This window comes from Myodes glareolus, chromosome 17, assembly GCF_982192425.1.
Source record: "Myodes glareolus chromosome 17, mMyoGla1.1, whole genome shotgun sequence".
NCBI classification, from domain to species: Eukaryota; Metazoa; Chordata; class Mammalia; order Rodentia; family Cricetidae; genus Myodes; species Myodes glareolus.
This window is the reverse complement of record NC_142042.1, coordinates 34800387-35084731: the sequence shown is the minus strand read 5'-3', so window position 1 is coordinate 35084731 and position 284345 is coordinate 34800387. Positions and strand designations below refer to the sequence as shown.

The following is a 284345-nucleotide window of genomic DNA, read 5'->3' as shown; positions in this document are numbered from 1 at the left end:
ACAAGGTTAGCAGTTGTCTGTCACACACAAGGGTGATTTTCTAACGCTTGTTAAAATTAAACCACAAAGAAGAGGGAGCGTTCAAGAAATGCGAGTACTCAGTTCTTTGTCTATTTCCCTGAACTCCGTGGGCATTCCAAGTGAAATACCTATGTTTAAAGATCCAAAGTTAACATCCAGTTGACCCATTATATTGCGAAAGCTTTCCACTGATATCAAAGCCTTAAAGAGACCAAATAAACAAACAAACAAACAAAACAAAACAAAAGTCACTTTAGACCCACATCCTCGATGAGCATAGGTCATCAGAAAGTCTCAGAAAACTCCTCCAAACCAAAGTTCAGAACACATTTAGAAGATCATACACTGAAAAGGTCAATTTTACTTCAGGTATTATCCAATGTACACAAATCTACAAATGTGATTAACAATATTTAAGGACAAAAAATATTGTGATAATATTAATGGATGAGAAAATATTGTGATCATATCAATGGGTGAGAAAAAGTCAGTGACAACGGTTCACTGTCCCTTCATGGTCAAAGTCCCGAAGAAATTAGGAGTAGAAGAAACATAATCTCAACGTAATAAAATCTATATATATGGCAGACCTATAGCCAATATTACACCAAGTAGTATAAAACTGAAAATATTTCAGTGGAAGGCTATAAAGTCAGTCACTTAAAACAGTCAGGCAATGACAGATAAGATAATAGGAAAGTACAAATGGGCTGGAGAGATGGCCCAGGGGTTAAGAGCACTGCCTGCTCTTCCAAAGATCCCAAAGATCCCAAAGGTTCGATTCCCAGCAGCCACATGATAGCTCACAACCATCTGTAATGTGTTTGGTGCCTTTTTGAGGAAGAAACCTGGTCAGTTGTCCTTATCAGTTTAGACCGTGAAACCCAATATGAACAAGTTCAACAAAACCACCTTATGCAGGCTGCCCATGCGTGCTTCAGCATTGCCAGGGCATAAATTTCAATTTTTTTCAATTCACAAATAGAACTGGTGATATCTATAGGATACCATTAAAAGACCAAATCTATTAGTCCTTGGGTACAACAGGGGGAGAAGTTCAAAATAAAGACATAAAAAATATATTCAATAAAATCATAGTGGAAAATTTCCAAAATCTAATCAAAGAGGTGGCTTTCCAGCTATGGAAAACATTTAGACCAGCAGACAGACAAGAACAGGAAATAACGTTGTCATGTGAGAACACAGGAAAACACCTTAAAATATGAACACAGGTAAGGGTTTTCTGATTGGATGACGAGACCAAGAATTAACAGACGGGACTGCATAAATTAAAACATCTTCTATATGGCAAGTGAAACAATTAATTGTGTTAAGGGACAGTCTATAGAATGGGAGAAATTATTAGTTGGCTGCGCATCACTATAAGGTTAATATTTAGAATATAGAAGGAGATCAGAAGCACAAAGACAAAGAAATCAAGCAATACGATCAATCAAATCAGTCAATAAAATGAGCAGAAAGTTTACAAAAGTGGATGAACAGTGGCTAACATGGAAAGGTGTTTCTTTCAGCAGCCTTAACCATACATATGGAGACTACTCTGTGGTTCTGCCATCTCACCTCAGCCAGAAGAGCGATCCTAAAACAACAATAACAACAAAAACACAAATAACAAATTCTGGCATAGATGTACGGAAGAGGAATCCTTACGCTGCTACTAGGAATGTGAACTAGTGAATTTCGGTGTGACAATTGCTCAAAAATCTAAAATTAGAATGCTCATGTGACCAAATATACTGCTTGTAGGCATATATCCGAGGAACACTAAGTGAGATACCCCAGAGATACTGTCGTAGTTAGGATAAGAAATATCCCGAAAGCCTCAAGTCTTTGAACACTTGGTCCCTAGTTGCTGGTGCTGGTTATTTTACCAGTGACTCCTGGTCATGGTAATCTGTCACAACAGCAGAAAGTAACTAGCTCAGAAGTTGGCACCGGGCATATGGTGTCTCTGTGAAGAACTTCTTTGTGTTGTTTTTTTAGAATGATGTGAAGACTTTGGAATTTTGAACCAAAAAGGAAATTGAATGCTATAAACTGAGATTAACAGGCCGTTTTAGGAGGACCCTGCCATAAAAGCAGCAAAATGTATTAAGTTGCTGCTTGCTGCCGGGCTGGAACACGCTAACAAAACCAGCTTGGGGAGGAAAGGGTTGATTTGGCTTATGCTCACATATCACAGCCCATCATTAAGGGAGATTAGGGTAGGAACCCAAGCAAGAGCCCGGAGGCAGGCACTGAATCAGAAGCCCCAAGGAGTGCTTCTTACTGGCTTGCTTCTCATAGCTCACTCAATTTGCTTTCTGCATTCCAGGACCACATGCCTGGGGATGGCGTTACACACAGTGGGACAGGCCCTCCTGTATCAACCATCAGTGAAGAAAATATCCCACTGACTTGGCCATCCATCATTCTGATAGAGGCAATTCCTTCACTGGCGTTACCTCTCTTCAGATGACTGAGGCTTGTGCCAAGCTAACAAACGGAGCAGTTTTTTTTTTTTTTTTTCGGACTACCAGCCCGAAAATCACAACAAAGAGAGTTAGTATTAATTATGAAAATTCAGCCTTAGCTTAGGCTTGTTTCTAACTAACTTTTATAACTTAAATTAACCCATGTCTATTAATCTACGTGTTGCCATGTGACTTGTGGTTTTTATCGCTTTCCCCTGCTTGTTCTGCTTCCTCTGCATCAGGCTGGTAACCCCATGTTTCTTCTTCCCCAAGACCTCTCTGTCTCCAGAAGTCCTGCCTAAATTCATCTCGCCTAGCTATTAGCCATTCACCTCTTTATTAAACCAATCACAGTGACACATCTTCACACAGTGTAATGGAATATTTTCAACAAACAAACAAACAAAAACAACCAGCACAACTTGACAACTTGACACACAATAACCCTACTCTTTCTTGCTTGCTAATTCCCAAGATCTTGCATTAATGTTTCAACATAAAACAGTGTAACTTTAAAAGTCCTCAATTCTTTTAAAAAATTCAAACACTTTGGAGGTTTAAAAATGCGAACACTTTTAAATATGCAACGTTTCTTTGCAAGTTCAAAGCCTTTCAACCGTGAGTCTCTATAAAATAAAACATACATTAAACAATTTCTTCAAAAGGGAAGAGCCAGCGAGTAGTTGCAATCAGATCAAAGCAAAAACAAAGTTTAGCACTACAAATAGCTCTGTGTGGAGCATCTGGTGCTCACACTCTTCTGGGACCCACAGGGTTTAGGTAGCCCCCCCCTTTCTGGCTCTGCCATTCATTGCACATGCAACTTCCTGTATGCCAAGCCTGGTTCCACTGTATGCCTGCCGCTGTCCTCAGTAGGAGAACATGGTCCTAGTGTTGCCAGGATGCTGGGGTCTCCACTGCAACTGAGATGAGTCACAACAATACCCCATGCATGATGCCAATCTCTGTCTTAGTTTATTTTCTATTGCTGTTTTAGAACACGATAACCAACATCAACTTAAGTAGGAAAGGGTTTGTTTGGTTTATACTCTAATATCACAGTCAATCATTGATAGCTACAACTGAAAAGAGCATGTAGGACAGAAAGGAATACGAAGTGTAAAGTTTAGAGAAAAAACGAGCACTAGGAAATCTAAGGCTCTAGCCAAGGCATATGCTAGAAGAAAAGTTGTAAAAGAGATTGGTACTGTTAAGGGGGGGGGGGGGGCTTCTGCTCGGTGCTGGAGATGTTGCCCCAGGGCAGGACCCTGCCCAGATCAGTTTCCAGCTAGTGAAAGGAGAAAGCACAAGTTGCTTCAACACACCAAAGCTGTAGATAATCTGGTCAGTGGGAGAAGGTCCATCCCTAGCTAGAAGCCAATAACCACAGTGTCACCCATGTGGTACTGGCTTAGGAGTCGTGAAAGATGTAAGAGTCAGGGGGTCATGGATTCTTCCTCTGTGGGTTCAGGGACCTATTTAGGTTTCTTGTTTTAAAAAAACAAGCAAACAAAAATGAACAAAAGCAGAAAAATAGTGAGCTATATTTTTAAACTAAGTTGATTGCTTCTAGATTTTCCTCAGTGTCTATTTTTTACAGTTTCTATTCCATCCATTTTGTAACACCGTGACTTGAACACTAAGCAAGCTTTTAATCTAACCTAACAAGAAGATGAAATGAGTTCAAGCTACTTTGATGTTAGTACATAAAAAACCAAAGCTGTCAAATCATCTCTGATGAACCTTAGCATTAAATATATTAAGCATGCTTTAATCTAAGGGTCTCATTAGTATATCTGGTATCACAAATTGTTATTAAAGCAGGTAGCAAAAGGCAAAGGTCAGGAGGTGATTAGTAATAAAGAACTAATTGGTCAGAATTGATTGGAAGATCTGTATTTTATTTGGTGATTTTAGTAGTTGACATCCACAAGTGCCTTCGCAAGGTCTGCGTGACATTCATAATTCATAGTCAGTGCTGAGAAATCTTAATAAGCAAATGCCTGCCAGGTGTGATTGATTCCCAGTTTCATCTCCTCTGTGGATGAAAGTTCTTAAGAAGTAGCTGCACCTTCCCCTGAACCTCTGACAGGCCAGTTAACTCCTTAGAATGTCAGTGACCGTGGAGAGTTACAAGTCTAGAACCCAACTTGGGCTGTCTCTTGGTTTTTTGAGACAGGGTTTCTCTGTAGCATTGGAGCCAGTCCTGGAACTAGCTCTTGTAGATCAGGCTGGCCTCAAACTCACAGAGATCCACCTGCCTCTGCTTCCCGAGTGCAGGGATTAAAAGCGTGCGCCATCACTGCCTGGCTCGTCTCTTGCCCCCTTAAGGGCCTCTTTTACTGAACTTCAATGAGCTAACATCTTTTTTGTGACCATCAGGGTAGATCTCCTGAGATGCAAAAACACTTGCCCCACCAGTCACTAAGCGCCCACACCATCCGAGGCCTATAGCAGAGATTTTCCCACTTTGCTTTAACCTGACTCCCTAAAGTTTCTATAAATATATTTGAAAAGTGTTTTGATTTATAATTTTCTTGTTCTATTACTATAAGAGCGTTAGGAAACTTCTTCTGCATTGGAATATGAATCTGGACGAAAACGAAATCTGTGTTCTTGGGCCATGCTCACTAATATTTGGCTGTAGAATAAATTACTTCTTATTCTCTGGAGGGAAGGATTGGGTCTTTTGGGCCAACGGCAATGAGCCCGGTGTGCAGCCCTGAGAACGATTCACTTTTCACCAGTGTAATAACCTCGATAGCAGGAGGGAGCCAACATGGCCAGCCCCTCCCTCACCCCCGCCCCACCCTCACCCCCGCCCCACCTTCCCCCAGTCTATACCACCTGGTGTTATCTCCTTCAGAGGATTTTGGTGAGCTAAAGATCCACTCATTTGTTCTGAACTGAGAGTTTAAGGATTTTATTTGATAGATGCTTTTTAAGTGTTTGGTTTAAGGAATCTATTTTGTTTGCCGGCTTTGGAAGTGTTTTATTTTCTAGCATTCAGTTTGGTTTTTGCTTGCTTACAGACCTCTGAGGGTGTCCTGGTTTGTAAAGCTTGCTGGAGCTCTCCCCTCTCCACTGCCAAGAACTTTTCTTCCATCTATTATCTAAGCAGAATGTTTGGGGGAAAAGATATTTGGGTATTTAGTATTCCAACTGGTTTTATGTCCGTTTATTTAGTGTGTTAATTCAACCTGCAAGCTGAAAGGAAAAGGTGAAAATCCAGCTAAAGTTAACTTAGATTTCCCTCTATAGGAAACACTAGTATTTCCAAATTTGTTTTTTTATTTTGATGCATTTAACTAAAAGTAAATTTTTTTTAAGTCAAAACTGTGTAGCCTGCTTTAATTGGAATATAAAATCATCTAAAAAAAGCAGTGGTAAAATTAGTAATTTACAAAACCAAATGGCTGCAAAAATTATTTATGAGTTGAAAGGAGATATCAAAGGAAAATAAGATTTTTTTTTTTAATTTTAGAGGTTATAGCAGAACTAAAGATAAATTCTGAGAACAAACTCTTACTCTGGTCTCTTCCTCTGACCTGTTAGGACAAATTTGCATCAAAGAACAAGATTATAATTGTCACTAATAAAGTTGAGAGAAAAAGGATCTCATGTTGTATTAAAATTCCTATTTATAAAAGCCACTTTTCCTTGGGAAATCTCTACCTGCAGTTGGATAACATGTTGGTGTTAAATTTAACATGGTCCCTTGTTCTCTGCATATTGATCAGTTGTGGGTTTCTTTCTGCTGCAAAGAAAAGATGCTTTGACAAAGGGTGAGGGCTATACTTACCTGTGGTCACATGTTGCTAGATATTTGGTTATACTATGTAAAGATATGTCACTGTGATTGGTTTAATAAAAAGCTAAGCAGCCAATGGCTAGGCAGGAGATATAGGTGGGACTTTCAGGCAGAGAGAGCTCTGGAAAGAAGAAAAGAGGACTTAGAGGAAGCAGAACATGTAGGAAGAGAGGTAAAAGCCACAAAACATGTGGCAGTGCTGTGGAAGGTCCTTCTGTCTATGTGTTGCTTTTATTGGTTAATGAATAAAGAGACTTTCTTGGCCTGTGATAGGGTAAAAGAACAGAGCTAGGTGGGGAAAACTAAAGTGAATGCTGGAAGAAAGGAGGTGGAGTCAGAGAGATACATGGAACCGCCGCTAGTCAGACATACTGAAACTTTGCTGGTAAGCCACAGCTACATGGTGATATATAGATTTAAAAAAAATGGGTTAAATTAAGATGTAAGAGTTAGCCAATAAGAAACTAGAGCTAATGGGCCAAGCAGTGATTTAATTAATACAGCTTCTGTGTTATTATTTCAAGGCTGGGCAGCCGGGAACAAACAAGTGGCCTCCCTGCAATATGGCACCATGCAGGTTAATAGAAATGGGTTAACTTAAGTTATAAGAGCTAGCTAGAAACAAACCTAAGCTAAGTCCGAGCTTTTATAATTAATAAATAAATCTGTGTGTTGCTATTTGGAAGCTGGTAGCTGATGAAAAGGCTTACTATAGTCGTAAGGGTAAATATTTAGAACGCTGTCAGGAATTATGCTGTAGTAAAGTGGTGATAGTTCTGCTCTAAGACTCAAGAACTCACTAGCCCTAAGTTGTTTGCTAGGTTTCTCTTCTGTTCAGTGGGCCTTACATCCAATTAGAGAGCTGTTGGTTACCACTAAGATATGAATGCCACTATTGCGCCTTTAGGGATATTGTGCTACTCTGGTCATTGTTGTAGTTTGTAGGCATTAAGCTGGTTAGGATTATTGCTTGTTTCCATCCTCGAGTTGAGGATGAGCAAATGAAATATGATTATGTCAAAAGATAGCATGCAGATTGAAGGAACTCTTTACTAGCTATGTGTCAGAAAGACTAATATTTATTATATAAAAACCCACAAAACTAAATTCCAAGAAGCTTAGCGATTGAATCAATAAATGGATTAATGAAATGAACAAACATTTCTCAGGATAAGAAATATGAATAGCCAATAAACATATGAAAATATTAACATCCTTAGCCATTAGGGAAGTGCAGACTAAACCTACATTCAGATTCCAACTCATCCCAGTCAGAATGGCCATTATAGGAAACCAAATAACAAATTCTGGCAAGTACATGTGGAAAATAGAATTTGAGTAAACTCCTGGTGGACCTGTAAATTTGTCTAATCACTATGGAAATCTTTCTGGAGGTTTCTCCAAAAGCTAAAATTAGAAGTACAATGTAATACAGCTATGCCACCTCTGGATATATATCCAGAGAATTCTAAGACAATATGTTTATTGAAGTATTATTCATAATAGTCAAATTATAGAAAAAACCTAGATGTCTACCAAAATATGAATGAAGAAAATATAATATATATATGCATATATATACACATATATACATATACACACACAATGGAGCTTTATTCAGCCATAAAGAAGAATTAAATTATGCCATTTGTTGGAAAATGGATGCAATTTGGGATTATCATATTAGGTGAAATAAGTCAGACTTTAAAAGGCAAATGTTGCACGTTCTCCTTCACTTGTGATATTGGATTGTTGTATAGCTTCATCAGCTGTATATATGCATGTGCATGTGAGTCTCTCTCTCTCTCTCTCTCTCTCTCTCTCTCTCTCTCTCTCTCTCTCTTACTTAGTATTTAGTTCAGTTCCTTAACAGCATCACGGGGGACTGACAGACATTCTACTTTTCCATAATACATTCTTCAGGGTGCGAATCTGTCCTCAGGAAAATTTTCCTGCATCATAACTGAAATATATAGTATAATGTTGTCTCTTTTTCTGTGTCTCTAATTATGAAGAATTTCCCCCCAAGCATCCCAGTAGATTCCCCTCCATGGCTCCTTCATCAGAAATACATTATACATACTGCTGGTAGGGAGAATGAGATTACCATAATTTTATTAGGAAAACACATGGCCTTCTGAAACAGGCTAAATCATCCAAACAAAAATTGATGTTCTGTTGGAAAGTTGGAAGAAGGGAGATGTGGTTGTTTTTATGTAGCAGTAATGCAAACTCCGTACTACTGCAGGGATTAACGCCTATCAAGTGACTTCCACTAAAAGGTAACCCATCATTTCCCAGGGTTGAGGTTTAAAGTTGATTTCTTGTAGGAAGCCACCTGGAGGCACAGGTGGTCCTGCAGTTTGGAGGTATACAAGTCCATACCTGGCTTAGCCACGTGGGGCTGAGCACCCTTGCCTGCACCCTTGCTTGCACATGCTCAGTCCAGCAGAATGGCATTAACCAATCAGGACAGCGTTCAAGCCTCTCCACCGTTTAAAAGCAGCTGCCTCTGGGCTCTACTTGCTCTCTCTAAGCTTTCTCTCGTCCCTGCTCTATCTTCCCTTCCCCCAATTTTCCTCAATCAAATGCTCCGAATAAAGACGTGACCAGGGAAGGAATTCTCGTTTTTAGTGGCGTTCATTCCTGCTGGTCAGGATGCGCGTCGCAATTTCTGAAAGTAGACTTCAATGAGAAAGTCTATAACACAGTCTGAATATTTGCAGCCTGTGGATATGAAACAGCAGGAATACGATCATAGAGGTTGAGGCACAGGTCATAATTGGAGAGAAGCTTGAAGAGGTGGGGAAATCAAACCCTATACCTGTTAGAAGAGCAGTAATCGTCTTGTGATGAAACCATCTCTCTCGTGAAAAGATCAGTTCTAAGTAAAATAATTGCCAGTCAGAGAGAATCTGCGTTCCTGTTTTGTCCCTCTGTGAGCTTAGTCTAAAATAGACTTTAACATATCTCATTGGTTTCACATTCCTCATATGTTTTTTACATTGCTGGCTTGCTTTCTTCACAGGTCCAAAATCTTTGTAATTTTCACATTTCACTCTCGCTGCTGCCAACCAACAGCTGTCATTACAGTCGGAGGAACTAAAGAATGGAAGCTTTTGTAGGCAAATGGACAGTCTGTGTTCTACCAATAGGACCGGCTGATTCTCCTTGAAACTGGTTAATGGTTGTGGCAAAAGGGGCTGAGCAAGATTTGCCAATTTCTCAAGAGAAATCTGGAGACTTAGATGATCACCATAGTGCACAGAATTTCTGGGGATTGATTGGACAAGTGTGTGCACTTTATGAAAACTCTGAGACACACACCTTGATTTGTGCACTGTAAAAGTTAATACAGTTTACTTCAAGGGAAAGAATCAAAAGTAGAGCAAAGCAAATCTAAAGTAGAGTAAAGTAAAAAAAAAACCTTAAGGACTGAGCAACAGTTTGTTGCTATCATTGGTACTGTGTCTCATAGCTTGGTATCAACTTGCAGACAGAGGGATGCCTTTGGAATGGAGAAGATATTGGGTTACGACGGTAACATGAGAAGTTTGTCTATTTTGCCCCTTGTACTCTTTATAGTCCATCTTCAGTATCTTCAGCAAAAAGCACAGAAAGTCTGACAAAGAAAGCATAGTGTTCTTGGGAGCCTGCGGATGGCAGAAAAGTCAGAGAATTTCTATTTCCTTTTTGCAACTATTCCCCAAGTAATAAAACAGAACCTATTCCAATTACAAGTCTGAAAAGCTATTCTAAATTTTCTAAATGTAACAGAAAGCATCCCAGGCACATTTCCTTGCTGTGGTTTAAGGTTGTAGGGGTAGGAACGGATCCTTGTTAATACATATCAGGAGCTGATGTTCCAGAGACGTTATTTATCTTGCCTTTCTGTTAACTTTTGTTTCTTTTCGAGTGAGTGATTTAGGATGAGATTGAACCTTTGTGGGATTCACAAGAAATAGTTTGAAGTATTTTGCTGCTAAAATTATAGTGGAGCAATTTTTTTTCTTATTCATGTTTTAAGGACAGATTTAAACATTCAAACCTTTAAAAAGTTGTTATTGGAACAGGAAAGAACAGGCCCTTAAGTATGTCTATATATACATTGTGTGAGACTCTGTGAGAAATCACAACCTGGATAGGTTGCATTTAAACATAAATAAACCAAAGCACAAAAGAACCTAACTAATGTAGATATATACAGGATAATGTAAAATATGCAACGATAGCATACATACTTTTGGTTTCTAAGCAGAAAGAACAGAATCAGCAGTACTAAAGGTCATCATTACTTCAGCCTAATGGGATTATAACAAAATTACATCAATTAAAGAGATAAGCAGTGGTGAGAAGCAGAAAAAACTGATGTTTTCCAGTGTGGTCACATTGGAAAGAAGAACAAATAAAGTGGTCCAGTGGCCCCCATCTGTCCTCAGGGTGCTGACGTGAGGTTTATATGTACAGAGAGGGCAAGTGGCATGCATAATTTAGCAGTCATTGCCAAAGATTCTCCCACCCAACACTGAATCATCATCGTCTCTACCTCCATCTTTCAAAGTGATCACTAAAAGCGCCCCGTTAAGTCGTAAGTGTGCTCACCATTGTCAACACCCAGGAGAGCAGTCCTCTCGATAGACGACCACTTCTATTCTAAGGCTGTCCTTACACTTAGGAAAAGTTGTCTTCATCTGGGAGCAGAGCTATTCCTGAGAGAGTTTGCTTTTCTTGGAATTTAAAGGGTCCTAGGAGGAAAGGCCAATGATCACCTATAGCTGTGATACCCGTCAAGCTGCAGACACAGAATGAAGGCTGAGATGCCAGTTTCATCTTAAGCCACCTTCGGTACAAAGGAAGTCAACGCTTTTTAGCAAACGCGGTTTATAACTGCCTCCTCCAATAGTGTGTTATTACCATACCTTACTGTGCATATTCTGATGTCTTACTCCTGTCTAGCGATAACTCATTATTCAGTGGTCACCCTTCCCTGTCCCCCTTACTCCCGCAGCATGCTCTCCACAGACCTAACTACTGTTCTCTCAACTTCGATGAGACCCAGCTTTTTTCATTCTATATAGGAACCAAGTCTTTTAAGCTTTGTCTTTCTGTGCCTGCCTTATTCACTTAATGTGATATCATCTAGATTCACTTGTCACAAATGATAGGATTTCATTATTTTTATGACAATATTTGATTGTGTGTGTTTGTATGTGTATACACTTTTTTCTTTACTCTTTAAAGAAAAGATAATTACCACTTGTTAGCCTCTTGGGTTGTTTTACTTTTTATGACTCTTTTTGGATAGTGCAGTGATGAACAGGGGCTCTTTTGCAGTATTCTTCCTGGGGAGACATAACAAATATCTGCTCATAGGGCACTATGAACAGACAAAGGAACAACTGTACTCAAGTCAACCTCAGTAAACTCATGGGAAGCCTAATGAATAACTGTTCTCCTTTTGAAAAGAGTGGAAGTCTTGGGGTTAGGGGAGAAACGGTGTCTAGAATATCTCCAGGAAACACATGGTGCAGAGACCCAGGTAGCTCTTGGCTCTCCCTATTTCATCTCCCTCCAACTTGGTCCCCGAAACTCTGCAGCTGCTTGCCAGGGACTGGCACTTCTTGGCCTGTCTATTTTCCTATTAGATTTGCCTAGTCCAAGCCCCGTGATACCAGAAACTTTCTAGCTAACATATATACTACATAGACCCAGTGACTGTCCAATCATTGCACGTGGCTCAGTGACCCCTAGCCCTGCCTGCCACCTGACAGGAATGTTCCAGTTGCTCATATCCAGGCTTCAGATCTAGGACCGGTCCACCGGGAAGATTTGTTCAAATCTCTTTGATCAAACCACTGATGGTACCAGGCTGTAGCAGAGAGAAACCGTAGAGCTGGGGTGGAGGATCTAGCTGCAAATACCAGACAAACAGGAAATAAAGATTCCAACATGGCTATGAGTTAGTCTCATCCCAAACATTATAAATTCCTCCACTGAAAGAAGAAAGCTGGCTTGGACAACAAAGAAGGAAAAACTCAGCCAACAAACCTACTCCAGGTCCATAAATCACAACGAAGAAAAACAACATTAAATATCAAAATACCAGGCCACCTCTGAAAACTACAAACACTACAGTAAACATCTCATGAAAATTACCTGGGAGAACTCTCAGAGAAAGAGCTCAAACGAGTCCTTATTAGTATAGTCAAAGCACTCGAAGGAGGTAAGGAGCTGGTGAAACAAGGAAGTAAATCCAAGACAAGAAAATAGAGTTTGAATACTTCAAGAAAACCCAAACTTAAGTGATTCTGGAAATGAAAGACTCAACAAGACAATTTAAAACCTCAGTGAAAACCTCACTAACAGATGGACTATGTCAAAAAAAAAAAAAAAAGGAGAATCAGGGATGGGAGACACAGTAGAGGAACTGAATCATTTAGTAAAGGTCTGTGAGAAAATATATACACATTTCACCCCCACCCCTGGACCCCCATGCCCAATATATATAGTCTTCTCTGATTATATAATATTATATATATTAGTATATATTAATGTATGTATGTATGAATAGAATTCGGGAAAATTATGGATATAGGACCCAACCTTGGAATTAAGAATATAGAAAAAGAAAACCATACTGAAGGCATAGGAATCCTCAATCAAACATTACCCAGACCAGAGAAAGAGATGGCCATCCAGCTCTAAGATCCATATGCGGAGGAATGAAACCAGACACTATCTCTCACTCTGCACAAGATCATATCCAAATGGATTTAAGGTCTCGTTCAAAACCTGAAATTCTAGAACTGCTACAAGAAAAAGCCGACAACCCACAGAAACATACAAAAAAACCCAGGAAAAGACTTTCTGACTAGGACTCCATTCATTCAGGAACTAAGCTCAATGGTTGACAAATGGGACCTCACAAAAGTAAGAAGTCTCTGTATAGAAAAATAAACAACCAATGGAATGAAGGGACGATCCACAGTGTGAAAGAATATCTCATTTTAAATGAGCTGCACAAGTAGGTTAAAAAGTTAATAGTTGTCTTTTAAACCTATATTTCTATATCCCTTTAAATGATGGCAAACATCCATAAACACAGAATGGTCAAAAACCACCCACCCCCACCTCTTGGGAATTTGTGTGTTGTGTTCTCTAGATTGCTTCCTGTTGTCTATGGGCAAAGGCATCTTTACGAAACTTGAGAAAATTGAGATAATGGTTAAGTCCTGGGAAAATCAGTTGTAACGTATGTTGTCCAGTCTCTGTGCAATGGGAAAGAGCAGGTTTATCTATAGTCCTGATTAGAATAGTCTGAGAGGCTGAACCATCTCAGTCACAGCTTTTAGAACAGAAGTCAGGGGAAACTGTAACAGAGGCAACCTTGAGAGACTGGATCATCTGGCCCACCCATTGTGTCTGGTCCCCTTGCTCTGAAAAGACATAAACTTTCAAAGGTAACATACATATCTTTATTAATATATGTTTGGAGTGTGTAGTCTACATAGTACTACCAAAGACAATTTTCTTATTTTATGTTTGAGCAGGTAAACTATATAGCATCTGTCTTATATCTATTTCAAGTTTATTTCTTTATTTCTGTTACCAGGATTTTCAGGAGGTCTTCTCTGATCAAACCTGATTTTTATTAACCTGGAAGAAATCTATAGCCTTTTGTTTCCACAGGATACCTCTTTCCCAACGCAATACATTATTTGACTTCCACTTTAAAGTTAAGGCATCCCTAAAATATCTAGACTGGTTTAATCCAGCAGTCCCTGTTAGAATCCCAGGTATCTCAGCAGCTATTGTTTGCTTATTAGCAATCAAAAAATTCAAAGACAACACAACACCCCAGGATCTGGGCTCCCTGTGTATTCCCCATCTCTACATGGCTTATTCTGTTTATATCACTTTTCTTCTCTTTTTAAAGACTTTATTATTTTTGAACTCTATTTTTCTGACTGTCTATACCCATTTCCCTTTCTTTGTTAAGACTATGCACATATTTTAAACACACTATAACCTATTTAGAGGTTTTTCCCATCTGGATCTGTCTGTATTGCATATCTCTAGCCTTTTGTTTGTTTGTTTGTTTGAATGAACAAAATCTTAAACTGCCCAGTGACTGCTGGGTCTGCTGGCTCTGTGCCCTCCTCATTCCCTGAAAACTGAGCTTTTTTGAAAACTGCCCCAAACCTGGGGAGAGCTGCCTTCAGCTGGAAACCACTCTAAGAAGCTGGTGCCCTGCACTATGGCAGACATTTTACTCATCTTTTTGTTCTACTTAGTGCACTGACTGCTCAAGGGCTTGCTGTATGGTAGAAACTCTTAAGGAGCCGTGTCCTTTTTTTTTTTTCTCAGCCTTTTCAGGTTCTGTGAGGGAAATATGGGTTCCACTTTGAAATACCCAAATGCACCAGGGTTTTTATTTTTCTTTTGGGCCACCAACCAGCCTCCAAATCATGACACAGAGACTTGCTATTAGTTTTGAATGCTTGGCCTAGCTTATACATGTTTCTGGCTAGCTCTTTTAACTTAAATAAATTTGTTTCTCTTTATCCACCTTTGCCTCAGGGCTTATTACCTTTCTTACTTCTGTATCTCTTACTTTTACTGCTTCTCTATGTCTGGCTGTCTGGCGTCTGCCTGGCTTCTTGCCCTCACATTCCCTTGTTCTTCCTCTCTAGACTAGATTTCTCCTCCTATTTTTTCTCTCTGCTTGCTATCCCTGCCTAGCCTTCTCAGCCTAGCCATTGGACCTTCGGCTCTTGATTAGATCAATCAGGAACCTTAGGCAGCCAAGGTGAAACAAACCCAGCGTAAACAAAAGTAACACAATTTACACAGTTAAAGTAACATTCTGCAGCCTAAACGAAAGTAACACACTTTACACAGTTAAAGTAGCATTTTGCAGCAGAAACAAATGTAACATCTTTGCCTGGTTAAAATAATTCACAACAAACAAGAAAGGAGAAGGGAGATGAACAAAAAGAAGAATTAAATTTCTTTCTTATATATTGTGTCCTGAACATCAAAATTAAAAAAAAAATAAGGTTTAATTTGAATCATGTGTATGAGTGTGTGTCTCTGTGGGGGGGTCTGTGGGTGCAATACATTGTAAATACATTATGTGTAAAAATAATTTAAAAGTAAATAACTTCTATCGCTGTTAAATAACCACATTATTTTATACCTCTGGTTAATAAAATCAATCTCTAAATTAAAACTTTCTCCCAGGATTAGTAAAATGAGAAGATTGATTCCTCCCTCTCTCTCTCTCTCTCTCTCTCTCTTTTTTTTGTGATGGGTGACACATTCTTCAGTCCTTGGATGAAAGGAACAGTACTTCCTTTCTCATGAAATCAAAGCTCCCCGCGTGTTTGCACTAAACTGGTCAGGATGTTCGTCTGTCTCCAACACAGCAGTTATATCAGTCTTCCCAGCTGCTGCCCTGGCCAGCCCTCCTCGGGACACTCAGCTGATCAGTACCTCTCAACACCAAAAGCTGCCTTGCCTCTCGGTACCAAGAATTCTGCCTCTCCAGAAACTCATGCCTCCTCCTCCAACAGCGGTGGTGTGGAAAGACTGCCAACCCTTGCAGATTAGAGCCTATTCTAGTCTATGGCTTGATCTTCTTAATTCCGGATATAAGTTTGATCTCTGTATTCTTGACAGAACAAACGGCTGGAATTCTCACAGTGTTAAAAAAAAGCCGTGCCTATTAAATTTTAGCTTTATTCCCAGAAGACAAAAATTCCATAGAATTAAAAATGGGCAAATTATATTGAGAAATAAGAGTCATTGAACCAGTTGGTTACGTAGGACAGGATTTTTTTTTAATATTGTAGTATGTGTGTGGTAAAGTATTATATTGTAGCTTACTGTTCTTCATGGTCTAAAAAAATATAACTGAATTACTTTGATATATGCCTAAATTCCATGGATAACTTTTAAGAAAAACCAAAATAACCCCACAAACAAACAAGCAAAGCAAAACAAAAAACCCACAATGGAACAAGCTGTAAAAACAGTAGCGTCAATATATTGACAGAATTCTCTAACAAGAGCCTGATCAAACAAGGTTGTGAAACACTCTTCTCTAAGGAAGTGCAAAAGGATGTTTACATTCTTAAATTTTCTTCTCATCTCAATCCAAGTCTGAAGACTGTAGAAGTTAAAGGCTAACCGCATCTCATCCAGGGAAACCTCCAGTGTAGAACTAAAAATAAAATAAAATAAAATAAAATAAAATAAAATAAAATAAAACACTGAGAGCGAAAGGAAGTCATCTAGTGAGAATGTGGGAAGCTGGGGGGAAGACAGGATGTAAAGCAACAGCATCCAAAAGGAGAACGAGCCCAAATGACTCCCGACCTCCTCATCTGCTGTTTATTCCCAGCTCCAACTCAAGGCTGGTGTGTGCAGGCAATGGCTCATAACCAGGAATGTCATCAGGAGCATTCACGGAGCCATTTCATCACCCAGAGCCAGTGTGTCACACCAGACAAGACTCTCTGCAAGCGGGACATGGGCATGGGTCTTAACACACAAGAACGTCCTCCAGTCATTCTGAAGCACACTTTGGCATGGGAGCTACGTTTGTGTTGCCATCCCGACTTCCAGTAAGGCTCGTTACCCAAACAGAACTGGCACATTTGTGGCCATCCTTGTGTGGTTTTATACACAAATCAATAACTGTAGGCTCTAGATATGTCAAACAAAGTTGGCAAGCTGGCTTCCTAAATCTTTCTCCCAGGCCTATGCAGTTGAGCCCCTGGCTTGCAAAGATTCCTGAGAATAATAACTAACTCTGGTCTCTGGCCCAGAGTGATAAATCTTGTCCTGGTGTTTTTCGTGTATAAAAGCTTAGGTTTGTGGTTCCTTTAAGATTCTTTATAAGACTACCTTTCAAGATAAGCAATGAAGTGATTCTTCCTTGTAACTGCAATATGCTACCTGATGGTAAAAACTGGCTGAGGAAAATACCCTGCTTGCTTACACGCTGTTAATTTATAACAAGTTACGTGGAGGTAAATGTATGTGGGCTCTTGGGATGACTTTGTTTTAATCAGGTAAGGGAGATGACAAGCATGTTTTTACCTTATGATCATTCATTTGAAAAATTAATGTAACCACATTATAATTTCTATATTGCCTGAAGGATTTTGTTGGGGTATATAAACTGTAGAAGAAAAATATAGAGAATAGGATACAGAATCAGAACACAAAAGAAGAATAAAGAAAAGGTCTGAAGGAAATCATTAAGAAAGTGTGTGAGCGTCTTTTTCTTTACTCCATTAGGTAAAAAGTCATAGTACACTGATTCTGTGGATTCCCTTTGAGCCCTGTGTTGCTGGAGGCTGGTCCCTGAGGCAGCAAAACAACTGGACCCTGGGACAAGTGACATGGGGAACCAGGCCTCAAATTCCACTTAAGAGACCTCCAAAGACAATCCTCTTCCCAGACCTGCTCTCATACCACCTACCCCTTCCACTGCACCTACCTGGGACTGCTTGGGGACTGAACCTAGAGACCAACAATACTTTTAGGTACTTTAGCTATCAAGCTAAGCTTTGGCTAGTTTGACTCTGGATCCTGACAACCAGAGCAGTGCCAAACTGAAAACCAAGCATCATTCAGATCGTCTACAACCTGACAAATCGGGGTACTATCAAACAAAGGTTCAAACATTCACCCAATAGAAGCAATCCTAGATAGCTACACTGAGAAACATGCAAAACATTTTAACTCCAGATGACTAGATCCCATCACAAAACACAAAACATCAACAACCTAAACAGTGTGCCTCCTCAAGAAACCAGCACCCTTATTATAATATTCTCCACAAAAATCAATTAGCTAAAGTACAAGACAAAGATTTCAAAATAGCCATTATGAATATGTTCAAGGACCTTAAAGAAGATGGAAATAAATGCCTTAGTGAAGACCGTGAAAGTACAAATGGTTGAATGAAATATTGAAAACAACTCAAGGTATTATAATAGAATTTGGCAAACAGATAGAATTGCTAAAGAACAGTCAAACTGAAATAAAACTCAGAATGAAAGTTTAGGAAGCCAGACAAAAAGCCTAGAGGTAAGTGTAATGGTCTGTCCTGTCCCTTTAAGAGACAAGCCCCGCCCACTCCCTCCCACTGCCCATTGCCACCACGCGGGACCTGTGGGGTTTTACCTTAACAGTAAGTCTCACCAATAGATCAAAAAGAGAGAATTTCAAGTATTAGAGACAAGGTAGAAGAAATAGATCAATCACTCAAAAAAAATATTAGCTCTAAAAATATCCAGGAACAAAACATCCAGGAAATATGGGACACTATATGAAAGTCCAAACCTACAAATAGTAGCCACAGAAGAAGAAACCAAGTCAAAGGCTTCAATTTAATCCCCACGAGCTTGTAAAAGATATCAACAGAAATAGAGGCATCAGCGAACACACAAAGCCATGGAAGCAAAACCACTTACTACTAAATGAAAATAGAGTCAAGGCAGAAATCAAGAAGGGAAATTTAAAACTTAAAAAAATTGAATGAAGATGAAAAGACAACATACCAAAATGTCTAAGACACAGTGAAGGTTTACAGTTCAAAGAGTTTGTGCCTATACAAAACCAAAACTAAACAAAACCTGGTGAGTGCTCATATTATTAGTAGCAATACAATTGGAAGGTTTGGAGAAACAACATTGAAAAAGAGTAGATAATAAAAGTTAATCAAATTCAGAACTGGAATTAACGAAACAGAAACAACAATAAAGAAAAACAATAGAAAAGATCAATGAAACGAATTTAGTTCTTTGAAAAAGTTACCAAAATTGACAAACCTTTAACTAAGTCAATGCAAAGAAAGACAGGAAGGATTCAAATTAGCAAAAAGGAGAGATCACAACAGACACTGAGGCAATTTAGAAAATCATAAGGATATAACTTAAAAATCTGTATCCAACCAAACTGAAAAACCTAAAATAAATGGATGAATTTTTTGGTATATGTGCTTTAACAAAGTTAAATCAAGATTAAATAATAATCTAAACAAGCTCTTAACCCTCAGTAAAATAGAAGCATTAATTTAAAATCTCACAACTGAAAAAAGTCCAGAGTCTGATGGAAGCAACAAAGAATTCTGCCAAAACTTTAGAGAGGAACTTATTCAATCCACCTAAAATTATTCTGTAAAACAAAAACTGAAGGAACATTTCCTATATTTTTTATGAAGACACTATTATCCTGATGCTAAAATCACATAACTCACCTGAAAAAAAAAGAATGTTATAGATCAATATCTCTCATGAACATAGATACAAAAATTCTCAGTAAAATACTTGCAAATTGAGTTCAAAAGCACATGAAAAAGATTATCTGCCATGGGGGCTGGAGAGATGGCTCAGTGGTTAAGAGCATTGCCTGCTCTTCCAAAGGTCTTGAGTTCAATTCCCAGCAACCATATGGTGGCTCACAACCATCTGTAATGAGGTCTGGTGCCCTCTCTGGCCTGCAGGCACACATGTAGGCAGATATTGTATGCATAATAAATGAATAAATATTTTTTTTTAAAAAAGGTTATCTTCCATGACAAAGTTCATTTTATTTTCGAGATGCAAGGATGGTTCAACATACAAAAATCAATAAACATAACCAACCACATAAACAGACTAAAAGACAGAAGCCACATGATCATCTCACTCGATGCAGAAAAGGCGTTTGGCAAAATTCAGCACCTCTTCATGATAAAAAAAAAACAAAACCCTGGAAGAGACCAGGGATATGAGGGATATATTGCAATATAATAAAGGCAATTTACAGGAAGTCCATGCCCAACGTTATTATAAATCAATGGTTCTCAACATGTGGGTTGTGACCCCTTTGACAAACCTCTGTCTCCAAAAATATTTATATGGTAGTAGCAAAATTACAGTTATGAAGTAGCAACAAAAATAATTTTATGGTTGGGGGTCACCACAACATGAGCAAATCTATTTAAGAGTCATAGCATTAGGAAGGTTGAGAACCAATGTTCTGAATGGAGAAAAACTCAAAGCGCTTCCACTAAAATCAGGAGCAAGACAAGCATGTCTACTCTCTGCGTACTTGTTCAATATAGTACTTGAAATCTTAGCTAAAGCCATGAAACATTTGAAGGAGGTCACTGAAAATAGACCTATTATAGAACCCGGCCGTACCATTTCTGGACTTATTCCCGGACGACTCTACATCTTAATGCAGAGACACTTGCACATCCATGTTCATTGCTGCTCTACTTATAATAGCCAAAAACTGGAAAGTTTAAAATGAAGATTGCCACATACATTCACATGTAGATAAACAACATCGTCTTCCAAACACAAATGCCTGTGTTCTATTCTTTCATTGTTCCTTTTTCTCTGAATTTTAAATTACTGCTGCGTCATCCCATTGAAAAGAACTATTGATTAAATAACCCACCCAACATTTACCCCTGGAGTTTCCACAGACATGGGAACAACACCACTTCCTCTTTGATCTGTAATAGATAAACATCTCTCTTAATAAATGAAGCATAAATTTACTGTTATTTTAAAGTTTCAAAATTAACGAATGAGAAAATCAGTGATATTTGATAATTCTCCATGACATTAGCACCTACAGTTTGAATCTCAAAGATTTTATCTGTAAATTGAGGATACAATGCTGAATTCATTGGATATCATGAAGAAAGAGAAACGCATAAATTACAACCATTATACTCTGCTGGACACATAGTCGTTATCTTCCTCGCTTAACAAGCTTCAGTTATATCACAGACTTGGAAATCAAAATGAAAGCATATCTTCAGGAAAAAGGATCATGAAGATATTTCACATAGCAATGCAAGGTCCTAATAAGCTTGTTTAACATGTCATATAATTGGTGATCATTGTTTATCTACCCCTTAGACGTCCAAGGATATATTTGGTTTTATTATGAATTCCAATTCTTGAAAACCTTGGAGGAAAGTCTTCAGTAATGTAGTATGTCAAATACAAGCCCTGTTTTGCTTATTTATACTAAATAGTTTCTAATCCTAGCCCACAATGCTGCACAAGATTTATTTGTAGAGCCTCCAGCCAGAGCAAGAGTTCCTCAAGTCCTGAGTGTACATAAACTCCCTCCAGCGCATTGCTCTGGGTCAGTTCTTCTGATGTGACTTTGATTTCAGCATGGTTGTCTACTTAGGTTTAGAAAAATACATACTTCTGAATCATGTTTTCCAGCGACGGCTCTTTCATTTAAAAAGCATATCATCGAAAATTAAAATTTCAGATGGGTGAGGAGGCATACACCTTTAATACCAGCACTCAGGAGGCAGAGGCAGGCAGATCTTTGTGAGTTCAAGAACAGCCTGGTCTACAGAGTGAATGCCAGGACAGTCAGGGTTACACAGAGAACCCTGTCTCAAAAACAAACAAATTACCCAAACCAAAACGAAACAAAACAAAAAGCAAAAAAAGGAAAAGAATAATTAAAACTTCACTTAAAGACTGTGTAAACTAAATTGCAACACAGATTATAAATTAGATCTTAAAGATATGCTCCCTACATCTTAACTATTTCAGAAACGTGTTATTTCCTGAGTTCTTCACATGAACTCAACAGGTTTGAACATTCAAGCTTGTCCTACAGATTAACATGAATCACACCCAAAGTTACATGTTTTCATTGCCCAACTTATTATCTTCGCACAGTAGGAAATGAAGGTGTCTATTATGTACGTCTGGTTCTTCGAGATTACTGCCCTGTGACGATTTTAGGCATTTGTCTAACTGTGTTCTCACTGAAAGATGATACTAGCTGAAAGAAAACTGGTTTTAATAAACCACAAAGAGAATCCCAAATGTTTAAAATTTCTGCTCTAAGTCTTCAGGATTTTGTCAGGTATTTTCGGAACATTAGCAAAACATTAAAAACAAAATAAGCATATTTGAAGGGAACAATCGTATGATTTGTTTTGATAGTATTTTAGTAGTGAAGTCATAAAATTGGCTTCCAGTTGAGACATTATTATATAAAATTGCAGGAAGTGAAAAAAACACTTCCTTCAGAAATTTTAGCTACAGGCTTAGTGATACAGACCTATCATCTTATCTTGGGATGCTCAGCTTTTCATAAATCATATAACTAAAACACATGGAAAATAATTATACTATTTAAAATTCTTTTTTTAAAATTTTTTTCAATGATTTATTTAACTTTATTTTATGTGCACTGGTGTGAAGGTGTCAGATCTTGTGCAACTGCATTTTCAGCCAGTTGTGAGCTGCCATGTGGGTGATGGGAATTGACCCCAGGTCCTCTGAAAGAGCAGTCAGTGCTCTTAATTACTGAGCCATCTCTCTAGCCCCTTAAAATTCTTTCATAGATATCATTTTAAGAACGAAGGTTGGGAATGAGGGTCAGAAATATTAAAACCAGCTTAAGAATTGAACAAGAAACAAGAGTCAAAACATAAGATGCGATGGAGGATTTGACTTCACTGTGTGCTGGCAACGAGAGGCCCAAAAGATGAACAAGTTCAAGGGGATGGAGTGGGAGCTCGTGGAAATTCCAAGAAAGGCGAGGCATGAAATCACCTCCAATACCGACCTCGTCAGAGGGAGAAGTGATTTTGGGGGTCGCCGATGGTTTCTCAGTTCATACCGTGTTCTCCATTCAGCGTTTGTTTTCTAAGTTCTTTTCCAAACCAGTCAACAGAGAAGGCTGTTCTCCTTATTTCAGTGAAGCCCAGCAATGTGGCTGCTCTAAAAATCTGGGGACATTCCAACTAATGTCTGATAATCAAGAGTGAATGTGAGGAGCTACGTGTTACTTCCAGACCAAACCCAGCATTTTCTGTACTTCCTCTCACCGCTTTATGAAGTTGGCAGAGATGCTATGTGATCGTGTGTGTACGGCGAGGTCGCTTTTGTTTGTTTCTGTAGAAATGGCTGGAAATATGTAAACACATACTCATTTACACTTAATGAAAAGGCGCAAAGACCAACTGAGTTGGGGTAAAGATTAGCTGACTTCTCAAACTGCCTAAAACTAGTGCAGGACAGAGGTACTCGAAGGTTCGTTCCACCATCAAAATCTCATGTCAGGATTAGTAGCACAAACTTTGTAGAGACTTTGTTCAGCTTTGTTCAGAATAGGGACATGAACAGTGATATAGTCTGCCTCTTTGCTTCGTGCCCATCTTCTAACACACACACACACACACACACACACACACACACACACACACACACACACATGAATAGAAATTGTGCCTTTACCATCCTCAGCACCTTCTAACCTGGGGTCAGTGGTCTTGCTTTAGTTTTGTTTCAGCACAGATTCTGAGTTCCTGCCTGCAGAGACACATATGCCGTCCCCTAAATAGTCTTTTGGCTAACGGCGAGCAGATTCCAGTTCTCTGAGGATTAACGACTCACTTTATTTCTCTTGGAAGGCTTGGCTGTAACTAAAGTCCAACATTTTGTTTATCTTCCACTGTTTATCCTCCAAGAAACACACTCAAATTCATTCACCATGACAAAGTGCCTGCTATGGAAATATGCTTTAATATTCTGAGGGCTTTTTTTTTTTTGATAGGAGAGGGATTATATCTAATTTTGAGAGTGTTTTAATCCTTCCTAGAGGTGGACAAAATATAAGGTTCTTAGAGATTTTAAATATGCTTATCTTTATTGAAGTGGTGTTTCTAAGCACGCTGTAAAATATAAAGTTTAGCAGATCTATCCTTATGGCTATTGGATTATAGAAGCCTATACATTTTAACAAATTCTTTTGATCTGATACAACACCATTTCTTTTTTTTTGTACAACTGCTAAAAATTAGGAAGAGAAAAACTTGCATTCTTGGTCAAGTCACATTGTGGGTTCTAATTCATTGCCAGATTCCATGAGGAGAACAAACAAAAACCATTGATGAGGTGGTTACAGTCCACAAATTCTACCATTAATCCCCAAATGCCTGAAAAATTATCATTAGTGGGCACATTGTTTTCAATTCTTACTATTAACTAAAAAAAAACAACAAAAAAGATGGTAAGATGTAACTGAATGGAGGTCCACTCAACAACACCCCCCACCACACCTATCAATCCCTTTGGTCCTACGTGCATACACTGTATTGGAACTAGTTAGAGCAATGCACTGGAGTGGGGGAGGGGAAGATAGTAAGTCGTTTTCAGTTTCCTCTCTAAATATGTCTTTATGAGAGTAGGAAATAAAGGAACTCAGCAATTTTATTATTTGTCTCGATGACTGGGTTTTAGCATTTAAACATAAAAAACCCTCAAAACATGATGTACTATAATTCAAAATACCTGCTAGAATACTAAGTACGCCAATGAGAATTAATACATATATAGTCTTAGCCTTCCTTTGACCAACATTTTATTTAATTAATGTTCAACACTTATTGATCATATATTATATGTCAATTAATATAATTGACATATAATTTTTATAAATAAAAATTTATATTTTAAGTATGAGAACTATTATCTCACACTCCCTTTCCAAAAAATACTACTGGATAAATGAGGATTGTTGGTGAGAGCCAATTATTCGCCTTGGGGATATGAGAGGAAGAAAATCTGAAAAAGAACTTGGCAAAGACCAGAGTTCTGATGGTAAACGTTAAACAACTGGATCTCCGTGATTCTTTTCTAACAGAAATTTAAACGGCCGGTTATCATGGTGTCAGATCTCAATCTATCAGTTCTACCAGTTTGACGTTTCTCCCGTGGGGCTGGAAAGTGGCATGTTCCGACCCCCTGTGAGGCCATGCTAGCAAGTGACTGTTAGTGACCACGCTCTGGCAGCTTCCCAGATACCCTAGGGGCCCACTTATAACCACGTAGCCAGACAAACTGGGAGACAGTGTGGGTCAGGAGACTGACTTGCTGTGTCCTGTAAATGCACCAATGTGTCCCCTTTACTTTGTCTCCTTTCACCTTTGGAACTTAGAGCACCTTAATTATATTCATTTTCATATTCTCTCACATTAATATTCATTCTCTCCTCTTTTCCTCCCTTCCCTCCTTCCTCCCCCTCTCTCCCTTACTCCCCTGATACATTAAGTATCTGACCTTTGATTACACTTTGGGGGCCTAGCAATGACTTCATCTTACTTCAACTAAGCGTTTCAAACCTTAAAATGGTATATGCTCATTCCATACCTAACAAATAAGCTTTCTCCAAGTGACAACCACTTGCAAAGGAAAAACTAGTTTTCTCCAGGGGAGTCTCGCTGGGTATACAAGTCATACTGAAGCAGCAGGCCCCATGTTTAGCAGTAGGTGGTGAACACAAAACAAATTAATATGGAAGTTTTTTTAATCCTACTGGTCTTTTGCTTGTATATTATGGTTTCTCATTTTGTGTTTTTATGAATCTTGTGTGTTTGTGTGTGTGTGTGTTTGTGTGTGTGTGTGTTTGTGTGTGTGTGTGTGCTTGCGTGCATATGTGTTTCTTGTGCTTTTTTCTTTCTGTTTTTATTTTTGTTTGTCTGTTTTTTATTTTTGTCTCTGTTTTCTAAGGACTGCTAACTGCTTTTTTCATTCAGTTTTTATTTTTGTTTGTCTGTTTTTTATTTTTGTCTCTCTTTTCTAAGGACTGCTAACTACTGCAGACTCACAACCCCAGGTTTTCCTCCTGGATATTTTTGCAATGGTTCCTTTCTGTTCCTAGAACATTGTGTATATGTTATTATACCAGGGTCTGGATACATGTCTTTTGTTCCTGTAGAGCTCTCTCCATATGCCACATACCTGATTCACTTCGTATCTTTCACCTATCAATTTAAATCTCTCTCTAAGGGGCATTTCTTAATAACTGCTTTAGATTCCTCAGTGATATATGATCTCACAAACATCCTTGGGATTTCGTAACTACTGTGGTCCTACATATATTTGAGGTTAGCTTCCCCCACGAAACTAGAGATGATCAAAGAAGACATGGGCAGTCATATCCCTAAGCCTGGGCTCAGACTGAGAGCTTCTAATGCTGTCTGAGTTTGCTGAAAGATGCCACCTAAAATCAAAACGAAGGAGCTGGAAAATTGCTTATTCATAAGTACCAACCTGTCTGCCCCTTTGAGTGTACAGAATTGACACTGTGGCCTCAATATATAAAACAGGAAAGTATTTGATGCAAACTCCCTACCAAAGATGTTGTTAATTAAACAGAGAGACTGCAAAGTGAAGACACGGAACATCACGCTGATCCACACAGTAATCAAATTTGAAACTTAACCCTCATAATGAATATCTTGTTATTTTATTACACTTTAGTCTCTCTTTATTTTAATATAATACATCTCCAGGGAGATTCATAAGTTCTTCATTTAAATATAGCATATAAAATCTGTGACGTATACAGCAGATATCTGAACTCAAAGAAGTAAACTTAACGAAGCTTTATGTATAGAGATTCATTATACTTCATCCGTTTCTCGCCTGTCCATAGACTTCAGGAGAAAATACTGAGCTCTTCTCATACGTGGTGAATTTCTTGACTTTCTAAGCAGTGTTATCATGTCCCCAAGCTTGACATTACAATGTTCTTCATTTCTACATAATATTAAATAATATTAAAATATTTGTGCTTCTCTCTCTCTCTCTCTCTCTCTCTCTCTCTCTCTCTCTCTCTTTAACCATGAAATTAAAGAATTTCAGGAAAACTCAAAGTTTTCCAGGTTGTATGTCTGGCTTTGGTGGCTTGCATGAGTCTCATGTCTAGCAAAGACCAGTAGGCAGGAAGGCATGGTAGTCTAAGATTGTCCTCTGACTTCCACAGGAGTACAGTTTCGTGCACATGCACACACATGCACTCACACACAGAGAAGCACACACACATAGGTAAAGCTCAGGCTTTGCTGGTGCTGAAAAATTAAAGTTTTGATTATACATCTTTTTCTCGCTAAAAATAAATATCTATGAGACAATGTTCCCCGGAGTTCTTCCCCAAGAAGATGCACACATGCAGAATGACGAAGTTAGGCCCATCCACCACCCTGTACAAGAATCAACTCCAAATGCGTTGAAGACTCCAGCATCAAGCCAGGTGTGGTGGCGCGACCCTTTAATTCCAGCACTCAAGAGGCGGAGGCAGGTGGATCTCTGTGAGTTCAAGGCCAACCTGGTCTACAGAGTGAGTTCCAGGAGAGCCAGATTGACACAATGAGAAATGCTGTCTTGGAAAATAAAAAAAAAAAGACCTCAAAGACCTCATCATCAAACCTGAAACGACAAAATTTAAACACAGCGGAGAATTCTTTCTGCATTAGTGTCTGATTCTTTTGTTTCCCCTTGCCAATTTTTGAAACTAATATTTTATTACAGCATCTTTGAAAAACAGAATGTAGCTTGAGAAAGAGAAAGATTGACTAGAATTGGGTCAGCAAAAATGAGTACACTTATAATGGAGACTGGGAACTGCAGAGCTGATACTGTTCAGTTATTGCCTAGCCAGTTTCTTTGTATATTGTGTTTGAGGGGAACAATTCCAGTTGGAAAGGTTCACAGGTAGGCAGTCGATATAGTTAGTGATCGTCTTTGGAAACTTAAGACATCTAGAGAAAAAGGGGAAAAAAGTACCAGAAATTCTAGTCTTTTCCTTGGAAGCATCAAGGGAAAAGAAAAATCAATCCCTTGGAGCAATTAAATGGCACTGTTATCTAATGGTGTGGAAATCGCCCTTGCTCCTTTATTTATGTCTTTAAATAGCTTTTTAATCATATAGGTTTTGGTCTTGGACTAATGGCCCAACCGAGTCACATAGTACTCCAGAATACCATCACTGCGCACTTAGGGAAGCTGTAAAGATTCAATTCCCTGTGAGCAGTGAAGAGCAGGTCCCTTAAGGGCTCACAAGCTGGCAGTGTGATCTGACCATCATTTCTGCTTTTCTCCTTGCTTCCTTTAGGCTTCCAGCTTGCTTGACTCATGGCTAATGTCTTCTCCAGACGCAGGCCAAGGAGCAACAGGACTTACTGCTCAGGGGTCGTGTTGTTTATCAACGGAGTCCTTTGAAAAGTGTGCAGAAAGGAAACATTTCACCAGTAAATGAGGCCTGTGAACTGGTCTTAAACATAATGGATTCTGGTCATTTTAGACCAGCACTTATCATGGGACTTTCAGTGACACACTCTACGGTGGCAGAGCATTCTGCATCGGGTCTAATCAGTGTGGTGACCGACACATAACCTACTCAATTTTCAATGCTATTTCATTGCAATCAATTCTAATTCCAATTCCAATGGCTCCCTATAGTTGGTAGACAGCACAGCATTGTAGCATGAGGGGCCGGCTTGTTGGAGTTTCTATCCCGCCCAGTACCCCACAACCGGCAAGCCCAAAGAAAATCACACACAAGACTCCATAAGATTATAAACTGATTGGCCCATTAGGTCAGGCTACTTATTAGTCCTTGTAACTTATATTAATCCATTATCGTTATCTATGTTAGCCACACTGCTCAGTTCCTTTCTCAGCTGGGCAGCTTACATCTTTCCTCTCTGGTGGTCTGGGCAGAACTGCCAGAGGGAGCTTCCTAGAATACTCCCAGTCTCTTTGCACCACCTCTACTTCCTGTCTGGCTTTCCTGCCTATACTGCCTGCCTGGCCAATCAGCGTTTTATTAAAATATGATTGACAGAATACAGATAATTCTCCCGCACCACAGCATGGTGACACACACCTGTAAACCCACTACTGGAAAAGTGAGGGAGAAGGGTCAGAAGTTCAAGGTCATTCTCTGCTGCACAATAGTTTGAAGCAAATCTGGGCTGGGTGAGATCCTGTCCTCTTACAAAAAAAAATCTTTCTATTTCCTGTTGTCATGTTTGTACAATATAATATTATTAGCAGAAAGTCTGTTTATTTAGAAATATGATCATCTGGCATAGATGGGATTATTCTATTGATTCTTGTACTATAAAGAAAATATCTGATGATTATATTAATAATATATATACTTATAAGTCAAAAGTTCAACTCTCATAATAGCATGAACCAGGTATATTAATTAATTAGATTTATTAGAATCATTTATATATAGATGATTAATAAAGCATTTACTAGATAATGACACAATTTTCACTGCTTATTGATGTGAAGAATACACAGAGAATCTGTATTTCTTTATTTGTTTATTCAAACTATGTGACATACACTGCTCTGGTACTTGAGACATTTAAAAATCTTGTCCCCAAGACCCTTGTTTTTGTTTTTAAAGTTATCATAGATAATTACTTGATGTATTTCATATTTTGTACTTTTAACATAAATAATACTAAGATTTTCCTAAATTAATATGAGCTAATTAAGGTTTTGTTATTTTATTTGTTAATTTTATACCAATGACTATTTGTGTGGCTGATTTTCATCTAATACATATGCACACAGTAGTCTATATGAATATTCATGGTGTTTGCTAAATAGTTTTTTCTCTAATCAGTTTTAAAATTTCCTAGTTTTTGAATGCTGATTTAGCCTTGCATATAGTTTACAGCACATTTTAATGCAATCACACAAGACTAGTTACAAGTGCTACAGATTCAAAAAACTTAAGAATAAATGTAAGGGTGAGGACTAGTAGTTTCTTCCTGTGATTTCCTGAGTTAGCGTTATTTTTATAAGATATACTAATATACACTATCATTAGTTAAAATGATGAATAGGTTTACATTTAATGAGAGTGGCTTCATATTTCAGTAATATAGAGAATGGTCTATAGAGTCAAACTGCCAGGATGCTCATTCCCAGCTTTCCCACATATGAGATACAACTTTGAGCAGCTCATTCAGTTCATTTGTGCTTCAATTTCTTCATTAACAGCCCCACATTGGGCAAAGGACTGATATCCAAAATATACAAAGAACTCAAGAAATTGATCATCAAAAGAACAAATAATTCAATAGAAAAATGGGGTACAGAGAACTAAACTGAGAACTCTCAACAGAGAAATCTAAAATGGCTGAAGGATACTAAAGGAAATGCTCAACATCCTCAGCCATCAGAGAAATGCAAATCAAAACAACTCTGAAATTCCATCTCACACCTGTAAGAATGGCCAACAATAAAAACTCTGATGACAACCTATGCTAGAGAGGTTGTGGGGTAAAGGGAACATTCCTGCATTGCTGGTGGGAGTGCAAGCTGGTACAGCCCCTTTGGAATAGCCTCAGTATGGCTATTTCTCAGAAAATTAAGAAACAACCTATCTCAAGACCCAGAAATATCACTTTTGGGTATACATCCAAAGGATGCTCAATTGTACCACAAGGACATGAGCTCAACTATGTTTATAGCAGCATTATTTGTCATAACCAGAATCTGGAAACAACCTAAATGCCCCTCGACTGAAGAATGGATAAGCAAAATGTAGTACACAATGGAGTACTACACAGCAGAAAATAAAGACATCTTAAAATTTGAGGGTAAATTGATGGATCTAGAGAACATATTGAGTGAGGTAACCTAGACCCAGAAAGACAAATATCATATGCACTCACTCATAAGTGGTTTTTAGACATAAAACAAAGAAAACCAGTCTGCAATTCACAATCCCAGAGAACCTAGACAACAAAGAGGACCCTAAGGGAGACACACATGGATCTAATCTACATGGGAAGTAGAAAAAGACAAGATCTTTTAAGTAAATTGGGAACATGGGGATCATGGGAGAGTGTATAAAGGGGAGGGTGAGGGAGGGAAATGGAAAAAAAATATATAGGTTAATAAAAAACAATTGAAAAATGATGCATTAAATAATAAGGCCAAAAGAAGGGAAAAGGATAAGTTATGCAAATCTAAAACAATTAGAACACTTAATCATCAATAAAAAAATAAAGTAGAAAATGGCTGTTTCTTGGTATTTTATAAGTATTAAAATAATAATAATAATAATAAAATGACTGTTTCCTCATAGGGTTATTATGAGAAATAAATTCAGATATTTTTCAAAGAGCTTTACATAGTCCTTGACACATGGTTTATTATTGCTACTACTATTATTATGTATAGTGTAAGGTAAAGTAAACACATTCAAGACTTCGTTTCACTTTAAAGGAGAGACTTGGAAGGGAGGGGCCATTAACTGGACATGTCACCTTCATTGTCACCTTCCTTTTCATTTCTCCAGCCGAATATCAGCCGCAAAATCACAGCTCTCCACAGGAGAAGCATGAAGTCGGACTAGCGAGGAAAGCAAAGTGACACACCCTTCTTGATGTTCTACAGAGGGATGCAACTGTCTCTCCTCACTCAGTGACTGGATGATCACTCAGATGTCTCTCTCCCTTCTCGGGTTAGCAGAAAACCATCTTCTCTACTGAGTCACCGTTATATGCTAGCCTTGAATACACAGTTTAAAAGCCAAGGCCTGCAGAATGAGTCCACTCTTTGGAAGACAAACAGAGCACAGTTGTAAGCTTGTGCATGATGCGGACTGAATGATCTACTTTATAAAGCCAATAAGTTCCCGAATTGAGTGATAAAACACCTACTGAATGAACACACAAAATGCCCCCAAACGAAAATTTCACTTCCCCTCTACAGTCTCCACATCTTTTTCCTTTTCCCCTGACAAATAGCACTGAGACGTAATCATTTTAGTACCCCCCTTCTCTTAAATCTTTTATCCAAGCTTCTAGGAATTCCTATGACCTCCTCTAAATAAGCAAATAAACAAAGAGTATGAACATTTCTCTCCCTCTTCACTGTGGCTACAAATTCACACACTCTCTTACTTAGATTAATGAAATAGCAGCCTGCCTAACTTTAATACACACACACACACACACACACACACACAAACACATAGGCAAAATGTGTATGTGAGAGAGAGAAAGAGAAAGAGAGACAAAGACAGAGAGAGACAGAGAGAGCAGAGAGAGACAGAGAGAGAGAGAGGGAGAGAGGGAAGGAGGGAGGGAGAAGTGAACTATTCAGAAACTTACTGTGTTGGCCAAGATGAGAGATAGCTAGTACTCCTTAAGCTTAATTCTCACATGCTCACTTCCAGCACATTGACTTATTTGCTGGTTTTAAATAAACTAGGCATTTTCTTAATGTTTCTTCTCTGGGCAATTTCTTGACAAGCTTTATTCTGAGTGGGTGTGATGGCTAATCTTAGATGTCCACTTGACTATATCTGGAATCAAGTAAATCTCAAGTAACTGGGCACATGCATGAAGGGTTTTCTTGATTGCAGCGTTCGAGTTGGGAAGGGCCACCCTACATCTGGGCCCCACCTTCTTGTGCGGTCTTTGTAAAAGGACATAGAAGATGGAAGCTTTTGCTTTTTGCCTGCTTGTCCTTGCTCTCACTGGCAAATTTATCCACGCTGCTGCTGAGGCATTTCCTTGCTGGTGTTAGAACCTGCAGTTTTGGGATTTCAATGTAAACTGAAGATGAACTGAGTTGTGGTGTGAACAACTGCTGGATTCCGGCCTTTCTGCCAGGAGACAGACACTGCTGGATTACCTGGATCACAACCTGTAAGCCATCCTAATAAATCCCCCTTTTACAGTCTGACAGTATTTCTATATTCTGTCAATACTCTTCCTCTAATAACCCTGAAAAATACAGTGTCCTATTAAATATTCAAAGGACTCCCCACCCATCTACCTATAATGTCTAAGAATCTCTTTAACGTATTTTCCTTTTGTATAATTTATAGTGTTTTCAAATCTACTTTATAATTTGCACAATCTTATGCTTATTGCTTCTCTTCTACAAAATAAACTCTGCAAGAGCAGTTTTCTTTGGTTATTTTCTTTTCATATCTGTTTCTCCATTACCTAGATGTGTACCTGGCATGTAAGAGGTACTCCACAAACATTGACTAAATATAATTATTATGATAAAGACATGCAAATCAAAACAACTCTAAGAGTCCATCTCACACCTGTAAGAATGGCCAATATCAAAAACACTGATGACAATTTATGCTGGAGAGGTTGTGGGGAAAAGGGAACACTTCTGCATTGCTGGTGGGAATGCAAGCTGGTACAGCCACTTTAAATGTTAGTGTGGTGATTTCTCAGAAAATTAGAGAACAAATTATCTTAAGATTCAGCAATACTACTTCTGAGTATATGCAAAAAAAATGCTCAATCATACCACAAGAACATGTGCTCAACTATGTTCATAGCAGAATTATTTATCATAGCGAGAACCTGGAAACAACTTAAATGCCCCTCTACCAAACAATGGATAAGGAAAATGTGGTACATTTACACAATCGAGTACTACACAGCAGAAAAAAATAACAAATCTTGAATTTGGATGGAGCTAGAAAGCATCATTTTGAGTGAGGAAACCCAGACCCAGAAAGACAATTATCACATGTTCTCACTCATAAGTGTTTTTTAAACATAAAGCAAAGAAAACCAGCCTACAAATCACAATCCAGAGAACCTAGACAACAATGAGGACCCTAAGAGAGACATGCATAGATCTAATCTACATGGGAAGTAAAAAAAGACAAGATATCCCGAGTAAATTGGGAGCATGGGGACCTAAGGACAGGGTTGAAGAGAGGGGAGAGGCAGGAAGGGGAGCAGAGAAAAATGTAGAGCACAATAAAAAATCAATAAAATAAAATTTAAAAAATTACTATGATAAAAATATATCAGTGTTTAGATAGCAATATACAATTTAAATATTGATGATGTCTTCAATTCTAGCCTTTTCTAAATCACTGTTGGCTAGAGAAATTTAATTAAAATTCTTAGGAACAAAATATCTTGAATTGTGGTAGAAAATTATTACTACAAAATGTCGTTGAGATAAATACAATGCATGCCTCTTAGGAAGTCACAACTCATGTTTCTTCTCATAGATTCTGCTGTATAGAAATCTCCCTACCTGTAAGCCAGCACTTCCCAGAGCAACTATGTTTTAGTTAGGTTTCTATTGTTGTGATCAAACATACAACCAGAAGCAACTTGGACTGGAAAGGATTATTTCAGCTTACACTTCCACATCACAATCATTCACCAAAGGAAGTTAGGGCAGGAATTCAAACATGGCAGGAACCTCGAGTCAGGAGCTGATGAAGAGGCCTGGGAGGAGTGCTGTTTCCTGGCTTCCTCTCCCATGGCTCATTCAGCCTGCTTTCTTATATCCTTGAGGACCACCAGTCCAGGAATAGAACCACCCACAGTGATATGGGCCTTCCCATACCAATTAACAGTCAAGAAAATGTATCACAAACTTTCCCACAGGCCAACGGTGTGTGTGTGTGTGTGTGTGTGTGTGTGTGTGTGTGTGTGTGTGTAGGGATGCATTTTCTCAATTGAGTTTCCCTCTTCCCAAATGACTCTGGTTTTTATCAAGTTGACATAAAAGTAGTCACCACAAACTGCTAGCATCCCATGAAATTATTGTTCTGAACATTACACTTTGCAATTACTGCTCTAGGCCAGTGAAAATAATTTTACATTAAATTGGGCTTGGCCTTGGAATACCTAGTTGGTTCAAGTGTGAAAACAGTAATTGTAATGAGTCATGTTCATTGAGCAAAGACTGAGACCCACAAGATCACCTCGACAGATGTTGAAAAAGCATCTCACAAAATCCAGATGCCTTGTGTTGTCAAAGCATTGAACGAATGAACACACACACACACACACACACACACACACACACACACACACTTGGTGCTAAGAGTCTGAATAACTTTTTTCTACCTCAATATTAAAAAGGAATATTTACTGTCTTTTATGTAACAATACAGTGGAGGCCCTAGCCGGGTGATTAGGTGAAAACTTTTGAATGGAAAAATAAACTATCTTTGTTGTAGTGTTTATTGTTTTTGTATCATACTAAGGAAAAACTTAGGAAACACTAGGACATTCATACACACACATGCATGCACTCATACATCTTTATCTTTATGAATTTAGCATGTGTTCTATGCCTTTTCCTGGTGTAGTGGTTTCAATAAGAATGGCCCCATAGGCTCATATATTTGAATGCTTAATCACCAGCAAGTGGCACTGTCTAAAGGAATTAGAAGGATTGTGAAGTATGGCCTTGTTGGAGAAAGTATGTCACTGGAAGTGGGCTTTGATGTTTCAAAAACTGATGCTTAACCAAGCTTCTCTCTCTCTCTCTCTCTCTCTCTCTCTCTCTCTCTCTCTCTCTCACACACACACACACACACACACACACACACACACACACACACACACACCCTCTCTTGGCCTATGGATCTGGGTGTAGCTATTGCTCTGGTATTGTGTGTGCTGCCATGCTCCTGGCCATGACGATAATGGATTGACCCTCTGAAGCTGTAAGCAAGCCCCTAATTAAATGCTTTCTTTTATAAGAGTTGCCTTGTTCATGGTGTTTCTTCACAGGAATAGAACAGTGAGCAAGACTCCTAGGGAACGATAAGCAAGCAATCATTCACCCCGGATAGGACATTGACAGACTAAAGAAATTATTCCATCCAAGTCCAGCGTGGTCAAGCAGTGAGTACATTGAAGTTATTTGCAGGAACATGGGTGAGGGTTTATTCACCAGAGTGCGAGGTGACTCAGAAGCAGCTGCATCCCTGAAAAGTTCCATTACAACAAAAGTGACCCCAAAACTGCATCCCTAGTGTCTCACCCCCAACTTCATGCCTCCTAGTTTTTCTTCTAGCACCTCTCCAAAATGTATGTAACTGGGAAGTAGAGTGTCGAGGAGTAGTGGCTGGGATCTCTGGAGAGGGACTGGTGACCCTCTCTGTCTCCTTCCACTGTGGAATGTCTACAGCTCCATGGCCCTCACTTTAGAGCTAAACAAAACAACTGTATTGTTTTGCTTATTTTGTTGCCATAACTACAGCTTGACTTCATGATGGCAATGGTCATATTATGCCTAGAGGAAATGACTATAACGTTACATAATGATCACAGAATTCAAGACCCATATACAAACATCAGTTGCATTACTATCTATTAGTGCTGACTAAAAGACAGACAAACTTGAGAAAATAGCTTATTTATTAACAGTATCAAAAGGGATAAAGTATTTAGGCTTAATCTAGCTAGAGGCATAATAGGAATACATTGAAAACATATATGATCATCAGGTAAATGGATGTCCAAGTCATGGAAAGACAGCGTTTGTCCATGCTTTGAAGACTTAGAGTTATAAAGATGACAGTTCTTCTCCTAAAGAGTTCTGCAGATTCAATACAATGACTATCAAAATACACTCTGATTTATCCTTTTATAGAAATTGACAGTCTTGTCTTAAAATTTGTATGGAGAATCAAGAGTTATAAAATAGCAATCATTCTTCAAAGAAGATAAAGACATAAGTTAATAATGTCAATACTTGCTACACCATTACAGCAGGGAAGGCACTAGAGAAGTAGCCACATCTAAATCTCTACAGCAGTGGTTCTCAACCTTCCTAATGCTGCAACCCTTTAATACAGTTCCTCATGTTGCGGTGACCTCCAACCATAGTATTATTTTCATTGCTCCTTCATAACTTCATAACTGTAATTTTGCTACTGTTATTAATTGTAATGTAAATGTTTTTGAAACTAGAGGCTTGCTAAAGGGGTCATGACCCACAGGTTGGGAGCTGCTGCTCTAGACAGACAGATACTGATGTGGGATTTCCCTTTGTGTGCTGTGATTACCATTAATAAATAAAGGAACTGCTTTGGGTCTATAGCAGAGCTACAGGGGAACAGAGTGAGGCGGGAAAAACTAAGCTGAATGCTTAGAGAAAGAAGGACAGGGTCAGAGAGAAGCCATGGAGCCCTGCCAGAGCCAGACAGAATTTTAGCCAGTAAGCCACAGCCATGTGGCGATATACAGATTAGTAGAAATGGGTTAAATTAACATGTAAGAGTTAGCCAATAAGGAGCTAGAGCTACTGGGTCAAACAGTGATTTAATAGTACATTTTCAGGACTAAGTGGCCAGAAACCAACAAGTAACCTGCTGCTGCAAGATACAGATAAAGGTATATATAGATATAAATTTGGATAATATATCCAAAGAGAATTTGGTGTGGGTTTGATGAAAGAATTCACCCTGGAAACCAAAGTAGAAAGCAGGGTTATGACTTAGCATGCTGCAAAGAGGTCCAGACATAGCAATAACAGAAGAGTCTCTTGCCCAGCAATGGCTTGTGGGGGGGTCTCCGTTATGGAGGGGTACTCATTCTGTCAGGGTGAGGCACGTGTAGCAACAGAAAGGCAAACGACAGAGGCCTGTGGCGTAGGGCTGTGGCTAATTTTGTCGGGATACATCATTCTGCTATTCCAGTTTCACCGTTTGAGATGCTGAAGTCACACATTTTCTTTCTGGGGATCCAATTTGAACCTGGCTCACCCTACAGACTTGTTCTTTTTCTGGTCCTTCAGTCATGACCTTTCCACCACATTCTACTCTGATGAGCAATAAACTCAATCCTGGGACATTAGAGATCTCCAGTTGCTTCTACAAACTTTTTCAGACTGAATAAGGGTCACATATCGGCTCTACCTATATCATTTCTCTTGTAGAAGTTCCACAGGGTACCACAAAAGTGAACTATATTCAAGGGTAGTCTTGATCAAAGGTCTGGGTTGTATGGGTAAGGGGGTTTAAGAGGTGCATCTTGGGGCTAGAGAGATGGTTCAGCGGTTAAGAGCATTACCTGCTCTTCCAAAGCTCCTGAGTTCAATTCCCAGCAACCACATGGTGGCTCACAACCATCTGTAATGAGGTCTCGTGCCCTCTTCTGGCCTGCAGATACAATATTGTATACTAAATAAATAAATAAATAAATATTAAAAAAAGAGGTGCATCATACGGCAAGGGTCCAAAGCCTGACTTAAGCATCATTTGAAGACAGAACTGCTGAACCTTAGAAGAAACAAACCTAGTTAGAACGTTTAAAATGTAGGAATCGAGCAAGGGTGACATATGCTTTTAATTGTAGTACTTGAGAGGCAGAGGTAGGTAGATCTCTATGAGTTCGAGGCCAGCCTGGTCTACAGAGCAAGTTCCAGGACAGCCAGGGCTATACAGAGAAACCCTGTGTCAAAAAACAAAACAAAACAAAATGTAGGGATGGAGTGTAAGAAGTAGAAAAATGGCTACGAGTGATCCCAGAAAGGGAAGCAACCAGGACAACTATGACCAGATGTTTGTTTCAGAACCCCACAGTCAAATCTTCCTTTCTTCCCCAAGGATTAATTTTGGGGTTTTAGGAAGGCTCCGCGTGTTCTGGGCTTTTCCTTTGCCAGTCGTGCCCCCTGTTGGTATAGATCAGACTCTCACTGACTGGCTTAGGGTTCCATTGCTGTTCTAAACACCAAAAGCATCATGGGAAGAAGAGTTCATTTCGGCCTACAGCTCTCAGGTAGAAAATCCGTCATGGAGGGAATTCAGGGCAGGATACAAAGCAGGAATCTGGAGGAAGGAACTAAAGAGGCCATGAAGACTGCTCACTGTCTTATTCCTCATGGCGTGCTCAGCCTGCTCTCTTATTCCATCCTGGACTCTGCCCCGCGATGGCCCTGCCCACAGTGTGTGGGGTCCTACCATATCAATCGTTAAGAAAATGCTCCACAGTCTTGCCCATGGACAAGTCTGATAGAGAAATTTTCTTATTTGAGGTTCTTTCTTCCCACAAGTCTCTAGCTTGTGTCAAGTTGCCATAAAACTAGTCATCTCACTGAAAATGTAGCTGTACTAGGAAGGATGATGGACATTACCCTCTGTAATGGCTTTCCTCTTTGCAGAGTGTCCACTAGTTAGAATCCCTGGGGTCTCAGTGATTGCTCTGATCAAGAGGACAAGTTACTTACCATAACTGTAGGACCCTTTCAAAGGTGTCCAAACTGGTCCCCTGGCTCTCTGGCTCCCACTTGACCTAGGAATAAAGGCCAAAATATTACCTATCCTCATAGGCCCTTTGTCCTAATTGAGTTTAGCCTCCAAGTAAGGCTGAAAGACAAGATCTCCTGAGTAAATTGGGAGCATGGGGACCATAGGGGAGGGGAGAGGCAGGGAGGGGAGCAGAGAAAAATGAAGAGCTCAATAAAAATCAATAAAAAAGATATCCATAATGTCAACTATGACGATCTTTAAGGAGGAATAGTAGTTTAAATTTAACTGTTCAACATTTAGACAGAGGAAAACAAACAAAAAAAAATCAGATTTTAGACCATGTCTGATTTAGTTACACTACCTTGAAAACTTAGTAGATCATATGCAATTATCTTTTAAAACATTTTTATTTATTTTTTGCCATGTGCATGTGCGTGTATATGTGTACGTGTGTAATTAATATGTGCATGCAGGTCAGAGGAATTTTGTGGGAACAATCTTCTCCTTCCTTGAGTGCAGATTACCAGGTTTGTACAGCAAGGATCTTACAAATGATCCATCTTGCTGGCTCATGAGTAAATACGATCTGTCTTAGGGTTTCTTAGTTTTTGTAAATGTTACCAAAGTACCCAGGAAGTTGTATTCAAAACATAAGCAATATTAAATAATGTTTTAAGAAAAATGTATTAACAGTCCTATTGACATTTTATTATTATTTTATCAAAAATATAAAATAACTAATTTGATATATTTCTTTATTTATATGCATTTAAATGAATTTGGACTATATATTTTCTTAGAAGCCAATTTGAGACAAACCTTCTTAGTGTAGATTTTATCCTTAACACATAGCTAAAAGTGGTATGCAGAAAAATATCAGACAGGATACATGAAACACTACATGAAACAATCAATTATATAAAATCAATAATTATGAGTTCTCTAACAAAGAAACTCAAAGGATATCAACATAACTATATTTAATCAGAGTGTACCATTAATAAAAAGAATGTAGGGAATTTCACAGATACAGAGCTTAGCCTCAATATTGAGAGGGGCAGTGGAGGCAGAAACATCAAAGGTTAAGTTTGTTGTGCAGACTTACGTTAAAGAAATAAGATGATTAGTGGTAGTTAGAAAATGATGAGGCAGGAACTGGAATTAGGGTCCATTTAATTTGGGGGGAGAGATCTGATAACATTTTAATCAACATAAGGTAGTTTCTTCTCAGGGTCTAAGAATCAAATTTGTTTCACTTTCTTAGACTATAACCCAGTGATGAGTCTGAACAGCCAGAAGGGACTTCTCCCATGTTGTCCCAGGAATCAGTGTCTCCAGTTCCTAAAAGGGCATCGCTCAAGGGCAAAAAGGTCCATGATATTTTTTTTTTCCCAAGAGACTCAAGAGACAACTTGCAAAAACCTATTCTGTTTCCTGAAAGAAACTTCCGATGGCATCCGTCCGATGGTAAGAACCGTCTGGTGCTGGAGCCAACAGTTAAAGAGAGGATGCTAGAATAATTTCAGACCGAGGAAGATCCACCAATGTGGTATCATAGAGAGATCCTCAGATGAGTGGGAAGAATGTAGTTAGACCTCAGAAGGGACAGCCAAAAGAGAATGGAAGGAAAAGCAAGAATGTCTGCTGTAAAGTGAACCAATCCACCCAGCAGTGGAAGAAATCCACACTGTTGCCTGGTAGCCAGCCAGGGCTGAGAAGAAAGAAAGAAACAGTCCCGGATTCCACCAAAGAGCTGCTTTGGCCAAAGAGCCTCAGTTTTCAGGGAAAGAGGGCTTTTCAACTTAAATGTCTGTTAATAATGTCGGGTCCTTTGCCCCAGAGGCCTGTGGGATTTTTTTCAAGAGAACTACAGTTCAGTGAAGGTCAGGAGGAGTTAAGAGAATGTTTCCAGACTCTCTCAGACTTAAGACTCAGATGAAAATTACACCTGCCAGGAGGTTGGATAATTCCTCCAGAATACATGCTGAAATTCAGTTATCATTGGACTACTGCTAAGGACTAAGACTTTACATTATTGCTTTGTTTTTCACGGCTCTAGTTTCATGAATTAATTAATACTGTTATCACAGGATTGGGTTAAAGACAAAACCAAGGAATTTGGCCTAATTTCTTTTTATGTTCTCTTTTATTCTCTCTCTGTCTCTGTCTCTGTCTCTGTCTCTCTCTCTCTCTCTGTGTGTGTGTGTGTGTGTGCGCGCGTGTGTGTGTGTGTGCAGATGCATGTGCTTTTGTGTGCAGAAGCCAGAAGAAAGCTTTGGATCCCTCGAAGCTGGAGTTGCAGCATTCATAGGATGCCCGAATTAGTCCATGGGAATTCGAATCCAAACTCAAGACTTTATGAATGCACTGTGATCCCTCTGAGCCCTGGAGCCACCTCTCTAGCCCTGGTCAAGTTCTCTGTATCTTGTACCTGCTCCCTTACCTTTCTACCCTGTTATGTCACAAAACAAAGACCTCATGAGACGATGGTACCATGCTATCAACCTTCCCAGCTTCCAGAATTGTGAAGCTGTCAGTGTCTACGTTTGTAAATTACCCGGTCTATGGTATTCTGCTGCATCAGGAGGAAGTGGGTTAAGATATCTTAAAGTCTCACCTTTCTCGTCAACATATCACTTTCCACAAGAGCACAGGAAGCATTAGCCATGTGGGAAGAAGAGTTTTACGTATATACCTATGCACGGAAATCTACTCAAAATCCTTTGGAAGGTCCTTGGAAGCTTTTAGTCTCAGAATAAATCTGCTAACAAGACAGTCCTCAAGAGTTAGCTTCACTCATCACTTAGGTGCAGCATTACAAACTTGTCTCATCTGAAACAGAGTGCAGGGTTTCTACAGTTCCGCCTGACGCTAACAGTGAGGGAGCACAAAATGACTGTCTAAAAACCTCACTACTTGACAGCTATTCTGTCTTCCTTTTGTCTTACATAGTGGCTTCGTCCACAAGAACACTGCACAGTCCCTGGCTGCTCAGAGAACACAAAGTCATGCTGTCTGCTTGCCAGGAAGCTGGCCAGGGTGGGAACCTTGTATATCCAGCTGTAGGATTAGCCCGATGGCAGTTGTTTGACAAGACAAGGGAAGGATGTCCAGAGAAGATTGTGGGGTCATCCTGGGCCAAGCTTCTCAAGTTCTCATCTGTCTCCTTTTAAAGCCTGTAGAGCTAACCACATGCGGGTTCGAGCTTTGATAAAAGTGAATCATAGGCTGGAAATAAGCGCTGTATCTGGCACACGTTTTCCGCTCGTTTCTTTGGACACTGACTCCAAACAGTTGCCTTCCGTGGGAGTAGCAATGACCAGCAAGTATTTGTAAAGAATTTATATTTTATCCAATGATGTGTCATAAATTATGTCATCTTAGGTAAAACATAACATTTGAAAATTGGTATTTCATAGGTCAACAGCCTATTAAATGAATTGCAGAGATGTACTTAGGTTTCTCAAACCCAAATTTCTCTGCTTATAAAACAGCAATGCTTGAAACAAAAACCTCCAGCAATGCTAAACTTCCCCGTTCTTTCTCTTGTGTTGATAACAATGTTATTGCACATACTGTGTATGTCTTTAGGACTAAATGATGCTTTTCTGGGCCAAGATTCCAATGCCTACTGGGGAGTTTGGGAGCCAAATGTGGAAGACTCATTTGTCTTCTTACCTTTGTTCCTATTTTAATCTGATTTTATTAGCTTTAACTTTTTGTATCATATATTTTGTAAGTTATCTGCCCCCCTAATCCTTTTGTAATAAAATGAAGCTATAAGCAATCACACTTCAGTGAAGTAGTAGAATTAGTTGTTGGTTGTACTGGTCCGTGTAGTAACGTAATTACAGGAATGGAGCATAGGAAACAGGAGATGATCTTAGCCCATTGTTTAGGAGCACCAATATATTTACCAATTTTAGATAAATGAATTATCGAAAGGAGGTTCTACTTAAATTCCGGGAGAATTTTCTACTTTAGTATGTAGTAGAAGTGACTAGCGAGGAGTGTTTGTCAGTATCTCTGTATATGCTGTGCTGTGTGGGAGATTGTTTCAGGTCCATCAGTCTGGGTCTTCCTACCAGGGGTCCTCTACCTGATGCTCCATTACTATCCACGTGCTCCATTTACAGAAGAGGAAACCCATGAGAAAGTGGTATCTTGCCCAGATTCACACTGGTGGGAAGTGGAAGGCTAGGACTCAAAGGCAACTGACTGGTGATGAGCATCTTACGTCACCACACATCACCCTGAGCAAGGCAGCTGTACATAGAACTCTCTGTGTTCCGACCCCTATGACTCAGTAGCATGTCTAGAAAGGGGAATTGAAAAGTATCCTGCGGAACAGCACTCAGAATCATGAACTAGATTTTCTAAAAGGCCCATACGCGATTTTTTTCTTCTTCTTGTACTCTGGGCAAGAACCACTAAAATAGACGAGTGTTTGATTTCTATTTACAACCTAGACTACACTTCAAGGACTACATTCTTCTCAACCTCTTTTTTAAGTCTTTGAAATATAAAAATGACTGAAATGAAGTCAGTGTCATGGTGATAAAACAAACCATGATCCAAAGAAACAAAACCACACATAGGGACCTCCCTTCCTCTTCCTGCTAATAAATGATACTACAGGTGCCGCAGCAGGGACTGACCCACATTCTAGGGGGCCACAAAAGTTCAACAAGAGTGGCAACAGTCTGCAGAATCTCCCAAGGTCTTTCGTTTGTGAAGTATTGCACTGAACCATTAGAAATCCACTGAATGGTAAGAAAATGGTACCAAGAAATCCTGAATACTGATAACTTAGGCAGTGGAGTGGTTTGGATGAGAATGGCCCCCATAGGCTCATATGTTCGTACCTTGGTCCTCAGGTTCTGGAACTATTTGGAAAGGTTTAGGAAGTGTGGCCTTGTTGAAGTAGATGTGCTCTTATTTGAGGAGGTGTGTTACTGGGGTTGGGCTTTGAGGTTTGAAAAGTCCACAAGTCTCTCTCTCTCTCTCTCTCTCTCTCTCTCTCTCTCTCTCTCTCTCTCTCTACTTGCACATTATGGATTGGATATGAACTCTTGGCTACAGCTCTGCCACCATTCCCACCAGCCTGCTGTGTGCTTCCTGCCATGATGTTTATGGACTAACCGTCTGAAACTGTAAGCAAGCACCCAATTAAAAGCACGCCTTTAATCCCAGCACTCGGGAGGCAGAGGCAGGTGAATCACTGGTGAGTTCGAGACCAGCCTGGTCTACAAGAGTTAGTTCCAGGACAGGCTCCAAAGCCACAGAGAAACCCTGTCTCGAAGAAAAAAAACAAAACAAAACAAAACAAAAAAACAAAACAGCAAAAAAAAAAAAAAACAACAAAAAAAAAGCCTTCCAATATAGGTTGCATTGGTCATGGTGTCTGTTCAGAGCAATAGAAGAGTAACTAAGACAGAGACTTAGTTAACAATTTCCCCGATAGGAAACAAATAGAAACAGGCTAACGCAATGCTCTATTACAATTGCTGAGCAAATAGTTTTGAGTAAATAGTATGTTAACTGAACCTTTTCAAGCCTTTAAAAGCATCTGCCAGTACTGGCTTGCTCTTCATGTGGCCTGCAAGGGGCAGTATGAGAAAGGTGTCCACATCTTTATTAATTGCACTCTTCCAGGCCTTAGCTTGCCAGGCAGGGCTGATCTGTTCCTTGGGGCTGGCAGGATCAATGGCTATGGAGACAGCATGAGAGCCCTTCTCACTACAGAAACCTCCATGGTCTGCCTTTGAGGCCCAGTCAGCAAACATGGACGTTGTGACTATGAGGTCAAACCTCTGATATGCTGACTCCTGTTTGCTTTGTGTTTGTGTATTTGTGTCTACTTTCAGAAAAGCAAATGCCTCATTGATTGTTAACTTTCAGGGGTTACCTTGGGCAGGTGTTCCATTTCTTTTTTTTTTTTCTTATAAGATGAAGATGCTGATCACTACTAAAATTTTGTTGCTTTCAAGGCAATGCATTTTTTTTTGAAGCTAGCCTCTACAGATTATGATGAAAAGTAGCCAAATATTAAGTTTTTAAAAATCACTTTATTTTATTCATTTATTTTAAGATTTATTTTTATTTTATGTACACTGGTATCTCACCTGCATGTGTGTTGGTAGATGTGATAGTTGTGTGTCAGATGCCCTAGAACTGGAGATACAGACTGTGAGCTGCCATGTGGGTGCTGGGAATTGAACCTGGGGCCTCTGGAAGAGCAGCCAGTGCTCTTAACCAATGAGCCATGAAACGCAGCCAAATGTTATTTTTTTTTTAAAAAACCAGTCATTATGTCACAGTGCCTTCAAGAGAAGTTTGTCCAAAGCTATGCTACTTCACAATTGATAATAGATGGAGAGACTGGAGAGATGGCTCTCAGTTAAGAGCCTTGCCTGCTCTTCCAGGGGACCAGGGCTGGATTCCCAGACCCCACATGGCAGCTCAGAGTCATCTGTGATTCCAGTGCTCAGGGATCTAACTCCCTATTCTAGCCTCTGCAGGAACAGTACATGCATGGTGCTCAGACAGACATCCGGGCAACACACACACATATAATATAAAAAAAGAGAACAAAATACATTCTCACACATACTAATGTGGGTTAATAAATGCCGTATTTTCTTTCCCACCAAGGAAATTTACAAACACTTTCACGTTTTTATCCCTCCTGGAATGCAAGTCTCATGTGGACCATGAAGAGGTGGGGAAAGTCATGAACAGCTACTTGGTTCTGACATGGACTCCCCCTCAGCATCCCGAGGTCTACTGTCCCCAAAGCCAGAGTGTGAGGACCCGTGTCAGGACTGTCACAGCGGCACGGTTTTTGCCTAAAAAGGAAGAGGATGAAAAGAGAAGGGAGTTCACGTTTTGAACAGCCAGATGTGTTAAATATTATGGTATGGATGTTTACATAGCATATTGTTTAAATCCCGACAGTGATTGTGTGGCATGGCTATTTTTATTGGAAAGTCACTTGAAGTTCAAAGAAAGTGAATCCCTTGTCAAGAATACACTGTTAGTGAATTAGAGTTTGACTATCTGAAGACCCTAACAGCCAGCTAAGTCTTTGCAGGTTCTCGCCTCCACGTTATGTATGGTGGGGAGAATAGTCTCAGCACACAGAGGAAGCAGGATGGCTTTGACTTCTGACACAATAACCTTTTATGTTCTCATCATAAAGGCCCTTTTAAAATAGCACATACATGTACTTATGATATATACTATCATTTGTCGTAACCCTGTTTCCTTAGATAATAGATGGGCTGAGGTCTGATTTTTGTTTAATGTTTGATAATGCATTTGTCCTAAGGTCAAATGGAAAAGTGACAGTAGTATCAGGTTGCAAGTCTCAAAAGAATACAGAAAGGGCGTAGCCTGAGGACAAATACACACACACACACACACACAACATGCACACACACACACACAACATGCACACACACACACACACGCACACATGCACACACACCACAAACCTGCCCCAAACATACTCACACATCGCATAACCTCACATATGTAACACACACACCACAATACATCACACACATGACGCATACACACACAACACACACTCTCCCATGACTTTCCCTCAAAGAGATCACACATAGGTAATCACTATCCGATTCAAGAATTAGCAATTCATGATAGTCAGAGTCTTCCTCTTGCTACCAACCATGACTCTTTGACTTCTAATATTTGATCAGCTTTGCTTGCTTTTGACCTTGGTGCAAAGCAGAATCATGCGGTTTGTGCTCTTGGCGTCTAACTTCTGCTGAACATAATTGTATGAGATTCATCTGTGTTGTTACATGAGATTCATCCCTGCTGCTACATGTGGAGTTGCTTGTGTTCACTGAACAGTGTGTCACTGTTTGAGTAAAACATAGCGAACTCATTCTTTCTGTGTTCATGGACATAAGAGTGATACATACATATGTACAAACTTTTGCTGGTCCCATATATCCATTAGTCAAACCTAGGAAGGAAATTACTGTGGAATTGTCTGTACATTCGTACAGCTTTAATATTTATGTTGGAAATATTTTCCAAAATTGCTTTAATTATTTACACTTGTACTAGAACAATGTTCCAGGTGCTTCACACCCTTCTCGGGCTGGGGAGTGTCAGTCTGTTTAATATTAGCTATCTTGAGAGCATATTGTGGTGTCTTGTGACTTCAATTTGTACTTCCCTAGTGGAAGATAACCTGGGCATGGGGGTCCACACCTGTAACCCCAGCCCTTAGGATGAAGAGTCAAGAGGATCATCAGTTAAAAGCCAGCCTCAGCTACATAGTGAGTTCAAGACCAGACTGAACTGTGTGTGACCTTGCCTAAAATAAGAGAAGTTTTTATGCAATCTTTCAGAAGTGTCCATCAAGACTTCCAGCATCTTTTTGTTCTGTGTTCTCTATCTTTTCTTTTTGGAAATTAGAATTGTTAGTAAGTTTTCCCTTTTCCTTCTTTCTCTTTGATACTCTGATTACGAGTCTTGTGTTGGTGCATCATAGCAGTCCGAGTGGAAAATGTTCCTGCAGTTACTGGCCTTTGGTCTCCTGAATCCCAGTAAGAGGCAGTGCTTGGGGAGGGTTAGATGATCCAGGCTTGCTGGAGCAAGTGTGTTCCTGATGGTGGACTTGGATTTTAAAATCTTCAAGCTTTTGCCAATTACTTTTCTGCTTTGTGCCTCCGGCTCAGGATGTGAGGTCTCAGCTTCCTGTTCCTGCTGCCAAGCCTGCCTCTCGCACCCATGCCTACACAGTGGACTTATATCCTCTGGGATCATAAGCCAAGATAAACCCTGTCTTCCATTAAGTCACTATATGTAACTAATATATGCATGTGTTGCATTGCTTGTCTTATGCTTTTTCTTTTTGCATCCTTAATTTTATTTTATTTTTATCAGCAGAGGTTTTAATATAGTACAATTCTTCAAAAATTTCCCTCCTGAGTGGTGTCTCCTTTATCTTGTCCCTTTCCAGGTTTATAACGACATTCTTACTTCTGTAAACTGTCCTAATTTTTCTACCACATTTTGATCTCAGTACTAGTCTTAACTAATTTCTGTTTATGGTATGAATTGCCCTTATGTTTCCATCTTCTGGAAAACAATTAATCATAGTCAATTAACCAGGGTAAAAGTCAGAGAGATCATAATGAACCTAAAATGGAGGAAAAATATCATTCAGTGGGAAACAGTCAAAAAATACTATGTTTGGGCTTGAAGATGGAATCCTTCAGAAAATATATTGGAAGGTGTTCCTGCTACCAGTAGCTTTATTCTGGAGGAATAAGAAATAAATAAAGTGGCATTTGAGGAACAATGACCTCTACCAGTCAGTTTCTCACTGTGGCAGAGGTAAAGGAACTTCATACTTGGAAAAGGTTCAGAAACCTCAACAGTGATATTCATAACAACAACAACAACAACAACAACAACAACAACAACAAAATGGTTCATATTTCAGCTCTTCCCTTGGCTAGTGGTACCAAAGCAACTACTTATCTCAATGTAGCACAGATCTCCTGGTTTGAAGGGAGGAAACCACGAGTCCCCACTTCCAGTACCCTGTGTCCCCCCCGCAGTTGCAATACTCTATAGCTTGCCATGGAAATGTGATGTTAAACAGCCTCTGCCTCACGTTTGTTAGTCCTCAACTGGACTTGTTTAAAGGCTAAGGTGGAGAGAAAGCAAACGATGGCAAACTCACTTGGAAACCAAGGAAATCAAAGGCCGGCTGCTTTTATAACTTTGTCAAAGCAAAACTAAATGAGGCAGCTTAATAGTAGTAGCCGAGACACCCCATCGTTTAAAAACTCCATCAAGGGTTTTTAGAAGGCCAGAAACAACCATAAAATGACTTTCTGAGTCCAAGTAGAGTTAGAAAGACTGATTGAATTTAGTTTACATATATATGGAAAATAATATTAATAAGCAGAAAGTTGCACATGTAATCTCTTTGATGAATTTATTCATCAAAAGGGCCCTTATTTTCATTGTACCTCGTATTCCTGAGAATGTTAGATTTTCAGACTTTACAAAGTATAACACACCAAATGGTAGCGTTAACTTCAGTGTCAAGCTTATTAGAAGCACTGCCCCAGGGACTGAGACAGCTCAGCAGTTATCAGTGCTTACTTACTGTTTTTGCAGAGGATATGCGCTCAGTTCCTTGTGTCCACATCCTGAAGCTCACAACCACCTGCAATTCTGGTTCAAGGTGATCCTTTCCTGGCCTCTGTGGATACTGCACACATGTGGTTCGCATAATTTCACATAAACACACACACAATTAAAATGAAAAGAAAATCGATTCCTCAGCCCCTTCTTTGACCTAAGGACTCAGGAGCAGCATCTTAACAAAGCTCACACATGCTCCATACAGACTTTGAGAAATACTGAGCTGTGCAACTAATTGCCTGATATATGAAAACCAATATGATAACACACATCTTTAGGATAATGTTGAGAGTGGGTGTAAGGGCTGGTGAGATGGCTCCCTTGCAATCAAGTCTAGGACCAGATTCTCTCAAGTTTTCTTCTGACCTTCATGTATTCAGGCTTATACCCACAGACAGACAGACAGACACACACACACACACATTCACTGTAATGTTTTAAGAGTGTGAGTAAATATATCAAGGGTGGTGAAACTGAAGAAATAAACACAATGTCGTGAAATGTTAAATTTACCTCTTACAGGAGATGCTCAGCCCTGCATGCACTGCCCACGTTAGCCTAGCTCCCTAAAAATTTTTGGTGATTCCATCTTACTTTTGATTTCTATCTTGTGCGCAAAGAAGACAGCAGATCGGTAAAAACAAAAAGAAATCACAGGAGAGGAAGGAAAGGCAAATTCTCTCCGAGAGAAGTACAACTAACATCTTCATCTAGTCCTGAAGACGCCTTCAGTCCTTCTCCTCAACATCTGACTCAGGATTCTTTGTTTCTAATAATATTTTAAATGAATTCTCTCCTGGAGAATTTCATACTTGTATACGTTATCCTCTGATCACTTTGATCATATTCATCTCCTTCTCCTCCCAGCTCCATCCCTCTCTCTCAGTTCATGTGAATTTAATTTGCGCTTCTCTTATACTCATGAATGTGGATCCATTCATGTGCCCATAACGGAGTTATCAGGGACCATTACACTTTTAAACAAAACTTACTCTTCTTCTCCCTTAAGCCACCAACTGTAACTGCTCAGTTAGGGGTGTGAACCTCATGAGCCCTCTACTATATCCACGCAGAAATGGTGATCAGGTTGGTCTTTTGTCAGTGGCAACCATAGGAGCTCAAGGTGCATGCGTGCAATGGTCCTATCACGTCCGGAAGATACTGTTCCTCTCCGGCTCTCCTGAACTTCGGCTCTTACACTCTTCAAAGAAAAATTTCTAACTCTTCTTCAAAGACAGTCCTCAGGCCTTGGTGGCGAGGAGGGTGGCATGAGTGTCTCATTTGTGGTTGAACCCTCCACTGAAAACTGATTCTTTGTGTACTCTGACCAGTTTTGAGGTTTTTGCTAACCTTCATCCACTGTACAGATGCTTTTCTGATGAGTCCTGCCTGACAGCTGTCTTAATCTACAGCTGTAGAGATATGTATTTAGAAGACAGTTTAGTACTATGTCAGGTTAGCAAAATAATAGTCCTGTGTGCACCATACCATGAGGTTTTGGTCAAATTGATAGTAACAAGCATGTGCTTCCTCCTGTGGAGCAGTCCTTAAATCCGATGCATAAGTGGCTAGATATCCTCTTACAACATTTGAGCCACTGTTGTACCTGTTGGCATATCTTATCGAGCCAGTCATTATTATAGTTGGTAGGGTTCACAGTGGAGTAAGACACTTGAGGATTTTTGTCCCCCAGCAGTCTATACAGCACCTTATGGTGCCATTAAATACGGCCAGCAGGGAGGAAGCTCCCTGATAAGAACCAGCTTATTTTCTCTGCGCTCCGTGATCGAAGTGTGTGGTGTCTTTAATGGGATCTTCCTGTCAAGTTCTGGTGGATCATCAGGAGAAATGGCAATAGCTTGCATTATTTTGGGGCCTCTAAGACACTTCTGATCAACAACTTGAGGGGTTGTGTCCCACACCTGGCATTGCCTTTTCAGTTGGCAAGCTATGCTTCTGGGATGAGCATAGTCTTTCAAGTAGAGTGGCCCCAATTAAACTTTGTGTATGTGTCTATGAAGATGAACCTAATAACACAGTATGCTTTCATATGGTTTCTTCAAATACCCTGGGCATCAGTTACCCCCTCCTCCTCATCTTCCCTGTCCTCCCATTGCCTTCTCCACTTAAACCTTCCTCTCTATTATTCCCCTTTGCCCTTCCCTTAAGATCTTTCTCCCTGCCACAGTGGTCCTGTTCTATTTTCTTGGCTTCCATGGGTACCCCGAGTTAAACATACAACTTAAAGAGTCAATGATAAGGACCCTATGTCTCCCTTTGATGAGATAATGTACATTAATAATAATAATGCCTGCAGGATACTTGTCTATTCCTTATATCATGTTAGTGAAGTCTGTTGTCTCCCCCTCTCCTTTTGGAATGAAGTATATAAGTCTGTGGTAAATAAATGCAGATGGTTCAGTATTCACTGAATTTCCCTCCTGGTGCTGTTCTGTGTTTCTGTCTTTTATTTCTCTCATCTCTCTGTTCCTTTGGCTTAACAGTTCTAAACCTCGTGCGCCTACCCTGGAACTTGTGAATTTCATTGAGGCTGGACCCCCGACAGATATCGCTCTCATGTGTGGCTTATGATATCCTCTCCTGCCTAGTTATTGATCATTCAGCTCCTTATTAAACCAATCAGAAGGTGACTTGAGAGGGACACATCTTCACAGTGTGCAGAAAGGGTTATCGCACAACATTTGTAAGTAAGAGCGAATAGAACTGTATTAGTTACTGTTCTATTGCTGTGACAAAACACCATGACCAAGGCAGCTTATGAAAGAAAGCCTAAGCATGAGCTGGACAAGGACAATGCCAATAGACAAGTTAACGTGGACAGGAAAGTCCACATGGCCTCAGTCCTGCACAAAGAACTACAGGCAACTAAGGAATGCTGACAGTGGGAAATAGTCTTCCCCACTGAAGAAATAACCAATTGGTTATCCATTACCAAATGATCAGCCCTTAAATCATAGTTACGAGCAATATTATACAGACTGAGCAGGTTGTATTATTTATTTAGTATACATATACACACACACACATATATACACATATATGTACATACACACACATATATATACTTGTTACATATATGTACATAACAACAATTAACTAAAAAATAGGCCATGAATTTGAAAAAGAGCAAGGGAAGATGTATGAGAGGATTAGGAGGGAGGAAAGAGAAGGGAGAAATGATATAAATATACTATAATCTTAAAATGTATAATAAATATTTTTAAAGTGTTTAATTGAGTTTATGGATTCAGAGTTTTAGCATCCATGATGGTGTTGCGAAGACATATTGGCAAGAACAACTGAGAGTTCACAAGCTGATCTATAAGTGGGAAGCAGACAGCACACTGAGATTGGCAGGAATCTTTCAAAACCTCAACACGGGGTCCTAGTGACACACCTCCTTCAATATTTTTTCCAATCCTTCCCAAACAGTTCCACCAACTGGGACCAAGCATTCAATCATATAAGCCTATGGGGACATTCTCTTTCAATTCATCATAGAAGCTATCATTAACATGTCTGGCCCAAAGTATATAACAAGAACTTTGTTAAATGTCCCAGAAATGATTTTATATAATTAGGAGTCCATTTATCAGTTGTCATTTACTGGACTTCAGAGGTTAAGCTGAAGGTGAAGGTCACTCTAACATGAAATCATCACTAATAAGTTGACCAATCATAGTGTGGATTCCTATTCAAACAAACATCAATCTTACATGATGCTAGTCTGGCTTCATCCCAGGGCAAGAGGCAAAGGCAGGGAGAGTGGTGATTTATTACCTCAGTTAGTACTTACTTGTTTATTTAGAGATAAGGCCTCCTATGTAGCTTCACTGTTGTACAATCAGCAACTCACTGTATTTCCAAAGCTGGCCTTAAACTTGTGCTCTTTCTGCCTCTGCATCCTACAGTGCAGCACAACCGTAGAACTTGGTAAAGATGCGGCTTCATGAAGTTGATTAGAAGAATATATTGGAACACCGTTGAGATCATAGGCAAAGGCACTACGTAAGACCTGATAGACATAAGACTAGTTAATGATGTAGAAGGGAAAATTGGGAAACTGTTAACAAGATATGTTCTTTTTAAAGTGACCTAAATATCTAAGGATTATAATCCTGCTTTTAAAATGGCTCAAGAGAAAATTGTCATTCTGCCCTATTATCTGTTTCAAGAAAATCATGGCCAATTAATACCAGATTCATTATTTATGATAAAAGATTAGTGTATTTTAGAAATAACATAACTATGCCTTAGGATGAACTCATTTTCACAGAGCTGAGCTTGAATATTTAAGAATGAATATTCAAATTACTTATGACATGCTATGAAATTTTATGCTATTTTACAGTGCATTTATTCTAAGATGATTTTTTTTTCTGATCTCAAACTTGCACAGGTATAAAGCCTTGGAACATGGGGACCATGGGAGAGGGTTGAAGCGGGGGGGGGGGGAGAGGAAAAGAGGGGAGCAGAGAATAATATACAGCTCAATAAAATCAATTTAAAAAAAGTCTTTTCTGTTTCATTATTATTCACTTTATACATGAGAAAGCAGGCTGTGCACGGCTTCACAGTTCATCAGATCACAGTTGAGCACAGTCTGAGAGATCCTAGGAAGCACCGCTGTCAAAGGAGAATTCTAAAGTAATCTTCACAATAAAAATTATTGTTATAATACCAAAAGGACAGAAAGTCAATTTAACAACAACGAAGTCAACAAGAATAGTGGAAATGTTGCTTTAAGTCCCTAATTTTTAAAGCAACTAAGAGTAATATGATGAAATGTAGTAGTTAAAGGACAGGTGAATTCAATGGACTTTTTAATTTGGGGCCAGAATACATTTTTCTCAGCAGAAAAATTAAACTCAACTGTTCTAGAAAGAAAAGGTTCCTGAAAATAAGATATTCAATACAACATTTAGCACAAAGCAACTTGGCAAGATTAGAGAGTCCCTGGAACCAGAAACCCATCCAATCTAAGCTACACTGCTCAAGTTATTGAACAATGAGTATGTGATTTATTACGCATGCAAATTGAAACAAATGATGCATCCCCAGAGGAACTCTGGGGGCCACTTTCCACTCGTAGGCTTACCCATGAAGCCTATACTTTATAGATGTATATGCTAATTAAGACAGTAACAAACTCCTTGGTGAATAAACTGCATGATCTATTTGCAGGACTTTACTTCTCCGAATTCTGGTCTCTCAAATGTCTCTCTTCATATCAAGTTAGTCTTCTTGATATGACTAGCTGGATTGCATGACATTCTTGGGGGACAAGGGGGTAGAAGGAAAGTCTACATATGATCTGATATTTGATCTACTATCAGGAATCCTGTCAGGCAAATTCTCTGTAATTCTGTAAGAAATGCAAATGCCAGAAGCAAGTGTCACAGGCTTACAAAAGAAATTCGAGCTTGGGAAGTCATTGCTTTTTAATACCAACCCGAAGAGCAGCCAAGAAAGCCATTCTTGCTCTTCGGAAAAGTCTATGTAAAAAAGAGATTGAGAAACACAGAGTTAAGGGTCTGACAACCAAAATGAATTAACAAAAGTCAGCAGGTAAGAATGAAACCTAGCAACTCATCACAGAAAAGACACGTGTAAGCTAAGAGTGCCCCAGCATTCGCCATGTTTGATGAATTTCTCTTCCGCATATGTAGCTTTACTCAGTTTTTTAATTGCTGCATATTAGAAACAGAAGTACAAATGCTTTTGATTTCTTTAATTCTATAGCACAAATAGTGTGCACAGTGAAAGTGACGAGAGAGTAATTACTCTTCAGTTTTGCATACATATGAGAGTAAATTACACAGCTTAAGCTCAATCCATAGGCACACCGAGAAGAGAGAAATTATATTTGAGAATGTTTACAAAACCTACAAAAGTAGAATGAAAACTACTGTTTTATCAGAATTATAGATGAATAGGTCAACAGAATTATCTCATGTGTTTTACACTGTAGGAAACGATGGCTTGTGTTATCTGGCCATATCTTGCAGCTTGGGGATGCATCTGGACAAATCATGTAATTGATTAAATATGAACTGGGAAAATAATCCCCTCACATAGAGATTGGATTGCTATAATCACATCCAACTCATTTATAAGATACAAATCTGGGGATTGTGAAGGCAAGGGAGCGAACAGCTGCTTCAACAAATGTAATACTAGCGAGTTGTTTAGAGAAATTTGTGCAGGTTCCGGAACTTATTGCAAGTGCTGAATACCAAGTCGGGCAGGAGAAAGGCTTTCTATCAGTATGTGGGCTTTTCAGACTTTGCCGCCAGAGGAACTGAGTATAGACATACAAAGTAAGAACAAGTTACCTGGAAAGTTTAAATTAAAACCTAAGAAAATTGCATGCTACAGGGTCATAAAGGACCACAAATTAAATGTCTTCCCCATCCTTAGCTCCACACCACATAACTCTCACAAAGAGAACAGACAGAAATCTGAGAGCTGGAAAGTATTTTTCCCCAACAACCGTGCATTTGGAGCCCTATGTCTGAAAAAGAGTGAAATATAGGAGAAGGAGAAAGTTGTTTCTTCTGAAATGCATAACTTCCTTTGATTTCAACTCAGTATAAGTTGAGAAGTTTGCTTGCTGATTTTAGGCAAAATGGAACTTCTTGTGTGGAGCATTTTTATAGGAGGGTGATGTCAACTATGTCATAAACGTGGTATCGCTTCAGGCTCACTGAGATGGCAGTAAGAGGACTGGACATCTGAAGTTCTGAAGGAATGTCAAGAAATTGGAGCCCTCACGCGTCACCCAAGGGAATGTGGAGCCATGCAACTGCTATAGAGTAACTTGGTGGTTCCTCAAAAGTTAAACAGACAGTTGTTATATGACCAAGTAGTTACACTTCTAAATATTTATCTAGGAAATTGAAGACATATGTCCTCACAAGATTTGCACAAGCTCACGGGAGCATTATTAATAATTGATATAGATATGAATAATTTCATTGGTATGGATTTTAAGGTCAATTTTGTTATATGTATATATATTTCTGATCTTGACTGATGTATTGTGATTGTGTAGTTCATTTTAAAAATGTAATGTATAATTAGAAAATACAGGTTGTTAATGGATAATCATCGATAATAGTAAAGCTTGTAGTAATGTTAGTCTGATTTTCTAGAAGTGCATAGATATATTTCAGATAGACATTCATATCTTTCAAAGACTACAGAGCATGGCATATAATGCTTTAATAACTTAGGACTTTTCATGACAATGAGACACGTCTGCTCCTGGCAGCACCAATCTACTTCAAGAGGAAGATGGGCATCGAAGAGGCTCCTTATGGAGTTGGTTAGCCATTTGGGCAAGAACCTGCTCTTGCCTGGACTGTTATATAAACTGGACACAGAGAACCTGCAGAGAGAGGACTGCTGAACTTGCCTAAAGGTGAGATGATATTTCGGAGTTCCTGATTCATAAAAGAGTCTGCGAGACATTCTGCAGGACACAGCAGATAGTGACTGAATTGCCTTTGAAATTTCCTGCTTCATGAAAATGTCTCTGGATATTATGGGCCTAAAGGCCAAAAATGGATGCCCCAATGATACAGAGAAACTTTGGGTGACTGTCCAGGCAGCGAGATGTCTCTGTCATTTCTAGAGTTTTGGAAGTTGCTTACTTGTTTACTTAGGTAATATTATATCCTTCTGGAGTCTTTGATGGAGTTGAAGAATGGATAGTCGTAGTTATAGTTTTCCATTATTATGATAAAGATTTAGTTATAAATATTGTGACTGTAATTTTTGCTTGATAACTGTTTTGTTATGTGTAATTTTACTATGTTAAAATGAAAGCCTTTCTTTTTTGTTTAAACAGAAAAAGGGGAAATGATGGAGGAGGGTTATCTGTCTATTGTGTTATTTTCATTGGTCAATAAAGAGACTGCCTTAGCCCCTTGATAGGACAGAAAATTAGGTAGGCGGAGTAAACAGAACAGAATGCTGGGAAGAGGGCAATGAGGCAGACGCCATGGAGCCAGCCACCAGGTCAGACATGTTGAATTTTTTCCGGTAAGCCACTACCTCGTGGTGCTACCACGAGATTATTAGAAATGGGTTAATATCAAGATATGAGAGTTAGTCAGTAACTAACTCTCAAGAGATAATGGGCCAGGCAGTGCTTAAATGAATACAATTTGTGTGTTGTTATTTCTGGGACTAAGCTAGCCGTGCGGGAGCCGGGTGAGGCGAAAAGCAGGCCTGCCCGCAGCTCTTCACTACAAATAATGACCAAAATATGGAAAAATCCTAACGTGTGCGCATCAGTGACGAGTAAGTAAACAAAATGCAGTATGTCTTTATGACTGAATACTAGTTAGTCAGAAAAAGATATTATACTACTACATGGCTGAAACTTGAAAAAATTATATTGTGTGAAAGAAAACAGAGGGCACCTGCTTCACAAGCATGATTACCTGAGTTCAACTTCCATAATGCATATAAAAACACTAGTTATCATGTTATTAGCTTGTAATCATAGTACTTGGGAGGCAAAGGCGGGGATCCCTAGTGATCACCAAATTCTAGGCTCAGTGAGAGACCCCGTTTCAGAGGAGGTAGTCAATGTTCCTGGAGATGACACCCGAGGTTGTTCTCAGGCCTTCACATGACAAGTACATGTAGCTGTATGCACACACACATACACACAGGCAGACACAAACACTTTAAAAAGAAAGCAGGCACAAAAGGGTACATATTGTATAATTCCATTTTCCTTAAATAGTTACAAATAGGCAAACTTATAAAGACAGAAATTTGCTTCGTTGGCCTGAATAAGGGGAGAGACAGTGTTTACTAATGGAGTCAGAGTTTATTTTGAGGACCATGGAAATGTTCTAGAATTATTGATGTTAATTCCTCAACTTTTCTATTGAAAACACTGAACTAAATACTTTGAAAGATACTTTTGTAGAGAAACCATATAAAGCACACATCTGTGTATCTTAAAACAACCATTTACAGGGTTCTTTAGAAAGACACTGTGAGCTGAGGGAAGAGCTCAGAACGGTTCATCACTAATTAGGACAGACCAGTACCAAGGTCTGCTTGGCTCTTCAGCATTTCTAACTAAACGATATTTAAAGTGCAACGTTGTTTTGAAATACCTGTTCCAAATATAGAAATCCGTAAGGTAGAGTTTTTCATTCTGCAGCATGGTGAAGAACTTGAAGAACATATCTGAAGTACTAGGAATGAATATGTTTGCCCAACAAAGCAGGAATCAAAAGGTCAAAGGGTAAAAGCCATCAGGGTTCAGGGAGGTGGGGGTGGGGGGAGAAGTATCAGACTTTTCTAATGGTTTTTGTGCCACAGTAACAGGCCGAATTTAGTCTTGCTCAACATAATCTAGACATACAATTTGGAGCATTTTTTTTCTGCTCAAAGACAAGATTGCAAAAGAGATGTGTGAGAATAAATGGAGGCTAAGATTAAATCCTGGCCAGGAAGAGGTGCGGGCAGTATGAAGGCAGCTGCTGCACCAAGTTCGATGAGGCCTGAGTCTGTCATGCTGGACGTGCAGAGCAGAGGCTCTTTGTGGGCTTGCTGAGTGCTTTTCTGTGAAGTGGGAAGAGTAGGAAGCATAATAGCAGTGAGTTTAGAAGCGAGTTCTATGAAGAAGTAAAAACCTGCCAGGGCATCGAAGAAGAGCAAGAGCCAGGCACAGAAAGGAATAAGCCAAGAAAGAGACAGTGAAGAAAGCAAAACGGGCATGGGGCTTTGTCGAGGAGCTAGGCAGAGAAAGAGGCAGAGCTGGGATGCAAGGTGGAATCAGACAACGGCCCTTTTTCTGCTTGTTGTCATTGTTTTGTTTGCTTATTTAATAATTAAGAAAGGAGGTGCCTCCTAGGAACTGTTCTATTGCTGTGAAGAGACACCACAACTAAGTAAGCTCTTATAAAAGAAAGCATTTAATTTATTTGGGGCCTGCTTACAGTTTCAGAGGATTAGTCCATTATCATGGTAGAGACTGGCAGGAGACAGGCAGGTCCGGTGCTAGAGGAGTAGCCCGAGAGCTACCTGCTGATCTGCACGCATCAGGAAGAAATGGAGACAGAGACAAAGAGACAGAGATTTGGTGGACCTGGTGTAAAAAGGCATGAGAGAGACCTTGGCGGGCCAAGGGGCCGGGTGGCAGGTGAGAGCCCAAGGCGGGGGAGGGACAGACATGCCAAGCAGGCAGAGTTACGTGGGAGTTTTAGTGAGATAAAGGGAGTCAGGGAGGGAAGAGAGAAAGAGGAAGAGGAAGAAGAGGCAAGGACCAGCCTGCCTTTTCAGAAGAGAATTGGGAAAAGTGAGAGCGGGAGTGGGCGGAGCTTGTCTCTCAAAGGGACCTTTAGCACCTGCCTGCTTCAGAGGTGACATAGCAGCTTTAGGACCCTGGGCTGGTCAGGTACTGCCTGGGTGCATCCTGCCAGCATAGTGCCTGAATCCTAACATTCCCACTTTTTTCTTATTACAAAAAGGTGGGGAAATTAAGGAGGATAGCTGACCAGACAGGGATGGGGGGTGCCGGGTTTTCAAGGCTGTTTTCTGCTGATCCGGGCCATTGACCATCTTTGGGGAAGCTGAGAAAACTGGGACGCTGGCCACGTCCTGGGGTAGCTGGTTGTTTTACTGCTGTGCAAACTCTGTGGAACTGCCTGGTGTCTCTTGGACCTGGCAAGGTGCTGGCAGAGCAGAGGACAAGATTAAGTTTAGGAAAAAAAATTTTTTTCTTAGGTTTGCTAATTGAGGTGGAGGAGTGTCAAGACCAGAGAAAGCTGGGAAGGCTTTTACTATTTAGGTCCTGGTAACTGGGGTAGGGGTATATCCGACCTGTTTGAGGTGGATCCTCCAAATAAACTCCCTGAAATGACAAGAAAATTTTGAGTTTGTGAAAACATAAGTTTTTGACACATTAGCATTTCCAACTGTTTATAATCTATGCTGAAATTTGCATTGCATAAATAGCAGTATACTTGTGCCAGAAATGACTGTGACAGATGTTTTTGTGCAATGTAAAGTTTCTTTGAGGTCTATAGTTAGTAAACTACCAAAGGGAATTTAAAATCTTCAACTTGCGGTTATGATGATAGTAGTATGTTTAGTATTCTGTCAGATTTGGATTAATAGCTTATTAGAACCTTATTGATATTAAGAATTTGAAAAGTAGCACAATGAGAGAAATCTGATGACTTGTACACCTCAAAACACTTTCTTATACCCTGGAACATTCTTAGATCCTCACATCTCAAACTTTTCTTTCTTCACATAAGTGACCCTTAAACCACCCGTTCCTTCCCCATCATTATGATATCACCTAAGCATTTAGAAGAAATCTGTCTTGTGAGTTTGTCTTCTCTTGAGTCCTATAGCAAGGTGAACTGTGTCTAGATTTTTTAAGCCTTAGTTTCTAGTGTTAAGCTGGCAAAGCTACCAGTCATCAAAACTACATCAGCGATCTTGAGAAGGATACATTTTACCTGAGTTAATGCTTAAAAAAATGACAGAGACTTACTTGATTGGCTACCTAGACAGCCACCCTGGGGTCCTCCATGGTCGCTGAGGGCAACATCTGTCTTTCTGCTGGCAGAGGTAGGCCTGCAAGGCCCCAGAAGATCCCACAGACTTCTGTGGAGTAAGGACTCATGGGAGGACTTTGCCTTTGTCTTAGGCAACTGAGGCAGTTGATGCCCCAGTGTCCTGTTGCCCACAGTCTGTTCAGTTTTTAGAAATTAGAATATAATCTCAAGTAAAGTAGAGTGTGAGATGGGTGAGATGTATAGGGCCAGAAGGACAGGGAGAAATATTAAAACCATATGTAGCTAACATAGCAATGAATTTTGTGTGGATGTAATTTGTTACAACAATGGGATACTCAGATTAATGTTGTCCCAATCTTAGAAACAAATCATAAATCAATGTATGTTTCTGAAAAAAATATTAAAAAATTTTATAAAGAACAGTCACCAACCATTCAGGTTATACAAGAACAGGGCACAACAGTTGCTGATCATCCAAAGGCACAGCCACCTTTAAAATGGTCGATAGACAAATATGTATGGGTTGTGCAATGGCCTTTTACAACAGAGAAACTGCAGGCTTTAGAACAGTTTAGTACAGGAACAACTATATGCTCAGCATATTGAAGAATCTACCAGCCCATGGAATTCTCCTGCATTTGTTAAAAACAAATCTGAAAAATGGAGAGTGGTAACAGATCTAAGAGCTGTTAATAAGGTGATTCAGCCAGTGGGCTCTCTACAGTCTGGCATTCCTTTGCCTTCTCTATTGCCTAAAGGATGACCTCTTAGAGTTATTGATTTAAAAGACTGTTTCTTCACTATACCATTACAAGAAAAAGGCAGAGAAAAATTTGCCTTCACAGTACCTACTTATATTAATTGTCAGCCTGCTAAGAGATATCAATGGAAGATTCTCACACAGGGACTATTAAATAGCCACACCCTGTGCCAATATTTTATAAGTCAGCCATTGGAATGATACATAAGCAATTTTCTGAATCTATAGTTTACCATTACATAGGTGACATCTTACTAGCTGATTCAAATGTAGATACTTTAGAAGTAAAGAAAATTTCACCTTATTGGCATTACAAATTGCTCCTGAAAAAATACAAAGAGGGGATTACATTAATTATTCAGGCTATAAAATAGGTTTACAAAAAAGTAGACCCAAAAGGTGCAAATTAGAAGAGATCAATTCCAGACTCTTAATGACCTCCAAAGATTTCAAGGAGACATTTCCCATTTATAGCACACTATTGGGAGAGGTCCTGATGACCTGATCAATTTAAACAAAACCTTAGATAGTGACAAGGACTTAAACAGTCCCAGGGAATTATTAGTTGAAGCTAAGAGAGAATTGACTTTGATTGAAGAGAAATTACAGAAGGCACATGTGGATTGTGTGAATCTAGATCTTAACTGCATTCAGGCCATATTACCCTCCAAATATTCTTCTACAGGAACTTTAATATGGAGGAAAGATATTATCTTAGAATAAATCTTCTTACAATATAAACTGAGTAAAAAATTAACTTATGTAGAAAAGGTCTCTGAGTTAATTCTAAAAGGAAAATTGAGACTTTGTCAATTAGCAGGAATAGAACCAACAGAAATTAAAGTACCTTTTAATAATGATGAAATTGACAAATTATGGGAAGAAAGTGAACCCTGGCAAAGAGCTTGCAGTATTTTTTTTTGAGAGAGATTAACAACAACTATCCCAAAAGCAGGAGAACTCAACTTATAAAGAGAACTGACTGTATCCTTCCTCACATTGTATGGGACACACCAATAACTGAAGCCCCTACATTCTGTAATAATGAAAATAAATCAGAAAATGCAGGCTACAAATCAGAAAATTTAAGTAAAGTGGATTAAAGCCCTTACGATTCTGTCCAAAAGTCACAATTATATGCTGTTCTCTTGGTATTAAGGGTTTTTAAAGAACCTCTTAACATAGTTACCAATTTACAACATACAGAGAATTGTTTTGCATGCTGAAACTGCTAAATTTATACCAGATGATACAGAATTGACTTTATTATTTATTCAGTTACAAGATACAATCAAGAATAGGAGTCATCCTATAAATATATAAAACATACATCATATCCCATATGGTCTTGCCAGGTCCTCTAGCATAGGAAATGCAGAAATTGATCAATCATTGATTGGAAATGTGTTGACGTCCTCAAAATTTCACAAAAAACATCTTGTCTGTAGCAAAGGTTTATAAAAAGACTTCCATCATGTGGTAACAAACTAAGAACATTACAAAGAAAAGTCCTACTTGTTCTTTCTATAACCAAACACCACTATATGCAGGAAGTAACCCAAAGGATACTCAGTGGGATGAAATCTGACAGATGGACATGTTATATTTTGAAGAATCTGGAAAATTAAAATATGTACACCACGCCATTGATACCTATTCAGGTCTTTAATGGACAACAGTTTTGAGTTTGGAAAGGCTGATTTGGTAATCACACATCTGTTAGAAGTTATGGCCATCATGGGTATACATTCACAAATATGAACAAACAATGCTCTAGCATATGTCTCTAAGAGAATGAAACAGGTTTTTTTGCTTATTATAATATAAAGCATATTATTGGTATATCACATAATCCTACATAGTAGGGGCAGTTATAGAAAGATCAAATCAAACTCTAAAGGATATGTTTAAAAAAAAAACAGAAAGAGACGACACATACTCCGAGAAATAGATTGCATTATGCTTTACTAACTTTGAATTTCTAAATGCTAATGAGAAAGGAACAACAGAAAGGTGAGACATTGGCTAGTAGAAAAAACTACAGAGTTAAAAAATAGCTGGTATACTTTAAAGTTGTACTGACCTCAGAATGGAATCCAGGACATATATTATGTTGGGGAAAGTATTTTGCTTTTGTTTCCAAAGAAGAAGAAAAGCTATCAATACCATTAAAATTGGTAAAAAAAAAAAAAGTCAATTTGAACAAGAGACACCTCTTATATAGAAGAGATGATTATTCATCAAACAGTATGGCTTATTCAGTCTAAACTAACCTATAATACTAACAAATGCTTTTCATTTGATCAGATATAACTTGCCAAAAGAGAATATCCCAAAAATTAGAGTTGGGGAAGGGTTTTATTTCTGTCTTTGGAGGAGAATAAAGGTATCCAGCTAAGGAATCTGAAGATCACAGAACAAATGAGACCTCTGAAGTAAAAGGACAAATCATCCAAAAAAAAAATTCAAGAGAAAGAGGAAATTGGTCTATTGGTATGTCACACTTCCAACAGGATAAAATTTCACAAATCTTCCCAAATGTTTGTTTCCACTCTTCTATACAGATATATAATGCAAATAGTCTTTTAGTAGTCCCAATCTAATTAAAAATCAAAGATGGCTTTGGAGTTGGAATGTGACTCTCTCCTTCTCTAAACCTAAGCATACTTATTAAAGTGAAATTCAAAATCTCTGTCTATGTCAGAAGAGTTGCCTGATACAGGATAGAAGAAAAACAAATATTTAAGAACTATTATATTGCCACTAATCTCATAATCCTTAGGGGTTTATTCATTTATTTATTATATAAAAATAGTGTTTCTATGTAGCTTTGGAGCCTCTTCTGGAACTAGCTCTTGTAGACCAGGTTGGCCTTGAACTCACAGAGATCTGCCTATATCTGCCTCCCAAGTGCTGGTATTATATGCCAGCATATTATATGCCAGCTGGTATTATATGGTGGCATATGCCACCACTACCCAGCTAAACCTTAGGTTTTATATTGACTGTTTAACAACTTTTATTAAGGCATAAGATTAATATCTACCTATATCTATTTTAAATTTTTGTCATATTTATGGTCATATAGAGTGCTAATTCTAGGAAAAGATTTCATCTATCTTCCTATGTATGATTTTGTGTTTGAGTCTCTATCAGTTTTCTACAGTGAACCATAACAACTTGCTATTTCTGTAACCAATAACAACTAGTAACTAACCTCCCTAAACAGTGACAAATATCTATAACACATTGAATGACCAAGAAACACCCATCCCACCTCTTGAGAATGTGGGTGTTGGTTTCTTAAATTCACTTGCTGCTGTCTGGGAGCGATGGCATCTTTAGGTGATCCTGAAAAGAAATTTTTTTTTGGTTAATTTTTAAGTCCTGAGAGAGGTGGCTTTATCATTTGCTGTCCAGTCTCTGCATATCGGGGAAGTGCAGGGCTTGTCTCACGTCCTGGCAAGAGTAGTCTGTGAGGTTGGATCATCTCAGTTAGCCACCTCAAAATTGGAGAAAAGTTGAACAAAGGAGATTTGATTCAGAGTTTCTGTTTTTAAAAGAAAAAGAGGGGTTACAGATATGATAAAAGGATAGAGTATTGAATCTGCTCTGGGAAGAAAGAAGGGAGGATATATAGATATAGATATATGATAAAATAAAAAGGTAGATTACTGAATCTACTTTAAAAAAGCAACTTCTTGTTTTAAATGTTTACATTGGGTTGAACTTTTGTATATTGTATTGAAATTTTGTATATTGATACAAATTTGAGATTAATTTTGTTAGAACATACTGTACATACATTTCTAATCTTGTTCAAGATATTGTACCTATACAACTCATTTAACAATGTAATGCAAATTTCTAGTCCTTGAAAATTATTATTACCAACTGTTTCGGATAATAAGGAAATGTAGGTTAGTAGTTAATCACCTATTACAGTCAAACTTGTAGTCACATTTGGTATAGTTTCAAGGTCAAACAAAGATATATTTTAGATAGACAAGTCATCTTCAAACACTTCAGAGATCTACAGAATATGGCATTTAAGATGTTTTAATAACATATTTTTTTATGACAATGAGACATATTCGCTTTTGGTAGCACCAATCTACTTCAGAGAAAATAATGGACATTGAAGAAGCTCTACATGGAATTTACTTTCTTTGTGGCAAAAGTAAGCCACAGGGCAAGAAAATGCTCTTGCCTCAACACCTGACAGTATCCTGTTCTTATTGGACAAGTAGGACACTAAAGAAAGTGACTGACAAACATTGTCAAGACAAGGAGAGAGAGCCCTTCAGAATATATTGCTTCGCAGAAAAGTCTGTTGGATATGCTAGGCTGTAGTATGAAAGGGCCGGCTTGTTGGGGTTTCTGTCCCACCCGGTACCCCACAGCCGACAAATCCCAAAGAGAAAATCACACACAAGACTCCATAAGATTATAAACTGATTGGCTCATTATGTCAGGATACTTATTGGTTCTTATAACTTATGTTACCCCATTATCCTTATCTATCTTAGCCACACGGCTCAGTACCTTTTTCAGCTGGGCAGGTTACATGCTGTCTCTTCGGTGGTCTGCACAGGAATGGCAGAGGAACCCCTGCTTCCCAGAATTCTCCTGTTCTCATTGCATCACCTCTACTTCCTGTCTGGTTTTCCCGCCTATACTGCCTGCCTGGCCAATCAGCGTTTTATTAAAATATGACTGACAGAATACAGACAATTCTCCCGTATCACTAGGCATGTAGGCCAAAGATGGATACCCCAATGTTACAAAGGAACCTTGGGTGACTGTCCAGGCAGCCAGCTGTTTCTGTCATTTCTCACATTTTTTGGAAATTGCTTCCTTGCGCTTCCTGCTTACTCAGTTAAAATTATTTCCTTCTTGGGTCTTTGAGGGAATTGAAGACTAGATAGCTATAGTTATAGTTTTCCTTGCTTATCAGACACAGAAAACAAGTTATGATAGAAAGTAAATTATGTATAAGACTTTGGACTCACCAAGATAGGATAGGTATGGAGCATTTTCTCTGAATTTGTCCAATGCAAATGGACTAGAAATTGTTGGTGCATTTATTGCCTGTATATATTTCATAGAGTTATTTTACTTATTGTATATAGTTTTTCTTATATTAGTTATAGCCTTCTTTTTATGTTGGACAAAAAGGGAAAATATATTATCTATGTTTTAATAAATAAAATTTGCCTGAAGATCAGAGAGCAATGCAGCCATACTTGTCGGTCATACAGGCCAGGGAGTGGTGGCACACACTTTTAGTCCCGGAATTTGGAAGACAGGCAGGTGGATCTCTGGGAGTTCAAGGTCACCCTGGGCTACACAAGATTGAACATGTCTAAGTGAGAAACAGAGCTCACACAAAGGTGATCTAAGCACTTGGAATCACGTGTTTTTAATCCTAGCACTAGGGAGGTGAAGACAGGAGTGATAGGGCTATGCTGACAGAGGAACCTGAAGCAGAAAAATAGGAACTCAGTGGAGTGTGGAATGTGGAATCTTCAGGATTCATCATGGATAAAGTGTCTCACCCCTTTTTGGTCTGATGCAGAGGTAAGAGCCAGGGGCTGGCTGCTTTGTTTTTCTGATCTTTAGGTTGAACCCCAATATCTGTCTCTGGTTCTTTTTTTTTTTTTTTGTGCTGCAGTGGAGGCCTCATGGTCTTTTCTCTGTTTGTTTGGCATGCTCACTGGTGTCAACCTTGTTCAGCTCATATTTGGCAATCATGTTAATGATACTTTATGAATGTAGCTTCTTTGTTTATTTGTTCTGTGGCTTTTTTTTGAGACAGGGTTTCTCTGTGTGGTTTCCTGGAACTCACTCTGTTGGCCAGGCTGTCCTAGAACTCACAGAGATCTTTCTACTTCTGCCTGAGCACTGGGATTAAAGGAGTGCACCACCACTGTCCAGTATGGGTGTAGATCCGTAGTGTACATACTCATAGGTATAAATTTCCCTTGTTGGACTGCTTTCAATGTGTTTCAGAGGTTTTGCTGTGCTGTGTTTTTGTTTTTGTTTAGTTTTGGGAAATTTCTTTCTTTCTTAATTTCTTCCTTGACCCAATCATCATCCAGTAAACATCTGTTTAATATCCATGAGTTTGTGGTTTTGCTAGAGATTTGTTTGCAGTCAATTTCAAGTTTCTTTGCACTGTGGTCAGATAGAACCCATGGAGTTATTGCAACCTTTTTGAATAAGTAAAGATTTGTTTTGTGTCCTAGTATGTTGGGTTCTGTATTTGAGAGGCTGGCAGAGTGTGTATTCTTTTGTGTTTGGGTGGAATATCCTGTAGGTGTCAGCTTAGTTCATTTCGTGTATGATATCATTTATTTCTGATGTTTCTCTGTTCATTTTTTGCACATATATTACCTCTTAATTGGAGAAAGTGGGGTTTCACTGCTGTCATAACAGATGTGGTGAGAGACATCTGGGGATTCTTAAATGGGGTGAGTAGTTTTTGGTCATTATGGAAGTTTGTCAACATTTAACAAGGTTGGTTGCAAGACCCTGCTGGTCTTGAACTCACAGAGATCTGCCTGCCTTTGCCTCCTGAGCACTGGAATTATTGTGTGCCACCACCACTTGGATTAGAGTTAAATGACCTACTTTTAAACTGGTTTTAGTCAATGTGGCACACCTTGATAGAGCTGACATTGAATTGATTCATTCTTTGCTGTCTCGTTCTAATGATTTTATGGTTAATTATTCTGGTTAGTGTAGGACATTTTCTTTAGTGATTAGATTATCTTTATTGGAAAAACGGATGGGAGGAAATGATTTTTTGCCTATGACTGCTTCATGTTAATTAACTTTTTTTGAGTAGCTAGTATTATTTATTAACAAAGACATTATTTCCTCTGCTTAACATAATCTCTATGTACAGATGAAAGGGAAGCTCATCCCTTCTTCGGTTTCTTAGGTTGATCTATGCCTTAGACAAGACTTGGTGCATTATCATCAGATGTTTGCCGACACTGCCTGTTAAGATCCCTAGGGGAAAATTCCACAGTTGTTTTTCATCATAAGCCCATCCGTGTTACATCTGTTTGTTAGGAAAATGTGCCTAAAATCTGTCCTAAATCATCTTGCCTTAATGTAATTTTATTTCCTCTACATATGACTGCTGTTGATATGAAGACCAGTTGCTTACCGTCATCTGTGTAAGATCTTTCACGTGGATCTGCTTTGTACCTCAAGTTAAGTTCCTGACCGCAGCAAGAGGCTTTTGCAGAAGCATTTCCTAGTTGATTTGGAGAGAGGTTTTCTGTCCACTCACGGGATCGCTAAGAGCCAGCGTTATTAGAGCTAAGCTGCTTTTGTCCTTTGAACCGAGAATTAGGACCTGATCTAAATTCGCACATTTATAACGTGAGGTTGTAGTTAAAATTTTGGCTGATGTTCGGATGTTTGTATAACAACTTAAAGGATGTCCTCCAGCATGATCAACAGAAAAAATGCACCTTTTTTGGCACCTGGTGTTGCTACATGAGAAGGTTTTCTTAGCCAGTGTGGTAAAAATCTCAAAGACCACAAAACAGACAAGCAAACAAAAAAGCTTAATTGTTTAATTAACTCATTAGATTTAATTGTAAGTTAATTGCCAACATTTTAACATTCAACACACCGAAGAATGGTTTTGGGACTCTAAGAAAAGCCCCACATTTCATTTTAAATTGATCAGCAAGTATCTCTCTAGCCATTTCTTTGTGTGGGTTTTCATATCTTACCGTGAAATTTTCTGTTGATAGTGCTGGAACACACATTGTAACTTGTTACACAGGCATCCCAATATAAGCCTAAAAATGTAACTACAGCCTCATATTTTAAATGTGTGAATTTAGGTCAGATCCTAAATTAAATGAAAAAAATAAAACAGCTTAGTAAATAGTAATATTGTGTCATAGTGGGTGTACAGAATTTCTTTTTCCAAATTCGTGTAGCTGACCAAGATGCCTCCCGTTCTGTGGGTTTCTTCTTCACTTCATCGCTTTTTTAATCGTACCCAAGTTTTATGTGCTCTTGCTTATCAGCTGTTGACCTTAAAACCTGTAAAAATTCAGTCCTGATATTCAGGACGTTCTTTCCTCCACCTGTATCTTGTAGGGCTCTGCCTATATTTTCTTCTAGCCATTTTAGCATATTAGGTTTCAAGTTGAGGCTTTTGATCTGCTTGGAGTTGGTTTTCATGAGAGTTACAGATATGAGGCTAATTTCCTTTTCTGATGCAGAGATTGAGTTTCTTTTTTTTTTAAATTATGATGTATTTATTTTTATTTTATGTGCATTGGTGTGAAGGTGTCAGATCCCCAGGAACTGGATTTTCAGACAGTTGTGAGCTGCCATGTGGGTGCTGGGAATTGAACCCAGGTCCTCTGGAAGAACAGTCAGTGCTCTTAACCACTGAGCCATTTCTCCAGCCCCGAGATTGAGTTTCTTAAGCACGTTTGTTGAATGCTCTGTCTTTTCCCCAGCGTATAATTTTTGCATTTTTGTTAAATATCATATGTCTGTAGCTACAAGAACTCATGTGTAAGAGGAGACTTTTCTCCGTCTCTTCTGGTCTCATTGGACTGGTTTTTCTTTGCCCACCTGCTCCCTAGTAACTACCCAGAGGCTTAATATCAGTTACAATGGTTTGGCCAATGGCTCAGGCTTCTTATTGGCTAGCTCTAAGTATAAATTAACCAATTTCTATTAGTTTATATTTTATCCTGAGGCTTATGGCTTGTTACCTCACATTTCTTGATTCCCCGGCAGTTACATAGTGTCTCAACTCTGTCTATTCTCTCTCTCTCTCTCTCTCTCTCTCTCTCTCTCTCTCTCTCTCTGTGTGTGTGTGTGTGTGTGTGTGTGTGTGTCTGTCTGTCTCTCTCTGGATTTCCCACCTGGCTTTACTCTGCTAAGCCATTGGCCAAAACAGCTTTATTCATCAACCAATAAAAGCAACACATATGCAGAAGGGCATCCTACATCACTCATGTTTGGGTTTTCTATTTTGTTCCATTTGATCCCATGACTGTTTTGGTGCTATTGTACTGTTTTTATTATTATAACTCTACAATATATCTTGAAATCTTGAATGGCAATCTCTCTTGTACTGCTCTTTGTTGCTCAGGATTACTTTGGCTATCTGTGTCTTTTCTGGTTCTATATGAATCCTAGGATGGTTTTTCTATTTCTGTGAATAATGCTCTTGTTGTTTAGATTGAAATTGTGTTGTATTTGTACATTGCTTTTGGTAAGGTGGTCATTTTCACAATATCAGTTTTACCAATCCATGAATATGGGAGATCTTTCCATTTTCTAATGTCTTCCTCTCTTTCTTATGATATTTAGAGGTCTTTCACTTCATTGGTTATGTTTATTCCGAGATATCTTATTGTCTTTGATGCCATTGAAAATGAGACTGTATCATGAGTTCTATCTCAGCATGTCTGTTTATTATATATAGAAAGGTTATTGATTTCTGCAAGTATATTTTTGTGCCCTGCCACTTTGCTTAAAATGATGATAATTTCCAGGAATTTTATGGTGGAATTTTTGGTATCTCTTACGTAAATAAAGATGATTTGAATTCTTCTTTTTCTTCTTCGTATCTCTTTAATTACTGTCTCTTGTCTTATTGCTCCAGCTTGTGTGTTTTGAGTACTGCATTGAAAAGGAGTAGAGATAGTGAAGAGCCTTCTGTGGTTCCTGATTTTAGTGGAATTGCTGTGAATTTGTCTCCGTTTAGTGTAATGTTGGCTGTAGACTTGTCATACAACCTTTTTATGTTGAGGTATGTTCCCTTCAGTCTTACTTTCCCTATTAAATTTTATGATGAAAACACTGGATTTTTGTCAAAGGCATTTTCTGCATCTAACGCGATGATCATGAGAATTTTGTCTGTAAGTCTGTGTACGTTGAACCATCCCTGCGTCTCTTCTGGGATCAGGCCATCTTCATAGTGGTGAAGGATTTTGGTAGCTGCCTGTATTCTGTTTGCTAGTGTTTATGGAGGAGTTTCACATCTGTATTCACCAGGAATATTGGCCCGTAGGGTTTTGCTGTTGCTCTTGTGTCTTTGCCTGGTTTTGGTGTTAGAATAATGTTCTCTTTAGAAAAGTTGAGGCATGTTCCTTCTGGTTCTTTCTGTCTGTCGGTCTGTCCTTTTAAATAATTATAGAAGTATTTGTTTTAAATCTTCTTTAAGGGTCAGGTAGAATTGTGCTCTGACTCTGTCTGGGCCTGGGGTTATTTTTCATTGAAGTGCTTTGTACTGCTGTTTCTACCTCTTCATTTGTTATGATTTGTTTACGTTTTTCTTCCCTTGGCTTAATTTTAGTAACATGGATGAATCAAGAAATCCATTTCTTTTTTTTAGATCTTTCAACTTATTATAGTACAGGTTTTAAAATTATTTCCTTACAATATTCTGATTATTTTTTATCTGCTATAATGTTTCCTAATTAATTTGGGTCATGTCATTCTTTCTTTTAGTTAGTTGGCGTAAGGATCTGTTGATTTCGTTTATTGTCTCAAAGAGCCAATACTTAGAGTCATTGTTTCTTTGGATTGTTTGTTTCTATTTCATTGATTTCTGCTTTAATTGTTATTTCTTGCCATCTCCTGTTTTTAGGTTTGGTTTGTTCTTATTTTTTCCAAATTTTTGAGTTGCATCATTAAGTCATTTATTTATGCTTTTCCTGATGTTTTTAAACATAAGCACTTAGAGCTAGACATTTCCATTTTAGAATCACTTTTAATGTGTCCCAGAAATTTTGTTGTATTGTTGTTTCATTTTAATTTAGTTCCAGGTATCTCTTTATATTTTTTTTCTTTATTTCTTTTTGACTCATTGGCCTTCCAGGAACAAGTTGTTTAAACATCATGTACTTTTGCACTTTTATCAGGGATTGTTTGCTGTTGACTTAAAGTTTTATTGCATAATGGTTGTATAGGATCCATGGAATTACTTCACTTTTTCTGAACTTGTTTTGTCTCCCAGGAGCTGTTTTTTCAGAGACGTTTCCATAGGCTACTGAGTAGAACATGTATTCTTTGGTATATTAAGTCCATTTGATATAAGATGTCATTTAATTCTAAAGCTTCTAAAGCTTCTCTGCTTACTTTTTGTTCAGATGCTGAACCCCTCTGCTGTTACAGTATTGGTGTTGATCCGTGTCAATGTAGTAGACATTTTATGAAATTGGACCCACTGTATTTTGCTGGTTATGTGTTTAATATTATAATGTTTCTCTATTAATTGTTCTCTTCATTGGAATAAAGTACCCTTATTTGTCTCTTCGGATTGTTTTTAGTTTGAAATTTATTTTTTGAGGTAACAGGATGCCATATACTTGCTTCCTGGTCCCATTTGTTTGGAATACTTTTTTTCCCATCCTTTCTCTTCCAGGTGAATTCTATCTTTGAAGCTGAGTTTCTTGTAAAAAACAGATAGAATTTGTTTCTTAATCCATCCATCCAGGTACCTATGTCTTTTGATTGAAGAGCTGAGGCCATTAATAATACTGAATGATTACTGAAGCACATGTGGCTGCGTGTGGAGGCACGTGCCTTTAATTCCAGCACTCTTGAGGCAGGGGCAAATTATCTCTATGAGTTAGAGGTCAGCTGGGGCTACATAGTTTTTCCAGGCCAGCCAAGGTTATATAGTGAGACCCTGTCTCAGAAGAAACAAAATAAAACAACTCCCTCTCCCCAACAAAAACAAAACAAAACAAAAAACCAGGAAAAGTATGTGTAGATTGTACTGATTTTGTTGCTGTTTGTAGGAGGCAGCTCACAGCTGGCTCCGGGCCAGTCGAGCTTATGTGTTAGTGACTTCCCGATGAGCCAATCAGAGGTCTGCCAAGAGGCCTGGAGCCAGCTGACCTCACGATGACCTGGGCCAACGAGAGAGAGAGAGAGAGAGAGAGAGAGAGAGAGAGAGAGAGAGAGAGAGAGAGAGAGAGAGAGAGAGAGAGAGAGAGAGAGAGAGAGAGAGAGAGACAACACAGCAAGCCAAACTGGCCCCGCCCCTGGGTTCTGGGAGGGAGTGTAAGAGGCCTACCCATACCCTCAATAAAAGAGTCAGCTTTTGGTTTTCACCTGGCTCCCTGAGTCTGCATTGTTGATTCTATGCCTTCTCACCTCCTCCTCCAAAAGGTTACCAATGCAGGGCGGTGGTGGTTCATGCTTTTAATCCTAGCACTGGTAAGCAGAGACAGGTGGATCTCTGTGAGTTTGAGGCCAGCATGGTCTACAGAGCTAGTACCAAGGCATCGAAAAAACTAAAAACAAAACAAAACAAAAAAACCAGAAAACAAACCCTAAAACGAAACTCTGTCTCAAAACAACAACAACAACAAAAAAAAACCGTTGCATCAGTTGTCATTGCTGTTGTGTGTGTTTTTGTGTTTAGTTCTGTATTGCATTTCATTAATTATAGCTTTGTTTGTTCTCTTTGTAGAGTATCTTGGCCATGCTGATTCCTCTCTTTAGTCTGAAGGATTGATTCTAACATTCTCTGTAGGATTGTTTTGGTGGATATGAATTTTTTGAAGCTGTTTACTATGGCAGATAGTTTTGCTGGGTATAGTAGTTTATGTTGACAGTCAAGGTCTTTTAGAATGTGGAGTGCATTGATCCAGTATCTTCTGGATTTCCAAGTTTGTATTGAGAAATAATAAGCTATTTTTCTGATGGGTATCTCCTTTTTAAAATTTTTATGATTTATTTAGCTTTTATTTAATGTGCATTGGTGTGAAGGTGTCAGGTCCCCTGGAACTGGATTTTCAGACAGTTGTGAGCTGCCCTGTGGGTGCTGGGAATTGAACCCGGGTCCTCTGGAAGAGCAGTCAGTGCTCTTAACCGCAGAGCCATCTCTCCAGCCCCCTGATGGGTATCTCTTTACAAGTGACTTGTGCTTTTTCTTTCCTCTCTAGTAGTTTCAATGTTTTTTTGTTCCATGTATTTAATATTTTGATTGTGATGTGATGTGGGGAGTTTCTTTCATCGCTTTGTCTACTTGAGGTTTTGTGTACTTCTTCTACCTGTATGTTTCTTTCTATATGGAAAAGTTTTCTTCTATGTTCTTGCAAAATACTAGCTCTATGCTACGGATCTGGACTTTTTCTTCCTAGTCCATGTCCAAAGCTTCAAGAACTTGATTTTTACATAGTGTCACAGTTTCTGCATATTCCTCTCCTGTGGTTTAATTTTTTTCATATTCTTTGCTTTTTTGGTCTAGTTCCTATATTTTATCTTCAAACCTTGATATTATTTCTTCTATTGGATCCATTCTGGCTGTCTCTCTTGAGTTCTTTAGTTGAGTTATTGAGTTTTTCAGTTCTAATTTCATAATAGCTTGAGTTCTCTTCAATGTTGCTACCTCTTTATTCATTTCTTATTTTATGTCCAAAATTGTCTTTGTAAATTTCCTTCAGACCATATTTTTGTATTTTCTTATTACCCAGGTATTTATTGTTATCTCCTTAAAGTTCAATGAGTATATCTTTAACTTTCTTGAACTCTTGAATAAAGTTTATGGCTATCCTTTTAAATTTTGTACCTGAAGTTTATTTTGGTACTTCTCATTAGGAAACATTTCTATAGGACTAGTGGGTTTTCCGGGACACATAGTGTCTTGACCGTTCATACTGTGTTTGCAATGTGACTTGCAATGTGCAATTAAGTGACTTCTTGTAGGAGGAATGTGTAGATATGAGGGGAAGTATACAGAGAACACTCACCAATGAGGGGAAAGTCCCTATTCTCTGAGCATTAGTATTAGTAATTAGTATTACATTAACATATCAGGAGAGCACAATCATTTTCAAATCTAGTATAAGATATCATATTTTGCTTTGATCATCGTATTTTTTCACAGCCCTAGAAACTAAGGCAATACTATTTTGAGGTATTGATGTCAGTTAAATATAAGTGAATAAATTTTTACATTAACTTAATTGGATGTTCTCAGTTGTACATGGGTAAGTTATTGTTAGTGTTCTTAAGTCAGCATTATCGTTCAGAGGTATTCTTATTTTCAGAATTCACAGGCAAGGACAGGTGTATATATATATATATATATATATATATATATATATATATATATATATATATATATATTTTGTCCTGTACCCATTCCCATCCTTGCACTTTCAAAAGGAGGGTCTTTGCTATAATGAACCAACGCACTTCACAACTGATGTTAGCATTAAGGAAATTAAGGAAGGGTGCGGTTTTGTTGGAGGTTACACCATCCTACATCTGCAGGATTCTCCTGGTGGTTTATACCTCAGTTCTTTCCCTAGCCTGCGGGGTCCCTGGTAGGAGTGCTTGGAGTGCTTGGGAGTGCTCCTGGGAGGGACATGGGTTCTGGGTCCTCTCCACCTGGAGCTGCTTTATGGAGAAAAAAAAAAAGGTGGGGCTGTCATATGCACTATTAAGAGGAAAACGCCCAGGCTAACATTCATCCTCACTTTCTAGTGACGCTCCCCTGCCTCCTTCCTTCTGGGTACTCAATGTGTTTTCTTCCCCTTCTTTCAGTTGGGCTTTGCATACACGCCCACCGGCACCTTTGCGAGCATATGGAAGCTGTCTCGGCCCACAGCGCACCCCAGCGGGCGGTCTGGATTTCTCCTAGCTCGGGCCACTTGGCTTCCGGAGAGCTCGTCAGTCAGAGCCGCGGCTGCTGCAGAAAGCCGGTCTCCGTGGGACCCCAACGAGGGCACCCGCCACCTGGGAACCTCGGGACCTGGAGGGGCGGGGCAGGGAGTGCTGGGAGACTTGCCCGCGGCCCCGCGGCTTCGCAGGAGGAATGCCGGCCTGAAGCCAGGCAAAAGGGGCGGGTCTCGAGCACTGTCCCGCTCCTCCGAGAGAGGGACCCGGCCGGGTGGAAATCTTGCACCCGGGAGCCACTGAGACACGCGGCACACACCATGGAACGAGCCGGCCCCAGTTCCGTGCAGCCAAAGCAGCAGCGAGACCAGGACTGGGTGGAAGCGTGGCTGGATGATCACCGGGACTTTACCTTCTCTTACTTTGTTAGAAAAGCCACCAGGTAAGAAGAGGATCCACAAAGGACACGACCAGGGGCATGAAGCGTGACCTAGGGCTGATCTTTCTTCCCCATTGAATTTTCCCCTTTGGTTCAACATTAAACAATCCCGGTTCCCAGGCCCTTTGCTTCTGAAGTAGCTTCTCGGTCCCAGTGCGGACTGGAGTCCTCGACTTAGAGCGAGCACGGTTGAAAACGGAGGCGTCGGATTAGATAGGACTTGCCCACGAAGTTAAAAACAAAAATGTATAGCTGGCCTGGGAGTAAGATTACTTTCACGCACGCTCACGGGCCTTCCCACCCGGCCCCCAGGCCCCTCTACCCTCCCGGTTTCCCCCTAAAACCGATTTAGCAAAACCAAAACAAGCCAGAGCCCCCTTCCCAGCGGCTCCGGAAGCACCGCTGCGGGCGCGTCCCTGTGGCCGCGCTCCTCCCCTGCCCCGCTCGCTCTGACCCTGGCGGGGCGGGGAAGCCGGGGGATCGGGACCAGGCCACCGGGAAGCCCGGGAGCAGCAGCGTGCCCGGGTCGCCCCAGGGAGGACTATCTCTTTGGGTCCCCAGGCAGTCCCTGGATCATCCCGCCGCAAGCTGCGGCGCGGCAAGGAGGTTCTTCTAGGAGCTTTGCTGCGCGCACACAAAGGGCGCGCGGGGGGGCTGGGTGGCGACTGGGGCGGACTCAGGGGCCCGGGGCCCCGGGCACCCCAGAGGCCAGCTCTTCCTGGTCGCGAGCCAAGCGCCGGGAGGCCGCCGCGGAGGGAGGGGAGGAGGGAGCTTGTCCTTCAGGAGCCGACTGCAGCAGGGGCAGTCGGGGCGCGCGAGGACTTGAGAGTGGAACCGAGGGACGAGAGGGTGGAGCAGAGTGCGTGGCGGGCGGGTCTCCCCGAAGCTCGAGGAGTCGCCTCGAAGCCCGCGCGCGCGCTGGTCTCCCGCGCGCCGACCTGGGCTGAACTAACAAGCTCTGCTTTGGAGAAGGGGCTGGAGCCCCGCCACCGGCGCCTTGGGGCAACGGCCGTCGAGCAGCTGGTGCTGGCCGCCCGAGCCGGGAGGGCGACTCTCGCCGGGCGGGGATGGTGGACAAGCCGGCGGGGACTCGCCTGTGCGCGGCCGCCACTCGGCCCGGCGCTGCCCGCCAGGGGGCGACGCCACGCGGGGTCCGCAGCCGGCGACCCGCAGGGAAGAGGAGGCACGGACCGTAGGGGAGCCAGCCGGGCACCCACGGAACTCCTCCGGCCCCGAGAATCTCCCGAGTCCACCTTCCGAGGAGTTCGGAAACGAGAGTCCCGCGTTTGCTATGTTGCCCTTTGGAGACAAAACGAGGTACTTCCTTCAACATCCCGCTGGCCACTTTGACTGGGGAGGGGTGTGGGAGTCGCCAGGGTTGGAGGTGGCACTCAGCACACCTGCGGGAGATTTAGCCGCGTAGTAAATGGGCGGTGTGATTTTGTGTCTCTTCTTGCTTTCTCTCCGAGATATTGTTTGGGGTCAGTTTTCTCTTTTCCCACCCAGTAGTCACTCCTGGACAGTTTGGACGTTTTGCTTGTGAGCCTAACTTTTAATCCCTGAGCCATCCTCTCCCGGAGAACCCAGATAAGCTCTGAGTACCCACCCCTCCTTTTACCCCTTTCATCCCCCACCCCTCCGATAGTGCCTTCTTCCTTCAATCTCTGAGTTTAGAGCGATCAGATGATACCTCCGAAGGGAGAGCGGTTTCTTTTTAAAACGTTACTGGGTATTTGAGCAGAGGCACCAAGATAGACAGACCATCTCGAGCTAGAATTATCGATTGCTGTGAACCAACAGTTTCCAAGGGTCACTAGCGTCTCTGAGACCATCTGTCCCCGGTGTCCTGTCTCTGCACATTCTCACCCTCTGCTCCCTTTGAATTAGAGCACAGGAAATGGGGAGGGGCTAGAGAGCAGGGCTGAGTTTTAAAGAATGCCTTGGAGGTGTCCTTTAGATAGTTTGTTAATAGATGAAAGAATAAGGCAGCTTGTCTAAAAACACCGCAGAAACGTCCCATTCTTTGTTTCCCCTCTCCACTTTGAGGACAAACTTTGGACGATTTACTTGCAGGTTTTTGACTAGTCCTAGGAGAGAACATTCTCAAAGCTGCCAAAAACCTCGAAAATGCAGCAACATTGTATTTGAAAGTCTGAACAGTCGTTCGATACATTTGCTATTCCTTTTTTTCCTCTCAAGTAGAATACAATTAAAATCTCAATTACAATGCTAACTGTAAAATTTAGATAGTCGGAGACTCCAAGGTTTCCAGTTAGGGCATTGTTTGATTCTCTCTCTCTGAGTAAAACTTGGAAAATGAAATGACAGTGTAAAATATTTAAAGGCCTTCATTTGGAGAAGTTGAGAAAGTTATTAGCATAAAGAATAATACTCTAGGGATTTTTGTGCAGCCCTTGGTCGCTCTTCGTGGAATTCAAGTTTGACTTTTTGCTGGCCATATTAGCTGAAGGCTTTAACATAAGAATAGGAAGCTGAACACCGCTTGATTATCCTTTTTTTTTTTTTAAGACTACAAGGGTTAGTGTGGTTCACGTTGTTGAGATAAAAATTTATTGTGTCCATTTTAACTTTGCAGCAGAGTTCTTTTTAAACTAGAGCCTGTGTCATTTTGTTGTGCTTTGTAAATATAAAAAAAGTATGTGCATATGTAAAAAGTGTATGTGATTCTACAGAGAGACATGTGGCGTGTTGAAAAGGTTAAAATGAATTTAGATTCATTTAGAATGCCCATCTGCAGCAGAAATCGGGCTTATTGATAGAAATGTTTGTGCATTTATTAATCGTTGTCACGTGACACACATGCATGATATACCCTCCTTTTGCCAGGCCCAGTTGTCTGCATCGAGCATAGTCCCAGAACATAATGAAACTCCTGGTGCTCTGAGTTTTCATACACCTCTTAATCTGGCTTGGCCTTGATGGCAGTGTGGCTGTCGAGTTGTTTTTTTCCTCAAAACTATCTTCAAATACATAGCCACATTCTGTATTAATGGCTATATTCTCCAGCAAAGGAATGGATGAACGCTTCTTAATGGTCACAAACTATTTACATGAATTGGAGTGTGAAAACTGAACAAGTTGAACAAGGTGTAACTTAGTCTATTAGCATGAAAATTCACTTTGTTTTTCTAGTAAACTCCGAGTGCACCCACCTCCCACCCTCACTATCCTAAACAACTGGGAATCCTTCAGGACTGAGTTAATTGGAGACTTTAATGTGTAGCCATTTACAAAGACAGCCTTCTGGGTGCTAAAGCCTCTCGGCAGCTGCTATTATTCTTGACAGCATATTGGAATAGTGTTACCTTTCATTAGTTACTAATCGGGTCTGTGGCTGCGGGTGATGCTTTAAGTCCTTTAGTACTGAAGGGATGAGATGGTTACGTTTTATTGTTTGTTTGCCAGGCCAGAGCCTGAGAATATTTGGCATACAGTGGAAACAGGAGATTTAAGTGAGGACAAGTTTTATGGCAGGTTGGATCAAAGTCCAGAAACAGAAGTTTTACAGGTCCTCGCGGCCTCCTGGGACACACTTGACACCACAGAGCGGGCTGAGGTAGTTGAGTCCCCAGGTCCTGCTGTTGGGTTTCTTCGTCCTTCTCTCCTTGACATTTTTGTATTTATTTTTCTTGGTGCAGTTGTGGGAATTAACTATGGTCTTCCGCATGCAAGGCAAGGGCTCTGCCAATTGAGCCATCTCATACCCAGCACTCAAAAATTTTGAGGTAAGGGTCTCGTTAAGTCGTCCCATGGTTTTGAACTCACTGTGTAGCTCAGGCTGAATCTATCTCAGCTTTCCAAATACTTCAATAGTTGGTATGATCACGGACCACGATGCCTGGTTCCTGTTTCATTTCTAAAAGATGTCACATTTTTATTTGTAAGGTACATACGTTAAACTTATATGGAGGCTATAAAATAAGTATTGCTATCCATTCTTAAAACTCACTCTTTCCGCAGTTAGATAGGAATGGAAACAGTTTCGGCGTTCAGAGAAATCTTTACTCTGCGTATTTTTTAGACAATGGTGTTGGAAATGATAAGTTCTTCAGAGCATTTGCCCAGTCTGAGTGTGACTATGGGTGTGTGTTGATGTGTTTATAGCAGTGAGTCTCATGCACTAACGGACAGTTTTCTTTTGTTGTCCTGTGCTCTCTACGCCCATGCTGCCTGCCTTCTAGCTTCCTGGATGTTCTCTGATAAGCTTCTCTTCTTCTCGCCTAGAAGAATCCATAGAAGCCCCTGGAACAGCAGATATTTCTCGTTGCCCTCTTCTCTGTAACGTTTTCATTTCAGACTTCTAGATCTGTCTTAGATCCTAAAGTACATGATCAAGATTTGTAAATATGTGTATATTTTATGCAGTATTAGTCATAGATGCCTTTCTTGAAGTAAAGTGATGTCCATGTTACAATGTAAACTTAAATAAGCTTGTAAAATCTATAGTTTTTTCCAGTTTGTGATCCGAAAAATCTATAGAAACTGTCAATATTTTTACGATATCGAGTTCACAGTATTTTAAGATTAGGAAACAATGGTGTTTTGCTTATTCGACGCAACAAGATTTATTTTTTCATGGTGTTAGGGATTGTATCTGCAACCTCCAGCACCATAGACAAGTTAGTGTCCCATCTGTGAACTATGTGTTGGGCCAGCCCCAAATGGCCCTTTAACTAATTCCACCTACATAGATGATCTCTGTTCTCTTACATTGTTTCTTTTAAGGTAAACTTTAAAAAAAAAAACTACATAAAGTTACACATTCAGCCCTTATCAATGGCAGAGGATGTGATTTACTAAGATGCTCCCCTTCCATTGTATTTGGAAACAAATCACAGGCTGGCTCACCCTGCCTTGGATGTTTCCATAATGCTCTAGAATGATCTCCTTTGTAACGGAAAAGACTACACAGAACTGGGCAGTATCTGTTTCTAGCCTAAGCAGAGTTTATTCAACTTTCAATTGTGGTTTTCGAGTTACATTTGTTTTTGTTGTTGTTTTTTGGAGCTGAGTGTAGGATAAAAACCTTCTTTCCTAGGATGAAAAATTTGTTAGTAAGCCGTGGAACAATCAAATAAATCAGTGGGTTGATTGGTCATTCAGAGTTGAAGATGCTTCATTTCTGAGTTTTGTGTGCAGATGAGCTGCACACTTTTCAGGACTTCCTGGAACTTTAGTTTGGAGTCCCAGCTGTAGGTGTGGGTTGACCGGTGTTAGTGTCAAAGCCATTCATGTGCCTGGGGAGCAGCTTTGGTGTGAGGCTCCCAGGAGTGCCTGAGAGCTGTATGCATAGGAATAAATCTGGAGAGTCTCGCCACATGACTCATTCCTTTGATATTTAGTTCTATAATCGTTTTTGCTGACTTGTTATTCTCATTTTGTTTTAAATGGTATCATTATTCATTTTTTTTTTTTACAATGTTAGGACTTTCTTCATTTTCAGTGCATGGTAGGACTTTGTAAGTGTTTCCAATCAAATACGTAGGGTAGGCAAAACAAATTGAGTGTTAAGTTTCTAAGAATCATGTTGACAAATAGAAATAAAATCTATCTTAAAGCCCTTAAAAAATATGTCCATTTCTCTGGGTTTGAGTTTGTAATGGACATACTGTTTGAATTCTTTTTTTTCCTTTCCTTTTCCTTTCCTTTTCCTTTCCTTTCCTTTTCCTTTCCTTTCCTTTCCTTTCCTTTCCTTTCCTTTCCTTTCCTTTCCTTCCCTTCCCTTCCCTTCCCTTCCCTTCCCTTCCCCTTCCCCTTCCCCTTCCCCTTCCCCTTCCCCTTCCCTTCCCTTCCTTTCCTTTTCTTTCCTTTTCTTTTTCTGAGATGGTTTCTCTGTGTAGCCCTGGCTGCCCTGGAACTTGCTTTGTAGACCAGGCTGGTCTTGAACTCAGAGCTCAGAAATCTACCTGCCTCTGTCTCCCTGCTGGAACTAAAAGTGTGTGTCACCACTGCCTAGCTTTTCTTTTCTTTCTTCTCCTCCTCCTCCTCCCTCTCTTCCTCCTTCTCCTCTTTTCCTGTTTATAATGTGCCATCCTTACTATCTTCTTTGTCTGGGAGAGGGAAGGATTCTCATTCATAAAATGACCTCTGAATAAAGAAATGTGTGTTTGTTTCGGGGTATGTGGGTGGGGGTCATTCTTAAACTTTGGAGGAAATTGACTGTCATTTGATGTTTTCGTGATAAATATATATCACCATCTGTGTTCTCTGTTGGATTCCTATGTTAGAATGTAAGAAAATATCCTAATCCTTTGAACTAAGAAAATAATTAATCCCTCAGTTACACACAGAGAGGGGTGGGGAAGAGAGGGAGAATGAACTTTATAGTTATAGAATCCATTGTTTTAAATTTAAGTCATATACCCCTCATATGGGAGGCCTTGGGTTCAATTTGCAGCATAAATCAAACAAACAAAAATAAATAAAACAAACCCTACCCTGATAGATAAAGGTTTTCTTTTTGATGTCTGGATTAGTAGTTAGAGAATTTTTGTTCACATATGACAAAACCCTACCTCGACCCAGGTAGAACTGACTGTTAATTGGAATGCCCAGGGATTGTTTCAGCTGTGCGTTCACCTGACCAGATAATCTTATTAAGAGTCTGTTTGCCTGTCTTTCTCTTGCCCATTTATCTGTTGTCCTTGAACTTCATCTTCGGGTGCTGGCAAAATTCCTCTTGGGTGAGTCTTAAACTTCTGCTGTTAACGGGACACCTTCTTAGCCTTGGCATTGCTCCCCACGCTACTTCCCCCTTACTGGGATCATCTGCCTTCTCTGCAATAATCCAAGAGAGTAGGGAAGTTCAATTGCTTTAGTAGGGCAGTAACTACACAGTTCTCAGTGTTCCTTTATGGAAAGGGCTGTGGGGGAGGGGAGAAGAAAAGGGAGGGAAGGGAAGGGATTGTCAAAGTAATGTGGACAGACCCAGTATGCCAGATGCTGTATCTGGTGCTGATCCTCCCCGCCCCCCCCCCCTTTATTTTTTTAGAACCTTACTCTGTGTTGCCGGCTTTTCTAGAACTCTCTATGTAGCTTCAGATTCCTGGTACACTTCCTGCTTCAGCCTTCTGAGCCCTGGGGTTATAGGTGTGAGTCACCCCCCCCCATCTTTGAGTTCTTTTCATTTTAATGTGTAGCCAAATGTGGAACTTTTAAAAGTCAAATCGACGTAGATATGGTATAATTTAATCATAGCTACAACATTTGTGCAACTGCAATCCTACATTGCATTTTAAGTTAATTATGAACAGAATGATAAAACTACAATCAAATGCAAATTGGCAGCCGTCATTAAACGCCCCTTGCAGCGTCATTAGCCCAGCTGTGGTAAGAGCAGTACACCCTGGCCATCAGGCCTCTTCCATGATGCCCCGCAACAACAGCTCACTCCTCCCGCTGGCCCTGGGAACACTCGTGTACCTTTAGTCCTATAGCATGACATCCTCACTTTGGGATTTCATTTTTCATGTGGGATGAAAGTCTGCCTGCATATTAAATTGACTTTCCCACTAACTTGTTGAAGGTAACAAGTGGGTGATTTCAATCATTTATGGCATACTTTTACCTTTTTATGTCTTTGTCGTGATCTTTTGAAAATACCAAACTAAAGCACTTTTATAGACATGTACATTTCTTCGAAATATACATGTATTGAGCCCTTAAGTCTTCAGACTGATCAATGGCCACTTAGCGCCATTCCCCCTGTTTCTAAATGCAAACCAATCAGTATACTTAGCTAGTGCTAGGTTTCCGTTCCGAAGCTTTCTTCCAGATCGCAGCAGGTTGGCCATTAAGTGGTATCATTCCTCCGTGCACATAAGAATGCAAGGAAAAATACAAAGAAGGGTGACCCTCCCAACCTGGAAGTGTTTCTGCGTTCTTTTTGCCTCTGGTCTCAGTTTCTCCCAGAGGAGAACTCTTGGGAATTGAAGAACTTTAGGCAGAGGGTTCCTTCCATCATTGCCATATCAAACCCAAGTGAAGAATGTATCGTCAGGGTAGAGCTCATGGAGGGTGTGAGGGACCTCAGAGCTCCTGTTTCCTTTACTGTCCTTATAGCCAGCTAATCTTTTATTCACCTAAAGTGTTTCCCAAAAGTATCGGTTGGGGTTTGACTGTGATGTGCTTTGCTCTGAGACACTATCCATCAAATTTCAGGGTAAATTACGTCTTCAAGCCCCAGGGACTTAATGCCAGAAGCATTTCTAATGCCAACAACACCCCAAGATTGTGAAACCAAATCTGTTCCCTCACATTTCCAGATTTCTCTCAAGGACTGGCACCACTACTCAGTTTGGAGCCACCATTTAAAAACCTTTAAAATACATTTATGTTTATGGAAACTTGGAGCCTTATAGGTACCAAGCTCAGGTGTCAATTCCTAATCCATCTTTCTAAGAGAATGGCTATGATATTTACTAACTCTGTAAATTAGAATGGATGGACTTAGAGTTCTCAGGACAGTGAAAGGAGATAATGTATGTTGTCTGGTTTTTCCTGTTAATGTCTTGTTTTTTAGTAGTTTATAGTTTTCACATTGAGAATTAATAGCACCTAAAACTTGATCATAAACATTGATAGCTATTTCCCTTTTCTGACAAATAGGAGTCAGAACAATACTTTAAAAGGCCTCAAGTGTCCTTCATTTTAGATGGCTTTTTATCAGTGGTCTGACGGAGCCTTATTTGGGATTGTGTAAGGCTCTAGCAAGGTAGTTGGAACAGGAATTAGGCCCTGAGGTTTTGCTCCCAGCTGAGATGGGAGCTGAGAGGGGCCAGGGCCAGACCACGGCTTCACCCCTGACTTTAACAGGCTCCTCCAGCTCGAACATTCCTTGCTTCTCAGGAGAGCACAGCATCAGCTTCTCAAGTTAAACAGTTTCATTCTTGTATTTTTCCAAGCTTGAGTAGCGGATCCAGGTCAAATTATGCAAACCCTGTAACTAAAACTGTATAAAATAGGATCTAAGAGCAGGAAAAATAGCCAACATTATTTTTATGAGAGTTATTTTTGCATTTTTTTCCTACAAATAATTTTAGGAGATTGTTTTATACAATCATTCTTTCCAGCCAGAGGACTTAGTAGGCGCTTTCTAATTCAGGTACTAGTGATTAATTGATACAACCGGTGGATTAAAAAACATTGAAGAGAACAAAAAATATGACATTTTAATAGTATAGTTATAAACATGAACATGAACTTGAGTGCTGTGGATTAGTCACACCTGCAGATTTTCCCTTTGCTTTGTTTGAGGCACCCAGAGAAAGCACTCTCGAAAGTTATTGCTCAAGGGACTGTTCCGAGGGTATCCTTGAGGTCCAGGGCTGGCAGCGACCTACTCCTAGTGTTTCCCTTCAGTTGGATAAGAAGTAAAATGAAAGAAGAACAAGAGCAAGAATAAGAAGAAGTAAAATGGCCAACCTTTATACTCAAATGACCTATAGCATTTTTAATCAAGTTTTAAAAATATGTCCAGGTATAGAATTATAGAATTATCATATTATAGAATATTGCTGAGTTAAATATATATATGTATATATATATGTATATATATACATATATATATATATATAATTTTTCAAGACAGGGTTTCTCTGTGTAGCTTGGGAGCTTGTCCTGGAACTCACTGTGTAGACCAGGCTGACCTCGAACTCACAGAGATCCGCCTGCCTCTGCCTCCCGAGTGCTGGGATTAAAGGAGTGCGCCACCACCGCCCAACAGTGTCTTTTCTAATATATGTGGCTAGATAATTTTATCCTTTTAGTAGTCATAGGAAGACAAGTTCATTCTTGTAATTGTTTTATTAAATTAAATATCTAGCTCATAATCTTTATGTATGGTTTAGAAAATTATGTCGCATATGAGTCTCCACATTGTTAGTGTGGAAAATCCATTTTTAAATTTAATTTGAAAAATATCTTGAAACATTTTTTCTTCATATTAAGAGTTTCTGTAAAAATGGAGCTTTTACATTTATTTTATTGTGCTTGCATGTGTGTGTGTGTGTGTGTGTGTATGCACAAGTATACCTCAGTAAGTTTTTGGAGGTCAGAGGTCAAATTGTGGGAGTTGTTTTTTGCCATCATGTGGGCTTCAGGGATAAAAGCTGGGTGCTCATGCTTGGAGACAGTTACCTTTACCTGGTGAGCCATTTGGCCTGCCCCAAATGATGGTTTTAAATTAAGTGCTTAAAAGGAAGTAATGAATGGCTGGGCATGTAATCCCATGGGAAGCTAAGACTAAGAGCTTCTTATGTTCAAGTTCGGCCTTGGTGATTTCTAAAATAGAACAGAGGAAGAAACGGTAGTTCTTATTCTGTTGAAGTCAACTGAATAAATTCTCGTCCTTTAAACAGTCAGGTGATTTAAAATGAATCCCATAGTCTGTGTTCGGGTAGGTATGCCATCACCGTCTGCACATTGAATTAGGTTTCTGGACTGGGCGAGGCAAATAATATTTTACAGGGAGAATGGATTATGTGCCTAATGTCATATTCTTTGAAAGAGTTGGTATGGGTTTCAGTCCTGAGACTGTGTGACCAGAGTCCCTTGGATCGCATTATCTACACTGAAGATATCAGTCTCAATGAAAGAAAAAGCAAAGCTTATAGATTAAATGTCATGTGGAATCTAACTCAAGAAAAGGTAAGCTTCTTTTAGTGTACAAGGCCATTAAATAATGGGGTGTCTTTGCTAATGTGACTATATATTGTGAATTTATTTTGTCTATAATTTTAATGTAAAAGCCTCTAATGTCACCGTTTTTTGTTTTGTTTTGTTTTTTTTTTTTTTTAAAGTGGCTGAGAATGTAGTCATTAGGCCACTGCAATTAGATCTTAACACTAAAACAAAATTACCCTAAGTATGGGGCTGGAGCAATGACAGCATCTGGTGTTCTTGCAGAGGACTGGGGTTCAGTTCCCAGCATCCACACCAGGAGGCTTGCAACCATCGGTAACCCCAGTTCCAAGGGATCCGGTGCACTCTTCTGGCCTCTATGTGCACCTGAATGTCTGTGCTGCGGATGCACTGACTTAGGTACACATGTCCAGAAAATAAGGAAGGAAGGAGGGAGGGAGGAAGGGAGGGAGGGAGAGAGGGAAGGAAGGAAGGAAGGAAAGTAGGAAGGAAGGAGGGAAGGAAGGAAATAAATAAATTTTTAAAAAACACCCAAAGTGCAGAATATTTTCAGTTAAAAAAATTCTTTAAGAATATTTGTTTGGGGGGTTGGAGCGATGGCTCAGGGGTTAAGAGCACTGGTTGCTCTTCCAGGGGTCCTGAGTTCGATTCCCAGCACATGGTGGCTCACAACCATCTATAATGAGATCCGATGCCCTCTTCTGGCCTGCAGGACTGAGACCATGCAGGCAGAGCACTCGTGTACATAAATAGTTAAATCTTTAAAGAAGTGACAATTATTTGGGTGAAAGGGTAAGATGCATTCCATTAGTTGCTTTGCAAACAGATTTTATCCGTATTTTAATTCAAGAGAATTATTAGGTTTATATCACAATTGTGCTTTGTCTTGTAAATTTTTGTTTCCTTATTTTCTAGATTCTAAGATATATTCTATAAAACATAGACAAAATATTTTCTTTTTTTCCTATCAAAACATCTAGAACACTCATTATATATTTGAAGCCATTTAAGCAATTTGACTTTGATAGAAAGTGATATGACTGTCCCATAGAGCTCCTTAGAGACACAGCTCTGTGTGTGTGTGCTCTTTGGTAGATAATCATATTTGAGATGAGTGCTATTTTGCTTCCTTGTGTCCTATCAATATACTAGGCCTGTAATAACTGGTAGAAACAAACTCAGTGGTATTTTTGGAAGGATTTTTTGTCTCACAGTTCTGTATCAATCTTACATGTCTTTTCTTCATATGTTAGGGTTTGTGGTTTTGTTTTTATTGGGATCTCTGTGTGTGCAAATGTGTGTCTCAGCGCCTGTATGTGTCTTGTGCTTTGTCTTGGGCTCTTTTCTGTTTGTCTTGTCTTATTCTGATTTGTCTTCTTCTTCTTCTTCTTCTTCTTCTTCTTCTTCTTCTTCTTCTTCTTCTTCTTCTTCTTCTTCTTCTTCTTCTTCGTGCCTGTTTGCTTTCTAATGAGAGAGAGAAAGGAAAGGTGTGAACATGGATGGAGAAGTGTGGAAGATGGGGAGGAGAAACTGTGATCAGAATATATCGTATGTAGAAAAATATTTTTAATAAATAAACCTTGAAAAATACTCATGATTAGTGAGGAGCTGTAACTTGTCTAGTTAAATGAAAAACACAAACTACAGATTCTAAGTTTAAAATAATCCTGAGTGAAAATGAAGTTTTAGTCTAAACACAATGCATGCTATTTAATTTTTCATTTTTAATAGTTTTGCTGATCTGTAAAAACTTAAGAGGATATATGTAAAATTGAAGTCTGTTTTATTTATTTGGGTCTCATTATTCTCATAGTGGCCTTGACCTCCTGGTGTAGCCAAAGATGACCTTGAACTTCGGATCCCTCCTGCCTCTCCGGCTGGAGAGCAGACATTACAGACATGGGCCCCAGGCTTGGCTTTGTGCCGTTCTGGGGGTTCATGAATGCCAGGTGTGCTGATTAGTTTTATGTTAATTTGACACAAGCTAGAGTTATTTTAGAAATTTTAGAAAAAATTTCCCCACCCGATTGACCTGTGAGCATGCGTGTAGAACGTTTTCTTGATTGGTGGTTGATGTGGGAGGGCCCAGCTTATTGTGAGCACCGCCACCCCTGGGCTGGTGGTCCTGGGTGCTCTTGGAAAGGAGGCTGAACAAAGATGGGCAGCGAGCCTGTAAGCAGCGCCCCTTTGTAGCTTCTACGCAGCTCCTGCCTCCAGGTTCCTGCCCTGCTTGAGTTCCTGCCCTGACTTCTCTCACTGATAGACTCTTATTTGGAAGTATAAGTGAAAATAATCCTTCCCTTCCCAAGTTACTTTTGGTCATGGTGTTTGATTGCAGCCATAGAAACCCTGACTATGACAGTAGGCAAACACTCTACCAATGGAGTCACGTTTTCAACCTCAAATTTATTAAAGTATTCATTAAAAAGTGTTACTAGTTTGGCACCGTTTGTTCAGGTATTAATTAAGTCTGTCAAATATCCTTTTAAAAGAAGCACAGGGGACCTGTGAAATTAAATGTATAGCATTTTATTTCTGCTTGTGTGTAACTTTAGTTGTTGAGGTTACGATAAGAGTTCACGACATCGCACCTCCTAATTATCTCCCTGTGTAGCTTTGAACCTTCTGTAATCACTAGTCAGTTGATTCATGTCCTTCTGTGTACTGTAAGACACAGATCCTGGAGTACATTGCAGCTGCCAGAGCTTGACCAGCTGTGAACCTGGGGATGTGTTCCTTAGCTCTCTATCCACACAGGAACAACATCGTGAAATGAACCACAAAGGAGTCTCACGGATCACAATGTCTCAAAGACATTGATTGTTATATCAAATCATCGCATGAACACCTAGAGGGGCCGAGTGCTGTCCCTAGAGTGGAGCCTTAGAATAATACATTTCTGATTAGAGTTGTCTTCTAAAAATAGTTGAGATTTAAGATTTAAGTCACCTTTAAGACAGGAACTCAGGGCTTGCTGGTGACAACCTCCATTTGATTCCATTTCTGCCCACCTAACCAGTATGGATCTTTTGGTGTTTTCCGTGTTTGGCATGTGCCGACTGAGCCTACACACCATCCTTGGTAGACAAGTTGACAAACACAAGCCGTATTTACCGTTAGTGTTACCTGAGAGCAGTCGCTACCAGCAATGATTTTGAGGCCTTCCAGGTTTTCTTCAGTTATTTTAAGACAATACTGTAAAAGCTGAAAAACAAAACTAACTTCTCCCACTTGTAATTGATACACAGTGCAGCTCACTTATGAAGTAAGAATGTTCTGTGTTTTAAGATAAGTGAGTGACTGGGCTGTAATTTAGTGAGGAGAGGGAGCCGTTTGGAGGGGACATTATCGTGAGGATCTTGGGCATCAGTTTTCACTACATTTTTCTTGGCTAACTTTCTTTGAAGCATTTGTCTCTTTATTCGCAGCCTTGGAAAAGCTAAAATCAACTAAAAGACTTCAAGCCTCGTGCTTTCTGATTGCCCTCAGGTTCGAAGGGCCGTTAGTAAAGATAGACTTGTATATTATTAATTATTAGTGCTTACAGCAAAGAGTAAACACACCTATGGGGATTATCATCCCCTTTACCCCAGAAGTTTTTTATGCAATTAAAACCCTACTTCAAAAAGAAAACAGAAACAAAACCAAAAAACCCAAGTAGAAGTGTTCTGGAAAGGATAGCAATTGAAGCGCCTGCTTTGGCCATGGCCCAGAGTAACCATGAGGGATGCAGCTAGCATATACCAAACCATACTTGTTCCTCTGCCAATGGGTTTGTTCTATCCTTTTCTAATTGGCTGGATTTTATGAAGCTCCTTTCTTGGTTCGTCATCCCCATTAGCATGGCACTAAGGACCCAGGAGATAATAAAATCTTATATTCGTTAATTTCACATCCCCCGTATCTTTTCTGATCAAATTTAATTTTAAGTTTAAGAGGCAGAGGTTATGGACTTCTTGCATATGCATGTTTTAATTTGACTTTCCCATCAACCCCGTGTCAAGGGTAAAGGACTCAGGAGAGTTTCTGCCTGTTTAAAAGTGAAGAAGTTGAGGAGAAACAAGAAGTTTGACTGTTAGATCCAAGACCATCTCCTGGCCAGCGGACAATGTAAACTGTTGTGGGGTCTTACCTTGTCAACACAGCAGCCCCTGTTACCACTTATCACCCTGACCTGCAGAGTTTCGGGAGTAACTGACCATTGAAAGCTGAGCCCTAAATGGGATGTCTAGATCATTCTGTCCAAGGCTCAGGGAACATTGCTTCTTCAGTGATGGGTGCAGAAGCATGTAAGGCCTGGAGGAGGGGAACATCGTCATGGGATCTATCTTTTTGGATGTGGCATGGCTTCTGCATGTCAGCTCTGAGCTGCACCAGACTGGTACAGAGGAGGGAGGGATTCATGAGGCCCCATCCCTCCCTGAGACTGCTGATGCAGTTTATGCTTGTCTGAAGAGGGAGCGATGTTTTCCTTAGTGGTATAACCACTGGTGTGGTGCCCATGCTTCTATTAAACAACCCCTTCCTCAGGCTTCTATAAGCGATACTCAGTGGACCGCAAAGAGAGGGTGGGGTGGGTAGGGAGGGGGAGTGGGGTGATACCTCTCAAGGGAGGAGACTGCTTGGGAAGAGAAGGGATTAGCAGGAGTGAGAAGACAAGCAAGGGTTATGAAAAGGTAATGCATTATTAGATGTATGAATGTATCCTAATGAAGCCTGTATTGTGTATAATTCATATGTGCTAATAAAGCCCATTTACTAAGCACTAGCTTGACCACTAGAGAAGCCACAGTAGCTCCACTTTGACTCCCATGTCAGCCCTGTGTCTGATCTTCATAGTGTTGAGGTTGGAGCTGGAGTTATTCCCTTCACGCAGGTATTTTTGACCTTTGACTCCACTGACGAGAGTCATGCATGAGTCTTCTACTTTTTGCTAAGAAGATGGGCTGGAGAGATGGCTCAGAAGTGAAGAACACTGACTGCTCTTTCAGAGGATCCAGGTTCAATTCCAAGCACCTACATGGTGGCTCACGACTGTCCAGAACTCCAGTTCCAGAGGATCTGATACCCTCTTCTGACCTCCACAGGTGCCAGGGGTACCCGTGGTGCACAGACATACATGCAGACAGAACACCCATGCAAATAAAATAAATTGAAAACTAAAAAAGAGGTTGGAGTAGTTAGGTTGTGTTTTGTGGCTGATGCAATTGAGACTCAAAAGAAGAAAGTGACTTACCATTGCTCATGTATACCATTAATAACAAATGCTAAGATTCGAACTCAGAATTGGAGGCTACAAACTTATAATACCCCAAATGGACTCTAACCCTCTGAAACCATAAGCTGCATGTTAAATGCCTTCCTTTATAAGTGGACTTGGTCATAGTGTTTTATCACAGCAATAGAAAAGTAACTAAGGGAGTAGTTGGTACCAGGCAGTGGACTGTTGCTTTTACAGGCCTGACTGTAGTGTGGTTTTGGAGGAATATGGAAGACTTTGGGACTTTGGACTAGGAAAGCCTTTGGTTGCTGTAATCAAGGCTTCATGGGTCACCTTAGTAGAATTTGGAAGACAGTAATGCTAAGAGCAATGTAGATTGTGCAGGCCCAGCTCAAGAGGTTTGGAGCGGTGTATTATTTGTGTCTTGATAAATAAAGCTTGCCTGAAGATCAGAGCAAAGCAGCCACACTAGTCAGCCGTACGGGCCAGGCGAATCAGAGAGGAACAATATTAGCAGCTGGGCTGGAAGGCATTCTTGTGATGTTTTGGCAAGGAATATGGCTATATTCTGCCTTTGCCCTACAAATCTGCCTGAGGAATAACTGCAAGTTATCAATCTCCTTGATGGAGGCGATTTCAAAGCAGCTTACTATGGCCTCTGTTGCATGGTTGTTAGTAATCACTTATATGCAGGTCTACAGTGAAAAGAGCAAGTTGGGGGCGGGGGGGGAAACAAATGCAAAATATACATTATGAAGAGAAAGATAACACCAGAAAATCTAATGTCGGAGTCAAGGCTTGTGCTGAAAGAGATGAGAAAATTAAAGAAAGACCTGATCCAAAGCGAGCTAAAGGGAGGAGGACACTCAGGTCGAGACCCCATGAGCTAAGCTTCCAAGGAATTTTCTGTGTCTGAAAGGACACGGAAACAAGGCTGCAAAGACCCCAAGGTCTGGTCCACACTGATCATACACCATCACTGAGCCTCAGGCCCAGCCTTGGTGAAGAGTTTTCATGTTTAGTGCGCAAGCTGTTGTTTAGGTCAGCCTAGCTGCTGGGCTGTATTTAGCCAGGCATTTGCAGATAGGATTGCCATCAAATTCCCCCGGTATTTCCTCTGTCACATGGTAAAGGAACTTTGCTTCTTGGAGAAAGAAATTGCCATCCACAGAACTGTTCAAATTTTCTTATATATATATATATATCGGGAAAGATTGGAGAGTGATTACAACACTCTCATTGACAGGATTTTTGGAAGCTTTACAAGGTACTACTGTGTTTCCTCAAATATCTAACCTGTCTGCATGTTTTGGTCTGCAGAGAAATGGTCAACGCATGGTTTTCAGAGAGAGTTCACACCATCCCTGTATGCAAGGAAGGCGTCCGAGCCCACACGGAGTCTTGCTCCTGCTCTTTGCAGCAGAGCCCTCATGCAGATAGCGCCACCTCTGGAGCGCCAGCCAGAAAAATCTCTGCCTCTGAATTTGACCGGCCTCTTAGACCCATCGTTGTCAAGGATTCCGAGGGAGCTGTGAGCTTTCTCTCTGACTCAGGAAAAAAGGAACAGATGCCACTAACCCCACCAAGATTTGATAGTGACGAAGGGGACCAGTGCTCAAGACTCTTGGAATTAGTAAAAGACATTTCCAGTCACTTGGATGTCACGGCCTTATGTCACAAAATCTTCTTGCACATCCACGGACTCATCTCCGCCGACCGCTATTCCCTATTCCTTGTTTGTGAGGACAGCTCCAAAGATAAATTTCTTATCAGCCGCCTCTTTGATGTCGCCGAAGGTTCGACACTGGAGGAAGCTTCCAATAACTGTATCCGCTTGGAGTGGAACAAAGGCATTGTGGGGCATGTGGCAGCTTTTGGTGAGCCCTTGAATATCAAAGATGCCTATGAGGTAAGTAGGGGAACATAGAGCCTCCAACACTGGTTGTGAGGAGTGGTGGGAAGGTGGGAGGTTGAGATGTGATAATTTGAATGATTGGAATGTAGCCAGGGCTGTGGCTTAGTGGTGAAGTGCTGTGCCTAAGTGTTGGATTGAATCGCCAGCTCTCAAGGGATTGGGGAGATTAAAAAAAAACAAAAAAAAAACACAAACAAAATTAACTAAGTATGCTAGGTTGGTAGCTTGTCAATGGCAGTTCTTCCCTAGTGCTTTAGTACCAGGCAGGGACCGAGGGAAGTCTTTTCTTTTTCCATTAAATATAATGTAAGCAAATCCATCTCATATTTGCATGCTGATGAGTCTAGGCTGTTTCTGTTTGAACTTTCTGATTTTTAAGCTGGGATTCTAAAATGATAGGTCCAAGACTTGTCAAAGTAAATAAATAAACAAGCCTGTCACCTTCTTCTTTCATTCAGGATGCATTCGAGAAGGCACTGCTGTCTTTTGAAATCTCATTGACACCGGAGTTTGGTTTTCTTTCCTTTCATCTTTGCTTGGCCTTTTTTTTTCTTTTTATCAGATGGCACTCTTGGGATGTGTGTGTCCTACTCAGTTGTTAAGTGATGACTGAATGCTGGGAGATGGGGATTGCTCAGCTTTCGGTATTAAGTTTTTATTTGCAAAGATAGTTGGAGCCTTTCTGTTTCTGCATCGCTGATTTTGGAAATTTTGTCAATGCCTGGTCTCATTTTTCTGTTTTCTTTAAATTTTTAAAAAACACTTCATTGTACTAAACTTACAAATAAAAATATCATGCAGCTAGATTAACATAGTCCCTCAAGCTAACACTTGGTGAGTCCCAAACGCTATATATCTAATGCATAAACGCTGTTCTATTAGGATAGCCATTCTGAAGTCATGGAGCTTAGATTTTATACTTTCACACCCATTATTTTTATCCCCTTATCCACAACAAATTTGCTTTATATCCTTTACTTCAGTCCTGTCCGTCATCATTAATATTACTATTTTTTCTTCTCTCTATATGTTCCCACACATATATTTGTATATATGAGAAGGGAGAATGGGCATCCTATCTTATTCCTGACTTTAGAGGAAACGCTTTGCTTATTTCTCTGTTCAATGTAATATCGACTGTAGGTTTGTTGTAGATAACCTTTGTTTTCTTGAGGTATGCCTTATCTGTTCCTAATATCTCTAGGACTTTGTTATGAAGCCATATTGAGCTTTATCAAATGCCTTTTCAGCATTAGTCAAGATGCTTATATAGTTTCTGTTCTTATGATTTTATTTTTTAATGTGTGTTATTTATTTATTTAATTTACTTGTGTGGGACCAGCCTTGTCTTTCTGAAACAAGACCCATTTGGTCATGGTACATTATCTCCTAAATATGTTTTAAAATTTAATTTATAAGTATTTTGTTGAATTTTGCATGTGTGCTCAGCAAAGAAATTGGTCTTTAGTTTTCCTTCCTTCCTTCTTTCTTTCTTTCATAACTTTACCTACCTAGTTTTAATGTCAGGATGATATGGTTTTATGAAATGAAGTTATTTCTTGTATTGGTTTGTTTCCAAGTATCTTTGTAGTTTCTTATACCTTTTCTTGTTGATTTTTACTTTGATTAAATTGTGATCAGATCAGATGAAAAGAACTACCTCAATTTTTTTTAAAGATTTATTTATTTATTTATTATGTATGTAGTATTCTGACTACATATATCCAGTAGGCTAGGAGAGGGCACCAGATCTCATTACAGATGGTTGTGAGCCACCATGTGGTTGCTGGGAATTGAACTCAGGACCTCTGGAAGAGCAGTCAGTGCTCTTAACCTCTGAGCCACCTCTCCAGCCTACCTCAATTTTTTTTTAGTACTTATCGAGACTTGATTTGTGTACTGTGATATGATCAAGTTTGAAGAAAATTCCATGTGCTGCTTAGAAAATGTGTATTCTCTATTTGTGGGGTCAAATATTGTATGTGTGCATACACACACATACATAGGCACATGCATATATGTTACAACTAGTTGATTGTTAGTGTGTTTTAGCTGTGAAGTTCTTTGTTTGCTTTTAGTATGGAAGACATCTCTAAATTTGACAGTAGAGTATCAAAGTTTCTCAGTATTACTATGTCAAGACCTATGTGTTCTTTTGTCCTTTTATGCCTTTTAGTGTGTGCGTTTTTTTTTAAAATGAAATTAAAGCCTCTAGTATTTGGTGCATACATGTTTAGAATTGTTACATCTTCTTGATGAATTATTCCCCATATTAGTATATAATGTCCCTTTTAATCTCTTCTAATTGGTTTTTTAGTTTGATTAAAGTTTACTTTATTTAACATAAAGATAACTAGGTCTGGTTGTTTATGGTTTCCATTTGATTAGTAGTTTGTTGTCCATATTTTTGATAATAGTTTTTGGTTATCTTTGGTGGTTAATTGTGTTTCTTGGAAGCAATATATAGCTGGTTCTCGTTTTTAGAATCCATTTCATTAGTCTGCATCTTTTAATTGTGTGCTGAGGCCATTTATATTTAATGTTATTGTTAAAAAAAAGGGGGATCGAAGGGATTATTGTTATTCTCCATATGGTTTTGGGGGTGTAAACTGGGTTCTCTAGGAGAGAAGCCAGCGTTTTTAATCAGGGAGCCATCTGTCCAACCCCTTAAAATAAATTATAATTTTTAAACACAGTATCTTAATTGAGTAAAATGCTACTTTGCCTAGTGATGAAGTAGCTTATAGTGCCTAAGATTTGTTCCAGCTTTCTGCTATCCACTACACCATAAAGGCTTAGGGTTGGTGTGGCCCAACTCTATGTTTCCGGTGTCTGTTTTAGTGCTGGGCGGGTAGGACGTAATAAGATTTGCTGGATTAAAATGATATTAGATATAAAGGATAACTGGAATTTCTTGCATTAATCTCAGGTTTCAAGCTGGTCATATCTGTCAAGGCAGGGTCATCAGGATCAGGTGTGACATCAAGTGGGGAAGATGGGCGAAGACTTCTTTGGGAAAGAAATGCTTAGTGGTCCCTGGAAAATGTGTAGGACTCACGTGACTGGGATGTGGGCCCGATGAGACCCCGCAGTAGAGAGAATTGGGAAGGAAAGTCAGGGAAATTGGATTGTGGACTGTAAGTGTCCAAGTGCGAGTAGGCATTAGAGAGCTGTGGGTTCACAGCCAGGAAGCCGCCGAACTCTTGATATTGAGGCACTGAGGGAGCTTTGGAGGGTGGTGGGTATGCCTTAAACTGTGTGGTTTTTTTTTAAAAGATTTATTTATTTATTATGTAGATAGTATTCAGCCTCCATGTATGCCTGCACACCAGAAGAGGGCACCAGATCTCATTACAGATGGTTGTGAGCCACCATGTGGTTACTGGGAATTGAACTCAGGACCTCTGGAAGAGCAGTCAGTGCTCTTAACCTCTGAGCCATCTCTCCAGCTTCCCTTAAAATGTGTTTTAAGAGGAGAACATTTCACCTTCCGCAGCCATGAAACGTATTATAAAGAAAATCTAGAGGCTGCGAGGATAGATTATTTTAACAGTCTGTAAGTGAGGGAGTGGGTCGCTGAACCGGTGGAAACCAGTACAAAGGAGCGGAGTTCCCAGCAGGAGAAGCTGTGGAGTGTGGCCGCTGGCGCTGGCGGGGGACAGCAGTGATAGACAACAGAATCAGAACGGACTGGAGTTTTGGGAAGGGTAGATGAACAATGGCGGTGAGGAACGTCAGGGCAGCGGTGTGTCGTGATAGTTCAGGTCGTTTAACTCTCCGGATAGTTTTCTCCCCAGAACCCGTTGTGTGTACTTTCTTTTCAATTTTGGTGCTCGTTGAAGAACTTAATGTTCATCGTGGAGCTGCTCTGGGCCTCCGAGTGCTCTAGTAACATCACCCTGTGGCTGACTCCAAGAACCAACAGCCATACTTTCTGTTCCTGCCGGATTTGCATGTCCTTTCTCTTCCTGTGTAGGGTACAGAAGGATTTATACTCTTCGGTGGCACTGTAGTCCCAAGAATCCTAGGAACATACATACTCTTTCGAAAGCTGCCATTTCTCCTGTGGTCCTGTGTGTCTCCAACATGTCAGCTCTTCTCTTGCCTCATTTTATTTAATCTACTTACCATGTTTAAAGTTTGATGATGTGTTTTTGCTTTGTAGTTAATAGTGGTTGATTCTTAGGCTATGGTCTAGGCTAACCAGGGCCTCTCATTTGCACTAATCCTAAAGGTGTAGCCTTTTAGACTCGGATTCCTCCTGCTCTCCACCGTTGGTACTCTACATCATTATTTATGATGGCTTTGTGGACTTTCGCGTCCACTAATTCCATCATGAGTGTGGAGTTCATCTGTGTTCTAATTTACATTGGTATTAGGCCCTGGACGTCATTTATCTAATGGAAAATTCTTCTCTCAGCTTCAAGCATAACATGAATAATAAAAATACTGTCTCAGGGCCTTTTGTAAAAATAGTCAGATCATGAACATATGTTCGGATGCTTCCTGAGTCTGGCTTCTTTAACCATGAACTAGTAAAAACGACACTGCCAGTGTGTTTGTTCCTTAAGCTTATTTGGCCACGGAACGCTTTCAAGGTTGTAATGCAGAAATCCAAGAGGGGGTCATGAAATATAACTGCTTATTTTGAAGCTGAGAACAATTTTTCAATCTTCCTGGATACTTTAGTTATGAGAAATTATCAACATTTGATTCACTACTTAGAAATTCACCCCAGAAAATTATATAAGATAGCACATATCTGAAAATACAGTTAAAACTGATAAGCTAGCACATTGCCTTATTTCAATTATGAGTTAATATCCTCATCTTAGCCCAATGGCTCTGTTAGACCACGGATACCAAGGGGAGGATTAGCTGGCAGGAACTGTTTAAACACTGATTGATGTTGGTTGGGTCTTATGACTTCCTAGTTGGGGAAACTTCCTTCGTGTGGCATTGGCTCTATTAATAGTAAGACAAAATCAAAAGATTTACCAATAAGAAGGTAAGGAAATGTTTGTATGTGTAAGATATTGACTTAACAAGCTATGTTTTCATAATAACAAAATATTCAGTACCTACACAAGACCACCTGAAAGGGTGCACTTTTTAAAGGAAAGTTTGTGTAACCCCTTCCTGTGATTCTTTTATGTCGTAAGGCTTTATATTATTAAAACTCCTGCCTCTCCCCTGACCTGACTCAAATGCAAGCCTCAGGTGCTGCTTCTCCGTGATGTCTGGAGGGCACAGATGATGTTAACGAGGATTCACGTCACCATTTACACGACTGACGTCATGTAACTGCCATCCCTCCCGCCCTCCTTCCTTTGCTTTATCCTTCCCTTCCTTTGCAGAGGAACACATCTGAGTCCTCTCTCTCACTCTGCGGTCCTCGCTTTCTGCTGAAGGACTCATACAGATCCCTTAGGCTTAAAGGCCTACGGAATCTCTCTGGTGAATTCCTAATGAGTACAGTTATTTCCAAAATAAATATTAGAAAAGGAAAGAGCACCAGCAGATGCTTCAATTTAGATAACGCATGGACTCCTGCGGTGCTGTTGTGCCCCCAGGGAACACAGTCTGGGAACTGCTGCGCCTGCGCCCGTCCACGGTCGTGCTCTAATTTTAGGCATTATCTTCAAAATGCCATTCTCGGAGAAAATGAGCCCTTACTTGGCAACTCTTCCGTGTTTTTGTTTTCTGTTATTTTCGTTTTGAACTCACAGATCAGTGTAAGAACCTTCCGCACCCGGTCTTCTTGGCCCTTTACTTGCCTTCCCCGCTTTGCTCCATCGTGTCCCTCTTTCCTTCCATCTCTCTCTCGGAAGTCTCACATGCTCAGTATGTTTTTATAGTAAGTCGAAGATATACTTTTAGTAAATATTTTATCATAGTTTTAATTTTTTATTGGAGTGTGTGTGTGTGAGAGAGAGAGAGACAGAGAGAGACAGACACAGAGATAGATATAGATAGAGATAGAGATAGAGAGAGAGAGAGAGAGAGAGAGAGAGAGAGATCACATGTGTAGAAGCCAGAGAACAGCTTACAACTTTTAGGAGTTTTTTCCCTCCATGCCCCATGTGGATCCCATGGATTGAACTCCAGTTTCCAGGCTCAGTGGCCAGAACCTTTCCCCACGGACCCATCTCACCGGCCCTTCATTCTGTGCTTTTTCACTAAGCATGTTCTTCTTAATGCAATAAAATGATCAACTTCAGCAGGACAGACACTGGTGCGATGCTCTTACCTAATGTGTACAAACATCCGATAGTCCACATTCAAGCAACGCCACTCATCCCTCCCAATAACCCTGGTGTGGTTGTTTTCCTTTCTCATTGGGATGCAGTTCAGGATCAGATTACGCGCAGAGCTGTCACGCCTCCCTCCAAGCTAATATGGTTTGTCACCATGTTTATCTTCCTTGATTTAGGTATGCTTGAAGGGTACGGGGCAGTTATTTTTAGACTGTCTGTCACAAGTTGACCGAAGTTAGGCCCTTTTGGCACGGGCACCCACAGAGGTCTAATTTTGAGACCGTCTTTGGCTTTCCAAACAACAGCTAATTCTCAATTCTCCTGTGTAACGTGGATGTTTATATCTGTTTAATTCTATGATTACCCCGGAGGCACAAACCCTATATGTTAAGGCGACAGTCCCTCCAGGGTGCCATGTTTCCCAACACCCATCTCAGAGGTGACCCTGGCAACCCACACTTCCTTCATGCTGTCTTCAGTAAGAGTCCCTGTAACCTTCTCAGGCTTCTGATCAGAAGAGCCACAGAACTCTGCAAAGCACTGTATCTTTGGTTAAAACTCTGAAACAGTTCAACTGAAGGGAACCCAGGATAAGACATGGGGGAAGGAAGAAAGCCCTGGGCCTCTCTCTGGTTCTTGGCTACCCCAGCGCAGAGATGCGAGGTGTTCCTAGAAGTTCCGCCAACCCTGTGTTTGTGTTGCAGTCTTGGTGTGTAGATACAAATTCTGCTGCTTTGACTACATGGTTGAGTTAAATCCTCCTCTTTATCAAATGAATTTGCAATTAGAACATGTGTTAACAAAATTTTTACAAAAGGTACATTTTTATTCTTAACATTTGATTTAGTACTTTGTACAGTAATTCACCAATCCTTAATTTTTACTTTTTTAACCCGTCACTATTAATATTCTTTCTACTTTTCTTAGATACAATGAAGTCTAAAGATAAAAACGTCTAGATAAGCAGAGATAAAATAAGAATTATTTCGCTAGAAACCTTTGGCTAACACGGCCTGTATATCTGAGTAAAGCCTTGTGCTTCTTTGCAGGAATAAAAACCTCAGGAATGCAGTGGTGCTTATCATGTAAAATATATATATATATTGATTTATATTTTCCTTTGAAGTTATCTTGAAAGCCAACTTCAGTTCTACCCTCTTGAGAAAACTGGCCTCATTTCTGACCCCATTTGATAGACTCTGGTGTAATCACCTGCTTCATTCACAGCCTTGGGCTTGCATGACTTTAGATCAACTTAAAGAAAAAAATAGAAATGACCTTCAAGGAAAGGAGGGCTTTCCTGTCTGAATATTCCATATTCCGGAGGGGAATTCCAAATGCAGCTTTTAGAGCAAGACCCCTATTATTAGGTGGAGCGCGGAACTTGCTGGGGTCCGTATGCCCTGGAGTGCTTGTTCCGCTCTCACCGTCTGTGCCCATGTATGACGTTCCTTTCTCAAATTTCAGTCCCCATGAACACACTTGGAAGATTATAATGAAGGACCACATCTGATAATGAGAGTATCACTATCATTTTTCTAATTTTTAGTAACTACCAAGTATTAAGAATACAGTAATCTGGTGGAAAGCTGCGTTTTTAACTTTACTTAATCCATATTTAGAACTTCTATGCTTTTCACACATCTTTTGTAATTCTTCGATATGTGTCCTTATGCTTAAAAACAGAAACAGTGAAGATGGGGCTAGAGAGATGTCTCGTCTCGGCAGCTGCTGCACGTGCCGAGGGCTGGGGTTTGCTCAGCTCCTGACCCACAGCAGAGAGTTCACAACTGCCCTAACTCCAGCTTCAGGGCGTGTGCTGACTTGCTCACCTCCTTGGGTACCTGCTTTCATGTACACACACACTTACACATTAAAATGTCAATTAAAAAAATGTCAAGAGCTAACAAACCCCTCACTAACACCCGCTATAGATAGAAGCAGCTCCAGCACTTTGGAGGGCAGAGGGAGGAGCCATGCTTCCCCACTGACAACCTCAGCAGCCTGGAGACTTCCCTTACACCTGAAAACCAAGCAAGGATTCAGGGCTTTGGTGCCAACAAGAAGGTAAGGACTAACCAGTTTAGGAAGCAGAGTCCAGGTTTAAGAAAGCTATTTGTAGCTGGTCAGTGGTGGCGGCAGCGCACCCACGCCTTTAATCCCAGCACTTGGGAGGTAGAGGCAGGAGGATCTCCCTGAGCCTGAGTTCAAGGCCAGCCTGGTCTACAGAGTTAGTTCCAGGACAGCCATGGTTACACAGAGAAACCCTGTCTCGAGAAACCAAAGGAAAAACAAACAAACAAACAAAACAAAACAAAAAACCCCCAAAAACCAAGCTATTTGTATATGAGTTTAAGAATAAAGGTTAAGAGAAGAAAGTTAGACATGCCCAGGAGTGTGTGTATGGAGCACTCACAGGGGAGGACTCACTGTGTGCTAGACAGTCACATATGGAATTAGGGTGGGGCTTGAAGTTACCATCTTTGACTAGCTGTTAAGACTGAGTGGCTCTTCCTGGGCACCCACAGGATTGCAGCTGATAAGGTGAGAGTCTAATCTACAGGGATGCAGGAAGACATCTTCTGTGTCAACAAAAGTTAGCAGATTTCTGGGCCAGAAATCATACACATTCAGGCCCAGGTCATTGCTACTTTAACGTAAGATTGCTCTTTATGAAATGAACATTAATTCTATGCCAACAGCTTTTATGGAAAATGTTTGTGCTGGAATTGGAGGTTTCCACTGAGCTCGTGAGAGGCGTTAGCCAGACTCTAGGATGAGCGACTCCTTTCTTTTCCACTTCCCATGATTTCCAGTTCTCTACTCTCCTGACAGGGTACTGTGGATGTGCAGAGCAGTCCTTACCCCGGAAACTGTGTCATTTGCTGGAAAGGTTTTAGGGCAGAGCTGCTTTCCTCTGAGTGACAGGGTAACAACAGTCCCTAGGCAGATGGAGACAGTTTCTCTGAGGTCAAAGATGCGACTTGTTCCTCAACCACAAAACTCTCTAAATATTTGTAGGCCATTTAGTTTGGAACAATTGTTGAAATCTTGGTTTGGGACAGGGCGCTTGGTTTTTGTAAGCACTGGAACCCCAGAACAGCCTCTTTGACAAACGTTATGGACTTACATGGTTTGATGTTTTCACAATGCTGAAATCGTTACTCAGGAGTAGCAGGGGAAGTCAAAGGTTAGATTTCTCTAATCTAATGCAAGAGAAAAAATCAAATCAGTCTTTGTACAGGTAGGCCAATAAATTGAATTTCTTTTTTCTTCCTAGGATCCTCGGTTCAATGCTGAAGTTGACCAAATTACAGGCTACAGGACACAAAGTATCCTTTGTATGCCAATTAAGAACCACAGAGAAGAGGTAAGCCGATTTTTTCATTTCCTTGAAAAGGTCATTTGGAAATATTTTTTGCTTTGAAAAATATTTTTTACTCTACACATGTATGAAATCATACTATAGTAACAAATTATCATTTGAATTAATGTATAAATACTTAAATGTTCTGCTTGGGATTTTTAAAAGCTAGTTACAGGGTTGAATGCTGATTAGAGACTTGCCTATGACCATTAATTGTATGCATTTTGCTTCCTATCTAATGGGTAGGAATTCTAATGGATTTATTTCACATTGTATGCTATTGTCTAACTAATGCTTATTTCATAAATGATCATCTAATTGGTATGGTTCTCGGTTGATTTCCTTGGATTTACATTGCAATAAGGAACACCTAGAAATCGTAGCTAGTTTCAATGACATATATTTAGATGTGAAATTATAGCAGGTATGAGAAAATATTTCGTATTTCATCTAACTAGAAGGTTTAGAGAAGCACCCAGTTCCCGCTTCATTTTAGACTTCCATGAAAGGAGCAGTAAATTGCCAATTAAACCAAATGTTTGGATTGTGCATTCTCAAATCTGAAATCACATTACAACCAACCTGGGGATTCTGAAGGATTGCCAGTTAAATGAGTCATTTTTGTTGTTGTTGTTTTGTTTGTTTGTTGTTTTTGTTTTGTTTTTCGAGGCAGGGTTTCTTGGTACAGCTTTTGGAACTTGCTCTGAAGACCAGGCTGGCCTCAAACTCAAATAGATCCGCCCGCCTCTGTCTCCTGAGTGCTGGGATTAAAGGCGTGCGCCACCACCACCCGGCTGAGTCAGGGTTTAAAAGGGAGTCAAAGGGATGCTTATAGATAAAGCTGAGATTTATTATGGGAATTAGCCAACATAGTTGGAGGCCAAGAAGCTGATAATCTTCCTTCATTAACCTGGAGAATTACTGTATCCAGTGGTGTAATTCACTGTGAGACCTAAGACCTGAAAGCCTTGGGGGCTGCTAGGCAGGGCCAAATCCAACGGCCTTAGGACCTAGAGTTCTGATGTTTGGAGGTTGGAGATGACCAGCTCAGCTTGAGGAGAGAGGGCAATTTGCCTCTGCCTCCGCCTGACTTGTGTACCCAGATCCTGAGTGGCTTGGCCATTGCTCCCATACATTGGTGATGCCCATATGCATTGGTAGATGAAGAATGTGCCTCATGGGATTGTTGACTGAGGTGCTAGTCCTTCCTGAGACACTGTCACAGGCATACCCAGAAATGGTTTTACCTGTTGTCTGGGCTCACTAAAAGGGATTGATAGATAAAATTAACCTTTAACGCAGGGAAGTCAGAATATCTGGATTAACTGTTCTGTTTTACCAGAGAGAGCATGTGCAATGGTAAGAGAGGCGTGGCAGCTGCCACCCCAGCAGGAAGCTGAGAGATCACATTTTCAAACTCAAGCACACGTTGGAGAAAGTGAAGTGGAAGTAGGGGCAAGGCTATGAATTGTAGGAACCGCCTCCACCGACATACCTAACATCCCCAGATCCGACACAAATGATAACACTACCAACTGGGGACCGGGTGTACACATAATGTCTGATCCAAACCACCACAAGGTCCACAGAGATTCTGGGTGCTGATGTGTTTTCAAAGCCCACTGTAGGTTCCCATAAAGTCTGTGTTTGTATTCGTCAGTCTTAACCTCAATTGTGTAGCAGAGAACTGTCTGCTATGGGACTTATGCCTTTCCTACGGCTTACCCTATCCAGACCCATGGTTCCAGCAAGGGTATGACATCAGCCAGATCTGTCTTCATTAGCCTCCCTTCTTTTCCTCTTAGAGGCAGTCTTAGCTTTTCAATATGTGGCCAGGACCAGTTCTCCTATCTTCCTAAGACTCCTCAGATATCACACCCAGGGTTAGGGTATGTCTCCAGAAGCAACCACACTACTGGGGCTTGTGTTTCTGAGACCTGATCCTTTGTCATTCTACTGGGGGAATGTCACTGTGAATGTCAAGTAGAGTCCTGGAGTTCAAGGGCTCTCAGACTCCACAGCATCGAAGGGAGATAGGTGGATGTGAATAGATTAACCTGGGGGGGGGCCCTCAGTTAATAGGACACCCCCTCTCCCCAAAGCTGTGTCAGGGCTACTTTGGCCATATACTTCACTGCCTGAGGCAAGCCTCCTGCCAATTGCACTTTTTCTCGTCAGTATCTGTGCCCTCCCCACTCCATTTTTGCTTCCTAGAGGGTTTCTCATTTTGAGCTCTTGCAGGTTAAATTGAAGCTCCCAGACTTGTGGTTATTCCTTGTTGTCAGGCCCTTAAGGTAGCTAAGTTTTAAATGATAGGTTCTTTTTTTAGGGTGTGCCTGGCCACTGCCCTCTGAGTCATATGGAGTGGCGGAATGGATATTTCTGGCCTCCTCTATTCCTCTCAGCTATTGACCCTTCTGCAGGAGGAATCACTGTTTGACCAAAACCCACAGCTGGTTTGGGGTTTGCAAAGCTGTGGCTTGTCCCGAGGCCAGGACTGCCTGTCTCTGTTCACCTTTGGGATGAGGTGACCGCTCCCTCCCCTCCCAGGGAGCCTGACTGGAGCTGCCTGACAGGGTTTGCTTCTTTTTGGAGCGGCTGTCAGTCTTTTTCTCCACATGTTTCTGTCATTGCCATTAAGAGAAGCTCTTCTCCTTCACTGAACAGTATAAAAGACATGTTTTCTTATTTTCTTTTCTCCTTTTTCACATCAGACAGAGGTAGCCTCTGACGACTAGCCTACCAAAAGTCTCTCAAAAATTTATACATGAAAATTTCCAGGCCCCGTGAGACTTTTAGGGATGATTGTAACGATTGTTTGCTCTGTCTTATTGCTTCCTGGATGACTAATCTGGGTTAATCCCTTTGAGCTTCACTTTCCTTCCGTGCAGCGTGGGGCTGTAAAAGACCCACCTCCTGAGCTGCATTGACTCTGCAGAGGGCCAGGCACGCTTTGGGGCGCAGTGGAAAGGGTCAGGAAACACCATCTAGCGCCTTTTGAAAGAACACAGATAAGTAGCAATAATGGAACTTGTAGCCAAGGGAAGCCAGAGGGAAGCCAGCCTTGTAATCAGCCTGCTGGGCCCCGGATGATAGTGGCACAGTCCTGGACTTCGTCATTCTGTTTACTATCCTCTAACTAACTGTAAACTTTCCAGGAAAAATGGCTTTCTGCTCTTTTTTCTCATGGCTGAGGCAGAGCGGATTTGCCATCTTTCTGTTTAAATCATTAGTATTAAGCTATCACCCATTCCAGTTACTAACCAGAGAACCTAAAAGAGCTATGGTTATTGAATTACTGTTTATGTCTTGTTTATAAAGGAATTTATACTTTTCAGTGACTGGTTATTCAAGGGAGCTAGATCTGGCAGTTGTGTGAATGGGGCAGTTACATATTAAATACTGAAGTCTGTGCTCTGATACATTCTGGAAGATTTTTAGAATTCACTAAACTACTGAATGTTGCCTCTTATTTATCTATCTATCATCTATCTAGGTATCTATCTATCCATCATCTATCTATCTATCTATTTATCTATCATCTATCATTCATTTATCTATCATCTATCTATCAATCATTCATCTATCATCTATCAATCATTTATATGTCAATCATTCATCTATCTCTCATCTATCTCTCATCTATCTATCTATCTATCTATCTACTATCTATCATTCATTTATCTAGCATCTATCTACCAATCATTCATCTATCATCTATCAATCATTTATCTATATGTCAATCATTCATCTATCTATCAATCTATATACCTATTTATCATTATCTATTTATTTATCTAAGTGCACATACATGCATGTGCATGTACAAACATGGAGACAGAAAGTAGCTTTTAAGAGTTGGTTCTCTTCTTTCATCCTGTGGGTCCCAGGAATTGAACTCATGTCTTTAGAGTTAGCAGCGAGCACTTTCACTTGCTGAGCTATCTTGCTGGCCCAGCCTCTTGTTCTTGTGAGATACTCCAGCAAATTAAAATTTTAATAGTTCTTTTCAATAATGTTATAATATTATCTATCGTTGTAATCCATTGATGTAATGGATATAACCATACCATTTCAGAAGTCGGGATCATAGCTATTCATACATACAGTGCCGAGAGTAAGTTTTTATATTCCTCGCTCTCCTCATTTCCTCTTAAGATAGAGGTTAATGGGTCAAAAAAAACCCAAAAAAACCCCCCCAAAAACAAAAAGGAAACAAAACTAGTGAAGCTAGAGGAAGCTAAAGTATTCTATTTCAGAAGGGTCAAAAAAGCTATTAGCCAGAGGCAAATGAATGGCAAAGAAAGAAAGAAAGAAAGAAAGAGTGTTGGGGGTGGTGTCACATGCATTTAATCTCAGCACTTGGGAGGCAGAGGCAGGCGGATCTCTGGGAGTTCGAGACCAGCCTGGTCTACAAGAGTGAATTCCAGGACAGGCTCCAAAGCTACAGAGAAACCTTGTCTCAAAAAAAAAAAAAAAAAAAAGAAGAAGAAGAAGAAGAAGAAGAAGAGAAGGAGGGAAGGAAGGAAGGAAGAAAGAAAGAACTGTCCAGGTTGTGTGAGAGTGGGTGAGTGTGTGGAATAGGACTAGGGGAGTAATTGCCTTATGTGTAGAAAACAGTTAGTTGTCGTGTGTGACATTTCTAGAGTGAATCCCGTGGGAACTGTTCTAAGGACCTGTCGTTTTGTAACATCTTATTCCCTGTTTACCGATGGGGAGACTAAGACTGGAACTAAAGTCCATAACTAGAGATTTCCAAACCAACATCCACAAGCATGCACTTGGACTGTGCAGTTGCAATACGGAGAAGAGGCTTCTTGACATTCTGCTATGGATGACAACTGGACTCTCTGTCTCTCACTCAGATTTCTGTTGCTTTGCATGGGAAGGGGCTCTGATGTGGAAATGTGGGCAAAGGCAGCCTTTGTTGTCTTCTGAAGGCTCTTCAGTGTTATGGCCCTTAACGCAAAGAGAAGGAAGGAAGGAAGGGGCAAAGACATATTCTCTAATGTCTTAAGAGGAACCCATGGGCTACTTTTTTACCATGGACAAAGAGTTACAAGAAAGCTTTGCACTAAGCTGGACCAGCGTGCCCCAGAGAGTGACCATAATATGCCAACAAAGCAAACCGGGAAAGCAACGCAAATGTGCTTTTTTTCAGGCCTGCTATTAAATTTCATTCAGACTTAATTCTGGGTTTCTCAGGCAAGGGTACTTGAGATGGTTTTTATTTTAGTCACTTGCATTAGCTATTTGTGTAAGCAGACAGAATTCTCTTACGTTTAGTAAAGAAGTACAGAGAATTTAGCTGCTGCTGGACCAGATGGCCTATTTCTGAAACACTGCCCTTCCCTGAAGTACCATTCCTTGGAACATGCTAGGAACGAGTGTTCCTTTGTATTCATAGGACCAAACCCAGATACTAACTCTTAGCTGAGAGGCTCAGCACTTGGAGGCTTACCGCTGCTTTGTCTGTCAGGCATCTTGGGAGGGGTGAGGAGGAGACAACAGGCAGGCCATCATCAAACAATACAAATGCTCAAAAAAGCCCCTGCCAGTTTTTATGGGATTCCTGTGGAATAAATACTTCGATGAATTAAAGACACTCAATGCACACCCCAGTCACAAAATCAAGCACAAAGACATGTAATTCAAACTGCAACATGCAAAGGTACATGCTTTGTAGAATGTAAACTGTATGATCTGTGTTTGGTTATTTGTAAGTATTCTCACTTGTTTTCGCCAACATGGAGTCTTACTTAGTTTGACAGGTGATGGTTGTTAGTTTTCAAAGTGGCAAATGGCTGAGGCGCCTTTGAACACACCAAAGCAGACACTGGCCGCCAGGTTCTCCCTGCAGCGCTCAGGGCTCAGACCCTACCTGTTACAGGGCTCTGCTGGCTGGCATATCCCTCCTCCTTCACGAAATTTCTCTAGCCCAAGAACTGGGCTGTCCTGCTCCCAGCTGCCCTTCCTGTATAATCAACCATTTTGGTTACCTGGTCTTTCTCATCTACTTTCTTTTGGGCCTCCTGGCTGCTGCATGCGGTTCCCTCCACAATCCCCACCACCACTTCCCCTCTCCTCACATGGCTCGGAGTTTTGTCCACTCTGGACCCTCCCAGACATCCCTGCCTCTGGCTGTGCTCTCCTGCATGTCTGTAGTAAACTCTCTCCTCCACCATCCCTAGGAGGAGTCATGCCCTTTCCTTTTTATTCCTTTTTATTTTCTTTTTTTATTTCTCATTCAATAGTGGAGTCATTAAAGTATGTAGATGCTGGCCTAAGAAGAGACATGGAAAATAAACGGGATACTGAGTATGGTGGTACATGTCTCCATATCCAGCATTCTGGAAGTGGAGACAGGAGGATTATCAATTCAAGACTAGCCTGGGTTACCTAGAGAGACCTTAACCCCCCAAAGCAAATAATAATAGCAACCACATTAATACATTTTAAAGAAGCAAGCAAAAATACTTGCCTTTTAATTTTTCCATGTGGAGTGCGGGGGTTTGTGCACCAGAAGCAAAATATCTGTACAAGGTATCAAATAAAATGTTTTAGTGGTATGCCTATAAGTCTTCAGTTCCAAGGAAAGTATAATTACAAGAACCGGCCAAGTTTATTAGTGAACTGTCGGTTGGTCTAAGTCTATTTTAGTCTAAAGAACTGGCTAGCTTTGAAAAACTTTTAAATTGTTCCCTGAGCTTATTCCCCCTGCAGTGCTTTCTTGTAGGTTTGTTTTAGAAACAGGACAGGAGTGCTCGGAGCAGTTTCTATTTGTTCTGGACGCTGGCGAAGAGCTTTCTCTTTTCCACACTACCACTTAAATAGCAAACAAGTCTCTTTCACAAAAGACATTAACCACGTTCCCAAGGGGGGGGGGTAGGAACATTTTCTAAGAATAGCGGATAAAAACCAATCTAATAGGTGAACTCTTTGCATCGACACCATGGACCCAGAGTGAAAGAAGAAAGTGTATAAACAATTCAGGCTTGAGGATTCCTTTAGCAGTTTTCTATGACCCAAATGATACTTCGATTGTAGTGCTTAGAAAGTTTACTTCAAGCTAGCTTTCATTCAATAGAAGATTTAACTTCATTGGTACATTCTGTAACCATTCTGATGCTTGCTGGAGAGTATTTTATTTTTAATTTTACAGATCATTTATAAGCTTAATTTCGAGGAGTTTTATGTAGCTCTCAGTTGCGAGTGTTAAGGATCTGGAACCAGTTGCCGGCATTAATGAACAATTTCTATCTGTAATACTTGACCCAACACTGTAGACCTGTTGATATATTTTGATGTTTTTCATAAATTATTTAAGTTATTGTCAATGAAATTGCAACTTTTATAGAAATGTGTACCAACATCTACTTTCGTCTAACAACTAAAATCACACAGGGAAAGTGCTCTATCGTTGTTCATGACTCATGTTCCTTTTTAAAGTCTGATACATTTTAATATCTGCACCACACCGATATAGAAATGATGAGAGAGGTAGATTTTTGTATCTATTTTAATCCAAAAAAACAACTGTTAATCTCAAAATACTTTACATTGGTATGGATTTTAGTTTATTTGCTACAAATTTAAGGCCAATTTCATTAGACTCTATGTATATTTCTACTCTTGTTTAAGGTACTATGTTTATTCAGTTCATTTAAAGATGCATTGTATAGTTAAGAGATATAAATTAATAGTCATATATAATAGTCAAATATGCATTCATGGTAGCTAGATTTTTCAAGGTAATACAGAGATGCATTACAGATAGATAATCTTCAAACACTTCAAAGACCTATAGAATATGCCATCTGCAATGCTTCAAGAACATAGACTTTTCTTAGACACATTTGCTCCTGACAGCACCAATTACTTCAAGAGGATGATGGGCATTGAAGAAGCTTCTTATGGAATTTGTTTTCAGTATGGCAAGGCTAGCCATTTGGGCAAGAAACTGCTCTTGCCTGGACTGCTTGACTGTATACTATATGAGCTAGACATGCAGGACCCACAGAAAAGTGACTGTTCACCTTGTTGAAATAAGGCAAGATGGTCCTTCAGAGTTCCTGCTTCACAGAAAAAACTACCAGACATTCTTCAGGACACAGAAGAAAATGACTGACAAACTGCCAATATAGGCAGGATAGTTTCAAATTTCCTGAGAAGTCTACCAGACACTCTAGAACTATAGGCTGAAAATGGATTCCCCAATGTACAGAAAAACTTTGGGTGACTGTCCAGGCAGACAGATATCTCTTATTTCTAGAGTTTTGGAAATTGCTTATAATGCACTTTCTGTTTACTTAGGTAATATTATATCCTTTTGGGGTCTTTGATGGATTTGAAGACTAGATAGTTACAATTATAGTTTTACTTATGATAAATGATAAATTAGATTAGATACTTTAGACTCACAAAGATAGGATAGTCTTTAATTTGTGAAATACAAATAGACTAAATATTGTAACTGTAATCCTTGTCTGATAAATATTTTGTTAATTTTGCAATGTTAAAATTAAAACCTTTATAATAATTAGACAGAAAAGGAGAGATGATGGGGGATGCCCTTCAGTATGCTGTGGATGTTTTATTACCACTGGTTAATAAAGAAGCTGATTTGTCCAATAGCTAGGCAGAATATAGCTAGGTGGGGAACCCAAGTAGAGAAATGAGGAAAGAAAGCCAAGTAGGGGAGGTAAGATGAGAGGTAACAAGTCACGAGCCTCGTGATAAAATATAGAATAATTGAAATGGATTAATTTAAGTTGTAAGATTAGTTAATAATAAGCCTGAGCTAGTATGCCAAACAGTTTGTAATTAATATTAAGTTTCAGAGTGGATAGTCAGGAACTGGCAGGTGGGAGAAACACCTCCAGTTACATCACATAAAGATTTATACTGAAACTTTATCGAAAATTCTACACTCTTCTCTCCTGTAAAGAGGGATTCAGTCCTGTAGGCTGAATTTCAAGAGAAAGAGATGTGTCTTAGATTGTTTTAGTGCTGTGATGAAACAGCATTACCAAAAGCAAGCTGGGGAGGAAAGGGCTTCATTTCGCTTACATTTCCACATCCCAGTTCATCAGTAACCTCTGTCCCCTTGTGTTACGTCTTGTTGGGTATTTACAAGAAAACCAATGTCCTTACCATTCTCTTTTTATTTATGGGAAAAATTTATCATATGATTATTTTTCCCTTTGGGCTGGATATAAATATCCCAAATCGAAAGAAACTCATTAATTTATAGAGTAAATGAATTTTTGAAAAGAACGCTTTGGTGAATTCTCTACAAGCTGATTATATTGGGTATCACTGTTGTTGTATTTACAGTATGTTGCCTTGTTAGTGGGTATTACTATTGTATTTACAGTATGTTGCCATGTTCTAGTGTCTTGGGGTGGTGTGGCATTTGGCTGAGGTTTGACTAATCTAGACGGAGTCTTCTATGGCCAGGAGGGAGGGCTGTCGGATTTGCAGGCTCTTTTGTTTATCCCTTGTCTTTGAGTCCCTGTGGAGCATCTGCTGGAAACTGAAGCAGGGTGATGTATTGAGATTGACATGTGACCTCAGTAGATGTCTGGGATTAGCCACTTATTGAATAAAAGGTTACTCTCTGTGACAGTGATGGGTTGTCCCTGAAACAACCAGCTGTCACATTCCACATTGCTCAGCAAGAGAGGCTCAAAGTATTCTAGAGAACAGTCAACCCTGTAGGGACATGGCATCTGTGTATGCGGTGCGAATGCCAGTAAAATAGAGGCTCCTTTCTGCTTGAAAACGTAGCACAAGGCACCAGGTAGGCAGCAAGCGAATGGGCTTCCCAGTCAGGGATCTGACATCTGTAGTGGCTTTGACTCTCACATGTGAAGTCTGAGCACACACTTCTGATAAAAGCTGTGTAGTTCATGCTTGTAATCCCGGTATTCTAGACCAGGAGGCTAGAGGATCAACCAGGCCAGCCTTGGCTACATAGTAAGTTCCAGGCCAGTCTAAGCTATAATATATACTGAGAGACTTTGTCTCAAAAACAGAACAGTGAAGTAAACCACAAATTAACTGTTTGATCTTAAGAATTTGTTCAATTTCTTAAGAATTTGTTCAAAGGGCAATCAATAGCCAGCTAGAAGGAAAGCCTTTATAGACACCCAAGGAGGGCAGAGCATGCTGGTTTTGCTCAGGTCATTTGAAATTTTTGTCTTTATCTGTGTGACTGACTATAGTTAAATCCTATACGTTTTCTTTCTTTTGTCCCTGCTGTAGAAGGAGCAGCGGGATCCCGGCTCCCAGGCTAATTTACACCCAAAATAATTACACGGAAACTGTATTCTTTTAAACACTGCCTGGCCAGTTAGTTCTAGCCTCTTACTGGCTAACTCTCACGTCTTGATTAACCCATTTCTATTGATGTGTGTAGCACCACGAGGTGGTGGCTTACCGAGAAGATTCTAACCGACATCCATCTTGGGCCGGAGCTTTCATCATCTGCCTCACTTCCCTTCTTCCCAGCATTCTGTTCTGTCTACTCCGCCTACCTATGTTCTGACCTATCAGGCCAAGCAGTTTTTTTTATTAATTAACCAATAAAAGCAACACATAGAAAGAAGACCCACCTACATCACCCTGCAGAACTGAGGACTGAACCAAGTGCCTTGTTCATGTAGACAATCATCTCTCACTTAGCTATTGTCCCAAACTTTCTATTCTTACCCCATCGCCTTATCCCATGTCCTTTTTAGATTGTCACCCATTGCAGGCAGAAGGATACGATACACACCTTTTTTCCCCTTGGTCTAGTAGTCTCTTGAGAGAAATGCCTGGTATTTGTTTGTTTGGTTTGGTTTTGCTGGGGATTTTGTTTATTGATTTATTTATTTTTGAGATAGGGTCTTGTACATACCTGAGAGACCTGGAACTTCCTGTGTAGCCCAGTTTGGCCTTGAAATGTTAGCAGAATTCTTGCCTCAGCTTCCCTATGCCACAACGTACAGACATGGGCAACTGCCTGTAGCTCTTTGCCGTTTTTATTATTTTTTTTTAAAAAGAATATATGTGTCTGGGTGCTTTGTCTGCATATTATGTCTGTGCACCATGTGTGTGCCTGATGCCTGCAGAGTTCAGAAGAGGGTGTCGAATCTCCTGAGATTGGGATTACAGATGGTCGTGAGCTGCCCTGTGGGTGCTAGGAATCAACCTTGTGTCTTCTGAAAGACCAGCCAGCGCTCTCAGCTGCTGAGCAATCTCTCCAGCTCTCCCTCGCCTAGATTTTAATGTAAATATTGTGCTCAGATAGTCAGCCTACCTGAAACAAAAACAGCCCATCCACTTCTCATCTAAAGTCTACAAGATTAGCAGTAGAAAATTAGTGGTTACCAGAAAGGATGAGTGACTTCTTGCTGGACCACCTCATTGTATGAAATTGCCTGAGTATATATCTTTCTTTACCAGCAGAAGAAGTTAAATATAGTCAGCCTTCCATAACCATGGGTTCTGCTTCCATGAATTTATCCAACTTCAGATAAAAATATCTTGAAAAAAATTGGTTTGTTTGGAATATATGCAAACCTTTTGTTATTCCCTGAATGGTACAATACAGCACTAATAAAATAGCACACAATGTATTATGCATTATAAATAATCTAGAAGTGATTTAAAGGAGGTGGGGGATATGTATATGTTGTCTGCAAACTCTATGTCATTTTCTATGAGGGAGCTTAACATTCTCAGATTTTGGCATCGGAACAGGAAGAAACCTGTAATTGATTCCCCGTGGCTGCTGGAAGACACCTGCATTGCAAATGTTTGGTACTGGGGGACAAAAAGCAGGCTTTGGAGCTCAATGGGCCAACATGAGAAAACAAAATTGATGTAAAAATCCTAGCATTCCACAAACTTGTCCAAGGCCAAATATTACTAAAAGTGAGGTTTAAATTATACAAATGGATTTAAAGAGCAGGGAAACCAACAAATACCTGGAGCCAAGTGGGGAACCTAAGGAGCTCAAGGTTAGGGAAGCAATTGTCCAAAAGCCAAATGGGCTGATAGTATCTGAGATTCCCTGTAGAGAGAGTGTGAAATCGGCACCCATGGACTGTAGGTGAGTTCACACTGTGGGTGGGAGGCAATGGGCCAACAGTGAACTCCATGAGAAGGCTTGTCTGTGGAATTCTACCCATAAGCTGAGCTCATCTCCAGCAGTGATGGGGGCAAGTTGTGGCGGAGCTTGCCCTTTGCTTGAGCTGTGAGCCATGAAACAGGAGCCTGTGCTACACATGGGCAGCAAGTTCAAATCCTCACCCCAGCACCAGCAGATCACTGAGCAAACAGTAGGCAAGCACTCTGCTGGGGGTGGACTTACAACCCAGGTAGGGTATTCAGAGATGAGCGGAAGACACTAGTGTCTAAACAAGACAGAAAAAAAATAAACAATGGATGAAAGGGTTTCATACATAGTATACTTTAAAGATATTTCTCTTTTAACCAAGAAGAAAACTTTTAATCTCATAGTTATGAATAATGCTTATTTATAAATAAATACCCCTAGTGTAAAACCACAGACTAAAACTTAGGTTGAAAGGGAAGGCGTACAGGCTCTTGCCAACAAGCTCAGAAGATGAGAGGTAGAGGCAGGAGGACTGCGCCAAGGTCAAAGGTGTCCCAGGTTACAGACTAAGATAGACCCCCATCTCAATCAAGAAACCAGAGTGAGAGAAAGAGCGAGGGAGTAAGGAAAGAGGCGGGGGAAGGAGAGAGGAAAATTGGGACACAGGTTTTAATAACGAGAGAGCCCCAGGGACCGTTCTATGTCTGAAGAAACCTTGTTCCAAGTGCTCTGATACTAAAATGGAGGACACCGGGAACTCCAGGGAGCCAGCAGTATTTTGAGTCTGCGTTTCTGGTGGGAATTGATGTTCCCTGACCCACCCGTCTTGCTCTCTTGTAGCTCTCCTTGGTTGTTCCAGGCGTTGCTCAGACACCCACTCTATAGCCCACTGACCAGGTTGACGTTTCTGGTAGTCTGGAAACTCATTTGACTTCATTTTCAGGGAACTCCGACAACTTTAATGTGATCACAATATGATTTTTGTAACTCTTAATTTCAAAGTTGTACAGCTGATTTTATTTCTTTTACGACTTCAATGTTGACTTATCTCATTGTCAATTTATGGTCATATACTGATGGCCTAAAAGGTTCCTATAATTTGATTTGGGATCAGTTTTTAAGTAGCTGTGTGTTTTTGAGTGAACACGCTATCCTTTCTGATAAGTGACCCCCACCACCACTGTGCCCTCCGTAATACTAATCAATCACACAGCCTATTGACTCTACATGGGTCATACTGTGCCCACTGAATTCTTGACTTCTTCCGGATAACCCTTTCTTCTGTCTTTGTTGTTCTTTGGTTTTTTAGTAGGCAGTTGTTAAATAAATAAACCTGTTGAATACATGTGTGGGGGAGCACTTAAAATCAGGGTACACTTCTACTGCTACCCATTAGGTTGTTCTCAGCAGCTCTGTTTGACCGGAGGATGCCCACCTATGAACCAGCCATGCTGGACCTGGACCAAACCTTCCCCAGGCATCTGACATTCAGACCAGATCATCTAGAAACATTAAGCGTATACAAGGAGCTTGTGAAAGTCAGAGTGAGTTGAACCCAGGGCAACAAAGGCAGTTAGGATAAATAAATAATTCTCTTAAAAAGAAAGCTTATTGTCCTTTTATAACATAACAAAGAAGGAGGAAAAAAAAGAAACAGTGTTAGGAGTACCAGAAAACCGCATCCCCTGAGAATATATTTCCCCTTTTCTGCTCTGTTCTCCTAGGGGAGAGTTTTGTATCATTTTTCTTGTAGGTAGGGAACTTAGGGTGAGCTGGACCCAGAAAGATGAATCTCCCACATGGAATGAAGGCTGCGTTTCCTAAAGTGTGAGCACTTAGGGGGAAATAGTTTATCTTGACGATGCTAAATTGGGAAAAGAAGGAAACAGTAGGATTCATATTAAGAGGAAGCTGAAGTAAGTTTTAAGTTGCTATAAACGCAGAGAAATTTCTCAACCTGTAGCTGGAGCTGGGAAGCCTAGTGGCTCAGCAAGCTGACAGATGAGCCGTTTTTTCAAGTCTTTCTTAACCTTTTGTGGAACTCAAGGCGTACGGGCCAAGTTTAGCTTGGCCAACTTAAGTAGAGTTTATCTTTCAAATTCCTTCTGACCTATGTGAAAGTAGGCTTCGCCTGTTAATTCCTGTTTGTTTTTTTTTTTTAATAACTTCTTTTCCCAAAAATAATCTGTTGAAGGTCAAATAATTTTCAAGGCCAGAAGTTTCAAAAGAGGCTGTGCTGCATTCCTGCCTGAGAAATTCTTGTGCACTAATGATTCTCCTGCATTCCTCCGTAACTGGCCACTGGGCCCCGCTTCACTTTCAGTAAATGAGTGCTTAGCCTTCTAGAGACAGTCAAAATCAATGCAAAACGTTTGCTTAACTATATGTTCTGTGGGAGAGATAAAGAAGTTTGCCTGCTTTTTTTTGTACTTGAAAACTATGCAGCATATTTACTTAAAACATAATTACCAGCTAGTTTACCCTGGACACAAGGTGAAGTCCCAGAGTCCCATGCGGTTTGAGCTCCAAGAAATTAGGACTATTACTGCCCTTATTAAGACTAAAAAAGACTGGACTTAGGTTTTGTTTGAACATTTCAGCCTTGTGCTTTTAAACAGCCCGTATCCTCTGTAAACAGAGTTACTCTGAGGAGTTGAAGCTAATTAAAAAAAAAATGTCACTTTTATCTTCTTATCCTAGGTGGTCGGTGTCGCTCAGGCCATCAACAAGAAATCAGGAAATGGTGGGACGTTCACCGAGAAGGATGAGAAGGTACCAGAACCCGCGCTTGGCACAGTGCCAGCTTAGGAAGACACATTCTCTTTATAGCACATGTCTTGAGTTAGGCGTTGCTGAAATGGTTGCTTAAAAAAAAACAACTATGGTTCAGAGTGTGAATCTGTGTGTTTGGGGGAGGGGTGGGGCTGGGATGTGGGAGGGGGTGGGGCTGGGGGGTAGGGCTGGGGTGGGGCTGGGGGTGGAGTGGGGGTGGGGTGGGTTGCTGCTACCATGTGGCTCCTCTGAAAATTAGCAGGTGCTTTTGAATTTGGAAGACATTCAAACAAGACAGTTAATTTTGTTTCTGTGACATAGCAGTGTTGACACCCATGTTAACCCCCATGTTTTAATTGATCTAGATCATAAGAGGCGATTTTTAAAGTCAGTGTAGCATACCTCTGTGCTATTAATGACACCGGCTATCTGATACAAAGGCGTGCTTATTAAATAAATGCTATATCTACTGTTGTAGTCCATTAAAATAAACCTGCCCTTAATAAATACTTAGACTGTATCACATAGGTGTGGCTAAACCATGCCATCTAATGATGCTTTAATCACTAATTTCACTGTGAGCACCTCACTGTATTGCAGTACTATAAGGAGTCTAGATTCATATTTTAAAAGATGTATTTGGGGGCTGGAGAGATGGCTCAGTGGTTAAGAGCACTGGCTGCTCTTCTGGAAGTCCTGAGTTCAATTTCCAGCAACCCCATGGTGGCTCACAACCATCTACAGTGGGATCTGATGCCCTCTTCTGGCATAAAGTTGTACATGCAGATAGAACACATCCATAAAATAAAAAAGGAATTTTTTTTTTTTAAAAAAAGAATGTATTTGAACTAGTATTTGCCACCTTACGTAACACTCAACTTGTTGTGGACAATATTTTCTTAAATATGTGAGTTTTTGTTCACTTCAATAATAAGCTATTTATTTGGTCCCTCATAGACTTGAATCTTAGACTCTACACCAAATCCTGTGTAGAGAAAATTGCAACTTTATGCAAAATTGTCATCTCAATTCCTTTCCTCTTCTTCATATAACATCAGAAGACTGGACCCCTAGTCATCTGCTAGAGGTGCCATTTATCTGGCTGTCAGTTTGCATGAGTTCCTAATTTTAAGCATAGCAAGCCTCTACATTTTGACATTTAACATTTATTTCAACTGCAAGTACTTTTCTGATTCTGGCAATGGTTCTGGACAGTTTATAAGCAGCTCCAATCTGGCTGTTGTTGTCTCCGCTCCAGGACTTCGCTGCCTATTTGGCATTTTGCGGTATTGTTCTTCACAATGCTCAACTCTACGAGACGTCACTGCTGGAGAACAAAAGGAACCAGGTAAATGGGATTTCTGAAGAGAGCCCGAAGCTCGTTTTCAAAGACACTTATGTTTTTATCCAAATCCTGAATGCATCCAATTGAAATTCAATTCATACGATTTGATTTTGTAACTATTTGAGCTGCTTCTTTCTGACAGTCATTTCCTTTTCCATTTTCCGTGTTCAAAAGCTCCATCATTGCTAGTGGCCTTTGAGACACTTAGATGGCCTAAATGTGTGTCATTAAATAAAGCCGAGTTGTTATTCTCAACTGCAGCCATCACTCCATCCCATAGCTTACTCAAGGATCATCCTAGCATCTTTGGTCTTCCTTGCGTCTTTCCCAATCCTACTTCTTGGATCTGCTATCTGTAATTTTTTTCTTATTTGTTACAGAACTTGCTAATATATGTATTGATCTATAATCATGATGATCTTTTCTTAAGTTTTGCTTCTGTTAATTCTAATTTGTAATTACTCTATATACATATCTGTATTACTTTTGCTATCTAACTTTTAGTTTCCTCCTACATTTCTTAATTCCTTCCTTCCTTTCTTGGACTGTTTGCGCTAATGTAATCTCGTGTTCCTGCCCCTCACCCATCCTAACTCTCACACACGTTCTAGGGTTCTTCTTTTCCTAACTTGTCTCAATTATGGATCTCCATATTTCCTGTCACCCTAAACTACCTCTTCTGTGCCTGTACATACAGCACCAGACCACTTGCCTTCAAGCTTCTCTTAGAAAAATTCTGTTTTCTGGATCTCTCACCTTCTTGTTCACGTTAACCCCGTTCTGTTCCGGCGTGTTATCAGTTGAGTGTTTAAGAACAGTACTGATGAGGTAAGCCTTGGGAATCCTCGCACGTATGAAATGCCTGTTTCCCCGCTGCACCGCTCTGGTTGCTGTGATTCTGTGAGCTGGAAAGCTGAGTTTCTCTGATAGGAAGGGCTGCGCTCTGTCTTGTGACTAGCGTTCATGCTCTGCGGCTCGGTTCTTCCCAGATGTTTTGTGTGTATTGTCTATTATAGGGAAACGTACGACCTGTAATGTATTTTTCATGTTATTTGTGTTTTGTGTGCCATGTTTTATATTATATTGGTGTATTATTTTGTATTGCTAAGCTTTTAATGTGTGCCATTGTTTTCATAGGTTAGTTTCACAAGGTCCCTTTGTATTACCATGCCTATATGTCAGGTTAAGACAGGAAATTTAAGAAGACCTGTTTTCTTAAACCTGTCCTGTGTCATCTTTTTCCATTATTTTTTAAATCATGGCCTTCTCCACACTCTGTTTTCTCAGAATTAATGCTATATCTGGGACTATATCTCAATGGCAGGTCACTTGACTACCGTGGGTGAAGCCCTAAGTTCAATCCTAGCACAAAAAGAAAGAAAAAAGGAAAAGTCCAGTGCTAATAAAATATGAGTTATTCAATTATCTTAAACTATAGAATTCTCACATTTTCTTCTCTTATCTCATCTTTCATTTCAGTCCTAACCTTACCAATGCTGCTGCAGCAACACCACCACCCCACCCCCCACTGTATCAACACCCATCCCCCTGTACTGTATCAACACCGTGGTCCCCCTGTCTGTATCAACACCGCGTCCCCATGTACTGTATCAACACCGCCACCCCCCCCACTGTATCAACACCCATCCCCCTGTACTGTATCAACACCGTGGTCCCCATGTACTGTATCAACACCGCCACCCCCCCACTGTATCAACACCCATCCCCCTGTACTGTATCAACACCGTGGTCCCCCTGTCTGTATCAACACCGCGTCCCCATGTACTGTATCAACACCGCCACCCCCCCCACTGTATCAACACCCATCCCCCTGTACTGTATCAACACCGTGGTCCCCATGTACTGTATCAACACCGCCACCCCCGCACTGTATCAACACCCATCCCCCTGTACTGTATCAACACCGTGGTCCCCCTGTCTGTATCAACACCGTGTCCCCATGTACTGTATCAACACCGCCACCCCCCCACTGTATCAACACCCATCCCCCTGTACTATATCAACACCGTGGTCCCCCTGTCTGTATCAACACCGTATCCCCCCCCCCCCAACTGTATCAACACCGTGGTCTCCCTGTCTGTATCAACACCGCGTCCCCATGTACTGTATCAACACCGCCACCCCCTCCCACTGTATCAACACCCATCCCCCTGTACTGTATCAACACTGCATCCCCCCTGTACTGTATCAACACAGTGGTCCCCCTGTCTGTATCAACACTGCAGCCCCCCCCAACTGTATCAATACCGCGTCCCCCTGTACTGTATCAACACCGCCCCCCCTTCCCCCCCTTCCGTACTGTATCATGGACCAAGCTGTTTAGCAGCAGGAGGCTTTGTGGGCCTGCCTCTGATCAGGAAGCATTCTTGTCTCCCCATTTGTCTTTTCCCGCTCTATGCTCCCATAGTTCATTTCTCTTCTCTGATGTCTCCCTCCCTCAGTCGACCTTACTGAATTCCCAACCTCAGTTACCATGGTGCTTCATGCAGTAAATCTTCTGGAGAAAAATTCTCTCTGTCCCTCATACAGATCCTTCGTGAGGTCCTGGAAAGACTTCCATGCCGCCCAGAAGGGAAAGATAATGCTTAGAAAGGCTCAAAGGGAACTTAATTTTTTTTTCCACAAAATATATTTGGATCATATCTTTCCCCTCCTCGACTCTTCCCAAACCCTTCTCATCTCCCTGTTCACCCAGTTTCATGCTCTCTCTCTCTCTCTCTCTCTCTCTCTCTCTCTCTCTCTCTCTCTGTTTTCCTCCCTCCCTCCTCTCTTTTAAAAACAAAAAGCACACACATACCACAAGAAGTTTGTTTTGATTTGACCAGATCTTTCTGGGTACTGGTACTGCCTTGAAGTGTGGTTTTTCTACTTCCCATGTACATTAGATCCATGTTTGTCTCTCTTAAGGTCCTCTTTGTTGTCTAGTTTTTCTAGGGTTGTGAACTGTAGGATGGTTTTTCTTTGTTTTATGTCTAAAAGCCACTTATGAGTGAGTACATATGATAATTGTCTTTCTGAGTCTGGGTAACCTCACTCAATATGATGTTTTCTAGATCCATCCATTTGCCTGCAAATTTTAAGCTGTCATTATTTTTTTCTCCTGTGTAGTACTCCATTGTGTAAATATACCACATTTTCCTTATCCATTCTTCGCTCAAGGGGCATTTAGGTTGTTTCCAGGTTCTGGCTGTGACAAATAATGCTGCTGTGAACTTAGTTAAACACTTGTTGGAATGGTGATACCGTTATTATTTAGGAATGTTTTAGCTGTCCTATTTCATTCTCTCTCTCTCTCTCTCTCTCTCTTTCTTCATGAAACTGAAGATTTTTTCCCCAATTTTTGTGAGGAATTGTTTGGGATCTTGATGGGAATTATAACTGAATCTGTAGTTTGCTTTTGGTAAGATAGCCATTTTCACAGTGTTAATCCTATCAATCCATTAGCATGGGAGATCTCTCCATCCTCTCATGCTTTATGCAATTTCTTCAGTGTTGGAAAGCTTAAATCCCCTGGTAGTAATGCCGCCAATGTAATAATTCAGATTAGAGTAAATTAGTAAATCCAGGTTTAGTCTGAGCAGAGCAAAACAACTCCTGGGTGGCCTTTGGGAAGGCAGGGGAGGAATCACATGGCAAATACGGCTGCCAGGTCTTATATAGCCTGTAAGCATAGTCTTGAGCAGCCCCAGGGAGGGGCTGACTTTCTCAGGGGCATGATTTGGAATGGGAGAAGTGAGACCAGAGGGTGGAATGGAGCCCTTAGCTGGAGAGCCCCAACAAGTGTCTTAAAGTTTTTATTAAAGAAGTCTCTTACTTGTTTCGGGTTATTCCAAGGCATTTGTTTTTGAAGCTTTTGTAAAAGGTGATTGTTTCATTGATTTCTTTATCAGAATGTTTGTCATTTGTATACAGGAAGGCTTCTCATTTTTGTGTGTTAATTTTATGTCCTGCTACTTTGCTGAAGGTGTTTATCAGCTGTAGAAGTCTCCTGGTAGAGTCTTTGGGGGTCTTTTATGCATAAAATCATATGATCTGCAGAGAAGAATACTTTGGCTTCTTCCTTTTCTATTTGTGTCCTCTTGATCTCTTTCAGTTTTCATTTTTGAAAGTCTCTAGCTAAGGCTTCGAGTACCACATTGAATAGGAATAGAGAGAGTGAACTTTGTCTTGTTCCTTGTTTTAATGGAAATGCTGGGAGCTCTCTCTGTTTATGGTAATTTGGCTGTGGGCTCGCTATAAATTTCCTTTCTTATGTTCTGCCCCTTGTATCCCTAGTCTCGTTGAAATAACCATGTTGTGTCTGTCCTTGAGTCCTTTTGTTTTGTGGATGACTTTACTGACTCACATGTGCTGAACTAGTCCTGCATCCTTGGAATAAAGGTCACTTTATTATGATGGATAATCTTTTGACAAGTTCTTGAATTCAATTCGCGAGTATTTTATTGAGAATTTTTGCATCTATGTTCATAAGGGATATCGACTTATAATTTTCTTTTTTGTTTGTTGGGTCTTAATGGTTTTGGTATCATGGAAATAGTGGCTTTGTGAAAAGAATTAAGTAATGTCCCTGCAGTTTGTGTTTTGCAGAATAATTTGAGGAATGTTGGCATTAGTTTGATGGTCTGGTAGAATTCTTCTCTGAACCCATCTGGCTTTGGGCTTTTTCAGTTAGATTTTAAATTACTGCTTCTATTTCATTTAGGATTATGGGTCTCTTTAAATTATTTATTTCCTCTTGATTTGACTTTGGTAGGCCATATATGTTAAGAAATTCATCCATTTCTTTTAGCTTTTTCCAGTTCGGAATACAGGTTTCGATAGTATGCATATTTAGTTTCTATAGTCCTATGATTTCCTTGATGTCAGCCATAATATCCCTGTTTATCTCTAATTTTATTAATTTGGATATATCTCTGTCCTTTGTTTAATTTGGCTAAAGATTTGTGAACCTTGTCCACTTTCTCAAAGAATCAACTCTTTGTTTTATAGATCTTTGTAGTCTTCTGGTTTTTCTAGAGTTTTCAAGTATGATATGAAGTTATTAATGTGAGATTTCTCCCTTTTAAAAAATATAGGCAGTTTGTGCTATGAGCTTGTCTCTTAGACTACTTTTAACCTCTTAATTACCTTTTAACTTTTACCTCTTAACTACCTTTGTTGTGTCCCATAGGTTTGGATATATTACGTTTTCATTTTCATTCAATTCTAGAAAACTTTTAAATCTTTAAATTTAAAAAAGTTTTATATTTCCTTCTTGGTTTCTGTCTCGATCTAGTTTTTGTCCTGCAGTGAGTTATTTGGCTTCCATGAGCTTGTATACTTTCTGCCATGTCTTCTGATGTTGATATTCAGCTTTAATCTTTGGTGGTCAGATAGGATGCAGGACATTGTCTTAGTTACTGTTCTGTCCCTGTGAAGAGACACCAGGACCTTATAAAACTCTTACAAAAGAAAATATTTAATTTGAGGCTTGCTTACCATTTTAGAGGGTTACTCTATTATCATTATGGCAAAGAGCATGGTGGGAGACAGACAGGTGTCTTCAGGACAGTATCTGAGAGCAGTAGTGTACATCCTGTCCTGTCTGTAGGCAGCAGGGAGGGAGGAGAGAAAGAGACTGGGCCTGCCATGGGCTTTTAAAATATCAAAACCCACCCCCAGTGACACACCTTCTCAAACAAGGCCACGTTTCCTCAATAGGGCCATTCCTCCTAATCTTTCCCTAAACAGTTGACCTACTAGGGACTAGACATACAAATGTATGAGTCTATGGAGGCCATTCTCATTCAAATCAAGATGGTGTTATTTTAGGGTTTTTTGTTTTTGTTTTTTTTTTGTATCTTTTGACATTTACTTTGTTTCTAATATTTTACCAAATTTGAAGATAGTTCCATTGACAACTGAGAAGAAAGCATATTTCTTATTATTTGTTTGGAATGTTCTACAGATGTGTTAGGTATATTTGATCTATGATGTTATTTAAATCCAGAGTTTTTGGTTTAGTTTCTGTCTAAATGACCTGTTCATTAGTGCAAGTGGTGTACTCAAGTCACCAGCTATCACTGTGTTAAGGTTAATATCTGATTTTGGTTGTAATTTTGTTTCTTTTATGAACTTGGATGCCTTCATGTTTGGTACATGAAAGTTTAGAAATATAATTTCTTTTTTATTTTTTTTTATTTTTTTATTTTTCTTTTAATGATTTCTGAATGTCCTTCCCTGTCTCTTCTGATTAGTACTGGTTTGAAGTCTATTTTGTAAGATATTAAAATATCTATACCTGTTTGCTTCATGATTCTATTTGCTTGGAAAACCCTTTTCCATCCTCTTATCCTGAGGTGATGTCTGACCTTGGTGGTGACTGTGTTCTTGGTTGCAATAGAAAGATGGGTTTTGTTTTCTAATCCAATCTCTTAATCTGCATCTTTTTATTGAAAAATTAAGATCTTTATTATTAAGAGTTATTAATATAAAGTCATTAATTCCTATTGTTTCGCTGTTTCATTTTTCCTCTTTGGAGAGTTAGCCTTCTCTCCAGACCAAAGCTTTTCTTTTAGAACCTTCTATATAGCTAGTGGACAGACATTGTTCTTAATCATGAAACGTTTTTCTTTCTTCATCAGTTGTGGTTGATAGTTCTGCTGGGTATAGTTGTATGGGCTGCTATCTGTGTCTTTCAGAATGACGTGGTCTTTTCCCTTTCAGGTTTTAGTATCTTTTCTTTGTCCTGCCCATTTAGTGTTTTGATTATTGTGTGACATGGGGAATTTTTTTTTTACCTGCTTCTGTCTAATTGATATTCTTTATGTTTCTTTTGCCTTGATAGGCATCTCTTTCTTAAGATTTTGTGAGCTTTTCTTCTTTGATTTCGTTAAAAATATTTGCTGTGTCTTTGACTTGGGTTTTTCCTCTTCCCTCTATACATACTATGTGTATACTTCTTCCTTTCATAGTGCCCAAGAATTCATGATTCATGGATGTTTTTTTACTTCTTTTTCTTTTTCTTTTTGAGTGAACATTTTCTTTTGATGAGCTGCTCATTTCTTCTACCTTGCCTTCAAGATCTGTTATTTTGTCTTCCATGTCTTTTAATCTGTTGGGGAGGCTTACCTCTGTTGTTATTCTTTGACCTCCTGAAGAATTAGGAACTGATTACACTAGCCTAAGTACCTATACTGACTTTATTAATGGTCTGTGCAGAGTTGCATTAGCTCCATGGCCACAGATTTAATCCCTGAGTGGGAACTTGCTCATAAACAACCTTTGACCCATTGTATCATTATTCTACACACGACTACATTGTAAACAGTCACCTTTTCTCGTCTAGGTATTGCTTGACCTTGCTAGCTTAATTTTTGAAGAGCAGCAGTCATTAGAAGTGATTCTGAAGAAGATAGCTGCCACCATTATCTCCTTCATGCAGGTGCAGAAGTGCACCATATTCATCGTGGATGAAGACTGCTCTGTGAGTACTGAGGACAACTGGTTGGTTTTGCAAGATGGAGACATTCTCGAAAGCACTTTCTGCTTTTCAAACCCAATTTTTGCCTTAGAATTTACCCCCGCTCCAACTGTATATGAGTATTTATGCAAAACCAATACAAGGGTGAAGTGTGTTTGAAGTGGAGTGGTAAGCGTGGCAGGAGCCTTCAGTGCCCTGCCACTGACCATGGATGTCTGTGCTGCTCCTGCCAGTGGCTGCTCTGTCTCAGTGGGGGAAACACCTTGTTATTGCAGTGTGCCAACTGAGCCATCAAGAACGATGGTGCCCTGCTACCTAAAACAGGTAGACTCCCATTCTGAGTATGTTGAGTATAAAATTTTCTTACTTGCCAGAAATTATTTAGAAGCCAGACAGTCTAGATGGGTGAAATTAAAGGTATTTGTAAGTCCTACATCACTTTCCAACAACAGGAAATGACTCACTGTCTAATTCACAGATTTCAGGCCAGTGATCTATATTGTTAGGAAGCTTTTCCCAGTGAGAGAGCTGGAGCTCCCCCCATAGGGATGGTTCTCTGTACTTGAATGCTGTGCGGAGTTTCTGCCTCATGCTTGCCCGAGAGTCAGAACACAAGCCTGCCCCAGTTTTCCTTCTGCAGACTTTACCCTCCTCACTGTGTGAACCAGTGGAATATTCCTTATGGTGGGAGTTGTGCTTCCTAGAGGCTAAGGTTACTAGGAAAGATGAATACTACTGTCACTTGTTCAGTTACAATTCATTTATGAAAGTTGACATTGCTGGCAGAAGTAGAATAATAAAAGACATTCAGTCATTTGAAAATTTTATTTGGCTTAGATATTAAGATAATTCATTATCCTCTTAATTATTATACGTTAAATATATAAACGTATAATAAAATGGATACAATGTAAAAATGGATACGTTGATTAGAATAAAGTTCTTATTAATAGTTTACCAAATAAAAATTCACTATACCAACAAGAATCAGTATTTTCATGGAGAGCTACTATTTTATATTTCTATTCAGTTATGATTTAATATAAAATGTTTACAAAATAGTTGTTAGCTTTTTAAAGTTCAGGTCAGAATTTATTAATTTGATATGCCAACTTCTCATTTTCCTTCTCTGGCCCACTCTTTAGCTTTTAATTTTTAAACGTTTTCTGTGGAAACAATCCTTTATTTTCAAACTTAAATCTCACTTTACTAGCAGGCAATGAAGTTTTTAATAGATAACAAGCTGGTTTAGGTCAATGTGACTCTCAGCTCAATTTCTCTTCATTTATTTGTAAGTGCATCATTGAGCAATATGAATTTTATTTTGGATATCATGTAAAGCTAATTCCTAATACTACTAAGTCTTCATAATTATTCTATTGCTCTTGTAAAATATTTCCAAATGATATAGCTCTTTAGGAAAGACTTCTTCAGGCTGGGGAAATAGCTGAGCCAGCAAAGCTCTTTCCTTGAGACCTTAATGACCTGAATTAGGTATAGAAGCCCCAGAGCAATTCCAACATGTTGGTGCAAACCTGTTATTCCAGTGCTGGGGAGGCAGAGGCAGGTTGATCCTTAGAGATCGTCTATCAGTCAGCCAGTCAGCCCAGCAGGTGAACTCCAGGTTAAAGGAGATTGACAACATTCCTGAAAATGACACCAGAGGATGTCTTCTGGCCTCCACACATTCTCTCTTTCTCTCACACATACATGCACACACACACACACACACACACACACACACACACACACACACACACATATACACACATATACACACATGAGTACACATGAATATGAACACATGCACGTGAACACACAAACTGGCATATGCATACACTCATAAACACATAGGCACATGAATGCACACATACACACACTCATAACCACATACACAATCACACACATGCACACTCACACCATGCACACATACACTCACATACTCATGAACATACGAGCACATCAACACACACACTTGCACGTGCATGCTCATGAACACACATGCACATGAACACACGCACATACACAAGCATATCCATAAAGAAAATGCAGCAATAGTGTATACTCAAAAGGCAGCAGCGGTGTGTACTCAAAAAGCTCTCTACAAGTCAAATGAGAATGCTATGAGCCTTTAGTAACAGAAGGCATCTGTGAGAATGTTGTGTGTTTGTGCTTGGATCCAGTTAGTCAGGAATATGGGAACTGTGTTCAACCAAGTGGCGTCATCAGTGTCGCAGAGCAGATGTGTGTGGGGTGGCCGCTTCCATTGCCTCGGCAAACGTCTCAACCTATGCTGTCCTTCTGTTTCCAGGACTCTTTCTCTAGCGTGTTCCACATGGAGTGTGAGGAGTTAGGAAAATCGTCTGATGCTTTAACAAGGTAAAATGGCTTCTCTGTTTGTCTCTACCACCGGATATTGTGCTGTTAAATGATCGACTTGTTACTCGTTTAAGGCGTATAAGGGATGGGCTGTTTTCCCTGGGAAGATAATCTGGTTTCTCAGAATGCTTCTTTTGGAGTTACTATGCAAGAGTTTTCCACTATATATACTGAAGAATTTATTTCTTATAGCAAACAATACTTTAATTAGTACAAGTCTATTGTTTTGTTCTAGTCTATGTTTTTATGAACTCATTCAGTGAACATCCACAAGTATTGTTCTTCAATTACATTTTTGTTGGCATATATGGAAATACCATAGCTTCCTGGCAACCTTTTTCTATAAATCTATTTTGAGTTGAAATCAGCCATGAGAATTTACCTAGTAACAGGCAGAGGTGGATGGTCCTCCTCTTAGCAATCTCTGTTACGTCCCTGGCTGGATCAAACCAGATCTACGCAGTCAGTTATTTTCTGTAGTGTTTAAATGCGTGCTCACTATTCTGTTAATTACTCTTATTGTGCTCTTACTGCATTTGTGATGGGGGATGCAGGTGCGGTTATTTCAGTCTAGCAAGTGCTTTCTGGAAGAGCTTGAAGTGGATTTAGGGAAAACTACTAACTGTTCTCACTCATATTACTTTTCATCCACACCTAAAAAACTATATTGTTCTCTTAAGTGCTAGGGTATCCTGGAGAAAAGAAATTCACCAAGACAAGGTGCCAGAAATTCTTAGGCATTTATTATACTTACCATTTCTTAAAAGCTATAGATATAATTTGATTTTGTGAGACTGTAGCTACTTCGTTGCTTTTGTTACTATATATAAATATGAGCAAGCGTGCATTTGTTATTACATATAACTAACTGCCTTTATCTCCATAGGACAAAAATGAATCATGTGATGCTTGTTAAAAAAGAAAAAAAGTCATCTAAGCTTACCTTTTTGTACTTCTGCCATAGCATGTATCCGTATAATTAAATTTTTATATTGACATTTTAATTTTTATTGCAAATTCTTCTAATATTTAGTGCTAGCTGGACAAACCTAGTGTCTTGTGTAATAGTGACCTCTGCTGGTAAATACACATTTTTCAAGCAGCAAAAGCTAAGATTAATGTTTTTTTTTTTTGATAAGTCCTCTGTAAAATATTTTACCATTTATAATTATGTACTATCTAAGTCATTTATGAAGTATTTTATAAGGAATGCTAGTGTGATTATTTTAAAAGACGTAAATTCTAACTGATTTTTAAATTAGTATTATGGTAATGGAAACCATTCATTATCAATAGTTTATGTCAGCCTGTCGTTTAGCCTTTATTCTGATGGTGCAGTGAAAGACTGGCTAAAAATATTTAAAATGACTGGGAGGTGGTGACGCACGCCTTTAATCCCAGAGGCAGGCGGCCAGCCTAGTCTACAAGAGCTAGTTCCAGGACAGGCACCAAAGCTACAGAGAAACCATGTCTCAAAGAAACAAAAACAAACAAAAAACAAAAAAGCACATAAAAACATGAAAAAAAACTTATTTAAAATGATTTTTAATTAAAATTAGATATCTGGCTTAACTTTATGAAAAATGAACTCTAAAAGATGTTTAATAACTTAAGCGTTAAGTTGATATTGATACCTGCTGTTTATTAGTCAATTGTTTTGCTTCTAGCATTGTTTACTTATGGTACAGTGATTTGGTACTCTCTACTTCTCAGTATTAAACACTTCAGTAGTTCAGAACTCATCCATGAGATGAAGTGCCATACACTTTATGTTAATAGTTTAAATCAATCATTTTCATTTCAAGCTCTTACCTATTGATTCAAAATGATGGGTCTTGAGGCTAAGGATGCGACTCAGTTGATAAAGTGCTAGCCAAGCATGCACAAAGCCCCGGGCTTGTCGGACCACACTCCATAAGCCAGGTGTGGTTGCACACAAGCAATTTTTAGCACTCCAGAGATGGAGCTGGTAAGGTGGTAGGATTGTACAGTCACCCTTAGCTCCACAGAGAGTTCAGAGCCAACATGGACTAGAGACCCTGTCTAAAAAAATAGTGGGTAAAAATTCATGGCTGCTTTAGATTATCCTACTTTATATGTTTAAGGAATATATAGATCACAGCTTTGAAATGTTAGATATCAAAATATAAACAACTGTTCTGGTGAACCCTGTCTGTCATCATCAGAATTTTCACATTAGTGGGGGTGAAGTTAGTCGGTTCTTGGGAACTGGCTTATTACTCCAGAGTCCAGAAGTGGGGTACATTTCCAAACGGTGGGCGGTTTTCTTTCTGTGCCGTGATACAGAGTTCATGCTGGGGTTTGTGTTAACCCTTTATTTTAAGTAGATGTTTTAGTCCTATCATTCCATTCAGGTGATTTTAATGTTTTTAAAAATAAATGTGCCTTTTAATTATGTAATGAGAAACTCATAGAGTTGCTCCTTCAAATTCATCTTGGAATATACTATATATATATTATATATATATATACATGTGTATACATGTATATATTAACTAGTACTTGCTATTGATTGCTAAATTTGAAAATACAAATATAGTTCAATTGAAGAAAATCTCTAATGCCGAAGTAACTGGTCATCCAGTGGCGGAATGTAGAATATAGTGTAGAACATAGGGTGTCTTTAGTGTTAGGTTTTGCTGTTTACTAACTATTGTGCAAGTTATTCAACCCCTGGTGACTTAGCATCTTCCTCTGTAATGATAGAATTGTAGGAAGGCTCCAAAGAGCCTAATGCACGTAAAATTTCTTCAGAAACCTTCCAAGTAGCCTCTGCAACCACTGTCCTGGGCATGGTTTTGGTTTACATCAACCTGCACCGTGGACTTCTGAAATTCAGAAAGGCTTGTCTTCCTCAAATTTCCCTGCCCCTGCTTTCTCAGCAATTTTCTGTCATGTAGCTCTGTTAATATCTACTATGCAAATGTTTAAATGTAGGACTTGGCCAGGCCCTTCCAAACGGAGAGGCCAAGACCTTTTTAAATATGTGGGGTTTACTAGGGAGCACACTCTGGGAAAATCAAAGGGAGAATGATATGGGGGGGAGGCTGGTGCAGTGCCACCAGGCCAGCATGACTGTCTTAGCCAGGCTGTGGTCTGCGGAACGGGGGAAAGAACAAAGGAAGGCTGTGTGCTCATGTGTTAGCTGTGAAGTCTAAGGAAAGCCTCGCCAGGCTGTTGGGGAGCCCACTAGCTCAAGTTTCTTGGCTGTAGAAGGATGGATCTCAGAAGAATCGTCTTGATTTCATGACCTGGTGGGCTCGGCCTTGAAACAGCCCTAGGAGGATTGACCTCGAAAGTGGACTCTAGGGCTCAGGAACTGAGATGTCAGTTGCACGCTCTTCCTACAGCTTAATCTCTAAGGCATTTCTTAAGGCCACCACGATATTGTTATATAAGGGATGACGTCCGTATTCATTGCATTACACTTTGAAAGCTTTCACTATCTATTCTATCTGGCCAAACATTTTTGGCCAGAAACACACACTTTATTATTATTATTTTTCCAGAACATTTATTTTTTACTAAGATTTTCCCAGAGGACATAACTAACCTTATCGCCACCCCTACCCCCCACGAAGGGCTAGGGCACTCGCTGCTGTAACGCAGATCTGAATGGTTTCAACCTCAACTGTTAAAGAACATTTTCTGCCTGAAATCATAAAAATGTGTAAGTAAAAGAGAAAGAAAGAGAATAAAGGGACCAAACAAGACAGTTTAGACCTGCCAGACTGTCGGTAAAAGCCAGGAACTGACAGACGACATGTGAGGGAGGGGCTGTTGGGGTTCATTCTCTTCAGGTGTTCCTCATTTTACAAACACCTTCCACGCATTCATTCACAGGCACGTAGCATAAATCTTGCCTTCTGGTGGGCTGTACCAGCAAAATGGCATGAGACATCGGGTCAAGCACTTGGCTACAGCTGCTGCTACCCTGCCATCTCTGCACACGAGCTCAGCCATTCACATTTTTCTTGATAATCTGCAGCTATTTAAGATTTCTTAAACACAGGTAGAATTTGCACATCTCAGCATTGTGTTTTATATTGTTCTTCTTTATTTTTCTACCCCACCGTTCTTTCCTTATTTCTTTTTCCCTTCTTAAAGCCTGGCTAGCTTCGTAAGCGCTTCTGTAATGCCATTTCTTTCTGTAAACGGATCCGTTCGGATACTATCTCCCCATCTTCTCCACACAGTGTGTTTGCCCTGTTACCAGCCGTATTTAGGAAAGTTAGCTTTAGCTGTGAATCATGAACCTGCAAAATTCAAAAAGCTTAAGCAAGAATTCAAAATGGTGTCCACGATATGTACATTGGAAGTTGTACCAATGATCTCAACAGTATGGCCACCTAAATAAGACTTGCATAGTGACACCAGTTGACAGCCAGGATGGGTGGGGAAAATCTCACAAGGTCCCACCCCTAGGTGAAGAACTACAGGCAATTAATGGTTGCTAGTAAAGGGAGACTCTCTCTTCTCCAGGGATAAGCCCCTGATGGGCTATGCAACTCCAAGTGGTCAGCTCTAATATACACGTAGGAGCAGCACTACATGGACTTAGCAGGTTGTATTTGTATACACATATGTATATATGTAGCAACAATAATTAAAGAAGACATCATGGGTTTGAGAGTAGGTGTGGGGGGGGGGACACACAGGAGGAGTTAGACAGGAAAGAAGAGGGTAGAAGTGATGAGACTACAGTACCCATGTAGGAAATTCTCAGCAAATTAAAAAGTATACATTTAAAAAGAATGTATTCTCATTACTTTCTCCCGGCTATGCTCAGAGATAGGCAGTTCGAGGCTGACGTTGTACATTGTCCAAATGGCCGAAGATCTCAGCTGCCTTCTGCCTCACACACCTTGGTTGTGTTCTGTCCATTCAGCAGCAAAGATGGAGCCCTACCTATCACACCCAAGTCTTAAATAGGGGGGGACTAAGGGGACAAAGCATGTTTGTCAGTATTCTAGAAGTTGTCCCATCTGTCATCCTGTTGACTGGGACTTATTCCTGCGGTAGCGCTAACTCTCTAGGTTGCAGAGTAATACAGTTTTATCTACATTGGGTGCTGTCCAAGAGGATATGCGGCTAAGACTCCATCGTTCCGTCCCAGCTTCCTGCTGGAGCCTAAGTTCCTGACGACGGTGACTGACCTGTGTAGTTTGTTTTGCTCCCACACAGAGTGGAGAATGCCTCCCAGGGAACAGGTGTTCCGGCTGTATTTATTGAGCGCAGGAAGCAATTTATCAACATCTTTACGAAGTAGGAAATTACCACGGTGTTATGTAATTTTAGGAGAACACGTGCCTCTGCATCAGGTATTTCTGAGTTATGGCTCCTGCAAGTTTCTTAGGTATTTTGGGTTTCTTCTGACTTTTGTCATCAACATAATGGCGATGACAATGGGAAGAAAGTATAGTTGCTATTACTGTTTCTGTTGTTAGGCTATGGGAGTCTTATACGAAGCCATCTTTTTCTGGTGTTCTGTTTTCTTCTGATAGCCACCTCTTCTTTTTTTTCCTCTTTTTTTTATGGTTTCTCGTTTTCGTTTCCCTAGGCTATTGTTTGCAAAAATACCTGTAGTTTTAAGTTTTTTTATTTTTAATTAGCCTCAAATCTACATTTACAATCTTTCTTTGACTGTCATACAACTAGCATATGAAATCAGACCCAGGAGGGCAGGCAGTAAGCCTGCCTTCAAGGTCAAGCTGGAAGCTCATCTTGGTCATCTTTTCCTTTGCTACATTCGTAATTTTCTTTTCATTCTTTTTCACTTATCCATAATACTTTGGAGTGCGTAGCGCTCTAATTGACCATGTTACAATTAAGTTAGACTACATAAGACAGAAAGAAAATACTGAAATATCTGAGTCGTCGTGGAATGTCATATGACATCACTGTTCCAAGATACAGCCTGGCTATAAAGGGCAGTAGACAGGCACTGTATTAGAACTTTGAAAACTTAGAACCAGAAAAGTTCTTTTCCCAAGACATGTATTTCTTTTTTCCTAATTATAATTGTTCTTTATTCTTCATAATTTCTTACATATATACAGTGAAATATGATCCTACGTCCTTTCCGCCCTCCAGTTCCTCCATATGTCCCCAAAATGTCCTCCTGATTTCATGCTGTCTTTGATAACTCACGGAGTCCAATTCGTGTCACCCATATGTGCACCAGTGTAAGGCCATTGACATGGGAAGCCTGCCAGGAGGAGCACCACCCGAGAGTAACGGTTCTCTCTCCCACCAACTGTCAACTGCCTACAGCTCTCAGTAAGGAGCGGGCCTGGAGAGCACCTCCTCGTGCTATGCCCGAATCTCGGCTGGCTGGGTTTTGTGCAGTTTTTGCATGGGTAACCACAGCCGCTAGGAGACAAGGATTATAGTAGCTCTGTGATGTCCAGACAGCATTTCCCTGCACCCTTGCCCACCTTCCAGCTCTTCCTACCTCCTCTTCCAGGACGTTGCCTGAGCCTTGGTGGGGAGGGGTGAGTGATAAAGATGTCCCACAGGGGCAGAGCAATCAGCCTCTTCCTCTTAGCATTTGGACTAATTATACGTTGATTGCTGTTGTTGTAATCAGGGTTTCTGTTTCTGTGAGCACACCGTAACCAATAGAAAGGTCTTCTGGAACTTCAGAGCCCAACTCCAGAAGACACATCTCTTCCAACAATGCCACACCTCCTAATCCAGTGGTTTTCAACCTTTCTAATGCTGTGACCCTTTAATACAGTATAATATAATACAGAATAATTGCTAAAGTAATAGCAATTGTTCATTACAATTTCCTAACTGTGATTTTGCTACAGTTATAAATCCTAACATAAATATCTGATATGTAACTCCCATGAAGGGGTCATTGGGTCACCACCCAAGGGGTCACAACTCACAGGTTTAGAACCACAACCAGTTGACCAAGTATTCAAACTCATGAACCTATTTGGATTAGTCTCATTCAAAACACCGCAGTGCTTGCTGCATTAAAACACCTCCGGTGAAGACCCAGAGCAGCCTAGGTCTATGGGCGGAAACATAAATATTTAAGGGGCAATTTGGCAGCCTGATCATTTAAGAAAACAAAGGCAGAGGGCTGGAGGGATGGCTCCGAGATTAAGGGCACTGACTGCTCTTCCAAAGTACACAGGTTCAATCCTCAGCACCCACGTGACAGCTCACAACTGTCTGTAACTCCAGTTCCAAGGGATCTGATGCTCTCAAACAGGCGCACAAGCAGGCAGAACACCAATGCACATAAAATAAAAATAAATTTAAAAAAAGAAAAAAGAAAACAACAATAGTAATTTCTTCCCTAGGGTCAAATGCCTTCCTCACTGTGGACTTCTGACCTGAATTTCAGTACTAGGCATGAAAACCCCTCCCGTGGAGCTGGCCTCAGATTCAGTCAGAAATCAAGTAGTTACCCCCATGATAGTCCTTCGTCTGTTGCGCCATGGGGGTGTATTGCCTGAAGTTCTGTGCCGCAGCACGTGAGAGTCCGGCACTTGGCAGACCCAGATGTCTTCTGTTCCCCAGCAGCCTGCACAGCACCTTCTGACACTGCAACTAGCCAGCAGGGAGTCCTGCTTAGTCTCAGGTTGATTCTTCTCTATTTTGAAGGCAAAGTATATGGTGTCTTCAGCCGTGAGGTTTTACTATGTAGTTATGATGGCTTGTTTTGGAGACCTCTGGGGTCTTCCTGGCCAATAACTCTTACTTTTTTGAGATTGATATTTTATTTTAACATCTTATAATTTCTTTTATTTTTGAATTTTAATATAATTACATCATGTTTCTCTTCGCTTCCCTTCCTCTGAGCCTTCTCACGTCACCTCCTCCATCTCTTTTAAATTCACGGCCTCTATTTTTGTTGTTGTGTTCATGTGTGTGCATCCTCTGTGTGTGTGTGTGTGTGTGCTACTAAATACCGAAACACAACCTGCATAGTCTGTGTCATGTTATTTGAATGTAAATTTTTCAAGGCTGACCATTTGGGATTGGATAGCCAGTTTGTGTGTTCTTCCCTGGGGAACAGATTGATTGAGACATCATGAACTTCCTCCATCCACATTAGTATGTCTATTGGTGTCAGCCTTGTTCAGCCATGTTGAGGCAGTCACGTTGGTGAGACTTTATGGGCTGACATTTCCTAGAGACACAGTCTCCAGCACTGGCTCCCGCTCCCCTGGCTCTTAGAATCTTTCCACCCATCTTCCACAGTGATTCCCCAAGCCTTAGGTGCCGAAGTTGTGTTATAGATGGATCAGTCAGAACTGGGCTCCACAACCCTGCAATTGGATTGGTTGTAGTTTTTCTGTAATGGTCTCCATCTGCTGCAAAAAGATTTTTGAGGAGTGAGAACAACATTCGTCTATGGCCTGAGGACAAATATTGAGAATGTAGTTAAAAATTATGCTGATTTCCAAGAGCAGAGACTGCAGGTGTTCCTCCAAGATCCGTGATGTTACTAACCTTGCATTGTTGGCTTGGTTTCCAGTACCAGGCACGAGTTCCCTCTTGTTGAGTGAATCTTAAGTCCACTTAGAGAGCTGTTGAGTACCGCTAAGGTATTCGTGCAACTACTGTACCTTTCGGTGTTGTGCCCAAATCTGTGAAGTCTCCACAAAAGCCAACAAGGAGACCGAGTACTGTATGTAAAAGCAAAGAACCTTTATTTTAATCAAGTTTGCAAACTCGGCCTCTCCTCATGTCCAATGTATTGGAATAATCAGAGAGCCCTGAGTTCAATTAGAATTGGGTTTTTATAGTAGTAAAGGTGTGTGGGGGGGTGAGGAGTTTCTGAGGTTCAGGACCCCTGATTGGCTGACATTTGTCTAGGGGTGTCCTGGTGAATGTATGCTGGCAGGTAATCCTGTCTACAGCACTTGGAATGCCAGGCATCTCTTTTGAATGGTCTGTTCTTGGGAGGTGTTCAGGTCCTGCAACCAGGTATTGCCTCAGGGTAAACTACTGAGACTCAGGCCTCTTATTAAATTTATGGAGGGCTGAGTGTTGTAATGAGGAGCAGCAGGTTGTGCCCCGCCGCCCAACTGGCTTACACCTGGGCCGACAGGCTGCTTGGAGCTGCTTGTCATCCCGGCCACCCAGCTAGCTTATGCCCGAAATAAATAGCGCGGAAATCTGTGTTAATTAAATTACTACCTGGCCCATTATATCTAGCCTCTTGGCTAACTCTCACATCTTGCTTTAACCCATATCTAGTAATCTGTGTAGCACCACGAGGTCATGGCCTACTGGGAGAGATTCTAACCAGTGTCTGTCTCAGGCAGGAGAACCATGGCATCTTCCTTTCTGTCTTCCTTCCCAACATCCTGTTCGGTCTACTCCACCTATCTAAATTCTGCCCTATCAAAAAGTCAAGGCAGTCTCTTTATTCAACCAATAAAAGCAACACACAAACAGAAGAACCTCATAAACCAACCGAGTTCTACTCTGGCAGGTGATAATGGTTGGAAATAAAGAACTTCCTTTGGGTGACCTGTCCATACTTGGCTGGGCCCCATACCGGTTATCCCGCCATGCTGGTCACTGTTGTGATTCATAGGCATCATAGCTAAGTAGAATTGCTGTCTGCTACCTTCCTTTGGAAGCTTGCACGGTATCTTCTAGACCCATGAAATCTACGTCTCAGGGAGGGGGCTTTCACTTACCAATAACTTCGGGAGATATTTCATACCTAAGGCATATTGAAGCACAATTAATAAAAACTCAGAGAGAGAAATTTTGGGTTCATCCTGAAGACCCAAAAAGCAAAGCAGCCTGCCACTGGCTCTTACCTTGACCTCAGTCCAAAATAGCTATCCTGCCTCCAGGAATCTCAGAATGAGACTGTGTCTGAGAGCTGTCTCCTCTCATCTCATGATTCTCTCTAGGGCTGGAATTAAAGGCCTGTACCACCTGGTTTCTATGGCAACTAATGTGGCAACTGGGATTAAAGGTGTGTGTTACCATTACATGATCTGTAAGGCTAACCAGTGGGACTGTTTTACTCTCAGATATTCAGGCAGGCTTTATTTATTAAAATACATTTGAAATGCCACTACATTTCCCCTTTTTGTCTAAAATAAAAAAGGCTATAACGAATATAAGAAAACTATATACAATAGGTACAATGACTACCATATATACAGGCAATAAATACATCAACAATGTCTAGTACATTTGCATATGACAAATTCAGAGAAAATGTTTCATATCTACTCTATCTTCATGAGCCTAAAGTCTTATACCTAATTTACTTTTATCATATCTTGTTTTCTGTGTCTGGTAAACCATAACTATAGCTATCAATCTTCAACTCCCTCAGAGACCTGAGAAGGAAATAATAATAACTAAGTAAGCAGGAAGTGCAAGCAGGTGACTTCCAAAAAGTGTGAGCAATGACAGAAACAGCTGGCTGCCTAGACAGTCACCCTAAGTTCCTTTGCAACATTGGGGCATCCATATTTGGCCTACAGGCCTAGCATATTCAACAGACTTTTCTGTGAAACAAGATATTTTGTGTCCTGCTTGTCTAATTAGGACAGCATAATGTCAGCAGTTGAGGCAGGGATATTTTCTTGTCCAGTGGCTTACTTTTACCACAAAGAAAGTGAACTACATGTGGCATTTTTTTCCTGCCCGTGATCTTCTCTGAAGTAGATTGGTGCTGCCAGGACCAGACATGAATCATTGTCATAAAAAAGAAGAACCTAGGTTCTTAAAACATCTTACACACCATATTCTGTAGATCTCTGAAGTGTTTGAAGATGACCTATCTAAAATACATCTTTGTTTGACCTTGAAAACATACCTGATGTGACTACAAGTTTGATTATACTATGTGATTAACTACTAAGCTGCATTTCTTTATTATCCTAAACAGTTGGTAACAATAATTTTTAAGAACTAGAAATTTGCATTACATTGTTAAATGAGTTGTATAGATACAATACCTTGAGCAAGAGTAGAAATATATGTACAGTATGTTATAACAGCATATGTTCATTTTTAAATATCACCTACTACTTTTCCATTTCTTCAGTTAGTAAAACTATAATTAAAATAAGCATATCAGACAGAAACACACACATACCAGGAAGAAGATATATAACCAGAGAGAACCTCCTAAAATTCTTTTGTGCCTTCTTGACATTTCCTTTAATTTTAATTTTTGTAAAAGATTGTCTTATTGACATAGGGGTTCACAAAATAGTGATTAAGGAAGCAGAAGTCCTACACCTTAGGCATTCTGTGGTCAGATAAAATAAAACATGGAGTGAGAGAATCAATACAAATATTACATTAAATGGCACAAAAAAGTAAACATGATTTTTTACACTATTGCATGTTGAGAATTGCTTATATGAGTGCCTGGGACAGATGTCTCTCTGAGTCAGGACCTTTTTAGATACTAGAATATTTGTATATACATAATGAGATATCTTGGTATGTAAGTCTAACCAGGAAGTTTATTTGTTTCAAAAACATAGCCTGGAGGTAATTTATTCAATATTTTTAGTGTGCCTACCTATCAATTGCAATTATTACATGAAGTCAGGCATGGAATTCTATACCAGTGATCGCCTATCAATATTGACCACGTTCTGGATTTGGAAGCTTTTCAGATGTCGTATTAAATGTTTTTAAGTTCCAGGTGTTTGACGTGTGATTGGACGACTAAGGACGTTCTGAGAACTTGTTCTAGACCAGTGGTTCTTAACTTTCCTAATGCCGCACACCTTTAATACAGTTCCTCATGTTGTGATCCCCAAACATAAAATTATTCCATTGCTTGTTCATAGCTATAATTGTGCTGCTGTTATGAATTCTAATGGAAATATCTGATGCGCAGGATGTCTGATATGTGACCCCCCCACCCCAGAAGGGTCTTCTAGACAGTCCAAACTGTGTGGGTGTTTGCTGTATCAGACGATCTAGATTGGAGTAATGACTGAACTGTAATCATCTCATCTAACACACTTTCAAATTAAGATGTAGATTCCCCGGTACTCCATAGCTGCTGGTTCCTCCCCTGCCCGTTTGTTTAGCCCTGTGTGCGCATGTTTTCCCACTGCATAGTAGGAACTCACTTCTCCTTTTTCTGCAGGGAACATGATGCAAGCAAAATCAATTACATGTATGCTCAGTATGTCAAGAACACGATGGAGCCGCTTAATATACCAGATGTCGCTAAGGACACGAGATTTCCCTGGACAGTAAGTAACCTCATTTGAGACCTGATGCACACAGGCTGTTTTCCCTTCAGACCTCCGCTGACAGCTGCTCCTTCTCTGGAGGACTGGGCTGGAAACTGGCTGTTTAGGGGGGATCTCTGTTTTTTCTGCTCAAGGAACGGATGATAAAGTGCTCTAAACTCGCTGGGGAAGCTGCACTCTTATGTTTTTCTCGGCTCTTGGGATAGTAACAAGTCAGCATGTACCTGCTGAGGTAATTTAACACTGTGGTATCGGTGGCTTTACTTAGATGGGTTTTCTGACTTTATCTGTAAACATGGAGGTCCCTGTGGCTTAGATGAACACAATTGGTGGTCCTCTTAATGAGGTGCTCCTTGGCTGTCCATTTGCCTCCGCAGTCAAGTTCCAGAGGTGTTTTCTTCAGACAGTCAACACTTTGAAGTCCAGTGTTTTCTTTCATCTTTCAAAAATATTAGCTTGTGGCAAACTGCCTTGATTCTGTTGCTTGCACACTTAGGACAACTTTTTTTCAAACAGAAGTGTAGACTTCAGGTAAGGTGGTATTATTATTAAGAAGGTCAGTACTGTAGCGGGTTGTTTCCAGGCTTTTGGATTCTGCTTTCTTGTTAGATTGAGGCCTCTACCTCACCAGGTTAGCAGGTACTGAATAAATATTTGACTTACTATTACTATAAACTCTTTGGAAAGTTTAAATGGGATAAAGGAAATTTGGGGTACTATTCTAATAAAGACTGATTATGTTGTCCTCATGCAAACCTCATTATAATTGGTTCCCTGTAGATAATACAAGACAAATGCTTGAGTTATTCTGTATGTGCCATGTAGTTAAGACTATGGTTGTGAGAGAAGTCATTTCTGTTCTTCTAGTAGTCTTGTTTTTGTCCTTTAGAATGAAGATACAGGGCATACAAACACACACTGCACTGGAAGTTTGCTTTGCACGCCTATAAAAAACGGGAAGAAGAACAAAGTCATAGGTAAGATCTTCCCATTGCCTTAACACTCTGAATTTCTTTAAGAAAAAAAATTTCTTACGATTTTCAAGTGTGAATTGTAAATTAAAGAATAAAATGTCCGAGGAAAGAGAAAATTTAGAATTATAAGTTAAAAACTTTATGTTGATATAGTCCAGCATGCATGTCAGACATTTTGTTAGCTATACAGTATTTTTTTTCAATCATTGGAGTCCAGTTTGGGGAGAGGGGTTGGTTTTTTTTTATGTTTTTATTTGTTTGTTTTTTGAGACAGGGTTTCTCTGTACAGCTGTGGTTCTCCTGGAACTCACTTTGTACACCAGGCTGGCCCTTAACTCACAGAGATCCACCTGCTTCTGCCTACTGAGTGCTGGAGTTAAAGGCGTGCGCCGCCACCACCACCTGGCTTAGAATCCTTTGTCTAAGAAGGACGTGCTGAAGTCAGCAGGCGGACTGACAGAAAGGCTCGGTGGATAAGGGACTTGCCACCAAGCCTGAGTTCTAGTCCCGGAACTCACATGGGAAAGGAAGAGAACCAATTCTAAAACTTTATTCTGACCTCCACATCCACACTGTGACACACTTGCACACCCACACAGGTGTGCACACTCACACAGGTGTGCACACACACACATAAAAGTAAAAGAATGTTAAAAGTTCATACACCGAGAGACATCAACTGACAATGTATATTTAGTCTTATTTCCTCGTATTTTGACTCCTCAGTTACGTAGTTGAGACTATAGGTTGTATTAATTTGTTTGCTCATTCAATCAATATTCATTGAGCACTTACATAGTTTAGTCACTTGGCATAAACCAGTGAGCAAAGCAGAAATCCTTGTCCTGGGGTCTTACATTTGCATACAAAGATTAAAGGTTAAAGAACAACTCTATTACGAAATGGTACAGATCTTTCCCCACACAATGGTGTTCCCTATTACTGGTGTGTTTACTTCTTGGTATCACACGCTTCGTTAAGAGCAGGGCAAGCATTGCTGGGCACTGGCAGCCCGTCACTGTAATGCCAGCGCTCAAGAGGTGGGTAGATTTCTGAAATTGAGGCCAGCCAGAACTACGCAGTAGAGGCAGAAAAAAAATATGTTATTTTGTATCCTAGTTTTCCACGGTTAATGCAGAGAAAGCAGCCTGACCTAATAGCATGCTCCCAAGATTGTAGAAATAAAGGAAAGATAACTGACTTCTGAAGATTAAAATTTAAAACTAACACCCTAGTGGAGCAATACTTACGTATAGATTGACCTTTAAAAGTCCAAACAGCTTTAAGGTTACATGTTAACACAGCAGGTGCGTGCGTGTGCGTGTGCGTGTGCGTGTGTGTGTGTGTGTGTGTGTGTGTGTGTGTTACAAATGTTGAAAGTGCCTATCCAAGCTGGACACAACTCCAGTTCCTTGACTAAGAGGTAGTTAAACTTTCCGTGATCCACCTTCCCGCGATCTGGTCCCAAGCCCGCGAGTGTGACTTCTCTGATCCGATTTTTCTTCTAATGTAGTTCATAGGAAAAGACATAGTTGCTTTGCAGATCCACGTGTTCATGTTCTAAAGATGCATCTGTTTCTTGTCCATGCTGGTCTTATTCATCAGTCTTATCGTGCCCCGTCACCAGCACGCCATTGCAGGTCATGCACCGTCAAGACTCAGAGTCAGGTTCTATTATAAAGCCCTAGAAGCTTGTAGGCCACGCCTTGCTGTGCTGTGTCTTCAGCAGTTCTGCTCTGGGCTCAGAAAAAAAAGATCAGAGACCAGTGAGCATGTAAACACATCTGTAAACATCATCACCAAACAGTCTCTAAAATCAGCAACAAATATTATGGTATAAAGTTTTACTTGCTAGGAGACCAAAGAGGAAACTGCAGTATATGATACTCACCTAAGAAACTGCAGTGAGTGGCCTTTGAGAATGTGAAATTGAGTTCCCACGGGAATGTGTCCTTTACTAGTAAGTTGTCCTAAGAAGGAAGGAAGACCTGGAGATGGTTTATTCAACAATGTCTTTTTGATAAACTACGTGGGAAGGGGGCGGGGCTGGCTGGTGGTGGGTGGGTGGGAGATATCCGGCACTTCCGGCACTCTAAGCATAGCTAGTTAGGGAGCACAGGCCTGGGGAAGGGTTTTTTTTTTTTTTTTTTAACTGTTATGAACTTTTTTTATTACCAGGATGTTGCTGTTTCCCAGGAATTTGATAAAACATTAATGGGTTTATCATTACATTACTCTTTTGTTCTATTATTCCACTATGTCTTGAGCCGATATGACTTCCATAGCGTCCCCACTTTTTTTTTTTTTACCTTTTTTTGAACTTTTTAAATTTTGATTTATTTTGAAAAGATCTTTTTCTCATTTTACATACCTGTCCCAGTTCTCCCTCGCTTCCCTCCTCCTGCTCCCCCTCCTTTCCTCCCACCCCACCCCTTATCTACTTCTCAGAGAGGGTAAGGCTTTCCATGGGGAGTCGACAAAGTCTGACACATCATTTTGAGGCAGGACCAAGGACCTCCCCTCTGTATTTTGGCTGAGTAAGGTGTCCCTCCAAAAAGCCAGCTCAAGCACCAGGGATAAATCCTGGTTCCACTGCCAGTGGCCCCACAGACTGCCCAAGCCATACAACTGTCACCCACATTCAGAGGGTCTAGTTTTGGTCCTATGCAGGTTTTCCCCCTACCCCACTGCTATCAATCCAGAGTCAGTGAGTTCCCACTAGCTCAGGTCAGCTGTTTCTGTGGGTGTCCCCATCATGGTCTTGACCTCTTTGCTCATATTATTGCTCCTTCCTCTCTTCGACTGGTCTCTGGAAGCTTGGCCAGTGCTTAGTTGTGGATCTCTGCATCTGCTCCCATCAGTTGCTGGATGAAGGTTCTATGATGACAATTAAGGTAGTCCCTAATCTGATCACAGAGGAAGGTCAGCTCAAGCACCCTCTCCACTATTGCTTAGGGTCTTAGCTGGGGTCATCTTTGTGGATTCCTGGGAATTTCCCTGGTGCTAGGTTTCATGCTAGCCCCATAATGGCTCCCACAAGAAGATATCTCTTTCCTTACTCTCCCTCTCTGTTCTTCCCCCATCGTGATCATCCTGTTCCCTCATGTTTTCTCCTCCCCCTCTGCCCTCCCTTCTTCCCTGCCATGCTCCCAATTTTCTCAGGAGATCTTGTCTATTTCCCGGGAAGGGTCTCTTAAGCCCTTTTCTTCTCTCGTGTAAATGATTAGGAGCACCTGATAACTTTGTAGAGCTCTCAAAATTCACTTTTTGATCTTGTCTGTGTTTCAGAAAAGTGAGAAAAAGAAACAATTTTGAAGCTAAGAATGGCAAGAATCCAGCTGAGCCTGGTGCCACACAGCGGGTGCATCTCTGTGAGTCTGAGGTCCACATAGTAACTGCCAGGACAACTAGGGCCACATAGTAGAGAGACTCTGTCTCAGAAAGTAAAAATCAAAAGAAAACAACAACAACAACAAAATGATAGGAATAATCAGGCTTGTTTTGGCATAAGCTTTTTCCTACTGAATAGCAGAACCAAAAGCCAGCAAGTGTCTTTGGAAAGAGAAAATTCTGTTTAAAATAAAATAAATCATTTCTGTGTGATTCTGTGGCACAGACAAGGTAGGGTACTCAAGTTAATTGTCGGTGTGAGATGGAGAGAGCCTGGTGCACCCTGCTGTCTTCTACGTGTGGCAAGCGCTGGGCGACTGAATTCTGCACATACTTATCTATCTGCAATTCAGGGTGGAAAAGATCGTGGTGGGGATAACTCGCCTTGCATGACACAGACCAGATTCCAGTGTGCAGTTCTAATAGAGAGTCCCCCCAGAGATCCAGGCAGAAAAACAGGCCACCCCAGTGTTTTTCTGGAATCTTCCTTCCTCTTCTTTGTTGTCGTTACTGACAGACAGATGAACTTATAAACACTAGACCACTTCAGAGCCTGTTGTATCATCAACTTTATTCCCCAAAGGATTTTTTTCCTATCAACAAACGTTTTTGTAGTCTCTGCCTGATGCAGAATGTTTGCGCCACTGTCCAGAAAAAAATGTTTCTCTTTCAGACCTCATTTATTTTAACCAGTTGTTTGCCCAGTTGATAAAGTGGAACGTGCCCTTTTTCCATATCGTATTTTCTGGGAATGTTGTTCTCTATTCTACATACAGATTTCAGAGTATATTTTCTTTTTGACTTATATATATATATATATATATGTAAATATTATAAATATTATATATATTATAATCTAGATGCATCATTTATTGCCTCTCCGTTCTCCCTCCAATTTCTCCCTCCTTTGTTTAGAGCGCTCTTTGAAGAAATCACCATCCAGTGGAAACACAGAAACCTTTCAGTGTCCCTGTTTTAGATGGGTCATATCACCATGTTATTAGTAAGAAAATACAAAAATAAAAATCGCAGTATCAAATAGCACATTGTTTAAGAAGCATTAGAGGAAATACAGCCGTGACTGTGTACGCTGTAAGCTGGGTGCTCGCCTGACTCATCTTTGCTGTAGGAAGTTCCTGTTGTCTCTTTCTGCAGTGGGTTTTCAAGTTTTCTGTATCCATACCCAGCATGACAGCGTGCCAGTCCACACTGGACAGCATGTGGTGTATGAGGTGGAGCCATCATTGTCTCAGATTATTTAAGTTTCTCTGTGATGGTCACACTTGTTGGAACCTCCTATGCTGCACCCCTCAGGATGGATTCCTACTCTTAAGGGACATACAGAGCTGTTCATTCTTAGTCTCAGTTCATTTCAACTCCCCAAGCACCTCCATCGTTTTGATGCTCAAAAAAAAAAAAAAAAAAAAGGAGCCCACTTTGTTTTTAGTTCCTTTGTGTTAGTAAAACGTACAACCTCTGCATCTACAGATATTTCTGGGTACCCTTCATTAAAATTTTGGATCATCATATCAGACGGTGGTGGCGCATGCCTTTAATCCCAGCACTCGGGAGACAGAGGCAGGTGGATCTCTGAGTTTGAGACCACCCTGGTCTACAGAGTGAGTTCTAGGACAGCCAGGGCTACACAGCGAAACCTTTGGATCATCAATTATTTGCTTGGTATTTCTTGTTATCTTACTTTCTTATGTTAATTGTTTGGGCTTCATTTAATAAGTGACTTTTGTGTGGATCTTTAAAGGGTGACTATCTGGAGAGGTGACCTGCCCGCCTGAGCTGTGGCCTAGGTTCAAGTGAGAAATAAGTATTTCTGAGGTGAAAATTTTAGATTTGACTTCTTTTTTTTTTTCTTGGCATAAAGTTTTATCACTGGCACCAAAACTTTTTTCCTTGTTTTTCAAACATTTTCTAAGATTCTCATGTTGCAAGTAAAATTAAATCTTGTCCTGTTCTTCACAGTACACATTTTCAAATATTAATTACTTAAAAGTACCGATCCCTGTCCTGCTCCCAGGTAGAGAACTGCAAATTACATTTGGTTATAATATGCCCCAGGAAATAAGACATAGGGGATCTGTAATAATTGGAAACAGAATGAAGAAGTCATAGCTTTCAGCACTCAAAAGGCTGATGCAGGAGGATCACTGCAAGTTCAAGGCCATCTTGGGTCACATTGGAAGTTCAAAGTCAGCATGAACCACAAAGTAGTCCTTGTCCCAAACAGACAAACCAAAAAGGGGAGGTGTCATATGATCCAACTTTTTCACTGGATGGAGCTAAGCACACCAGGAAATGCTTGAACATCCATATTTATTGCTGCCGTATTCACAGTAACCAAGATGTGGAACCGTTCTAAATGTCCAGCAGCAGAGATGAATGTGGTATATGTACATAGTGGGATTTTATTTGTGGTAAAGAAGAAAGCAGTTGTGCCATTTGCAGGCAAAATGGATGAAGCTGGAGATAATTACATCAAGTAAAATAAGCCAAGCACAAAAGACAAATACCACGTTTTCTCTCGTATGCAGAACATAGGTGTGTGTGTACATTACCATCCTTGTGCTCATACGTGTCCATATATACTTACTCATACATGTGTATATAAGGATGATAATGAGGAAGACAGACAGAGATCTAAGCCAAAGGGGTAGGAAGAGCCACTGAGCATAATTGGGAAAGAAAGGTACAGCAATCATGGCTCCTATGCAGAATGTAGACTTAACTACAGACACACAAATATGTGTGCGAAATGATAAGGGGAATTATCGGGGAAGCCAGCACAAAGGGAAACGAGGAGGGTGAAGTGGTCAAAATATAATTATTGAAAAAAGTCTTAATAAAACCTGGTTTGCATACTAGCTTTAAAAAATAACTAGAACTAAGAACTTATAGTTAAAAAAATATAAAAGTGGAAATTCGCTTTGAGATTTGACTGAAGAATAAGGAAAACACTGGAAAAGGAAGAAACATGTCTATATTTGGCAGGAAACACTAAGGAATTTCTGAAGAACGTAATGTTTTATTATCAACCAAGAATTAATGAAATTATTGTAACCTAGTTTCCAACTAAAGCGATCTCAAAGAAGCACCTGTCTCCCTTCTTCTTTCCAAAATAAACAGGAAGGGAGAAAGCAGGAGAAGGAAATTGGAAAAAATAACTTAAACAAGAGATGGGGAGTGGATAGAAATGAGTCTCTAACGCACAGAACGGGGATCGGAGAGAAGCAACAAAGAAGAGGGAGACTGGGGATGGAACTGCAGATAGAGAAGGAATGGTTGTCAGTTAGATAACGATGTGCCAATAGCCAGGCATGGTGCACGCTTGTACCGCTAGCCCTCTGGGGTGCTGAGGGAGAAGGGCCACTTGTGTGTGCAAGGCCAAAGGCTAAATACCACCTCAGAGTTTTAAAAACTGGTAGTGAGAGCAACTGGGCATGGCTTAGGGGTAGCGCTCCTGCCCAGCCAGCCTGTGTGTGATTCTGGCTCAGTCCAGTACTAAAGGGTATGGTGGTGGCCTGTGGTACTGGGCGGGTGGGGGGGGAGGGTGCTTGGTGATTAGCAATACTTGTTGGGAGACTGGAAACTTTTCTCACAGAACTGATTTGTAAAGTTATATTTGAAGTTGTTTTGATGCTTACATATTGCTCTAAGGGCCTCCTCGCCGAAGTAATTAGGAAAGAGGACATGGAATCAAATGAGGCCCGAGAAGGGAGACGGCAAACAATGCAGAAAATGAGATGTCGGTTAAACGGGAAACCCTGTGTGAATCAGCCAGAAGCCGCTAAACAGAGCAGCCAGGTTTAAAGGCATACACCCTGTCTTAGGGATCCTAGGGCTGTGAAGAGATGCCATGACCATGGCAACTCTTATAAAGGATAACATTTCATTTGGGCTGGTTTATAGTTCAGAGGTCTAGTCCATTATCATCGTGGCAGGAAACATGGTGGCACACGGGCAGACGTGGCGCTGAAGACATAGCTGAGAACGCTACATTTGGAGTCTCAGGTAGGAGGAAGAAGAGACAATGAGTCACTAAGCCTGGTTAAGCTTCTGAAACCTTAAAGCCCCCTCACCCCCAATGACACACTTCCTCCAAAAAGGCCATCCCTATTCCAACAAGGCCATACCTCCTGATAGTGCCTCTCCCTATCGTCCTATGGGGAGCATTTTTATGCAAACCTCTACACACTTCTAATCCAAGCAATTGTTAAGCTGAGGCAGGAGAACTGCTTCCAGTTCAAGGCCAGCCTGTTTTATAGCATGTTAATTTGCCTCTAAGCAAACAAACAAACAAACAAACAAATAAATAAAAATTGAGCTTCAGTGTGTGCTGGAACACATTTGTTAGCAAATGAGAATGGGAAACAAATCCCCACTTCCTAAGTCGCAAAGACTCTGCTTGGCCCGAGATATGTATTATTACACATCATGGGTGTGGAGAAAGCTATAACATTGTACTGGGTGATTTAAAAATCTTTAGCAGTTGTAATAATATTTCCTGCGTGATTAGAATCTCTTTGCTGTGTATAATCCTTTCCTGGGTTTGTTCCGTTTTAATATCTTCTAAGCTGGAGGTGGAGACCCTCATTATAAACATTTATAACTAGGTGATGTAAAAAGAGTGAGCTACAGGCATAGATGTATACATACAGAATTAGTTTCTCAGAAGCAAATGATATTATAAATGTAACATAATTGAAAGTAGGTATTTGCTGTAAAAGACACAGCAGGGTTGTTGGAAGAGACTATTGTACTAATGAACATATCTTACTGCAAGGCAAACTGTTATTGTCACTCACGCTGAGTTATTGGGACTCATAGCTGAGTTATACTGATGGCCATTTTCTCTTCTGGTACTGTGTATGACACCTTCCGGTGCTTTAAAAGCTAACCAATAAGGATGAAGCTTCCAGGTCAGCATCAGCTTGAGCACCTCATGTCTGTGACTTAAGTGTGTGGTGTCTTCAGGAATGGGGTCTCATCTGAAGGGCAGTGAAGGACTTAGCAACAGCCTTTAATGTTGGGGGGTGGGGTGGGGGCGGGTCTATGGAACCTCACTGGCCAAGAACCCCAGAAGAGGTAACTCATTCTGAGTAAATCACTGATTCTGAGTAAAGCAATCCAGACCCAGAAAGACAAATGTCACACATTTCCTCTTATGTGTGGACATTATCTTGGGGGTGGGGGCCGTTGGGGGAAGAAATTGATTGTTTTTTGAGACATATTTTTCCTTTGTAGCCATAGGTGACTGGGAACTTAATACATTAAAATTCACTGAGATCAGCCTTCCGAACACTGAGATTAAAAGCCTGCACCACCATGCCCTGAACGTTGCCTCTTTTTAAATATTTTTATTAATTTTGAGAACTTCACACAATGTGTTTTGATCATATTTACTCCCAGCTTATCCCAGATCCACTCCTGCCTCCCTTCCCGCCCAACTTCATGTCTTCTCTTTCTCTCTTTTTAAACCCATATAATCCAAGTCAGGCTGCCCTAATACTATTGAGTGAGGGGCCATTTTTGGAACATGATCAACCTATGAAGGGTCCCACCCTTAAAAATGACTCTTCAGAAAGGGGCAAGAGGGACTAATGGAACAGGAGGAGTGAAATGGATTGTGGGATTGAAGGGAGGGTGGTGGCGTGGAGAAGGACAACTGACACTCATCTATACATAGCTTAACTGGTTTTACCCTCTCATTGGTGGCAGTGCCCTTGCCAGACACCATAGGCTTGCAAATGCCAGGAATCAGTTACTTCTTTTGAAGATCACTCTTTTGAATACTCGAAAAATTAAATATTTGGTTTAGAAAAATGTTCCTGAGTTAAGATTATTGATAAAAATAAGTACAAAGTTTTTTTACAAGATTAAATCATATATATATATATTTAAATCATATATATATATATATATATATATATATATATATATATTTAAACTTTCTGGCCTGAGATTATTGGAGGAAAAACAAAAGCCAGGCATGGTGGCACACATCTTTAATCCTAGCACTCGGGAAGCAGAGGCAGGCAGATCTCTGAGTTTAAGAACAACCTGGTCCATAGAGTGAGTTCCAGGAGAGCCAGGGCTACACAGAGAAACCCTGTCCTGCAAAATTAAATTAAAAAAAAAAAAGTAAGATTAGTGTTAAGGTAGTGTTAAGGTAAGGTCTGGCATTTTAATGCCAGATGCTAATTTTGATATTTACATTTATGGTGGAGAGGACCTGTGGCTCTAGCAAAATACATATGCCTTAACCCTGTTTTGCCAAAATACTGGGGCTTGGATGCAGACTATGAGTCCCAGGAAGCAGCGGCAGGATTTCAGAGCCATCCTCACTGTGACTTCCATGGGGCCTTGGTGCCAGTCCTTACAGTTGTCATGGTCTCATGAGGTGATGTCTGCGTAAGTGACCCCCCTTATAATATTAGGGGACACTGATAATTTACTGTTTGGTTTTATTATTGCTTCCTTTTCCTCTTACTATGGTTTTGGGCATAATTTTACTTTATGATTATATTTATTAGTTGGTATTCATGAAATAGTTTTCCAGTATCTTTGATTCTATATAGCAACTTTTCAAAACACAAATGATTTACATTTCATCACTGCATTGTTTAGCTCTTCTCACAGATCATTAGTGAAGAAATGGTGAAAATTTAAACTGTAAACATGCCCAAGCTTTAACTGTTTCTCTAAGAGGAACTCCATTTGTTTCTTATAAACCTTCCCATATATTTTTGCTTGCTATAATTAAATTTTCTGAGGATTTAATGAGATCAGTCGGATAAGCATGAATGCTGCCCAGCCCATTTTCAAGAGAGAATTTAATTATATACTTAAATGACTCTTTGTCTTCAGTATCCTTTTCTTGCCCTGGAGCTTAATTCTATATTTCTGCACCTGTAGTGATGGCTTGGAACACAGACACATTTTATCTGTTCTGCATCGGGCTGTGGTTGTTACAGTGGACTTAGTAGTCACTTGGCATTCCACTTAAATAATTTTTGAGCAACTTCAGAGATAGAATTTAATACTTCTTACCCCGTTTTTTTCTTCTTCTTGCCCAGGGCTTTGCATATATTAGGCCAGCAGTCTATGACTATGCTACCTCTCCAGATCTGTTAATACCTCTTAATTTATTTGTTTAGTGAGTTTTAGCGAGGACAGATTTGAATTACTACATAAAAGACTTCACTAGGGCACAGCTTAGCAGATTGCCTGATGTGCACAGCCGAGGCCCTCTGTCACACTGCCCTTTGTGTGCCTGCAGGAGTTGTTCTGAAGTAATGCACAAATCTTCTTTCTGAGCATTGACCGTCATGTAGTAGATGACCTCTGTAAAAACTGGAAGACACTTCCACCGCGATCTGAGCATAACAGCGTGAATCACATGACTCCCAGGAAAATGCCAACTGGGAGGCAGCCAGAGCCTACATAAACAGTCTCCCATAGTTATAATGTGAGGAGCCACAAGGATGAGAGGGCATAACCCTGGCATTTTTACCAAATTCGGGATGTGTGGTGTTAAGATAATGAACGCTGACTGCTCTTTTATGCTTGTCTTTTTGCTTACATTGTCTACATTCCTTCTGTCTTGTTTGAAGTTTGGTTTTGTAATAGAGAAGTGTTGGAAAGGTGGTTCCCTTCCTGATATACACGTATCTACATAGGCAAGCAGAAAGCACACACATATCTACATAGGCAAGCAGAAAGTACACACGTATCTACATAGGCAAGCAGAAAGCACACACGTATCTACATAGGCAAGCCGAAAGCACACATGTATCTACATAGGCAAGCACAAAGCACACGTGTATCTACATAGGCAAGCCGAAAGCACACACGTATCTACATAGGCAAGCACAAAGCACACATGTATCTACGTAGGCAAGCACAAAGCACACACATATCTACATAGGCTAGCAGAAATGCAAAGCAGGGTCCAGATCATCTGCAGTGTTACAACAAAGAGAGTACGCAACCGTGGTGACAGAGGGAATTAATACGTAATCAGATGTCATCACAGGCCATGCAAATCTTTTGTGCTCCAGGAAAAATAAGGGCTAAGAGTCGATACCATCTCCATGGGAAAGTACCTCGGGTCAGAGCTGGGGTTCTGCATCTGGTCATGAGCTCGGCATTTTGTTTTCTTAAGTTTTTCCTCCCTGCCAGGGCTGTTATTAGCCAAGAAAGGGGACCTGGGAGGAAGGGGATTGCTAAGCCCAACATACTTACAGCTAAGAAAGAAACAGAAGTGAAGTCGGCCGTTATTCACCAAGGGTTACTGTGCACAGAGGGAAGAGACGCGCCTGTCCTGTGTGCAAGGGGGGAAGCCGAGGGCCTCATTGTGACGGACATGCAGGCTTCACCTGGGAGACAGACAGAAGACCACTGGGCAGTGATGCTGGCCCAGGTCGATAGAAAGGCCAAAGCAAAGGGGTGGATGATTGGAATGTTCCATGTAAATAAGCCTGCTTAGTGGAGGAAGTTGGGATGAGGCCAAGGCGGAGACTGCTTTTAGACTCGTGTGTACTGTGTGGCTGTGATCAAATGCAACAACCTTTCGTCATTTCTGTAATGGTCCCAGCACCTTCACAAGGACAATCACGAGGACCAGAGATTTTGTGTCTAATCAAGTACCCGGCACAGTGCCAGTCCCACAGTGGAGGCATAGGTACGGGAAGTCTTGTATTTAGAGACCAAGTGATTAAAAACACGTTAACACATTTTACTCCACGGCAGGCCATGTATTCCAACTCCTTGTGCAGCGACCTCATTCTGTAAACACAAAATCCCACAGCGGCATGAGCTGAGTAAGGAATGAGCATAACATTACAGTAATCCTCCGCTCGCCTAATTGCGTGACTGACCTGTAAGCGAGGACAGGACTTAGAAGGTTGTGATATTCTTTAGGGACGAAATCTGCTCTTATCTCTAAAATAGTCGTTGTTCCTGCGTTTTTCTCCTTCCGTGTGATTGTCCTGGATACCTGAGTGTGTATTTGAAGCTGCCTGTGTGACTTGCTGTTTTCTGTATTCTGTTCAGTATGTAATCGCATTTTTAAACTCTGAGTTCTCAGTAAAAGAAGGCAGACTATGTGACCTAAAACTCCAATCTGCATCAAAACTGTTCTCTTGGCACATGTACAAAAATCCAATTAGTTTCCAAAGGACAAATTGTCTTTGGGGACTCAACTGATCTGAAGTTCATGACCAATCTGGAGGAAAATCCTTCTCTACGATTTTTTTTTTTTTAAAAATCATAGATGATATACATTCAGGGCTGTGTGAAACCAATGCTCAGGTAAATTAATCAGGGCTATTTTCCTAGGTTTATTTGTAGAAGTTCATTTGTAGAAGTCATTAAACAGATAGGAACTTCTACTTGGACATGCCAGACATTTCTAAGAGAAAACCACCAGACAACCTTTGGGGGTGAACATTAAGGTTGATCGGAGTTGTGGTGACGAGCACTCACGTCTGCTTAATTTCTCGGATGGTTGCAGGAGTTTGCCAACTGGTTAATAAGATGGAGGAGAACACCGGCAAGATTAAACCTTTCAACCAAAATGACGAGCAGTTCCTGGAAGCCTTTGTTATCTTCTGTGGCCTGGGGATCCAGAACACGCAGATGTATGAAGCAGTGGAGAGAGCCATGGCCAAGCAAATGGTGACATTAGAGGTGGGAACAAAGCTGGCGGGATCTGGTCTGCTCGGTCACGTGTGGGGCTTCTCCTTTCAAACAGCGGTCCATGGCCTCTGATTCTGAAGCTTTTGATCCAGATGGTTTCCTGGGGAGGCTGTAAATATTGCTGCTGCTGTCAAATAGAACTTTAAAATAAAAAAATTAAAGTATAAAACAAACCATTCAGTACAACCACATTTTGTTGAAAAGGAATATCTAAAATAACTCCTCATTACATAGAAGTTACAATTTTTGAAAACAAGAATTATGTTGGTTGTTTTTTTTTTTTTTTTTTGTCAAGTTAGAAGATTTAAACTAAGCCCGACCTTAGGGGAGCACTGGGTCCTGGTTCCATTGTGAGCTTTATAGGCCCGGTGTCCTCAGCTGCTGTGGATACATAGCTTTATCTCTTCCTGTTCTTGACTTGTAGATTCTAGGAGCATCTTTAAATCTGCCTGACCATTCATCCCAGCCTGCAGTTTTCTGCATGAATTCGATGGTTATTACAGGCCTCACCTGAGAACCATTTTTTTCTTCACAAATAGGAGCTTAAATATGTCTATTCATGCGAGAGTTTTATTCCCCTATTCTGTTCAAAAGTACATTTCTGAAAAGCAGTTCAAAATAAACACTTGCTGCCGTGGGTGAACCAGAGGTTATTTCCAGAGTGACTTAGAGATAATGCGTTGGTGTCAGCACCATCCGAGTGACAGTTCCAGGATTTTCTCTAAAATTAAGGAGCGCCACTTCAGGTGCAAACACTCGACCCTCCACCCTCCGTGGAGGTTTCACTGTGTTGATGAAAACCATAAGCAGGGGCTGGCAGTCGGAGGAGCCTAGTTACCTCTCCAGGAAGTTGGGGGAGCATTCCAAGCTGATGTTCTGTGTGCATTAATCGTACTGTCTGGGTAACCTGGACTTCCTGTCTTACCCCTAGGTCCTGTCCTACCACGCATCAGCGGCAGAGGAAGAAACAAGAGAGCTCCAGGCTTTAGCGGTAATCCTTTCTTTTGAAAACTTGCTGCCTACAGCCATCTAATTAATATTCAAGTGCTTTTCACTAGTGGTAATATTTAGATGGACGCAGGAATTATCGATGTTGATTAACGGTACTTTCTTGATAGGGTATAAAGTCACCGATAATACGAAACACCACTGACTTATGTTGACTTTGTAATATTATTCTATTATCCTGATTGTCTTTTTTTCCAGTACTTATTACAAAGTTCACCTCTTTCTTTCATCAAAATTAACTTAGTTTTCATTTACTGGGGCAACTGAGGTGACTGCAGATGGTTGGTTGTCGCCTTTAACCGGCTCTGCACTGTCAAGAACTGAGAGCGATCCGATTTCTGACCATATGGTTTACGGCAGGGTGCTTGAAATCGGGATCAGATAAGGTTAGTTCCCGGAGTCCTGTCATGATTCAGTATAAAGGGAAACGAAGGCAAGGAACCGTGTGAGGACACATGCCAGATGCTCTGGGTCTCGGCTGGGAATGCTCTGGTAGCGGTCCGTGTAAATTTGAGGCCCTTATACTTAACCCTCAACGGTGCGCTTGATGCACTTACAGTGCTTGCGTTTGAAATCCGTTGCTGTGGCACAGCTAGGTGTATCCGAGAAAAAGAAATGTGCGGGTCAGGAGTGGAAGGTGGGGAAGGGATCCCAGACATTCTCTTTCCTTGTTATCGACACCGTAGCTTGCCAGAACATAACCTCTTTATGCCTTACCGACGGGTTCTCATGGAAGCTACGGCTGTGTTGTGAAGACCACACTGGGGCCTAGAAACACAAAAGAACTTCAAGTTCACGGCCATGCAGCTGAGGGAGTGAGATAGTAGTTCATACGTTGGTGCAGAGCACTGAACCCAGGAGTTAAAAGGCCGGTAGAAAGAGGCCTTGGAGACATCCTTAGTTAAATTGTCTTGGGTAGGAGTGTGAGTCCTCTAGCAAGGAAATCATTAGGTGATTGTGTCTGAAAGGTCACACAGGGTTTAAAAGTATCATTTGCCTTGGGCTTAATTGACATTTTTGTTGTTGTTGTTGTGACAAAAGACAGGCTCTAGTACAGTAGCCCAGCCTGGCCTGGAACTCACTTGAACTCCTGACATCCCTCTTGCCTCAGACTCTCCAGTCCTAGGAGTATAGGTGTGAACCACCTCACCCAAGTTAATTGGCAAATTTGCCTCGTCCACTAATGAGACCTATTACTCAATTACATGTACACTGTGAGTAGGAAACCATTCTGTGCTCTCAAACCCCCGCAAAGCATTAAGCGGTGTCAAGGTAAAGGAAAAGCTATACCCTGCCAAGTGTCTTATGGAAATCCAAAGAACAAACTCAGCAACTTCTCACGGCGATGCTAAAAACATCACTGGAGTATGAAACTCTGGTTTGCACTTTGGAAAGAGCAGTCTTTCACAAAAGTATAAATTTGGCTTTCTCAATTATGCCTATAATTTTAGCAAGAGAAAATCACTCTGGAATAGCGGGAAATTGCTGTGCAGTGTATTGTCCAGGGCCATCTGTGGTTCCATTTGGAAAATAGATGTCTGGCAGCTGCATTGAGATATGTAGGGCTACGTCTTTTGTAGGTCAAGTAATTTATTTAAATTGGTTGAAATTCAGCAGGCGATTTCAAGTCTAGCTTTATGTCAACCAAATAAAAATTCTTCTACAGCTCCAACTACCCAGGTGTCTGCATAACCCAGCAATTCCCCAAGTCGCTGTCTTTGCCATGTGTTTGCTTGCTTATGTCTGTTGCAACTGTAAAATAAATTCCAAAGCTGTCACATATTTTCTTAACTCCTATTTTGAAATTTTACTCTTTGGAGATTAAGCAATATATGTACCAAATGTGTATGACTAATATCCAGAATAAAATTCTCTAGTCATAACCAAAGAACTGATAGGAAATTCAAACATCTACCCTTCCCCACCACACACACAGCTTAACTTGATTTTTTTAATCCCATTTTTTTGTCTGCCCTTCTCTTGATTAACACTGAGTATAACAGAAATCAGGCCTTTCAACTGAGTGTGTTGCCATGATATTGATGATCCTTAGTCACAGGTTGCTGAGAAAGCCATAAAAGAGCCCCTGTCACCTGATCATGGTTCTTTAAAGTTAATTAAGATACCAGAATATAGGGCTGGGGGATGATTTGGTAGTTGAGAACATTAGCTACTCTTGCAAAACACCTGGGTTTGGTTCCCAGCACCCACACTGTAGCTTTCAACTGCCTGGAACTTCAGTTACAGGGATCCAGTGCCCTCGTCTGGCCACTTCGGGTGCCAATCACACCATGACACACACTTATACCTACAAGCAAAGTTATATACGTGAAATAAAAATAAATTAACCTCTTAAAGAAAGATACAGAATGTAAGTTTGATTAAACCAACAACTGGAACATGAATGTGTGCTTGACTGACTGGGTGGCCGATTGCTTCTTCTGTCTTCTGGTCCTACAGGAAAAGTAATAGGTAGATTAAAGTAAATAAACTACATGGTTTGGCACTGAGTCAGTTCTGGTCCAGCTTTGGCTGAATTTTACAGAATTGTGGATGATGGATCTAGAAGCTAACTGAATTTTTTGATGTCTTAAAGGGGCTTTGAGACTCTTTATTTGAGAACCAAATTAGAAAGAAAGGACTATGGTAGCCACTGAGGTAGGATTTCCTAGGACAGAATTCCCCTCATTTTTACCTTAATCTTTTGAAGAAAGAAATGCCATGCAGGCCCAGCCTTGATCAGGCGTCTTGGACTGATACAGGTGACTGCGGTGAAGGACAGAGCCAGGACCTGACCAAAATCTGATGCCTAAGTCAGTGTCTAGATCAAATATCTAGCAGCAAGATACTCATTGCCCTTGCTTTGGGGAAATCCTTTAAAAACTCACCAATTATAACTTGAAGCTTTCAATTAGATGGTTTAACCAAGAGTTGGTCCTGGGATCTTGATGATACCCAGTGCTACTGAACCGCAGTCATCTGTGGCCTCGGTAAGGGATTAGCTTCCTTAAATTGGGCCAGAGTCTAAGACCATCTCTGGCCTGTGTCGATGGAGGCATCCTCTTTTATAGAAATCTAAAACGGTAAGACAGCTACGTGTTTTTCACATACGCAAGATTTCAGTAGGTTATCTGTTTGAGTCTTCCTGTCTCACTTTGATTTTACTAATGGACAATTTCCAGCCATAATCTTATCTCCAAATGCTGAGATTCTGTTATTGAACTTCTCATAGACAGTGGTTGTGTGTAGCGTGGAAACACCACAGTTTTTAAGATAAGTTTTGTATGTGGAACTAGGTAAGCAACATAATAGCAGATCTGTGTATATTAAAGTATGCTCATAAGTTTCTCTAAGTTTATACTTATAAGTATTTATATCTTATCTGAATTTTATCATGATGGCTTTGTTTTATGATTTTTTTTAAAAATGTGTAGCCCAGGCTGGCCTCTAACTCGTAATCCTCCTGCCTCTGCCTCCTGCAGCAAATCCTACTGGGGTGCACCACCACAACCAGCTTGTTGTATGATTTTTAAAAAGTGTAAGCTCCTTATCCAAGTTTTTAGTGTATGTCTTCCCTACTAAAGTTAAAGGAACCACTTATTTAATCCAAGAAAGAAGGAAACATACTGACTTAGTAATTAATGAAAATATTCAAGTTCTCTGCCTCTGTGTCATAGACACGTCTCTCTGGAAGAATGGGTTCCAAACTGCCTCGTGCGCCTAACGCTCTGTAGATTCTTCTCATTTGTGTTTGAGCGCACCCCTGTCTTGGAAAAAAGATACATTCTAATAGCAATAAAAGCTGTGTGTGTTTCCTTTTTCAACATATGTTTTGAGAGTTTGAAAGTGGGGAACAGAGGCAGCAGCCTTCTGCAGAGTGTAGGATAGCGGCTGACAGAGTGGCTTTCTTCCGAGGCTGGAATGACATTGTCATCCTTTGCCTAGGGCGCCTGAGATGGGAGTCTTGGTCAGGGCCCACAGGGGAGCATCCAGCACTTGGCAGGAGACTTTTCTTTGAAACCACTGGTATGACCTATCAAATATATTCATTTGATCCCTGAAAAATTTTTCCTTAAGATCAGAAATAATTGGAATATCTCATTTTTACTGACTAAATATCAAAGAGAAATGAAACAAAATGACTTCATAAAACATTGACATTATTGGAAGAATTTGACATTTTATGGAAGAGCGAGTTCAATAGCTACCCTTCTTTTCAAACTTATTTTAATAAATATTTCTTGTGCAGAAGGAGCCTTTTATTAATGGCTGACTGTAAAGACACGTTTCAGTCCCCATGATTTCTATTTGGGTCTTCAGATACTTAAGATCAAAGGCAGACTGAATGCCCTGATATCAGTGTGGCTTCTTTATTTATTTATTTATTTTGGTATAAAGAAAACACAATAGAATAGATTGCATAGCTCTGTGCCCATACCTGTGCCAAGACATTTCCTACAGGCAGAATAGTAGCCTTTTTAATTTAGGCCTTCTCCAAAAATAAAAAATTCAATAATATGTAGATGACTAGTGTATTTATTTTACCCAAGTGGGTTATTTTCTGTGTTCACATGCTTAATGGTTTTCATGGACACCATACATTTGGAAAATATCGTCATAGGTGGGCGGTGGTGGTGGTACGCACCTTTAATCCCAGCGCTCAGCAGGCAGAGACAGGTGGATCTCTGTGAGTTCAAGGCTAGCCTCTCTTCCCTGAGAGATTTGGACCTGTGCAGCTGCACCCTACTGTCTCAGTTCCACTTCTTGGTGCTGTACTCCTGTAACATGAGGGGCCGGCTTGTTGGGGTTTCTGTCCCGCCCGGTACCCCACAGCCGGCAACTCCCAAGGAAAATCAACCACACAGAGATCTCTCTAAGTTATAAAGCTGATTGGCCCATTAGGTCAGGCTTCTTGTTAACTTTTATAACTTATGTTACCCCATTATCCTTATCTATATTAGCCACATAGCTCCATACCTTTCTCAGCTGGGCAAGTTACATGCTGCCTCTTCGGTGATCTGTGCAGGAGTGACGGAGGGAGCTTCCTGTGTCCCAGAATACTCCCAGTCTCTTTGCTCCACCCCTACTTCCTGTCTGGCTATCCCGCCTATACTGCGTGCCTGGCCAATCAGCGTTTTATTAAAATATGATTGACAGAGTACAGACAATTCTCCCACACCACACTCCCTCTTAATCAGTGCTCTAACTTAGACACGGGAGACTTGAACATGCCTGTGGTATGTCTGATTTCAACATGGATTATGATTCTGCAGCCTGCTGAAGATTTATCTGGATTTCGCCTGTCAGATTCTTTTAGGAAACCCATAAATTCTCTTGTTCTCTGATCATGGTTTGAACCAAAAAAGATTGAAATCTAGAGCAGCTTCTGTATTTCACCCTTCCGAAGCAGCAGCAAGAAGCAGCCAGCTCCCCTTGTGATTTTCGCCCATTAGACTGTGGCATGGCGTTTACCAATGGATCCACAAAGGCCATGTCATTGGTGACAGCTACCCTGATCATGTAAACGGCTGTGCCATTAACTGTGCATGGCCTCTCCCAAAGCAGTGGGTCTCACAGTTTTGCATCCATCAGAGTCACTTGGAAGGCTCACAACAACACACAGATGGCAAAGGTGTACTCCTGGCTTTTCTAGCTCAGTAGCTCGGCATTGGGCCCAAGAAGTTGTATTTTTAACAATTTGTCTATGCTACGCTAATGGAATTCTGGGTCCTTCTGCTTCTGTACTCATCTGTATTAATTATCCAATCTCAGATTCTGAGTCTTGAGGGTCTGTTGCCTACAATCATTTTTGTTACGGAAGTGACCATTGTCAGGATTCAACTGAGGAAATACAAACTGCCTTGAGTTTTAAGACAGAAAGACGAACATTTTCTTTCAAATCACTTGAAGAAGTCAATGAATGACCCCAGGAAGGAGTTCCTGGAACAGAACGTATCTGAACTATTGTATCATATCTGGACATAACATCAGACGCATAGACTAGAATCGGAAAGCCACTGGCCTATCAACTCTCACCTACATCAACCATGCTGACAGATATTTGGATAGCGGAAAAGGGACTCTATGTTCTGTAAAGCTACACTTCCCTCCTTAGTAATTAAATAAAGTATGATAAAACAAAAGCTAACATATAGAATAAGACAAAACAAGCAAACAGAAGGAAAAGAGTCCAAGGAGAGGCACACAAACCAGATATAGCTGCACTTCTCCTTTCGGCTCTGGGACCCCATGCTGTGCACGCTGCCTCCATCTCTGTGCGTTCATGTGTGCACTGAGACTGATGATTTAGATGACATTGTTTCCTTGGTGTCCTCCATCCTCTCTGCTTTTTACATTCTTTCTGCCTCCTATTCTTCAGGGTTTCCTGGGCCCTGGGGCAGGGGGAGATTTGATGTAGACATCCCACTTAGGGGTGAGTGTCCCAAGGTGTCTCACTCGCTGCACATCGTCTGGCTGTGGGTCTCTGTATTTGTTCCATCTGCTGCAAGAGGAAGCCTCTCTGATGGTGACTGAGTAAAGCAGTGATCTCTGAGTATAGCAGAATGTCATTAGGAGCCCTTTCATTGATATATATATATATATATATATATATATATATATATATATATATATATATATATATATTTTAAGAACAGTTTGCCCTAGGTCCATGAACTGCCTACTGTCAGTCTTGGGCACCCAAGCAGTATTGGGTATGGGTTCCATCTCAGGGAGTAGACGTTAAATCAGATCAGATACTGGTTGGTTAGTCCAGCCGGCTTTTTTCTACCATTGCATTACCATATTTTGCAGGCAGGACATCATTGTAGATAAAAGAGATTGTCTGAGTTGGTGTTTCCATTTCTTCCTTGGTAGCCTCTAGCAGAGAACCTTCTTGTATCAAAGATGCTAATAGGTAGGGGTGAAGGCTATAGGTAGGCACAAACCTGACTTTTCCATGTTCAAGGAGTTTTGTGGGTGTTGTCTTCAGCAATGGAGCCTTGCTATCAGTTTGTGGAGAGCAACCTATATTCTTGGCAGCAGACTGTGTTGTTTGGGGATCCCCATGGGATCTCTTTAACCAACAACTCAATTAGATGTAGTCCAGTCCCAGTACTGGAAGCTTCATTTGGTGACAAGAGATGTCCAGCTGGGGCCCTTTGTCTCTCTTTATTTGACAGTTTCGTTTATATTGCCTTCGTATATATGTATATTTTAGGAAGCTTCTACTATACTAGGTTTCTGTACTACCACTCAGATGTCCTTAATTTTATCTGTCTCTCCCTGTATTTCTCCCTTATCCCTCCCCCACAGTTACACTTGATCATCTCGTTCCAGTTCCCTACCATCTATCCATAGCTATCTATTCTATTTTCCTTTCCTAGAGAGAGCTCACTTCCCCCACTCTATCTACACCCTTACTCTACATTTAACCTCTGTGGTTCTGTGTATTGTAGTTTGGTTATCATTGCGTTAGCAGTCCGTATCTACACATACACAAATGCATACCATATTTGTCTTTCTTGATCTGGAGTACCTCACTCCGGATGAATTTTTCCCTAGTTTCATGCCTTTACCTGTGAATGTCATGGTTTCATTTTTTATGGCTGAGTAATATTCCATTGTAAATGTGTACCACATTTTTATACATCTAGGTTGTTTCCTATTTCTGGCTATTATGAATATTGCAACAATGAACATAGTTGAACATGTATGTCTCTGGTACAATGAAGTATCCTTCAGGTATATGCCCAAGAATGGTATAGCTAGGTCTTTAGGTAGATCAATTTCCACCTTTCTGAGGAACCACCACGCTGTTTTCCATAGTGGTTGTACAAGTTTGTATTCCCAGAGAGATGAGTGAGTGTTCCCCTTACTCCTTAATTGTTTTACTGATCTTAGCCATTCTGAGTGTAACATGAAGTCTCAAAGTATTTTTGATTTGCATTTTCCTGATGACTAAAGATGTTCAACATTTTCTTAAGTGTTGTTTCTCAGCCATTGGCGAATACAATTTGAGAATTCACTGGTTAGAGTTGTAACCCTGTTTTTCGTTGGGTTGTTTTATTGATATCTACTTTCTTTAGTTCTTTAAATATTTTGGATATTAGCTCTATATTGGAGTGTAATTGGTAAATTTTTTTCCAGTTTTATAGGCTACCTCTTCGTCTGAATGACAGTATCCTTTGCCATACAGAAGCCTCTCAGTTTCATGAGGTCCCATTTATTGATCTTTGTGCTTGTGCAAATGGAGTTTTGTTCTCAAAGTCTTTTCCTGTGCCAACGAGTTCAAGGCTATTCCTACTTTCCTTTCTGTCCGATTCAGTCTATCTGGTTTCATGTTGCTGTATTTGATCCCTGTGGAGTTGAGTTTTGCACAATGTCATGAGTATGGATCTATACGGATTCATCTACCTGCAGGCATTCAGTGTGACCAGTATCTTTGTTGTAGATACCGTCTCTTTTCCACTGTGTATTTCTGCCTTCTTTATAAAAATCAAGTGTCCATGTTTGTGGAAGTATTTCTGGCTCTTCAATTATATTCCATTGATCAATGTGTCTGTTTTTGTGCTAATATCATGCTATTTTTACTACTGTAGCACCGTAGTACAACTTGAAATAGGCAATAATGGTATTTTTACTGTTTTAGCCATCCTGGTTTTTGTTTGTGTTGTTGTTTTTATTTGTCGTTTTGTTAATGCTTTGATTTATTTGTTTGTTTTGCATTTCCATGTGAAGCTGAAAATTGTCCTTTCAATTTCTGTGAAGAATTGTGTTGGAATTTTGGTAGGAATTGCATTGAATCTGTAGATAGCTTTTAGTAATGACCATTTTTAGTATGTTGATCTACCAATCCATGAATGGGAGGTCTTTGTTCCACCTTCTGATATCTTCTTCAAATTCTCTCTTCATTGTATTAAAGGTTTTTTTTTTATCATACAAGTGTTTGACTTGCTTGGTTAGTGTTACCCGGGATGTTTGAGTCTATTATTTGAGTCTGTTGTGCGAAGTGTGGTTTCTTTGCTTTCTTTTCCAGCCTGTTTGTTTTTTGTATATAGGAAGGCAGCTGATTTCGTGAGTTAATTTTGGATCCAGCCACTTTGCTGAAAGTGTTTATCAGCTGTAGGAGTTTCTCAGTGGAATTTTCAGAGTCACGCACGTGTAGTATCCTATCACTGCGAATAAACTTTGACTTCTTCCTTTGTAATTTTTGTCCCCTTGATCTCCTCCAGGTGTCTTGTTGTTCTGTTTAAGACTCCAAGTACTCTGCCGAAGAGATTTGGAGAGAGTGGACAGCCTTTTCTTGTTCCTGATTTTAATAGAGTTGCTTTGAATTTCTTTTCATTAAAGTTGATGCTGGCCATAGGCTTTCCATTAACTGCTTTTATTATATTGAGGTATGTCCCTCATATCTCTAAATTCTCAAAGACTTTTATCATGAAAGGGTGTTGGGTTTTGTCAGAGGCCTCTTCTGTAGCTAATAAGATAATCACTGGCTTTTGTCTTTCACTTTGTTCATATGATGAATCACGTTTTTCAGTTTATGGATGTTGAACCATCCCTGCATTTCTAGCATAAAGCCTGCTTGATCATGGTGGATGTTTTATTTCTGATGTGCTTTTTGTTTGCTAGTTGTTGAGTCTTGCCTCTGAAGTTCCTGATAGAATTCCTAAATTTTTCATTTCCAGACTTTCCTGAGTTTGGGTTTTCTTTGTTGATTCTATGTCTCCTTTCAGGTCTTCAACTATTTTATTTATTTCATTCCAGTTTTTGTTTGTACGTTCATAGATTTTTTTTAAGGGATTTATTCATTTCCTCTTTAGGGACCTCTATCACACTCATAAAGACTGTTTCAAGGTCTTTTTCTTATGCTTCAGTTGTACTGCCGATCTCAGGGCCTGGGTGGGGTAGCTGGACCCTAGTGGAGACTTCGTCCTGGCTGGTATTGATTGTGCTTACACTGTTGTCCCGGCATCTGGGTTTGATTATAGTTCTAGGCGCTGATATCTAGTCTTGTCTTTGTTGGGTGGGTGTTTTGTTCCTTGGTTTCTGTTGCCCTCTCTGTTTCGTAGGAGGTTGTGATGGCTGTGTGTTGCCTGGCACAGAATTCTGGAATCTTGATAGGTGTGGCTACTAATGGTTCAGGGCAAAATGCATATCTTGGTATTGGGACCTGACACTTAAGAACGGGAATGAACTAAGAAATGGGAGCTGAAGGGCTCTGCTGGAGGGAGGAAAACAAGATAATCTGCCAGGATCTCCTTAGTCCCCTGGGAACGGGTGTAGAGAGTGCGGCGAGGCCACAACTGGGGATGAGATTGGGGAGCTGGGTTAGAGAAGATGAGGGAGAGCGACGACATGAAGCTTGCTTATCTGTTTTGCTGGCCTACTTGCTTCTCTGACAGGGTTGGCTGGTGGATTCCCAGGGATTACCTGCTGGAACCGGGGGCTGGGATGAGGTGAGGGGAGAAGGAAGGGAGGTTGGAAGAGATCTGTATGATCGCCGGGAGATGGTGGGCAGGAAAGGAGCGGAGGCTGCGAGCGGTCTGCTACTGAGTTTGGGATGCGACTGGGGTATCACAGTCAGAGGAATGTGAGGGTGAAGATCTGCAGCCAGCCTACCTGTTTCCCCGGCTGGTGTCTGCAGCCAGCCTACCTGTTTCCCCGGCTGGTGTCTGCAGACGTGGCTGGTGTCTACAGCCAGCCTACCTGGTTTCCCCGGCTGGTGTCTGCAGACATGGCTGGTGTCTGCAGACGTGGCTGGTGTCTGCAGCCAGCCTACCTGTTTCCCCGGCTGGTGTCTGCAGCTCGCCTACCTGTTTCCCTGGCTGGTGTCTGCAGCTATGGCTGGTGTCTACAGCCAGCCTACCTGGTTTCCCCGGCTGGTGTCTGCAGACATGGCTGGTGTCTGCAGACATGGCTGGTGTCTGCAGACGTGGCTGGTGTCTGCAGCCAGCCTACCTGTTTCCCCGGCTGGTGTCTGCAGCCAGCCTACCTGTTTCCCCGGCTGGTGTCTGCAGCCATGGCTGGTGTCTACAGCCAGCCTACTTGGTTTCCCCGGCTGGTGTCTGCAGACATGGCTGGTGTCTGCAGACGTGGCTGGTGTCTGCAGCCAGCCTACCTGTTTCCCCGGCTGGTGTCTGCAGCCAGCCTACCTGTTTCCCCGGCTGGTGTCTGCAGCCATGGCTGGTGTCTACAGCCAGCCTACCTGTTTCCCCGGCTGGTGTCTGCAGCCATGGCTGGTGCCTGCAGCTTGCTTACCTGTTCCCCCGGCTGGTGTCTCATTTTCTAAATTCTAGTGCATACAACTGTGACCAAAAGAAACTCTGAGAATCTAGAATTGTACCCGACTGCTCCACCCCCAAATATTACACACTTCAGTCTCTGCTATTAGGAAAACGTGCAATATTTTATCTTCTGAAATAGTAAGAAAAACAAACAGAAAGTTAACACTTTAGGTGGTGGTTAAGGAAGGAGCGTTTTAAGAGATTTCTGATTTTCTTAAGCCTCATTAGTGACTGGTCCCAGTTCTGAACCCGGTATCTGACTACAAGGCCCTCGTGGAGAATGTTTGCCTGTCTCTGCTGGGTCCATTCATGGAGTCTGTTTGTGCTGTGGTGTAGTAGCGACTGAAGAAGGAAAGGACATGCTTTCCTGTCAGTCTGAGAGGTGGAGGAGACTCCACGCACAAAGGGGAGGCCTGGGCTGGGCTGTGTGGGCCACCTCTCCTGCAGCTGTGGAATATGCTTTGTGGAAGGAAAGGAAGAAAACGTCCTGCCGTAAGAAAAATGATGCTGAGGAATAAAACATCTGTTCTCTGGCCTAGTGGGTATTCTCAAGGAAAGCAGATGTTATCTATTTCCTCCCTAACTGGAGTGGCTCCCTCTCTGATGCTGGAAGCCACTGTAAACAATGAGACCTTTTTCTAAACATGTTCAGTTGTCTTCCCTGGTTCAGCCCCCACAAAATCCATGGGATTGGCTTTCCAGGATGCATATTTTCTTGTGAAGTTCTGACAGAGGGGAAGAGTCTTACAGGATGGAACGATCTTGTCTACTTGAAGTAAAACACGACAGCCACCGTGAGCGGGGAATTAGCTTTGAAGGTATAGGGGCTCTAGAGCGCCCAGTTGCTCTGGGAGATTTTAGTATTTTGACGGCTTTAGTTCACAAAGTTAGGATAGTGCCGTCTGAATGCTAAGAAACCGAAGGGGTTGGGCAACTGTTTCCACTCAGTATTTCTTTTCTCGATAAACAAAAAAGGCTCTTTTTATCAAGTAGCTCTCATTCTGATCGGGCTACCACAAATGCTAACACTCGGTTGCATGCCCACAGAGTAGATGGTCAATGGGTGCGGAGTAGGGGGCCCTACAAGTTCAGGTCGCCACAGGCTCCAGCAAGCATACAGGAGAGAACGAGAGAGCAGTGGGGCTGCCAGGGTCCCTTGACCTTGGCCAGTTAATCATTCATCATCGATGCTTTAGAAAAAGAGTTCAAAGATCGTGTTGCTGTTTAATTTTCCTAAAACCTAGACAGCATAACAAATTAGGTGTTTCTGAGAGCAAGATTAGGATGTACTTGGAGGACTGCCCCAACACGGGCAGATGGACCTCATCCTCCTAGGAAGCATTAGGACTTTAAGAATCTTAGTGCACGCCTATCGCTCCAATACTGGCAGTGCTAAGGTAGGCTAGCCTGGGCTCCAGGCTAGCCTGGGCTCCATAGGAGGCTCGTCTTGAAATAAAATGAAAATTGTTAAGTTAAGCAAAGAGAATAAGATTTTAATTCCCTCCCAGTTACTCTTAAGTATTTATGCTAATAAATAAAAAAGCATAGGAACCACGACAGGTAAGTTACAGTCATTGGTGCCACTTAACAGGAGCTCCCAGAGAGGGGCTAGCACGGGGGGGGGGGGGGGCGCTTACTCCTACTTTAGATTGTAACTATGTCCTAGAGGAACTTATCAGTTAAAGAACAGGAGCTCACAGAAGCGGACAGTGCAAAGGAGGAGAGATGGATGTAAAAGAACAAGGTTTCTTTGAAGACCCTCCAGGTGCTTGCTACAATTAAATGACTGTAAAATCAAAGCCAAGGATTTCAGTTGAGAGAGAGAGAGAGAGAAAGAGAGAGAGAGAGAGAGAGAGAGAGAGAGAGAGACAGAGAGAGAGAGCCCTTCTAAAATACAAACAAAATCAGCTTCCCACAGCCACCTGTAATGGACTAAGTTGAAATTCCCACACCAGTGCTTTTGTTAGCATCGAGGTGATTGACATGTTCAAACTAGGAGGAGACTCTGCATCGGCTGCACTGTAGACTCCACAGAGTAGCAGTGAGGCCAGATCTGAGCTAGGTAACATGTTGTCTTGGAAAACAGCTCCGTTCCTTACCTGACTTCTCTGTCAGGTAAGGGTGCAGAGTATCCACAAGGTTTTTGTATGAATGAAATACAAATTGCTTACTGCTTGACTTCCGGCGATGGGATAGTTCCAGAGAGTTGCATCTGTCACATGAATAAGAGGTATAAAAGAGCCAGATTTTCAGGGTCCTCTTTGCTACTTTCTGTTTGAAGTGCAATCCCACGGTGGCAAGCCTCTCACCTCTCTGGAATCATGTTTGTTAACCCCATGTGTAGGGGGGTCCTGTGATGTAACATGAGGGGTCCTGCTTGTTGGGGGTTTTCTGTTCTGCCCTGTCCCCCAGCTATTTAGTCCCAGAGAAAAATCACACAAGAGATCTCTATAAGTTATAATGCTGATTGGCCCGTTATGTCAGGCTTCTTATTAACTAATGCTCACATCTTGATTAACCTTTTTTTCTGATCTATGTTAGCCATGTGGTTCAGTACCTTTTTCAGTAGGGCAGCTCACATCCTGCTGCTTCGGTGATCTGGGCAGGAGTGGCAAGAATGAACTTCCTCCTCCCCAGAATTCTCCTGCTCTCCTTGCATCATTTCCACTTCCTGTCTGGTTTTCCCACCTACACCCCCTGCCTGGCCAATCAGCATTTATTTAAAACATGATTGACAGACTAGGGACTATTCTCCCACACCACTGTGATAAAGGTTTCTAGTCTATTGCAGTTTGCCATTGCAATAGACTGATAACATACCTGAGAGAGCCAACTGAAAAAGAGGATGTTTATGTGGGTTTATGTTTTAGAGTTTGTAGTAGTGCATAATCAAGTCGGCTCTACTGCTGTGGAGTCTGGGGTTGACCCAGAACATTATGGGAGAAACCTGGTAGAGAAAACTGATCATTCCATGACATCCAGCAAGTGTTTTCAGTAAGAGGAAACGAAGGCTCCAGCGTCTCCCATTCTAGGTCATACCTCCAGTAAACTAATCCCCCCGCCCTCGCCGCCATGAGCTCCACCTCTTGAAACATTCCACCACCATGTGCCAGTTAGTTTTATATAAACTTGACACAAGCCCTTTTGTAAGAGGAAAGCTTAATTGAGAAGATGCCCCTACCAGATTCGCATGGAGGCAAAGCCATTGGTGCTTTTTCTTGATTGATGATTGATGTGGCTAGGCACAGCTCACTGGTGGTCCTGGGTGCTTTAAGAAAGTAGGATAATCAAGCCATAAGGATCCAGCCGGGAAGCAGAACCCCTCTATGGCCCCTGCACTAGTTCTTACCACCAGGTTCCTACTCTGAGGTCCTTCCCTGGCTTCCTTGGATGATGGACTGCAAGTTGTAAGATGCATAAATGTCTCCCACCCTAAAGTTGCCTTTGGTCATGATGTTTTACCACAGCAATAGAAACCCTGACTAAGGCATCCCAACAGCATTGGGCTGAAGAACAAGCCCACTTTTTTTTTTTTCCAGGAACATTCCAGACCCAAACTACAGCAATATTGAAAGGGAAAATAAAAGAAAGCACATGTTCTGTGGCCCTACAGAAATGTGAGAATGCATTGGGACTAACTCCGTCTTACTTCACAGCTTTATTTCATTTTCTTCTCTCCATTAAGGCTGCTGTGGTACCGTCTGCCCAAACCCTTAAGATTACTGACTTCGGCTTCAGCGACTTTGAGCTGTCTGATGTGGAAACGGCGCTGTGTACAATTCGGATGTTCACTGACCTCAACCTTGTGCAGAACTTCCAGATGAAGCATGAGGTAGGAAGGCAGCGGTGTGCATTGGTAAAAATGTGTGTGTGTGTGCTCACGTGTCTGTGTGTAAGATAGAAAACTGTACCTGACTAATAGCACGTAATAGGGGTTTTCAGCTTTAATGATTAACATACCCTTGCCTAAGAAAACCCATCAGTCATTAAAAATGCATTCATTAAACTGGGTGGTGGTGGTGTATGCCTTTAATTCCAGCACTCGGGAGGCAGAGGAAGGCAGATCTCTGTGAGTGTGAGGCCAGCCTGGTCTACAGAGTGAGTTCCAAGATAGCTAAGACTACATAGAAAAACCCTGTCTCAAACCCCTCCCCCCCCACAAAAAAATGCATGTATTGGATTCCCACCATGTGTCACGCACCAGGTGGAAGAATACAGGAGGATTTTACCTAAAACGACGGGAGAAGCGCAAAAGCAGGTTATTGGGTACTGGGTAGGACACAGGGGAGGGGAAAGTGGCCAGAGAAGCAGCTGGAAGGGTGTGCAGCAGAACAGGTAGTCTGGGGAGCCGTCTATGGGAACTGGCTCTCCTCCAATGGCGACTCAGGGAGGAGTTCAAAGCCTGGAAGTACCTTGACATCATCGCCAAGGCTGTGACGACCACGTAGAATGCAGCAGCACCAGGGCCCTAGGTGCTTGTGAGGCCAGACTTTTCAAACGAGGTCATCTCCGTAGAGCAGAAATGAGACCCTTTGGGGCCCAGTCTCCAGATACAGATTTCCCATATAAAGCTTTCTGTCTACAGTGCTTTTATGATTCTATTTAGCCCTTCATTATACTATGAACAGTTACTCACATGCTCTTTGTGATACCAATGATGAGCAGACCCCGCTCTCAAAGGCCTCACAGAATGGAAAGAAAGCCGCAGGCGACTATAACTAAGGTTAATGGGGTGCTACTTATGCTCCTGGAGACCCTAATCTGATTCTTACTTAAATTTAATCAAAGTTCGCATTGATTTTCTTCAATGAAAAGCAAACAATTCAAATAGGCCAGTGACGGTCTCTCTTGTCTGAACATTAGCTGAGGGATGCTGTGTTGTTTCATGATTCCAACAAGTTCTCACAAATGGATCTCATTCGCGAATGAAGAAACCAGGCCGTCATTGAGGAGAAATGTCATGGACTTCAATCACAGATCTCTTAGTGATCCACACACATGCACCCTGAGAGTTTACCTCCCATGTTCTCAGTTTCCTTACCTCTTAGAGTAAATGATGCTATTGCTCCAGGGAAGTCAGTATGAATCACATGTTCATCTGTACCTTACATGCCTGTGTATGTGTATGCTTGTGACACTCTGCTTAATCCACAGATATAGAGAGCATGTCAGTTATCTCCCCTTTAGGCCAGTTTGACCATGCTAAATCATCATCAGATTTTTTCATGGTGAGATAGGATTCACTTTGAAAGTCCGCCCTGTGGATGTGATAAGTTCAGATCTGGTGTCAGAAGTCCTAAATATGGCTTTTCCTTCATAATACCTTGATCAGTTCCATGTGTTCCCGGAGTGTCCGCATCTGTGGCTAACAATGACTTTCTTCCAAGGGCTTGGCTAGAGCACAAGAATGTGATTCTCTTTGAGAAACGCTTATTGTTGATTTACTTTTTGTTTGGCTTGTAGGTAGCTTTTACGGATTGGGTATTACAGATAGATACTCACACTCTTTTCCTAGCAACCCTTTCTTCAGATTCTTAGCCATAGGAAGAGCCCGCCTCTCTAGATCACCTGCTTTCCTTTTCTTTTTGCATAGCCCCTGCCTTAATGGCAACCAACAAGCAGTAGATAAAACTTCAGTGCCCCACAAAGACACACATGGACCAAGTAAAAATAGCTCGTCAAGGTAATTTTTTCCCCCAGGGGAACACCATGACCCAGACTGGGCTAGCGAGCACCCTAGGGCAGGAAGTTCAGTTCATTTTTATTCTAATACAGATGGTGACTGTATTTTTCCCATTGGCCGGGTTCTGACCTCACAGTCTTTGAGATTGGCTGGTTTTAAAAGACTCAGTGTAGAGGAAATGAAGGAAAGTGATGAGTTGCTCCAGACCGTAGGCTTCCAGGATTACAGGGAGCTTTTTGTGTAAACAAAAGTTTTGCCAGATGGAAGAGATTAAAAGATTTTTATAACAGTTGTACAAGGTGGGGAGATTAAAAGATTTTAATTCCTTTACATAGAACTTTTACAAGGTGGGGGGAATTTATGGAATATTGGCGCTCTGTGAGCTAATTTTGATTTAAAATTATTCTGGGCAGCATCAACCTGACCATTGAGATTATTTTGGTTGGCTTTTCTGCCTAAGTGTCTAGTCTTCTTTTATGTTTAGGTGTTATTGTCAGTATAATTTTAGGTGGGGAGGATGCCCCTACCAAGACATTTCACACTGAACGACAAACCTCCAGCATTAATTTATGCTGGTGGCAGCCACTGCCTGTCACTGGTCTCTGAAGCAGCCCACTTTATTAGAATACGTGTTGATTGTGTTTCCATGTCTGTCCTTTCTGTCTATACCCCCTGAACTGTATATATTGCACTTTATTCCGTGGTCTCTGGGGAACATACGTCCTTTCTGCAGGTTCTTAGTCATGTAGGAAAAGAATTTTAGAACGGACTCAGACACTTGAGGATCATTTTATCGGGGTTTAAGCCAAACAGCAGGGAAGGCAAGCTGGAGATGTCAGCAGCTGCCAGGAGCCGAGGGTGAGAGAAGGCAAGGCTTTCTGAGTCGGTTAAGAAGCCACACAGGCCCAGCATTGGCAGTCTGGGAGCACCTGCTCGGGAGCAGGAGGTCTGCAGAGGGAAAGAGAAGCCCAGAGCATTGAAGCAAGCAGATTTAGGGTTTGTGTCAGTTTGGTTTGGAAAAAGGAGATAGGAAGAGGGGAAAGAAAATATTGCTCTCTGAATTGGAACTCAGAAAATGGGCAGGCCTGGTGTGATGACAGCATCAGTGGCAATGGCTTCTGGGTCCCTGAGTGCACATCTCTTCTTAACAAGTGCTTAGATACTTCGTCTTTCTTCTCACCTCCTGGCTGTAGGCTGTTCTCTTGAAGTCGTAAGACTATCCTTCCTGTCACAGACAGTCTTTGGCCTTCCTCAAAGGTGTTATCAACCACTGACCAAGCCTCCTTATTAACCTGAACGCTGTTTCAGATTCTAATGCCCTGTCGTTCCCCCTCCCTCACCCCCAGACTCAGGAGGTGGGGTCCAATGTCTGTTGTGATTGAGGTTCCCATCTCAAAGAGCCCCAAGCTAGTACGTTTTACCAGATCCCCGACGAGAGTCACTCTAGCCATGATTCAATTGCAGGGTAGGAATACATATTTAACACGAGCTTTAGGCTTTGAACTAGTGAAGAATATATTGAGACATTGAATTTCCAGTTTTTCTCATGACTTTTCTTGCTGCTTTAATTAATCACAAGAGATTTTCTACATGATACTGATGTGTACTTGCAAAAAAGCACATCAAAGTACAACGTGTGGCTTTCATTTAAAATCCCCCTACTGTGACTGCTCTGTCATCTTTCCACCAGAGTGTCCAAAAACGTCCAGAATAAAGGACTCTGTGCTGAGATTTCGGTGCTGAGTGAGCGCACATCCACCACCATGGGCACACAGACCTGCTTACACAAGGACAACTCACAGGGCCTAGTGCTCAGAAATCCCGAGGTTCTTTGTTGGAGAATTCTCTGGTAACTGAACCATAGAACTAGAAGGCAAAACCATAAAAAGAAAAGTGATTAGGCCAAGTCCTCTGTGATGGAGAGGCTTCTACCAATAGTGCAGACCCTCCCACTCAGTCCCCAGAGCCAATCACAAGGCTGGACGCTTTCAAAGCTGTGTTCTTTCCCCTCGTACTTTTTCCAGTCCCGAGGCAATGCTCTTTGTGTTTGCAATATCCCCAGTGACACACAGGGGAAAGCGCATCCTTGTTTTTAACAAAAAGAGAGTAAATCATTCAGATTTTTAAGAGAGGCGGACCAGTAACACAAACAGAATAGCCATGCTTAGCTCATGGGTCCCTGAGGATTTAATTTAATACTCCACTTAGAAGTTAAATTAAACCCAACTTGGGAGACTTGCTTGAACAATTTTGCCTTTTCCCCCTTCCTATCTTTTAAAAGAAATGTTTTCCATATGGGTCCCAGGAGCTTTCCTTAGTATACATTATTTCCAGATTTTGATTTCTTGGTAGGCAGTCATTAACTGTGCTAACCCTTAGGCAGAACCGAAAGTGTAAAGACCTAATGAGGAGGGCACCAACCTGCGACTCTGGTTTGTCCTGAGACTTGAGCTAGGTACCTCGACCCCAGCCACCTTAGGTCCTGGCACCCAGTGTACAGCGTGAGAGCATAGAGTGGATCATTCTCCAACGCTCGTGCACCTATGACCCAGGATTCTAAGGACGGCATGGGACGATACTTTTTATAAAGGTCGTTGGTGCCCTACCCATGACGACATACCTTTCTTTGAGATATTATACATTTTCCATCCAGTCGAACTAGGTTAGCTTAGGAGATTCTGGACTGAACCAGTAATATTTGAATTCTGGCTCCACCCCTTATGAACAACCACCACTGACAGGTTGCCTGGTTGAGTATAGTTTCTTCTTTCTTTTCTTCCTCCCTCCCTCCCTTCCTTCTTTCCTTTCTCTTTTTAAAATAGTTATTCACTTTTTTCTAGCATATTTTTTATCAATTATTTAAGTTTCATATAATGTCCCCCATCACGTTCACTTGCCTGACTTTCCAGGTCCACACACCTACCCCCCACCCCACCCCTGTCCCTTGGGCCTTTCCCAAAGGAAAAAAAAGAAAACCCGAGCCAGTCCAATTTGTATTGCCTGTATTCTCACTGCAGCATGGTGAGATGTGAGTCCTTTAAAACTGAGCCTTACCCCACCCACCCCTGCCAGAAGCCATCAGCTGTGAGGAGCCAGTGTTGGTCTCTTCCTTTGTCAAGGGGTCAGAACAGTCATGCGCACCTCCCTCGCTGCGGCTGTGAAGATTGAGTGTGAGTGCCGCAAGGTGCCGGAACTCAGAAAAACGATGGCTAACTTGGCAATCATTGTCGCTCCTTCTCCTTTATCTCCTAAAGGTTCTTTGCAGATGGATTTTAAGTGTTAAGAAGAATTATCGGAAGAACGTCGCCTATCACAATTGGAGACACGCCTTCAACACAGCACAGTGCATGTTCGCTGCTCTGAAAGCAGGCAAGATTCAGGTACTCACAGCTGTTCAGAAGTCTGCTTAGTGGAGTTTACGGCAAGCCCGTCTTTTTAAATTATTTATAATGTGCCACTATGGTCTGATGTGGGATGTCCTTCTGTGTATGTCTTGCTTTTATTGGCTAATTAGTAGAGCTGCTTTAGCCTATGGCAGGGTAGAATATATGCAGACTACAGGAGATTTATATAGAGAGAGAAAGTAGGCAGAGTCAGGGATGCCATGTAGTTGCCAAAGGAGACAGATGCCAGAACCTTGCCCGGTAGGACATAGCCTTGTGGCAATGCACAGATTAATAGAAATGGGTTAATTTGAGATGTAAGAGCTAGCTAGAAATATGACTAAGCTGTTGGCCAAACAGTGTTGTAATTAATGCAGCTTCTGTATTATTTGGGTCTGGGTGGCCAGAAATGAACCAACCATCTTTGTTTACAGTGGTCGTTGAATAATGTACCACATAGTGACTCATGGTGGGTTGAAGATTAGCACTGCAGGGTAGTTGGCTGCTAACTTTCTTTGATTTAGAATAAATACAATGTAGTAAAAATCCCCTGACTTCATATTATGTTTTAGTAGTCCTTGGGCAAAAAATATTTCCGCTAGAGGAAGACACTGAAAGATAAATATACATTTATATATTCACACTCAACCGCTCCATGGCGGAATTGCTCAAAACTCACCAAGTGTTGTCAGAGACAAGCTCCTGGCTGTCAGTCCTACCCTGTGTGGAAGGCAGCTACTCTATAACTGCTGTCTCAGACAGGTTTCTCTTTGGTGTGCATTGATCTGAGGCTGATTAAAAGGAAGGCAAGGGCAGAAAATGTTCACATAAAGGATTCATGTGTAGCCAAATCCTGTTGTATGCCTATCCTTAGATTTTATCCTGACTAGCTAAAGTGATTCTAACCATCTATTATATAATTTAATCATATAATTTAAATCCAGAGCCTCTCAATTCTAAAAGTAAATTTAAAGAAATATTATTCTCTGTCAAATATCCTACTTTCAGGGGTTTAACATTTTAAATGATCAGTTTTAGAAGAAACAACTGGCCTTGGTTTTAGTTTAGTGACTGAACACTGGAATAACCCCTGTAAAAACCTGGATTTGATCACTGCACATAGAAAATAAATAAAAGAAGAACAGTTGTCCTCAAAGCCACACAAAATAGCATAGTGCTATATCTCACGCCCATAGAAACATTCTAAGACTAGAATAAACTCACTCTGGGTCGTGCAAGAGTCCGAAGGTTATCACCCCCGAAAGTTACCCTTGGCTTTCATGACGAAGAGTGACGCCATGTTTCACACTTACTTTGACACTTACGGTGCTGGGAGTTCCAGGAAAGAGTGACATGGCAGCTTAGTCTGCATTCCCTCCTGATGATGGGAATGGTGCTGTAAATAATATAAACGGCAAGGACTCAAAAATAGCCAATGGGCTTGCGGATATATTATACAACGTTTGAAGGCCCATTTCCCCGCAGTAATCTTATTTCTACTATTTTGTTTAATATTAGCGTTGTCTAGGTTCCTTAAGGATGTCACAGCCAATCACAGAGAGCAAAGCCATGGTTACAGAGAAACAAGAGAAAAAGATAATTGAAGTTTGTTACAGTCATTCCACATGTATAAAAATAAAGATTCGTGACATTAACAGTGGGTGGGCAGATTATTCTTTTTTTTTCACTTGAAAAACTTACGTTTTGTGTGTGTGTGTGTGTGTATGTGTGTGTGTGCACATAGGTCATGGTACACGTATGGCAGTCGGAGAACAGCTTTTGGAAGCTGGTTCTCTCCTGCCACTCACATTATTGGGCTTGCATAGCAAGCACTGGTACGCACAGAGCCAGCTTGCTGATCCCAGGTTGTTCATCTTGGAAGCATTTCAACATTTTCTGTTGTCTAGTGACATTTGTAATAGCTCATTGTGAATAAGAATCCAAACGACTGCCTACGGAGCCGAGTGTCTGGAGTCTCTGTGAGGGCGGCGCAGCAGGGCGGGAATTAGTACGGAAAAGCCACAGGAGGAGACCCTGCCCGTGCTTTATCTTTCTTTTTCTTTTCTTCAATGCTTTTGCACACAGAACAAGTTGACGGATCTAGAGACACTTGCTTTGCTGATTGCTGCTTTAAGCCATGATTTGGACCATCGTGGTGTGAACAACTCGTATATACAGCGGTAAGATGGTTTCTCCAGTAAAACAAGAAAATGTGTCCTCTGAATCATTGGACTGTGTTTTAAGTTAGAGCTACCAAAAAAAAAAAAAAAAAAGTATCAGTTGACTGAGCTTCATTACATAGTCTAGCTATGTTTAAGGAAACTAGAAAGTGAATGCAAGTGTAAAACTGTATTGATCACCATTCAAGCAGTATCTATGTTGAGACCCTTATTACATAATTGCTGTGAGTTTTGCTTTGGTTTTTGTAGACCCAGCTTAAGCGCGTCTTTATAAGACCATGAAGAACTGTCCAGAAGAGGTAGCATTTTTACCCTGGAGTAGAAAAGACAGTATTTGAGAAAGTGCCTAGCTGGGCCCTGCTGACTTACAAGACTCCATAGCTTTTTAGTTCTAGTGGAGGTGACATCACACAGTGTTAGAGAACTTGAACTCTGTGCCCAGGCTGTGGTTCTGCCCAGTGCTCCCTTGTAGCCTTGGACAAGGAATCTGACGTCTCCATACCTTCATTTCCTTTAAAATGGAGATAGTGGCGTCCTCATAGCACAAGGCTGGTGTATGTTTCCAGAGGCCACACGCATCCACCGAGCGGAAGGTTTAATGTGTGTTGTGTTAGGTCCTAGCAGTAGTCCCTAGAGTTGTGCCCAGCGTGATGCTCTCACCGGCAGATCTTAGGAGTGAGAGTCTAACCACCGGGATAAGAATTTTCAGGCACTTTTGAGGATCAACACTTAGGTGGCATTTTGTGATGACAACTGAGTGGATGAAGCTGATAGACCTTTCATCCAACCATCCAACCCCTGTTGCGGTCTCTTCTCGTAGCAATTTGGTTGAAAAGTCTACGTTGTAATGGCAGAATCTTGTACTACTTAGCGTCTTTGTAAGTGAGGCGGTGACTTGACTGATCATGTCATAAGGGATTCCCGGTGTCTGCAGGGTGGGAGACAGCTCTCCAGCCGTCATCGCTGTATGTGACAAACAGGAGACTTTCTGTAAGGGTTCTAGCAGTGCACAACCATGTCCTTGTCCATGAAACAAGAGAGAAGGCTCTTGCCCTGTCCCAGACTGACTTTTTCCACCTGAAAACCTAAAGATTTGGAAAAGTAACTTGATGACATGTCCTTTGTCCTTGTGCCTTATTTGTGGTCCCGAGTGGCACATAAATGTCATTAATGAAAGGGAGCAGCAATAGGAAAGGATCTTTAGTGTGATCCATCCATATAGCATGGCTATCCTCCCTGTGTGGCCAGTCCATATAGCATGGCTGTCCTCCTTTCATGACCAGTTCATATAGCATGACTATCCTCCCTGTGTGACCAATTCATATAGCATGGCTGTCCTCCTTATGTGACCAGTTCATATAGCATGGCTATCCTCCCTGTGTGAACAGTTCACACAGTCTGTATAGCATTTCTGTCCTTCCTTTGTCCATATAGAACGGCTATACTCCCTGCCTAGCAAAGAAAGGAACATTGTGTTATTAGTGTGTGTGTGTGTCTATTATCATTGTAGAAATTGTCTTCATGTTGCTCTATATACGTGAAGAAAAAGATAAATTGCAACTTTTTTCTTTTACTTAAAGATAACTAATATTAAAAAATGAGGGACTGGAGGCATGGCTCATTAAGTCACTGCCTGCCCTTCTAAAGGTCCTGAGTTCAATGCCCAGCAATCAAATCATGGCTCACAACCATCTGTAATGAGACCTGGTACTCTCTTCTGGCCTGCAGGCATGCATTCAGGCAGAACACTGTATACTTAATAAATAAATCTTAAAAAAGACCCTATATTTAAACTATTAAAAATATTATTACCCCAAAGAGCTTCTGGAGCAATTATATCTTCTCTTTAGGTTAAAAAAAATTTGGGGGGGGGGAACACAACAGAACGCACAGATTGTAGAGTCTTATTTTCCCACACACAAAGTAGACACTGACCAAGCAAGAACTCTTGGAAAAGCTAAAGCTGCTCAGAGGCTTTTATTTCTTCTCACATTTCTGTGTTTTGAGTAAAGGAAAACAGGCCTCTTTCTTTCCTTACTGGTAACGACTGGTATTTAAAGTAGGATTTTCTGCACAAGTGAGCCCTTGAGGTAGTAAAGTCCTGTAAACAGCCCCGTATACAGTTCTGTCTTCTAGAGGGACAAACAGTACCCCGAACCCATGATGTGTCCAGACTGACACATGGAAAAATAAATAAAAAGAAGGTAGAGAAATATGAGTGGTTAGTGAGCAAGAAGGAGGTGTCCATGGGTAATGGAGTCAGAAACCGAGATCCTCCTTTCTCTTAAGTGACTTGGAGAAGTCTACTTTGAGGTAAGGCTTCCTTCCTTGAGCAGGAGGCTATGGGTGGCCTAGTGTTGACCCTCCCTCTGCCCCTCCCTCCCTCCCTTTCTTTCTTTAGCAAGAAGGCTGACATCACCAGGGGTCCCACTGGTGGCCCGTGATGCATGTAAGGTCTCTGTTTCCGCTTTCTCTTCTCATGTGGGAGGGGAGGAAGAATGCTCTCAGGTGAACTGCTAGCGTGAGCCCTGGTGTAGACTGGCTATAGTTCAGTTGGTAGAGTGTTAACCTACGTATGCATGAAGCCCTGGCTTTGACCCTTCACACCATGTAAACCAGACTTGGTGGTACCCTCAGGTGGCAGACGCAGGAGGGTCAGAAGCTCAAGGTTAAGCTCAGCTCCATAGCCAGTGTGAGGCTAGCCTGGGCTAAGTGAGTCTCTACCCAAAACAATGAAGCAAAATGAGTGGTGGCTAGAACGCTGTAGCCCATAAAAATAGTTATAAAGCTTGCATTACAGAGAAAGTGTCCGCATCAGGCCTCTAATCAATGTCCTAGGACTTTGCATGTGTATTTATTTGCTTAGTTTCAAGTTCAGCAATTAAAAAGTGATTCACAAAAGTATGCTATATGTTAGGCTCGTGCATAATGAACAATTGCTAGAGTCTGGGTTCTTTGCTAGGCAGGAAGAAGCTAGTTATCTACTGAGTCCTGGGTCATCTAATGAAGTAGCCATCAAGTGTCCATCAGAGAAGGAGATTGGCCAAGCGTAGAGTAGTCCATGTCCATTGTTCATAGAGAAAATGAGATTTAAGCTGAAAGGTGGGTGATTTTCAGATAAAGGACAAAGATATCCTGAGATGCTGTGATGGGGGCATGGACCAGTAGCGGTAGACCAGCAAGAAAATAGACAGACAGGAGCCACAAGACCTCCTCGAGGGAGGGGTGTCGCCCTGAGCCGTATATGCTGGAATTGATAGAATTCGTAAAAGGAACTGTTGCCCTAGGTGATAAAAAACATTAGGAGCGAAGTCGCAGCGTCAGCCGCACAGTAAGTGGATTGAAATTAGAACCACAGAGCTCAGCTAGAAAACTGTCACAGCAAGCCAGGTACAAACCGACAGTCACACCAAGTAGAGGGGGAGGAGGCCAAAGAGCAGCGTTAGTTAATTTCACGTGGGGAAGCTAGAAGGATGCATGAGGAAAGGAGAGAAAGCAGAAACAGCGGTGGTGCTGCCGTGAGCGTGAAGGCGTGGGGGGTAAGGTACAAAGCAGCGGAGATTCCGGCCCCGGGTCCTGTGGCTCACAGGCAGAACCGCGAACGCTGTCTGTGGTGGTGGAGAAGAAGCCTGGGAGGCGACTCTGTCTCTCTCACAGGACATTTATTTTGACTCAGATTGTAAGACTTTCTGTTTCTAGTGTATTTCCCAATACCACTGTCCAGGGTAGGCCAATCACTGTGCAAGACAGGAAAACACAGAGAAAGTATGCCAGTTCATTAGCGCCCGCCGACATCGGCGTGGGAAGAAAATTCCACAGCGGTAGTGGTTTAAATAGGTCCTTCTGATGTGCCCCAAATAGCAGCAACACGAACACATTGGTTTCCATGCTTTTTCTTTTTTAGTGTACAGGAAATCCAAGGCATTTTTTTTCACCCATTGCTTGATTCATGAATTTGTATTTTTAGAATGTAAGTAAAGACAAACACATTTTGGCATTGGTCTATCTCACAAGCCAAAAGTCCTCTCTAATCTGATGCAGTTCTTTCTGCCTCCCCTAGAAATGTAAAGTACGTTTGAGGTTCTAACTGGTTTGTATTATACCCACATAATTGCATTTCCTGCACCGACTCCCAACTAGGTCCGTGAATAGACACTGTGTAGATATGGCAGTGAGAGACAATGAGAGGATGTACTCGAACCCCAGGCCTGTCATTTATATCCCCATTGAGCAAATGAGATAATCTGCTTGAACATTTAAAACATAGGCAGAAATGCCCATTGTATAGCACTCTCTGCCTGGGTTCCGCTGAAGCCCTAGTTGGAGATAAAAGTTTTGGTATGCATAGCTTGCTGGTGAATATGACCCCAAAGAGCACAGAGAAAGGTCTGAAATGAAGCAGGAAAGGAGGGATATTCTCCAGATAGACACACAGATGAGCAACCGGTACTCAATTCTGCCAGAGGTGATTTGGAGCAAACTTATGGGAGGAGACCCAGAGTCACTGGGCTTTAAGGCAGAAGACACTTATCTGTAAGACCCCTTTGCTCCATTAGACAGTGGTGGTCCCCAGGCCTTAACTAGCCTATGTTGGCCCTGGCTATGTGTTTGTGCTTCAAGCCTGTGGGCACCAGCTGTGGGTCAGGGGGGCGGTACCTAGGGTAGGCCAAGACAGAGCAGAGAGCTTTCTGATTGGCACCTGTGTCGAGTCTGTTAAAGTCTGGATGAAACACTGTATCAGCGGCTGAAGTAGGAGGTAGGTGTGAGATGCCTGGTTCAGTACTTACACAGTGAAATACAGTAATAATAAATCAAAGTAGCATAGTGCCGGCTGTGGTACAGGCTCCTGATAAAGGGAAACTATTGTCACAAAGGCCAGCAACTTCAACAGGTTTATAGTCTGATGCGGTGACAAATTGAGTGCCGCGGCACCTGCTGAGGGACTCTGGCAATGTGCCCTCGACCTTTGTCTTAAGTGTTGTGCTTGACATTTATGTGAGTTGGTTGGTTTGCTTTTAGGTTCCGTGAAAGGTTTCCATCTCATGTCCTAGGCTGGCTTCTGACTAAAGCTCCACCAGCCTCAGTTTCCCTAGGGTAGCACCCTGCTTTCATGTTCTTTAGTTCTTTTATAAACGGTGATAATAGACACCTGAAAGTCTTCTCTTTTGCCTGAAACGAATGAGGGCCGTGACTGCTATGCTAGTTGAGCTGACTTTAATATGAAAGAATGGAGAAGAATGGAGGGGGGTCGTCTCTGGAGAAGACAGGGAGTCCATGGAAAGATTCAAAGGAGAAGTCATTCTCCTGTGTTGAGCTCAGCCCCTGGTCCACAGTACAGGTCATCAATTAGAGGTGGTGTGAAGAAAAACAAAAGCCAAGGATCGGGAAAGGTTATGCCAATAGCGGCATTAAATCAGAAAGACAGGTAACAATTTAAACAATAGGAGTAGAAAGGCGACTCATTCTCCCACCTTCATTGACCGCTCTTGTTTTCCTACTGCATCTATTTCTGTTTCTCTGTAACCATTTTTTTTTCACTGCATCTTATTAGCTCTGGGTAGGTTTTTAATGAAAAATTAAAATGGAAAGCAATATACTAGTGAAGAAAGAGAAAAATCGTTCGTACTTTCTAGCACTGTTGCGGGGCTTTGCGGTTCATAAGCCCCGTTCCTATACATTTTAGGAGGAACGGGTTACAGAACGCTTTCGTGGTTTTAAGAAGGAAGTGAAGAGCGTGGTTTTTCACATGTGAAGGGTCATGAGAAATGAAGTGAAGACTCTTCCTGTCGTGCTTCAGAAGTCCTTCTGTGACTGCTGTCCCACACATACAGTAAACAGTGCGGCACCCTCCCCACCCCTCCAGCTCACCCGGCAGGAAGTCTAAGCTGCTTCTTCAGAGCTGGGCTTAGAAAGCTTGAGGGCTGCCCTGCACTCAAACAACCCCTGTGACTCAGCATCCTCCTTCCTGCTATCCCCCTCCTTCACTCCGCACCCCTCCTTTCCAAGGCTGTGTACTTACTGCCCCCCTTTGGCTTGCTTTCCATCCCTCACGCCATGTTAACCCCAGTGGTCTCTTTCCTTATACAGAAGCACACATGGCTAAACTAACCTTCCACCTGAGCATCGGTGCAGGGGAAATGGCAACATGGATTTGTTCCAGGTTTTAAGTCGATTGCTGTGTTGGAACCGAAATCCAATCCAATAACGCTTAGGTATTGTGGAGTGGTACATGCTGTGCCCAGGGCTAGCAATCTTCTGCCCTCGTTCCTCACATATGCTGTTTTCAACCTTCAAGGCAGTGACACTGATCTCTGAACCAGCAGCATCGTTATTTGAAGACAGTTTGCATCAGTGTTTATTGCTGAGAGATTACCCCACTCTCCTCGGCAGGGGAGAAAATTATTAGTGTGGCTCGTTTTAAGATAATTTCAGTTAATAACACTAATGGATTGGTGAAGTAACATATTCTGGAACTTCCCGTTTCTCTCTCTCTCTCTCTCCAACATCATCACCCAGAAGCGAACACCCGCTGGCCCAGCTGTACTGCCACTCCATCATGGAACACCATCATTTTGATCAGTGCCTGATGATTCTAAATAGCCCCGTAAGTACAGCGTTTATTGTCGTGAATCTCAAAGGGGAGCTTTATAAATGCAGCTTTATTTTTAGGTTTTGGACTTATTCCCAGCTTCATAAATTCTCGAACATTCTCTATTCCTTTTTGGGTAAGGAAGGAATAGCCAAGGCATTAGACATCGCTACAGCCTCACGTCTGGCCGGTAAGAACTATCTCGTGTTACCCGCGAAGGAAATGTGATTACTGACCTTTGATTATTCCAAACTAGAAACAAAACTGGTGCTTGACGGCTCCCGCTTTAACTTTTTAAAAGCAGGTGAAGTGGTTCCTACAGATTGGTATCTGTTTCTTCTTTTCCTTTTGACTACACGCTGGGGTCAAGCCCAGGCCTTGGACCTGATAAATGGGTTTCCCCTCACTTGTTCTCCCAGCCTCCGTCTTATTGGCGCTTTTAGCTGCTCACAAGCCGTTCTCTCTAGGAATGAGAAGGCTGTTCGAGCACACAGAGAAGGGAGTGTCAGCAAATGTAGGAAAACGTGATACGGTTCGCTAAGTAAATGCACATGTTCAGGAGTGCAGTATTAGCAGAACGTACATCGGAGCGTGAGCTGGGTTGAGTGTTAGTGTGTCTGATAAAACGCTTGGTAGTTTTTATTCTACTCGTGGGATTGTTAATTATTCCTCCTGTGTTGACTTTATAAGGGAAAACAAAAGAGAAAGGTTTTACCATTACATTTAAATGGTCACAAGGCATGGTACATAATCTTAGGCGGTTTTATCACAATGCCTTCATGTTTGCTGGGGTTAGGTCTAGTTTTTTTCCCCCTGAATTTTAGAGAAGAATTAGGGGGTCACATTGTGGTCACTATTATTAGGTCCAAATGTATGGCATGTCATTCTCACGTCACAGACCGAAGTGGTCACTCCAGCATTATCGTTCACACTGTGAGGCCAATTCCTCCTTTACGCCCCCATAAGCATCTCTTGTTTCTTACTATGCATGTCTTCTAGATCCTTCCTTACTACCAAGCCTCTGTGTTTCCCACCTAATCAGCCAGTGAGTGGGAAAGCAGCATAGGCAAGAAAAGGGTCTGGCCTTTCTTAACACGCTGACAGTGCTGAGCGTCCGACTCTTTGCACCTGGTAGATATTAGTAATTTTATCATCCCTGCAAAGCACCCTCATTACGGAGACAGCAACGTCCCACAACAGCTACAGAATGGCCAGCCAATTTGGTCTTACCTTTTAGGTTTCTTGGGCAGGATGCATCGCAAGTCCGTTCTAGTCCCACCTGCCCCACTAAACACAGGGTCTTCTACTGGAGGCAAAGAGAATCCTCACCTCTTCCATAATATCTTAGTGTGACAATAACATTAGGGTGTGTGCAGCTTGGGATGCAGCTCGGAGACAGAGTGTGTTTTGCACGTGAAGGGCACTAGGTTAGAGCTCCCCCCAGCACTGACAAAAAAGTATACAACTTCTTCTGACTACTTCCTCAGGAAGTTTATATAAGACTTAATAGAGTGTTTGCTATAACGTGTAGCTTGAGTCAGTTGATATGTGATCAGTATCATTTTAATGTGGTGTTTGAAGAGTGAGAAGCAGGCCCTTGTGCCCTCCTCCTCCGCTGCAGGCTGTGAGAGGCTCTTGACCCTGCTCTTCCCTCTCCATCAAATCCCATGCACACTGCCCCTCCCCACAGTCCGGCATTCCCGTCTGTGGCTCTTGTGTGTTCTCCATGCATTCTGAGGAAGCCCCCAGGCCTGCTGGGCCAACTCACCTCCAGAGAGCACCTCCCTTGCTTTGCTTTGCCTTCTGGTTTCCGAGTCGCATAGGTTTTGAGTGATCTGCCCCAACACTACTTTCCCCATGAACTATGTTATTTTTAGTGTATAATTTTCTAAAATTGAGATTGGAGAAACATATGCATGTTAGGGTAGAAACATCTGTACTTTCCTTGGGAAAATGCTCTGTAGCTAAAGCTTTTTATTTACTTTGTGGTAGGATAGGGAGTTTTTATTGTTTTTGTTTTTGTTTTTTAACTTGGGCTCATGCAGCTCATCCTGGCCTCTGTCTCACTGAATAGCTAGAAAATGGCCTTAAGGCCCTAATCTTCCTGTCTCTACTTCCCAAATTCAGGGATTACAGGCGTGCGCTACCACACCCTATTTAAAAAGTCCTGCTGGTGTCTTATTTCAAGTACAGTCCCAGACCAAAGAAATTACTAACCTTTTCAAAAGTGTATTAAATATTTCCTATCATACTTCTTTTGTTGGATATATGAATTATTATATAGTATGTTGTTACTTAGCATGACATACAAGCAATCTGGCTATATGTTTAGTTGGCTTGAGTCATAAGAGCCGTCTGTATAGTTTATCTTTATAAGCACAAGTAAATAAAAACATCCGGATTGTACTCTTTGGGACAAACCCTGAGACCGCAGTATCGAAGCTGTTTCAATATCTCCTGGCAATCGTTTTTATCTTAAAAATCAATAAAAGCATCCAAAGTTTTCTGAAAAGTTCCCTGTGGCCCAGATCTAGAGTGATGAAGTAATGATTGTGGCTGTCATCACAGATTCGGTCATTAATTTAATTCATGGGTCTCATTACTCCCTAATCACTGTCTTCCCAGCCAAGCAAACCAGCAGTGCCCTGGCATCCTTCTTCACCGCCCGATCTCCTTTCTAAAGCTCTGGGCACTTTCTTGGCTCTGAGACTTAGAAGGTTTACACACATTCTGAGTCTATTTGGAGTGGCTGAACTCTGGGCTTTGTTTAGTTGAAGATCACAAGGAACCACTCTGCTTTAAATTATAGCCCCAAAAATAAATACAAGATGTTGTAACAGAAACCTTCAGTGATGATACATGGATTGGCCCCCGTTGCACCCCCCCATGTCTTTCAAAAGAATAGTTTACTAATATGGGAAATATGACCTACAAAAATTCCTGTTTATGGTGGATCTCTGTGAGTTCAAAGCCACCCTGCTCTACAGAGCTAATTCCAGGACAGCTAAGGCTACACAGGAAAACCCTGTTTTGAAAAACAAATAAAAATTCGTGCATAAATTGTTCATGAAAAAATTATAATTTTTTATTATTTTGGGGGGAGTGTAATATAATGACATCATTTCTCCTTTCTTTTCCTTCCAGCCTTCCCGTCTACCCCTCCTTTCATTAATTATTTGTGTGTGTGTATCTGTATGTGTGTATATTTCTAGATATGTAAATACAATCTGCTTAGTCTGTATAATGTTCCATATTTGTAAGTTTTCAGGCCTGATCATTTGGTATTAACTAACCTGTTGGCGTGTTCTTCCCTGGGGAGGAGTGTTTTGGTGTTGACTAACCTGTTGGCGTGTTCTTCCCTGGGGAGGAGTGTTTTGCCTGCTCTCAGCACAGATTGCTCCCTTTCAAGCATCCTTACAGACCTTTGAGCTCATGCTTTCTTAGGTCACCAGCTAGTCAACACCTTTGGATCAGGCCTGCTAGCCCTCTGTACTGTCATGCTCATAAGGAACACCTACAGTTCTCAGTATTGGTTAAGCTGTGTAAATGTGAACCAGAAATGTTACCAAGTTTGTTATGGAAGCCACAGAGGAGTGTCTCTAAAATAATCAGTTATCTAAAAATTTCACAACTCCATTCTTCATATTGATTAATATGATTTTGAGTTTTCAGTTTCACTTTGTTTTCTGTTATATTATAGTAATTAATCTGCACAAAGGAAAACGACAAACTTACTTAGTTTGTAGATTTCAACTCAGTCTCAAGGAGGAAACACACGTGTACAGAGGCAGGGATAATGTCATGTTGCTGTTTTTATCTTACATGATAGAGCGGTGCACGGTGGGAATGAAGAGGGAAAACACTACTTCATGGCATATACTTTTAAATAGCAGGCTCAGAACGAGGTGTGCGTTTAAGTCATGTGACTGTATCTTCAGCGTCGGTTCTTGAGAGCAACTCCTGTGGGTAGAATACTAACGATGTTTCTCTTTTTATATAAAGGGCAACCAGATTCTCAGCGGCCTCTCCATTGAAGAATATAAGACCACATTGAAAATGATCAAGCAAGCAATTTTAGCTACAGACCTAGCACTGTACATTAAGTAAGTCTTCAGAAGAGATGCCCTCCAAAATAGGTCTCAGATCATTTTCATATCCATACTAGGAAATTCTTCTAAAAGCAAGCATCCAAATGCTTACCAGATGGGTCATTAATGTGTGTGTGTGTGTGTGTGTGTGTGTGTGTTTTGTTTTTCGAGACAGGGTTTCTCTGTAGCTTTGGAACCTGTCCTGGAACTAGTTCTTGTAGACCAGGCTGGCCTCAAACTCATAGAGATCCTCCTGCCTCTGCCTCCCGAGTACTGGGATTAAAGGTGTGCGCCACCACCGCCCGGCTCAGATGGGTCATCTTTAAAGGCAACTCCTTTGTGCCCTTACTGCTCCAAATGGTAGCATAGGATGTTCTTCTACTGCTGTGTCTGTGAAGCTGCCTCGAGGCATCGTGACGGGTCCAGTCTAACCATCCCAAAGGCTGCTTGCTTTCCTCCTTTCCTTCCCTCGCCAATCTCTGCCCACTCATGATTCATAGCCACCCCAGCCTGGGTGGGCAGGCAAAGAGCACTGCAAACCATCTTCTTTTCATCTGCCTTTGGCAGGAGAGCTACTGGTGGAACTATTTTTCCGACTGCACTTGGCATGATTACCGCGCTTCTGTACGAGCCAGACAATGCTCGTTGGCGTTTGGACAGTCGTCACGGTTTCCAACCTATAGATTGAGACCTCTGTATATGTGGGATCACCTGTCCCGGGCTTCGTCTCAATGTTTAGGTCTCTCCTTTGACACAAGGATTCACAGCCATGGTAGTAGTCTCTGCTGTGAGGAGTTAACAACCACAACAGGCACACGCCAGTTACACCACATACCCACTGCTCACTGTCGGCAACCATGCCTGCGTCTGCTTCAGTGAAAACTGAGTCAGCTTAGGGGCCATCAGAAAATGCAGCCAACTTCAGATGATTCAAACACATTGTGAGAATACTGATCATCAAATCACAAAGAACATGAAAAGATGCATAGGTTTCCCATTTTTATGCCATGTGAGTTTCTTTTCTTTCTGTGGAACTTTCGTCTTTGATAGTTAATCATACATAGTCTGTTTATCATGTAACTTTATCTTTTGGTTGGTCTCAATTCTCAAGGCTCCTGATAATGTTGGGCACATAGGAGGTATTTACTAGACACAGGTGACTCTTATGGCCATGAATGACAAGAAATATTATCTAGAACTGGTTCTTTGCTTCTAAAGCATTTAATGTCTTCATTGCCTTTCTAAAGAAATCCTGCAACAAGATGTGGATGGGTTGGAGACCTTAGACCCTCTTACCCCTGTGCACTTAAAGATCTTAAATTGTTATCATCTCATTTTAATTCACATTATTCTCTTTCTTTAATAAAAAGTATCCATGGAGTTAAAACATTATGCTTTTAAATAATTTCCATTGAAAGTGGACCAGGAAAGTGAAGGTAGGGTACTGAGTGCTGATGGAGCTTTGTTGTTGGTTGGGTCTGGGATGGGGAAAATGGAGATCTTCGAGTATACATTCAACAAGTCTTGTAGACCAAGGGAGAAGAGCCTGAGAAATCACCATAATCACCATGTTCGTCTTATTCTTCAAGGAGACGAGGAGAATTTTTTGAACTCATAAGAAAAAATCAATTCAGTTTTGAAGATCCTCTTCAAAAGGAGTTATTTCTGTAAGTTGACTTTACTGCTCGTGCAAGCTTTGCTTGCTTGCTAATTGGGATTATTTGTTGTGTGTAATGACGTTTCAGGTTGTCCCCTGCTCTGGAGTGTATGTAGCACAAAGGACTGAGTGTGATTGCAGGCAAGTTGAAGTAACTAGACCACAGGACAGCAGTGCTCTCCAGTGGACCCTTCCAAATAATACTTTTCCTTCTCCCTTCTTTTAGCAGGAGGTAATACCTCTGCTGCTATTTGCCACTATCTCTGTCATGGCAATAACTTTCATTAGTAAAACAGATCCAGGAAGCCACCACAGTCCCTGCACTTGGGAGGATGAAAGAAAATGATTACCACAAGGTCAAGGTCACCCTGGGCACTAAATGTTGAGGCCCTGTCTCAAACAATAAACCAAAGCAAAGTTATCAAGTCAATAATAGCTAAAGGTACCACAGAATTGCAGATAATGTCGATGCAATATTGATATCAACGTTTTATAAACAGATTGAGATTTTTTTTAGCCTCTAAAACAAATATGCAAATTAAAAGGAAACGCTATGCAAATTCCTGGCTGTTCTATATAGTCATGCTTTCCTTAATGTCAACTTACCTTCCAGAATAGTGCCTTCGAAACGCCCAGTCCTGCTCCTGTGACTATAAAAACAAAGAGAGAAGCACAACGAAGTTCTAAGTTTGAGCCAGTTCTCTCTCTCACAGAGACGTTTGTAGTCAAGCCCTTATGGTTAGTCACCTTTGGCAGGCACAATTATGCTGGCGGGGAGGGTTGAACTCTTTTATGGCCGTGGGTTCCACCTGCAATGAAAAATACCATCAATGCACTCGTTCCTGTGCATTAGTATTACTATAGGAGCGAACCTGGCAGCATCAGCATCCTGTGGTTCAGGAGCCTGTGCTTAGGTTGGGTATCTCTAGGAGGACAAATAACACTATGCTTGTTTTGTAGGTTTTGCGGGAATAGCCTTTTTGCCTATTTCGTCAAACAAAGTAAAGGCACTGTTAGACAGACATTTGAGTCTGACTCAAGGAAAGGCAGTGCTGAAGTCAGACATTCTCTTAGAATGCGCACAAAGCTTGGGTTTGATCCCTAGCAGAGCGTGAAAGAGATGTGGTAGCCCACACCTGTAATCCCAGAACTTTGGTAGTGGATCAGAAATTGAAAGTCATTCTTGGCTACATAGAAAATTGGAGGTATCACAGGATACATGAGGCCTCCTCGGCACATCTATTCTAATGCACATTGTTAGATCCTGGAGACAGGGTGGTTCCCTCTGCTCTATCTAGAGAAGGGCTAACAGCCCCCTCTCCCCCTTGCTTTCCTCTGCTGGAGGAGAAGACTCCCCAGCATGCACCATCCAACCATGCAGAAGTTGTTGCAATGACAGCCCTACAGGTGGTGTGTGAATGAAGGTGACCCACTAAACCGGAGTGTCCTCAATAGGATATGTGATGTTATCCTTGTGGTTAGTCGGTATGATTTCATCTCGTTATCAGTGTGAGAAAACCAATGATCAGACAAGCGTTTATCCAACAAACAAACTCTAGTAACACACAGCCAAACAGTGAGGGTGTATCACAGTTACATCAGCCGGGTTTCCAAACGAATACATTCTGTTTGTGCTTTGGTTTTCCAAAATTGAGTCTTCTGTTGTTAAACAGATTTTAAGTGAACTTTTCATGAGTAACTTCTTACCGAGGATAAATACTCACAAGATTTGGGGGTTCTCTCTCCTCTACCAGGGCAATGCTGATGACTGCCTGCGATCTCTCTGCGATTACGAAGCCCTGGCCGATTCAACAACGGGTATGTTGCTCAGTGGTGATCAAAGCAGTACTCAAAAGTCAAAATAAGAAAAGTCTCTTCTCTTAAAGCGAGCTTTGGAAGTCAGGATTTATGGAAATTTCCCTCTAATTTTAAGCAGTGTTAAAAGCAGATGGTTGAACATGAAAATGTTTCCCTTTTTAAAAGATTCATTTACACTTAATATCTGTATGATACATTGAAAAAGATGGTTTAAAACTAGCTGCTGGTTTGATTCCAGTGCTAATTACTTCTTGCTCACTCTGGAATATTTTTGAAGCATCTCCCTTTGATAGTCTTGAAAATTAGAAGAAGCAAGGTTTTCTTGTGATTTAACCTGTTAGGCTGTCCCTCTGTTCTAAGAAGACATTAACAAGTTCATGTAGGGAGTGTTAATAGCTGTTGGCAAGGGCCTGATCAAGAGGCCGGAAACAGATCCTTCTGTCTGAGTGAGAAGTAACTGCCCCAACTCTTTTACAGAGCGGGTAAAGTAAAAGTACCAGAAATGACTGCATTGTTATATATGCTGTATTTTTGTTGGGGGGGGGGGGGGCGGGATTGCATTCAAAATCTTAACACACAAGCAAAGATTGTTGGTCTGCTTTTAAACAAAGCTCTAGGTTATATATCATGAATACAGCAAATGTGGGCTTTCTCATGAAACATAGATATGGAAGAAACAAACTCATCTGTGGACTGAAGGTATGGTTCGGTAGGGAGCCCCCACTTTCCATGTACAAGACCCAGGGTTCCATCCCCAACAGTTTCTGCTCTATATTAAATATGATTGCGTGCCCATTTCCAAGGAAAGAGGGAAGATTAAAAAGGAGGTTGCCTTGCTACTCTCTTCTGAACTAAACCCTTTTAGATATTTGAAACAATAACATTTAAAAGAAAAAGGCCCAAGGAAGTGGTTTATTGCTGTAGGGAAGGGTATAAGATACTAACTGGAGAGCCTGCGCTGGGCATGGCCCATGGTGTTCAGACAAGGGGATAATGGAATAGTTGGAGAGTCTGCGCTGGACACAGAATATGGTGTCCAAGGACCATGCCGCTACCCACTATCCTTAGCCACTACATGCTACTTCAGCCATAGACCTTAATTTCTTTCTGTGTGAGATGGTTCAACATGCTTTGTAACACTGTTTTAATGATTAAATAGCAATGCTTCATGCACAATACATAGATAAAGTAATTATGTACAAAGTCTATAAATGTATCTTGCTACTGTTTCTGCCAATTCAGCTATGGTGAAGATAATAACATCCTAGGGATAATGGTGGTTTTTGTGTTTACCCTTTGTCTGTCTTATTCTTTCATGTCTCTGAACATAGCAGTAGGTAGAAGATACTGCCAGGTTCAGCTGCCAACTTGGGATGGACCCTGACCAAACGCATCAAATTAGTTTAACTTAAAATCAGGAATTGGGATACAGAAGTTCTTGTATTATTTAGGATTGTTTGTAACTATGCTGGGTTGTGTGTGTGTGTGTGTGTGTGTGTGTGTGTGTGTGTGTGTGTGTGTCTCCTTGGAAGTTTAAGGTTATTTTTTCAATTTCTATTAGGAATTGTGTTGGAATTTTGATGGGGATTGGTTGAATCTCTTAACTACTTTTGGTAGGATGGCTGTTTTCCCAATATTAATCCTACTGATCCATGAGCTTGGGAGCTGTTTCTATATTCTGGTATCTTCTTTCATTCCTTTCTTCAGTGTCTTAAGATTTTTATTATATAACTATTTTACTTCCTTATATCTTTAAAAACTTTTTCAAGTTTTTGAGGATGGGATTATTTCCCTTATTTCTTTCTCAGGATGTTCACTGTTTGTATAAAGAAAAACTACTGATTTTATGTGTTAATTTTGCATCCTGCCATTTTACTGAATGGTTTTATTGGCTGTAGTTTTCAGGCGGAATCTTTAGGCTCCTCTGTGTATGGAACCGTATCATCTGTAAATAAGGATACTTTCACTTCTCCCTTTCCTTCCTGTATTCACTTCACCCCCTTCTTTTGTCTTACTGCTCTAAGACCTCTAACCCTGTATTTAATAGGAGTGGAGAGAGTGGACATCCTTGTCTTGTTCCTAATTTTAGTGGATATGCTTTGAGTTTCTCTTCATTTAGAATATTTGTATGTGCTTGTTGTAAATTTATCTATTGTGTTGTTTCTCCAGGATATTTTTCATGAAGGAATTTTATGTTTTATTATAGACTTTTTCTGCATCTAAGAGGTTCGTGTGGTTTCTGTCCTTGGGTCTACTTACATGTGGATCGTATTTATTAACTTATCTATGCTGAACCATCCCTGTATCATTGGATGAAGCTAGCTTGATTATGGTGGATAATATTTTTGATAAGTTTTTGAATTGGATTTGCAAATATTTTATTGAGAATTTTTACATCTATGTTCATCATGTATATTTGACTGTAATCATCCATTGCTGTGGTTGAGCCTTTGTCTGGTATTGGTGTAAAGGTAATACTGCCTTTATTAAAAAATTGGAATTCTTTCATTTCTATTTACAGAATAATTTGAGGGCTGTTGCTGTTAGTTCTTCTTTGAATATATGGTAGAATTCTTTTCTGACTCCATATGACTCTGGACTTTTTTTTTTTTTAGTTGGGAGATTTTTTTTTTTAATTACTGTTTCTATCTCATTGGATGTTATGGGCCTATTTAAATTATCTACTTCATCTCAGTTTAACACCGTTAGATCACATATGTCTAGAGATTCATCTATTTCTTTTAGGTTTTGCAGTTTTATAGAAAACAGATTTTTAAGGTCTGGGCTTCTGAGTCTCTGAATTTCCTCAGTGTCTGTTGCAATGCCTCCCTTTTTTCTCTATTCTTTTCTGTATTTTATGTGCATGAGTGTTTTGTCTGGACATGCACCATGTGCCTTCCTTGTGCCGTGGAGTCAGAAGAGGATGCCAGATCTCTTGGAACTGTGTTGCACATGGCTATGGGCCATCATGCCAGTGCTGGGGACACAGCTCAGTCCTCCACAAGAGCAGCTGTGCTCTTAGCACTTGGCCGTCTCTTCAACCCATTATTCTCTAATTTTATGCTTTGGGTCCTCTCTGTCTTTGGATTAATTTGACTAAAAGTTTATCAAGTTCTAATGTGTTGTTTGTTTTCCAAAGCACCAACTCTTCATTTCATTGATTCTTTGTGTTCTATTTCTTTGATTTTTATTTCATTCATTTTACCTCTTTGCTCGATTCCCATCTACTTTTTTTGGGCATTGTTACTTTTTTTCTGAAGCTTTCAGGTGTATAATTAAGTCATTAATATGAAATTTCTCCAGTTCTCTTTATGTGGGCATTTGTTGCTGGAAACTTTCGTGGTTCTGCATTCATGGTTTTGCCTCGACTTCGGTATGTTGTGTTTTCATTTTTGTTTTAATGCAGGAAATCTTTGATTTCCTTTGACTTTATTTTGGCCCAGATGTCATTCGGTAGTGTGTTCCTTTAGTTTCCAGGAGTTTCCTACATTGTGTCATTTCTGTTGTTGATAGCTAGCTTTATTATTTTGTGATCAAACAGGATAAGGGTTGTCATTTAACTTTCCCTGTATTTGTTGAGACTTGCTTAGTGTCCTAATAGGCGGTCGGTTTCAGAGAAAGTCCTGTGGGCTGATATAAAGAATGTGTACACTTTGGTGCCTGGGACTAATGTTCTGTGAATGTCGAGTTTGATATATGATGTCATTTAACTCAAAAGTTTCTCAGTTTAGTTTCTGTCCAGATGATCTGCCTATTGGTGAGAGTACTAAAATCACCCACTGTCACTGTGCTGGGGTTTATCTATGATGTTACATTCTGATCTCTAGACACACATCTTGTCACACACATGTGCATATGCATACACACAAATAAACAAATAAATGCAAAGAAGGAAATCTTAAATTGACTATGGAAATAAAAATAGATAAAAACTGATTTAGATTTAAAAAAACAAAAACTAGCACCCCGAGAAAGAGGAATTCATCCTAGGTAACTTTCATGCTATGATTTCTAGGCTGAGGGATAACTTGGCAGGTAAGAGCCCTCATGCTTTCAGAGGCTGGGCTTCACTTCCCAGCACCCACACCAGACAGCTCACAGCTGTCTGTAACTCCAGGTCTAGAGGCCACAGCACCCTCTTGTGACCTCTGTCCGTAGGCACCCATGTGTAACACGTTTTTCTTGTCAGACTTTATTTGCACTACCAGTAATGCAAATAATGACAGAGAGACTTATTACTAATTATGAGTGCTTGGCCTTAACTTAGACTTGTTCCCAACTAGCTCTTATATAACTTAAATTAACCTATTCATATTAATCTACATTCTGCCATGTGGCTTGTTATCTCTTCTCCATATTGTATCTCCTCTGACGCCCTCCGACTCTATTCATCTTCATGGGCTAAATTCTAGTGCCTCAGATTTTTCCCAGTTTCCTCTCTGTCCCTGAAGGTCCTGCCTGTCCTCTTCTGACTAGCTATTGGCCATTCAACTCTTCATTAAACTAATCAGAAGGCACCTTAGGGAGAGATTCATCTTCATAGTGTACAAAAAAATTATCCCACAGTAGTTACACACACACACAGAGAGAGAGAGAGAGAGAGAGAGAGAGAGAGAGAGAGAGAGAAATAAAAAAATTTTAAAATAAAAAGCAGTATTTTTGGTGCCGGGAACGAAAGCCAGGGTCATGCTTATGTTAGGGAAGCACTCTCTCCCAGGTCCTAGAAACAGTAATTTACCCTATGTCTATAGAGGAATCTACTTTAAAACCAAAATCATGACTAAAAAAGACGTCCTATAATTAAAGCTTTAGTATAAAGTATTTTCAAATAAAAAGTAAGACCCATTGCGACTAGCCAGACCCGAGACTCTATATATGATGGACAATCTTGGTTGTCAACTTGACTGCCTATGCAGTCAACTAAAACCTAAGCAGCTATGTAAACCTTTAAATGATTTCTCCATCTAATTACTGAGGTCGGAAGACCCACCCTAAATCTCAATCATTTGATAGCAGAAGGCACACCCGTGACCTAGGCTGCACCTTCTGGCGGCAGACCACATAAAAGGACACAGAAGAAAGCTCTGGCTTTTTGCCTGCTTGCCCTCACTCTGGCTCCAGGTTCAACTCTCCTGCTGCTGAAGTATTCCTCCGCTGGTAGTAGGATCTACTACTTTGGGATTCCAGCACAGACTGAAGACCAGCTGAGGCGCCCGGCCTTGTGGACTGAACAACCATGGGATTCTTGGAAGACAGCCATGGTTAGACTATTTGTACCGCAGGCTGTAAGACACTGAAATACATACTCATTCCGTCACTTCTGTTCCTCCACGGAACCCTGACTCATACACATTGTGGTACCAGGAGTGGTCCTACAGACAACAAATTATACGGATCAGTTTCTGTAAGTGTGAGGAATGGGCTTTCCAACTTGCTGGCACCCACAGGTACTAGAGCCTCTTAGAATCATGAAGAGCATTAAAAAGCCAGGGTGTGAACTCTCTGAAGAATGCCCTGAGACAAATGCATTTGCTTGTCCTGATTGACCTATTTGGAAGAGCAAAGGATTCATAGGCACAAAACTTTTGACAATAGTGGGAAAATAACCGTGCCAACTGGTTGCTTTTAGCACTTCTGAATATATTAACAAAAGAAAAAAAAGTGCTACGTGATAAAATTTACCGGCGTCTAGCGTCTCAGAAGCCAGTGCCAAAGGAAAGCAATGAACGCTGTGATGCAGCGCTCCAGACATGCATGCGTGAACGGTCTAAAGAGTCCAAGTGTAATGGAAGAGAATGTTCTCCCCAGCAGCCACAGGACTCAATCCATTCCTACCTGACCTCCAGGAATATAATACCACCCTTCCTTTCTTCGCCCGAGGTAATCAATCCTTCCTTGTCTACTGAACCAGCGGTGACTTTCTCTGAAGGGGATGCCAGGCGAGACAATACTGACGTCCCTCGGGACCCACCAGTAGTTTCCTCTAGCCCCGTGACCAGACCTAAGGCTAAACAGGCTCCTGGAATGGAGGCAGAAAATGTAGTCGGTGAGGAGGTTCACTATACCCCAGAAGAGCTTAATGAATTTGCGAATTCAGGCCGGAGTCTGGGAAATCTATGTAGGAATGGATTTTAAGGGTTTGGGATAATGCCGGAAGAAACACTGATGGATCACGCTGAGTTGATTGCTACGGGTCCACTGAGTGGACGTTCTAGGTTTAATATGGAAGCTCACGCAGTTGTTTGTGTTTTTTGGTTTTTTTTTTTCCTTTGTTTTTTTTTTTTAAGGCCCCGATCATCTGCCTCTTTCGGAAAATAGCATACTGGTCCACTGTAGCACAAATCCTAGTTGGTCTTCATAATAAAAACTCAGAGTCAGATATTAGGGGTGAAAGCCGAGAGATCAGAGAAGCAGAGTGGCCAGTCACTAGGGAGTTCTCACCTCTACCAATGCTCAGACCAACGGAGATCCTGTCCTCAGACTGCACTGCTCCTCAGACTGCTCTGAGCTCCTGTCTCCTCCCACCTTATATTCCTCTCTCCGCCCAGCCATATCACTCCTGTCTCCACCTCCCTAGTGTTGCGATTAAAGGCGTGGGTTCCCAAGTGTTAGGATCACCTTTGTGTGATCTTTTTCTCTTTTAGACAGATGCAGTCTCTTGTAGCCCAGGACAGCCTTGAGCCAACAGAGATCCCTCTGTCTCTATCTCCGGAGTCCTGGGATTAAGGTGTATGCCACCGTCCTCTGGCCTCTAGTGGCTTAGCTCTGCACTCTGATCTGCAGGCAAGCTTTATCTGTTAAAACACAAACAAACTAGCACTTTAGTCCACTCTATTGATGGCATTATGCTGACTGGACCAAGTGAACATGAGGTAACAACAGCTCTGGACTCAGTGGTAACACATACGCACATCAGAGGATAGAGAATAAATTCAACCAAAATTCAAGGGCCTTCTATCTCCGTGAAATTCTTAGGAGTCCAGGTAGTATGGACCATGCAGAGATATTCCTTCTAAGGTGAAGGGAAAGCATTGCACCTGGCCCATCCCACCACTGTTGCAAAAGTAGCAGCAGGGCTGCCTTCCCGCCTGCCACCCGGCTAGCTTTACCCGAAATGATTACACAGAAACTGTATTCTTTTAAACACTGCCTGGCCCATTGTCTTCAGCCCCTTATTAGCTAACTCTCACATATTAATTAACCCATTTCTAATAATTTGTGTAGCACCACAAGGTGGTGGCTTACCGGGAGGATTCTAACCCACATCTATCTTGGGCAGAAGAAGCATGGCAACTGCCTCACTTCCCTTCTTCCCAGCATTCTATTCTGTCTACTCCGCCTACCTATGTTCAGACCTATCAGGCCAAGCAGTTTCGTTATTAATTAACCAGTGAAGGCAACAATTAGATAGAAGACTCTCCTACACACCACCAAGAAAGAAGTACAGCAGCTGGTGGGCCTATCTGGATTCTAGAGACAGCAAATTCCTCACTTCTGTGTGTGACTTTGGCCCACATACCAAATGACAAGGAAAGTTGCTAGCTTGGGGGCAGGGGCTGTAACAGAGGAAGGCTTGTCAGCAGGTCCAGGCTGCTATGCAAGTACTCTATCACTTGGACCATATGGTCCAGCAAATCTTCTAGGATTTGGGGTGTCAGTGACGGGTAGGGATGCTGTTTGGAGCCTGTGGGAGGTGAGTAGGTGAGTCACAGGGTTGCTGTAGAGAAGAGCAACTGGTACACTGTGCATCTCAGTGCATCCTGCACAGTTAGAGGAGCCATTCTGAAACTGGAGCTTCACGTCATTTTATACTGCCGCTATCAATTGTATTTATGCATTTATCCATCATCCCCCCCCAAAAAAAAAGTTAAAAGAAAAATCAACAGCAGATTTGATAAAACTAGAAAAGCAATAGCCAAAGTCATTCTAAGGAGTAAGAATACTTCCGAAAGTATCACAACACCTAACCTCAAATTATACTACAGAGCTATAGTGATAAAGACAGTGTGGCCCGATCATAAAAACGGGCAGGACTAGAAAGATGGTCAGCACTTGCCGCTCTTCCAGAGGGCCCAGGTTCAGCTACCAGCACCCACATGGCATCTTACAACTGTCCACTCCAATCCCAAGGCATCTTATGCCCTCTTCTCCCCTCTTCAGGCACTAGGTCTGCATGTAGTATACATACGCACATGCAAGCAAAACACTCATATAGAGAAAATATTTTTTTTAATTTAAGTGGACAGGTATTCCAATGGAATAGATGAGAGGACCCGGAAATAAAACAGCAAACCTATGCCCGTGTAGTGATATTTTATTTGTATTTTAATAAATGAAGCTTGCCTGTAGACCAGAGAGTAAAACACCCGCTCTGTTCAATCTTACAGACCAGGCAGTGGTGACACACACCTTTAATCCCAGCAGCCCCACTAGTTTGCCATAGAAACCAGGCAGTAGTGGTGCACGGGAGGAGACAGCTCTCAGACACAGTCTCATTCTGAGATTCCTGTCAGCAGCGTCGCCATTTCAGACTGAGAGGTAGTGATAAGAGCCAGTGGCTGGCTGTTTTGCTTGTCTGACCTTCAGGTTGAATCCCAATATCTGTCACTGGGTTTTTATGATTCGTGCTACAATGCCCCCTTGATTTTTTGCAAACAAATACGAAACATACATTGGGGGAAAGGAGGGTAGCCTTTTCAGCAGAGGGTGCTGGTAAAACTCACTGTCTACCTTCAAGAGAATGGAATAAGGTTCCTTCCTATCTGTTACCACTTCTCAGAAGTCAATTCAAAATAGATCAAGAACTGATTTAAAACCTGAAACGCTGAGACCACAGATGAAAATGAGGGATATTCTTCATGACAGAACTTCTGAATAGAACTCCTGTAACAAGACTGGCCCTTGGCACAAGCAGCGACTACCTGGGCCCTTGTGAAATGAAAAGAGGTCCGCGGAGCAGACGGCCAACCCGCAGAGTAAGAGAATCTGCGCCTGCTAGGCTTTGAGAAATTAATTTGCCAAGCGAACAAAACTGCCAGTCAACAAATGGGCTAATGAAGGTATAGAGAGTCCTCTTAAAAAGAAACACAGATGGCTGGTGACTATTATAAAATGTGTTCAATATCCCTAGCCATTGGGGAGATGCAAATTAAAACTATTTTGAGATCCCATATTATCCCAGTCAGAGTGGCTCTCATCAACAAATTTGACAGCAAATGTTAGAGACAATATGGCGAACAGGGAGCCATTGCTCATCACTGGTGGGGGTGCAGGTTAACACAACCATTATGGACGTTAGTTTGGGGGTTTCTCCAAAGCTTGAAAGCAGAGCTCCCATGTGACACATCCTCCCATGTGACCTCCTGGGCCCACGTTCACAGGCCTCTGTCCTCTGTCACGGAGATGTTTGCATCCTCATGTTTATGGCTGCCTCACTCACTGTAGCAAAGGATTGGAAACAACCTAGTCTGTCGCCAGATGAACAGGTAGTGAAAATATGGTATCAATATAGACTGAAATTGTATCAGCTCTAAAGAAGATGAAGTCACAAAATGTTCGTGAATATGGGAGGACTTAGAATGTATAATGTAAGAAAAAACTAAAACTGCATGTTCTGTCTCAAATGTGGATCCTAGCCTGTAGTATGTAGGCACAGATATTATGGATACATATCTCTATCTATCTATCTATCTATCTATCTATCTATCTATCTATCTATCTATCATCTAGACAAATGAACACGTAGATACAAAATAATGTAGAAAAGAGAACAAGAAAGAGTAAATATTAGGTGATGAGGAAATTTAGACAGTGAACATAAAAGGATGTAAAGCTAAAATAACTTTTAATAACGATTATTATTTAGCTGGACAGTTGGCTCAAATGGTTAGGAGCACTTGTTACAGCTGGGCAGTGGTGGCACAGGCCTTTAATCCCAGCACTCAGGAGGCAGAGGCAGGCCTGGTCTAGAGAGCGAGTTCCAGGACAGCCAAAACTACATGAAAAAACCTTGTCTTGAAAAAAATAAATAAAAACAAACAAATGAAAAAGAGCACGTATTGCTTTCACGGAGGGCCTGGATTTGATTCCCAGCGCCCACATAGTGGCTCACAATCATCAGCAACTCCAGCCCCACAGCATCTGACTCTGATGCCCTCTTTTGGCTTCTGCAGATACCAGGCCTGGATGTGGTCCACAGTTATACAGGCAAGAAAAATATTCATACATGCAAAATAGTACAGAAATCTAGAAAAGTTTCAAAACAAGCATTATTACTGATAATTTTAGATTGCTCGCTATTCAGTTAGTATTGTAGGCCACGAGGGACAAAAGCAGATGAGACGCTTTGTCAGTGTTGACAGCTAGGGTTGTCAGTGCGAATGGGCCGCTGAAGATCTCAGGCAGGAAGCATTATACAGAAATCCTCTGGTCCTGAATCTGAACTGGAAACATTCTGTGAAGTGATGCTGTGTTCTAGTCTCACCACCTGGAAGAGTTTATGCATAATGCCCAGCCACTGGTATTGAGTTTCTCCTGGACTGAGGCCTCTCACTGACTCAGCTTGGAGCATCTGTGGCTCCATCAAGACATGAACTACAAAGCAGGAAGGTGAGCGTAGACAGCCTTGTTATACCGAAAGCAAAGACGTTCCCAGAAAGCCATAGAGTGGGTGTGTCCAGAGGACAGACACCCGATCCAAGAAGCCTGCAGTGGCCAAAATGGAGCACCCAGAAGGACTGAAGAACATAAATATGTTTAAACCTTAGAATTCAAATAATGAAGGCATTAGTGAAAATGGAACCTTCTGTTGTCACCTTTGGCAGATGTTTGAGAACCAGGTGGGTTTGTAATGGGGACACTGAGAAGAAGCCTGCTTTCTCAAATATGAGTTACATTGAAGCATAATCAAATCATTGGCGTGGGAAACTTCCTTGGTACTTAAAGCTAATTAAACAAACCTGAGAAATGTTGACGTTGACTGTCACCCTCGTGAAAATCCCTAATAAATGGACTCCAGAAAGCCTCAGTAATTATCACCAGTATCACACTAGGAGGGGCAGCCTCCATATAAGCAGTCACTACTGGACATCTCCAGCACCATGGCTACGGAGCCGGAACCGACTGGTGAGAAAATGGGATGTCAGCCAGCTGAGCCTCAAGAACCCAGGAAGGGGCATTATGGAAATGTGGTCTACAGAATCCGGACTCTGGAAAGCTGTAAGATAAACAAACCAGGGTGTTCATCAACAATAGAAATCGCAGGGAAAGATGAAACGAGAGATTACAGGAAACTCAGAAGCCCGTCACCAGCTGCAATATAACATTTGGTACTGCTCCCCCACCCCCATCTTTTATAAACAGGTGCATAAGAGCATGAAGTTTGCCGTGACCTTGTGTCTCCTAGGAATGTCAGAAGCCACGTCCATAAAACCCTCATCAGCGTGACTGCCCAGACATGAGCTGAACAAGGGAGACACCAATAGACTTGACAGCATGGTTGGGGGAATGCTCCCAAGGCCTCAGCCCTTCACTAAGAACTACAGACATCTAAAGAGTGGTGGGGGCAGGAGGGACCGTCTCCCCCAGCCAGGAGAGCCCATCCAGTACCACATGGTCAGCCCTGAAAACACACACACAAGTAGCATTATACTGACTGAGCAAACTACAGTTATGTGTTTACACTTGTGCATGTGTGTGCACACATACACAGACACCCGTTTTAACAATTAATGAAAAAAAAAAGAAGCCATGAATTTGAAAGCAAGCAAGGAAGGGAGGAGTTGGGGGAGGAGTAAAGGGCAAATATGATCAAAATATGTTGTGTGAAATTCTCAAGGAATTGGTGCTTTTTTAAGAAACATTAAAGAAATGGGTGCTTACTAAATAGCTTGCTGTTCATTCTTACAGATGGGCACAGTCTTGGTATGGCTTGGCAAAGCTGAAACATGTCACTTCCTGCTTAGTTCCAGAGGGTCACATGATTGTAGCTATATGGGTAAAGCAAATGCAGCCTTATTTCTGTTTCTCATTTTTTTTTTACTTGCTACTGATGTGCTGGCAACAACTGGTTTGCCAGATTCCATTATCTTCCTTCAAAGCCTCGGTTTTGAAGAATGGCACTCAGCCTGCTGTCTGTTTCAGATAGCGGAACTCGTGGCAGCTGAATTCTTCGATCAAGGGGACAGAGAGAGAAAAGAACTCAACATCGAGCCCGCTGTAAGTAAGAGGCTTTGCTGGTAGGAGCTGTTAAACCACATTCTTAAATTCTATGCTCGCTGTAGAGATAGGTTCTTACTGTGTCCGTCGGACTGGTCTCCGTCATGCAATCCTTTTGCCGTGGCCTCTTGGGGCTAGAGTTCCGAGCATGTGACCACACACGGCTACAGTGTGTGCTCCTTCTTAGTACTCCTGTGACACCTTCCCTTGAGAATGAGGTTCCCATTTTACTTTTTAACACCTTCTTTCTTTTTAGAAGAATTATCCATACTGATTGCAAAAGCAAAAGCAAGCTAGGAAAATAAGAATTGCTAACAAGTCATGTCCTAATTTTCTTGTAGTTTTCTAGTAAGCCATTTTTGTTCTAATATAATCTTTGATGTATATGGATTGTAATTAAATGAAATGAGGGCAGTCACAACTTAATGCCCTTTCTTTGCTGTAATATTTGCCATATCCACTGCTATAAACAGCACAGTAATAAACAGCCACATTGCTGCCCCTTCCTCTTTATTGTTTTGTGAGGTAAATTCCCATAAGGAGCCTTTAAAAGTGTTTGATGTAGCCTTGTAATATAAAGATATACATCACAAATGTGAAATTTTAGTTTCTCCCTTTTCTTTCTAGGGTTAGGAATATATATATAGATATACATACATATATATGTATATATGCATATATAAAATAATAATAGGTATATATAAAATATATATTTATTGCTGTCTTACCTCCTTAAGCTAACCACGGATTCATTTTTTTACAGCTAGCCTTTCCTGTGCACTTTGAATAAATGTAGATTTGTCTGTGTGTATTTTCAGGATCTAATGAACAGAGAGAAGAAAAATAAAATCCCAAGTATGCAAGTTGGGTTCATAGATGCCATCTGCTTGCAGCTGTATGAGGTATTTACAGTAAGATATTAGATTGCTGAACTTAGATTATGTTATGAGTCGAATCTGAAGCACATTGAAGAGACTAACGCTAGACATGTAGTTTTCTTCCAAGTCAGAAAACATAATTATCATTGGTATTGTTTCTTCCTGCTGACGCATGTGATGCTGTACAGAACAGGGGATACAGTCCGCATGTGCTGTTTCACAAAGGCATTGACTCACTCGGTGTATAAATATCTGCTGCGGGCCTAGGGTGTGCTGGACACCAACGCGTTCATTTGGGGGGCACTAAGAGGCATGTGCTGGTGCTGCCCTCCGGGAGATGTTTCCTGCACACTCTGTGGTAGCATTATTTTTTAAAAGTTTAATTTTAGCCTAAGTACAAAAAAAAATGTTACCCAGCTTTTTCTCGTTGTCATACTGTGGCTTGGATATTGTTAAGAATTTTTTTTTATTAATACCAACAGCAGGAGGTTGCAGGAATATGGGCTCCAGTTTCCCTTCTTTTGCTAGTTTTGCTTCTTTGCTTTTTGTAGCTTTTGTTGTTCTGATTAAAAAGAAAGATGCATCTATTCAAAGTCTTGGTATAGCTGCTTCTTGCCCCAGCAAAGAAAAGAGATGCTGCCTTTGTTTTTAAAAGTTCAAATGGATTTGTTTTATTTCTTTGAGAAATTTACCCTGGGGTTGTCATAAAAGGTTAAGATCAGACAAAAACTACAAAATTTCCAATCCAGACATTACATATTCAGTAACTGGATGTGTAAAGTTCATCTTGCAGAGAAAGAGTATTTGCCCCAAATAGGTAGTTGGTGGAAAGCCCAATGGAGAATTCAGTTCTCATCCTTTTTTTTTTTAAATTTATCATTGCTATTATTTTCTAGACTAGATTTCTCTGTGTAATAGCAGTGACTGTCCTGGAACTTGCTTTGTAGACTAGGTTGGCCTTGAACTCACAGGAATTCACCTACCTCTGCCTCCTGAGTGCTGGGATAGGTGTGCACCACCACACCAGGTCTCCAGTTCTTATTCTTAGTGCATGGTTCTAGCACTGTCTTAGTTCTATTGCTGTGAAGAGACACCAGGACCAAGGCAATTCTTATTGAGGAAAGCATTTAATTGGGGGCTTGTGTACAGTTCCGGAGGTTTAGTTCATTATCATCACGGCCAGATGCAGACAAACTTGGTCCTGGAGAAGTAGTTGAGAGCTACATCCTGGTCCACATGCATGGGGTGAGAGAGGTAGGGTGGGGGTGTCCTGGTCCTGGTCCTGCGCTTTTGAAACCTAACCCACTCATAGTGACACACTTCCTCCAGCAAGACCACACCTACTAATCCTTCTCAAATAGTGTCACCCCTTAGTCAGCCTTGGTTACTAAGCCTTCAAATTTATGAGCCTGAGGGTAATTCTTATTCAAACCACCACAAGCATCAAAGGGTTTAATAAACAATCCTGCTGATGAGGAAGAAGGAGAAGTAGAACAGAAAACATCAAAGGAAACAGAAGAAAAGGCCACCAGGTCACCTCTACAGCACTATCTTCCCACAGTCCTCACGTTTGGCTAGTTTCCTCCTTGGTGAAGTCCTTCCTCAGAAGCTGCTGGAGGCAGGGTTTTAGGCACCCTATGACCTTCTTTGTCTGACAGACACTTGCCCTGTTGAGTGAATAAAGAGCTTCTCACTTGATGAGACCCATGGCTCTTGGTTCGCCCTCCCCCCCCCATCCCTGTAATCCAGGAGAAAGACTAGCGTAATCTGTGCAGTTCGTGTACACACTGTTTGTGCTGTTGGGAATTCTGTGTGATCCCAAAGGGTGTTTTGCATTTATCATGGAAGTAGTGTGTTCTCACTGCAGAGCAAACAAAGTCCTGAGAAACAAAGAGGACGATAGAAGATCGTCTGTTTAGAGATAACCACCGATGTCAGTGTGTGCCGTAAGATGCTCTCATGTCCTTTAATAAAAATTGGTTCTTGAAATTCATGCCACAACACACGTAGTTCCACACCAGACATGTGTCTGAGATATTTGTAATGACCATAAAATGCTCACAAAATATTACTAAGCCTTGTTGTTGGGCGTTTGTCATTTCTCCATGACAAAGAAAGCTACGGCGAATGTTCTTGTAGCTAAATGCACGGCACTTGGTAATAATAATCTTTGTGAAAGTCCTGCATTGAAAAGCACGTTGCGTAAAACCATCTGTGGGAAAGCCCAGGCATGGCTGCCACAGCCCCGTCAGAGAGCCAGCTTTCATCCAGACAAGCAGTACACCCACACAAATGAGTCTCCACAGCTCAGCGGTTTCCAGTTTTCAGAGTCATTTTTATTTTTAATCATGTGTGTCTTTGTGTGAGTATGTGCACACGAGTGCAAGTGTCCCTAGAGGCCAGAGCCAATGGATCCCTCTGGAGTTCCAGCAACTGTGAGCTGCCTGACATGAGTGCTGGGAACCAAACTCAGGTCCTATACAAGAACAATACATGCTACACCAATACTCGCCTCAACCTCTCCTTCAGGCCCCCTAGGTTGTCACTGTGCTCTCTTTGTCCCCAAGTATGCCTCCTTAGATGTATAGCTTAAGGGAAAGCCTTGATAAATACTGCTTGTGCGTGCGTCTGTGCGTGCATGCGTGTGCATGTGTTCCTAGGACTTAAGAGAAAGACGCCTGTGTCGCTGTTCATGCAGTGAATGTGGCCCCTGGTGGCAAGCCTGTGGCAGAGGGTTCCTTCTAGTTCTTTCCTTTCTCTTTTTAGGCCCTGACCCACGTTTCAGAGGACTGTTTGCCCCTGCTGGACGGCTGCAGGAAAAACAGACAGAAGTGGCAGGCCCTTGCAGAACAGCAGGAGAAGATGCTCATTAACGGGGAGAGCAGCCAGGCCAAGCGAGACTGACGGTGCAGTCCCCATGTGCCGACTGCCGCAGGCCTGGTTGCTCCATACACCATACGTACTTGTGTGCACTTTGCCACTGCTGTATTTTGTTTATGCACAACTTTTGAGAGCATAGCATGAAGTGTCTTAGAGATTGCTACCTACTTTCTCTACTTTGGTTTTCTGCCACTGAAGCGAAATGGTTAGTCGTCTTCACGTTGAACACATTGATAGGAATGGTGTAAATGGCATTCCTACACTCAGTGTGGTTTTGCTTGGGAATTATAAATAACTGTCTTTGTGTTTCTGAGTCACCAGTCTTTCAAACATGTTAGAAATCTTTCTCAAAAAGTAGGTTAGAGACAAATTGACTATGTTCTGGGTTTTTTTGGCTTTTTTTTTTCAAGACAGGGTTTCTCTGTGACTTCAGAGCCTGTCCTGGAACTAGCTCTTGTAGACCAGGCTGGCCTCAAACTCACAGAGATCCGCCTGCCTCTGCCTCCTGAGTGCTGGGATTAAAGGCGTGCGTCACCACTGCCTGTTGACTATGCTCTGGGACATTTAAAGCCATCATGAGATGAATGTTGACCAAGTGGATTTTAGGGGAGAAATGAATATAAACGTGAAGGGTCTTAACAAAGTTAAGGTGTTGAGAAACAAGAAAATGTGGTATCTAATTGCTCTGCTCTTTCTGTGATGGGAACAGCTTACCTTGCATGTCGCCTGTGTGGCAGAGCAAAAAACACTAGAGCCAATCCACGCATTAGCCCTTCAGCACACAATCTCAGAACCCTACCTAAAGCCCAGGGCCAGATAATTCCACCCACTGACCTTCCCACGAGAGAGTGTGTGCCAGACGTGGGAGGGCCCGGAAGAGCCTTAAGCCAAGAGAAATGTTTCACTGGAAGATCTTTCTGACAATCCGCATTTTAAATACTGAAAACTTCAAAAACTAATTTCTTTTTAACTTTTCATCTCCTTAATCCAGCAATTAAGTTTCAACAGAAAAGTGGTCACAGGACCTCTTGCCTGAAGTTAGACATGACCACATGTATGAAAGTGAAAATTAGCCTTTGTTCCTCTGTCAAATCTACAGGAAAAGAAAATAATTATACGAGTTGCGTCAGAGGTTTGTCTCTAAAAGGGAGCTCAGACAATGAGTTCAAAGGGACAGTGTGAGATCTTCGTGTTGGAATAAAAGCAGCCTTCGGTATCGGGAGCAGATAGTGAATCAAATCGAGCAGCTCAAGTAGGGAGGAGTATCTGTTCCAAATGTGCAGAAATGTTTGAGTTTGAGGAGAAATTGAAGGATTTGATTTATTAACTTCCATCCTTTTCCCACCTCCTCCCAAACTGGGTGAAATATTTGATCTGGGTTTCTAACATTAATTTGGATTGAAATGGTTTCTTTTTCCTTTTCTCTTTGCTTAAAACGCAACATGTTCATTTTGGATCCTGTGTATGTACATTTTATTGTGGCCTTGCTCTTACTCAGATACGAGAAGGCAAAGTGAGTTATGTTTTGTATGGGTGAAGGCCAACCCAGGCAGTTGTTGCCCGATGCCAGTTGTATTATTGTTGTGATACTTGTATTTTCAGAATATCATTTTGTTTGCTTTTCATATCACGTAGATGAGATTTGTAAGGTTGCCTCTAATGCACTGGTGTGTAAATTACATAAACCATCACCAACAATAGTCATATCAGCACACTGTATATACATGTATGCATGCATCCATAACTCCTGAGTGCAGACTCAGGCTTAGAGGACATTCTCTCAGCCTAGCACTGAACCCCACACGTTGTGACCGAGTAGTTATGCCGAAATGCGGGCATACACATTTGGAGTGCCAACCACTGAGAACATCTTTAAAGGCGACATTATGTGTGGAGGATTTGTCTGTGGTGTTAACAAGCAAGAAGTCCGAGAAGAAATCGTTTAGCTCGCTTTAGGCAATGGTTTATTTTACCTACGAGTATAGGCATTAAAACAGGAAGAGCAGTGCCATGCCTATGCTATGTCATTGCTGGATAGTTTAGTTCCTACTGAAGAGAGTACTATTTTATTCAAATAGTTTTTATTTTATAGGAAAACCATTCCATACATGGAATTTCTGTCTGTGGTACAAAAACACAAATCATAGCTTTCATTCTGAATGTGAATATTTCCTTTCTAGTATCCTCTCAAGTTGGATTATATTTATTATATTATATTATTATAATCTCTCCCTTATGCTGCCATGTATTGATATTGCCCATAACGAACAAGACATCATTGTTGTCCTAGACTGTCTGGTTAATTGCTTGGCTGGCTGTAGTGAGATAACATGATAACGTTTAATTTTAATTTTTTAGCCAGAAAAAGAATCTGTGTTTTGGTAACTTGTCTAGAAAGCTTTCTGATCTTCCATGGTTAGAAGACTGGCCTTTGCCGGTCTTGATACTATGTGTATAAATCAATTAGCCTCTGCACCTAAGGGAGCTGTGTTCCTAATGTAGTCAGGTTTGGACAAAGCCTGTGTTCCAGGGAAATGTCACAGGAGGCAGCTAGCTCCTAAGCCTTCCTTCTGGGCCTCTGAGACCACTGTCGGAAACGGGGTATGGAAATAGAGACGTGACCTCATCCCGCAGGTCGCTTCTCATGCCGAGTTCCTCAGATGGAAAGCAAGTACATTTAATCCGCTCCACACAGACCTGGCTCAGAGCGTACCCCGAGGATGCTGCTTCATCACTGGTGGATTAATTGCGAAGAGTTTCTGTTAGCAGCCGCCTGGAGACAAGGAAGAAGTTGAAAATGTACTAGTAGTATTGCTTTCTTGGAGGAACTGGAATCCCAGACGATTTTTGCCTACCAGTAAAGTGCCTTTACTCCCAGAATGTTGCGGATGCGTGAGGCTTGGCACCTATTACATTTCCAAATGTCCTGTGTTTTTCTCTAGATTACACTGCTTATCCATAGCATGTAAGCAGCGAGGCCTTTTCTTTACCCGATTTAAGATGAGAAAAGATAAACTGGTCCCTTGCTCTCCTGTAAACAGCAGTTTCAAATAAGGTGGCAGAACTTATTTACTCTGCATCAACCGTGAATCATCCCACCTTTTACTAAACCCTCTCCGTATGTTAGGTACCACACTCAGCGGCCGAGACAGAGCAGTAACTCCACGGAGCTCACGGGCTGTGCAGAAAGTGACTAGGAGCATCGTCTCTCATTCCGCCACCTTCACATGCAAACGTAGAGGGCACCCCGTCACTCTCCTCCTCACCTGTAACACACACTATGCACTTTTATCCAAATTTCTTAGTATGTCTGTGAACAGCCTGTCTTCCTGTCAGCACGGATCTGCTCACTTGCTGACAGCTTGAAGAACGCCTTGTGTAAGACGCCCTATCTTCAATGATGTAGACCGTGTTTCCATATTTCCATCAGGGAGAGAGAGGTCAGAGTTCTCATGGACCCCTTCTGCCCTCTCACGGAGAACAAAGAAGGAAGTATTAACGCTTACCTCACCCCTCCTCATTCTTACCAACAATCCTGTGTAGACATGTCTTGAATGTTGTTGAAACGGATGTAAATAGCTGAAAATAGAAATTTCTATTGCTGGTTAAGAACCCCAATGAACCATCCCGCGCCACTGTTGATGTCTATTTGTATTCATACGCCTTTTCAATATATCTGAACAAATATATAGTTTTGGGCACTATTTTTATACTAGCATAAAAGAGTTACTATGTAAATTATGTCCTGTTGTGAAGTCATTTAAATGATTGACAGGTTGGTTTTCCTTTCCTCTCACCACACCGAAAACCATTTCTTCTGGGAGAGGGTGGGTCACCCTCCAGAAGCACCTGCTCGCCCACCCCTCACCCCCCATCCCTGTGACGTCAGACATGGTCAAGGTGGTTTTCACTGTGCGAAGTCATCACATGTCAGGTGTTTCCTCATTTTGCAGTGTTGTAAAAATAAAATGAATGAACAAGAGCCGAATGTGGTGTCATCATGAGGGCGCCTTGGGTTTTAAGAGTCAGGAAATGATGCAGAAATTGGGCTTCATACTGGGAAAGCTGGCCCAATTAGTTTCAGAGAATTTTACACTGAAGTTTGATAAATATTCAGCCCTTAAATTGACTCTTAGTAAGTGTCATTTTATTGGTAATGTCCTGTGCTGCCAGTTTGAGGGTCACGTTTCCCGCCATGACAGCACTGTGGGGGGTGATGGAATCGTTACCAACCTGGTGTACACAGGGAGTTAAAACTTGGGTGTTTCCTTCTTGCAAGGAAGCTTGAGTCTGAGTGGGGCCCAGATTATGCGTCAACTGCCACTGTTAACACTACAGCTGACTCCTTTTTAATGAAAGATTTTAGAAGTCCCACATCCACTTTTACTGGGTCAAATCACTATCTAGGAGCATTATAAACAACAAGGCTCTCAGGAGGTTTTGCTTTGGTTTGGGTTTTATGGCTATGGTTCCTTAATTTAGTTCTCCTGATAAAGGTTAATGTAGTGCCTCAAGGGACTTCAGACACCCATTGGTGTTTCTGGTATAAAAGACATTGTGGTATGGATACTGGATTTTTTTTTTTTTTTTTTTTTTTAGTTTTATTTTGGTACCTTGAGGCAAGCCCTCTTCCCTCTTCATTGGTCAGAAAACAGCTCACCTGAGGAAATAGTGCCAGGACACATAAAAGAATACTTAAAACTTCTGACCAGGAGAGGGCGCCAGAATTTCATGGTATTTAAAGAAGTAGCAACTGGCGTTAAAGGATAATTAAAAACTGCTTTTTCAAATATTTTTGGTGACTAAATAAGAAAAAAAATCCAAGTGAGAATTTCTGAAAGTAATGAAAAATTCATTTTTCTATTAATTTTTATGGAAATTTAAAGCTTTTTTTTCTTGCCCTTAGTCCAGCGATCATGCTGTCAAGATTTTCTCCTTGGGAAGCATCAGACCTTTTGAGTTCTCTTTTACTCCGTATTCTACTCCGGGGGCACCAGCCCTCTCTGTACAAATAAGAAGCATTGAAAAACTTCCTTAATGCATAGTCCTGTGTGATTAGCTGTTTGTCTCGCAGCAAACAGGAATTCTTGTCCCCACGTTTAATACATAGAAATGTCATGCTATGACTTCCTGTTTGTAAGGAACACGGCAGTAAACCACCAGAAGCCCCGAACTTGCAGAGAGAATTCTCTGGTTTTAAGCTACATTCAGCTAAAGGTTGGTGGGGTTAGGAGAGGAACTAACAAGCTATTTGTTTAAGTAAAAATCTCAGGAAACGTGAATGGGATGAAAATAAAGTTATTTGGAACAAAAACATTCTAATGAAGTGGTACCATGATCGAATACTCATGATAGTGTTCAACCTTGCGAATCCTGACTCACTGCTTTGAGCCGTGGCTCATATTTTGTCACCATCCGTCCTTCGTGAGTAGCTTCAAGAAATGACAGGACTTCCTTCAGCCGTTCCCTAAGGTCTCTGCTCCCACTTCCACTAGCAGGCCCTTCCAGCTTCCCCAGAAACCACACCACTAAGAGACAAGTTCACTATTCATGATGCAGGCATGAAAAGAAACAGTTCCAGAGCGTGATGCCAGAAGTCAGAGACGACGACCAAAGAGCATCTCAGGGGAGTCACACAATGGGACCTTTCCACGGGAGTGTTGGAGGATCACGGATTCTCCAGCTGTCGAAGGACTCTCTCGGCCTCTTGTCTCACCTGTGATATGGCCCATTGAGGCCCCTGGTGGAAGAATCACAGCCTTTTGCCTACAGCACTTGAAGAGCTAGCCACCCAGTTTCAATAAATAGCAAATGCTGCGGTTTCTTTGCCGTATCTGATGCAGCGTAAGTTGGGAATCTTACATGCTTCTAGCAAGCGAGCAGGCCCCGAGATCCAAAGTGAAGCAGGGAGTGAGTTCGGGTATATTTGACTGTCAAACATATTTTTCAGAGCCAGTGTTGCCCCAGCCCCAGCCCAGCCTTCACACTCACCAAGTTCTCTTCCTGAGACTGTACCTAGTCTCCAAGGCCTTCCTAATGCTGTGACCCTTAATACAACTCTTCACATTCATGCAATGGTGACCCCTAGTCATAAAATTGGTTCTGCTGCTGCTCCATAACTGTAATTCTGCTATTGTTATAAATCCTAACATAAATATTTGATGTGCGGGCTATATGATGCGTGAACCCCTGTGGAAAATCGGAAGGGTTGCGACCCATAGGTTGAGAACCGTGGCTCTAGAGCTTTCTCATAGCTGCTCTACAATACCAACAGGAGTTTCCAGTCCATGCCTTCTTGATTATAGAAGCCGTGCCTTTCAAGGGATACAAAGGTGTTGTTGGGATCAACGAGAATGCTTTATTTATTTCCCCTTTCTAGCTGGTAGCCATGTGCAGGAGGTGGGGCTGAAATAAATCAATCTTGAGAGAGTTCACCCTCCTTAGCACAACACATTTGTTTACTGAGAGTGAACCATCTCTGCGTCCTAGGATGACGCTGGCTTGATAATGATGGATATATTTGATGTGTTCTTGAGTGTGTTTTGTAAGCATCGTATTGAGAATCTTTGTATCTATCTTCATTAACATATTGGCCTATAGTCATTCAAGACTTTTCTAAAAAGTCACAGGGAAACCTACTACTGAGGAGCCTTCCTAAAATACATCTATATACATACATAAAAAGAGTTAAAATTAGTAGCCCAGGCTGGTTTTGAACTCGTGATCCTCCTGCTTCTTACCTCCTTCAGCAAGCCCTACCCCTACCTGTATGCACCACCACAGCAGTCAGCAGAGAGGAAGTGGAGAAGGTAGGGGAGAGGGATAAGTGGAGGGAGGAGAAGCTGTGGTCAGGATGTTTTTATGAGAGAAAAATAAACGTATTTTTTTTAAAAATGTAGTTATCTTTATCCTATAATGGAGCAGCGATGCCCCTCCTAGACAGCAGACAGCACATACTAGCAAATAAAATGCCTACTTCCAGGATTGGATGACTTATTTTGAAATTGTTGGCCAATGAGGTCTCAAAGACTTCAAAATATTACAGGATATTGCCAACACTCCAGAGCTTGACAGTAAGACCCCCTAAGTATTGCTGAAGACACACCTACTCAAGTCCTAGGACAGGGCACTCAACTGGAAGCTTCATCCCTACTAGTTAGATTGCATAGTGCTAGAAGATTCTAAGCATACAACAAAAAGACAAAAGTAAGTACTCATTATACCCTTATGTATTATGTAGCTGTGGACCCTTTAAGCTACAATAATGACTGGCAAGACACACCTGCTGGTGCAATAGTTGCCCAAATAACAAAAGAATAACCAACTTTTGATTGGATTTAAGGCCCTCTCCACAAGAAGAAATCATTCCTGTCACCTTTATTGGACCAAGAACCTATAGCTTGAAAGGTCATAGGCTCTGGAAGGAAATCCATTCTATAATTCTGCTAAATCGGTATAATAATAAACCAACTCCTAATGGCTCATCATTATAGCCACAGATTAAGGCACCTCTCAGCCCTCAGCAGAGAAGCTACTTCTTGCAGTAGACAATGAGCATCTAAGAGACCCCCAACTGGCCAGAGTGCAGGGAATAAGGGACTGGAGAATGTTTAGCCCTGAAGGGAACGTCTTTGGGAGGGTGCCTCCTCCAAAGGCTTGGGGACTGTTGTGGAAGAAAGGGTGGAAAGAGTGTGAGAGCCAAAGGTATGGATGCTCACAAGGAAACTGTGACTTCCTGACACCACGGGGCAGCTGCACCTATGAACTCACAGACGCTGTGACAGCACACACAAATCCCACCTGAATAGGGGAGCCGGGAACAAAGTTCCAGCCCTAGCCAAGACGTTAGTTACTAGGAATGGTTGGTGCTAGGAAAAGTCATCAGATCCATTTATTTTAAGGATGTAGCCCCTGCAAGTTGACTACACTCCAGTGGAAGGCCGCATGTCCAAAAATATGTGAACAGCACAAATTAACCTTAATTGGGGGTAGGGGAACAGATGACTAAGAGGAAGAAGAAGAAGAGGAGGAGCAGGAAGAGGAGGAAGAGGAGGAGGAGGAGGAAGAAGAGAAGGAAGAAGAAACTATGTGGTTAACTTATTGTAACTAAAGGCAAAATCTAGGTAAATACTAGCATACCTTTCTCTTTCCTTTCTGACTTTGGATACAGTGTAGACAGCTTCCTCAAGCTCTTTGATTTCCCCATCAGGATAGACTGCACCCAACTCTGAGCCAAGATAAAACCCACTCTCCTTTAAGTTGCTTCTGCTGGGGTCTGGAATCAAAGCCACAGGAAAATAAACTAGGATATGCAATAATATTTTGTTTATTTTTATTTTTATTAAAATATAGTTAGATCACTTTCCCATTCCCTTTCTTCCCTCCAGTCTCTCCCATGTACTACCCCCTTGTTTACTCTCAAAATCTTTGCCTCTTCTTATTTAATTAATATATATATGTATATATGCCAATTATATCATGTATGTACACATACACACACACATACACACACATCCTGCTCTGTATTACTTACATGTGCATGATTTCAGGGCTGACAACTTGGTATGGGATAAGTAATTGGGGGCTCATCCCTGGGGAAGATTCTTCTCTTAAGCAGTCCTTGGTTGCCTGTAATTCTTTGTCTGTGGGTGAGGCCCCGTAAGACTTCCCCCTTCCCCGGTAGCGTACTGACTGGTGTTGTTCTTTAAGTCTTATTGAGGCAGCCGTGTTATTGCGACATCATGGGTGAAACATCCCTGTCGTTTCTAGGAGACAGAATCTCACACTTCCTGATTCTCTTTCAGATCTTTGGCCCCTCTTCCATAGTCTTCCCTGAGCTTTCGGTGCAACAGTTGTGTTGCAGATGGGTCACCTGGGAGCCCCATGGCTCCCTTATTCTCTGCGTTTTGACTTGTCTTTTTCTGTACTGGTCTGTAGCTGTTTCAAAGAGACCTTTCTCTGATGAAGGCAGAGGGCCCTACTTCTCTGTTGCTGTAAGGACGAGGACTCAGAAGGCAGCTGGAAATCGCGTTGGTTTAGTACAGTGATAGCAATAGGCTCTCCTCTGAGACCCATGACTACTAACTCGAAGTAGTTGACTAGCTTTCCAGTACCAAGCATGATTTCCCTCCTGTTGAGTGGGCCTTAGATTTAAATAGACTGCTGTTGGTTACCGCCAACCTACGAATGCTACTATTGCACCCCTAGGGCTATGGTGCCACGTGAGTTGCCGCTGTGGCTCATAGGTGTTATAGCTAAATAAGACTTAGTCGTTTCCCTCCCTTGAATACATGAGTAGAAACTTCAGGTACTATGAAAGCTAGCCCTCAGACAGGAAGATTTCGAGTCAGATCCAGCTTATGTACCCCATATCTTGTGTCCAAAATGCATGGCAACTTCAGCAATAGCAACTTCCCTTCAGCCTCTGGGAGTCAGCCAACGGCAGCAACAATAAGCTAATATTTTAAAGAACAAAACATATTTTTAAAAAAAGCTTTATCTTCACTCACCCCATTTTTTATTTTGAGTTCAAAAATCTGAAGTTTATCTTAAATCTATCAGTTGTGCTTTGGAAAGGGAATAGTGTACTTTTTTCCCCTCTCTGTACCAGTCTCTTGTGAAGAAATAATTTCTGATAACTAGAAATGATTGTGAATTGATGAGACATCTTGCTAAAAGAAAACCCAAAGTTTTCTTATGAAAACCACTTCATGCTGTCCTCTTTTGGCTTAGCATTTTGACCAGTTTGACCTGATAAGTTGTTCAGAAGTGTTGTGCTTGCTTCGTGTCTTGAGTTCTCATCTCAATGTGAGTATAATTTTGAAATAATAGCAATCGCAAGGCAATTACAATAGCAATTACAAGGCGATTAATCTCCTGATTTTGTAAGCTTTCAATTTGTAAGACTTCAGTGTCGTTCTCCTGTGCAATAGTGCCAACTATCGCTAGTTCTTCTCTAGGTTTAAGCCTTTAAGACCCAAAGATTAGAGAAACACTTTACCAAGATGGTGTCCTCTAAAATAGAATTGATAATGATGCAAACGTTCTCCAAGTTTTAAGTTTGTGTATTCCAAATTGTACTATGAGTTATTCTCTTTAGCAAAGACAATTAGACAGGCTCTGAAGCTGTGTACCCAAATCAGTGCCTCCTTAAAGTGAGTAGCTTTAGACATTGCTAAGCCTATAAAGAAATACTTCATTTTTAAAGTAGTTTCCCTCTTGTTGGTTTATTTTACAAAATTTTGTAACTATGATCAGTTAACATTCTGCAACAGTATTTGTTTTTCATAGCTGTGTTTTTACAAAACCGTGTAATTAATCATTGTTAGAATTTCACAGGTATTTGCCCACTGACAAAGGAACCTGAACAAACAGCTTGATGGTAGGAAAATGCCCACAGCATGCATGCCACTCCTTCTATAGTGGCTTTGAACTGGCCAGAAAGACTTTATTAGCATTAGCTCCTTACCTGTCAATGGCCACGCCCCCCCACACACGTGAGATCAAATAATACTGTAGACAAATCTTATCCTGAGAGCAAGGGACAATAGAGAACAGTCTGACAGATGGTTAATTACCAATGTCTATGGAGAATTTTGTTCAGAAACAAGAGGAAAGTGTTATTAGAAATGAATCAGTCAAAGTGGGCATGATAGCACTTGCTTGTAATCCCAGCACTTGGAAAACTGAAGCAGGAGAACTTTAAGTTAGACTCTAGCATAGGCTTTATGGTAGGACCCTGTCTTAAATCAACAAGATGTGTTTGCTTATGCCAGTCCTTCCAAGAGTAACTGAACACCAGGTAATTACAGAGAAATGGTTCTTATGTAAGGTTACCTGACACTAGCCTAATGTCATCTACTTGTATTCAGTTTATAATATTTGCTCCAGACACAATCATTGTGGTGGGTTTGAGAGACAATGACCCCCACAGACTCGTGTATTGAATTCCTGCTCCCCACTTGTGGAATTGTTTAGGAAGGATTAAGAAGCGTGGCCTTGTTGGAGGCTTTGAGATTGCAAAAACCCAGGTCATTTCCAGTTAACTCTCGCTGCCTCATGCTTGTGAGTCAGGAAATGAACTTCAGCTACTGCCGCAGCACCATGCCTGCTGCCATGCTCCCCGCCATGACGGTCACTGACTCCCCCTCTCAAGCTGTAGCCCCTTTCATAAACTCTTTCTTCCATAGGTTGTGCTGGTTATGGCATCTTATCATGGCAGTACAAAACTAATAACTAAGGCAGGCGTATTCCAGCTCAACACTGAGATGTTCCAACGAAGACTGGGGAAGCTTAACTGGGCTGGTAGGAAACAGGGTGCTTACTCTAAAGAGGCATTGAATTCTCAGACAGCTGAAACAATGGAACACAGGAATTAGAACTTCCCCAGCAATATCAGGATAGGAGAAGGAAAACACTGGAAGCTTGATGGTAGCCAGAGGTTGATTTTTTTTTTGTTTTGTTTTACTAGAAAAAGATTTCACACAGTTCTAACAACTTGCCAGGTCATATAGGAAGAGAATGAAGCCCAAACGGTAATGGTTCAGTAATGGACAGGACCACACCATGACTGTTATGTGTCCCTCTCACCTTCTATTTAAACCTTACCTGTGCTGGGATCCCAAAGATGGATTGGGGGGTTACCAAAGTGTTACTAAATTACTTTGTACCTCTTTCAAATGGGGTCACATTGAATAAACCCTTCTTACTTGTTTTTGGTTTTTGTTGTTTTATTTTTATATTATTATTTGTTTGTTTCATTGGCCTGTGCCGCGCTCCTTGACCAGCAAGCAAGAATGACCACGAATCGAGGATTCTTCTCTGATCACACTTTATTGGAACCTTTTGGTTGAAGGGAGAGCAGGAGCGAAAGAGAGAAGGAGAAGAGAGAGAGAGAAAAGCGAAAGAGAAAGAAGCCCAAACGGCAGCTGCTTTTCTAGGGTGGAGAGGCTCGGAAACTGTCCTGATTGGTGAATACCATTCCGCTGAGGCCCTGGGCTTCGGGATAGGGCTAGGGAACAAATCTTAGTTATGCAAATGCAGGCCGAGGGTGCCCACGCGGCAACATCAAAGGATCTGTTTACCTCTAAGCTGCAGGACCGCCAGCGCCATAATGGCGATGTCGATGACGGCTCCTTACATTGGCCCAATTGGAATGTCAATTTGGAATGTCATTGCCCAGGCTCTGACTCTTAGTGACTCCAATAGTAATTCTAGATAACCAGCTTGGAATAAACTAACAGAACATCTATCAAATCAAAAGAGGTCTAAGTCCCGGGGCCAGCTCATCAACATCCACCCAAGCAGACGATGGCAGATGTTTGGGCAAAGTGGGTCCATGTTATTGCCAGATCCAATCTGGGACTCTCTTCCGGTGAAAAGTAGATTATCCTGGGGTGGAGGGCATGTCAGGCACCATAACTGAGAATGGAAAAAGCAACAACTCTCACCTCAATGAGGATAAAAGATAGTTTGCTCTGGAGCCAAATATGGGTCATCATGGTCCAAAACCGGACTTTAAACATCATACTCCAAAATGGTCCCATTTCGTGACTTTTTAGCATCATAGAACAAGAAGCTTATAAATCAGTACATTTTCCAGATGCAACAGTGGGTGTGTTCAGAGCCGGTATTATCAGTGCCAAACAGAGAAAGGGTGGTTGCTCAACCCAAACCAGGCTAACAAGCACCCAGAGGCATGACGTTCACCTCATTGTTACTCTAAGGCAGGTGGTGGCTATCTTTTTTCCATTATGTGAAGTCCAACCTTACAGGGTCTCATGATTGGCTAGTTTTCAAAGAATCTGTGCAAAGGAAGTGAAGGGAAGGCAGCCCCACCAGGTCATCATGGATCACGGAAAGAAGGTCCCTGCATAGGCTGATCAGCTGACAGAACCCTAAATGACCTAAGTTCTAAGAGGGAGGCTTTGCTTAAACAAATATTTTGGCAGATAGAAGAGATTTAAATTTTGCATAAAAAGTTATATAGGGTGGGGGAAGATTAAAAGTTTTGCATAAAAGTTTTACAAAATGGGAGAGGTTCGTGGACTATTGGCCCTTTGTTGACTACCTACCTTTGATAGAGGGGACAATATTTGTCACAAGTAAATTGGGTAGGCTGGTTGCAGCAAAGTGGGGGACTGCTGTTCTAGGCATATGTTATCTGTGGGTTTCCCAGCATTTTGGTTTGTAGAAGTCAGGGGGTCTGTTTGTACAGTCCAGAAAGCTGTCAAGTTACATACAAAGGTGGTGTGAGGGAGAAACAGGAACAGATCCGTTCAGTAGTTGTGTACGATTCAATGATTAAAAGTATCTTTTATTAAAGAGGCTTCTAGTAATTTAAATAGCAAACCCACTGAAAACTTTGTTTGGTCTCTGTCTGGATTTTTATCGCAGCAAAAGTGGTCCACCCACACGGGGAAGAGCTGGCAGCGCAGCCCTTGCTTCTGGAGGGTCTCCTCCTGCCTTATCTGCAACCGCTGAACTGGAACCTTGAGAGATTAGCTCTGCTGATCTCTTCCTCCTGGCTCGCGGCCTTGGAGATCACTGAACTCTAAAGACAGGAGAACAAGATGGTAAGCCTCCCGTGGGGGAGAAGGGCACGTCACGAGTCAAGAAGGGCGAAGGGAAAGGCGGCATTTTATCTGATGTGCGTTTGCACAATAGCGATCCATCAGATTGTTCCTAGTGTCTGAGGGTAGAGGGCGAAGTGGAGCACTCTTTCTGACTTACCATCTAAACACATCCTAATATAGCAGGCACACTGGCCCTGCTTGGCTAAGATCACTTGAGCCCACACAGATAAGGTCAACCTCGTGAAAACCTAGCACTTCTGTCTGCCTCCTTTACTTTGGGTCCCTCTTATCTTTCACCTACGTGATAATCACGAAAACCTCAATAATCTGTCTAAAACCCAGTGACCCCTAACTGAGCGCATCCTCTTCAAGGCTGAAAGCACAAAGACCCATCCTGCTAAACCCACTGTTATCTTGGATTCCAGGAGTGTCAATACCTTGCAGGCCAGGTAGATCACAACCAAGGTAGAAAGCAGCACTCTGTGATGGAGATGCAGAGGCTCCATTCAGGAGCAGAGGTCACTGTCCTATACAAATCAGATGCTTCTCCTAAAGCTGACAGAGGACCCACCTGCAGAACCAGAGTTGAGACAGAATCGGATAATTGGTTCAGGATTCTTGCTTCTTGCCCCCGCTCTTCTTCAGTTTAAACCTGAAGCTCATCTCAGAACCTTGAAGATGAAGTTGATGGACGCCTGTTCTTCCCGATGTGTATTAATTAAATCTCCTCTCTCTGCTATTCATCACTCCTTCCCTCTTTAATTAGTATACTGGGACACGTGGCTGAACGTAACCTGTTGGGGTTCCTGGAGCCAGGGGATTTTGTCCTAAAACTCTGGTTATACAAATACGCTGGGTTTTTACATAGGAGCAATTTGGGTGTACTAGGAAGCTCAGTAGTCACCACTATGGAGGGTCTGAAGTTCAATGTTCACTGTCAGACCTAAAGGAATGGTTGTTGGGAAGAAGTCCTGGGGAAGAGAAGGGGTGGGGATAGAGAACATTCCCAGGGGATGCACTCTGCTCCTTACCAGACAGTAGTGATTCCCAAATGGTCTTAAAGGGGAAGGAAAACTCGATGATGCTTTCATAAGAGGCAAAAATGCAAGGCAGAGTTGGTGCCTGACTTAGCCCTAAGTCTTCCCTGCTGCCTGGTTTGCAGACTCTTCAAAAAAAGGGACCAATTCTGATGAGAATGAGGCAGTCTAGTGTATGAGGAAGATAACGTTACTCCCCAGACAGGCGAGAGTCCCAGTGATCTATACTGCCACCAGTATGGCTAAGTATCCTTTCCCCTGAATCCTGTACCTTAGCCACCAAGAGCAATATCCAGCCCACGCATTCAGTACAACCATCAGGTAGCATCATGCCTCAAGTGGGCTTTCCCCATGGTCCTATGCGATGACAGAAATACAGGACAGACTGAAGGGGGATGAAGGCATTAGTGAGCAGGACTTGTGTGCCAACCCTTTCTGTCCCCTACAGTCACATTTAAGTAGATTTTTGGATCCCATTCTTAGATGGAGAAGCAATGTAAGCAAGACCAGGTGACTAATTACAAGCAACGTAGCATCAAAGAAGCAGAGGGAGGAGGTGGTGGGGCTCAAAGTCCACACTCTTCTCATCACTGAGCCAGCCCAGCAGAACAGGCTAACCGCCTGCCTCACCCAGCAGTTCGCTGTGAACTGTGGGCCACAAACAGCAGTTACAGCACAGATACCACCCATGCCGTCTTCCTTGACTTTAGATGAATATGTTAATTTTACAGGTTGAAGAAAAAAATGTTCTGTATCTTCTGCCACCTATAAAGAGAGGTGAAGGGCTAGTGAGATGGCTCAGTGGATGAAAGAGCTTGTCATACAGGCTTGACAATCCGAATTCACCCTGTCATTCCCATGGTGGAAGGAGAGAACCAACTCCCAAAAGTTGTTCTCTGACCCCCACACACACTCCATGAACACACCCAGACACACCCATGCACGCGTGCGCATGCACACACACACGTACACACGTGAACATTCACACACACACACAATGCAATAATAATTTTTTTTTAAGAGTTGGATATCACAGACATCCAATTGGGAGTTTTTCTCATGTGTGGTCTTTACTTATGTGCCCGTTCCTCTTTCTGCATCCCTACCTCCTTCTTCCAAGCTATTCTCTCACGCCCCAGGTAACACAGGGATCCACCAGTAGGAGTTTTGTTATCGCTTACATAGGGGGAAAGGGCTAAGGTGAACATTTTATTGTTCAGATAACCAGGGTGCTTGCTAGAGTCTGCAGGTCTCAGCATAAGCCTCTGTGCTCTTAACTTCTCTGAGCAAGTTTGAGATATAGTCATAATCTTCGATCATAGTTGAGTCAGGTTAATCATTCATTTGTCCAAAGCTTCTTCGGAGTTTGTGTTTGTTATTCTTAAGTGGGCAACCTGATCCTTTGTCGGAACAAACTTCTTTGAAAGCATAGGTCTGCCTGTCTATGTGTATACAAGGACAGTATTAAATCATTGCTTAACTATCAAAGAATGTCTCCCTTATTGCTTACCAGCTACCGCTGCTGCACTTTTGCTTTGAAGAGTTGCTTTTTAGGACAATTCCATGATAGAACCCAGCCCTCTACAGCAGAGTTCCCTGGTAAATGGCTTTGCAAGGCAGAGATGACACATGGGATAGGAAGAACACATTTTCAGACAGAATACTAGGTTATGTTCCGACCCGATTTAGCATGAGGAACACAGGCATCTGTATGAGAGCTGGCTTGACTGGGTAAGCTCTCCACCAAGTCTGCTTTAGGAATTCTCAAAAACAAACACGTCAGTTTCAAACAGTATAAATAGGTACCCCCGGAACTAAGTACATTATGAGATATTTCTATAAAACAGTACCATGCAGACATCAAAGTCATTTGTAAACTGTTCCTCCAGAGTAGTATATTTGAACAATTATTTACTTTGTGCTTATGCATATTTGTGTGAGAGGGTGTTCATGTACGCTGGCACGTGTGTGGAGGTCAGAGGGCAAACTGTCCCCAGTCTTTATATCACCATTTGGGAGCTGAGCTCAGGTGGTCAGGTCGTCCTGCAGGCACTTTGCCCTCTGCGCTCCCCACCCGGCCCCAAGTAATTGTACTGGTAAACGGAAGAAGAGATTGCCGCACAGTAATACAGATTTTAAAACCTTTTTCCTTTTGCAAAGGATGTGATTGTAGTACGTGATGCTGCTAAAATGGCTTTCCGAATAAAGAAAAACAGTTCTATCGCTCGAGTTAGCTGCTTTTACTTTTCTATACGTTCTGGCTTTTTTGAGGAAGGCCTGTGTTGTTTTTGTGATCAAGAGAGGTGAAAAATGTAACAAAAGTCTCTGGAAAGAGTTCCATGGGACATTCGGGGGTGGTGCACACCCCCACAGCATATCTGGCTGAGAGGCAGGGAGCAGCGGGCTTGTAAAGTGCCAGGCTAGTCTCTCTCCCTCTGCATTGTACCTGTGCCTGTCTTTATAGTGAGCGTCCTCTGCCAGCTCCGAAGACAGGTTGTGAACGGGTCGTTGATCCCGGCACACAGTGCTCCTTTTCCTTGTGCACTTTGGTCAGTGATGCAGCTGATTCAATTGTCCACAGTCTCCTGAAGGCTGATTATCTCTAAACAGATTAAGAAATGTTTCTTTTAGATGCCTGTAGTTGGCAGGCTGATCTTTGGTAACAGGTGACCACATCTATAGGATTTTCAGAATTGGACTTTTCTGTTTCTCTGGGCCTCATGGAGCCTCTCAAAATTGCAGTTTCTGAGAGAAGTAGAATTCTTTTATTTGATTCCAATCCATGAAGCTCCATATTGTAACAAGAACACCAGACCTATATTAACGAGCTAGCATTTCCCACAGCTTTGAAATCTTCCTAAGGACCCTGTGAGATGATGCATTGCTGTGTATTCTCAGCATCAGAACTAGAGCCCTCGGGTCATACTCATAATATTAACTACAAAAATCTACTATGATATTTTTCCAAATCTCATCTCTTAACCATTGTATTATAAAATATGACAAAATTTGACTAAGACAACAAATATAAACAAGCAAGAAATATTTTCTACATTAGAAACAGTGCTGGAGGATGGTAAGTTTACGTCAAATTGCAGGAGGAATTAAATTCACAGGAAAAACTGCAAATTAATACAGTAATTATAGGAATGTGATGGAATTATAGGAAGGGGAACACTTTTGAAGAATGTCTTAATGTTGCTTAGCCAGGGACATCTGAATTCTTTACAGTTGTAGGAATAGATTAGCTTAAAGAACTGGGGAATGATTTTTCAGGCTGGACAAACAACAGGCCTGGGTCAGTGTGAGCATGGGCTCAACCAAGGCTGTTGGTAAAGATGAACCTTGTTACCTGTGAAAATCCCTCGTGACTTTTCCTCAGTGGCCCCTGCTGACCTTGGGAGAACGGCCCTTTTGCAATTATAGGCCATTATTCTTAATTTGCAAAATCTCAAATCTGAATTCACAATTTCTCTCAAATGATCTTGGAGGTTTTAGGAAAGATAGAAGACTCAAGAAGTATCTGGGGGTGGGTATACATGTATGGGCCTCTCACAGCTGTGGTAAGTTAATCAAGAAAATGCCCTACAGCAATGGTTCCCAACCTCCCTAATGCTGAGACCCTTTAGTACAGTTCCTCATGTTGTGGTGACTCCCAACCATAAAATTATTTCATTGCTACTCCATAACTGCAGTTTTCTTACTGCTATGAATCATAATGTCTACACAGCTGGTTCCAGGACAGTCAGGGTTACATAGAGAGATTTTGTCTCAAACACACACACACACACACACACACACGTCTAATGTGAAAAGATATAATATATATACACATATATAATGCTTACTGTATTCTTAATAGTAATTATATGTAATTTTTATATAATGTTAAAATTTATTCAGTAAATGTATGGCTGCTTCTTGAATTACCAGTTTCCTTCCTTACAATGTTGGCTGGAAATCGATCCTGGCGTGAGTTCATTCTCACCGTTCTACTCGTTGGCAGCTAGAGGACCATTTTTCTCACTATCGGTGCTGATCTTTGAACAAGTTGGCCTTCTGAACATATTTTGAAGAAACACGATCTTTTACAAAACAGCAGGGCCTCATCTGAAAAGAAGAAACACTCTTTAAACAGGATACTGAAGAAATCATCCTGATATGGAATTTGATTCTCTCCTGTTTGTATATCTGTTTTTATAGTGTAGGAGTCACATTTATATAGTAAGATTTTGGTAACTGGGGCTCCAGAGTTTCTGTGTCAAAGGTTAAGACACCTTCCTAGACTATAATTAATAAACTTACATAAAGTTATATAGATTAATCACTAGCCCTGATGGGCTGTGATGTTTTGGGGACACATCTATGGGATCTGTTTGATTAATGACTCAATAAAAATTAACTCATTCCTGGCACTGAAGGTTTTAGTTGGTGGCATAAGATGTCTAGGTGAGGTGTTGTCTTTCACATTATATGGTGATTCCATTTAAATTTCTTTCATATATGCATATATTTTAGGGAGTGTTTTATAATCATAGGTTTCCACATGGCTTTTCAAAAGGCCTGTAGCATGAGATTTTCCCTCTGCATATTCCCTCCCTTACTTTGCCCTCCCTTCCTTCTCCCCACTTAATCCTTCTCCAGTTTCTCCTTTATCCCTTGGTAACACTATACTTTATTTCCCCTTCCTTGGAAGACCCTCCTCCCTCCCATGAACCTTACTAGCTTCCTTCCTAACCTTTTTGGTTGTTCAGATTGAAACATATATATCTAAAGCCTAAAGACTAACATTAACATTCAAGAGAAAACATACACTGTTTGCCTTTTGGGTTCTCGATTACCTCACTCAGGAAGATTCTTTTCCAAGCTCCATCCATTTGCCTGCAAATTTCATCTTTCTTAATAGTTGAATAATATTCCACTGTGCAAATAAACCATGACCATGGTATCCTAGCAAAAACAGTTCTATAAAATTCTCCTTTGTGTCGATACTGAATGAAAAGTGAGGACATGACCCTTCTAAGGTATGGCTGAGGAAAAGAAATCTGTTATAAATGTGTGGGAGAGAAAATCCTGAGGCATCTGGAAGGGCCTAAATTGTACCAGGCCATGGGGGTAGGGGACTTTAGGGTGAGGGATAAGAAAGAGAGGGCATGTGGGGCCCAGGGCAGCCTGGCCAGACATGGGGCCCAGACCGCACAGCTGCCATAGCAAGCAACACCCGATTCCAGGAAAAGCCATAAACTGTCACCACCCAGGAACAGACCAACCAAGGAAATTCCTAACACTCCAACCGTTGTAGATGTAGAGAGGATCACCTGCCAGCACACACCCATTGCTTTTCAGCAGGCCAAGTGTCAGCTAATTAGAGATCCTGAACCTTAGAAATCCCTCAACTACCTTTGCTACTATAAAGACCCAAGCCCAACTGAGCTCAGGGCTCTCCCATCACTCCAACACATTGGAGAGTTCAAGTTTGTAAACTTATGTAAGAAGAAAGGCTCTTTGCTTTTACATACAGGACTCGGTCTCGTAGTTGGTTTTGGGGGATTCCGTGATCTGGCATAGCAGGGAGAGGACCCATGAGCTAGCTAAGAAGACAAGATGATGAAGAGAGTGTTTGGGTACCAAGAGACTGCAAGGCCAGAAAGGCTGTGTTATATAGGGAAGAGATGCTGGGGGAAGGAAAGTGGGAGTCCAGTTCCAGGGAGGGAGAGGTTTAGGGTGGGGGCGGGGTGAGAAGTGCTGGGAGGAGCCACAAGTACTGAGTGATGCTGGGAGGGATGGGAGGAGCCACAGGTAGGAGTGATGCAGGGAGGGATGGGAGGAGCCACAGGTAGGAGTGATGCTAGGAGGGCTGGGAGGAGCCACAGGTACTGAGTGATGCTGGGAGAGGTGGGAGGAGCCACAGGTACTGAGTGATGCTGGGAGGGATGGGAGGAGCCACAAGTACTGAGTGATGCTGGGAGAAATGGGAGGAGCCACAGGTACTGAGTGATGCTGGGAGAGGTGGGAGGAGCCACAGGTACTGAGTGATGTTGGGAGAGGTGGGAGGAGTCACAGGTACCAAGTGATACTGGAGTGAGGCCAGATTAGGCTTTGATACATTAATAGGCACTTTAACCATTTATTCCAAGTATTTTTGAGACCTACAGATGGCATATTGCAGTTTATTTAACCTAAACTAACCCAGCTTCACTCCAGACTGTATTGACAGAGCAGGGTCATTCGCCTTAACCAGCTGCAGGCCATACATACAGAACAGGATAGAACAGTTAGATTTAATAGGACAAAAATTCCAATTTGTACCTGCTTTGCCACATAGACCACCTTAAATATATTGCACAGAATTACTTCTGATCATTCAAAATCAGTGAAACCTGTATCTTTTAAATTTTTTACCTTTTAAATACATTCACAACACTTTTCACAACTAGCTCAATAATAAAGCAAAAGTCTAAGTTTAATCCTTAGCATTCTAAAAAAATTTATTTTCAAAATCTTTCCAAATTAAAAAAAAAAACCAGCTCAAAGCCGATCAAGTCCCCACTCGCTCACTCTCTCTCTCTCACACACACACTACTTGATCCTCCATTAAACAATTTCACTTCCAAATAGCTGAAGGGTAATAGAATCACTATTAGCATAGAAAACTGCGAATTCATTGCTCTGAGGTCCTTACTTTTCTCCAGACAAGCCAGGGTCATCAGTGCGCATCCAAGGGTGGATGTCCCTGCTCCGGCTGCAGTGTGAACCTAAGAGAGTGAGACCTAACAACGAGGTCATATAAAGCCTCACACAATAAGCAAATTTCTGCAAAGCATCAGATAATTTATATTCTGAGGGTTAAGCCAGGTCAAATGAGCTGTTTGCAGTCATGAGGACAACCCAAGGCTGGAAACATCATCTGAGTCATAACAATAGATGACAGGTAATCCTTGCTAACCCACTCCTGTTTACTACACCCAGGAGGGGCAGAAGAGCACATTCCAAGAGCAGCCCCTGTGATGGGGAAACAGAGCCCACAAGACTTTCACCTTGTTTACTTGGAGTTTCCTTATAAGCACTCAGACTTCTCACATAGCTCCGTTTGTGGACCGTGTCCTGACAACCCGCCATTTTCTTTAGTTTTACCTAACCGCTTTGTGTTCAGGACCTACTACATTAGCGTCTCAACTCTAGCTCACCATCAGTCCTTAGTCTAATCATTAAAATAGATCAGCCACTAGCATTTAAAGACTGCTTGTCTTTAGTCTCCTTCATACACAAGATGGATGGACAAACTTGATTTGGACTGAACATTTTTACTGAAAGCAAAAACCTCTTAGTGAAGGATGAAGAAGAAAAATCAGAAATTGGGGAGCTCAGTGTGCAAAGAACTTGCCTTGCAAATGCAAACAAAAAGAACTGAGTTCAAGTCCCTTGAGCCCTCACAAAGTCAAGCACAATACAATAGCACACATGTATAATCCCTTCACTACTACAGTAAAAGGGAGGTGGTAACAAGAGGTCGTGGAGACGCTCATGGGCCTCTAGCCTGACTTACACAGGCGCAGAACAAGGGACTCTCTTAAGCAAGTGGAAGGTGAGGATCATACCCAGGGTTGTCCTTTGACTTCAAAATAGGTGTCATGGCATATGTGTGCCTACACTCACATGCACAATTCTGCACAAACTCATGTAATGTACACACAAAATACACACATGTATATACACAATACAAGAGAGATTAAAGAAAACATTGATTTTCACTTCAATTAAGCTTCATAAATTTTGTTGGTTTGACTTCTATTAGGGAATGGAAGGGATTAGTTAATTCAAAGATGAACAAACAGTGAAAGGATAATTTAAATTAATAAGGAAAGGTTTTTCATTTAAATTAGCTCCATTGAGATCTTTTCCCTAGCAGAAAAATAATTAAAGAGAAATTCTGACCAAGGTGGAGAGAGTGGGAACAAATTAAAACCTCTGATTGGCCAGCTCTGTCAAAGGTTGACCTCCCATGGAGAGGAGCTGAACCAAAGGGGTGGTTTCCCCCAGATGTTGTGGCTGATCCAGACATAAGCAGCACCCACTGTCCCCCGGGAAAGCAGGCTCGGGCACTGCCCACAGTGTGTCTCTCACTCCGCCCTTGTTGGTCTGGAACTCAGCAATGTAGCTCTGACTCACTTCATAAGGAGCCAAAGTCCTTTGCAGTGAGTGTCCTGTCATCTAGCTTCTGAGTCATCTCTCTTCAATTAAGTTCCTTTGGGTGATCCCGAAGATAGGAACTCCTCAATGAAGCTGCAAAGCAGGTGAGGAGTCAGTGTATTATATAACAGGACCTGGTTATATAAAAGACAGCAGCATATAGTTCATGGTGAGGGAACACGGTAGATGAGCAAACATGAACAGTCTGTCTTCTGAATGGAAGTGGATACAGTTTTAAACACACAGATGGAAGAAATAATTAAAGAAAGAAATAGCAAGTAACTTTAAAGCTGGGAAGGCATAAAGTCAGGGGAGTCTTGCAAGATGGTCGGTTCCTCTTGCTGGTCATCTGCTGAGGACAAGGGCAAAAGACTATAAACTGACTAAAAGTACAGACCTTGTTATAAATGCAGAAAACCAAGCAGGCAGATGATGAGGGTGGGACTAGGAAATAGGAATGTGTAATAGCAGCACCCCATCATCTGAAAAAGGCACGGGGGAGTTTGTTTGGTTTTGTTTTCCTTGGCAAGAAGATACTGATTAGGATAGAGAGTGCAGATAAAACCAAGAGGGACTCCAGCTTGAGGGACAACCGCAGACTGACTTTCTCTTCAGACTGCTAAGAACAAGGAATAATCTTGAGTCACAGGAAGGAACATATGCACAAATTAAACCAAGTGAAAGTGGCTTACCAGGGCAATTCTATTGGTAAAAAGGCTGGGCCAGAGCTCAAACCTGGCCAGCAAACACACAGGGTCAAGATGACTGCCATCTTTTGTCTCGGATCTAGATAGAGACTCAGTTTCCTTCCATCGGTAAGAGCTTGACTTCACAGTCTGCCTCAGTTGTTTACAGAGAGGAAGAGAAGGCTAAGGAAATATGAAGCCTGTCTGGACTAGCTACCTTTGATAGAAGATAAATAGCAATAAAGAAAGTGGGAATACCTTTAATAGAAAACAACACAGAATCTCCCTTGAAAGACCCAGAGCTGCTGCTGTGGGGAAAGCAAAGGAGCCGAGAGGACAAAAGTCATGGCTACAGCACTGTGCTCTGGAGGGTGTTCCAGAGGGATGGCACATCTCAGCACACAGCATTGGGTTTATAATGACAAGATAAACCATGATAGCCAGGAGTTAAGGAAATGTAAGGCCAGGGAGATGTGGCTTATCCATATGGACTTTGAGGTCACTCAAGATGGTGGCACCCCAGGGTTTTTGGTAATAGGAGGCAGATAAAAGGAGATAGGGGTAGATAGCTGATAACTCTGAGTAACTTGGCTATACGATCAATAGCTAAGATAGATTAGACAAGATGGCAGATAGCAATGCTGAGATAGGCTGGAAGATATTAGAGCCAAGTTGAATGGGAGCAAAGGAAGAGGTTTTTATGTGTATAAATATATATGTGAACATATATATACTCACATCATACAGAAGTCATGCTTCCTCAGGCATAGGCATGCAACTTGGTGAATGTATCTGGAATTCCATGCTTGGGAGATGGAAGCAAGGGGATGTAAAGTCCAAGGCCTGATTGAGCTACGAAGCAAAACTCTATTTCAGGAAAAGAGAAAAAAAAAGGATTGGCAAGTTTTGAATGACAAATGTAATGAATCCTTCAACATCGTTCTTGTTATTAAGAACCAGGGAAGCAAACTTTCTGTTGTATTTAGACATCCTCTGCACGCTGCCAAACCTACACTCTTTGAAAGAAAGCCAACCAATCAATTCAAACTCTGAAACAAACTCAAGCAAGTCTTTACAGGTCATGAACAGCATGAACACAGAATTTGGTAAAGTTTGTTGGCCAGTTTTACAATGCTCCCATTCCCCATTTGTTGCTAGGGATGCAGAGTAATCTTAAAACTTTTATGTCAATCCAATCCTTTTCCATGTATCTGCTAGTCTTTGATATGTAAAAACCGAACAACTTGGGATAAAAAGCAGAGGTTAAATACCATGCCCTTCAATGCTCTTTTAATTTTTATGATATATACAACAACATAACCCAGAAATGTTCTTTCCCATCATTTAAGCGGGGAAAAGGGATTTCTGTGAGTGTCTGAAGGTTAGTGTTCTGAGATAAGCTCAGGACATCCCCTTTCCCTTGTTGCTGACATCTCTAGATATCATGATAAAATATTCGCTCCTTATCATGAATCTACTCTTAGTCTTTTGGGCTATACTGTGACCTTTATACCCAGATGAAGGAGGGATATCAGACTCTGAACCCTTGGTAGTCCAGAGCAGGTTCAGTAGGGCAGTCAGACCTTGGAGTACACCATACACCCTGGAACACCCTGGAATTACACAGTGAGGCCTGGAGACTGGCTGTAAAAGCAGTTAATATAAACCATTGCTGGAGAATGTGGTTTCTGCCTTCCTTTGGAGACACAGGCATGCATCAGCACCAGCTTTTGCTAATGACCCCTTCTTCCAGACCCCTCTCTCAGGGGGACGAGGACTGCAGAGCCAAGGGAAGGCAGCTGAATCCATAGTATCCACAGCATCTGCAGCCGCATCCTTCACTTCCCCAAACCCAAAGATACTAAGTCTTGGAGTTTTGTAAGAACAGGAAACAAATGGGCTAGGTCCACGTTAAGTTGACTCAGTATTACCAACAGGAAAAGTCTTTGAGGTAAAGGTTGTCCTGCCCACAGGTATATGTAATTCTTTTTTTTTTCTAGATCTAGTAAGTGGTAGGAGCTGACTAGCTGTATGGAAGGGAACTGGAGAAGTATAATGTTGTAAAATTAAGAGGCACTTAAACATTTGGTGATGCTACAATACAGAGAAAATGGGTTTTCCAAGCTGATAAGTTTAATATGCCCATCTGTCAGCAGCGTGTGTGACTCCAAGCAGTGTTCTCTTACATCCGGGTATTTTGCTCCTCTCAGTAGTTTAAGGTGGCCACAGACAAAACAGAGAGTCCTCGTGTGGAAACACGATTCAGTGAGCAATGGTAAGAAACCATTCTAGTGTCTTCCTTCCAGATCTCTTCCTTGAGCTATGAGCTACTTCAGCGGCCTTGAGATCAGCGTGGAAACATTCATAACCAGACAATGCTTTGTCCTTATCTGGCACATCCAAGGCACATGTAGTCCAAGGAATCACTTGTACCAGACACTGAATATCAAAATCACTTTCTAATAAACACCAAAAATATGCATCATCTTCACAAAATAGTAAAGTGGATCTAGACCTGAGGTGCTCTACTGCACTGGTATTGGTGTGAAGCTTCCTTTCTCAGACAATAAAACAGAAACTAAGGTTTATTAAGTACCTGATGTCTACCATTTCTTCAGGTTGGTGCTTTTGCACAGTGCTTCAAAAATGCTCTCTAGGGGACACTGGCAGATCATAATTGAGCCAGCAACCTGACTCATAGAGACAGTGATCTCCACCGGAAGGAACCAGAGTGAGACTGAACCAGCTACCTAGGACAGAGAGCGAACAAGCTCCACTGGGAGTAGAAGCCAGAAGTAAATCCAGTCTTGGAAGACAACACAGTCCTGGGACACTGGAGGTTCAGGATTGAGCCAGCAACCAGATCCAGAGTCTGTGATCTCCACTGGAACAGGTACAGGGGAGTAACCACTGAGCAAGTGTGCCAGAGCCAGAGACTACTGAGGGTCCGGATGTAAATCTGGGACTTTCAAGGGAGTAGACCTAAGCCAGGACCCCGGTGAGTCTGGACGTGAGTCTAGGACCTCTCAGGAACTAGGATTGAGCCAGGACCTCTGCCATTCTGGGCATGAGTGAACTGGGGACCTCCGAGGGAATAGGCAGGAACTAGAGATATCAGAGGGGCCAGGCATGAGTCTGGGTCCTCAGAGGGAGTAGGCCTGAGCCTGGACCTCTGTGGGTCCAGGAATTGGTCTGGAACATCAAAGGGAATAGGCAGGAACCTAGAACCTCTGCAGGTCTGAGCATGAGTCTGGGACCTCTGAGGGAGTAAGCAGGTCCTCTGTGATCCTGGGTGCACCTGAGCCTGGGACCTCCGAGGCAGTAGACCAGAGTCAGAAACCTTTCCGGGTCCAACTCCAACCCAGGGACTTCTGCAGAAGAAAATCCAGACCAGGATTTATAGAAACAGGTCAAAGCTGGTAACCTAGGTCACATTTGCCCTGAGGCAAGAAACTCAACCTTGGGCAACAAATTTCACAGGGTTGGCTCTGAAGAAGCTATCTACCACAGAGAGGGCCTGAGGAAACAAGCTCCAATTTGAGCAGAAGCCAGGAGCAAATCCAGGCCGAGAAGCCAACCCAATCCCAGGACACTGGTGGATCAAGATTGAGCCAGCAACCAGATCCAGAGTCAGCGATCTCCACTGGAACAGGTACAGGGGAGTAAGCACTGAGTGAGTGAGCCAGAGCCAGAGGATGCTGAGGGTCCGGATGTAAATCTGGGACCTTCAAGGGAGAAGACCTAAGCCAGAACCCTGGTGGCTCTAGGGATGAGTCTAGGACCTCCCAGGTACTAGGCTTGAGCCAGGACTTCTGCTGGTCTAGGCATGAGTGAACCTGGGACATCTGAGGGAATAGGTAGGAACCAGAGATCTTGGCAGGGCCAGGCGTGAGTCTGGGTCCTAAGAGGGAGTAGGCCTGAGCCAGGACCTCTGTGAGTCCTGGCACTGGTCTGGGACATCAAAGGGAATAGGCAGGAACCTGGATCCTCTGCGGGTTCTAGCATGAGTCTGGGACCTCTGAGGGAGTAAGCAGGTCCTCTGAGAATCCCGGTGCACCTGAGTCTGGGAACTCCGAGGCAGTAGACTGGAGCCAAAAACATTTTCTGGACCAACTCTAACCCAGGAACTTCTGCAGGAGGGGTTCCAGACCAGGATTTACAGAAACATGGCAAAGCCTGAAACCTAGGCCAAAGTAGGCCTGAGACAGCAAACTCCAAGGGAGCAGAGCAAAGCACAGGAGCACTGAACTATCTCCAGGAACATGGAGTGACCAACAGGGTAACTAGTGACTGTACCACAAAGAACAGCCATCTGAGCTTTGGATTTACTGGCATCTAGAAGATTATTCAACAGACTCTCAGAGAGCCCCAACCATACCTATTAGAAGAAAAGATGAGTAGAAAAGATAAGAAAGAACACATGCAACACTGCAAAGACCGACACAACACCAGTAAAACCTTACAACAGCAAGACCTGCACAACCAAATATGAATGAAACAGAAGAAATTGACCTAAAAAATTACTTCAGGAGAATGTTTGAAACTCTAAAAGAGGAAATGAGAAATTCCCTTAAAGAAATGGAAGAAAAGACAAACAAAAATTGAAAGATATCAACAAATCACTTAAAGAAAAAGAAATCAAATATATGAAAGAAACTATTTAGGACTTGAAAACTGAAATAAGAGGCAATAAAGAAAACACAAACCGGGGATTATAGAAACAGGCATTATGAGAAAACAATCAGGAACCACAAATGCAAGCATGAACAGCAGAATACAAGAGATGGAAGAGAGAATCTCAAGTGCTGAAGATACAATAGAGGAAATAGACTCATTAGTTAAAGAAAACATTAAATCTAACAAGATCTTAACCCAAAATATCCAGGAAATATGGGACACCATGAAAAGGCCAAATCTAAGAATAATAGGTATAGAAGAAGGATAAAAAGTTCAACTCAAAAGCATAGACAACATATTTAACAAAATCATGGAAGAAAACTTTCCCAACCTAAGGAAAGATATGCCTATGAAGATACAAGAAGCTTGCAGAACACCAAAAATACTGGATTCAAATAAAAAGTCTTCTCGCCACATAATAATCAAAGCACTAAACATAAAGAAAGAAGATTAAGAGCTGCAAAGGAAAACAGCCAAGTAACATATAAAGGTAGATCTATCTGAATTACACTTGACTTATCATTGGAGACAATGAAAGCCAGAAGGTCCTGGTCAAGCGTTATGCACACATTAAAAGAGCACGGATACCAGCCCAGACTACTATACCCAGCAATACTGTCACTCACCATAGAAGGAAAAAACAAGATATTCCATGACAAATCTAGATTTCACCAATACCTAGCCACAAACCCAGCCCTATACAAAATACTAAAAGAAAAACTCCAACCCAAGAAAGTTGGCTACAGCAAAAAACCCACAGACAATTGATGGTCTCATAGCAGCAAATTCCAAAGAAGGGAAAACACACAAATTAACATCACCAACAATAAAAACTAAATTAACAAGAGATAGCAATCACTGGTCATTAATATCCCTTAATGTAAACATCTCAACTCACCTATAAAAAGGCACAGGCTAACAGATTAGATACGAAAACAAAATCCATCCTTCTTCTGCATACAAGAAACACATCTCAACCTCAAAGACAGACATCATCTCAGAGTAAAGGTTTGAGAAAAAAAATATACCAATCAAGTGGACCGAAGAAACAAATGGATGTAGCTATCCTAATATCTAACAAAATAGACTTCAAGCTAAAATCAGTCAAAAGCGACAAAGAAGGTCATTTCATATTAGTCACAGGAAAAAATCTATCAAGAGGAAATTTTAATACTGAACATCTATGCCCCAAATACAAGGGCACCCTCATATGTAAAAGAAACACTTTTCAAGCTTAAATCACACATTAAACCCCAAACACTAAGAGTGGGAGACTTCAACATTCCCCTCTCACCACTGGACGGGTCAGTCAGACAAAAAATGAACAGAGAAATAAGAGAACTAACAGATGTTATGACACAAATGGACTTAACAGACATCTATAGAATATTCCATCCAAGCAGAAAAGAACCTTCTTTTCGGCACTTCATGGAAACTTCTCAAAAATTAACCACATACTCAGTAACAAAACAAACCTCAACAAATACAAAAAAAATTGAAATAACCCAATGTACCTTATCAGATCATCATGGTATAAAACTAGAAGTCAACAGTAATACTAATTCCAGCAAACCCACAAACACATCAAAATTAAACAATGCTCACCTGAATCATCAATGGGTCAAGGAAGAAATAAAGGGAGAAATTAAAGACTCAATGAAAATGATCACACAACATACCCAAATTTATGGAACACAATGAAAGCAGTGTTAAGAGGAAAGTTCATAGCACTAAACGCCTACATAAAGAAGCTGGAAAAATCCCACACAAGTGAATTAACAGAACATTTAAAAACTTTAGAACACAAAGAAGCAAACTCACCTAAGAGAACTAGAAGTCAAAAAATAATCAAACTGAGAGCTGAAATCAACAAAATAGAAACAAAGAAAACAATACAAAGATTCAATGAGACAAAGAGTTGGTTCTTTGAGAAAATCATCAAAATAGACAAATCTTTATCCAAACTAACCAAAAAGCAGAGAGAAAATATCCAAATTAACAAAATCAGAAATGAAAAGGGGGACATAACAACAGACATGGAGGAAATACAGAGAATCATCAGGTCATATTTCAAAAACCTGTACTCCACAAAATTGGAAAACTTAAAGAAAATGGACAACTTTCTGGATAAATATCACTTACAAAATTAAATCTAGACCAGATAAACAAATTAAACAGACCTATAACTGCTGAAGAAGTAGAAACAGTCATCAAAAGTCTCTCAACCACAAAAAGCCCAGGACCAGATGGTTTCAGCTCAGAATTCTACAAGACTTTCAAAGAAGAACTAATACCAATACTCCTCAAATTATTCCACACAATAGAAACAGAAGGAACATTGCCAAACTTTTTTTTTATGAGGCTACAATTACCCTGATACCCAAACCACAGAAATATATTACTAAGAAAGAGAATTACAGACCAATCTCACTCATGAACATTGATGCAAAAATACTAAATAAAATACTGGCATATCAAATCCAAGGACACATCAGAATCATCATCCACCATGGTCAAGTTGGCTTCATTCCAGAGATGCAGGGATGGTTCAACATACAAAAATCTGTCAACGTAATCCACCATATAAACAAACTGAAAAATAAAAACCACATGATCATCTTACTAGATGCTGAAAAAACTTTTGACAAAATACAACATCCTTTCATGATAAAGGTCTTGGAAAGAGCAGGGATACAAGGAACATACTTAAACATAATAAAGGCAATATATAGCAAGCCAACATCAAACTAAATGGAGAGAAACTCCCAGCGATCCCACTGATATCAGGAACAAGACAAGGTTGTCCACTCTCTCCATATCTATTCAATATAGTTCTTGAGGTCCTAGCTACAGCAATAAGACATCAAAAAGAGATCAAGGTGATACAAGTTGGAAAAGAAGAAATCAGACTCTCACTGCTTGCTGATGATATGATAGTTTACATAAGCGATCCACAAAATTCTACCAAGGAGCTTCTACAACTCATAAACACTTGCAGTAATATAGCAGGATACAAGATTAACTAAAAAAAAATCAGTAGCTCTCATGTACACAGATGATAAAAGGGCTGGGGAAGAAATCAGAGAATCAAAACCCTTCACACATAGCCACAAATAGCATAAAATATCTCAGAGTAACTCTAACCAAACAAGTGGAAGACTTGTATGACAAGAACTTTAAATCTTTGAAGAAAGAAATTGAAGAAGACACCAGAAAGTGGAAAGATCTCCCATCCTCCCGGGTAGGCAGAATCAACATAGTAAAAATGACAATCTTACCAAAAGCAATCTACAGATTCAATGTAATGCCCATCAAAATACCAGCAAAATTCTCCAAAGACCTCTAAAGAATGGTACTCAACTTCATATGGAAAAGCAAACAACCTAAGAAAGTCAAACCAATTTTGTATAATAAAAGAACTTCTGGAGGCATCATAATCCCTGACTTCAAACTCTACTACAGAACCACATTACTGAAAACATCCTGGTATTGGCATAAGAACAGACAGGAGGATCAGTGGAACCAAATAGAAGACCTGGATATCAATCCACACATCTTCAAACACCTGATTTTTAACAAAGCAAAAAAAAAAATCAAATGGAAAAAGAAAGCATATTTAACAAGTGGTGCTGGCATAACTGGATATCAACATGTACAAGAATGAAAATAGACCCATATCTATCACCATGCACAAAACTTAAGTCTAAATAGCTCAAAGACCTCAACATAAAGCCAGCCACACTGAACTTTATAGGAGAGAAAGTGGGAAATACACTTGAATACATTGTCACAAGAGACTATTTTCCTAAATATAACCCCAAAAGCACAGACACTGAGAGAAACAATTAATAAATGGGACCTCTTGAAACTGAAAAGCTTCTGTAAAGCAAAGGACATGGTCAACAAGACAAAACTACAGCTTACAGAATAGGAAAAGATCTTCACTAACCCCACATCAGACAGAGGTCTGATCTCCAAATATACAAAGAACTAAAGAAATTGGTCACCAAAAGAACACATAATCCAATAAAAAAAAATGAGTACAGACCTAAACAGAGAACTCTCAACAGAGAAATCTAAAATGGCTGAAAGACTCTTAAGGAAGTGTTCAAGATCTTTAGTCATCAGAGAAATGCAAATCAAAACAACTCCGAGATTCCATCTTATACCTGTAAGAATGGCCAAGATCAAAAACACTGATGACAACTTATGCTGGAGAGGTTTTGGGGAAAAGGGAACACTTCTGCATTGCTGGTGGGAATGCAAGCTGGTACAGACCCTTTGGATGTTAGTGTGGCAATTTCTCAGAAAATTAAGAAACAACCTTCCTCAAGACCCAGTAATACCAATTTTGCATAAATATCCAAAGAATGCTCAATTGTGCCACAATAACATGTGCTCAGCCATGTTCATAGCAGCTTTGTTTGTCACAGCCAGAACCTGAAAACAACCTAAATGACCCTCAATCAAAGAATGGATAAGGAAAATGTGGTACATTTACACAATGAAGTACTACACAGCAGAAAAAAATAATGACATCTTGAATTCTGCAGAAAAATGAATGGAGCTAGAAAACATTATTTTGAATGATGTAACCCAGACATAGAAAGACAATTATCACATGTACTCACTCATAGGTAGTTTTTAAACATAAAGCAAAGAAAAGCAGTCTACAAGCCACAGTCCCAGAGAATTTAGACAGCAGTGAGGACACTAAGAGAGACTTCCATAGATCTAATCTACATGGAAAGTAGAAAGTAGAAAAAGGCAAGATCCCCTGAGTAAATTGGGAGCATGGGGACCTTGAGGGAGGTTTGAAGGAGGGAGGGGAGAGGCAGGGAGGGGAGCAGATAAAAATGGAAAGCTCAATAAAAATCAGTAAAAAAATGCTCTCTATATAAAGTACTACTGTCTTTCTTTATATGTGAGGAAACTGAGGTTCAGGCAGGTTCACTAATCTGACGCCATGCATGGTAGCGGTTGTTATGATTGCAGTGTTAATACTTGCTTGTTTGTTTCTAAAACACATGCTTCTTGTTTAATATATCATATTTCTACTCCATTGGCCAGAGATTGGTCTTACTTTTGTAATAAAGATTGGATCTATTACCGCTAAGCTTAAAAAAAATACTGTATTTTTAATTATATGCACTTTTGTGTCTGTGTGACGGTTTGTGTGTGCATGAACAAGGTGCTGACAGAATCTGGAGGAAGACATCCATTGCCCCAGGACTGGAGTTACATGCAGTTGAGAGTCAGCCTACGTGGGTGCTAGGAATCAAAGTGAGTCCTCTATAAGAGCACTTGGTGGCTTTTTGTTTGTAGGTTTTTTGATGTTTCTCCTTCCATTGTTTGTTTGCTTGAAACACAGTATTGTTCACTAGCTGTCTGGGAACTCCCTGTAGTTCAGGCTGCCCTCAAACTATAGAGATCTATCTGTCTTTGCCTGAGTACTGAGATTAAAGCCATATGTCATATGCCATCACACCCAGCTACAGCATGTGCTCACAGTCTACTGAGCAATCTCTCCAACCTGTAGTTTCTTTAAATTATCTTAAATTATTTTTTGAAACTTTCATACTTTCGTACTATTTAATCATAATATTCTACCATCATCTCCCTCTAGCTTCCTTAATGGTCCCCATCCCATCACCCTCCCAACTTCATGTCCTCCTTGGTTGTTATAACTGTTGCCCATACACCCATGAATGTAGGTCTACCTATTGGAGGGTTGGTAACCTACTAGCCAAGTCCTCAAATGACAGTGTTGCTTCCTCCATCAATAGCCACCAACATCTAGAGGCTTCTAAATCCACGAATCCCTGTAAGTAGTGGCCTGCCTGAGAAGCTGTTTTGTAGACTTTAACCTACAGGCCTGTAATCTGACACTGCACCAAGACGACATGATGTCATTTACAAGGTTCAAGGCGGAGAACTGAGCAATCAACTTTTTCTAAAAGAGTCTCAGATGTAGACGCGAAGAAAGCATGGAAAGAGAAGCCGGCGTGTTACGTAGTTAGGCAATCTCTTGAACTTTAAACTTCCACATCACAGTGTGAATTGCTTCGAAGATAAGAAGTAGGATAAATTCTCTCTTGTGGATGACAGGATCCAATCTCTGCTTTCCCAGAGGCACACACAGCCGAGACCATGGCATTTGACGGCAGTTGGAAAGTATACCAGAATGACAACTATGAAGCGTTCATGGAGAAAATGGGTAAGGACTGTCTACCTGGGCAGCTCAGTGTTTGCTTTCTCCTGTCTGTGTGGTAGAGAACGCCTGGTGATGCTGGGCTCCAGGTGCGATGGTGCAGAGTCGGGAAATCCACATCCATGCTTCCTGCTTTAGGAAGGACATCTTGTCTCCCTAGGGCAAGTGTTAGAGCCCTTGAGTTTTCTTCCCTTGCTTGTTGCACCTATGCAACTGAGAACTGATGTGCTTGTGTTCATTTGAAGAAAGAAAATTCTAGTGAGTTATGATAATTTCCAGAGTTTAAAATAACACTGATTCATAGGCAGTAAAAGAACAAAAAACTTTTAATAAAGTAAGAAAATAATTTTATCACAACTAATCTTGAATAAATTCTATGTAATTCTCTTCTTTATGCTATCTAACTTTAGAAATAAACACAAAAAGCTGTGTATTCTTTGTGGAGGTGTAATTTGATTATTACAAATGTTATAAATGTCTACTAATATTCTGGCAAACCTACACTACAAAATTAAGCAAAAAAATATGTGTCATTTCCCAAAATAAAACCCACATAAATGTCTTATACTTTAAGGATTTTGAATTTATGTTTATGAAATTTGTGCATTTGTTTTATAATGAATTTAATCATAAAAAATCTCTAATTTTTCTGGTTTTGGATCAATCAGAAATGCCACAAAAATCAGAAAAATTATGAGGCAAGCAAAACACGGCACTATATGCCTGTGATTTTAACTCTTCGAGAATGAAATGGGAAGATCTTAAGTTAAAGGCTGGCCTAGGCTATGCAGGCAATTTGGAACCTGCACGGGTTCCAAAGACCCAGTTTCAAACAACAACAACAACAACAACAACAAAATAAATTCAATTTTGAAAGTAGTGTTGAAAATTAGTAAACATCCAGATATGAACCGGTGTTACTTTAATATATGGATATATATTATTTAATAATTATTCAGTTCTCCATTTGACCTTGAGGAAACTTGACTGGACACTGAAGCACAAAGTTGGTTCGTCTTGTTAACATCACCCAGGGCTAAGGTGCTGCAGTTTGTTGCTTCATTTGCCCTTTCTGAGTTTGGAAAAGCTGCTCGAACCCTTTCTCTGGATCTGCCAGAGCTTCCGCTTTCTCTCTAAGCATCTCAGTGTGGCTGTGCACACACAACACTGTTTGCTCTTTCTCCTCCACCCACAAAACAAAGATGAGCAAACAAGACAAACTTAAAAAGGCAAACACTCTCTGTGAACACAATTATTTCTTGTTCCCTCCAATCTCTCTCCTTTCACAGGCGTTAATATGGTGAAAAGGAAGCTTGCGGCTCACGACGGCTTGAAACTGATCATCACACAAGAAGGAAACAAATTCACAGTCAAAGAGTCAAGCAACTTCCGCAATCTCGAAATTGTGTTTGAACTTGGTGTCAACTTTACCTATACTCTAGCAGATGGAACAGAACTCAGTGTAAGACTTTTTTCTTTTCTTTTCTTTTTTTATAAACAATGCATTCCTGATTTTTTTTAAACCAATACAAAGAGGTTTATCTCATGTAGTGGTTCAGCTAATGCAAATTCATTCATTTATTGAAGAGGTCAACAAAGTCTGTTCATATTTGATATGGCACACATTGGTAAATGTTTAAATGTAGTATTTCACTGTGATGCACATCTGTGAAATAGCTCTACTGAACAGCAATCTTTATAATAATCCACTTAGATAGATTGAGTATAGCGATACTCCCAGGGTGTCTCATTTAGGGTTTATGCTACTCTGAAGAGACACCATGGCCACAGCAATTTTAATTTTTTGCACTTCTAAGGATTTACTTCATTTATTATGTATAGTGTTCTGTCTGTATGTATTCCTGCATACCACAGAGGGTGTCAGATCTCATTACAGATGGCTGTAAGCCACCATGTGGTTGCTGGGAATGGAACTCAGGACCTCTGGAAGAGTAGTAGCCAGTGTTCTTTATCTGTGTGCCTTCTCTCCAGCCCCACAGCAATTTAATAAAATAAAACATTTAATTGGGCTGCTTATAAGTTCAGAGGTCCAGTCCACCATCATCATGGTGGTACATGGTGGTATGCAGGCAGACATGGAGCTGGAGAAGGAGCGGAGAGTTAATACACCTTGGTCTGCAGGCAACAGGAAGTGAACTGTCGCTTGGCATGGCTTGAGCACATAAGACCTCAAAGCCCACTCCAACAGTGACACACTCCCTCCAACAAGGCCACACCTGCTCCAACAAAGTCACACCTCCTAACAGTGCTGCTCCTTATGGGAGTCATTTTCTTTCAAACCACCACACAAGGGAATGTAAAGTTCTGTTTTTTTCAACTCTTCTTGCTGGGAGACCACAAGCTGTTAGTGTTTAAAATACTCAAACACAATAGCTGTTTATAAATGTCCTTGGACAATAAACTTAGAAGCCAGGAGTGTAGTTGAACCAGGAGCCTATGACAGGCACCGAATTCTGGGTTGTGTTTACAGCACTATATCAAAGCTGGGCATGGTCACACACACCTGCAATCCCAGGACTTGGGAACTGGAGTCAGAGGATCATACAGTCAAGCTTTAACTCAGATACAGAGCAAGGTTGAGGCCAGCCTGGACTGCATGAGATCCCATCTCAAAAAAAGCAATGATTAAAAAAAAATTAATGAATGAGAACAAAGGAGTCAAGACCTTGATGGTGACAGCCACAGAAAGAGCTGCCCTGAGCTAGGAGGGCTCACTGACCAATAACAGGGAAACCTGCCTAGGACCAAATCAGGCCCTCTGAATATAGGTGGCTGTTGTGTGGCTGGGGCAGTTTGTGGGGCCACTGGCAGTGGAACCAGGATTTATCCCAAGTGCTTGAACTGGCATCTAGGTGCGCATTCTTTTTGGAGGGATACCTCCAAAAAGCTCAGCCTAGATTTAGGGGGAGGGCCTTAGTTATGCCTGTAAGTGAAGTGTCAAACTTTGTTGACTCCCTATGGGAAGCCTTACCCTTTCTGGGGAGTGAATGTGGGTGGGTGGGGGGAGAGGAAGGTGAGAGAAAAGCAGGAGGAGGGGAGGGAGTGAGAATGGGAATAGCTCTGTAAAATGAGAAAAGATTGTATTTAAAAAAATTCTTAATTAAGAAAAGACAAAAAATAATGAATGAAGGAGTAGCCAAATGTAAAATCTAATACATTATAGGTCATTAAGAATGTCCCTTTCAATGGACAGGATAAAAAATTTTAGGGACTTGGGCTTTTCAACTAATTTTTCAAAGAATATTTTTAGCCTCAGAGTTTTTTCTAGCTAAGTGTACTTGTAGTGACGTGTGTGCAGCGGTTGCACATGCCCACTGCAGAGGGAGAGGCCATAGGAGGACATCAAGTGCCCTGACCCACTACTGTGCATCTTATTCCCTGGAAACAGGGTATCTCACTGAACCTGGAGGCAGGCTGATGGCCATGAAGCCCCCATGATCCTCCTGTCTCTGCCCTCTGCAGCGCTGGTGCCATAGGCGTGTGTGAGCACACCTGGCTTTGTACATGGACTCTGGAGATTTGAATTCAGCTCCTCATGATTGGGTTACAACTGCTCTCACCAGCTGAGCCCTCAGCCCTGCAATGACAGTGTAGTTGTTGAATATTTTATCATTAATGATAATCCCTTCTCATCTGCACTAAAACTCAGCACATAGCAATTGTCAGCAGAATTGTGCTTAACAGTTCCCGGTGCAGCCTTGGCTCCCCCAGCTCGGGGCCAGTCCTCTTTCTGACTTGGGAGGAGCTGCTCTGTCATTTCACAGTCTCTGCAGATGTAAAATGGAGGTAATGTATTATTCCATAGCGTCCATAGGGCCACTGAGTGAGAATGTGGGTCTGTAAAACTGGAAATCGTGTTAAAGACATGTAAGACGGTAGTAATAATAATAATAATAATAATAATAATAATAATAAATGCTGCCTTATTATTGTGATGCAGGGGACCTGGAACCTTGAGGGAAATAAACTTATTGGAAAATTCACACGAGTAGACAATGGGAAGGAGCTGATTGCTGTCCGAGAAGTTTCTGGTGATGAGTTAATCCAGGTAAGTTGTAAGAAAGATTTATAGCTACATTCCAAAGACAAAAATGACTATGAACAAGAATTTTGTCAACGCTGAGCTGTACATTTAATAAGCAAATTGCTACTCTTCTCTTGTAAATATATATAAATGTATGTGAGATAGATAGATAGATGGATAGATATGAGGCATTTGTTTATTGGGGAGAGTTTACATATAAGTACATTAATTTCTACTTTAACAAAAAAGACGAATGTCTACAAAGCAAAATGTAATTTTAATGGTCTATCCTATATCTTCCTAAAATGCTTCTAACAAATATAAGAAAATACAGAATAGCCTCTAACGTTATTATTTTTCATAATTTTGGATTAACAAATTCTTAAGTAACTTAACACATACCTTAATTAAAACATTCTATGTTTGTAAACATCTTTCAGACCTACACATATGAAGGAGTCGAGGCCAAGCGGTTCTTTAAGAAGGAATGAGCAAGCTTCCTGGAGCCCAGAGCAGCACTGAAGAGCTGAACCGTGGTCAGACTTCTCTCTCCATCGTGTCAATGAGAGACAGAGTCATCCTTTCATGAACATTGGCAAATTTCCAGTCTTGTCAATGCCTAAAATGTAACAGCCAGTTAGAACTTCGTTTGCTTTATGTTCCTAAAGATATATCTGAAGTGGTATTTAAAAGGAAAATAAATATTGTTTTCTCATTGCTTTGAAGTAGTGTTTCCTTAAATTAAAAAAAGTTATGTGGTATATACATTGGTGACTGTTTTTTAAATGTTTTAATTGTGTGTGTGCTGAATTTTATTTTTTCTGAACATTTTTAAATTGATGTGTCATACACAAAACACTTTGAGTGGTCATACACAAAACACCTTGAGTGGTCCCTCCTATGGAGCTGGTCTGCAAAAAAATATATAATATAATCGTGTGTCCTTTTATTCTACAGAAAATGGACCAAAATGTAGATTGACAACTCTCCTTTGAGTAGATGAAAAATCTTTTCACTTCTCTCTCCCTGGGCCTGTGTATGACCAAGCCTTACCCTGGACAACGAGAACTCTTAGTTCCGGCCTGGTCTTAGGCTAACTACTGTGAACCTGAGAAAGCCACTTCACTGCTTTGGGAACTAGTTCAGGCATCTTTAAAATGAGATGCTTGGACTAGGTTTCTAAACTCCGTTCACACACACACACATATGTATACGAATGTGAATGTATGTGTATATATATGTATATATACACATATACGTATATATATACATATGTGTGTGTATGTGTGTGTATGTATATCTCCAAACAACAGTTAGTAACTCTCCTCTACCTTTCCTTCCTTCTTTCCTTCCTTCTTTTCTTCCTTCCTTCCTTCCTTCCTTCCTTCCTTCCTTCCTTCCTTCCTTCCTTTCTTCCCTATTTTCCCAGTTTTTTGGTACAGGGTTTCTGTGTAACAGTCCTAGCTGTCCTGTAACTAGTTGTAGACCAGCTGGCCTTGAACTCACAGAGCTCTGCCTGCCTCTGCCTCCTGAGTGAGTGAGTGCTGAGATTAAAGTTGTGTGCCACCACCACCCTGCAAACTGTCCCTTTTTTAAGCAACCATCTGGGAATATGCCGCAGGGAGAGAGTGCTGGGGTGTTAGAGAGCATGGAGTGGGGAGAGAGAACTATCATGTATGTTGTTAAACATAGCTGCCTTCATGGGTTCACAACCCGTTCTGGCTCAGGAAGACCCTATGTTTATTTTAATGTCTTGATGTTACTGTCGTCCTAATCTCAATAACAAGAAGCCCTTGTAGTTTTCATTTTTCCTTTGTTTTTATGTGTGTGTATACATGGTTATGTTTTTATGTACTCATGTTTCGGAGTGCTTGTACACATGTGTGCCTGGGTATGTATGGAGGCCAGAAGTTGACATTGAATATCTTTCTCTATTCCTCTTCACCGTATTTTAGGGAACAAAATCTCTAACCGAACCTGGAGCTCATCTGTCAGTGACTGGCAGGCCAGAAAACTCTGGGGACCCTCCTGTATCTACTGCCCTCCCAACATTGGGGCACAGTGGTACACTACTATGCCCAGGTTTTATATGGGTGCTAGGGATCATAATGCAGGCCCCCTCATTTGTGTAGCAAGCGATTTACCCCTGAGCCATCTGGGATCTCAGTTCCTTTGGTATTTGTACTGACCCTGCAAACTGCTTACCTAGTCCTATCCCTGTTCTTAAGTACAGGAAGCATGGGGCTAATCGGAAGTCATGGTGATGGACTGTTCCAGAGGGTGTCTCAGTACACCTCTTCTAGAATACAAAGTTACAGAAATCCCCCTGCCGTATAATCCAGATTGCCAAGAACAAAGATAGAGTATGAACTTGCAATCTGGTAGTCAGGGCTTAGGACTGTGAGAAGCTGAAGATTAGTAGAAATCAGAAGAGAGGCCTGAGTGCTCCTGAGTCTCAGCCCAATCGCAAGATCATATCCTTAAGTCTCCTTTCTAAAAATTCTCTCTCTCTTTCTCTCCCCCCCTCTCTCTCCCTCTCTCTCTCTCTCTCTCTCTCTCTCTCTCTCTCTCTCTCTCTGTCTTTGTCTCTGTCTCTCTGTCTCTCTGTCTCTCTCTCTCTCTCACACACACACGCACACACACATGCAAGTACACACACATGCAAGTACACGCACATGTGCGAAACCATGCCAATTCCATGAGAGTTAAAGAACAGACCTCTTTCTGAGCTAACTGAAACACTTCTCTGTGTATAGGCGCAGTGACTGGTGCCATTCCTTCCTTTCACTTCTAGATAATGTGACAATAGAGTTTGAGCAAGGATGTCAAAGGGCAGACATGTGACACAGCGCTTTTTCCCTTTATCAAATTATTTGAGCAGAAAGAATGGATGAGCACAGCTCCACGCTCCAGCCCAGATAAGTGCTTGTCCTGTGCGCTCCAGAGCATAACTTTTCACCTTTTTATTTATTTTTTGTTTTGTTTAAGTTCATCTTTCACACAATTGATTTCAATCAATCCCCTCAGCAGAGACATTATTTAAGGGGCAAATTCTGACCAAGGGTGGAGAGAGTGGGAGCAAATTACAACCTCTGATTGGCCAACTGTCTCAAAGGTTGACCTCCCATGGAGATGAGCTAAACCAAAGGGGTGGTTTACCCCAGATGTTGTGGCTGATCCATAGTTTCCAGACATAAGCAGCACCCACTGTCCCCCGGGACAGCAGACTCGGGCACCGTCCCCAGCATTTATCTTCAGTCTCATTTTCACGTATCTGTTGGTCTTTGATGTGAAAAAGCTGAACAATTGGGATAAAAAGCAGAATTCATATATTCTGAGGTTAAATACTATACCTCACTGTGCTCTTTTAATATTTATGACATAGTCAACAAAATAACCCAGAAATGTTCTTTCCCATCATTTAAGCGGGGAAAGGGGATTTCTGTGAGTGTCTGAAGGTTAGTGTTCTGAGATAAGCTCAGGACATCCCCTTTCCCTTGTTGCTGACATCTCTAGATACCGTGATAAAATATTCGCTCCTTATCATGAATCTCCTCCTAGTCTTTTGGGCTATACTGTGACCTTTATACCCAGATGAAGGAGGGATATCAGACTCTGAACCCTTGGTAGTCCAGAGCAGGCTCAGAAGGGCAGTCAGACCTTGGAGTACACAATACACCCTGGAACACCCTGGAATTACACAGTGAGGCCTGGAGACTGGCTGTAAAAGCAGTTGATATAAACCATTGCTGGAGAATGTGGTTTCTGCTTTCCTTTGGAGACACAGGCATGCATCAGCACCAGCTTTTGCTAATGACCCCTTCTTCTAGACCCCTCTCTCAGGGGGATGAGGACTGCAGAGCCAAGGGAAGGCAGCTGAATCCATAGTATCCACAGCATCTGCAGCCGCATCCTTCACTTCCCCAAACCCGAAGATACTAAGTCTTAGAGTTTTGTAAGAACAGGAAACGAACGGGCTAGGTCCACGCTAAGCTGACTCAGTATTACCAACAGGAAAAGTCTTGGAGGTAAAAGTTGTCCTGCCCACAGGTCTTATGTAATTCTTTTTCTTTTTTTTTCTAGATCTAGTAAGTGGTAGGAGTTGACTAGCTGTATGGAGAGGGAACTGGAGAAGTATAATGCTATAAAATTAAGAGAACACTTAAACATTTGGTGGTGCTACACTAAAAAGAGAAGATGGGTTTTCCAAGCTGATAAGTTTAACATGCCCATCTGTTAGCAGCATGTGTGAAGTCAAGCAATGTTCTCTTACATCCGGGTATTTTGCTCCTCTCAGTAGTTTAAGGTGGCCACAGACAAAGCAGGGAGTCCTAGTGTGGAAACACGATTAGGAGAGCAATGGTAAGAAACCACTCCAGCATCTGCCGTTCAGGCCTCATCCTTGAGCTATGAGCTACTTCAGCGGCCTTGAGATCAGCGTGGAAATATTCATGACCAGACAACACTTTGTCCTTGCCCAGCAAATCCAAGGCACACCAGGCCCAAGGAGTAACCTGTGCCAGCCACAGTATTCCAAAATAACTATCTAATAAGCACCTAAAATATGAATATGAATTTTCTTCGTGAAAAAGTAAAGAGGACAGAGGTATTGGCGTTGGTTTCCCACACTTACAGAGATCCGTGGATTCAGAAGCCTAAGGGTGGCAGTGGCTGGGGAGGGAGGAAAAGTCACTGTCCTTTGGGGACTTGACAGTAGGTTACCCATCATCCTCTAGGTAGACCTACATCCATAGGTGCCTTTGTTAAAGTTTCTGTTGCTGTGAAGAGATACCATGACCACGGAAACTCTTATAAAGGAAAATATTTAACTGGGCTGACTTCCAGTTCAGAGATTTAGTTCATTCCCAACACAGCAGGAAACACGGCAGCTTCCTTTCTGAGACAATGAGGACCTATGGTTTGTTGAGTACCTGATGCCTGACAGTTCTTCAGGTTGGTGCTTTTACAAAATGCTTTAAAAAAAATAACCTAAATAAACAGTACGACTGTACTTCATTATATGTGATGAAACTGAGGTTCAGGCATGTTGAATAATAGGAAATCATGCATGCATGGTAGTGGGTGTTATGATTGCAGTAGTAAACCTTGTTTCTTTTTAAGAACACATGCTTCTTTTTAAATACATCATATTTCTAGTTCATTGGCTAGAGACTGGCCTTACTGTTGTAATAAAGATTGGATCTACTACCTATAAGCGTTAAAATAAGACTTATTATGGTTTTAATTATGTGTGTATATGAGTGTGTTTGAGGGTTTGTGCATGCATGAGAAAGGTGCTCACAGACTCTAGAAGAAGGCATCAGGTGACCCAGAAGTGGAGTTCCAGTAGTTGACACTCAACCTACTTGGGTGCTAGGAATCAAACCGAGTCCTCTGTAAAGAGCAGTGTGTGCTCTTTTTCTTATCATTCGCTTGGTTTCCTTGTTTGTTTCTTTGTTGAGACACAGCCTCATGACACAGATTGAGACACAGTATCACTGATACAGCCCTCACTGGCCTGGAACTAGCTGTATACCGAGTGTCCTCAAGTCACAGAGATCCAACTGCCTCTGCCTCCCGAGTACTGAGATTAACGTCATATGTCATCACCCCCAGCTACAGCATGTGCTCCTATCCACCAAGCAATCTCTCTGTCCTGTGGCTTCTTCAAAACATTTTGATTTATTGTTTGAAATTTTCAAACTTTTATACAATTTACCCATAACATTCTATTATTGTCTCCATCCAACTCACTTAATGGCCCCCATTCCATCACCCTCCCAACTTCATGTCTGTGTTGTTGTTATTATTCTAATAACTGATACCCATATACCTGTTGTTTTGTTTTGAATAGGTATGTCCCTATACACTCATGTGTTTGAATGCTTGGACCCTAGGACCTGCACTATTAGGAAGTGTGGTCCTTGTTGGAGTAGGTATAGCCTGGTTGGAGGAAGTGTGTCACTGTGTGTGTGGGTGAAGGGGGGGAGGTGATTATATGCTTAGTCAGTGTAGAATACAGACCTATGAATCAAGATGTAGAACTCTCAGTTCCTTCTCCAGCATCGTTTCTGTCTACGCGCTGCCATGCTTAATGTCATGACTACAATGGACTAAACCTCTGAACTGTAAGCCAGCCCCAATTAAATATTTTCGTTTATAAGTGTTGCTGTGGTCATGCTATCTCTTCATGGCAATGGAAAGCCTAACTAGGGTTCCCATGGATGTAGGTCTACATATTAAAGTATGTTAAGCTACTATCAAGTCCCCAAAGGACAGTGACTCTCCCTCCTTCAGCAGCCACCACCATCCACACATAGGTTTCTAAATCCGTGAATCTCTGTATGTGTATTGCCTGAGTTGTAGTCTTGCAGGCTTTAGCCTATAATCTGACATTGCAACAGTGACTACATGATGTTATTTATAGAGTCCATGATGGAAACTCAGCTGTCCACTTTCCAAAAAGATTGTAAAAAACAATCCCATAATATTTTAAGTAAGTTTACAATCATAAAGTGGGAGGCATTCGTAACTATCCTGGCACAAGCACATGGTCCTCAGATTAGACACGTCTTGTAGAACCATCGTGAACTTTTAAATTTCCTTCCACATTAAAAGTATGCTAGGTTTGTGATGTCTCGGAGATGATAAGGTTTCATCATCTTTGAGAACACAAAGGTGACACAGCTGTTTTTGTTGCATCTGAGGCTATGAATGAGAAGAACTTTCCATTATTAGAATCTTCCCCATCCTTGCTTGTGTTCTGACATTTTCTTCTTTCAAAGTGAAAGCAAGAATCTAGTAGAAGGCAGTTTTCTTTCTAATGTGCTCATTAAACAAGAACAAATGCAGCACAGCTTCACAAAACCTGGTGCCCAATGGACAACAATCAAAATTCTCAACTGTGATTCTGTTGTCCAGCGCAGTGTGAGGAGTTGTTGGAATCCTCTTCTCTGGTGCGGTTAGAATCCTTAGCAGGACATACAGCTTCTCTGCTGTCCTTGAGTTAATGAGAGGTTCTCTGAACACATTCATTCATAGTAATAGTCTCTTGTCAGTCATTAACATCTTAAGACCTGTTAACAACAAGGCTTCCTGTTTCCTGCTCCAAGTGTTTCCTCTTCCAGCACAGGTCTCCTATAACCTGGAGACAGCAGCAAAAAAGGGGGGACAGGTGTAGACTGCTGGCTGGTCTCTCATGCTTGTCCCCCCGCCACCCCCGCCATACTGGGCTATGGCTTCTGACTCAGAAATCATATGGTTTATGACATCTATTTACTTTGGAACAGAAAGTGAGAAAAACCATCTTGTTTAAATATCTGGCTTTTGTTCTCTCTCCACATGGCAAACAGTAAACCCTGATCCTGAGAGATTTGTGATGATCCAGAGAGATTTCTACCTCCTGAGACTTTGCTTAGTTGTCTATCAATCTTCAAGACGAAAAGAAATCTTGTGACTCTCACGGTGTTGGAAGGTGTCCCTGAAATTGGGGATATTGTCTTAGTTGGGGTTTTTATTGCTGTGAAGAGACTCCATGACCACAGCAACTCTCATAAAGAAAACATGTAATTGGGGTCATTCACTTACAGTCTCAAAGGTTCAGTCCATTATAACCATGTTGAAGAACCTGAGGTGTGAAGGTAAGTGTGGTACTGGCTACATCTTGACATGCAGGCCATAGTAAGTAGAATGAGACACTCTGCAGTATCCTGAGCACAGGAAACCTCAATCCCTGCCCCCACAGTGTCATGCTTCCTCCAACAAGGACAAACTTCAACCAAGTCACACCTCCTAAGAGTTTCACTCCCTATGAGATTATGGGGGCTGATTACATTCAAACTGCCTCATTCCACTCCCTGTCCACCATGAGCTTGTAACAATATCAAAATGCAAGCTGCATTTAGTCCACCTTCAAGTTGGACTAAGTCCCCATAGTCGAATAGTCTCAACAATGTTTATAAGTCCAAAGTTCAAAGTCCTTTCTGAGATTCATGCAATGTCTTAATTGTAATCCCATATAAAATCATAATAAAAAAATAGATCACATAGTTCCAACATATAACGAGACAGGATATTCACTACCGTTCTAAAACATAGGAGAGGGAACATACTGAGAAAATATTGAGCCAAAGCGAGACCAAAACCCAGCTGGGAAAACTCTAAACTCTGCATCTCCTTGTCAAAACACCCTTTAAATCTCCAACTCTGTTCAACTTCGTTGACTGCAACACCCTTCTTTCTCTTGGGCTGGTTCTACTCTCTGTTAGCAGCTCTCCTTGGCAGGTATCCCACGACTCTGGCATCTCTCACATTTTGGAGTCTCCAAAGCAATTCAGGCTTCAACATCATAGCTTCACACAATGGCCTCTCTACTAGGCCTTTGTTCACAGACATGCCTGACATATGCCTGGCCTCAGCAGCTTTCTTTAGTCACAGAGGCAAGTTCCATAACCTGCTTCTTCTATTCTTAACTTAAAGCCAGAACCATGTTGCCAAAGCTGCCAAGTTCTGCTGCTTACTGTGGTTCAAACATAACCCTTTTATTCAATTACATCTTCACTGTGTTTCTGTCCTTCACTGCCTACATTTGTCTGTCCTGAAACTGGATCTGTAGACCAGGCTGGCCTCTAACTCAGAGATCTTCCAGCCTTTCCAGTGTAGGCATTAAAGGTATGCACCGCCATATCTGGACCTAAGGTTTTCTTTAATTCCTTTTCACAAGTTGTAAAGTTAGCTGGGTGGGATCATGCCATGAGGTCACCACTCCCTGTATTCCATTTCTTAATCTGTTTATCTCCTTGAACACAAGACTTAGCTCCATTTTTCTTTCTGGTCTCCTTTTCTCCTCAAAATCTTAAGATCTAAAAAAAATTTAGATCTTGTAATTTTCCATGCTCAACTTGCTCCTTTTCTTTATAAATCTTTACAAGTATAAACCCTAGTAACCAATCGATGGAGTCTATACTAGGCTGTTTTGAGATTTCTTCTGTCCCCAGAATTCATCCAAAACTCTTCGGACAAGGGCAGAAGACAACCATTTTCTTCATCAAACTATCACAGGAAATATTTCTAGGAAGCGTACATGTACTCACCTCTGCAACCTCTTGAGCAAGTCCCCCACAGTTCATCAAATCACGTTTAGCACCACTGTCTTCCATGCTCCTACTACTATGGCCCATCAAATCGCTCTTCAAGTGTTCAACTGCCTTTCTCATCTTCAGCCCGAAGGTCCATATTCCTTCAAACAAATACATTGTCTGGCCTAGCACAGTAACACCCAAGTCCCCGATACCAACTTCTGACTTAGAGATTTTTATTGTTGTGAAGAGACACCATGACTGTGGCAACTCTAATAAAGAAAACATTTAATTTGGGTAGCTGACTTGCAGTTTCAGAGGTTCAGTCCATTATCATCATGGTGGGGAGCATGGAAGCATGCGGGCAGAAGTGGTACTGGCTACATCTCAATATGCAGGCCTCAGGAAACTGACTGAGACACTTGGCATTATCCTGAGCATAGTAAACCTCAAACCCTACCCTCACAGTGACACACTTCCTCCCACAAGGTCATATACACTCTAACTAAGCCACACCTCCTAATAGTGTCACTCCCCAGTATGAAATTTTTGGGACCAATTACATTTAAAATACAAGAGATATTTATATAAAAAAAGTCTGCTAACCCTAAGTACAACACAAAAGGGCATACTGGAAAACATAATTTTAACTAATAAACATTGAGCTTAGTATTTTACTGGAGGTTGGCATGGGAGGAGGAAAGGAAGAAAACTGAATTTGATTATGCATGTATTGAAATGCCATGCTGGATTCCTTAATTTGTAAAATTTACTCATGGTAATCAAGAATAAAATGTTAAAAAGAATAAAGAACTTATCTGCAAACACTTAAAACACATCTAGTGAAAAGATTCAAACCTAAAGACGGCCACCTGTTACATAATTCTATTTGTGTGAAACATCCTTAGATGTAGAAAATGAATGAGAACTTAATGGTCTTAGAATGGGGAAATGAAAACCCGATGCTTAACTTGTGCTCAGCTCCTTCTCAGGGTAATGACACTGTTCCAGAACATGATAATGGTGGTGTTTGGGCAAATATAATAGATTCAATTTTAGGTTAACTTCCTCGCAAGTAATCTTAGGAACAAAGAAAAAAATGAAAACACACTTTTAGTTCCAATAATCAACTCAAACTTTAAATTTTCAATTGCATTTCACATAGTCTCCTAAGGCAACTGCTACTGGGAAAAGTTTGGGCTGTTAAGTCTCATGTCCCAGTTGTTTGATGTATGTTACAAATTATAATACTGCTATAGAGTGTGCACTTTGAACTTGTAAATAGAATATTATCTAGGATTTTTTGTGTGTGTGTGTGTGTGTCTATTTCATTTCTGTTGTTTGGTTTTTGGCTGGAGTGGAACTCCCTATGTGGACCAGGCTAGAACTCATAAAGATCTGCCTGTCTCTGCCTCCCCAGGGCTGGGATTAAAGGTGTGTGTTACCACCCCTGACCCTAATTCTTCCCCCACCCCCACCTTGGTCTTACAAGACAGCATTTCTCTGTATAGCCCTAGCTGTCCTGGAACTCCCTCTGTAAACCAGGGTAGGCTCGAACTCAGAGATCCACCAACTTCTGCCTCCCAGGGACTGGGATTAAAGGTTGTGCCACCATAGTTCTTAGTTCTTGAGATATAAATGCCCACATGTGCAATTGGAGACTGACTAGGTATGATTATCAAATTTTATTTCAGTTCAATCACAGATTTAGATGCAAAGAAACCATACAATGAGAAAGTAAAGGGGCATGGCACGCAATCTCTTGAACTTTAAACTTCCACATCACACTATGAATTGGTTCAAAGATAAGAAATAGGATAAATTCTCTCTTGTGGGCAGGACCGAATCTTTGCTTTCCCAGGGGCACACGCAGCCGAGACCATGGCATTTGACGGCAGTTGGAAAGTATACCAGAATGACAACTATGAAAAATTCATGGAGAAAATGGGTAAGGACTGTCTACCTGGGCGGCTCAGTGTTTGCTTTCTCCTGTCTGTGTGGTAGAGAATGCCTGGTGATGCTGGGCTCCAGGTGCGATGGTGCAGAGCCGGGAAATCCACATCCATGCTTCCTGCTTTAGGAAGGATGTTTGTCTCCCTAGGGCAAGTGTTAAGAGTCCCGGTGTTTTCTTCCCTTGCCTATTGCAGCCATGCAACTGAGAACTGACATGTTTGTGTTCATCTGAAGAAAGAAAATTCTAGTGATTTATGATAATTTCCAGAGTTTAAAATAACACTGGATTATAGGAGGCAAAACAACAAGGAGCTTTTAATAAAGTAAGAAAACAATTTTTTTTTTTTTTTGGTTTTTCAAGACAGGGTTTCTCTGTAGCTTTGGAGCCTGTCCTGGAGCTAGCTCTTGTAGACCAGGCTGGCCTCGAACTCACAGAGATCCGCCTGCCTCTACCTTCCGAGTGCTGGGATTAAAGGTGTGTGCCACCACCACCCGGCAAGAAAACAATTTTATCAAACTTCAGTTTGACTAAATTACATGCAATTCTCTTCTCTAAATTATCTAACTTTAGTAATAACCACAAAAAGCTGTTTACTTTTGCAAGGTGTAATTTGACTATATTATAAATGTCTAACTAATACTCTGGCAACCTACACTACAAATTGGGCAAAAATGTGTCATTTCCCAAATAAAATTTGCATAAATTATGTCTCATACATTAGGGATTTCAAATTAAAGTTTATAAAATTTGTACATTCAATTTATAATGGATTTAATCATAAAGTCTCTAATTTTCTGGTTTGGGCCAAACGGAAATGCCACAAAAATAAATACATTTATGAAGCAAGCAAAACATGGTGCTATATGCCATGATATTACCACTTCAAGAGTGAGATGAGAGTGTTGTGTGTGAGTTAAAAGCTAGCCTGGGTTATGTAGCAAGTTTGAGGCCCGCGTGGGTTATATACATAGATCCAGTTTCAAACAGCAACAACAAAATAAAATCTATTTTGAAAGCAAAGTAGCATTGAGAATTTAAAAATGTCTAGAACTGAACGTGTGTTTCTTTAATATATGAATACATATTATTTAATTCCCCATTTGACCTTGTTAAAATTTGACTGAACACTGATGCACAGAGTTTGTTAGTCTTGTTAAAATTACTCAGGGCTAAGGTGCTACATTTTGTTGCTTCATTTACTGATGTGGAAAGTCCTTCTGTATATGTGTTGCTTTTATTAGTTGATGAGTAAAGCTATTTCAGCCAATGGCTTAGTATAGTAAAGCCAGGCGGGAAATCAGAGCAGAGATAGAGAGTAGGTGGAATCGGGGGGCATCCGCGTAGCTGCTGAAGGAGAAAGACACCCTGGAATACTAGAACCTTACCAGTAAGTCACAGCCTCATGGTGATCCACAGATTAAAAGGAATGGGTTAATTTACCATGTAAGAGTTAGTTAATAAGAATCCTGAGCTAACAGGCCAAGCACTACTGTAATTAATATATTTTCTGTGTGATTATTCGGGTTGAGGTGGTCAGGAAACCAAAGTGCAGTCTCCATTTACAATTTACATGTTCTTAGTTTGGAAAAGCTGCTCGAACCCTTTCTCTGGATCTCCCAGAGCTTCCGCTTTCTCTCTAAGCGTCTCAGTGTGGCTGTGCACACACAACACTGTTTGCTCTTTTTCCTCCACCCACAAAACAAAGATGAGCAAACAAGACAGACTTAAAAAGGGAAACACTCTCTGTGACACAATTATTTCTTGTTCTCTCCAATCTCTCTCCTTTCGCAGGCATTAATGTGGTGAAAAGGAAGCTTGCAATGCACGACAATTTGAAACTGATCATCAAACAAGAAGGAAACAAATTCACTATTCATGAATCATGCAGGTTTCGAAACATTGACGTTGTGTTTGAACTCGGTGTCAACTTTGACTATACTCTAGCAGATGGAACTGAACTCAAAGTAAGCTTTTTCTTTTTTTAGAAGCGATGCATTCTTGATTTTTTAAAAATCAATACAAAATAGTTTATCTTATGGAATGGTTCAACTAATGTAACCCCCTTCATTTATTGAAGAGGCCAATGAAGTTTCTTCAAACTTTATTTTATACATATCACTGGCAAAATCTTTAAGTATAATATTTTATTGGAATATGCATCTGTGAAAACATGATACTGAATAATAAGTTTATAATAATCCTCTTAGAATGGTCCTTTTGCCCAACATTGGGGAAGTTTGGGGAATTCTGTGGAAGAGTGAGAGAAAGAATTGTAGGAGCCAGAGGAGTCAAGCACAACCCAAGGAAACGTATAGAATCAATAAACCTAGCATAATAGAGGCTCACAGAGACAGAACTGACCACCAGGGAGTCTGCATGGGACTGCCCTAGGCCCTCTGCCTGTATGTTACAGCTGTGTCTTCTTGTAGGACTTCTCAGGGCTGTCTCTGACTCTCTTGCCTGCTCTTGTAACTCTTCCCCTTGTACTGGGTCACTTTATCCATCCTTAATAAGAGGGAGGTGCCTCGTCTTACTGCAACTTGATCCGCCATGTTTGGTTGACATCAATGGGAATCCCTTTCCTGAATAAAAACAGAGGAGGAATGGATGGGATGGGGCAGGGTGTGGTGAGGTGGACTGGGAGAAGAAGAGGGAGGGGATTCTTTGGTCAGGATGTAAAAAAAAAAAAAGAAAACAGAGATTGTCTGTTTTACTGGTTGATGGTGGCACATTAATTCCAGCACTTGGGAGGCAGAGGCAGGTGGATCTCTGGGTTTGAGGCCAGCCTGGTCTACATAATGAGTTCCAGGATGGCCAGGGCTACAGAGAAAAATCCTGTCTTGAAAATCAAAAGAAAAAACAGTGAGATTTTCTTTTGCCTCAGAGTTTTTTTCTAGTCAGGTATGTTTTCAGCACAAGTATCTCTCTCTCTCTCTCTCTCTCTCTCTCTCTCTCTCTCTCTCTCTCTCTGTGTGTGTGTGTGTGTGTGTGTGTGTGTGCATGTGTACATGCCCACACATGCCCACTTCAGAGGGAGAGGCCAGAGGAGGACATCAAGTGCCCTGACCCACTACTGTACATCTTATTCCCTGGAAACAGGGTATCTCACTGAACCTGGAGGTAGGCTGATGGCCATGAAGCCCCCATGATCCTCCTGTCTCTGCCCTCTGCAGTGCTGGTGCCATAGGCGTGTGTGAGCACACCTGGCTTTGTACATGGACTCTGGAGATTTGAATTCAGCTCCTCATGATTGGGTTACAACTTCTCTCACCAGCTGAGCCATCAGCCCTGCAATGACAGTGTAGTTGTTGAATATTTTATCACTAATGATAATCCCTTCTCATCTGCACTAAAATTCAGCACATAGCAATTGTCAGCAGAATTGTGCTTAACAGTTCCCGGTGCAGCCTTGGCTCCCCCAGCTCGGGGCCAGTCCTCTTTCTGACATGGGAAGAGCTGCTCTGTCATTTCACAGCCTCTGTAGATGTAAAATGGAGGTAATGTATTACTTCACAGCATCCATAGGGCCACTGAGTGAGAATGTGGGTCTGTAAAATTGGAAATCGTGTTAAAGACATGTAGGACAGTAATAATAATAATAATAATAATAATAATAATAATAATAATAAATGCTGCCTTATTATTGTGATGCAGGGGACCTGGAGCCTTGAGGGAAATAAACTTATTGCAAAATTCATACGAGTAGACAATGGGAAGGAGCTGACAGATATCTGTGAAGTTTCTGGTGATGAGCTAATCCAGGTAAGTTGTAAGAAAGGTTTATAACTACATTTCAAAGACAAAGTGACCATGAACAAGAATTTTGTCACTGTTAGTTACTCCTTGTGGAGGCTTTGAAAGAAAATGGCCCTGCTAGGGATTGCCACTATTAGGAAGTATGGCTTTGTTGAAGTATGTATGACCTTGCTGGAGGAAGTGTATCACATGGGGGTGGGTTTGAGGTCTCCTACGCTCAAGCTATGTTCAGTGTCAATCAGAGTCCACTTCTGCGGATCAAGATGTTGAACTCTCAGCTCCTTCTCCAGCACCACGTCTGCTACATGCCTTCATGTCCCACCAAGATGATAACGGAAACTCTCAAACTAATAGCCAACACCAATTAAATGTTTTCCTTTATAAGAGTTGCCATGGTCATGGTGTCTCTTCCCAGCAGTAACATCTAAGACACAGCTTTAATAAGTAAACTGTTACCTGTTTCATATGTATGTGAGATACCTATTTACTGAAGAGAATTTACACATATGCACACAGCAATTCCCATTTTAACAAAAAACATAAATGTCTACAACCCAAAATGTAATTTTAATGGTTCTATTTTATATCTTCATAAAGTGCTTCAATCAAATATAAGAAAATATGTGACAACTTTGAACATTACTGCTTTTCTTAATTTGGGATTTTATCTTAATGGCACATCCTTTTATGTTGGTCACCATCTTTCAGACCTACATATATGAAGGAGTCGAGGCCAAGCGGTTCTTTAAGAAGGAATGAGCAAGCTTCTTGGAGCCCAGAGCAGCACTGAAGAACTGAACCATGGTCAGACTTCTCTCTCCATCGCGTCAATGAGAGACAGAGTCATCCTTTCATGAACACCGGCAAATTTCCAGTCTTGTCAATGTCTAAAATGTAACTGCGAGTCAGGACTTTGTTTGCTTTATGTTCCTAAAGATATATATGAAGTGGTATTTAAAAGGAAAATAAATATTGTTTTCTCGTTGCTTTGTAAGTAGTGTTTCCTTAAATTAAAAAAAAAAGTTATGTGGTATATGCATTGATGACTGTTTTTTAAAGATTTTATTTGTGCATGTGTACTGAGTTTTAATTTTTCCCCACATACGGAATTGATACTTCACACATAAAACACCTTGAGTGGTCCCTCCTATGGAGCTGGTTCTTAAAAAATGTATATAATAGAACCCTGTGTCCTTTTATTCTACAGAAAATAGACCAAAATGTAGATTGAAAACTTCCCTTTGAGTAGATGGAAAATCTCTTCAGTTCTCTCTCTCTCTCTGGGCCTGTGTATGACCGAGCCTTACCCTGGCCCATGAGAACTCTTAGTTCTGTCCCAGTTCCAGGCTAACTAGTGTGAACATGAGAAACCACTTCATCTCTTTGGGATCTAGTTCAGGCATCTTTAAAATGAGGGGATGGGACTGAGTATAATATACATATTATGGAAGTTTATAATATATTATAGTTTCTGAATAATAATCAGTAACTCTTCCTTTTTTAAGCAACCATCTGGGAATATACTGTGGGGAGAGAGTGCTGAGGTGTTAGAGAGCATGGAGTGGGGAGAGAGAAGTATCACGGATGTTGTTAAACATGGCTGCCTTCAGGGGCTCACAACCCGTTCTGGCTCAGAAAGGTCCTATGTTTGTTTTAATGTCTTGCTGTTACTTTCTTAAGATTCTCAGTAACAAGGAGCCCTTGTATTTTCTTTCTCATCTTTCCTTTCATTTGTGAGTGTGTGTACATGTTTATGTATGTACACGTTCATGTAAGGGAGTGCTTGTACACATGTGTGCCTGGGTGTGTATGGAGGCCAGAAGTTGACACTGAATATCTTTCTCTATTCCTCTCCACCATAGTTTGGGGAACAGGATCTCTAACTGAACCTGGAGCTCATCCATCAGTGATTGGCAGGTCAGAAAACTCCGGGGACCTTCCTATATCTACTGCCCTCCCAGCATTTGGAGTTACAGAGGTACACCGCTATGCCAAGTTTTTATGTGGGGGTTAGGGATCATAACTCAAGCCCGCTCATTGCCCCCACAAGCCATCTTGGCTATCAGCTCCCTTTATATCACAGGCTCTGAAAACTACTTTGCCAGTCCTGTCTCTAGGAGCTGCCTGCTCAGAAGTACAAAGAGTGTTCTCAAAAGAACAATTAGACAATGCCAACAAGACATTAATGGGCACTTGAAGACCTAAATGTGTAGATAAGGTAGCTGCATGGTCTAGAATGGAAGCCAGAGGAGGTGTTGTGGGGATGGAAGGCAGGAAGGACGCTCCAATTATGAAAGGCATCTTTACCTTATGTTGCTACTTGCTTTCATTAGAGTAGAGGAGTGCCATCTACTGGGCAAGGACATGGACTTTTCCTTTTGTGTTTTGGAGTCTGCCGCAAAGACATCTGGCATCCCATATTGAATGTTCATGTGGCTCTATATTCTGTACAAACAAAACTAATACAAAGGTTCATTTTCATTTCTGCAGAATCATTTGCCCAAAGCCGCTTTTGTTTACTAAACGGAAACATCACAGACAGTTGGTTCAGGGTGATCTTGGTTCTGAGTCAGACCACCTGAAGTAGCACTACCATCTCGAAAAGTGAGTAGTTATACCACGTTTGCTAATACACAGGGTAGTTTCCATCTACTTGGCTCAATCCCAGCAGCCAACATTTAGGCTAGTGATACAACTGGCTTTACTGGAGAACTGAAGGGAAGGGAAGAATAAGCAAGATAAAGGCAGCTGAGAAATATCAGGAGGCAGGGAGCAAACCAGGAGGCATGGTAAGGAACCATTCGGGAGGGTGTCTCAGTTCGGCTGTGCCTACTGAGGATTCCATTAGAATACAGGGTTACAGACGTCTCCCTGGTATATAATCTTGATTACCAAGAATCAAGGAGAGAAAATAAAATTTCAATCTGGTAATCTGGTGATGTGGAATTTCCCTTTGTATGCTATGAATATGTTTTACTGCCATTGGTTAATTTAAAAAAAAAAGATGCTTTGGACCAATGGCTTAACAGAATATAGTCAGGCTGGAAAAGATACATACATACACACACACACACACACACACACACACACACACACACAAACACACACACACACACACATATATATATATATATATATATATATATATATATATATATATATAGAGAGAGAGAGAGAGAGAGAGAGAGAGAGAGTCAGTGAGAAGCTATGTAACCGCCACAGGAGACAGATGCCAGACACTGGACAAAACCTTACTGGTAGGCCATAACCACATGGCAATATACAGATTGATAGAAATGGGCTAATTTAAGATATAAGAGCTAGCTAGCTAGAAATATGCTTAAACTATTGACCAAATAATATAGCTTAAGCTATTGGCAAATAATACAGTTTCTGTGTGATTATTTCAGCTTTAGGAGGCCAGGAACGAACAAGCAGCCTCCAACCACAACCTGATAGTCAGTGTTGAGGACTGTGAGAAGGTGAAAGATTAGAAGAAATCACAAGGGAAATGTTTTGGAATATTATTTTCACTATGTAAATAGGTGTTTCATTTATTTATGCTACATTTGTTTAATGCTGTAAGGATGTGTTACAGTTGTTTGCGCTACATTTGTTTCGCCTTGCCTGCCTAAGGCACCTGAGTGGTCTAAGAAAGAGCAGAACCGCCAACAGTGACCTAGGAGAGAAATAAGCAGGGTGGCGGGCAGAGAGAATAAGTTGGAGGAGAAATCTAGGCTGGAGGAAAAGGAGAGAAGAACAAAGATAATGAAGGAGAAATTCATGCCAGGAGCCAGAAGTCAGTCAGCCAGAAACGGAAACAGAAGAAAAGAAAGATAAAAGGCCCCAAGGCAAAATACAGATAAAGAGAAAAAGATTCCAATAAGAGCTAAGATAATGCCGAGCTTATTCACAACTAATAAGCAGTCTCCGTGTCTTGATTTGGGTGCTAGTTGGGGGCCCCAAAAGAAAGCTTGCTACAGGGAGAATCTTGTGTTCTCTTGAGTCTCAGTCCCTCTTCAAGGCCATATCCTCAAGTCTCCTTTCCAAACAATTCTATTACACACACACGAACACACTCGGATGTATATGCACACTTACACACAGAGTTACACACACACAGAGACACATACACACTCACACACATGTAGACACACACACGGATAAATACACACACACTCACACACAGATACACTCATGCATGCACATATACACATGGATAAATACACACACACTCTCACATACAGATAGACACACACATACTCACACACAAAGATACACACACAGACACACACACACTCGGATATATACACACACACACGCACAAAGATACACACACAGACACACACACACTCGGATATATATACACACACACTCACACACAAAGATATACACACAGACACACACACTCACTCTCAAAAATACATACACTCAGATATATACACACAGACACACGCACTCACACACAGAGACACACACCACACATACACAAACTTGCAAGTACATGCACACATGTGAAAGCCCTTGCACGCCAATTCCACGAGAGTTTAAGAACAGACCTCTTCCTGAACTGAAACTCTTCTCTGTGTAAAGGTGCATGTGACTGGTGCCATTCCTTCCTTTCACTTCTAGATAATGTGACAATAGAGTTTGAGCAAGGACGCCAAAGGGCAGACATGTGACACAGCGCTTTTTTCCCTTTATCAAATTATTTGAGCAGAAAGAACGGATGAGCCGAGCTCCACGCTCCAGGCCAGATGAGTATTTGTCCTATGCGCTCCAGAGCATAGCTTTTCACCTCTTTTTTTCTGTTTATTTGTGTAGTTAATTTTTCATACAATCTATTTTGATCATGTTTCTCTCCTCTCCCAGCTCCTCCCAGCTCCTCCTCACCTCTCTACCCACCCAATTTTCTCTTTCAAAAAAAAAAAAGCCCTCAAACACCCTCCTATCCCTGCAAAACCACTGAACCAAAAATCAAAGCAACCAAAAAGGCCAATAAAAATATTTTTTAAATGTGGAAACAAAATCAAAATTACACCTTCCCCCCTCCAAAGTCCTTGGAGTTTATTTTGTGTTGGCCACCACTCCTGGGGAAGGGGTCTGCCATGGTGTCTGATTGATATGAGCAGTAAGACTCCCCTGGAGGAAGCTGATTTCCCTTTACCAGTGGGTGTCAATTCTCCTCTTGGTGACCCCACATCAGTTCTCCTCTCAGTGCTGGGACCCCTCTGACTTGAACCTCTGAGGTCTATGCGTGCCATCGTCTGTAAATTCATATGTACATCAGTCCTATTGAATCTAGAAATTTTTTTACCTCTTTGATTTTTTTGTTTACCCCCAAGTGTGGCCTGAAAATTGTTTTTTTAATTTTATTAGTACTTTGAAATTTTTGTACAATTAATTTTGACCATATTCAACCCCTACCCAACCTCTCACAGAACCAACCCCTCTTCCCTGCCTACCCAACCTTGTGACCTCTTAAAAACAAAACAGAAAGAAAAGAACACACAGAGGCCAATTTGTGTTGTCCTTATATTCTTGGATATGTGACCTTCCACTGGAGTGTGGTTGACCTACCTGTGCTAACTAACATTCATAAAGAAATGTGACTTACCTTCTTCCGGTTTAGTTGTCAATTGTCCTTAGCTCCTCGGCACAGGTGGGGTTCCAGGCTGGGCTTTGCTCTGGTCCATCACATAAAACAAAATTAATTTTTAAAAAGGAAAATACACGCAGCAGCTTGTTTATGTCATAAACTCGTTCTGTGATATACATCTACGCCTCCCACCCTTTGCAGACAGCATTAGTCGAGACAGTCAGGTCTGATAGAACCCAGAACCTCACCCAGTGTAGCATTGGGATACTTTTCAAACTGTCACGAGCCCACGACTACTCTTGCTACCATTACCCTGTTGCTGATGTCATACAAAGCAGACTGAGAAAAGCTCATCCGCTTGCTTCTTTTAGATTATTGTTCAAGTATCATCTACTTGGTACCGTTTTACCTCTCTAACTTTGTCTCAAAAACAAACACACCTACTCCCCACATGGCAGGAGACACAGATCAATGCACCTCTCAACCCTCTTCAGACAAACTTGCGGTGGACAGTGACCAACAAACTGATCCAGGCACAGAGAACACAGGCCTGCCCAGTGCTCTGTCCTAAATGAAACAGCTGTGCTGTGCCCTCCCATCCCAGGATGCATGGGTCATTGCTGAAGAGGGAGAGGGAAGTCTGGGGGAGTCAGAGACAGTGAATGAAAACAAGGGAGCTAGGTTCTCCAGACATAACAGGACAGCTGTCATGGTTATGACAATATGCATATGGTATATGTCTATGGAAACATCCTCCTGACAGGTGATTGATGTGGGAAGGGCCAACGATAGGTGACACCATCCCTGGGCAGGTGGTCCTGGGTGATACAGGAAGCAGTCTGGACAAGCCAAGGGGAGCCAGCCTTTAAGCAGCATCTCTTTCAGTTCCTGTCTCTAAAGTTTCCCTTAGTGGACTGCATGATCCAGGATGTGTAAGTCAAACAAAGTCTTCCCTGTCCAAGTTGCTTTTGGTCATGGTCTTGATCACAGCAATAGAAACCTAAGGAGGCCTCTCAGACTTCTAGGGAGGACCCTTCATCCGAGGGAAGAGTTCCTCATGGAAAGAAGGTTGTTAGGACAACTCCGAGTTTACATGGAAGTGATAAAGCCAAGGAAAGCTAAAGGCTCCTGAAACGACTAACGACTTACAGCTCTGCTCACTGTTAACCCGGAAACCCACACCCATGTCTATTATTCATTTAAAATCCACTTTAGTGTGTGGGTCATTGCCTCTTATGTTTTTTAAGACCAAGGAACATGTTTCCATGTCGAAAACAGAGATGCCGTATTCCTACTAAAGTGAACACAGTCCTGTACATCCACCCACCCACACTGAGTATAAGAAGGAAGTGTGTTGGCTGTTTTTCTTCTAAACTCTAAGGACTCTCTTAATTTGTGCATTGTGAAAGGCAGTTGAACAAAGGCCTCACTCTGTGACTTACGCTGACTAGAATTCACTAGCCTAGCTTGCCTCAAACCCACAGCAACCCTTCTGTCTTAGCCCCCTCAGCTGTTGGAGTCGCAAGCACGAGTCACCACACTCTAATGTATGACTATCCCTTCACAGGAAATTCTCCTGGAAACCTAGCGGTCTGTATACTCCTCGCTCTACTCTGTGGACTGTGGAAAATTTCACCTTTTAAAACTTTAAGGAGCTCCATTAAGACATAAAGATCAGCATAAATGGACTCCTGGGTGTCCCAGTTAAAATAAAGCTCTCAAGATTGCCAAAGAGAACAGGGAAGGGAGTTTAAAGCTATCTATGCAAGTATTGATAGGCATTTAGGACGGAAGAGGCCGCCAGCACCCTCGGGACTGCAGAGTCACTCTGAGGAGCCTGAGAAACACACAGATGGAGGTGAGGGGCCGAGGATGAGTCTGCACAGCTCCCAGCATCTCCAGAAGAACTTTAAAATAGGAAAAAAAAAAGTCTTATGGGACAATACTTTTAAAAAGCGGTCTCAGAAAACTGGGGAAAATGTGGAGCTGGAAGCGAAACTAGAGATGTCACAGATGTACCGGATCAATATGGGAGTGCAGTTGTGGGGACAAAGCGTGTCTTTGCTGAGTAGGTCCTGGGTCTGCCAGGAGGCTTGGGTCAGCTGACTTGGCCTGTAGCACGGAGCCGCTGCTCCTGCAGCTTGTGCGGCTGCCCTGCTTAGGGGAGGAGATTGCGGGTAGCAGAGAAGACCAAGATGCTCGTACAGGTGAGCTGGCTGGGTAGCTGGTGTGAGGGCAGAGAGGCGTGTAATGGCCTGGAACTCTCAGGGATCCTGCCCCAGGACACCCTGCTCAGCTGCAAGATCACCACAAGATCACCCAGACTCTGGGAAACAACAGGATGTCCTAAAAGTCTCTGCCATAGTCCACTGTTTTCGGTGCTTGAGAAACCAGGAAACCAGAACCCTTGAACCAGATGCAGCAGGTCTTTTTTTTTTTAATGGCCAGCTCCTGAATAATGACACAGAGACTTTTTATTAACTATGAAAGCTTGGGCTTAGCTTGGCTTTTTCTCAACTAGCTCTTAAAACCTAAATTATGTTAATCGATGTTCTGCCATGTTGCTCTACCTCTTACCAATATCCTACATCCGATTTCCTCCAAGTCTCTCCTGCAAATCCCATGTGCCTCAGATTATTCCCAGAGCTCCCTTCTCTGCCTTGAAGTCCCACCTATCCTCTCCTGCTTGGCTATTGGCCAGCCAACTCTTTATTAAACCAATCAGAAGGTACCTTAGTCAGGCGGGTAAAACAGAGCCTTCTTCACACGGTGTGATCAAATATCCCGCAACTACCAGACAAATGACTCCTTGCAATAAATATTTGCATGCGAGCTGTTTGGGCAAAAAAGTGTCTACTGTGTGAAACCCAACAGTTGGCGATGTCACTTTGATGCGGAAATGTGCAATGGTGTGGTGGGAAAGATGGCAGTACGTGCCCTTGGGGGAGAAAGGCGGAAGTAGAGGTGAAGTGGCAGCGCCAACAGGCCTGGGAGCCTGGCCCTGGTGGATGGGGGAACATGACATTGCTAAATAAGGCAGATGGGGTGGTGTGCTGTCGCCTGGAGTGCATGCAGCCTCTGCCCCCTAAATGCGTTGCCCATCCACATGATGGCCCTCGCTCTGAGCAACGGCAGGATGTCTGAATGGAGAATGTCCATGCTCTGGATTGAGCCTCCTCGAAAGAGTTCCATGGCCCAAGCTGCCACCAGAGGCCATGCGGATCTCCATGTGATCCCTGCTGCCTCTGGACGCCATGTTGCTGTCCCTGTTGCAGTCAGGAGATATGTTAATGTCTGTGGGCCCTGTTACTGTTGGAGACCAGGTTGATGCTTGTGACCCATGCTGTGGCCAGGGCCCTTGATCTGTGCTGCAGCTGAAATCATGTAGAAGTCCATGACCCATGCTGCTGCTTCCCGTTATGAAGCTTCTCTGGCAGTGGTACTGACCACTGCAGACTCATAATTGAGAATGAGAGACGCTAAAGGATTCTGTGACAGAGAACACACAGCCTCGACAGGAAGCTATTGAAGAGAGTCCTTTAAAATCGCATAAAGTCAACTGTAGGGACAGACTTGTAATTCCAGCTCTCACGGGTGGCGACAGGAGGATTAGAAACTCAAGGGCCATTCTTAGCTATGGAGCAAGACAGAGGCTATCCTGGGATATGTGAGACCCTGTTGGAGAAAGAAAACAAGAACAAATCAAAAAAACAAAACAAAACAAAAATCACTTAGTAGAATTCACCAAAGAAATGATCTGGTTTTACCCTTTGAGAGGTTTTGATTGCTGATTCAGTTACTTCTAATTGATCTACTGAGGTTTCTACTTCTTCAGTCAGCTGAGGTGATTTTTCTGGGAATTTGTATATTTTACCTGGGCTATCTAACTTGTTGGTAAACAGAATATTCTCTTACAGTCCTCCATTTCTTTGAGATTGATAGCAATAGCGCCACTTTTAGGTTTGCTTATATCTGGTTCTTTTCTATTTCTTCTTTATAGATCTCCAGAAAGGTTTGTCAGGCTCTTGATCTTTTAAGAGCCAGCTTTGGTTTCACGGATTCCCTCTTGTTTCTCTACTCACAGTCCCTTTATCTCTGCTCAGCTCTATTGTTTCCTTTGGAGTTTCCTTGTCTCTCCTCCAGTTCCCTCCAGGCATAAAGACAGGCCACAGTCCCAGCCCTTTCTTTATTCAGTTGTAGACAGGAATTTCCTCCACAGCATGTTCTCGCTACTGTCCATCCAGTCTACCTGGGACATAAGCTTCATCTTATCTGTTGTCTCCCAAGTGTTTTCAAAGTTCTTTCTATATAAAAATACGTATTATTGTTGTTGTTGCCTATGATGTGTGTGGGGGGGGGGGCATGTGTACCACACTGCATGTGTGGAAGCCAGAGGACCATTTTTAGAAGTTGGCTCCTTTTTTACTGCGTGCCACTCAGGTAGTCAGGCTCCCGAGGCTTGCGAAAGCTTTTACCTGATGAGCCATTTCACCTGGTGGTTATTTTTTTCTTATTTCATTTCTGACACATTGGTTGTTTAGAAGGTTGCGGGATTCTCACGTATTTGTTAATTTTTTTTTCAGTTTTCCTTCTGTTGCTGACTTATGGTTTTATCTGATAATTGTCAAACAAAGGATCGTGCCTGATTTCAATCTAATTAAACAAGCTTGTGCAGTATTATACCGTGCGCCTTATAGGAAGGTCCAGGTGGACCTGAGAAACGCATGCACTCAGCTGTTGCTACGGGAGAATTTCCCACATTTCTGGACCCCTAGCGTTGGTCCAGATCCTTCTTTTCATCTTGCTTTTCTAATTAAGTTTCTGTGCCGTAAGTTATATATTAAAATCCTGGGGCATTTTTGCCTAAGTGACGTCTCTCTTGAGATCTGTTGTTTCCTACACTTTAGCATCTGTTGCGTAAAGTTCTGACTGTTTTACAGAATTCTGAGAAAGATACCCAAGATTTTCTGGTTATTTTCTAGTGTTTTGGTGAAGACCTGGGATGCTATTCCACCATTTTGGAAACAGTACCCAGTGTGACTTTCTGACATTTGGCTAGATCAGAAAATGTGAACCCACTGTGCACAGAACATAATTACAAGCATGATGTAAGAAGCTGAGCTTTTTCAGCAGAGGCTTGATGCTCCCTTCCCTAATCTACATCTTTCTTGAGTAACTGCCTCGTCCTCTTCACCGTTGAGTAAACCCTGACCCCACACAATTTGATTTGAAAAAAGTTAAAATTCATTAAAAAAAATCTTTGATATTTATTATGTCTCTAGTGCCAGTACAGATGATAGGAGAAATACTTAAATAATTTGGTTTTAAATACCTTTTCCTTGTTTCTTAACATTTCTTTAAAAAAATTAAGTTCTCATGAATGAATTTTCATTGAGAAAATTTAGAAAATATAGATATGTTCAAAGAATCAAATCATTAGTGATCCTATTTTCCGGATATAACTGCTATAAGTATATTGATGTTTCTCATATTGATGAGAAGTGCAGTACTGGTCAATATTTTATATACATGACAACTATCATCTTGTCAACCATTTTCTTTCTCTAGGTCAGGCCAGTGCTTTGTCTGTTATTCGAGGACCACTGTACAACCTTATGAGATGGGATGTGTCACACACTGAGTAATCTTCTAATCTCTGTCCATAGTGGTTGTATCTCTCATATCCTTCAGAAAACAACAAGTTGGCATTTTAGCTGGTTAGTATCAGGAGAACTCAGGTTGTTGATTTTAATAGCTTTCTCATCTCTTCCTCTCAGTTAAACTTTGCCCTATTTTAATTGTTTCTATACTTTAAAAATTAGGAAGATACCTTTTTTATTTTGAAATAAAAGCTTGTGTCTCTCTCTAAATATAGACAAACCTGAGCTCTTATGGCAGAAGTCTGTACGGTCTGTCTGTGGAAGCAGAGAGGGGAAAGAAATTGTTTGATTTTCTCATAGCCCATTCTGTTCTGCAGTCCAAATACTCAATCTATTATGTAGAATCTCATAGCTCTGTGATAGAGTTTCAAAACTCCATTGCTCTTTTTGATGTGCTCAATCAGCATATCAAATTAACTGTATGACTCTTGCCTCTGTCTGTTATGGCTTTGTAGACATTTCTTCACATACTCTATGCAGTCAGAAAGTATTTACAAATGTCAAAGGATGGAAATAATTAAGGGTTAGGGATGTAATCAGTGGTAAACACTTGCTGAGAAGTCTGGGTGCTAGTTTTGATTCTCAGAATTATCCAAAAGAAGCCCTGTAAGGGAGGACTGATTAGCATATACTAATTATTAGTACTTGAGCAAACCTCAGAAAGTGTCCCCACTAAGAATGACAGATCAGTTGCGTCAGATTTTGTGGTATTATTACACTGTAGTGTTTTAGAAGAGATTTGTAAAATGTATATGTTAAGTATATTCTTAAAACGAACCTCTTCATCGATGCAAATAATCCCAATCAGACCAAATCAGGCCAAATTAAAAAATACCCATGTTTAATGGAGTGCTCCCTGATGGCCCTGGGAAAACATGGAGAGGGGAAAAGAAAGAAGGGGAGACCACACGAAATCAGGCGACCACGTGTTCATTCTCTGGGGGACAGTTGAAATAGCTTGTGGGAGTGGTCTTGACCCTCCCTGGGGAGGGTTTACCATTTGGTGGGCTTTCTTGGAGGTGGAGTTTGGACTGAGGCAACTTCCAGGGGAGGGAGCTTATGCCAGGAGCTGGGGTGAAGCCCAGAGCCGAACAATCCAGACTTTTTGGATAAAGGGGTGCCAGGGAGCTGAAGTGACACTTCCTACCAAATACTATGTTTGGGCAGGATGATTTTAAGTGTAGCCGGATATAACAAAATATAATTGAATAAAAATTAAGTTGAATATTAAACACCTTCCACTTTCAAGGTCCTGTTTGAGAAACTGTAGATGGTGCCAAGATGGTAAACCCACCATCTCCCCACTGAAGAGCAGTCCGTACTCTAAGGGAAGACAACCGACATAAAATGGATGCAAGCCAGGCACGCCTGCATCCCTAGTGCCCAGAATGTTAAGGCAGGAATGTTACTGGAAAAGGTCTTGATACCGTATGACCTGTGACATGATATCTGAAAGAAACCCCAGAACAGTGGGGGCTTCCTCCTGGACCCCAGATTAGGCACAAACCACACCCAAACACCCGCTTTCACAGAGGTCCTTTATTAAGTGGGGGAGAGAAGTTCAAGTGGTTGCTTCCTGACTCAGGCAGGAAACTGCAGCAAATGACCTTGCAGGGGTCATTTTTAATAGGAGGAAAAGGGGGGGGTCTGTGTTAGAATGGGCTAGGATGGGGTGGTAAAGGAGAGAGGATGAGGGAGAAGGAGAAGGGGACATAGTAAAGAGGGAAAGGGCATCTGTCCTGAAGGAACAAAGGACTGCCTCTGGATAGAGGGGAGACAGACATGGCAGGTAAGCCAATGGAGGTTTATAAAGGTAAAGGGGGAAGGTCCGTGTCAGGATGAGGTGTTTAGTTTTAATTGAAGATGTTAATTAGGTGAACCAAAGGGGACTTTTGATTGCTGGATTTCATACTTCAATAACAGGACCTTGATGGTCATCCTCAGGTGGATGTGACCAAAGAAGGGAAGGAACAAACCTTGGCGGCTAGCTTCAGGAATAGAATCTAATGCTTTTTGTTGTTGCTTGTTTGTTTTCTTTTCTTTTCTTTTTACTTAGCAAGGCAGAGAAAATGGTAGAGAAGGGTATGGCCAGCCAGAGCCACATGTTTGCATGGACTAGTATTCCTTCAATATCCAGGTTCTGGGGCATGTGACAAAGAACAGAACAAGACATCGAGAAGGGCTGGTGAGACAGCTAGACAGCTAGCCAGGAAAAGTGCTTTGCTTTGCAAGTATGGCTATCTAAGTTAGAACTCTGGAATCCACATAAAGGTGGGAGGAAATAGTTGACTCCACAAAGTTGTCTGTTACCTCTACATATGATGTGGCATGTACCCCTGCTACATACAAATGAATGAATGAATGAATAATATTCTTTTTGCATTAGTTGTAGTAGCGAAAAGTCAGACTTTTTAAAAAGCATAGCATCCCCTCTCCAGGATAGGAATAGACTCAAGGAAGCAGGGACCTTAAGAGCCATCCTGTGCCTCCTGGTCCCAGGGCTCTTTACAAGAGAGAAGAAAAGTTTTCTCAGAAAGGTATGGACCTTTCTTTGGCTGTTGTTGGTGGCTGGCTTTTTTGTTTGTTGACTGGGGTTTGTACCTTCAGGCAGCTCAGTACAATGGATGAACTTTCTCCATTGTTGCTTCCCAGGTTGAATGCACATAGTCATGAGAGTCTGAATCTGTGTTCCTGTCTAAAGAGAACAGGGCATTCTAGGCCAGCCTAACTACATAGCAAGATTCTACTTGGAGAAAAACAAAAACAGAGCCAACAATAAACAAACACTAGCAAGCAAGCAAGCAAAGACAAGTAAAAAAAGAAATAAAGAAAAAAAATAAACGGGCACACCTCAAACCACTGTGCCAGACAAAATATTAAGAAATTTTCAGTTTGAATTGGACATAGAGAAATCTGCAAAAAAGATCAACCCAATATATTTTCACAACAACTGGCTGCTATAGAATTCAAAAGGCAACAATGAAAGCTACAGGGAGGAAAAACATCCGTGTGAGCCCCTCATTTCAATACCTTCTTCCCAAGAAAAAGCTTGACAAATGAAGCGCCTGCAGATGAGTCGGTGTGAAGATTTTGCAAAAGTCATGTGAGGTGAGATCAATGTGAATTGTAGTGAGGGAAACCATGAACCCTTTAAACTGGTCCCAAAGGATGTATAGGATTTAGACAGGTAGTGGGGATCACTGGAGTTTAAATGAATGGGATGCACTAAATTGCAGAGGCCCTGGGGGCGGGAGGGGGGAAGGTCAGCTGAGTAGGGTGGTGCTGGATTGGTTATAGGGATTGGAGTTGTTTCTGAGCAAGGAGATAAGAGAGAAGCAACGGCTTAAGTATGATGATTATGGTACTTGCTCTCAGACCAAGAAAACTATCCCCAATACATGAGGTAATAATAATGAAAACAAATTAAAAAGAAGTGCCAGAATACGGATAAATGGTTGTGCCATTCAATGGGATTACTGTTGGAACAGGTACTGTGGTCATTTGAGAAGGAATGACGTCCATTGGTAATATATTTGAATACTTTGTTACTAGGGAATGGTACTATTTAAAAAGGATTAGGAAATATGGCCCTGTGGGAGGAAGTGCCAATGGTAGTGGCATTATAGGGGTTGTGGTTTCAAAAGCCGAGCAAGACCCAGTTTCTCTCCTTCTGCCCCCTCCCCGTACTCTCTCTCTTGTAGAGGGGACTGATTGGAAGCGTCACCCCAGGCCCTGGTATTCATCCTTGGGGCACCAATGGAGGGCCAATGGAGCAAAAAGCTCCATCTCAAGCCCCCTCCCCTGGAAGTTGCCTTGGTCTGGACTCCACCTCCAGAAAAGCCCAAGCGCTGACCACTCCCATGGGCTATTTAGGCTGCCGCTGAAAAAAAGAACACATGGTTTTCGGGTTTTGCATGGTCCTCCCCTTGCCATGCTCCTGGCCACCGGAAATGCTGCATTTATTAAACGTGGGCATTTTTTATTTGGTCTAATTTGGTCTGATTGGAATTATTTGCATTGGCGGAGAGGCTTGTCTTAAAAATCACTGAGGGGTTCTGTTTTTCCCATGGCTCAGTGTTGTGTGCTGGAAAACGCCCTTCTTTTCCTGCTCTCTCTCTACCAGGCTAAGATCAGCTTCTTGGTGAGTTCCCCTTTTGGAGGACATGGAGGGCACATTTGTTTTTCAACTTTCCGTTGAAGTCCAACCCACACAGCGAGCCATGCCTCACTGAGATGAGACTTGTGTTTGGAGACATCAGCCACTCATTTCTCATGCACCCCCATTTTGACTCAAGAGCACTGTGTTGTGGACGCATTGCCACAGGCTTGAGTCCCACAGTTGGCATGGGCTTCAAATGAGTTCTTGTGATTCAAAGCCTTTGGGTGGCCTTTTACAAAAATCCTTTTATATTGGGGCTATCTAACATCTAATGTAAAGCAAGCTCCATAGCCCACGGTTTCTAGATGTGTGCTCCTGCCTGCTTCCCTGCTCCCCTTCCCCCTCCCTGCTTCTCCAAGCTATTTGCTATTTGTCTCACTCTGGGATTTAAAACAAATCTATTTCCCCCTGTCCTTCCACTCTCCTGGCTTCTGCCACTTAACTACACTGGGATTTTAAGTTGGTCAACTGACACGGGTTTCTAAAATTTGTCTGTCTGTTAGAATGATGTGGCCACAGTATGTCTATGTAAGTATGTGGATTTATGTTTCTGTGTGCATGTGTACTTGTTTTAAGATAACTCCAGACTAAAACAGCTCTGGAAAAATACAAACATGGGTAATCGCCATTTTGACCCATCACCATCTTGGGTAAGAGTACCCATGTGTGCTACTATTCTTTGACTTATTAAAATATTCCTTTTAATCTTCTTACATTTACAAGCATTGGTAAATTGTAATTAATTAGATAAAATGCACATCTAAATTTAGCTTATATACCCAGTTTAAATAACAGGTAATGGTACCTGGTTCTCAAGTGCCTTTACAGATCTTAGGGTATGGTGTTTAACAAAAGAGTTTCTAACACAGAGATATACCAGCTCCCACAGCATCCTTTAGATCTTCCAAGAAGATATGTGGTTGGAAAGAAATTTCACCTCCAGGCTTGCCTTTGGGTTTGGCAAAGCCACCCACAAAGCAAAAAGCAGCCTTTCATCTCTTCAACTTTCTGGATGCCATCCAGGGAATCAATCTTCTTATCATGCTGAGACAGGTAGACTAAATCTTCCTCCCTCACAGGAAAATCTTTGGACCTCTTGTACTCAGCAATCAATGGCAAGCACTGCTTCTAGGCTGATGTTCTCTAAGGACTGGGAAGAGATTTGGGATTGCCTTCATAGCTAAAAAAGCTATTTCATTTTGCTCATTTATCCCTCTCAGATGTGTCTAATGGCATTTCATGACTTAAGGTACTGGTAGCTCATTACTTTAAGTTTTCTGCTAAAATATAGAGGTGTGCCTCTTTAACAGGCTTCATAAACCAGGACTAACAGGTTTCAGGTGTATCTTAAAAATCCAGAGTTCCCAATTAACCTAACCAGTTCTCTTAAAATCTGGTCTGGTAAAGACTATGAGCATCCAGAGCCTGTTTTAACCCCACCCGGTTTCAAGCATATTTTACAGGTCACTCCTGTTGTCTGGGCCAAGACAAAGTGCTCTGTAAACAACACCAATACTTGCACCCACTCCTGGGACTTCACCATTGGTACCAACTCTCCTGGATCAAGGACACCTACCAACTAAAATCTGGTTGTATCCGATATACCCGGGCCTCACCTGTACAACCAGGGTACTTCTCTATTCCATTCTTTCTGGCAGTTAATGAGTTTCCATGGCTAGCCCCATTTATAGGGCCAATAATAACAATATTTTTTTTTCTCCTAGCCGCCTGCCTTCTCATCTTCCTCAAAAAGCAGCTGCCTGAGACTCCAGGATGACAGCAAACCGGATGCTGCTCCAACCACACCTCTCGCTGAGCATGAGTCCAACTCCCAGCTCCCCCCTCTCCCATGTTGCCCCATGCCTGCAGGAAGTAGCCAGACTTGAGCCGATGCCCTTGTACCCAACGAGTCTGGGATGTTTGATTGAAAGTGAGACCCCAGCCCTCTGACACCTCTATATCCAAGGAGTTTGGGATAATGGGAAGTACCACCCCAGCCCCTGGCATTCGTCCTTGGGGCACCAATGGAGTGCCAATGGAGCAGAAAGCTCCATCTCAAACCCTCTCCCACTGGGAGTTGCCTTGGTCCGAATTCCAACTCTGGAAAAGCCAGGCAAGTGTTGACCCCTCCCCAGGGAGGGTCAGGACCACAGACTATTTAGGCTTCCACGGAGAAAAAGAACATGTAGTTTTCAGGTTTTACATGGTCCCCCTACCCATGCTCCGAGCACCCAGGAGCACTGCATTTCTTAAACGTGGGCATTTTTTTATTTGGTCTAATTTGGTCTGATTGGAATTATTTGCATTGGTGGAGATGCTCGTCTTCAGAATTATTCCCAATGGACACAAGTGCTCACAAAGAAGCACTGGAGAAACCAGGAATGTTAGCCACATAGGGTTGTCTTCTCAAGGGAAGAGATGTATACCTGGTTTTCACCCAGAAGGCTGCGAGTGAATATTTTAATAACCCGGTGACTTTTGCTATCTGCTGGGCCTGGCCTCACCCAAGTTCCCCAGAATGGTTATCCCAAACTCTCCTTTGCTAGACCTTTAGCTTTTTCAGTCAATAGAGCCCATCCTTCAGGTAGACGTCACATGCACTTTATAGCCTGCTGACCTCTATGCTATCTCAGTTAGAGATCATACCAGCTCCTAGGCCCTTAAGCTATAGAATCCATCTTCATGGTAGTGATCACAAGTACTCTGCAAAGAGTGTTGTTGGGTTTTTTTTGACTCTTTGCTCTTTGGGGACCCACCACCCAGCTCCCAAATAATCACACGGAGACTTATTCTTTCTTATGAATGCTTGGTCTTAGCTTGGCTTATTTCTAGCCTTCTTTTCTTAAATTATTCCATCTACCTTCTGCCTCTAAGCGTTCACCTTTCTCTATTTATGTATATCTTTTCTTTCCTTCTTATTCTTTGTCTGGCTGGGTGGCTGACCCCTGACATCCTCCTCTCCTCCTTTTCTTGATCCTTCCCCTCTTCTCTTTTCTCTTTCTATTTATTCCCTCTGCCTGGCAGCCCCATCTCTTGACTAGCTATTAGACCAATCAGGTGTTTTAGACAAAGTAACACAGTTTCGCAGAGTTAAACAAATGCAACATAAAAAATGCAAGACATCTTTGAATCATTAAACACAGCATAAACAAATGTAGCACATCTTCAACTAATATTCCACAACAGTAGTATGCATTTTTCTCTTGAATGTGTTAAGGCCTACCTAAGGTTCAGTGGGGCTAGGGAGATGTAGCACTCATATGTGATAATATATCTTTTTAGTACAGCACTTATTTGTTATGCTTATCATTGTTACTGTGTGTGTGTACACACACTCACATGCGATGGGGAACATATAGGAGTCCATTCTCTCCTTCCACATGCAAGTTCTGAGAATTGAATGCAAGTCATCAAACTTGGCACTGAATGTCTTTACTAGTTAAGCCATGTTGCCATTCCTATTTGGTTTTTTTTTAAAAATTAAACCTTTAACCAATGGGCATAGCAAACTCCTTCCTCCACATACTCTACATTTATTTCTAACATGAGGAGTAACCAAGAATCAACACCGTTAATTCTGAAGAAGGGAAGGACCCTCCAACTGAACTTAATATAAATTACCCTCTCTATTTGCATTAATTATTATCTCCAGGGAATCAACACCTCCACATGGAGGTGACTCACTCAGTGCCAAGGATGCTTGTAAAGATTGCACTTTCTGACTGGATAGATCAAGAAGACAAATATCTCCACTGGCATGCAATTCAACTGAGTTCCAAGGATGCTTAGCAAGATTTCAGAATTTTGTTCATCTCATGTTCGGTTACTTCCATCTTAATAAATTCAAGTTTTATCAGTTCTATTTCAATAACTAGAAATAACTGGTCTTACCTTGCATTGGACGTATGACCCACCTCTGGAAGAATGAGAAGTTTACTTATTTTTCTTAATTTCTGTAAACACTCAATATCACTTAAACCCAGGGAATTTCTAGCCTACTAACAGCAGATAATCTCATCTACAATGTAATCTGATTGATCCTTAGATAACGGCTCTCATTTTCACAATCTACAAGGCAAAGGATACAGTATTTTTCTTCACAGTTTTGTGCTATTTTTGTATGACCCTAGTGTTAAACCACAGTTCTTTAGCTAACTATATAATAATAGAATTAAGAGTTCACTTTATGGCTTAGTAATCTTAAATAATTTATTCTTTTTGCACAATTTTCTATGTCTGTAAAATGATCCTAGCTTTAGGTTTTGTGAAGATTTAATGGTAGTGTGAAAATACTACATAGTCTCATCTCCAGTAACAGAACCAACTTATATGTCTAGATATAAAAAATTCAGTAGCTATAGTACAGCAGTGTATAAGAATACTTTAAATGTAATAGCCTGGTGGTATGAGTCAGCCATTTTCCATTAGCATTCTTTCTGGGGTCATATCCAACTTTTGTTCTGGGTACACAAATGGCCCAACTTTTGTATTGTCTACGCAAAAGCACAACTCTCATTTTAAAGGAAAATAGTTTATTCTGGAGTCACTTTGAGTCGCCATGGTCTGGGAACACAAGATTTAGGTTACCCCCAATTGTGTTTTCCAGTGTGGAAGCAGTTTCGTGAAGTCTTATCATTTTACAGAACATACATTTAAGGCAAGTTTAAAATACTTTGGTGAGTACAGCAGAGAGGCAGGTTCAGAGATACGGGGGAAGCTTTTCTATAGGCCCAAGATGCTAACTGAGCTTTTGGTTGGTAGAATCCAGTGGGCTACTAAGAACCAAAAAGTTTTTATCTATTAGTCATGGGGTGTTTTGACACAGAGATGAGAGGCTCATTAAATATACTCCCATGAAATACCTACGTAATTCTCACTCTTTACCCTCTCTGATCCTTTGGAAAATCCCTGGTTGTAATTATGATGTCCACCTATTGTTTCAAAGATTACGAGCAAACCGACTGAACAAAACAATCCATGCAAGTCTTCCTAGTAAATAAGACAATAAAAAGCCGAAAGGTTTACAGGTATTGCGTTTACAGGTATTGCAGGGATAATACTACTGGGACCGTCCAACCTTTTGACATTGCCACACAAGATTGTCATTTACAAAGCACACACTGGAGCCTCTCACATCAATTCCCACACATGCTGTTTATTGAAGGTTGGGAATTTTGTGCGTGGGCACAGCTGGAATCATTAGAAGGCAGTTCCTGAAATACAGGCACACCTCAGAGCAAAGGGGTCGTGACAGTTCTCTTTCTAGAAACCGGGAAAACCGGCTCTGCGCTGCGGGTGGCAGGGTTAGCTACGTGAGACAGCGCACCTTCGCCCCACCTTGCGGCCCAGTCAGGAGGCGGGGCGGGGCGGGGCGGGGCGGGGCGGGGCGGGGCGGGGCGGGGCTAGGAGCTCCGCGCTAGGCTTCGGAGGAGGAGCAGGGCGCTTGCGCGAGGT

At 41.3% G+C, this 284345-nt stretch overlaps 3 protein-coding genes and 2 long non-coding RNA genes across 7 annotated transcripts; 4 read left to right on the top strand and 1 right to left on the bottom strand.

Moving 5' to 3' along the window:
* Positions 1-76378: 76378 nt before the first annotated feature.
* Positions 76379-214248, top strand: Pde5a (phosphodiesterase 5A). Of its 2 annotated transcripts, none has more exons than XM_087897608.1 (21): positions 76379-76777; positions 93978-94566; positions 104110-104199; positions 119003-119074; positions 120333-120422; positions 127768-127905; positions 130214-130281; positions 142415-142523; positions 143413-143500; positions 156414-156589; positions 157530-157589; positions 172580-172726; positions 177832-177957; positions 180046-180140; positions 186657-186744; positions 190732-190832; positions 192407-192484; positions 194229-194292; positions 206434-206508; positions 207327-207410; positions 210153-214248. In XM_087897608.1, the coding sequence occupies exons 1-21, from the start codon at positions 76656-76658 to the stop codon at positions 210288-210290; spliced, it is 2598 nt and encodes an 865-aa protein (XP_087753734.1). In that variant the 5' UTR covers positions 76379-76655; the 3' UTR covers positions 210291-214248. The 2 variants fall into 2 exon arrangements, with proteins under 2 accessions (XP_087753734.1, XP_087753735.1); XM_087897609.1 differs by lacking the exon at positions 76379-76777 and adding an exon at positions 77926-78091.
* Positions 214249-223550: 9302 nt separating this feature from the next.
* LOC146891214 (uncharacterized) lies at positions 223551-231701 on the bottom strand. 2 transcript variants are annotated; one of them, XR_014997601.2, is made up of 5 exons: positions 231560-231701; positions 228808-228987; positions 227324-227479; positions 224278-224411; positions 223551-223818 (listed from the first exon to the last, which is right to left on the bottom strand). It is a non-coding gene; the product is annotated as an uncharacterized LOC146891214 (long non-coding RNA). The 2 variants fall into 2 exon arrangements; XR_014997602.2 differs by having other exon boundaries at positions 228866-228987; positions 231560-231697.
* A 4795-nt stretch (positions 231702-236496) lies between these two features.
* On the top strand, positions 236497-243707 carry LOC146891213 (uncharacterized). The gene is made up of 3 exons (XR_014997798.2): positions 236497-236646; positions 237234-237405; positions 243622-243707. It is a non-coding gene; the product is annotated as an uncharacterized LOC146891213 (long non-coding RNA).
* A 780-nt stretch (positions 243708-244487) lies between these two features.
* On the top strand, positions 244488-249411 carry LOC125414841 (fatty acid-binding protein, intestinal). The gene is made up of 4 exons (XM_048456977.3): positions 244488-244647; positions 245931-246103; positions 248603-248710; positions 249127-249411. Exons 1-4 carry the CDS (start codon positions 244581-244583, stop codon positions 249175-249177), a joined length of 399 nt encoding a protein of 132 aa, XP_048312934.3. The 5' UTR covers positions 244488-244580; the 3' UTR covers positions 249178-249411.
* A 10147-nt stretch (positions 249412-259558) lies between these two features.
* On the top strand, positions 259559-264467 carry LOC125414842 (fatty acid-binding protein, intestinal). Its single transcript, XM_048456978.3, has 4 exons — positions 259559-259711; positions 261509-261681; positions 263372-263479; positions 264182-264467. Exons 1-4 carry the CDS (start codon positions 259645-259647, stop codon positions 264230-264232), a joined length of 399 nt encoding a protein of 132 aa, XP_048312935.1. The 5' UTR covers positions 259559-259644; the 3' UTR covers positions 264233-264467.
* Positions 264468-284345: the final 19878 nt, after the last annotated feature.

Excerpts from the sequence above, each read along its gene's own strand:
- Pde5a (XM_087897608.1), top strand. The coding sequence starts at position 76,656 with ATGGAACGAGCCGGCCCCAGTTCCGTGCAGCCAAAGCAGCAGCGAGAC. Across the intron at positions 190,833-192,406 it reads GACCTAGCACTGTACATTAA|GAGACGAGGAGAATTTTTTG; the intron begins GTAAGTCTTCAG and ends TTATTCTTCAAG. Across the intron at positions 194,293-206,433 it reads CCTGGCCGATTCAACAACGG|ATAGCGGAACTCGTGGCAGC; the intron begins GTATGTTGCTCA and ends TGTCTGTTTCAG.
- LOC125414841 (XM_048456977.3), top strand. The coding sequence starts at position 244,581 with ATGGCATTTGACGGCAGTTGGAAAGTATACCAGAATGACAACTATGAA. Across the intron at positions 244,648-245,930 it reads AGCGTTCATGGAGAAAATGG|GCGTTAATATGGTGAAAAGG; the intron begins GTAAGGACTGTC and ends CTCCTTTCACAG. Across the intron at positions 246,104-248,602 it reads CAGATGGAACAGAACTCAGT|GGGACCTGGAACCTTGAGGG; the intron begins GTAAGACTTTTT and ends ATTGTGATGCAG.
- LOC125414842 (XM_048456978.3), top strand. The coding sequence starts at position 259,645 with ATGGCATTTGACGGCAGTTGGAAAGTATACCAGAATGACAACTATGAA. Across the intron at positions 259,712-261,508 it reads AAAATTCATGGAGAAAATGG|GCATTAATGTGGTGAAAAGG; the intron begins GTAAGGACTGTC and ends CTCCTTTCGCAG. Across the intron at positions 261,682-263,371 it reads CAGATGGAACTGAACTCAAA|GGGACCTGGAGCCTTGAGGG; the intron begins GTAAGCTTTTTC and ends ATTGTGATGCAG.